The 288,358-nt window shown below is 36.4% G+C and overlaps 3 protein-coding genes across 6 annotated transcripts in view; 1 reads left to right on the forward strand and 2 right to left on the reverse strand.

Annotated features, from left to right (window-relative positions):
- Window positions 1-25,206: 25,206 nt before the first annotated feature.
- Window positions 25,207-156,273, reverse strand: LOC150084213 (cysteine protease ATG4B-like). The gene is made up of 13 exons (XM_090375102.1): window positions 155,771-156,273; window positions 142,001-142,096; window positions 139,809-139,880; window positions 112,052-112,150; window positions 90,136-90,234; window positions 76,800-76,872; window positions 64,553-64,632; window positions 59,106-59,344; window positions 52,615-52,693; window positions 45,151-45,296; window positions 42,205-42,261; window positions 29,479-29,596; window positions 25,207-26,061 (listed from the first exon to the last, which is right to left on the reverse strand). The coding sequence occupies exons 1-13, from the start codon at window positions 155,808-155,810 to the stop codon at window positions 25,940-25,942; spliced, it is 1,320 nt and encodes a 439-aa protein (XP_090231228.1). The 5' UTR covers window positions 155,811-156,273; the 3' UTR covers window positions 25,207-25,939.
- A 16,340-nt stretch (window positions 156,274-172,613) lies between these two features.
- Window positions 172,614-198,738, forward strand: LOC150084214 (peroxynitrite isomerase THAP4-like). Its single transcript, XM_090375103.1, has 5 exons — window positions 172,614-172,755; window positions 177,937-178,096; window positions 188,774-188,883; window positions 189,031-189,134; window positions 198,561-198,738. Exons 1-5 carry the CDS (start codon window positions 172,740-172,742, stop codon window positions 198,699-198,701), a joined length of 531 nt encoding a protein of 176 aa, XP_090231229.1. The 5' UTR covers window positions 172,614-172,739; the 3' UTR covers window positions 198,702-198,738.
- A 26,874-nt stretch (window positions 198,739-225,612) lies between these two features.
- Window positions 225,613-288,358, reverse strand: part of Pak (serine/threonine-protein kinase PAK 3-like protein) — a 251,389-nt gene continuing 188,643 nt past the window's right edge. For all 4 annotated transcript variants that reach the window (XM_090375934.1, XM_090375932.1, XM_090375933.1 and 1 more), the window contains 5 exons: window positions 287,566-287,658; window positions 273,946-274,045; window positions 242,823-243,019; window positions 231,951-232,088; window positions 225,613-226,690 (listed from right to left, as the gene is read on the reverse strand). In XM_090375934.1, the coding sequence (XP_090232060.1) occupies window positions 226,607-226,690; window positions 231,951-232,088; window positions 242,823-243,019; window positions 273,946-274,045; window positions 287,566-287,658 (612 nt within the window). In that variant the 3' untranslated portion in view covers window positions 225,613-226,606. The remainder of the gene's footprint in view (window positions 226,691-231,950; window positions 232,089-242,822; window positions 243,020-273,945; window positions 274,046-287,565; window positions 287,659-288,358) is intronic.

Below are 288,358 nucleotides of genomic sequence, written 5' to 3' on the forward strand. Positions count from 1 at the left end.
ACCACTCATATACCATGTGAAATTAATAATATAGTTTATTAAGCTATTTGCCCAAACCACTGTACATTAAGGTGACATTTCAGGATTCTTGCCGATACCATCATCAGTCGTGCTGGGGAAACAGAAAATAGAAAGGGTTAAAAATTTGAATATGTTACCATATTACAATTACCAAAATTGCAATTCTGAAGTATTAAGTTTGAATTACTGTAACAATAGATATTAAATTATGTAAATACAAAGAGATTAAAATCTCACCTCCTCTTGCTGATGCTCCCAGAAACCTGATGTGCATACTGGCAAGAGGTGCTGCCAGCAGCTAATTTCTAATTAAAAGTCAATAGCCAATGGAATTGTGCCAAGTTTCCTGGATTAGGGTTCTTGCATAGTAGAAGCCTGTAGTGACCTTTGATCTCATACTCTGAACACAAGGTTTGGTGTGCATGCTGATTCTGGCGGTCCGGGGGGGGTTTGAATGTGAGCTACTCCTTTGGATATCTGGCCTATTTTCTTATCAAAAAGATGGAAATATTGCTGTTTTTTTTTTTAATTTTTTTAATGTAAACCCCAAACACCAGAGGTATTAGAACCTATAGTACTTAGTACCGTGCTTGGGTTGGAGGTTGAGAAGACAAAAGAATATATTTGTTGACTTGAACTTCTGTAGACTGTAATTTTCAGGAAATACGTATGAAGGAAGGTTGTTCCAGAAAACAGCAGTTGAATGAATAAACGAGGAAGATGAAAAGTTGGTTCTGTGAGTTTAAAGTTGGACAGTAAATGGATGTTGGCTGGTGGCGGCACGTGTTCGGACTGTTTTGAAAGTGAGAGCGGGAATTATAGAAGCTAATTCAGAAGAACAGTGCCCATGGAAGTATCTGTAGAAGAGGCATGCAGCAGAAACAGTATGTCTATGAGACAGCGAGTGGAGAGATTCTGTTAGAGATGAATCATTAATTAACCTAACTGCCCTCTTCTGAATGGAATCAAGAAGCCTGAGAGGTTTTAGGGGGCACAACCCCAGATGTGGGGAACAATATTCCATGGGAGGGTGGATTTGCAATTTGTACAGAGTGAACAGCGTTCGGAAGAAAAGTAATGCCGAGAGTGAAAGAGAAAATCAAGTTTCTTAGATGCAGAGGAAGCAATATTTGTAATGTGCTTGTGCCAAGAGAGATTAGAAGTCAGGGTAATCCCCAAAAGAGATATATCATTTTGTCTAGAAATTGGAGTGTCACCAAAGATAAGCATAGGAGCAAAAGAATCCTTTTTACGAGATATAAGACAAGACTGAGTTTTAGAAGGGTTGAAATCAACTAAGTTGTCTTTGCCCCACTGGAGAATTACCTGAAGATAGGCATTTAAGGAATTGGTAGCAAATTTTCGAAAAATTGAAGCTGATTGAGCAGGACAAGGTTTCTCAAAATGGAAAGTGGAATGCAATGTGCTATATCGGCAAAACTATGGATAGGATTTCCAGTCAATGGAAGAAGGTCATTAATATACAAGAGGAAAAGAGTGGGGGAAAGAACTGAACCTTGGGGGGACACCGGCATTTGTGGAGAAGTTAGAAGACAGAGAGCCATCTACCATCACCCTCAGTGAGTGATCAGAGAGAAAACTGGATAACCAATTACTAAAAACAGTTGGCAAACCATAAGATGAAAGCTTGTTTAGAAGACCTTTATGCCAAACACGATCGAAAGCCTTTGAGATGTCAAGAGCAACTACTTGTGTTTCACAGAACCTTTCCATTGAATTAGTCCATAAATGGGTAACATAAGCCAGAATATCACCAGTGGATCGACACTGACGGAATCCATACTGGCGATCGTTGATCAGATGGAAGGTTTCTAGGTAGTTTAAGAGTTGGCGGTTGCTTGACTTCTCTATTACTTTAGAAAGAGTAGAAGTAATTGCAGTGGGACAATAATTGGATGGGAGGGATTTGTCACCCTTTTTAGGAACTGGCTGGATATGAGAAAATTTCCAATTAGAAGGATAAACACCTTTGGAATAAGAAAGTGAAAAAAAGCGGCAAAGAATAGGAATACGTTCAGGAGCACAGGTTTTGAGAACAAGTGGAGACATACCATCGGAACCTGGAGCTTTCTTAGCATTAAGATTCATCAAAATCCTTCTGATATCCTTTTGACGGAAGACTACAGGAGACACTGAATGGAGCATGTTGGGAATGGTGGGAGGTGTTTTACCAAGATCATTAATACATGAGATGGAAGAAAAATGGGATGCTAGCAGGTCAGCTTTATCCTTGGCTGAAGTGACAATAGAACCATCTGGTTTGGACAGAAGTGGGAGCAGAGATGGGTAAAAGTTGCGGCCAATAGCTTTGGCAAGAGACCAGAATGCTCGGCTACCATTAGGGCAAGAAGCAAATTTTCTACTCACTCTTGGCCTGTTCAAACTCTAGTTTGGACTGATTAATAACTGCTTTACAATTGTTGCGAGCTTTGGTGTAGGCAGAAAATGAACTGAAGAATTAGAAAGAAGCCAATTACGATATGCAACATTCTTCTCTTGAACAGCCTTAGCACATTTATTGGAAAACCAAGGTTTAGATAAAGGACGAGATTTTAAAGTGGAGTGTGGGATAAAGGATTCCATTCCTGCAAGAATAATTTCACTGACACGATCTGAGCAAACGTTGACATCAGACGTTTTGAAACAGTAATCCGACCAACAAAAAGAAGAAAAGAAGTGTCGCAGGTCATCCCTTTTTGCATTCTTGTAATGCCAAACAACGCGAGGTTCAGAATAGCCATGAGATAAAGGTTCCATTGGAGAAGAGACAATCACCAAGTTGTGATCTGAAGTGCCTAAAGGACCTCTCACTTCGACCGTGTACTTAGAAGGGTTGTTTGCGAGAAAAAGATCAAGCGTATTGACTGTATGATTAGGATTGTCCAGTATTCTTGTAGGTAAATGAACAATCTGTGCAAGGTCATTAGTAATTGCAAAAGCCTCAGCATCTCGACCAGCTGGGTCAGTGTGACTAGAAAACGGAAGCCAGCTGGAGTTGTGAACATTAAAGTCACCAAGGAAAATTACCTAACTGTTAGGAAAGTTGGACTGGAGAAAGTCAAGTTGCAAAAAGAGGAAGTCAAAGAGCTCCAAGTGATTAGTGGAGTTGGGAGAATGGTAGAGACAAGAGATGAATTTGACATAATGAGGTAGAGAGATTTTAAGCCAGAGAAGATCAAAGAGAGGAGATTCCAAATTGCCAAGTCTCTGACAGGGAATATCAGAATGGACATATGCACAAGTACCACCTTTGAGGCGAAAGGAATCATACAGCGAATAATTTGGGCACCTAAGATGAGCAGTAGTTGAATCAACCGATAACTGAGATTCTGTCAGAAAAAGTACATGCAGTTTGGCAGACTGCAAGTGGAAATGGACATCGTTGAGATTATAATTGAAACCACGTAAGTATATTTGTGAAATGAATTAGGAAGTGCTTGGGAGGTTTAGATCTTTTCGCAGATAAGCTTGCTCTATTAGTTTAACAATAGGTTGAATTAGAGTCCATTTCTATTGATTGCTGAGACTCTGAACATTTTTATGAAGACTGCTTTGAATTTCCTTCTGTTGTACTGGCTGGCTGTAGAAAAGGTTCTAGTGTTGTTGAAATCCCCACATTGGAATGCATTGGGGGGGTGCTGTAGCAGACTTTAAAACTCTTCCATATTGTACATCTTTTTTGTGTTCTTTGATTCTGCAGTTTAGATGTTTGTACGATTCTCCTATATACCAATGTGGTGACACTTGAGTTTACAGCAAGAGGTGCTGTGTGCACATCAGGTTTCTGGGAGCATTGGCAAGCGGAGTCTGGCAGCAGGTAAGAATTTTTCTTTGTTTTTACCAGATTTACCTAATTTAATATCTATTGTAACAGTAATTCAAACTTAATACTTTAGAATCATATATTTGTAATTGCAATTTTGTAACCCTTTCTATTTTCTACTTCCCCAACAGCATGGTCTGATGATGGGAATCGGTAAGATCCTTAATATATAGTAATTTAGGCGAATAGCTTAATAAACTATATTAATAATTTCACATGGTATATGAGTGGTATTAAATATAATAATCATCTTAATGGAAAACAACCACGTAATGTCCTTCCCCCAACTATAATAACATAAGAATTATTCAAATTATGGTACATACAGCCACTCCTCGACTTACGTAAGGGTTGTGTTCAGCAGAACTCTATATAAGTCGAATTTTATGTAAGTCGCAATTTCCCTAAATGCTTATGCAGCACTCGCAACTATGCTTGCTGAATTTGATTGAAGCAAAAAAGAAATATTCAACAAACATGTAAATAGAATTATTTATTCAATTTTTTTTATCTCGTGCACAGGAAAAATTACAAAAGTGTACAAAAATTTCAAAATTATAAAAACAGAGGAGACAGGCATAATTCAGCAAGTTTTACCTTTTGAGCATCGTTACCAGAATTAACTCTCCAACTGATAAGCATGCCGCTGCAGAAGTTGAGGGCTATGGAGATTTAGAAGGGGTTTTTTCCAACATATCACAAAATTTCTCTGCAGCTGCAGAATCAGCACTGGCAACTTCACCGTATACTTTAATGTTTTGGAAACAAGCGGGATGCTTGAACCTATCAAACCACCCATTGCTGGCCACGAACTTGGCTTGGGGTTCGCCGTACTTATACTTAATATCTTCATAAATACTTCTTGCTTTTGCTTGAATGGCCATTAGACTCAGGGGCACTTGCTTCTGAATTTGATTTTCCATCCACATTATTAATAGCTTTTCCATCGATATAGCACCTGAACGCTGTTTTGTGATCACTGTCGATCTTAAATACATTGATCCTTTAACTTGTTCTTTATACGCACACTTTCCCTTAAAATAGTATTCACTCTTGAAGTAGCGAGACCTAATTCCATGTAATAGATGACAAACTTTGTCCTGCTTTGTACTTCTTAATTAATCATCATTTCTAAATCAATTTTGTTTCATTTCCTAGCACTGGCAGCACTTGCACTTTCTTGGTCCCTTTCTCTTCACCATTGTAATAAGTAAATAGGAATGAAGAGAAGATTTTGAAATTTTGTTTTTTATACGATTGAAGATTTCAGTGAAGGGGAACTCATTTCACCATAATACTGTAACGTAAAAACCCACACAATTCCAGTTATCGGTATTATTGCAAATGCAATAAGATCGAGTTTACTACCTGTTTACAATAGATTGTGCTAACATAACAGAAAAGCCCAGTAAACCAGAAAGTGCAAATTGTTAGTTTTATGGTAGTGACCTCCAGAAATATATTTTAGAAAAATATCACAAATGCATTCAAAAGTGATTCTTATAACGGAACATATGATGAAAGTGTAGTGCAATTTCCATTATAAAAATGACCTTTTAGAGAGATAAATAGCTTAGTTATATAGCGAAAATTTCAACTTCCGAGGTCTTGGAATGAAATGCAAAAAAAAAAAAAAAAAACAATGTATGCAAAGTCAAATTTCTGTTAGTCGAGTATTATGTAAGCTGGGGAGTGCCTGTAATACAACATAGTAGTGCTTATTTACTATCATTACAACTGTTGGAAAAGCATTTATTATTATAGAAAATGAATCTGAATAGTAAATTTTCATACAAATATAACTTCTGGTTTAAATATTACCTACAAAGATAACTGTGAACCTCTATGCATATTCATATTTAAATTTTAACCAGTTTAATAAATTTATGCTCCCCCCCCCAACAGCATGGAAAAAGCTTTAGCTCACACTTCAAGCTTTATCTTTCATAAATTTTGAAATATGCTTGCTGTGAAATTTTTGTTAGAAATTGTCTTCCCCCCCTGGGGGCAGCAGATTCCAGGTTAAGAAACTTTGCCCTACCTTACAGTTGCTAAAATTTTAAGCAAGTTTTTAATTTGTTTAGCATGTGCCTAACATCCAGGGTGGTTCCGAAGTAAATTACAAGATAATCAAATCTAATTAATCTGCAAAATGAAAGAAAAACTTGTAAATATGACAAAAACAAATTTATTTACATACATATTCATATTTATAAAAGTATACTGCAGGCTGAGAAGATATAACATTAAATTTAATACACAAATGTTATTTTTTTGAAAAAAAAGGAAAACAATGAAGTTCCCTTTGTTGCTTTTTTTCCTTTCCAATGAATGGTACTATGTATATTTTGAAACATTATTGTCAGTAAGAGTGGTGTCTCCTTGTTGTTTCATGTAGTCACATAGACTCATTGAGGCTGGCATGTTAGCACCTTTTTTGTGTTTATTGATGAGCTGAAGTTTTTATTTCAATAGAGAGAACATAGCCACAAGTGATGCAAATTTAAAAATAACTTTGAGAAGAATGTTAAAACTGACCATATTGTACTAAAAGTGAAGGATTAACGAAAGCAGGACTAGAGTGAGATCACAAGCAGAAGTGCTTGTTTACAGTAATATTACAAAATGTAAACAAACAAGAAACACCTGTAACAGATTCTTCATATTTCTTTTTGTTATTTGACTTTAACTTTCACAGACTGTAGAGTAAGACCTGAGTTAATCCACCCCTAGAGAATCAAGTATTTATTTATATAGATTCCACTTACCTCATGACAATGGTTTAAAGGTGTAAAAATCACTTTGAGAACTTTCTTGCCTGACTATTCCTGTTGAAGGATGCAGAAAGTAAATAAAATAGAATTATCCACCTGATGCAAGTTGTCAATGTAGTCATTTTAGTCAAATCAAGATATAAAAATAAAAGTTCGCATTAGCAGGGATGCATTCAACATAGTTTTGATTAATAACTTTGTGATGCCATGACCTCCTAAAATGAACCTGTATAACCCCCCCAATCCCTCATGAATAAAACTAATATTTCATTTTGGTTAGAAGTATACTATTTAATTAAAATGATTTTGTTCTGATTTGACAGAATAAAAACTGTATTTTTGTCAAGCAACCTTTGTCAGTGACCAACTAATTCAATCATAGTGAGAAGAAAGCAAAGAAATATTTCCCCCAATCCCCTGGAAGATTGACTTAATTCTTCCAGGTTCAAGCTCTCCCCCCAATTAATTCAGTATAAAAGTGTGATATATGTCAGCCCTAAGAAACATTTGCATGAATCATATGTTCTTTCATATGAATTATATATCACATAAAATAACATCATCCATTAGTCTGTGATTTTTTTTTTTTTTTTTTTCATGACCATGACTTATGCTCATACAAAGTACCTGAAATTACTTACAAAAGCTGCTTGTCATGTATCAAAGCACACGGTTATCTTTCAATAATTAAAAAAAAAAATGCTGTTGTCCATGGATTTGTATTTAGGAAATTTGTTGCTTTTATACTGTAAAATGCTACAAAATTCATTAAGTTCTCAGTAAACTTTTTAAATTTTATGAGTGTATTTTTATACTTTTGTGTGTAGATACAACTTTTAAATGTATAAAAAATATGGACTTTGTTGGTTTATTACTGGATAACCTGCAATATCCAGATATGTTTGGCAAGTATTTTAATTTATGACAAGGTTTGATGTTCACGTTGCCAGATTGTTCCTTTATAAAGAAGTTAACCATCATTTGTAATAAATTTCAGAATAAAACTTAAACTTGAAAAACTGTGATTTAGAGCAACATAGCTGTTTCCACTGTATTCACCAGTTAAGGCATCTTTGATTCTTCAATATTAACATCTATATTATATATTTCTTATGGATGTAATAATTTAATATTACAAATAGCTTCATAATATTGGTATTGATTTTATAAACAGATCATTAATTTTAATTAACCCTTGGTTGTGTTCCTGATGATAACAAACACAGTTGTGCAACATCTGACTAGGTTCCCAAATTTGTTATTTCTTGCAAAAAGTTTTTTTTTTAAAGTACACCAATACATGATCTTTTATGACTGGATTTACAATACTTATAAAATGTAATTTTTTTATTGTTTTAATGAAAGATTTGAAAATTGTGTTTTTTTTAAAACATTACTTATCAGTTCTACTGAAAATTGGGGGAAAAAAGTTACACTCATAAAAATAGCGAGGAAAGTATTGGTCGCTTCCATTTGCCAATTCAGAAAACCATTAAGTGCATGTATTATATTTAGTCAAATAAATAATAATAATGGAGAATAGTGAGAAAATAAGCATTTCAGCCTGCACAGAGCACAATATCTTTAATTTCTTAAAGGACTATAAATTATTTTCATATAAAAATAATCTGTAGTCCTTTTAAGAAATTAAAGGAAGGTTACACCCTGTGCAGGCTGAAGTGTTTATTTTCTCATTATCCTTCATTCACCTGCACACCATGCTGCTAAAAGAACAACTTAAATAATAACATGTTGGACAGACAACTTGTGTAATCAAGACTAATATTTGTAAAATCGAACAAATTCTAACCTATGATTTTCTCTTGTAGAGGATCTGTCCTCATTTTGAATTTAATTTTAAAATCAACAGTTAGATTTTAAATAAAATAGGATATTAAGAAATATTATATTTTAGAAATTAAGTCAGAAATTCTATTACACGAGATTTTTTAGGAATAACTGCATCCAGGTAAGGTATAATTAGAACAGACGGAAATAGTATTGAAAGACCTGCCTGAAGATAGATGAATCTTGTAACAGGACAAAGGAATGAAAGCAGGCTTTGACCCTAAATCCATGCACTTCCAATTATTTGCCATGCAAGGATTTAGGGTCAAAGCCTGCTTTCATTCCTTTGTCCTGTTACAAGATTCATCTATCTTCAGGCAGGTCTTTCAATACTGTTTCCATCTGTTCTAATTATACCTTACCTGGATGCAGTTATTCCTGAAAAATCTCAGGTAAGAGAATTTCTGACTTCTAAAATATCTATATTATTTGATTTAAAATCTAACCATTGATTTAAAAATTAAATTCAAAATGAAGATCCTCTATAAGAGAAAATCACAATAAGTTAGCATTTGTCCGATTTTACGAATATTATTAGCGGGTCTCAATTACACAAGTTGTCTATCCAACATGTGATAGTACCAAGTTTCAAGATAATAGGGTTCCCATAATGTTTTTTATACGATGTCAATGTCCCTTAAATAATAACAATGAAGAAAAACGCATTTTGTTCAACAATTAAACACAATCTAATATTTGTAGTAGATTCTTCAACCAATGCTTGAGAAATGTAACTGTTTACATTACACTGAAACTTTTAGGGTAATGTAAACAGTTGCATGTTTTACACGTAAAAAACTGTCAGATCTAACATGGCCACTGCAGTATTAATACTAATGCCAACTCATTCCACTGAAGCAACATTCAGATGAAGCAGCCTTTTCAGTTTTCTGTCTTTTCTTCTATTATGTACATTATTTTAGGGCAGTAATGCACAAGTGCATTACTGACCCACTGCATTACATCACCCACTAAAACTTTTTATGCTGCTCACATGGTCCCTTTCAGTTTAATTCATTATATTAGCTGCTTAATTACCATAAAATGTAGAACACTCAGTATATTTCAGCTTTGTGTTGTAGAAAAATATATTCGAAATGAAGTGATCAAATTATTATTATTATATATTTAAATATCCATCTGTTTGTAGTTTTATATATAATATGAAAGCTGTCACTTGCGTAATTATGTAAAAATTAGTACAAGTTCCTACCACCATATTTTATTGCAAGCCAAGGTTATTAAGAACTACAGTAAGACCCCCCCCCCGTATCCGTGGGGGATACATTCCAAGACCTACTGTGGATGGCTGAAACTGCAGATATAAGCGAACATCTGCTGACCCCCATATATAACGTGATTTTCTTATACATACATATGTATAATAAAGTTTAACTGATAAATTAAACACACAGTAAGACATTACCAACATCAAATACGGTAATAATAAAGTACAGCAGACTCTCGATTTACCAGGAAGATGATTAACTGGGACAATTCAAGACTCCAAATATATAAAAAAAAAAAAAAATCAACCAGAAATCGTAAAATTCAAGTAATAACTAGAATAGGTATAAACAAATATTTTGCAAGTCATAAATGAGTGACAAGAACTGGCGTTCTAAGTCATCATTGGGAGATTAGTGTAACTATTATCTTGCAATCTATCTTCACACCTACAGCTCAAAAGAAAAAGAGACCAAATGTTTAGTTTGATTTAGTGCGTTGCGTTGATTGTTGTGTTCCGTCGGACTGCAAAAGGACAAATTTTGTTTCGTTATTTATGTCAGAATTTTTTTTTTTTTTTTTGTTTAGAAATCACGAAAATGATAGGCAAATGCAAGAGTTGTGCTTTCAAATTAAACAAAAACTTGAAATTATTTAAAAGTTTGAAAACTGCATCCATTAAATTTCTAAAGAACTATTATAAAATTGGTGACCAAACCATACATGACATTGTAAAAAATAAAAGGAAGCAGTGTAGTGGATACGCGAGTAGTACATGTTAAGTTTTTTTGTTTCTTTTCCCTGTGGTTAACCATGGGTAACTGAATCAGCTGATACGGGGGCACAACTGTATTTACAAAAAAAAAAAAAAACCCAATAATGATACATCTTTCCTTGTAATATCAGCATGAACTGAAGTTTTAGAAAAAAGGTTTATCTTGGTTTCCCCCATTAAAAACTTAAATCTTTTCTTATAATCTTTAAACTGAATGCAGTGGTTTTGACAATTTGTGATCCACAATTGATCAATAAAATATTTTTATTGGATCGAAGTCTAGTGATGTAGTCAACCATTCCAGATAGTTTTTGATTTTTAAACCAATCAATTGTTTATGCTTTGTAACAGACACACTATCTTGCTGAAACACCCAGCTGTTAGGTTTTGCTCTTTGTTTGGTAGCAAAAAAGGATGGAAAAAAATTTTTTTAAGTGTCAATATAGATGTCAGCATTCAGCCAACCTTCTTAGATTACAGTTAGACATGAACTATCCTCCATAAAATAACCTAACACAAGGATTTGACAGCTGCTATCTTGTAGATGATTTTTGAAATTGATTGTTTTATCATGCATCACACAAACAGTCTGCTTTTCTATTAGTTTAGAATGCAATTCATCACCCCAAATCACTTGGGACCACTCCCAATTTTTATGTTTAAGGTACCATGTTAGACACTGAATAACCTGAATTTCAAAATCGCTTCTTTTTCTGAATAAGCTTTTCACATTTGCTGCAATTAGCTGATGACAAACTGTTGACAGTATAATGTTTTTACCAACTGGCTGCAACCATTCTTGAGCCAGCTGATAGCTGCTACCTACTTGTTGTGTGATGAGAGATTTTATTGTGAATTTTATAATGCTGATCCCAGTTTGGTCAATTCCCCAGAAATTCAGTTTGCAACTTTTTTTGGTGATATTTTGTACTAAATGCCTGGATACAAAAAAAGTACAATGAACTGGTTCAATTTGACTTTTATAAACTTTCAGCAATGTAGTAACTTCAACATGTTTTTCATAATATTGATTTTCCACCCACAACTACATTATTGCTGGTAATTTCTACAGCAGAAAGAGTACTATTTACATGGATAGGTTACGAGATATACAGCAGTAACTTCATGATACTAGAAAGTATGCAAAGTTTATAGATTTTCCCAAGGTTTACAGAGTTATTGAAAATTATCTATAACCCTTTGCTCATAATAAAATACTCTTTTAAGCTAAATTTTTTTTTTTATGTATTGTAACTACATAAGTGAGAGCATTGATATTACAAATAATTAAATTAGAAACAGATAGTATTTAAATATAGTTCCTTAATTCATTTTCAGTAGCTGTTGTTATGTTGTTATTTTTGATTTTTAGGAGCATTAGCAACTAAGGCCATATTGCTCCGGGATATGCAGTGGTCATTCCCTGACCTTTCTGCATCCTCCGTATTTGGTGATGATGATGGGCTCGAACCCTGGTCTAATCAAGAAGCGTGTGCTACGCACTGCTGCTCCTTCCCGCCTGGCTACGGAGGCGCCAATTTTCAGTAGCATACAGCTGAAAGATACTCTATTTTTTTACAATACTATAGATGTCAGTTCTAATAAACGTAGTGAACAGTTTACATAGCAAAAACTGTTCCACAAAAAAAGTACATACAGTAGACTGTCGAAATAGCGGCACATTGAGATCGGATGTTTACAAACAGCACAGATGTCTTGCAGTGCTGGAAAAAGAAAGTGGGAAGTCACATGATTACTGTATTTGTTTGCATTCGCCATTTTGAAAGTGAATTCTGTAATGATATCACAAATTATATCGCTGTTTTACATTATTTTTAAATTGAAAACCCCCTCACTATGGCTCCTAAAGTTAATAAACCTCATACAGAGAAGAAAAGAAGAACAACATTAAACCTTGACACAAATCAAACTATTACATTAGGGCTACCCAGAAAGTTAATTCGTATACCCATGTCTGTAAGTTGCACATGTTCTCTGGTCAATTTGCCTGTTTTGCTGGATGAAAAACCCTAGTTTCTAAAAAAAGGCCATAAAAGTTCCTCGCGTCATCAACGGGATTCAAACCGGGCCTTTTCAACCCAGTGTGGGGAGGACAGTGATGATACCACTATGCTATTGTGCAGGCTAAACTTGATATAATAAAGAAAATAATTAGTATAAGACAGAGTTATGCTCAATATGTTCTAATGTAATTCAATATTTGTAGAAGATTAAGAGAAATTTACCTCAATATGATAAGTAGAACACTTCCTAATGACACTGTCCAGCAAATAAATGAAAATAAAATTAACACAAAATGATTACAGTAATAAAAAAAAACAAAAAATTAAAACAAGTTCAATGTAAATTTTGAAAAAAACTTTCCTTCCTTATTTTTGCATCAAGATGTTAAAAAAATCTCTCATAATTGTGTGTATCGATATGCTAGGAGAGGAAGAGAAGTGAATGAAATAGTCAACAAGAGTTTAAAATATGAATATGATTAGTACAAGACAGAGCTATGATGCTCAATATGTTCTATGTTGTATTTGTATTTAAATATTTGACATTTTAATTTTTTAATTGTTTTTTTTAATTAATTTTATTACTGTAATCATTTTTAGCAGAAAACTAGGCTTCCACTTCATTAATTCCCTCCTCATCCATTACTGAACCCCAGATTTCAGTCTGAAATCTGGGTTCAGTAACAGATTCTTCAGGTTAGGGAGGAGGAAGAAGTCGGAAGGCAAGGGGCTGGAGAATAAGGTAAGTGTAGCAGATTTTTAAACCCACACATGATTGCAAAGGAGCCTTATGAGCAGGAGCATTGTAAGTTAGTAGGTGGACATCTTTGGACAACTTTTCATGTCTCTTCAACTTGATATCCCCACTGAACTTTCTCAGGGGATTTCTGTAGTAATCTCCAGTGATGCTGTTGGAAGGTAATCTGCAAGGATGATACCTTTAGCAATGCAGGCTCAAGATGGCTTTATTGGCAGATTTTTTTTTGGGAGTTGGTGAAGATGAATATTTTCAATGTTTGCTCCTGGGTCATAGTGTCCAGCATTCATCCATCGTCAAAATTCAGTCAGGGAAACCGTCAACATTCTCTCTCTACAAAGCTCCAACAATTGTGTAGAACATTCTTTCCTGGAACTTTTGGGAGCTGTCAACAATCTCAGAACCCATAATGAAAACAGGCCCATGGCTTAATGTTTACTTCATTTGCTATAATTTATAAAATTAAAAAATATACACTATCCAGTCAAAACATTATGACCACCTACCTAATAGTGGGCATAATCTCCTCTTGTCACCAGTACCACTGCCATATGGTGAGGCATGGGCTCTATATGGCTTCTGAATAGTGCAGAAGTATGTTGTACCATGTCACCACGATTGTATTCTGTAGCTCCGACAGACCATGGTAAAGGAGCCAAAGACTGATTTGTTGATCTACGTAATCCCAGAGAGATTCTATGAAATTCATACTTTGTGAATTTGGCAGCCAAGGTAGCACCTGGAAATCACTTGTGTTCAACAAACCACTTTTGAACAATACCAACATGGCAGGACACATTATCCTGCAGGAACACACTTGTGCCATCTGGGAAGACAGTCACCATGAAGGGGTGTATTTTATAAGCCATAATGGATAGTTTTTAGTATCCAGAGTTGTTTAGGGATACGAAGCCCCAAGAGATTTCCACGAAAACATCCCCCATACTAAAATACTGCTACCACCTGCCTGTTTCTGCTGAACCGGTATATATCGCAGCAATTCCTCTTTGCAGTTTTTCAGTGTACCCTCTACCTACCATCCACATCACAGTAGGAAATGTGATTTTTCAGAAAAAGCAACTTTTTTTTCCGGTGGTACAACATTCCCATTCAGATGCAAACTTTAGGCAGTGGGTGGCTGCATGCATGGTATCTTGGTTTCTTGGATTGTCAATCCTTGGTTTCTTGGATTTCAATCCAAGGTTTCTTGGATTGTCTTGAAAATACCACTGGTCATCCCCTGATTAAAGTCCATGGTCAGCCATTCCGCTGTTTTCTTTCTATCAGCTCACATAAAGCAAGGGTTTATGTTCATCATGACCATCAATAAAGCATGATCACCTGCCACTGGCCCAGGTGACTGTTACTCTGCAGAGTATCCATCCACTATAGAAGCACCTTAACTACAGCACACAAGATTTGCAGTTTCCATAATACTACCACTTTTTAACTGGTACTCAACAATCATTTTTTTTTTTTCAAAGTCCATCAGATCATGTTCCTTGCTCATGTTGATCAAGTATTCATATGGGCTGCATGCCACAAATCTGCAGTATTACAGTTACTGCTGGTTCTCACCATGACATGTGCCACCAGGTGGGGAGAAACAGCCAGTTGCTAAAAGATGGGAATTATGTTTTTATTGAACAGTATTTTATAAAACATATTTTATGACTATAAAATTTATAGTCATACATCTATCTTCATGAACTAGCTGTTCCACATTAGCCACAATGGCAGGGTCTATGGCTGAGATGGGTCTTCCTTTTTTTGGTCATCATGCACACTACTTTTTCCACACATGAATTGTCTTTTCCAATTTTTTTTCAGTTTCATATGATGGACAATCCTCCCCATATACAGTTTTCATCTCCACATGGATTTTATTGCTTCTGTGCCCCTACAACTAGAGAAATCAACTTCTCCAACATAGCACCTCTCACTGTATTCATGGTCCTAGTTCAGTAACCAATGGATATAGAAAAGCAAATATATAAGGGGGTGTTTAAAAAGTTTGTGTCCTGAGTTTGAAGGGTTTATTTGAGGAGTCTAGTAACATGTTATTTTTCAACATAGTTCCCTTTGGATTTAATGCATTTTTGCTACCGATGCTGCATGCATTAATTGCAGCTGCAAAGAAAGTTTTCTCTTGGGCTTCTAGGAATGCATCTACTTTAGCAATGATGTCACTGTCAGTGGGAAAATGGATGCCAGCCAGGTATTTTTTGATATTAGGAAACTGGTGAAAGTCCAATGGTGCTAGGGCTGGTGAATATGCGGGATGGTCCAATATTTCAAAGCTGCACTCATGCAGTGCAGCCATGGCAGTGGCAGACTTGTGAACAGTCATGTTGTCTTTGGCAAAGTGTGCATAACATGCCCCTGTGACTGTCTGGCCATTTTGAAGGTAATCCACTAGCAACCCTCCATCAGAATTCCAAAAAACCGATGCCATCATTTTGCCAGCAGAAGGAATCGACTTGGCTTTCTTTGGAAGAAGGTTTCATTGGACTGATCCTTTGTCTGGCTGAAAGCGATAGTTCTATGTCTCATCCATGATCACAAACCATGCAAGGAAATTTGCTGGATCTGCTTGAAAATAATGCAAATGTTCACTTGACAACTTTTGTATGTTTCTGATCTGCAGTCAACAACTTTGGGACCCATCACGGTGACACCATTTTTCATGGAGAGAGCCTCTGTGATTGTGTGGTAAACACATTCAAATGAGATTCCCATGATACAGCAATGTCTCAAAGAGATAATCATTGACTGCCAGATCATACACACTGTCAACAACTTCTGGAGTGATGGATGTTGCAATTCTTTCAGAGTGTAGATCATCTTCCAAGCTCTCCCTCCATTTAAATTCTGCTGCCCACTTTTTAACCATGGAATAGGAAAGGGCACCTTCCCCCAATGTTGCAACCATATCCTCATAAATTGCCTTTGGCATTATTCCCCCCCCCCTTTCCCCCAAATATTGGATGACTACATGGTGACTGATTTTGTCCATCTTTCCTGATTCACACAACTTTGTTGACTTCAGGACCTGTAATTAAAAATAGACATTATTGCATGAAACTTAGTGGTTACTATTTAAAGTTTTATATATTAAGGACATAAATTTTTAACACTGTACCACTACCCCTTCACACTCAGGCCATGAATTTTTCAAATGCCCCTCATATATACATTAACTTATGAGTAAATGTATACATAATATAAAATCCCTACCTTAAATATTCCTAAGTAAGAGTAAATACTTACTGACTGTCCTCTCATATATGCTTCACTTATACTTCAGTACTAAACTTAGAAAGTGATATTCCATTGCAAAATAATGGCATATCATGTTAGTTTTATCCAAGAATTAGGTTAAACCTGGACTTGGCGTTTTAAAATGATTAGAATTTTCTCATTTCCAATATTAAAAATTTCAATAGGTATTTTGTATCATGCACTTACATGTGGGAAATAAATGACACTAGAAACTATTAGTTTGTGGAGGGGAACAGATGGGAAGTTATTCATTCAATCTGTATGCACCTGGTATGGTACTATTCAACAAAATAAACAATGCATATCAGTAATGTACATTCTAGATGATGCACAGGCTGAATTATAGCTGCTAATTGGGTTGCCCCCTTCATTTATGCTTTTGATATCATACCACATATGTGACTGTTGTATAAACTGAAGCAATGTGGAATTAGGAGTAAGTAACTATTTTGGATAAAGGGATGGTTAAGTGGTAGGAGACAAAGAACAGCCACTGTTCTTTATGGACAAATGTTTTTTTTTTTTTTTTGGTAGTTGTTGGCGCATCGGCATCTGTGGCCATAATGCAACTTCCAAGGTTTTTGCAGTACTCTGATCCAAGCCCGAGGCAGGATTCGAACCCGCGACCTTTGGGTTGCTAGGCAGGTACTTTACCCACCCGGCTAGCCCGGTCGGCATGGACAAATGTGATGGGTGGGGTACTACAGAGGTTGACGTTGGGCACCTTACTGTGTTTTATATTTATTAATGATACCGATGTACTTGTAGGTGTTTTAAGTTTGATGTCTATGTTTGTTGATGATACAAAGGCGGGAACAGTAGTTAATGACAGTAATCACAGCATGCTACTTCAAGATCTAAATGAACTAAGTGGAACTGAGTACTGTATACAGGTCTGGAGGCCTCATTTCAAGAAGGATGTAGAGCTGCTGGAACGGGTACAGAGAAGGGCAACAAGATTAGTGAATGGAACAAAGGGTTGCTCTTACGAAGAAAGGCTTAAGTTTTGCAAATTACAGAGTCTGGAAACTAGGCACCGGCGAGGTGATCTGATAGAGGTGTATAAGGCTTTGAATGGTTTGAGCATGCTCAATGCCAATGGGATTCTTCATCTTGCTCAGAATAATCACCTCAGAGGGCATAAATTCAAATTGAGGAAGGACGGATGTCGGATAGATGTGCGGAAATTTGCCTTTGGCCAGCAGGTGGTTGGTTGGTGGAACCGACTTCCATCATTTGTTGTTGAAGTTGATAGCCTAAACAAATTTAAAGCTCAACTGGACAGGTATTTCGAACGAACGGAGGGGTGAAATGGGAGTGGGGTTTTTTTTTTTTTTTTTTTTTTGGCTGATGCTGAATAAGCTTGCTTTCTTGCATCATATGCCTCTACTAATGCTAATGCTAATGGGCTGAAAAGTGGAAACTGAGGTTTAACATTAATAAATGAAAGGTAGCACTGCATTTGGGTAACACTAAACTAAAGGTGGCAGATAAGGAAAAAGACTTAGAGGTAATTTTATTCTGACATGAAATTCTTTGAGCAGTGCAAACTGGCTGCCAGAAAACCCAGAGGGGTTGTTAGTGCTATATAGGAACATTGTCAGAGGGGAAAGAGATGATTATCCTACTATATAAAGAAATGGTCAGGCCACGTCTGGCATACAGATTTAGAAGCCTCACTTTAAGAAGGGCAGAGAAAAGCAACAAGTGCTGGAGGCACAAAAGGATATTTTTACCAAAAAAGACTGCTCCTGTAAATTGCAATCTCTAAAAATTAGACATTTGTTTGATGACCTAATTGAAGAGTATAGGGGGCATAAATTTAAACTGAAAAATTATGATGCAGAATAGTTGTATAGAAATTTGCTTTCAATCAGAGTAACTGATTCTTGGAATAAATTTCTACTTAGTATTGTAGAAGTGGTTAGTTTACATAAATTAAATTTAAAAGTGTTGACAAATTATTGGCAGGAGCAGGCAAATGAATGTTCGTATTTATTTATTTCTTGTTTTGGTTGGTGCACTTTGCCTCCCCACATCATGTTGACGATACTAACATTAACTCCTTTGAACATGCTCATAATATCAAGTAAAATGCAGAAAGAACAAACTCCAGCTTGTAGTTTTTATAAATAATGTCATTTGTTTTCTATATGTGAGTGCATGGTACAAAGTGCTGATCAAATTTTTAAGAAAATAACTTTTTAAGCCCATGAGAAAATTTTCTGATGTTTTCAAAATTCGAGGCCAAAGTTTAATCCACTTCTTGGATAAAACTAATGTGTATACTTAATCCCACATGAAATGGTTGAGATATTGTGCTCCAACTCTTGTTTATTTACATGAAAAAATTAGATAACATGTCTAATCCATTGATGCAAATAGAATAGGGAAAGTAATTTGAGTTCACTTATTATGTCATTTCCAACAAACATACTCCCTGAACTTACTAATATCACTATTATTGATACATAACTAGTGTTTCTTAAATTGCTTAATAATGTCGGTGTGGAAACTGAGTATAATCCCTGTAAATCTAAGGTCAATCATTATTTATAATACTTAGAATCTCATGATTATAAAAAAATATAAAACACCAGTATGTTGTAAATCATTCTCTGACAGTGAGAATCCTGGACATCATCTTAGTTCTGGATGCTTCTCAAGAAAGTATCTTGGTGCAGGAGGTCACAAAAAAACTAAGGTCATTAAATTTTTATTTCTTAATTCCATAAAAAATAGGCAATACAAATAGACAAACAGGAATGTGTTACAGACCTAATGACTGAGATGAGTAAAACAAACAATTATAAAGAGAAATAGTCTTTCCGGATACTGACTGAAACTTGTGGATTGGTCACTCATACAAGACTTTTTGAATTGATTGCATGACTGTTTTCCACAGCAGCATGTTAGAGTGGAAACAACAGGAAGCAATACTCTTGATCCGATTATCAGCAGGGATTCTTCATGCATAAAGAATTTGCACGTAAAAGATCCGCTGAGTAGCAGTGATCATTTTCGATTACTTTTGATTTTTTAAGGATGACTATAGCAGTCTCAGTTTTTAAATTCTACATAGTGGGACCATCTGATGATGTTACTAAGTAAATTCTAAATGGGAAGCACTCAAGGAAGGAATTGTAGAAGCTACTAGGCTTTTCACACCAATTAAGAAATACTGTTCCAAGATTAGACCTAAATGGATATCAGATGCACTGATGAGACTTTCGGCAGAGAAGAAAAATGCACGGGATGCATATAAATTATCAGGCGATACAAAAGACTATATATAGTAGATATAAACTAGTCTGTAATAAAATAAAGTCACAAAGAAGGTTAGGCAAGCTAAGGCATATTATGAGAAGTGTCTGGCAGGGAATGCAAAGAAAAGTGGCACAGACTTCTTTACTTGTATTAACAATAAAAGGGCTAAAATCACATTGGTTCACCTGCTGTCGATGATCCTGATCAGGTTGCTGACAAACTGAATAGGAATTTTGCATCTACATTCATGCATAAGGAGTTCTTTAAGGAGGGAATGCAAGAGGTTCATCAAAATCTAACGGTGAGCTAAATGATTTTGTGATAACTAAGAGGAAAGTGGAAGAGAAATTATTGAAGCTAAATATAAAAAAAAGGCACCCGAGGTGGATGGGATCTATCCAATTATATTAAGGAAGGCAGCAGAGGAGGTAAATAAACCATTAGCCATAATTATGAAAGCATCTCTGGATTCAGGAGAGGTCCCTATATGAACAGAATATATATGCAAATGTATCCAAAATTCACAAAAGAGATCAAAAGTGACATGAGTAATTACAGACCTGTTAGCTTAATGTCTATTCCAGGGAAAATAATGAAGTCACTGGTCAAAGAAGTAATGCAGAACCATCTAGATAGGGATTCAATTATACTGCATTCACAGCATGGATTTTTTAAGGGGTGATCCTGTCTGACCAATGTGATTGGATACTATGGTGCAGTAACAAAGGAATTGGATGCAAAAAATAATTTTGATATCATATACTTGAATTTCAGGAAAGCTTTTGATATTGTTGCATACAAAAGACTGATGGCTTTTCACACCAATTAAGAAATACTGTTCCAGGATTAGACCTAGTTGGATGTCAGATGAACTGATGAGACTTGGAGCAGTGTGGCATTAAAGTCAAACTACTACTGCTTTGGATGAAGGGATGGCTGAGTAGGAGAAAACAGATTGGTTATTAATGGACACTGCTCTTTGTGGACAAATGTTATTAGTGGAGGGTTTAGTGCTGGGCCCATTGCTGTTTTCTATATTTATCAATAATACTGAACAAGGTATATCAGGCTTAATGTCTAAGTTTTCAGATGATACAAAGTTGGCAGGGTGGTTAATGACAATAAGGCCTCATTTTAAGAAGGATGTAGAGCTGTTGGAACGAGTACAGAGAAGGGCAACAAGATTAATGAATGGAACGAAGGGTTGCTCTTATGAAGAAAGGCTTAAGGTTTGCAGATTACAGCGTCTGGAGACTAGGCACCTGCGAGGTGATCTGATGAGGTGTATAAAGCCTTGAATGGTTTGAGCATGTTCAATGCTGATGGGATTCTTCCCTTTGCTCAGAATAATCACCTGAGAGGGCATAAATTCAAATTGAGGAAAGACAGTTGTAGGATAGATGTGTGGAAGTTTGCCTTTAGCCAGCGGGTAGTTGGTTGGTAGAACGGACTTCCATCTTTTGTTGTGGAAGTTTATAGCCTAAATAAATTTAAGGCTGAGCTGGACAGGTATTTGGAACAAACGGAGGAGTGAAATGGGAGCATTTTTTTTTTTTTTTTTTTTGGCTGATGCTGCATAAGCTTGCTTTCTTGCATCATATGCTTCTACTAATGCTACCAGGGTAAGCTACTGCCACTCAATCTGGAGAAATTGGGCAGAGAAGTGACAGTTCAAGTTTACATTGACAAATGCTACTCAAGTACTACATATGGGTACCAGTAATCTCAAATTAACATACCAACTGTGTGGTACTACACTCAGGATAGTGGAAAATGAAAAATACTTGGGGGTAATTGTGCAGCCAGATATGAGGTTCTCTGAGCTGTGGAGATAGGCTGCCAGGACAGCTCATGCAGTTTTGTCAATGATATACAGGAATTTTGCTAGTAGGGATAAGGAGATGATTATCCCACTGTACAAGGCAATGGTTAGGCCACATCCTAAGTACTGCATACTGATCTAGAGGAAGGATGTAGATCTGCTGTAATAGATGAAGGGAACAAAAGGGTGGTCTTACCAAGAAAGGCTTCAGTTCTGCAGATTGCAGTATCTGGAGACTATGCACCTGCAAAGTGATCTGATTGAGGTGTTTAAGGCTTTGAATGGATTGAGCAAACTCAATACTGATGGCATTCTTCCTCTTGCTCAGATTACACATGTGAGGAAGCATAAATTAAACTGAAGAAGGATGGTTGTAGGATAGATGTGCGGAAGTTTGTGTTCAGCCAGCAGGTGGTTGATTGTGGGAACAAACTTTAATTTTTTGTTGTGGAAGTGTGTTGTTTGAATAAATTCAAAGAAGAACTAGACAAATTATTGGATCGGATGGACAGGTGATGTGGGAAGAATTTTTTTTGCCCAATGCTTTATAAGCTTGCTTTCTTGCACCATTGGCTGCTACTAATACTATTATTCGTGCTAATTTAAATGAACATTCAATGTATCCATTAATTTAATTTTAAGTTACAGTTTTAGTTTCCCCTATCTGAAAAGGAAATTGTTTGCAATAATCACACTGCAAAATGGCAGATTTTCCACTTTTGTAAGTATATAAATTAAAAGCAAATGAAACCTTTCATGACAAGTGCATAACACACACTGAACAAGGATTAGCAGGAAACATCTCTGCTCTCAATTGTGTCACCCCTCTCCCCCAACCACTGAGTGCTGTTTTGACCAGGCAAGATAATTTTAGCCACGCCCATATTTTTTATGACGGAAAATGTTTACAGCACTTTAAAATTCACATTTTTTTAGGTTTCATTTTATATTAAATCAGCAACTGCAAATAGCGGGGGTTTACTTATATTTTTTTGATTGAGGGAGATGGTGATACCTTCTAACTGCTGAGCAAACAGATCTGAATATATTTTTGACAGGAAGGAATATACCCTCAAAAACAAGGCCTCAGAAAAACTGACATGCACTTTTGGTTAAAATTCATAAATAAGTTGGAGGTGATTGTTACATTTCAAAAGAGATATTAGAATTATATTTTTCCTGTGGTTCTGATTACAGCAAGGGGAATAGATTTTGATTAAGTAGCATTACATGCTGCTAAAACAAATCAGTTCACTGAATTATTTTATGGCCTTAATTAAATCTTTAAAGATTTAAAATATATAAAAGTATATATTCTTTAAAATTCTTGCTTTTGGCTATTTTTGGTAAAAAAAAATATGCTGTGTAAAAAAAAATTTTTTTTTAATGTAGTATTAAATAAGTACTTGTAATTAGACTTAACTTAGAAAAAACCTGGCACACAGTTACCATCAGGGTTAAAAAAAAAAAAAAAAAAAAACCTCTGAACTGAATGGGCTAATGCATGAAACATCTTAATTGAAAAGGTGATTGTCATATTGTGATACTACCACAACAAAGTATCCTGGTATTGAAGAAATCACAGGGATCAATGGTCTGTGAGAACTTTTGTCCTTTTAATATAGTTAGGGAAGTACCTATGTCCCTTTTAAAACAACTGAAATCAGTTATGTCTAAGTAATTGCAGTATACTGTTCTTAATTAGGTTAAACAGTTTTTATCTTTGCTAATAATGCATTACTGGGGAAGCTGGAGCAACATATTGACCATATGGTCTATATATTTAACTGTTTAGATCACACCGAGAATAAAATTACCCTTTTCCCTCCAAAATTTTGTATAAGATGAAAATAGGTACATTGAACCGTTTTAAAAGAGTATGGAAATGTTATCTGCCATTACTGCTACAAAAAAACTACATTTGTAGCACTTGTTGTTGTTGTTGTTATTTGGTTTTTAGGAGCATTAGCAACTAAGGCCATATTGCTCCGGTGATATGCGGTGGTCATTCCCTGACCTTTCCGCATCCTCCGTATTTGGTGGGCACGGGCTTGAATCCCGGTCTAATCAAGAAGCGTGTGCTACGCACTGCTGCTCCTGCCCATCTGGCTACGGAGGCACCTGTAGCACTTGTAGAGACAAGTGGAATGTTTATTGGTCAAAAGCTCCATATAGCCTGCACACTGCCACTTCTGCATTTTTATTTTCTAAGTTTTGGTTTTTAAACTGAAAATATCAGCATGCAAAATTTGAAATGGTAAACCATGCAAGATGAGTGAACCATGTATTTTAAATTATAAAATAATGCTTACCCTGACTCTTCCAACTTTAAGACATTTTTGAACCTTTCAGCTAAATTCTAACAAGAAAGTTAACAAAAATATGTAATACAAAAACATATTTAAAAAGTAAAGGGCTGTCTGAAGTGAAACTTAAAAGTACAGAGGTACTTCTAGCAATAAAGCACAAAAGATTTAATTATTTTATTAGAGTGATCGTGTACATATTTATATAAAAGGAATAAGTTTTTTTTTTTTTTTTTTTCAAATGGAACTAACTATACTGAACATCACAATATTTCTAGCACTTAGATATACAAGTTGCAAAGAATTTTTTTTTTATGAAAATACAGTTTGTTGAGCTGTTCATTTATGATTAAGCCTTTCTTAAAACAAAATGTAGTCTATTACATTATATAACTGCTGTACGTACATCTGTTCATAAAAAATTTACTTTAAAAAATTGATATCAAATTTATAGGATATGTATCATATATAAGTAACATACAGTGCAGAACAAAAAAGCTATATATTCAACTTTTAGAATAAAAAAACATAACAGTCACAGAATGACACTGCTATGTTACTAAAAACTTCATTCACTTCTCTTCAATATAAGAGGAAATAAAAAGTATTTTCAATATGTTTATTCAATTATATACACCATAAAAACAATCACAAAGTTCAGTGTGTTTAAGGATAAGAAGTGGTATACAGGTAATCATAGGAAATCTTGCTTATTAACTGAACTGAATAAGCATAGTACTATATTACATTAAATAATGTATTGCATTCATTTAGCTGGTACTTATTATTTAAGTCCTTAAACAATAAGTCATATCTTTTTTGAAGTATACATTCATATTTATGTACTGAATTATGTATATTTATGTAATGAATGCTACATACAATAATGCCAGGTTACTATTTGCTAGTTTTACTTTTTTTTTTATGAATACTATTAGAGAACTAAAAATTATTCAAAAAAATCCAAATTATTTGAAATAATTTCTATGTGAAAAACTCCATATTTTTAGTTATTATGATTTTAAAATAATTTCTTGAACAGTGGAATGATTCCCTGAAAATTAAGGATGTACAAAAAAAAAAAACCCCAACTAAATATTTTAGTTGGAGTTTTGTTAATTTTTTAATTAATATTTTAATTTGCCCGTAGACCACAACACCCAAAGTATTCAACTGTACTACTACTACTAATGTGAGGTTCAAATATGATAGTATTAATACTATCTCAATATCTTATTTTAATTTAATGTATCTTAAAAAAATACATCACTGTAAATTGACATTTTGCTGCAGAACACGTAGAATAATCAGATATAATTCATCCTTATGAATAGTTACAGTAGTACCACAATTAACTTCCCACCCATTTATAAAAGGTCAAGCATGATAGCTCTTGTCTAATATTTAAGTGATCTCCTCCCAATACATACAAATAATGTTCATTAAGATAGATTACATATTTTGAAGAAAGTCAATAGACTTTATATAAAATATATGAAAATGCTTAAGAGCAAACAGAAGTAAATATTTTGCAGTGCTGTTTTGATTAAACTACACTGGCACATTGAAACGCTTTAAAAATAGTAGTCACCTGGCAGGATCATATACATCTCTCATTTTAACTTTTAACATTCACATATATTATTTATATACATTTCATGAGAAAAGAATTTGTTATAGCACCTTATGGCATTAATTTAGCAAAGTGACTAAGTGAGATGCACATAATCTTGTTAGGTGGTAGTCATGTGAATCTCAAATCATTCTTCATCAGCTAAAATATAAACTGCAATAAAAAATGCAAGTGCATTTTTTACTATTACTTCACGTATTGCTATGAGTACTAAAAATCACTTTTTCATATGCTGAGAAAATGAATATATAGTGTTGAGTATAAATGAAATTCCCTTTTAACAGTTTAACTTCAATTATGCTGCTCACCATGGGAATTTCTGAGCTGGTCAAGGTGCACATCTCACTTTAAATAATAATTTAAAGTGAGAAAAGAAGCTTGTCTTCACTCTTTGTCATACTGGATGATTGGGACCCTGTGCAAAGACTTGAATGGATCACTTCAAATTCATCATCAGATGTTTTATCTAAAAGTATGAAATCTAAAAAATAAAATAAATTACATGAAGTTAAACAGTTTATAAATTAATTTAATCAAAGATAGCATTAATTAATTTAATCAAAGATATCAAAACAAATTCATATAACTAATATATTTTTCAATGGGATCAGTTCCACAGTGTAACACTTGTTGCTTAGAAAGACAGGAATAGATATGTTGAGAAAAGATATGTTGTTGCTCCATCAACATAGGCAAATTTTTAAATTTTATATAATATAGAGTGAAGATGTGGAATGAATTTTTTATTAGATACTTTTTTATTTCAGGAACATCTGCATAACCATGGATGTTCAGCAAAATGGTTGAATCTGAAGCATAGCTATTATTTAAGAGGTGATAAGCATCCCATATGAACAAGTGAAAGTTAAGCATTGTGAATGCTGGCAGTGTACATACTGAATTTATGTTGTAATGAGCACAAACTGAAATAAATTTCAAGTGTGTGTGCACAGTGGTAGAAAACGTAATTACATTCTTATGCAAATTTCAATATCATATCAGTGAGGATATGACATATAACTGGGAGTTTTGCCACATGTGAACTAATGCTTGAGTTCACTCTGATCTCATCAAAATGTAATCTTTCAATGCTCAAACTAAATTTTTCCTAACTGTTTACTGAAAAGCTTTTGTATAGTGTTAATAATAAAAAAAAAAGTATAAATTGCATATATTTATTTATGTAATTAATATACAGGAAAGATTTTGGTTTTAATTTCCACAGTAAACTTAGGAGAATAATCAATCAGTGAAAAACATGTTTAAAATGTGGATAACCAGAATTCAAGACCATTTGTAATCAACATTGAAAATTGGCACCTACTCTGCATAGAATGTAGAGTAGTTGCCAATTTCTTATTTCAGTTCATTAATTGTGTGTTTTGTTCATTAACAAAAAAAAAAAATGAATCTATCACTCTGTTTTTGTACACATGATTTTTCAACCCCCACCCCCCAATAAAAAGTACTTACAGAAGGTGAGGTCTGGGGAATTTGGTGGCAAAGACCATTCTTAACCAAAATGTCCAGGGAAGTGATTTTGAGATAGCACCAAAATGCTCAATAAGGATATGAAAGACAAGGAACCCTGTGACAAAATTCAGATTTCACTGTAATGGCAAGAAAAATGGGACCAACAATTCTTATGGCTGAAACAGCATACTATATTGTGCATTGCTGTAGACATAATAGCACCTACATTAACATGGAAATTTTTCTGTAACCCATACAGGCACTCCCCAACTTATGTAAGGGTTGCGTTCTGGGTAAGTCGAATTTTATGTAAGTTGGAATTTCCCTAAATGCTTATGCAGCACTCACACCTATGTTTGCTGAATCTGATTGAAGCAAAAAATAAATCTTTTGACGAACATGTAAATAGAATTATTTATTCAATTTTTTTTTAATCTCATGCGTAGGAAAAATTACAAAAGTGTGCAATTACAAAAATTTTAAAATTATAAAATTACAAAAAAAGGAGGGGACAGGCATAACATCAGCAAGTTTTACCCTTTGAGCATTGGTGCCAGAATCAACATCTCCAGCTGATAAGTAAGCCGCTGCAGAATCGACACTGGTGACTTCACTGCTTACTTTAATGTTTTGGAAACCAGCACGATGCTTGAACCTATTAAACCACCCATTGCTTGCCACGAACTTGGCTTGGAGTTTGCCATACTTATCCTTAATATCTTCATAAATACTTCTTGGTTTTGCTTGAATTGCCATTGGACTCAGGGGCACTTGCTTCTGAATCTGATTTTCCATCCATATTATTAATAGCTTTTCCATCTTCGATATAGCACCTGAATGCTGTTTTGTAACCACTGTTGATCATAAATGCATTGGTCCTTTAATATGTTCTTTTATATGCACACTGTCCTTTAAAATAGTAATAAACTTTGATAAAAAACAATAGATAAATTTTGTCCTGCTTCATACTTAATCATTTTCATCTTCATTTCTAAATCAATTTTGTTTCATTTCCTAGCACTGCCACTACTTGCACTTTCCATTGGTCGCTTTCCCTTCATCATTGTAAATAGGAATGAAGAGAAGATTCTGAAAATTTATTTATGTTTTTTATATGATCGAAGATTTCAGTGAAGGGAACACATTTCACCATAATAACATAAAAACCCACACAATTCCAGTTATCGGGATTATTACAACTGCAATAAGATCGAGTTTACTACCCATTTATAATAGATTGCACTAAGAGAAAAGCCCAATAAACCGGAAAGTGCAAATTTTTTTTATTGTTTTATGGTCATGACCTCCAGAACTATTCTTTAGAAAAATATCAACAAAGCCATTCAAAATTGATTCTTATAATGGAATTATAATTGATTCTTATAATAACGATGAAAGCGTAGTGCAATTTCCATTATAAAAATGACCTTTTAGAGAGATCAATATAGTTATACAGCGAAAATTTCAACTTCCGAAGTCTTGGAACGAATTACAAAAAAAAAAATGTGTTATTGGGTTCACATTGCGATGTTTTCACAATACCTCCATTTATTCCTATGGGAAACTATTTCCAGGATTTTTGTAAGTTTGCACCAGCTGGCAAAAACTTGCGTAAAGTCGAATTTACGGAAGGGGAGTGCCTGTATTTGTGTATTTCAGTTATCAATATAACCAAGGTGAAAAATGGGACTTGTGTAAACCAGATGTTTCAAAGAACTGCAGGTCCTTGCAAAAATCACAGAAATGGACCATAAAAATCAACTCTAATTTCTTTTGTGCATTTTTGAATCATATATGGAAACATTGCTAGATCTCTCTCTCTCTCTCTCTCTCTCTGTCTCTCTCACACACACACACACACTCTTTTTTAAAGATCTTGTTAGTCAGTACCTGTGGCACAATCACTGTTGCAACAGATAATCCAAGATATTTGGAAGGATTTTACACAACAGCTTTATTAATACACATAATATTGTTCACTAATCTTGTATTCTGTTCTCTTTCTTCCAACAATGCTCTTCTTATTGTTGGTCCAGCACCGATATTTTCAAAATTTTGAACAACTTGTTTATTGCAACTGCATTTCCATATTTGTTTATTGTTTATAGCATAAATGCTTGGATCTTCTGTGCAACTGCATTTTCTGTGAAAATTGTACTGCACTTTCACTACATTACTAGTAAAATAAAATGTTTTCACTATAAATGCATGTTGTTCAAGCATATATGCCATCTTATCAAACAACAATTCAGGAAGTTACCACTGGTGGCAACACTCTCTCAAGTCAACTGTGCTAACTAACATAAAAAAAGTTGCATGTATTTTTCAAATAACATTATGTTATTTGAAAAATACATGCAACTTAGACTAAAAAATCTTAGTTGACTGGCCATGAATAATAGTGTATGTGGAGAGAAATATTTACCTTGACTACAACAACAATTTGTATCACTGGATATAGGTTCAATTTCTAAAGGAGGCCAGTGTGGTGGCCTTTGTTCAGCTAATTCAAAAACTGGCTGCTTCTCTGGAGATATTAAGAGCTGAAAAAAATTTCAAAAATCACATACACAGTAATTTTATTACTACACATAAATTTACTATTTATAAGTAGCAAGAGTATTCATAATACATGAGAGAAATACATTATGTTTGATGCATTTCTGTCATGTCTTTCCATATTTTGTTAATGAATATTTAAGACAGTTTACATCAGTAATATTTGCTACCAATTTTGCATCCCTTTAAACAATTACTGTACAAATATATCATAGTAATAGCAAGGAAAAGTATATATTTAAATACAAAACTTGAAATTATAAGCAATTTGGAGTGATTGTTCAAAAAAAGACCCAGAAAGATGATTTAGATCACTTCCTACTAAAATATTTGATACAAAACTTTTTATATTTTGAAAACAATAAATATGATCAGTAGTTTGAAGCCCACAAAAATATAGCCAGCATACCAATCAGAGGCCTGATGATAAAGGCAAAGACATATTATGAGAGATGGCATAATTAGGACTCAAGTTTGTTCCAAATCTAAGTGCCATCTGCAAAACCTGTTAAACAAAAGCCTTTTTATACTTTATAACAAGTATGCTACTCTAGACAGTTTCATAAATAAATTGGCCTGTTCTGTTTTATATAGTTACATTTATTTAAATTACTATAAAATGCATAGATGCCAACTCTCCAATTTTAGGATGGATACTTTTTTACTTACCCCTTCTCTTGCTCACCACCCTAATCCAGTTCTCTGCTTTTATCACAAAAGACTAAAACAAAGGCTTTTCTGTTACATTCAGAATATTTAAAACAATTGTGCATAGCTATTGACTTGTGACTTTCAAAAATCTGAAGAACAGGCATTTGTAAGCAGGAGGGAAAGAGGCGGAAAATGGGCAAGTTTTAAGAATAAAAGTAAGATGGTTTTTTAACATCTACACCGCACTATAAATTAAATTTCCCTGACATAATACACACATTATATTAAAATACAGCAATAATATTGTTTACCGATAGAGTAGACTCCTATTAAACATTAGCTTACCTAACATTTTTCTGTCTATGGATTTCTGTTTGGATATTTTATTAGACATCAGCTGATTCTGATTGCTTCAAGAAAGATAATGTTGCAGATGTTGCCCTCTTCAGAAATGTTGAGTCAAAGTTTTGTTCACAACAATGATCCTGCTGTTTAGACTTGGCTGTCAGGAGTATTTAAGATTCAGCAGAAAGAAAAGATCTGAATTCAGTTTTTGTTTTTTTAACCTGACTGAATATTCTGTCACACCTAGCACTACTCAGGAATTGTTAAATGCCAAGCATGGCTTGAGATAATTTGTTATTTTTCAAGCTTCCTTGTGCACTTGTCAGTTCCCCAACCAAACACCATTGTACATCACTTCTTTCATAACAGCATCTGGTAGGTTCTCATACTAAAAAATTGAGAGGAATGATGCTGCAAAAAAAATCTCTTTGTTCATCTGTGTCTTTATCTTAATGACATCAAGAAGTACTGGAAACTTGTCCACAAAAAGTTTCAAATTTGTAAACGATAAATGGCAATTTATGCGTCTCTTGCAGTCATAAAGTACTCTCACTGAGCAAAAGAACAGAATCTTCTCTTCTTGTTTTAGATTCTCCATGCTCCTGACAATAGAAAGGCCTATGACTAAAGCTGAATTTCCCTTCTGATTTAGTTTACAATGGTAATCAATTTCAAAAATTGAAATGGAAGATTTTAAAACTATTCATAAAATATATTCGCACATAACATTCTTCAACATAACTAAAGTAATGACCTCGGTATATGGGTGCGTGGTATATTGAATTGAAAAGTAGCTATGCTTGAATTTTCAAACATGGCATAACATTTAAAAGAAATGAGCTAATTGCTTTATTCAAGCCAGGAGAGAGAAACACAAACAGACTTTCTGCACAAGTGACGATAACATGTCTAGAATTACCAGCTTGCTTGATTGGCCTGTTCAGGATTGCTTTTATCAGAAATCTGCAATTCCAAGTTCTTCTTTTTGAGTTCATCAATTTGTCCTTTTCCAAACTTTTGGATCATGAACTAGATTTGGATACAATCAGTGCCACTTACTAGTGATTTTATTGTATTTTTCAATTTGCTTTTCTCACCACTTCTTTAAAGTTAAAGGTTGCTGCTGTTTACTAGCCTAGTTATACATTTAACCAAATTGGCCAACGTGTACAAAATGCTTCTTATTTATTTTTTTTTTTATTTCAGTGGCTGCATCAGCTGAAAACATTTAAATCTAGCTTTCCTTAATGGCACTTCTTTCTTTCTTCCTAGATAGTACTAAATTTTCACCAAATATTCATTACTTTCCTGAGAATGCAGCTCCCTTTTCAGAACATAAATTAATAAAATGACAAGGACAGCCTATTGGCACCAAGTGTTCAATATTCTCTTTTTAATACCCTTGCTACTCCAGTTTTTAGGCCTATCATAACAAGTGCATTATCAACATTAAGTTCAAGACAGTTTTTTTTTTTTTTTTTTTCTTTTGAAGGACTAATGACGTCTAATGTTGTACCCTGCAGAGTCACCTTCTAATGTCGGTGCTGCTTTTGACTTGATTTTTTTATCAGTACAAAAGGTCACCCCATATAGTTTGGATTCACTTCAATTATTGTATTGACATCTGTAGCAACTGAAAATGGCCCATTTTTCAAAGCCATTACTACCATTTCTTTCCCTATCCATGCAATTTTCACTAACAATGCCTATTGTTTTTTGTTCTTCCACAAACTGTATTTTTTTGCTATTTCGCAATGGGAAACATAATTCTAAACAACATGCCTGCACAATCAGCACATCTCAGAGGAAGTTTATGAAGGAAGTTTATGTTCTACAACAAAAGCAACTAACAATTCTGCATGATGACATCATTATAAGATGCAACATTTATCTTTCCATTTCTTTCTATGCCTACACTGTTATTATGCTTATTTATTTGCAAATGTCAGATTACACTGCATTTCCTGTTGCTTGAAATTGAAACATCTACATATGGTACACAAGTCAAACGTTATCTTTTTAAGATTTTACGATACATGAAAAATCCTCTGTATATGTCCTCTTTAATTTTACATTGCATTTCTTCATCATCTTACTGAAAAACATTGTCAAATAGCTTTGCACCACACAAATCTGATGAAATATCATACATTACAAAGAACAACTAATATTGCACATTTCTACTTTGCAATGTAGCCTACCACAGCACACCTAATGGCCAATCTGCTAACAATCTGATAACCATCTGAGAAAATTGCAAAATTAAAAAAAAAAAAAAAAAAAAAAAAACAATAAATTTTTTTTAAAAATTTGAATGTGGTTTTATTTATTATTTTTTTTTGTGGGAAAAAAATGAAGTGTTCATGTATTAATACTCTTTTCTGAAAAAAATAACCAACACCACAAATGAAGCATGAAGCAGCAAATGGTTTTAGATGTCAAAAACAAAGCTAAATGAAATTAATTGAATAGAATTTTCCAAATATTTCAAAGCCACGACTGCAATTTTTGTTAATACCACAAAGATACTGTACCATTTTAAATGTTATTTGTTTTTTTTTTTTTTTTTAGGAGCATTAGCAACTAAGGCCATATTGCTCTGGGATATGCGACGGTCATTCCCTGACCTTTCCGCACCTTCCGTATTTGGTGGTGAAGGGCTCGAACCCTGGTCTAATCAAGAAGCGTTTGCTACGCACTGCTGCTCCTTCCCACCTGGCTACGGAGGCGCCCCATTTTAAATGTGCGTTATGGTGTATATATTTATGTATTTTTTGGATTTTGGATCTATTTTTATTCTCATAGGGCTTGAAATGGATTGGAACCTCACCAGATCTATTATCTTCATGAGTGTTCCATTTTATAAAATTTCCCAAATCAAGGGTGTACAAACATTGTCTTTCATTATAAAATTTTTTATTTCAAGTCTTGGTTATAGTACCAACTAATACAAAAAGGAACCCACTCTACCAAACTTGCCATATTAAATAGACTAATTTTACCGATGAAGGTAGTCTACTTTTTTAACCTATAAATTTAGGTGAAAAGTGAGTAAGTTAAACAATAAACAATTGTTTAACTTAGTGATAAGGGGAGATAAGGTGATATATTTATATGAAAATTATGGATGTAATGTGAAATTACATTTATGGATTTTTATTTGGTCAATATTTTGGATGTCATAATGCTATGCATAATGAAATTCAATCTGGTAATCCTCTTTTTGTTTAGAAAAGTTTTCATCAATTTAATAATGTGGGGTACTATTTCAATACAGGTATTGACATAGATTAAAGCAATAACACTAAGTTTTTTGTGGAATGCTATTCTCAAAAAGGTTTCCAACACATTTGTAAGATGGCTGGAGGGATTAAAAAATTTATTATAGAATAAGTACAGTTATTTTCCAGGTAGTTCTGGTCTATCTTATGTAACTGTTCCTATTTAAACTACCACACTTGCTCCACTGGATACATATTGATTTGTTCTTAAATTTTCATTAGGTAAGCTTGGTGTTACTTTGATAGGTTTATTAAGCCTTTCACAGATATGTATAAACATACATTTTTCATAGACAGGCTCACTGTGTGAGCCTGCCACCAGGAATTGCCAAGAATGAAATGTTCATAAATGAAGTACATTAATCACTGAATATTATATACTATGCACTGTTTTAATAACTAATCACCCCATCAGACTGCTGGATTCTGTGATCTACTTATTATTTGAAGCTTATTTTATTTTATAGGAATTGACAAGTGCAATATAGTAATTTTTAGCAGTGCTTGTTCTGGTTAAAAAGAATATAATCAAATTTTGTGTGCATATTACATAAGTAACAACCATTTACACATATGTTTGTCAGTTATGTGGGAGATAACTGCACAGAATTAATACAGTCTGTCCCTGACATATGTAAGTGATACGTTCCAGTTCTTACATAAGTCGAGCTTTACGTAACCCAGGAATGACTAATAAAATAGTGCTACTATATCGCTGATATGCCAAAATTACAAAAACCACATAATATCCTCAGAAGAATGAAGAAAAAAATAGTTATATACCATAACAATTAAAAATTTTATCTGGGGACAGCTGTGAAGTAGTACCACTTTCATTTATTCTCTTAGGCAGCACCATGATAGTGGTCAAAATGCAATTTTCTGTAAAGAACTTCACAGGATTAAGTTACAAGAGATGCTGTCGCACCTTACGACATGCAAATGAAGCACACACTACACGATGACAGTTTGACGCGAAGTCGTTGTAAATGATTGGACAATCATTTACAACGTGAATTTCAACTTCACCACAATAATCAGACATGTAACAAATATTACATACAAAATGCAAACAAAAGCTCCCACTTCACTCACTGAACTGACTCTACAATCCAGAAAGAAAGGAAAGGGGGAAAGGATGTAGAAACGAAGGGCTAGAGTGTTATTCACTGAAGAAATAGCCAACGGGACACAGTCCACGTGGCATGAACATTGTGGGGGTTTCTCTGAAGTGCTTCGATGTAGTTCCCTGTCTCAAATACGTCAAATATTTCTCAGAATTTTTAAAGCAGAAAATTAAATACTAACTCTAGTTATTTACCTAGATTCTAGTTACACCGCAGGTTATTTTCCGACATAGTTTGCATGGGAACAGAAATAAAAACTTATATTGTTCCTTCATTCGACTTCACTCTTAATTATACAGAAAGTATCTTTACGATTTTACCAAAAAAATTACGTAAGTCCAAAGTTACGTAACTCGAGCTTACATAAAACAGGGACTGACTGTACTGGCATTAGCAGCATAAGGAAGCTTACAATTTTTAGAAGCGATGTTTAAATTTTCATTCAGAAAAGGAACTTTAATAAGAACTTCTAGAACTATTAATTATTATATGTCCCTATAAGGTTGTTAAATGAAAAAGAGAAATATATTTCTCTTTATATGTAAGTTTTTATATTTTTCTTTATATATTTCTTTTATTTTTTATTTATTTATTTATTTTTTTTATATATTTCTCTTTATACAGAAAAATATTGCACACTAGCAAGGGTTTTGTGGATTTATTGGATGGTTGTTTTCTACAGCAGCATGTTAGAGAGGCAACAAGAGGGAGTAACACTCTTGACCTGATTATCAGCAGTGATTATTAACAACAGCAAAGACTTCTTTACTTATTTAATTCTTAATTATATTTTATATTCTTTTATATTCTTTAGTTTTTATATTCTTTTATATTCTTTAGTTTTTATATTCTTTTAAATCCCACATCATTCTGATTTACTTAAAGATGTAATTACCATCAGGGGAAGAAAAGGAAAGGGTTTTTGCTTTCGTAAAGGTGACAACAGTGGTCTCAGAGATTTTTTTAGGATCTATACAGTGGGACCAACTGATGATGTTACCAACAGCAAATTCTAAATGGAAAGCATTCAAGGAAGTAATTTTGGAAGCTACTAGGTTTTTTGTTCCAAATAAGAAATACTGCTCTAGGTTCAGGCCCAAATGGATGTCAGATGAACTAATGAGACTCGTGGCAGAGGAGAAAAATATATGGATGCACATAAATTGTCAGGCGACACAGAAGCCTATGGTAGATACAAGCTAGTCTGTAATCAAGTCACAAAGGAGGTTAGGCAAGTGAAGGCAGATTATGAAAAATCTTTGGCAAAGGATGCAAAGAAAAACAGCAAAGACTTCTTTACTTATATAAACTCTAAAAGGAAGGGTCAGATTGATCCACTTGATATCAATGGTTTGACTGTATATTATCATTCTAAGATAGCTGCTGAACTAAATGAGTATTTTGCATCTACATTCATACAGGAGGAGTTATTTGAGGAGGAGAGGGCCAGATGTTTATCAAACTCTAACATGGAGTTAAATGATTCTGTAATAATTGATAGCAAAGTGGAGTAGAAATTGTTGAAGTTAAAGGCACATGGAGTGGATGAGATCTATCCAATTATATTAAAGGAGGTAGCGAAGGAAGTAAGCAAACCCGTAGTCATAATTATGAGGGCATCCTTGGACTCAGTGGAAGTCCCTACAGACTGGAGATGTGAAAATGTATCTGCAATTCACAAATGGGGATCAAAGGGTGACATGAGTAATTACAGACCCGTTAGTTTGACTTCTGTTACAGGGAAACTAATGGAGTCACTGGTTAAAGAAGTATTGCAGGATCATCTAGACAAGACAGTAGTAATAATTCAGACACAGCATGGGTTTATTGAGGGGAAGTCTTGTCTGACCATTCTGATTGGATACTATGATGTGGTCAAAAAGGAACTGGATGCAAAAAATAATTTTGATATCATATACTTGGATTTCAGGAAAGCTTTAGATACTGTTGCACAAATTGGAACAGTATGGCATTAAGGGCAAGTTGCTACAATGGATAAAAGGATGGTTGAGTGGAAGAAGACAGAGAGTGGTGATCAATGGGTACTGCTCTACGTGGACTAATGTTATTAGTGGTGTCCCTCAGGGTTCAGTGTTGTTTTGTATATTTATCAATGATATTGATAAAGATATATCAAGCTTAATGTCAAAGTTTGCAGTGATACAAAGGTTGGCAGGTTTGTTAATAACAGTAATGATACAGGTTGACTGTCACTAATCTGGCAGCATTGGGACCTGTGAGGTACCGGATCAGTGAGTTTGCCGGATCACCGGTGGTTATTTTAGCACATACACTTTACCCAACAATTAACCACCTCATCTCCATAGCAGTAACTTGCTCTTATTGCCGCACTACTCCAATTTGTACAGCAGTCTTTTGTGTGGAACAGTAAATGATTTTGTAATAACTGAGAGCAAAGTGTAGGAGAAATTGTTGAAGTTAAACATAAGAAAGGCACTTGGGGGTGGATGAGATATATCCAGTTATATTAAAAGAGGCAGAAAAGGAAGTAAGCAAACTTAACACGTTGATTGCCAAGGTCAACGTGTTAAGTTTGCTTAACATGATAAGTTTAAGAAAAAAATTCCCCAGGGACCAAAAAATATTTAGCAAATAATTTGATCAGTAATTCTAAAATAAATATTGTAATGCCAGTGTTGAAATTTTTCGCTTAAAATATCAAAAGAAAAGAGTTTTTTTATGTCACATATATGTGGCCAACATGGCCCAGTAGGTTACTTTATTTCTTGAGAAGCCGTGTTGGCTACATACGTGTGAAGCTATTACAGCATACATACGAAGGTCGTTGGTGATTGTTTATTGCACGTGTGGCGAGAGCTGCAATAAAACTAATTGCAATAAAATAAACTCTCAAACGTTGCAATAAGTTTGTCAGTATTGTTAGATATTTGGTGAAAACAAGTTCGTTAGTGCACTGTATTATCCATCATATTGTGTTACGATTTTCTGCAAGTTTGTAGTAAAAAAAAAAAAAAAAGCTGAAAAGGAATGGCTAAAAGAAAATTACTAAAATAAGAGGAACTGAGAGAAATTGCTGGAATTTACAACTAAGCAGAGTTAAACTTCTCACATACACATCGCTGTTGAGTTTTTTCAGAAGTTCAACTTTATCTGTTTGCACTTTACAACACGAGAGGCACTTCCTTTATACATTGGAACCATGGCTGGGGCTAAATGTGAGCAGATTATAATAATAAATGCAGAAAAACAAGTAGAAATGGCTTGCCAGTGTTTACGAGTTTGTGCCAACAGCTGATGCTGCAACCAATGCCACCAAAACAGTAGCGGCAGGTCAGTGCACTGACGTGGGAAATTTGAAATTATGTCCGAATTAGCGGTGGAACCGGATTAGTGATGGTCGACCTGTAGTATGCTGCTGCAACAGGATCTGGAAAAGTTGGGCAGATAAGCTGATAAGTGGCAACTGAAGTTTAACATTGATAAATGCAAAGTACTGCATATGGGTAGCAGTAACCCCAGAGAAATGTACCAACTGGGTGGTGTTACTCTCAGGGTAGTGGAGAATGAAGAAACCTGGGGGTAATTGTGCAGTCAGATATGAAGTTTTCTGATCAGTGCAGACAGGCTACTAGAGGACATGGGGTAATGTTGTCAATGATATACAGGAATTTTGTGAGCAGGGATAAGGAAGTGATTATCCCCTTGTATAAGGCAATGGTCAGGCCACACCTTGAGTACTGTGTACAGGACTGGAAGCCTCATTTTAGGAAGGATGTAGAGTTGCTAGAACGAGTATAGAGAAGGGCAACAAGACTGGTGAAGGGAACAAAGGAGTGTTCTTATGAAGAAAGGCTTAAGTTCTGCAAATTGCAGCTTCTGGAGACTAGGCACCTGTGAGACGATCTGATTGAGGTGTATAAGGCCTTGAATGGATTGAGCAGGCTCAATGCTGATGGGATTCTTCCTATTGCTCAGATTACAAACCTGAGGGGGCATAGATTCAAACTGAGGAAAGACAGTTTTAGAACAGACGTGCGAAAGTTTGCCTTTAGCCAGCGGGAAGTTGATTGCTGGAACAAACTTCCATCTGTTGTTGTGGAAGTTGATAGCTTAAATAAATTCAAGGTAGAACTAGACTAATGGTTCTCAATGGGGGCCATATGCCCCCCGCCCCCAGTGGGCCATGCTGTATTTCTGAGAGGCCATGGAAACTGTTAAGTGAGCCACGAAAAGTTCACTTCTAAAATAAAATTATTACTAATATAAAAAAAACTCGTGAGATCACCAAGGATCTCACTAAACTAAGGGAAATAATATTATTGTCCCTTAGTTTATATATTTTTTGTTAGGAACATAATTGTATATTGCGAATAAACAAAATATATGAGTAAAAATGCTATTATAAATAAAGATTGTAGTTAATAAACACCTTTTTTATTATTAATATTCCTTATATTATAAACAAATAATACATGTTATAAATAAAAAGTGCAGTTGATAAAGTACATATTTATTATAAATATTACATTTATCATAATTAAACAATATGGTGGGGGTGGGGCCACAGAGGTGAATGAAACTCAGAAATGGGCCACAAGCAAAAAAAAAAAGATTGAAAACCACTGAACTATACAAACATTTGGAATGAACGGATCAGTGAAATGGGAATCGTTTTTTTTTTTTTTGGTTGATGCTGTATAAGCTTGCTTTCTTGAATCATGTGCCTCTGCTAATGCTAATATTGTTTCCTTGTGGAAGTTGTACACTTGATACTGATGCACATGGAAGACTACTGTACAAATTGGAGCAGTATGGCATTAAGAGCAAGTTGCTACAATGCATAAAAGGAGAAGACAGAGAATGATAATCAATGGATACTGCTCTTCATGGACTAATGTTCTTAGTTGAGTCCCCCAGAGTTTGGCATTGGGCCCATTATTGTTTTCTGTATTTATCAATGATATTGATGAAGGTAATCAGGGTTAATGTCTAAGTTTGCAGACGATACAAAAGTTGACAGGGTTATTAATGACAATAATGATAGTACACTACTTCCACAGGATATAGAAAAGTTCAGCAGATGGGCTGAGAGGTGGCAAATGAAGTTTAACATTGACAAATGTAGAGTATTACATATGGAAAACAGTTACCCTACAAAAGTAAAAAAAGTAAAGTGCAGCCATTATCAACCCACTGCAGGATGGAAGCCTCCTCAACAATTCATGTTGAGGGAAATGGACCATAATCTGCCACGCTGGTCCAGTGCGGGTTGGCAGATCGACCGTATTCAGCAGTCAGGGGCTTGAACCCCGGTCTACTCAAAGAGCGTGTGCTACTGCACTCCCGCTCCTGCCCACTCGGCTACGGAGGCCGTGTTACCTTACCCTACAGCAACGTATCAACTCTGTGGTACTACACTGACAGTGGTAGAGAATGAAAAGGACCTGGGGGGTAATTGTGCAGGCAGATATGAAGTTCTCTGAGCAGTGCAGATGGGCTGAAAGAGTAGCTCATGGTGTCTTGCCAATGATATACAGAAATTTTGCTACCAGGGATAAGGAGGTGATTTGTTCCCTTGTATAAGGCAATGGTCAATACCTTGAGTACTGTGTACAGGTCTGGAGGCCTCATTTTAGGAAGGATATAGAACAGCTGGAACGAGTACAGAGAAGGGCAACGAGATTAGTGAGTGGAACAAAGGGTTGCTGTTACCATGAAAGGCTTAAGTTCTGCAAATTGTAGTATCTGGAAACTGGGCACCTGCGAAGTGATCTAATTGATGTGTCTAAGGCCTTGAATGGTTTCAGCAAGCTCAATGCCGATGGGATTCTTTGTCTTGCTCAGATTACTCACACGAGGAGACAAATTAAAATGGAGGAAAGACCATTGTAGAATAGATGTGAAGAAATTTGCCTTTAACCAGGGGGTGGATGATAGTTGGAATACACTTCCATCTGTCATAGAGGAGGTCAACAACTTAAATTAGTTAAAGACAAAACTAGACAAAAATTTGGAGTGGATGGATGGGTGAAATCGGAACGTTTTTTTTTTTTTTTTTTTTTCATGGCTGATGCAAGATGCTATATAAGCTTGCTTTCTTGCATCATATGCCTCTGCTAATGTTAATGCTAATATCTTATTGGCAAAACCATGGACAGGACTTCCAGTTAATAAAAGAAAGTCACTGATATGCAGAAAGAAGAGTGGACAAAAAAACAGTACTTTTAGATATCCCATATAAAGATAAAGAAAGAAAAGAGAAAGAGACTTTCAACTAAAAAAGGAAAAACAACAGACCACTAGATGGGAGTCTTGGTTGCATAGGAAGCCTTTATGTCCAATGAGTCAACTTTTGAGTATTTGATTCACTGAGTAAAGTCTTCCACAAAAATGGTCTACTAATGAGAGATAATAAGCTGGAAGTTCCCTTGTGGATTAACACTGATAGAAAATCCATATTAGAAGTTATTAATCAAACAGAAAGTTTTAAGATAGCATAAAAGTTAGCTGTTAATGGATCTCTTGATTATTGTAGAAAGCGTATTGGAAAATGACTGGATGAAAAAGTTTTCTCTCCTTTTCTGTTCTTCTTGTCTCTTGTTTTTTCATATATTTTTTAAGAATATGCTGGATGTGGGTGAATCTCCATGAAAGAGAGTCAAAAAAATAAGAATGGAAATGATGACATATAACAGGAGTTAAATTCTGAAGCACGAGAACAGTTGAAATGCCATTAGAATAATTACAGGTATCAGTACAGTTTGTGTTGATTTTTTTCTGGAAAAAACAGGAGAACATTAACCAGATAGGATTAAAACTGCAACAGAAACATCGGGATGCAAAAGAAAAATTAAGAAGGTTAGAAATTGTGGCAAATAGTTTCTGCAAGAGACTAGCAATCATGATTTACAGTAGACAGGAGGAAATTTTTCTATTTTTGGACTTTACAAAATCAGCCTTAGATTTACTAATAACTTATCTGCAACTATTGTGAGTTTTGGTTTGAGATACATTAATTATGGGCTTAGATTGATAAGTTTATTTTTTCTGCTAAATGCTAACTTAAAATTCTTAAATCCTCCATACAATTTCATGTGCATTAATACTGGCTTCTACTATCATCATCATTTGTGGAAGTTATTTAATTCTTAATATTACAGATATTTCCAGGTAAGCCATTACTTAAAGAATATATGAAAATCTTACCTTCTGAGTTTGAGAACACCATGTATTGAAGTCATGTTCAGATTCAAAGAAAAAGCACTAAAAAAAATTGGAATTATAAGTAAATATATAAAATGTATGTTAAATACAAAAACAAGCACATATATAAGGATAAATTCTACACATCTTTTTATAGTATCTATTACTTAAAAATTATCTAAGAAATAGGACTATTAAAGTCTCACGCAGAATATATACGACCAATGCTTTTTTTGGGACGGTACGCAACGGTATGGTGTACCGGCACCTTTATTAATGGTGACGTGTGACGTTTGGATGCAGTGCACTTCGAAATTTGTAATACTGTATTCCATAAATTTTTTTCACATGTTTACCTACTATTCAAATAAGCTTAAAATTATTTAACTAAATTTGCATTTTTTACTGTCTATTGTTAAGACATTTATTATATAAAACTGTATAACCATTTTTATAATTCTAAATTACTCAGTTGGACCTCTGTTTAACGAAGTCCTTTTATTGTGAATTATTTTGAATTCCCCTTGGAAGTTACATTTAAAATAGTTTCCATTGAGCGAGGAAAATTTTCATATAGCAAACAGATTAGGAGAAAATTAACTCAGTATGCATTGTTTGCATTTCTGGCATTTAGGCAATTAGTGCTGCTGCACAAATTAAGAGAGCTAAAGAGATTACCATTCTACAACTTGGTGGTACCTGGTAAAACCTATCCGACTACCTGTCCCACATACGGAGAAGTCGTGCTGGTCAAGAGTGAGCAGTTCAACGTGTATTCCCAATGGGCTCTTGCCCACCTTCTACTGCAGTGGTGTCCAACCTTTTCCCGTACAGTGGCCATATTCAAAAAAATTCAAAGTTAGATTTCTTTAGTGTGTTACATTTTCCATATCTTGTTGCATGTAAAATTAAAATTGAAAATATTCGAAACTTTTATTAAGTACAATACACAATTACAATACAAATTATTTTTACTTATGTTATTATTTTTTACTTATTTTATTCACATTTTACTTATTTTTTTATATACTTGAATAATAAAGTTATGCTTAATAAACTGTGTTAATATACTTAATTTGTTGTTCTTATTCTAAAAACATTACTACTGAAGTAACAATATCAGGAAAAAAAAAATTTTTGCGTACTTTTCATATCCTTTTAATTTTCAGTTTTTCCATATAGCAAAGAATCAGTTCCGGCACCTATTTTTTTTCAAAAAAAGCACTGTATACAACTAATGAACAGTACTTAAGGCTATACTTTTGAGTAGGTGATGGAAATGATGAACTAAGTGAAATGAAATCCCTATCTATACTTTATTTTTGAGGTGGGGGGGGATAAATAAAACTTCAAAAATCCAATGTACCCATATTTATATTCAAAATTAAATCTTTTTCTAGTTACCTAAAGAAATATTTCCACTAAAGAAAAATGGCATGGCTACTGGCATAGTAAGTGATTTATTGATAATATATAAATGGCAAAAGAGAGACAAAGGAAATTTAGAGAAACAAAATGGAAGGTACAAGCCCTACAGAATACCAAAAATAAACTGTAGATGCAGATCTACAAGAAGTAGCTATAAATAAGGCAAAGGATATAGTTGAATGCTGAGTAGAATGGAGAAAGATTATGCTATATAAGAAGTACAAAGCCTTATAAACCCATTGACAAGAACCAACTAAAGAATGACTGGGTTGGACTGTGACATTAATGGTAAAGGAAACTCAGGCCATGAGATAAAAACTGTCTCTCACTGAATGTCTAAACTGCTCAACTTGTCAACAAGTAGAAAATCCTGGAAGAAGTTTCTACTATCTCTGATGAGATTTGAACCTCAACTTTTCCAGTGAAAAAGTAAAGTCATATAACCAACACTAAAGAACAGCAACTGCCTTCAATATACAATAAATTTTTAGTACCGCACAGTGAATAAATCTGGATGCTGGAAATCAGATGGAAAGCCAAATCGAGGACAATTTAAGATGAAGGTAATAATATATTATGTAAGTCTGAAGGAATTTTTTTAATTCCACTATGTATACCTACCAAAATTATTCTTCAGCAAAATAAGCATTGCCATTTAGAAACTGAATAATTTGTAGATAATTAACCCTCTAGTGGGCATACCATAAAAGTTACATGAGCAGGCATGCTTTTCAATGCATTCATTGTTCAATTTTTTTCGACGAAAAGAAAGGGTAGGAAAAGATATAAAATGCGCACTTTATAATTCTTTTTTTTATTCCGATCCTTTATTAGATAATAAAGATGAATAATATTTTTAGTAACAGCAGTCTTGTTAGGCAAGAAATTATTTCCCAATTATATCATTTCAATTATATTTTTATATCATCATATACAGTAAGAGAAATCAAAGCTAAACAAAAACTCTATGGGAAAATAACAGCATGGTGCATTTTGTATCCCAACATGGTTTTTGAATTCTTAAACTTTACCATATACCAATTAAAAAGAATCAGCAATGTAGATCAAAACTGAAGAACGTGCTGGAAACATTAAAATTCACCCTTATGTAATCATCACATTTTAATATTTAAGTTGCTACATCTGACAGAATGTAACAGCACTCCTGGTGGGATTAAACAAAAATTATATTAATTGTGAAACTTAAAAATTTAAAAAACCTTGTAAAAACTTAAAAAAATTTCCAGCTGCCAGGACAGACCCCCATGCAAGAACCTTCAATATTTATGTAGTTCCTTTGTTTTGTAGGTCTGTGATGTTGACACGAGGTGCTGGAATCATGGGCCTACAAAACAAAGCTGCGATATACACATCTTCAATTGTCTGAAAGATGGAAAACTATTATTATATTTAAGTGCATGCTTTGTACCTAATATTATATAGGCTGATCATGCTAAGTGAACAGGATATTGGACAACTCTCTGCCTTCTTAAATTGTGTAAGAAAAATTAAAAACTTTACCAAAGCAATAGATGGATCTAAATCAGCAATTGGCATTTTTCCACTAGTTCCATATGCAATATGGTAGCTACTATCATCTGGACGTTCTCCATCCAAATTTACACTTGGCTGTTTTTTGTGAGGATCAAGAAAAATCACTTCATTACCTGAAAAAAAAATTAGCAATTTTTTATACATACAATATAACAAAGAATACCAAACATGTCCCATAATATTTTATCTATTCACTATTAGTATTAACTTTAATAAAGACTCTGTCACTATAATTAATCCAGCGGTGGTGGTGGTCAAAATGTAGCAAAAATGGTAGCAAGTCACCTGACAGGTGTCTAACTTTACTTTTAATTTCTGGAAAATGTCTCATGTTTTCCTGAATTCTGCTTAATCTGCAAATATTTCATTTTTATTAATGGATTGCAGTACATATTGTATGCACTTTTTAAATTTTAATTAAAAAATAAAAAAATTTAAAACATGCCATATGTTTTATGCCTTTTATTTAAAAAAAAAAAAAGAATTCTGCTGAAAATTACAGAAACATCAGTCTCTTACTCTCTTTCATTTCCAGTTTAAAAAACAATTAAGTGCATGAAATTTCAAACATGCACATATATTTTTTCTTATTTGATATATAAATATTACTAAAAAAAAAAAAAATATATATATATATATATATTTTCTTCTTTTAATCTTTCTTCCATAACCATAAGTTTGTACAGAAATGCAGTAATTTGGTACATAATCAGATGTAGTCCCATGGTGAAATACCTGATTTATGTACCAACCTTCTTTAGTTTGCATCACACTTTTCCTTTCCCTTAGTTATTTTATTATCTTCCCACCCTCAATTTGATGCTCACTATCTTTCTTTACTTATTAATCATATATTTTACTTTCCCTTTCAGCTTCTCTACTTCTAATTGGCTCTTTGATTCAGCCTTTAATTTCAGATAATTTAATAAATTTTTAGGTTCTTCAAATTCTTTTCCTTTTTATACCTTATTCTTTTCTTTCTCATGCCTTCCTTCTTCTATTAGCCTTGGCACCTTGTGTTCTATATACTGCTCTATCTTTGTGCATTTTTCTATTAATTCATTCTGAATTCAATCTCTATTATATGCATTTGTATCCTTTGATGCAGCTTTGTGCACTCAGGTACAATTTCTGTATAATCTTTATATTTCCCTTTATTTACATTCATTCTATATATATATTAATATATATTATATTAATATATATATATCTATATATATATATATATATATATATATATATCTATATATATATATATATATATATATATATTAATTCTATATATATTTATTATTATTATTTTTTTTTTTCAATACTATCAGCTATTTCCATTTTCAGGTTTATTTTAACAATTATTTCAAATTTTTTGTGTGCAACAATGTGTGAAAAATTTGAAACTATGTATTCCTACAATATAGCAGCCATCTTGGGAGAATATTGGGGTTTTTTTTTTTTTTTTTTGTTTCTCATCTTTACTATGTGAGAACAATAATAAATCTTTCAAAAGCAACTAGGGTAAGACTGTAGATGTTGACTGAAAGAAAAACAAGTAACCTGACATTACAAACAAACATAGGCATCAGTGCTTTTTGGCACTATGTCACACTTCACGCAAAAGTCAAATAGCTGCAAAGACAGTAGTTGGTTCTCATGCATAATTTCTATAGAAAAGTCACTTCAGAAACAATTGCAGTAAAAGCATGAAAATTTTAGGAAGGTAGATATGGACCTACTGTTTCTCCTGAATCTAACATTTTATGGTAGATACTTGGATGATATCTTAATAATTACAAAGGATGATATAGTAAATAATATTTTGAATTTATTAAATAAGATACATATAAGACTTAATTTTACTTTAGAAATAGGAAATCCACAGAAAAAAAAAACTATAAATTTCCTAAATTTTACTTTACTAGAGTTGATGAGAATATACTTTTTAAAATTTATAGGAAACCGACAAATACTGGCAAATTCTTACACTGTTCTAGCTATCATCCATTCACATATAAATGGAGCATTATTTTTAATGAGTTTTACAATGCATACAAATATAGCTCTACTCGGGAGTTATTATTAGACGAACTTATGGAACTTGTGAAAAGATTTCTAAACAGGGTTACATATTTGGTACCATTATGAAGATAAGACGACAAGCAAAACAAACTTGAGACTGGTATAATGAATAACAGGTATGAGCAGAAACATTTTATTAAAGTTCCATATATACAGTACTGGTATAAACAATTCATTAATATCTTTAAGAACACTAAATTTAAGATTATTGCCCAACCAACTAGTAAACTCTATGATGTTTCGAAGCCTAGAGCAGTCAGCTCCATTTCAACCATGGACGCACATGTTGTTTATAATATTACTTGTGGTGAATGCAATTCCTCATATATTGGTTCAACACAAAATTATCTTTCAATGAGAATACAACAACATGCGGCATCGATTAAGGATAGAAGGACATGTGCCTCGGAATTTGCTTTTCATGCTATCAATGATAGCCATTCGTTCCTTTTTAAAGAAGTGAAAGTTTTAAATACATAACAAGAATATATTAATTTTTTAATTGCTGAAACACTGGAAATGAGGTTAAATGCAAATTCCATTAATGTTCGTAGCCTTACACTATTTCGGACTCGTGGACTCTTCTGCATATGTGTGAACAGTAATTCACACATTGGTTAGTATAAAAAATTTCGTATCAGGGATTTGATAGGTTTATGCTATCAAAATCACAAAAATCATTTGCGAAAATCACTTTACTTCTTGTGAACATGGAATCTACCCAAATAAGTTTGGTCCCTTACAAGATGTTTAGACAATTTTATGCTTTTAGATATTTTAATTCGACGTACATTTATCTTATGTTTCTTAAGGATTCATTCGACAATCGTTTTCAGTTCTCGTGTTAGCATGCGGCATTGGTTGGGTTTTTTGGGGGTGTTGGTGGCTGTCGGCTTCTCCTGGCTTTTCCTGATGCGTTATGTTGGGGATGAGAATTGAATACATGACAATCTTTTAATACGTATCTATTTATATAATTTTAATGTAGTTTTTAATTAAACATGGGGCCTTTATTCGTATAATCATATAATCACATAATCCTTCAACTGTGAGGGTTGAGAGAATTCCGGTCATACATAAAAGTATGAGGTTTCCTCTTATAGTTTTTAATACATTGAGTATTATTCAAGCTATGCTAGCCTGACTAATGCTCCTTCCAGTCAGCTACCAGCTCAAAAAGTAATTATTATGAATTAAAAACCATCACTCTGCTCACTCCATCCCGCAAAAACAGAAAGGTATTTATTTTTCTTCTTTTATACATTATTTAGCCACATATATTAATTAAATTCATGTCATTTTCATATATTGCTTAGATGTTTAATATAATTCCAACAAGTTACTAATACTCCAACAGTTAACATTATTTTCAACATAAATTTTAAATATTGCTTTTAACATAATACAACTGAAACCTAATGCAATCACTCAAAATGTGAAATTAGGATATAGCTGGGAAATATTTTTTTTATAATATACAATTACACACAAATCACAACAATAATAAAAATTTTTGAAATGCAAGTTTCCTTTTAAATCGTCAAAAGATTTCTAATCAAAAAACTGAGAACAAGAAAATAATAAAAATACAGTATAGTTCCGATTATCTGAGGTAACATGCACCGAGGGAACTTTGGATAATCAAAAACTTGGATAACATGGAAGGTTTGATAAATTATTATTAAATAAATTGGATTTGAATATATTAATGTGATGACTGTATACTCTATTTTCAGGTTAGACCTACTTATTGAACATAATGACTTTTAAATTATACAATAAAACACTTTAAATTTTATTTGCAACTGTTTTATTACAAAAATTACAAAAAAAAAAAAGTACTATTTTTTTTTTAATAGTTGTAATGCATAAAAATTACAAATCATAGACAAAAAAAAATGTACACTTACAGTCGTTAGCACTATACCTTAATTCTTCTTTATCTTCGCCTTCTTCCCACGTTTATATGGGGTCGGCATTTCCATCCTTAATTCTTTTCCTCCATTCCTCCCTATCCTGGGCTTCCTCTCTCCTCCATCCTCTCTCTTTTAAATCCTCTGCCACCTTGTCCTTCCATCTCAGCTTAGATCTTCCCCTTTCCTCTTCCATATCACCTCCAACCTTTCATACCTCTTCCCCACGTACTCCTCACTTCTTCGTTCCATATGTCCAAGCCACCTCAACCTAGATTCCTGCATTTTTTTACTCAGAGGACCCACCTTAACCGTACCTCTGATGTAGTCATTTCTTATCCTGTCCTTCCTCGTCACACCACACATCCATCTTAGCATCCTCATCTCTGCCACTTCCATCTTCTTCTCCTGGGCCCTTGTATGCTTCAGCACCGTACATCAATGCAGGTCTAACCACAGTTTTATACACTCTTCCCTTCATTCTACAATTTACTTTCTTATCACACAGCACCCACTCATCTTGCTCCAGTCCAACCATCCACATTGCATTCTATGCTGTATTTCTGCACTCAATCCTCCATCCCTCTCAATGTTCGATCCCAGATACTTAAATTTCGAAACTGATGGTAGCTTTTCCTCCTGCAGTTTTATAGAACTCTCATGCCTCTCTCTTCCACCACTTTTCTCCGTTCCTCCAATTTCTTCTCTTCCTTTCCTTGGGATGGTTCGTACAGTATGATATCATCCCCAAACAGCATACTCCATGGTGCTCTACTCTTCATGTCTCTCACCAACACATCCATTACCAGATCAAACAGATATGGGCTGAGAGCTGATCCCTGGTGCAGTCCAACTTCTACAGAGAACCCCTCAGTCATACCTACACTACTCTTAACCTGAGTCACCGCTCCCTCGTACATTTTCTTCACAAGCCTTACGTACTTTTCTGATGCACCCTTCTCCCTCATGCATCTCCATACCTCTTGTCTGGGCACTCTATCATATGCTTTTTCCAGGTCTATGAACACCATGTGCAACTCTACTTGCATCTCCCTATATCTTTCCATCATCTGCCTTAAAGCAAAGACCGCATCTGTTGTTCCTCTTCCCGGCATGAAACCAAACTGTTCCTCTCCTATTTCCGTCTCCTGCCTTATCCTTCCTTCCACAATTCTTTCCCAGATCTTCATCGAATGAGACATTAACTTTATTCCCCTGTAGTTCCCACATTCCTGCACATCACCTTTACAGATTGGCACAAGTATACTTTCCCTCCACTCATCAGTTATCCTCTCCTGCTGCCACAGTTTTTTCATAAAGTCCCATAGGATATTGATCCCTTCTTCGCCCAGACTTCTCCATACCTCTACTGGTATCTCATCAACACCTACTGCTTTCCCCCTCTTCATTTTTCTGAGCACTACACCTTAATATCATATAAAAAAGTTCCTTAATGGGTTTCTGTTTTACAGAAATTCCTCACTTTTTAGTAGCTATATTTGTAGGTGCCTAAGTAACAAAACGTCGGTGGGTATAGTATCTTCCTGATGTACAACATAATGTAATGTTGATTCAATAGCATTTAGACCTTCCATGTGTGTCATTTTTTTTTGTAATTTCTGTACACACTTCATCATCATCTTCACTTTCATCTTTTTGTTCATCAACAAGCTTTATGATCACGTCATCAGTCATTTCCAGCTGTTCATCAGAATCCATCCACTCTTTAATATCCTCTGCAGTAAGAGTGTCCGAAACAGGAAGGTTACTGGCTAGTTCTAAAAGGGTTTCCTCACCTCTTTCATCTTCATTTGCCATCTTGTTCTCGTTGGCTTTATTTTGGGAGCATAAAATATTTTTCCTGGATTTAATAAAGAGTAGATGTTTTAACATCATTCCATTCTTCTGCCAACCAGTAAATAGCGTCCTCGATCTTCATTTTTTTAAGATTCTCAAACAACACTGGTTCTTGTTTCAAGATTTTGAAGCAGATGTTTTAAGAGATGTCACCTATATCTGCATTTCAAAGTCTCCAAAACACCTTGATCTAGAGGTTGAAGAAGGGATGTCACATTAGATGGCAAAAACAGAGCTCTGATGTCATCAAAAACTAGTTTACTTTCATTTGGATGGGATGGAGCATTGTCTAAAATTAAAAGTGCTTTATAGGAAAGTTTCTTTTCGGTCAAATAATTTTTTGTGCTAGGGACAAATTCTTCACGAAACCATGTTTTAAACAAACTAGAATCCATCCATGCTTTTTTTTTGATTTGTGTAGTTAGACAAACATTTTAAATTTTTTTAAAGTTCGGGGTTCTTTGACTTTCTAATGAGAGTTAGTTTAAGCTTATGCCCCCCCAATGAATTTGAAGATGCCAGTTTCGTCATTCTCTCCTTGCTTAACTAGGAGCTGATTTTTCTTTTCTAGCTGCAAGTGTTTTGGATGGGAGCATTTTACAATTCAGGCACGTTTCACCACAATTGTAAATATGACCCAAATTCAAATTTTCTTCTTGAATAATTTTTGCTAATTTAGCAGTAAAAATTGCCATTCCTTCCGCTGATAATATGTCCCCAGTGATGATCAGATTTCTAACTCTAAACCTTTTTTTCCCAACGATCCAACCAACTTGAGGCAAATTGTTCTTCCCCTTCATTAAAATACTTATTAAATTTTAAGACAGCCTACAAAATCAGTCCAGAAACCGGGCTTCCTTTCTCTCTCATCTGTGTGAACCACAAAAAAATAGCTTCAGACGTTTGTTCAAATTTTCCTTTCTTCATTGTGTTTCTATTCAAATTTTCACTATCACAAACAGATGCTCTTTGTGAACACTATTTTTCAATTTCCGCTCTCTTTCTCCTCTAGTCCCCTACAGTCTACTTTTTTTTATTGCTTCTCCTTGATCCAAGCATTTGATTGCATTCAACTTCATATCTAAAGCCACAACAACAACATGCTTCTGTTTTCCATTCACAGTGCTTACATTAACTCTAATAACATAGATGAAACATGTCTCCAAAACACCTTGATCTAGAGGTTGAAGAAGGGATGTCACATTAGATGGCAAATAGATGATAAAAAAAGATTTAAAATTTTTAAATCTTTTTAATCAAATCTTTAGAGTGTAAAAAGTCATGAAATCAACAAATGTAAAAGATCAGCATGGCTCAACAGTCAACTAGTGTGAGTTCCTACTCTGTACTGAACTACATACTCGTGTCTTTGATGACAAAGTCTACACAACTTTTCAACAATTGCCCTTGGATAATGCGGAACCTCAGTTAATCAGGACTCTACTGTAAATGCTTTTTTTTAAAGGCATAATTGCAAAAAAAAATTGCTGATTTTTTTTAATATTGTGCATAGTTTCATTGAAACGTTTTATGCCAAGCAAGATAAGAGATTTAAAAAATATCTCGCAATATAATGATTACATACCAACAACTCCAATGAAATATAAGGCATGATTTGGTTTTCCTCCTATTACTCCTAGTGTTTGCTTAAGCATAAAAGATGCCTAAAAAAGAGAAGATGGAAAATTTATAACATGCAGCTAAAAGAAAAAATTATAATCTACACATACTGTAAAAAATATTATAAAACTCACTTAGTATGAGAATAGGTAACTTGTGCACTGATGACAGTCTATGTAGTGAACAATATATTGGTCAAAATATTAATTAATACGTGCTCTAGCATATATTAGCCAATATATGAAGGCCTCCATAGTTTGGTTTGGTTTGGTTTGGATTTTATTGGCGCATTAGCAACTAAGGCTATAATGCGCCAAGTCCAGGGCCTCCACAGCTGACTGGTCAGGAGTGGTAGTGAAATAGCACATATTCTTTGAGTAGACCGGGGATTCAAGCCTCTGTCTGCTAAATATGGTCGATCTGCCAACCTGCACTGGACGAATGTGGCAGATTATAGTCCAAACCCCCCCCCCAACATGACTTGTTGAGGAGGCTTCCATCCTGCAATGGATTGACAATGGCCGCAGATTTATTTTATTATTTTTTTTATATGATAGAGCACAGATTCTATGTAGTCACAAAGTTTCAGGATAGACTGTTACACAATTATTGTTACAATGTACAATATAGCTGTTACTTCTATGTGGTTGAAGGTAAAAAATTCCCCCATCATACCGTGTTTAAGGACATCTTGTGAACACTGTATGGGTGTTAAGATTCAGCAGCCATAGAGATCATGGGACATGCTGCAAATTTCAGTTTTAAAAATGATTCAAGGAATCATTTACAGATATATATGGGAGAATGTTAGTGACACTATTCATAAAAGTGCCCATGTGAGATGCACCTGGTTCTGATAATAGTCATCATAAATCGTGATTTACACATTATAAAGTTCTGCTGGCTTTCATTGTAGAAGTAATGCATGCAGAACCCACTACACGCATTACTTCTACAAAATCATAGGATAAGAGTTTAGTTGTTCTATGTGAATCACTTGCAGAGAAAAATGTGAGACAGATAAACTGTTTTGGTGGTTCTTATTGCAATAACTGCAATAAGAAGTTTGTGGGTAGGATACCAACTACCAGCAGATCAGCTGGATATGGGAATGCCTCCCTCTGTGGTGGAAAATGGCATTCATATTGAAATGGCTGTAGCACACTGAAATATCTATCAACACATATTTCTGGCTAATATTCTATGACTACATTGCTGAAGAATCTACTAAAAGTTCTTTTTTTACACATTACATACCATGAAATGTAGAAAGTTCTGCACATGGTGTAGAACTTTCTACATTTCATTTTGTTATGCCTATTTTAATACTTAATTTTAAGAGACAATATGGGAAAAAAGATAAACTGCAGCCATTATCAACCCACTACAGGATGGAAGCCTCCTCATCAATTCATGCTGAGGGAAATGGACCAAAATCTGCCACACTGGTCCAGTGTGGGTTGGCAGATCGACCGTATTTAGCAGTCAGGGGCTTGATTCCCGGTCTATTCAAGGAACATGTACTACTGCACTTCCGCTCTTGACCACTCGGCTATGGAGGCCAGTATGTTACTTTCATTTTTTTCCAAATATACAGAATAATAATTATGCTGGTATATTAGACAATAGTGAAACTGTTGTTTAATAATTTGGAACTGTAACTGGCATTGTCTTCTCATACATTCACAAAGTAACAATAGCTGCATTTGTTGTAACAGGAAATATGGCACTAATCTCTAAATTGTAAAATGCAAAATTTAAAAGTATAAAACATTGTTAATTATACTTACCTTGCTCTAACACTAAATATAACTGCTGTAGATACTTGTTTTTTGATGTTGTTACATTTGTCCATTGTGGGATTTTTTTTTTTTTTTTTTGCATAAAGAAAAGCATGATTTCTGTTGCTAAAGTACACATTGTGAGAAGAAACTGGTTACCACCAAATCTGGAAACAATGACACAAGTGGTCTTATGTGTGGAGTTACATTCAGTATATTTAGTAATGGTTAAAGAACTATTATATTTTGCTGGGCAATTGTTACAAAATAAGAATGCTGTAATGGGAATACCTGCATGGTTATGCAAGAAAAGTGTAATATTAATTAAAGACTTGATTTTTGTGAGTTTAAAAGAGTTTATTTTTATAACTGGTATGCAATTCTTTACTGTATTTAAACTTGATATTATTCAAGTTATTGCAAATGTAAAATTTGATTTTCACTGGGTTGATTTCTGTTACATGTCAAGTATAAATACAATAATCATTTCAGATGTTGTTAGCAATTTTTTAATGCAAATGGACTGTTTAAACAAGTTTTAGATGAAATTTATTAAGGCCACTGACAAGTGAAAACGAAGCTCCTTGTTAAGCCTCAATCACCAGATCTTGACCATCCTGCAAAATAACATGTCTTTTGCAAGAATTTAAGGAATCAACAGGGTTTGAGGTCATTAGCATTAGCATTAGTAGAGGCATTTGATGCAAGAAAGCAAGCTTATGCAGCATCAGCCAAAAAAAAAAAAAAAAAACCCACTTCCACTTCACCCCTCTGTTCGTTCAAAATACCTGTCCAGCTGAGCCTTAAACTTATTTAGGCTATCAACTTCCACGACAAGGGATGGAAGTCTGTTCCACCTACCAACCACCCGCTGGCTAAAGGCAAATTTCCGCACATCTATCCTACATCTGTCTTTCCTCAATTTGAATTTATGCCCTCTCAGGTGATTATTCTGAGCAAGAGGAAGAATCCCATCAGCATTCAGCATGCTCAAACCATTCAAGGCTTTGTACACCTCTATCAGATCACCTCACTGGTGCCTAGTTTCCAGACACTGTAATTCGCAAAACTTAAGCCTTTCTTCGTAAGAGCACCCCTTTGTCCCATTCACCAATCTTGTTGCCCTTCTCTGTACTCATTCCAGCAGCTCTACATCCTTCTTGAAATGAGGCCTCCAGGCCTGTATACAGTACTCTAGGTGTGGCCTGACCATTGCCTTATACAAGGGAATAATCACCTCCTTATCCCTGCTAGAAAAATTCCTATATATCATTGACAATACACCATGAGCTACTCTTGCAGCCCGTCTGCACTGCTCAGAGAACTTCATATCTGCCTGCACAACCACCCCCAGGTCCCTTTAATTCTCTACCACTGTCAGTGTAGTACCACAGAGTTGATACGTTGCTCTGGGGTTGCTGTTTCCCATATGTAGTACTTTACATTTGTCAATGTTAAACTTCATTTGCCACCTCGAAGCCCATCTGCTCAACCTTTCCAAATCCTGTTGCAGCAGCATAGTGTCAGTAGTGTTCTTGACAACCCTGCCAACCTTCGTATCGTCTGCAAACTTGGACATTAAGCCTGATATACCATCATCAATATCATTTATAAATACAGAAAACAATAAAGGACCCAATACTGAACCCTGAGGGACTCCACTAATAACATTAGTCCACGATGAGCAGTGTCCATTGATTACCACTCTCTGTCTTCTCCCCCTCAACCACCCCTTTATCCATAGCAGCAATTTGCCTCCAATGCCACACTGCTCCAATTTGTGCAGCAGTCTTCCATGTGCAACAGTATCAAAAGCCTTTCTAAGATCCAAGTATATAATATCAAAGTTATTCCCTGCATCCAGTTCTTTTGTGACTGCATCATAGTATCCAATCAAATTGGTCAGGCAAGACTTCCCCTTAACAAAACCATGCTGTGTCCTAGCTATAACTGAAGTCTTGTCTAGATGATCCTGCAGTGCTTCTTTAACCAGTGTCTCCATTAATTTTCCGGGAACAGAAGTTAAACTCACAGGTCTATAATTACTTGTGTCAGCCTTTGATCCTCCTTTGTGAATTGGGGTCACATTTGCACATCTCCAGTCCATGGGTACCTCCCCTGAGTCCAAGGAAGCTCTCATAATTATGGCTAAGGGTTTGCTTATTTCCTTTTTTGCCTCCTTTAATATAACCGGATAGATTCCACTCACCCCCAGGTGCCTTTCTTGTGTTTATCTTCAACAATTTCTCCTCCACTTTGCTCTCGGTTATTACAAGATTCTCTAGCTTACTGCTAGAGTTGAATACACCTCTGGCATTCCCCTCGCTGAATAACTCCTCATGTGTGAATGTCGATGCAAAATATTCATTTAGTTTGTTAGCTACCTGAGCAGGGTCATCAACAGTTGACCCATCGATATCAAGTGGACCAATCTGATTCATCCCCTTCCTTCTAGAGTTTACATAAGTAAAGAACTCTTTGCTGTTTTTCTTCGCATCCCTTGCCAAGGATCTCTCGTAATCTGCCTTCGCCTGCCTAACCTCCTTTGTAACTTGGTTACAGATCAACTTGTATCTATCATAGGCGTCTGTGTCACGTGTTAATTTGTATGTATCCCATGCATTTTTCTTCTCTGCCATATGCCTCATTAGTTCATCTGACATCCATTTTGGCCTAAACCTTGAACAATATTTCTTAGTTGGTATGTAAAGCCTAGTAGCTTCCAAGATAAGTTCTTTGAATGCTTCCCATTTTGAATTTGCTGTTGGCAATATCATCAGTTGATCCCACTGTATAGAATCATTATGAAAGCACTACATATATATCTCCCAACACTTTCAAATTGTTTTAATGGGAGGGTGCTGGCGCATAATCCAAACACCAACAACTGAAATCAACAGTTTTGCCTTGCATGGTGCATGAATATTGTAATAGATCCACAGAGTAGCGGAAATCGGTTCTATGAAGTGCCGAATATTGCTAGAGTCTATTCTGATCACTGGGCAGTGTAGGTGTAGAGGATGCCTGGAGAATCTGCTGAAAGAATGCACTCTGCCAACAATGAAGTGCAGTGGAGGCGAGATTACAGTATAGGGCTGTTTCTCATAGCATGTCCTGGGACATTTGGTGGTTGTGTGGAAAACCATGAATACTGATTCATAACTTAATGTTTGGGCAATTTCGTGTTCTCTATGATGTGGTAGTTCTTTGGCACAGACTCATGTTTGTTTCAAGAGGATAATGCCCCATGCATACTGCTGGTGATATTTGAGAATGGTTCATGGGCATGTATGTACAAAAAGTTGGAATAGTTGGTGTAGAGCCCGAATTTTAACCCTATGGGATGAAATGGAACAATGACAAATGCAAAGTACTGCATATGGGTAGCTTAATTTTGATTGATTGATTTATGAGTTCTTGGTGCAAGAGCTACTGTGGCTAAAATGTGCCATATGGGTAGCAGTAACCCTAGAGAAATGTACCAACTATGTGGTGTTACACTCAGGGTAGTGGAGAATGAAAGAGACCTTGGGGTAATTGTGCAGTCAGATATGAAGTTTTCTAATCAGTGCAGACAGGCCGCCAGAGTAAGTCATGGGGTCTTGTCAATGATATACAGGAATTTTGCAAGCAGGGATAAGGAGGTGATTATCTCCTTGTATAAGGCAATGGTCAGGCCATACCTTGAGTACTGTGTACAGGTCTGGAAGCCTCATTTTAGGAAGGATGTAGAGTTGCTAGAATGAGTACAGAGAAGGGCAACAAGACTGGTGAAGGGAACAAAAGGGTGCTCTTATGAAGAAAGGCTTAAGTTCTGCAAATTGCAGCTTCTGGAGACTAGGCACCTGTGAGGTGATCTGATTGAGGTGTATATAGCCTTGAATGGATTGAGCAGGCTTAATGCTGATGGGATTCTTCCTCTTGCTCAGATTACAAACCTGAGGGGGCAACCTGAGGAAAGACAGTTGTAGAATAGATGTGCGGGTTTGCCTTTAGCCAGCGCATAGTTGATTGCTGGAACAAACTTCCATCTGTTGTTGTGGAAGTTGATAGCTTAAATAAATTCAAGGCAGAATTAGACACACGTTTGGAATGAATGGATCAGTGAAATGGGAAGGGTTGTTTTTTTTTGGCTGATACTGTATAAGCTTGCTTTCTTGCCTCATGTGGCTCTACTAATGCTAATGCTAATACTGGGTGAGGCCAGACAATACCTGTTACAGACTATTATTTGTGGTGGAAACTGTAACCAGGAGGATGCAGTACATCATAATAGAATCAACCAAAGGGGATCAACACTATATTGAAATGAGTGGCAGTGATGTCAGTGTGAAACCAATGTTTGTCTGGGCACACTTTATTTACAAAATCTAAACAAATGCAGTATTAATTTAATTTCATTAGAGCTGGCAAAGAGGCATCATGATCCATCTATATTAACCACACTTTTGCAGGGTTAATATGGATTAATCTGCTTAACGTGTTAGAGGCTAAGAAAAATAAATTAACTTCATTATGAACATTATTACTTATCTATTCTTATGAAACATCAGATAAACAAGTGATAATGCCAGCCAGAAACACAAATTGCTTATGCATAAAATAGATAATTCTCTTTAACAAATATTAAAGTACCTTAATAATGAAAACAGGGTGAAAGCATTTTTAAACATACCTTCAACCCACGAATATACACTGGGTTAAGTGTAGAAAGTCCTAGTCGTAGTGGTATAAACAATACCATGGGTTTCCAGTTTGCCTTTCGATATTCACTTCCAGAACATTTACTACCATCTGGATTTTTCTGTGTAGAGTTAACTGGTAAAGAGGAAGATCCACAGAGAGAGCACTTCACTGACTTAAATGGAGCCATACAAGTCTTACAAGTAGAACTTGAGTGAGTGCACAATTTTCCTTTAAAAAAAAAAAAAAAAGAAGAAGCATTTTAGTATTAGTGGTGGCAAATGATGCAAAAAAGCAAGTTATACAGCATCAGCCAAGAAGACACATGTGCCAAATTACTGTAACACAGAAGTGGTGGCACAAGACCTGGCAGGTGCATATCAAAAAAAAAAAAAAAAAAAAAAAGGGGGGGGGGGGGGAAGAAAGAAAAAGTGTTTGCATTAGGCTTTAAAGATTAAAAATCTGAAATTATTTCTAGCCTTAAATATAGTCAAAATTTTACTGCAGTAGTTACTGAATTTTTTTCTTACAATTTTTGCTGAGTAATTTAAATGTGAGTACCTGTTAAGTACCAGACACTATACCTAATTCTGTTTTTTCATTTGTGTAAATGTTACTGTGGGAACTGCCAGGCACCAACTTTGCTATGAAATTTCGAATTGTGTTTGTTTAAAGTTCAAGATTATTGCCTTTTTACTCCCATGAGTTATGTAAACATCTACTACCACACAGAAGTTTTTTTTTTTTTTTCCTTATGAAACTCCCACACACATGAAAGATATTACAACCCATAGTACTTAGTACTGTATGGGTTGAAGGTTGAGAAGATACTTGACGTTAGACTTGAATTTCTATGGATTGTTTCAGGAAATACATTTTTGAAGTTGGTTCTGTAAGCAGAACCATCTTCAAAAAACTTTTTTATTGTGCAACTTTTTGAAGTTGGACAGTAAAAGGATGCTGACTGGTTGCAGCACATGTTCAGACTAGTTTGGGGCAGGGGGCGATTATAGAAGCCAATTAGATGAACAGTGCCCATGGCAGTGTTCATCTAATTGGCATCCATGGCATCTACAGAAAATGTCTATAGAGAGTGGAGAGAATTTATAAGAGATGGGTCATTAATTTACCTAATTGCACTCTTTTAAATGGAGTTTAGAAACTTGAGAGAGGTTATGGGGGCACCGTTCCTGTAACTGGGACCAATATTCCATGGTAGGGTGGATTTGAGATTTGTACAGAGTGAGCAGCTGTTTAGAAGAAAAGTAATACCGAGAGCAAAAGAAAAAACCCAGTTTTTTAGATGAATGGGAAGCAATATAATTGTTTTTGAAAGATTTCTTATTGTTTTCACACAGGAAATATGCAGATATAAAGCATCACATTTCCTCAAGATGAATGCTATCCTGTGGGGAGCAAGACAAGTACATATATTTTGTGCACAGTGAAGTGCACCAAATTTGATATAAAATTTTGACAAAAATTTGAAAATGGAAGTATAGAACAGTATCTAATATGTGCACATATTTTAAAAATTTTTTTTTATCCTATACTTAGCTTGTACCCTAAGGATAGGATACAAAATACTACACCAACCAACAATAGTAATATCAAAAAATACTTTATTTCTGTCCCATATGTTGAACAGTGGCACAAACAGCTTAACAGATTCTTTAAAGATACCGAATTTAAAATTGTGGCCAGGCCAATATGGAAATTACACACTACTATACTGAACAATCACTTGGTTCTTTCCGCATTCGCAACACAAATTAATGACCTGGTATACAACATTTCTTGTGGTGATTGCGACTCATCTTACCAAGGTTCACCGCATTTTTCTCTGAATATTCGTGTAAATCAAAATGAAGCCTCAGTTTGTGCTTCTCGTTCGGCAGCCTTTCATGCCATTAATGAAAAACATACTTTTTTATTTAACGAGGCCAAAATACTTAATGTACAAAGTAATTATAAGCGACTATTAATTGCAGAACCGTAGAAATTAAATTACATGAGAATTCTGTTAATGTTCGTCGGCCATATTTGGTCTCCGATGCGTGGACCTTTATGCGCATGCATGAAGACAAGTAATCACTATTTAAGTTTCGTGTTCAACCCTATTCGGTAATTTTCATTCCTGTGATCACGACATATGGTCAAAAAGCATTGTCAGCTTCAGGAAGGAAAATCGTTTTGAATATTTTTGTTAGATTCTTTTTAATATTTTTAATTGCATTAAACTGATTTTTAATTGTGTTAAATTGATTTTTAATTATTTGTTACTCTAATGTAAGTTTTTCGAATTTTTCGTTTTAATTTCTGGAGAGTATCATACAGAAGTGTTCTACGTATTATATTGAGGTAAACTCCTCTTATTATTTTACAAAATAATAAAAGGTCAAATAAAGCATAAATTTAAATATAAAGGCCTGGTAAAGGTAGCATTTTGTTATAATTTCAGTGCATAAATTCTGGCAAAATTAATAAAAACTAGTGAAAAATCAAAATTTCTTTAGTGATTTTTGAAGAAACTCATGATGAAATCAAACAGAAGTTATTTCTGAAATCAGCATTAGAAAATGATTAAGAAACACCCTTTTCTGAGAAAATATCAGTAAATTTTTTTTTAAATGTAGAGTAGTGTAATTTCTCAATAAAGTTGATTTCAGGAGGGGTATATATACCATCAGCCACTGTACAATAGAGTATAAGGGACAACAATTCCAGAACTGAAGCCTAATTTCTATAATAAATAATTTTCACATATCATCTCCAGTATTTCTCAACTGTTGATTTTTGTACAAATTTCTTACAAGTTGGTTATCATTACCTTTCTCTATTTCTGTACTGGGGCTTTCAGAAAATTTGTTAAATATCCATATAAAAAGTTTCCAGAAAAGGTTGACTAAAAGAGAAAAGGCAGAGTCTTTTAACACTGGTGAAGAAGCATGTTTATTGACATTCATCAAACTCATGACCGGATTGTGCATTGATAATTATCAAATTCTGTAGTGTATGCCTCATTCTTGCTCCTAACAGAAAGCAACAGCTACTCTGTAATTCAAATTATATGTGGTATAAACTTTAAAAAAAAAAGGTTTTTTTTTTTAAAACTCTCTCTCTCTCTTTAATTATATCACACATACACAGGAGGATGTGGAGAAATTTACAAGTCTAATTTTTGTTATTAAATGCAGTTAACACCCTTGGTCTTTTATCAGCTACAATTTAAATGCTCTCATATTATATGGCATGAGTTTGGTTGATATCAGCAAACCAACTGCTTCCAGAATGGTATAGCAAAGATTTTTTTTCTACCTCAGTAAATTGCTGCTAAACTTTCACAGCACTGCACCACATTATGTTACAGAACATGGCTATATTGAATATGGCCTCAGTGCAAAATTTGGCTCATTATGCTACTATCATCTGGCAGAAAACAGCACTAATAGGGAAAACAATCTAGCACTAAATGCAAATAATCTGATTTAGCAATACTGGAAATTTTTTAGATGAATTTTCAGACATGAAAATCCAAGTAATATTTAGGTTTTGGACCTTGCATTCAATTTTTAATGTAAATATTGTTAAAAGTGAAAATTGTATGTATTTTAGTAACTATCTTCCATTTTGCTCTGTGTCACACAATAATAATGAAAATGGTTTCCAGAAACTTAACAGCTTCACAAACTTATCTCAAGTGGTACACATGATCCAGGCACTTTCAGTTAGAAAACTCTTATGTACTGTATTAACCCCCCCCCACACACACACCTTTAACTGCATATTTTTCCCCATTTCATAATTTTATTTCCTCCATTTCTGAGAAGAAAGAAAAAGAAAAAATATTTTGTGGGGCTTTCCTATTCATCCCAATATGCAAATTTTCCAGAAGTAAACCACCATATATGTAGTTAGCTAATCATGGGACTATTATCTGTTCTTTATATCTGTAAGTAATAATTAAATGAAATCATACTTTCTAAAAAGCTAAACTTGAAGCTCAGACCTAGCTCATGATCTTGAAGCCATTTTATTCCTAAATGTATGTACACAGTGCAGCTAAAAAATAATGAGACAGAATTCAAAAGAATTTAAAAAAATGAGCATCAAGCTAGGAGAGAGCACTAAAGAAGCACAGGAGTGTGACCTTGGCGGTCTTGCCCACCAAAACCAGTTGGCCTTAAGTTGCTTTTCTATATGGACATTCCTTGTGTGTTGTGTCTACCATCACCATCAGAGACCAAAGAATGGAACAATGGATCAATGTCAATTTTTTCGTAAAGCTGCAGGAAAGTCCCACTGAAACACAAAATGTTACAAACAGCTTATGGATGAGGCACTGTTGGCAGATGACCCTCAAGTGGATAACTGAAAATAACCTGCAGCCCTGAACTGGTAGACAAAGTGCACAATTTACCGATGAAAATGATAGCAAGTTAATGTGAATAAGGAATTTATAATATCCATAATTACCATAGACTTGGGAAAAAGAAAAATTTGTGCAAAATATGTTCCACACTGTTTTTTTGATGAGGAAAAACTTGGATGAATGGATGTTTGCAAAGATTTTGTACAAACAGCTGATAGTGAATCTCATTTCCTAAACAGCATTATTACCGGGGATAAGTTAAAAGTTGAACTGAGACTGAAAGGATGTCGATTTAACAGTGTTTATGACATAGAAAAGAATGTGACAAGCAGAACTAAATACTATTACAACAGAGAGTTTTCCAAGTCTTTCCAAAGTTTTCTAAGGCCATGATGCACCAAGTCCATCTCTGCTTTCAGTTCCAGTTGATAGCACTAACTGTATTATCAGTATATGTGACTGAAAGACAAGTGATGCTTGAAAATGAACCTTGCAGCCAATCCCACAATGTAATCTATACAATTGTTGGTATTAAATTACACAGTTAAAGAAATAGAATTTAAACATTTTTTAAAAGAATAATTTTATTACTGCTATAAAAATTGTTGAAACAGCAAAAATTTTTCTGTTCCTTGGTATAGATTGTGTTACTGATACCAGTAGTTCTTTTCTTTAACTCAAGTCTAGTCTCAAATACTCGTAATGCTACAGTTTTACCTGCACATTTCCTATCTAAACATTATAGAGATAACATATCATGAAAAAAAAACTGTATGTCATGAGTTTGGTTGCATATAAAAAATTCAAGAAAAATTTAAGTGTCTTTTTACAAAACACACTTGAATTTTTTTTCACATTTTGCATCAAGAGCAAGAAAACAGGAAAATTAATATAACTAGCTCATAGTAAGTGTTATTTAATTCCTTCAATTATTCATCTTAATAACCAAAAGAAGTGAGACATTAATCAATATTCTAAGTTGTGTATCACATTAATTTAATATTTTAGTACAATCAAAATTAAAATCTTAATCAGTCTCCTCTATTAAAGTCAGTTACCCAACTTACTGATATCGTCAATTATGACACAGTTATCTAAAGCAACGTGGACCACTACTGAACTCCAATCATCAAATACAGCAAGTTTCCTGAAAATATGAAAGTTACTTATTAGATATCAAATATTTCTCAATTTCAAATGCAATTAAAAGAAATAAAATTTGAAACATACTCTAAAAGAACAATTACTATTGCTAAAGCAGCAATAGTAATTGTTCAATTACTATTGCTGCTTTAGCAGTATCTCAATTATCCAGTGAGAGGATGCCGTGCTATATGAATTTATTGATTTATTGTTCTTTTACATTAGTGTGACTCAGTACCTGGCAGCAGAGGCATCACCAATCATTATAATAACAATAATGCCTTATCTGGCATAACCTGAATTTTATTATTATTTTTTTTTTATTTCTGAAAAAAGTTTGGTGTTTTGAATTCTGTTTCTTGTATTCCAATGCTCAACCTTTTAATAATGTATTTTTTTATTTTTTAATGAAAAATTTAAAAAGAGAATGGCTGGTGTAAATAACAGGAACTAACAGGTGTAAATGTTTATTTACACTTGTTATTTCCAATCATTTTCAATGAAACAATGAAATTCTGCAAATAATATTATAAACAAAATATAAACACAAAACTACGAGTCACTTCCATTTTAAAGTTTATAAACCTGTTAAGCATGTATAACTTCAAAATTATGCAAGTATTAATGTTTTCTTAAATAAATAAATAATAAGTGAGATAAAAAAAAAACATTTTACATAAATAATAATAATAAACAAGACAAGAAACCATTTGATATAATAATTAAACATAAACATAAAATGAAGAGAGATCTAATTTTATAGTAATAACAATAGTAATAATAATGAACTGTCAAATTAACTTCTGTAAAATATAACATACAGGCTTATTAGATGTCAAATATTTCTTAATTTCAAATGCAATTAAAAGAAATAAAATTTGACACATTCTACAAGAACAATTACTATTTGCTAAAGTAGCAGCATTTTAATTATTCAGTGAGAAGAAGCCATGCTAAAAGCAATAGCAATAGACTGGATGAATCATCTCTGACAGTATACATACATCTGCATTCTCATGTGTATTTATAATATGTGAAGCTTCCAGTGGTTTCATCTGTGCTGCAGTGTTGGAAGTTTTAAAATTGACTACTATGACTTTACTGTGTTGATGAAGAGTGCATTTTATGAACATGAAAAGGTCACCAGAAAAAAAAAAAAAAAATTTATTTATTTATTTTTTTAAAACCTTATAGGGAGAGAAATGTCATGTTTTTTGCAATAAATATTCAAATGTTTTGAGTTCATTTGTTCAGAAGGAAAGTATGTTTCTAATTTCACTGTTACTCATTTTTGCCCTGGAGAATCTTTCCTCCAGGTTACTAGCCTTGTCCTAGCCTTGTGGAGGTAGAAACAGTATTATCTGGCAGCCAAGTGATATGAGATTGTTAGTTAGTAAAGAAACAAGAAGAAACATTAACTTTACTTTATAGACTGGTTATAATTTGCAAGGCAAAATCTACTGTATGCTGATGCAAACGGAAGAAAACTTCTGGAACTAATCAAGAACTGTAGCTTTAACAAATGCATTATATAGAGAACAAAGAATCGATTGGCACCTGTGATCCATACACAAGGTACATATCAATGTATTCAGTTGATGTGAACATTCTGTACAACATCTTTTCTGTAATGATTTAATATTTCAATACTTAAGCAATCCATTATGATGTTTTCTGTAATGTGGTTCCATATTTATGTGACTGATGCAATCATATTAACATGCATATTATCACCAATAAAAATAAATGCACAAGGCATAATATACTACGAACTATCAGTGTAAATGCACAATACTTTGTTCATAATAGTAAACTACAGTAGTAGTGTGAACGGCATCGATTTAATTGCATCTCATATTGTGACTACCTTCACAACGAGTTACCATGTTGCACTACCCTGAATAAGTAATGCTTCACCAATGGAGAAGGTTATTTTTATCCATTCTCAGTGGACACCACCACCCAGATGGCACCATTTCAAGGCTTGTTGGTCTATCATTGGGGGGCAGGTAGGTACCCTGGTGTTGCAATCACACCAACCAAGTTATGAAGTATAACTCCACAATATGGGAGATGCCAAACGGTGTACACAGTAATATTACTAATAAAAATAAATGCACAAGGCATAATATACCGCAAACTTGCAATCTACTAAAGAACTATCAGTGTAAATACACAATACTTTGTTCATAATAGTAAACTACAATAGTATAATGAATATAAGATACAATTAAATTGATGCCATTCACACTACTATTGTAGTTTACTATTACAAAGTATTGTGTATTTACACTGATAGTGCTTTAGTATATTATCACCAAGAACACCACAGCATTGATACTGTTGATGAATTTGGGTTGACCATAAACAGAGTATAAACAAGGTATTTTACAAAACTGACATGCTTAACAAGGACTTCAGCCAGAATTGCTGTTGTTTGAGAACAGACAAGAATTTGCACTTTATCTTTGTGAAAAATGATAATGATTTATGCAAGGTACTTGCAATAATGAAAAAGACATCACAAAGGTTCACGGTTATACAACCAGGCCTCGCATAATGCGAGTTCAATTTAACACCTTTTTCAGTTACTGCTATTTGAAAAAATTATACCACTTTTCACTTTACACAATGCAAATTTCCAGTTAACACGATCTTTTTTTATGTGATAGTTGAAAAAGATTTGAATTCTAATAAAAATTCTAATTTTTAAATGCAAAAAAAATTTTTAATTTTTTAAATGAGCCAGGTGAAAATGTTACCGCAAAGGAGATAACGGTAAAAGAACTAGATGAAATCTTTCGTATTGCAGAGAACCTCCTCTGCAATATTTATTTCACCAGGCATAGACATGTTGTTGGCTATCGGAAACTGATTTATGAACAAAAGAAAGCCAACACTGTTCAAATATTTCCGGCACAAATAGTTTCTTCATTGTGTATTTTATGCCAGAGGTTCCCAAACTTTCTTGGCTCACGGCACCCTTAGTGTTTCAGTAATTTTTTCACGCCACCCCTTGGCCAAAAGAAATACTAAACAGTTCCATTTATTAAGTACAGTAGTTAGGTTCAAAAAACGTAATAAGTAATGTTGAAACTGCGAACTATCTCAAGCTAGTAGTTTGTGCAGTGTCCGACAGATGTAGACTATTGCTGTGTTTCCCTCGAAAATTTAAAATATTCCACAGTGCACAGTTTGGGAACCACTGTTTTGTGCAATAAACATTTAATTCTATAATTATTTTCATTATCTTTTACTTGGAATACGGTTAAAAAGTTATTTAAAAGGTGTTTTTAAAATTCTTTATGGACATTCCTGAAGGTCAAGACCAATTGTAATTTTTCCTATTGATTATTATATTCGATTAATGCATTTCCGTTTCGCGCTCGTGGGTCGAATTAATCGAGGCCAGCCTGCATAACTTGATAACAATAAATACAAAAATCCTTCTACATTTTTGTTTATATTTTTTTGTGGGAACCATCCACATGGGCTTGTGCCTTGTGTACATCCCTGTGCTTCAGTACAGTCATATAACACGTGTTTACACTACACGAATTCGATCATACACAATTTATAAATAGGGGAACAATATCTTATATAACACGAACCAAATTCACTTATGCACGATTCGCCTTTGTGTTTACAAGAAATGGCAGTCGAACGCAACAGGAAGAGAATGAAGAGAAGATTCTGAAAATGTATTTATGTTTTTTACATCAGTGAAGGGGAAACACATTTCACCATAATAACGTAAAAAACCAACACAATTCCAGCTATCGGTATTATCGCAAATGCAATTAGATCGAGTTTACTACCAGTTTATAACAGATTCCACTAGCAGAAATGCAACTGGAAATTGTTTTTATTGTTTTATGGCAGTAACCTTTAGAAATGTGCTTTAGTAAAATGTGAGGTGTTAATAGTGTATCTCTACCTTTACGGTGTTGTTTATTCAGTTGCTACACACGCGCAGCTTTGTTTATGTGTATCAAGTGTGCCTCCTCGTTTTGTAATTGTGCTTTATTCCCTAAAAATGAGTAAAATACTTAAAAGGTGTGAAAAGGAAGCATCCTGGTGAAGACACTGCAGATTCAGAGAGAAAAAGAAAAGCAATATCGATAAACAGAGGCGGACTGGATCAAAAATTCTTACCCGGGAAAATTTATAGTGGCCTCATACTATGATTTATGGCCAAAATCACACCGGTCACCAGCCCACCGGGGTTTCCCCGGTAAGGCTTATGGCCAGTCCACCTCTGTCGATAGAGAGAAAATATGAAATTGTGAAACGCTTTGAGCGAAATGAAAGACCATGTGATATTGCACGTGCTACAGACCTAAATGAGGCAATGCCGAGAATTACAAAGAATGCACAGAAAATAAAAACAACTTTTATAGCAGGAATAACTCAAAGTGTAATTAAAATCCATTAGATTAAGACACAAAGAATTGGAGGAGATGGAATGGCTATCATCTGTTTGGATAGAAAATCAAACAAAAAACAAGTCTGCTTACGATAGAAGCAAAAGCATTAGCAATATTTTATTACGTAATATTCGTAATAAAATACTTAAGTATTTTATTATGATAATTTATTGTGTTTGGTAATGTTTTGGTTACAAATGTGTGTTCAATCTTGGGTGGTTGGCACCTAACCCTATTTTTCCCATAGGGCCTGTTGTTTATATTGCACAAGGGTTTCTAGGAACACAACTATCGTGCTATATGAGGACTGACTGTACGTATAGGAACTGATAGAAGTAACTTAGAAAAAACACAGATACTTTTCATGAACATGTCTCACATTAAGTTTCATAAGGAACTACCTTCCTAACTGCTAAAAATTTGTTCATAAGTTACTCAAATATAACTCTTGTTGTATTTGAGTAACTTGTTGAATATAACTTTGTTCATTAAATTGTCGATATTTTGCTGAGAATGCCACTATACTAAAAAGTTCTTACATTTTTGTCATTTTGTGATGTCAAGGGGCATCCGCTGATGCGAGGTTCATCTTTCAGTGTTTTCTGTCCATTTTTAAACCAATTAATAAACCACTCGTAAACTGCTGTTTCCTTCAAAGCATCATCTTCATAAACTTTCTATAGTGCTGGCAGCATCTCTGTAGCACTCTTCCCAAGTTTAAAGGAGAATCTGACATAAGAACACTGTTCAAACTGCAACATTCTGCAATCAATCAGCTGTGACACATGAGTGAAGTGCTCAAGCCAGCTCACTCCCACTTGACATTCGTGCTCACTAAGGTCAACGTCAACACCCCATGAAACTTTACAGCCATAGCAGAAACCATTTAGGTACCAGCGTGCAATTCATGGTACTTTTTGAATGTACTAAGTATATGTATATACAGAAATTACTGCTTTAGCTGTTGTAGTAATATAAGAATTTTTTAGAATTTTTACAATGCGTTCAGGAGAGTGAACAGTTATGGTTTCGGTACAGTGAGACACCAGTGCACCTGCCTCAATGTAAAGAACCATGGGGTAAGGTGGGCAAAGGCCTAAGAGGGCTTTCTATGAAATTTTTTACTGAGAAAACAAAAGTATGGCTAACACATGGAACAGTTATGAAAATATGGCGAATACATAGAATGTACAAGACCCATACTCCGATCAGTAGTAAGCAACTATATAGTCGAGAGGGGTAGTAAAATAAAATTCGCTTTTAGAGAATAGTAAATTAAGTCAAAATTACTGTAATAATAAGAGGTTAAATGAATTATAACTAATAGCATAGAAAAAAATAGAAAGAATATATAAATAAATAAATAATCATAAACCAAGGTATATATTATCTTATCAAGAAGCCACTACATGACCATGGTTTATGGAAGCACAAAGTATTTTGATTATCCAGACAGTTGAGTGCAAGTTCAGCAAATTTTTTTACTAAAATATTTTATTTTATTTAAATTATAGTAACTTTTTCTATTTTAAATTTTGTACATCTAAACTGAATGGCAGTGGCTTCTATGCATACCCACACTATAAAGATTTCAGAATCTCCTCCACTTTTGATTCATTTCAAATGGTCATCGAAATGATATGGGTTTAGCAGCCACTGCAGTTTGTGGCTTTCTCCTAAAGAGATAAGACCCACTGGCCATTTCATTCTTGTTTTTTTTTTTCATCTGGGATACAGAAAATTTTTATAAGAGAGCTGATAAAATAGGTTGAAATACATTTTTAGGATCTTAACAATATATTTCAGACAAGTTTTATTTAGCATCCTTATATTAGTGTCTGAATACATCTCAGCTCATTCTCAGACCTTTAAGCCTTTTCTCAATATTGAGTTTTTCAGTATTTTTTTGTTTCCAGGGATAACCATTAGACTAATTCTTGGATTAGCAAATTTTACTGAAATGTGAGCTTTTTTTCAGATATACAATTTGTAGGTAGCCCTCGTATAGCACGGTAGTTAGGTTCCTATAAAATGTTGTGTTGTGCTAAACATACAGGACTAAGAAAAAGTACAAAAAGGGGGATTATGTTCCAAAAGCTAACAAAACTACACTATTTCATTAACAAAACTAACAAAAATATATCATTCTAGATTTCGTGTATCTTTGCCCTCTTTAAAAAATCCGTAACCTGGGTTTGTTTGCTTTTGCTTGATAAATCTATGTGAATTTCATCATATGTAACCAAGCAATTTTGAAGCTCCCTTTTGAACTTTGGGCTCCTTTCATTCAAAAAATAAGATTCTAATCGCTCGGCTAACTTTATGCCTTCCAATATGCTTTTTACTGTAAAATTTGGAAGTTTAGAATTTTCACCTGCTCTATCATCCTCGGAATTGATTTGGTTTTGCCTCCGATGCCATTTGCGAGCCTCTTTTTCTACCAGTAATTCTTGAACATCTTCAGTAATCATATCTTTTTTTATTTTTTTAGGAGCATATGTGACCAAGGCCATGTTACTCTGTGTATATTGTCGGTGAAGGTAAAGAAAGCCAACACGAGAACGACAATAAACATTGGATAACTTATGTGGAAAATTAGTTTCCCAATATGGCACTCTAGCGCTGTTCACTCGGCAAACAGATGGTAGGTGTTTTCGGTCTGGGGCATGTGTGTGTGTGTGTGTGTGTGTGTGTTATGGAGGTTTAATGGCGCATAAGCTGCTGAGGCTATAGTGCGCCTTCGGTCTGGGGCAAAGTCGAGAACAATATATTGATTGACAGGTAGGTGTGGCAAGAGATGTGCTGATTGGTGCGCGAACACAACACACACAATAACATCGGTTTAGTATCACTTTAATAGCACTCAGAAGCACTAACTTGCCCTAATGAACGTTTTCCACAATGCTGAACATAACTTGAATCCCATGGGAGTTTGACCCCTCCCGAAGTGGAGGGGGTAACCTAACCTTTTTTCTTTAGAATCAATCATATTTAGAAATGCATTCATAAAAAAATAAAATTTTTTATGACTGTGTTTTTATTTTCTTGTTCAATAATATGCCCTAATGGTGAAAAAAGGCCAGGTTACCTCCACTTGAATCCCATGGGAGCTTGAACCCCTCCCGAAATGGAGGGGGTAACCTAACCTTTTTTCTTTAGAATCATGGGTGGACTAGCGCATAAATTGTTTATTAACAAAATATTAATTTTTTATTATTGTACTTTTATTTTTAAAGACACTCACACGGATACACATGTATCATAACTTCAATCAACACCTCAATAGCAATTCACTATATATACATGTATACACAGTGAATTTTTTAATTTAGTTTTCATTAAAAAATCAACCAACGTTTTATTTTCCTTACAAATTTCTTCCATCTTTAAAAGATTCATCGCTACTATTACCTGTTTACCATTCATCACAAAACTATTATGCACCATTCTTTACTCATAAATACACATTATAATGCCAACCAATGACTACACAGTAGCTTGTCATCTGTCGCGCCCACCACCAATCATTTCATCGTTTGCCACGCCCACCTGTCGATCAATATATCCTTCTTGATTTCGGCTGCAGACCGATAACACCTGTCTGTTTATCAAGCGAACAGCGGTAGAGTCCGGTGTCGGGAAACTAATGTTCCACATAAGTTATCCGACGTTTCTCATCATTTTCACGTTGGCTTTCTTTCTCTTAGCCATATTGTCTATAAATTGTGTGTCCTGAGGACGATTTTCTGTTTTGCTGGATGAAAAACCAGAGTTTCCAGGATAAAAAACCATGCTACCCTCTCCCGACTAACTCAGCCATGTTGTGAAAAATACCTATAAAAATTCCTTCCATCATTGACGGGATTCAAACTCTAGTCTTTTCCACCTGGTGTGGAGTGGATGGAGATTCTATCAACTGTGCCCACGAAGGCTTCAGTAGTCACATCATCAAAACCTTCCCCTCCTACCAGCGTACCAAGTTCTGCTATCGCACTGATTCCATTTTCTGCCAGTTCAACCATATTTCCTGAATGAACTAACTCTGGCCATACATTTTTCCACGTGCATTTAATGTTGACAGTTTTACTTCTTTCAACGATAAAGCTATGATTCTGATACAGTTCACAATTAAGAAATGTTTCCATGCCTCCGTTACGTCAATAGATTCGGAATCAATTTTTTCCAAAATCCATTGTAAAGATGATTCTGGTAGAATGAGTTTTAAAGGTGGATATAATGCCCTTAATCTAATGGCTGAATGAAAAAAATTGTATTAACATAGTACAACTGTGGTTGCAGTAGGAACATAACTTCAATGTGTGAATGTCTTAAATCTTTTGGATGGTCTGGTGTGCTATTCAATAGTAATAAAACTTTGAAATCTAGATTATTCCACAAGTTCAACAAGCATAAGTTCAATAGCACAGAACGTAACATGGGGATTTCCCAACAAAATAAAATACAGGGATTTCTCAAATTTTTATTTATTTTTTTGACTAGCAAGTCAACAGCGAGGATTCAAAAAGAGTGGAAATGTTGAAAAATTACATCCAACATAACAGCAGGGTTTTCCCAACACAAAAGTTCAAAAATACCATTATGCGAGGTTTACCTAAATTCTCTAACCATTAGAGCGAAACCGTGTTATATAAGTACTGTGTTGTGCAAGGATTGCCACAATTTATCAATCGTGTTAGAGCGAAACCGTGTTGTAGAAGTACTATGTTATAAGGCGGTTACCTGTATTTAGATTTTCAGAAAGTCATGAGTGCAATTCCTCATCCTTTAATAATTCCATTATATATTTTTATTTTATATATTATAATAGCAGTTTTCATATCTTATTTCGTTAATTTTTTTTCCCCATTACATACTGTATAGTATTTTCCCAAAGTTAATCACAAAATTTTAGTAGTAACCTTTAATTCATAAAAATATTGGCAGTTCTCGCTGTTTGTCGTTTCACTAATTTGTTGCTACTTGTCTCTCACATGCACACTATGGTCCATGATAGCTCACACTAGGTCATATTGTTGTTAAATCGATTTGCTTTGTGTATTGAGAATTTCATTTGAACCTTAATATTACTTTCAATTATTTAAGTATTTTCAAGAATAATTTTAAAAAGTTAAAAAATAGCTTCAGATGTTTTAATACACTTCTTACTAGTATTAATGAAATTAATATAAATTTTTGAATGAAGTTTATGTGAGAAAACTTAATTATGATCTAAATATCCTCAAAACAGCAACTGATAATTTTTTTAGAAAATCAAAAAAAGAGTGTGTGTATATCATGTAAGCACAAAAGATGTTTTATGTGAAAACATCCTTGGCTTGGAAAAGGTTAAAGGGTTTTAAGAATGAAAAGAATCCAAACAAGTTTAACATTTTAAAACATTTATTTTTTTTTCTACAGTTTCATCAATTTGAGGTTACAATACATGTTCAATAGGTAAATTACTTACAAATGGTTTGTGATGGCTAGAGTACCAAACATACACTTCAGATTGTAAAGAGTCTAATAAATGTCTTTGAAACACGGCATTAACTAGTTCCATGATTAGTAGTTGATACAGATCTCAAAGTATTTAACATTAGTCCATAAGGAACCATAAGGGTGGTTCCTTATGGAAATAAACAGATAATAATAATAATAATAATAATAATAGTCCAAATTTATTTTCTAAGAAATCAGTCAAAGGTTTGGATTGAGTAACTGCAAAATTAATGTTGAAATCTCCACTAAGTATCATTGGTATTCGGTCGTATTGTTTGCGAGAAAATTGTTGTAACAGTTTGTTTGTTATTTGGTTTTTAGGAGCATTAGCAACTAAGGCCATATTGCTCCGGGATATGCGGTGGTCATTCCCTGACCTTTCCGCATCCTCTGCATTTGGTGGTGACGGGCTCGAACCCCGGTCTAATCAAGAAGCGTGTGCTACGCACTGCTGCTCCTTTCCACCTGGCTACGGAGGCGCCCTGTTGTAACAGTGCAGCTCCTTCAATCATGTAAGGAAGTAAAACAAAATGGATGAATTCAATGATGTGTTCTTTTGGTTTGGCAAAATGCAACTGACTACCGACAATATCGTTTGACCATCAGGAAGAAAGCATTCAGCTGCACAAATGTCTTCAACAGGTCGAACACCCACTGACGTTCCAACAGTTTGTCAGTAAATCACTTCCATATAAAGAGCAACAACACGAGTATGATTTTCCCTCTTTTGATAAACTGCTACACCACCAGCTCATTGATCTTCTTGTTTGAATAGAACGACACAGTCAAAGTTAGGTATGCTTACTTCATCATTATTTAGCCACGTTTCTTGAATATAATTTTGTGATGTTGACAGTCCAGCCTCTTGAGAAGCAGATTTTATTAAGCTCTGCATTTTTTTTTCATTCTCTATGTTTTTGAACTTGTTCTTTTGTCAACATGGGAGGCCTCTTCAGTGACTTTGAAGCTTTTATTATTCTTGCACGATATGCTCAATTTCGCTCACATGGAGTTTTAGTCATCTTCGAAATACTCTCGTTGGCTGTAAACTTTTTTAAAAACTAGAAAATCAAAACCGTTTAAATTTAATTGAACAGCTACAATCGAAGTTATGAATGATGTAATGTTTTATGCTCGTATTTGTATGTTCACAAATATTTGCATTGTTAGAACAACAATACAAATAAGAGACTAGTTGGCAGTGAAGTAAGCATTTCCGTCTCATTGCTGTGGTGAAATATTTGACCACAACAATACAAATCCATCTCAAATTTCTGTTACGGTCCGTTGTTAGGTGCCACTAAAGATAGAATGTAATGGAAATGCAACAATAATTTTTGACCAAATCCATCTCACATTTCCGTTACATTCCACTGTTAGGTGCCACTAAAGATGTTTTCATATCAAAAGCTAAAAACATGACCCAGTTGGAGTCTGGACTAAGTTGAACATTATTTGCATGTTTGAAGCCAGTGGACGTTGCATGTGATTCACCCATACTGCCAATTTCTAGCTGCAAGATCGTCTTACAAAAAAAAAAAAAAAAAAAAAAATGCAGCAGCATTTAGGAGTGTTACACAAAATGTTATTTCCATATGTCACCAAAGTAATAAGAAAAAGAAGCAATGTTATGAAAAGAATGGAAATGGAAAAATTTTGGACATCTGGACTAAAGCATGACTCAACAACATTTGCCCATTAGTATGGGGATAATTATGGACAAGGTGTGACAAGGCTTTACACATGCATGTAAAGTACAAATTTGGTGAAAGTACAAATGAAGCTTTTAATGCTAATCATGGATGGTTTAATTACTTTAAATGAAATTTCCTGTTACAAAGAACTTTACGATGAAAAGGAAAAGCAAATAAAACAACCAAAAAACAGTTCTTTCTTTAACAAAAATGAGGTTTCGATATCTGTGTCTGAGCCACTAATTGTTCTTCTATTTAGTAATATTTTTTTATATTTTATTAAAAGCAATAAATATGATCTTAAAGAACATCTGTGCTTTTTCTTCACACACAATTTTTTTGCCTTTAAAACATATCTTTCATGCAATATATGTCATATGCAAGTCAATACATACAGAGGGTTAAATCAGCCCCACTATTTGTCAGTTCTAGGAATGTAACTATAACAGCAAGGACTTTCTGTATTTTTATTTTATGAAGCACAGTGTGTCATTTTTCAGTATAGGACTTTTGCTCAAAATTAACACAGTGAGAATTGTTATAATACTCACCTAAATACCTGGGCTACTGTGTTTGGTCCATACCACTGTCCCACTTCTTTGCCCTCTTGAACTCCCATATGTGCTAAAAGCAGGAAACAATCAATTAATACGGTGCAAATTTAAAAACAAATCAAACAGAATTTCATAAAAACATGCCAATTAAGTTACCTTAAAATAAATTACATGTATATTTGATTTTTAATATATTTACACTTTCCATATGTATTCTCTTGATCAACACAACACACAGGTTGAATCCGATTAGTAACTGACACAAAACTCTTAATGATTATACTCAGATAAAGTTCTTAAATACTATATACTTTTCTATACTACTCTATATACAGCTACAATAGACTTTGTGAAGTCTATTGTAATTAAACGTGTGGCTGCTACATGCAATGAGAAATTTTTTAGTGAAGTGTGTGTATATATACATATAATTAAACCGGTGCCGCCCAAAACCCCGATGGCCAAAATCCCGATATATCAATTATATTTAAAAAAAAAAAACAAAGTTAGAGTCCACATCTCAGAAACTGTTTGCAATAAAAAATGTTTTTCATGTAATCAAAATGGCCACTAAAAACATTAAAATTTTATTTGAACAAGTGGAACATGTACATTGCAGTTATGCAAACAGTATATTGATAATGTTAATATTTTATATATATATATATGCATGCAAAAAATAAAATAATATTTACTAGGGGGCTTTGCTCGCCAACCCCCACACACATGCTTTTCTGCATAAAATGTAGAGGTATGACAGAGTAAGTGAAATCTTTCAGTGGGGGACAACAATGTAATTATTTACCTGCACATTTGTAGTGACGTGACTGCCCAGCCCTCTTCTCCCATTGGCTTGAATAAATATCACTAGAAAGAAAACTTTTTTAATGTATAGAGAGATAAAGATGCATTGTGTGCTATATCATGAAGGTAATCAATCCATCACACAGATCTTTTTTCACTATCGTTCACAACCATCATTATTCTCATTTCTCTCTTGACTGTTGCCTTCTTGCATTTTGGACAGGGTTCACCACGAAGTATGCATTCAGCCTTGTTATTGATCCGCTGCTGTTATTTCTGAAATTCCTTGATGATCCTATATACACTATTATGTGCTCGTTCAACTATACACCCCCATCTTCTATGCCAAGCCTTAACACTGTTTTGGGTGCATGTAATTTCCAGTTGAATGAAATTGTATACGGTTAGTGGAAACATAATGTTAGTGGAAATAATGGTGGAGAGCGAATTACCATACTATTACGCATATACTCTCTAATTCTTCCACATATATTAGAATTAGCAGAGGCATATGATGCAAGAAAGCAAGCTTATACAGTATCAGCCAAAAAAAAAAAAAAAAATGTTTGTCTAGTTCTGCCTTGAATTTATTTAAGCTATCAACTTCCACAACAACAGATGGAAGTCTGCTCCAGCAATCAACTACCCGCTGGCTAAAGGCAAACTACTGCACATCTATTCTACAACTGTCTTTCCTCAATTTGAATCTATGCCCCCTCAGGTTCTTAATCTGAGCAAGCAGAGACGTATCCTTTCAGCACTGAGTCTGCTCAAACTAATCAAGGCCTTATACACCTCAATCAGATCATTTCGCAGGTGCCTAGTCTCCAGATGCTGCAACTTGCAGAACTTAAGCCTTTCTTTGTAAGAGCACCCCCTTTATTCCTCTCACCAATCTTGTTGCTTTTCTCTGTACTCATTCCAGCAACTCCACATCCTTTCTAAAATGAGGCCTCCAGACCTGTATACAGTACTCAAGCCGATCGGGCTAGCCAGGTGGGTAAAGCACCTGCCTAGCAACCCAAAGGTCGCGGGTTCGAATCCCACCTCGGGCTTGGATCAAAGTACTGCAAAACCTTGGAAGGTGCATTATGGCCACAGAAGCCGATGCGCCAACAACTACCAAAAAAAAAAAAAAAAACAGTACTCAAGGTGTGGCCTGACCATTGCCTTATATAAAGGGATAATCACCACCTTGTCTCTGCTAGCAAAATTCCTATATATCATTGACAAAACTGCATGACCTGATCTGGCAGCCTGTCTGCACTGCTCAGAGAACTTCATATCTGACTGCACAATTATCTCCAGGTCTTTTTTATTCTCCACTTTCCTGAGTGTTGGTACGTTTTTCTTGGGTTACTGTTACCCATATCCAGTACTTTGCATTTGTCAATGTTAAACTTCAGTTGCCACTTCTCAGCCCATCTGCCTAACTTTTCTAGATCCTGTTGCAGTAGCATACTGTCTTTACTGTCATTAACAACCCTACCAACCTTTATATCATCTGCAAACTTAGACATTAAGCCTGATATACCTTCTACGACATCAATGATTAATACACAAAACAACAATGAGCCCAGCACTGAACCCTGGGAGACTCCACTGATAACATTAGTCCATGTAGAGCAGTGTCCATTTATTACCACTCAACCATCCCTTTATCCATTGCAGCAACTTGCCCTTAATGCCATACCGCTCCAATTTGTACAGCAGTCTTCCATGTGCAACAGTATCAAAAGCTTTCTTGAAATCCAAGTATATGATATCAAAATTATTTTTTGCATCCAGTTCCTTTGTGACCACATTGTAGTATCCAATCAAACTGGTCAGACAAGACTTCCCCTTAATGAACCCATGCCATGTCTGAACTATTACTGCAGTCTTGTCTAGGTGATCCTGTATCACCTCTTTAACCAGTGACTCTATTATTTTCCCTGGAACATAAGTTAAACTAACAGGTCTATAATTGTCTTCAAACCAATCTATCACATCACTAGCTTCCCTCAGTAAATGTGGCTTCAGAACATTAAATGCTTGTGGTATCTCACCAGAAGGAATAAACACCAAGGCACACAAATGTCGAAGCAACAAACTAAATTTTTCATCGGTGCCATACTCACTTGAATTTTTCTCCAAACACTCAGTTGGAAAAAAACAGATCTTAATAGATACATTAGGGAACTCACCTTTGGAGGCATTTATTGCTGCCAATTCCAGGTCAGTTAATATGGCCTGTGGTTTCAATTCAATTTCATTTTCTTCAGCAAAGTCAATCATATCTTGAAACAAATGTTTATAATTTTCTTCAGTCTTAGTAAAATTAGCATTTCAATGCTATACCTACAATTATTGCTCAAACGTCCTATACAAATACCAAAATTTGACTTGAAAAATTAACAATTAAATGCAATATAATAACTAAGTCATTTTTATTTGCTGATAGTATTTTAAAATTGTTTGTTTCTGTAACAGAAAACATGATCTTCAAATTGAGAGGTATTTTTCATTAAAATTTTTATTTTTTATATTCTTTCTATACAAAATTAATCTAATAAGGTAAATTTTTACTTACTAAAAAACTAATAAATATATAGAATTATATTCATATATTTTTACAATATAGTAGATACCGTCGGAATTTTGAGCCGTTGGGATTTTGGGCCAGACCCTAATTAAATACAACCACATACATACACCCAATGTGTGTTTAGTTTAATGGCATTTAATTGTTACTGTTAAAATTCTGATAGCCTAAATACTTTTAATATACCTTAAAATTATTTTATCAGAGTGATAACATAGTAAAATTAAGCCAACATTTGTACACTGGTGACAAATGGCCAGTGGCCATGTTAGAAGCATTGTGTTGCTGCCCATGAATATACAAATGAATTTCAAAAAGTAAAATTATTAGCAAAGATAGAAAAATTGCAGCCGTGGAGGGGGAAAGCTTTTGTCCTTTTCCATCTGTGCTAATAATTTAGCTTTTTGAGATTGTTTTTATGTTCATATACATATATAACTCTGCCTACAGTAAGGAAACTCACTGTAGCCTGTCCTAAACCAGGATAAAGGAGGAGGGTGATGGTGTTGTGCTTGAGTAAAGAGAGGAGGCTCTTAATCTCAGGAAGTAAGGGAGCCCAACATCTGACTTCCTGAAGCAGCCATCAGGTACGCGTGGACATCTTAAGAGGGAATCCTCCACTATGCTAGGAAGCTGCAGACTTCTGAATCGAACTGATTAAACATAAACAAAGAGAGAAAACTGAACAGATGTTACTGAAACAAAACTGGCACAGATTTAGGACTATGACTTTTGGTACATAGAATGGGAGAGGAGTTAATGGAAAGGAAGTGGAATTGGCAAAGGAAATCCTGAAGATTAAAGTGCAATAGCTAGCTGTGACTGAGACAAGAAAAAGGCATTGAAACTCTAGAAGATGGCACGATGTTCCTCCATAGTGGTGTCCCTAAGACCGGGAGAGCTAGAACTTACACTCTGGTAGATTATTGGGAGAGCTAGAACAGGGGTAGGATTACTTGTTGCTAAGACCAGGTGAATATAATTAGTGGCTGGGAATATTTTCAGTGAACACATCATGGTAGCAAACATCAGTTGATACAGGCCAAAATATCTTTAATTGTGACATACACTCCCAACGAAGATGAATGCACTCACGTGAAGGATGAGTATTATGAGAAGCAGCAAAGAACACTTGACAAGCTGGCAAGAGATAACATCATTGTTCTTGGGGACATGAATGGGAGAGTTGGAAAGGTAATGGAGCAGTGGGGGGAGTGTTATTTGCAGAGAAGAAGAGGAAATTGTCAACAATAACAGTGATGTCTTTGGCAGTTCTGCATTGCTAATGATCTCGTCATAACCAACACTAAGTTTATTCAAAAAGATATACGTAAGTACACTAGAGTGAAACCATCAAGGTATGAGAAGTCCATTATTGACTACATAATGAATAAAATGAAGTTTGTTCGGAACGGCATTATTAAGAGGGGACCAGAAATAGGAAGTGATCATCTTCTGCTGATCATGGAGTTAGTGTTTGAACCCCCTGTGAAGAAGACCAAGAAAGGGAGGAGGAAGACGACCTGCACTAAGATTAAAACCTGTAAGCTAAAGCATGCAGATGTCCAACAGAAATATCAGGAGGTCACTCAGAGACTGAGAGAGGCCAAGTACTGGAGAGAGAGTCTGAGGTCCTGGAGGCAGCGTGGATGCTCTTTAAGACAATTCTACTTGACGCTGCAACCAAAGTCTGTGGTAGTTTCCTAGTCGGCCTACAGAAGAAACACACAGCATGGTGGAATGAATCTGTGAAAGCTGAGGTGGCCAAAAAGAGGGCTCAGTGGAAAGAGTACCTCTCATCAGGGACAGCAGGAATTATGAGGAATACAAGGCACAAAGAGAAAAAAGCCAAGCAGACAGTCATAACAGTGAAGTAAAAGTCATGGGACAAGTTTGGGAAATTCCTGGAAACAGCAAAAAAATAAAATCAGAAACTGTTCTACAGGGTCCTCAAGAACATGAAGGAGGAGAAGGAATGTCCCCTGAAGTTCATCAAATCAAAGGAAGGTTCACTTCTAATTGAGGAGGGTAAGGTATGAATAGGTGGAAGGAATATTTCCAAGAACTCTTGACGGGAGATGAACATTGTGATAGTGAGGGATCCAGCTTATGTGATGATACTGTAGATGCAGACAGCAAGGCGAACGATATCGGTCTGGCAGAGCTGAGTGTGGCTATATGAAAGATGAAAGCCGGAAAGGCAGCTGGACATGATGGCATAACATCTGAGATGGTGAAGTATATGGGTGACACAGGAATGGATCTTCTACTGAGAGTGATACAGGTAGCATGGAAGAGTAAGAAGATACCAGCAGACTGGGATTTATCAGTCAATGTGCTGAGTATTCCGGGAAGGTGTATTCTCAAATACTAGAAACAAGGCTAAGGAAAGAGGTTGGAGGAGGCCCGATGTGGGTTTAGACAGGGAAGGAGCACACAAGATCTTATCTTTACACTCTGGTAGATTATTGAGAAATCTAATGAGTACGTAGGACTCAGAAGTACATCTTTGCTACCTTGACCTTGAGAAGGCATTTGACAAGGTTCCATGGTGTGAGTTATGGAGAGTGCTGGAGAAGAAAAATTTTAGCAGAAACTTAGTAGCTACCATTAAGAGTTACTATAAATGATGCCGTAATTATGTAAGAATTGGCAATGCAAAGTTAGAAGAATTCTTGACAACATTGGATGTGAGGCAAGGAGACATTCTCTCCCTATATCTCGTTATCATAATCATGGATGACTTCATCAAGGACTGCAAAGCACATACCAGGCCTTTTTGGTTGGGAAATTGGATGATGAGGCCTGTCGCCAACCCTGAGCTTCCTCTCGCTGATGATGTGGCTTTGATAGCCAAGTCACAGGAAAATCTTCAACATAACCTGAATGTGTGACAGGAAGCTATGGTGACAAGAGGAATGGTCATTAGCTCTGGCAAGACCAAGTCTATGGTAATTTCCCGCAAACCTGTACACCATCTGATCACCTTAGATGGGAGAAACATAGAGCAGTTTCAGCACTTCAAGTATTTGGGATCTGTTATCAGTGAGGATGGCTGAATAGATGAAGAGCTAAAAGCAAGGATTGCAGCCTCAGGATGCCTGTACCATGCTATAAACCAAGGACTTATCAGCAAGAAGGTGAGCAAAAGGACCAAGTTAGCCCTGTATCCTCTCCTCTAAGCATTGGAGTCAATTAGCCAACTGCAGAATTAGCCAACTGACAAGAAATACCTTTGTAGAGTGGAACAAGTGTGGAATGGGCAGGGAGATTGTCATGCAACAAGAACCAGCTGCCTTTCTCTTGTTGAACCTCACCCAGGAAATGTGCTTCACTAGTCTTTGAAGCGTGTAGAACATAGCATTGACTCTCTCCCCTTCAGGTACAAATTCCTTGTGAATAACACCGTTTGTTGAAAATCATGAACAGCAGCATAGTCTTGATCCTGGACTTCTGTAAACACAACTTTCTGGGCCTTGATGATGATTTTGAAGTTCACTGCATGCTCTGATGCTTTATCTCTGGGTCATACTGAAACACCCAACACTCATCTCCAGTAACAATACAATCAAAGGAAATTAGGATTGTTTGACGAGTCTGGATGAAGTCTTCGCATGAAACATTCTTCATTGCTTCTGCTCATCCATGCAGCTGTGAAGCATAAATTTTGCACAGACCTTCCTTTCCCCTAAATATTTATGCAGAATTTGACAAATTCTAATTCATATCCAACTCATTAGCCATCATTAGGGACATTGAGGGACAAATAATGATCTCACCACAATTTTGCAACTCTGTCCTCATTTCAAGAGGTTGACAGATGCCCACTTCTTGGGTCATCACGAACATCATCACATCCATCCCTGAACTGTTATACCATTCAAACACACTGGTATGAATTAACATTTCATCATTATAAGCAGTTTTTAAAAATGTATGTGTTTCCATGGCAGATTTTCCAAGTTTAAAGCAAAATTTGATATTTCATCATCCCATTGCAAAATTGACACAAAGAATGTTAATGCTATTAGTGAAACAAGTTGTTATTGCTTGCAACCTGTCAGCCTACTGGATAACTTCTTTACCACCATCTTTTGGAGGAACTTTGAACTACAAAATGCCACCTCTTTTTATTTTCAAAATCATCAAACATGACCGTAACAGCACCAGTCCAGGAACTTTATTGCCACACCTCGTAAGTATATATTTGCGGTATGTTTTAGGTCAAGTTTTGATAGCCTGAATATTTTTTAAATATAATATTAATATATTAGAGTGCTAATGGGTAAAATTTAAGCCAACATATGTGCAACAATCATAAATGGCCACTGGCAATGTTAACAGCTTTGTATTGCTTATGAAAATATAAATTTTCAGAAATCGAAATTATTACCAAAGGAAAAAAAGGAAAGCAAAATTTATATGTTTTATCCATTCTGTTTGAACAATCCACTATTATGTCACTGGGAGGTTTGACTGGAGCAATATTTAATCAGAGTGAATAATAGTTTATTCAGAGTGAATAACAGAATAGAAATACCTGTTATCTTATAAGCCACTTTCAGTTTTCAGTCATAAGCCACTACAACTTAAACTTTCAGCTGTAGCTTTCACTTCTACTATTAAATTACAGCAAACTGTGGTAAGGAAACAAAACCCTATATATATATCCTTATAAATAATTAGTCTAAATGAAAATGAATGAGTTTAATTATGCAACTGTTGGGCCATATTAGTGAAAAATTATATATCTTGCCATGGTATTTTGTGCAATTTTGATGAATTTAAAATATTTCTGGATATTTTAAAACAGGTTAATTTTCATTAGTTTCTCTTTTGATTATTAATATAATTTATTAAATATAATTAATTAAAAACTAATATAATTTGTTATATTAGTTTTAGGCTTTATTCAACTAATAAACACCTCAATTTATTTTAGCTTTACTTCAATTAAACTGATAGATTAATTAGTATTTCTATTAGCAAAATATTTGAAATTGATTATTTAAATTTCTCCAAATTGTAATTTGTTCTCTGGTGGGTGCAAGTGATTCAAAGCAATAACAAATTACAATTTAGACAAATTTAAATAATACATTTAAAAATCTTTGCAAATAAAAATACTAATTAATCTAAATTTAATTGAAATAAAGCTAAAATAAATGAGGTGTTTATTAGTTGAATAAGGCATAAACTAATGAAAAATTAATATAAATTAATAACTAAAAGAGAAAAACTAATAAAAATTAATCTGTTTCAAAATATCCAGAAATATTTTAAATCCATCAAAATTGCACAAAATATAATGGCAAGATATACAAATTTAGTAAACATAAATTAAGTGGCTATCTTTTAACTAATATGGTCCACCAGGTTTTTGCCACTATTGTCACCTATGTTATTATTATTATTATTTATTCAAGTAAAGGAAAGGGAAAATCTACCCCTAGACACCAAACATTTGCTAGGAGAGTAAACATAACTATAACAGATTAATGATATACAGGGTGTCTCAAAAATATTGGTATAAACGTTTAGGGGGGTAGGTAACATCTAAAGGAATGTGAATCGCATAGGAACCCATAACCGGAAATGTCACGGGAAAGTAGTAGCAGAGGTACAAGAAGCAGAAATGACACAAGACAGTAATTAGTGGCAAACATTTATTTGACATAATATTAACAATGGAATACGAGATGGATGCATTTCATGATGTTACAACAGATGCTCGAAGGTTCCACCATGAGACGTGATGCATGCGTGACACCGACGCAGCATGGATTTGCAGACACGGTCGAACACACCTGGAGTTTCTTTGACAGTAGCAGCAGTGCAGACGAGTCTCGCCACGAGATCCATTTCCGTCTCCACAGGCGATTCATACATGATAGATTTGAGGGCCCCCACAGAAAGAATCAAGGCTTGATAAATCAGGTGAGCACGAGGGCCAGGCAACGAGTCCACCACGGCCAACCCATCGACGCCCAAAACGCCTGTTCAAATGGTCACGAACACACCTTCCATAATGGGCAGGTGATCCTCAAACACAGAAGCCTACGGAGAGTGGAGGAGACTTGAAACATCTAAAATTGCAGTATTGCATAGGTATCCACAAAGACTTTGGATCTGTAGGTCTTGTCCACGCAAATCGCCTCAGGGTTAATATTTAGGTCATTCAGGAAACCAATCATGTTTGCTGGAAACATATGACTAAGCGAGCTGATTTGGTTGAGGGCAGGTCAGATCTTAGATGTTTGGTGATTAGTTTCTCTTCTGTTATCTTTGGGTAGAATGATGAGCCTATTGGGAGCATCTAGTCTAACCGAAATATGCTTGGAGAGAGAGCCATTATATGTTTCCTTATACCGAAACAGACAGACACACCTAAAAATACTAATTAAACTCAAATCTGTAAAAAAATTTATGAGTACTATATACACAGGTTACTTCCATGGCAATATCTATTGATCCACAACTGGATGGAATTGTAAATATGTATACAGGTTATTGTTCAATTCTTGATTGTTATGCTGTAGAAAGGGTATGACAATCCCACCTGTATAATGACCAGACATTTAACTAATTTCACTTTCATTAGTATCCCTTTTGGTTATTAATTTGGTAAAATAGTTATTCATTAGTTTAGGCCTTATTTAACTATTAAAGATTAAAATTTAAAGACTACAAATTCTTTTAACTTTACTTCAATTAGTACATTAATTAGAATTTCTGTTTGTAAAAAATTCAAAATTATTTAAATTTATCCAATTTATAACTTTGAATCACTTGCCAGAGTGCAGCAATTCCATGGTGAATAATTCACAATGCTAGCAGTCAGCATTGCTAGCACTGCACATAATTCTAGCACATTCATTTTCATTTGGTCCTGCTGGAGTGAAGGTTGGATCACACAAGGCAATTAAGTTTAATTTTAACTTTAATTTAGATTAATTAGTTATAAGGATGCATATATGTAGGACTTTGTTTCCTTACCCAAATTTACTATAAATTTAATGGTATGCTGAAATTCATTTCAGCTAATTTGTTTAGCATTATTATGTATATACAAAATCCACAACTCAAAACTGACTTATAAGATTAAAGGTATTAAAGATATAAATTAGTAAAACTAGATAAAGTTAATAGAAACATATAGGCATAAACTATTATTCCCTCTGATTGAATATTAATCTATTCAAAGGCTCTGATGATGAAATGGAGGGATGTTTATTCATTTACATGAATAAACTTGTAAATTTTGCTTTCCTTTTCCCCCTCTTTGCTAATAACTTTACTTTTTTGAAAATTCACTTATACAGTGGTGAACAAAAAAACTGCATCACTTGTGAGTTTTGCACTGCATTGTGCGTGGGTTGCAGAAATGTTTGAAATGCATTTTGTTATATGGGATATATATCTCTGTGAATGAAATCCAATAAAATGACTCCACCTGATATACCTAACAGCCATAAATATCTTTCCGAAGGGTAAAATCATGCAAATGGCATGCAACCAAACATACATTTTATTGCATTTACGTGTACAAACTGAAATGACAAGTTAACATAATAGTATTATGTACTGTAAATCAGCAAAATAAGTCCTCGATATTTTGTTGTTCCTCCTTGAGCTGCAATTACAGCCTTGCAACGATCTAGCATAGAGTTAATCAACTTCTGGATATATGGTTGCCCAATTTCATGGTACCATACCCTTACAAGCTCTCCTGCAGCTGAATCTTATTTGTTGGCTTCTTCTGAGCAATTTTAGATGACATTATGTACCAGAATTTTTAATAGGGTTCAAATCTGCACCGTTGCCGGGCTAGTCCAACAGTGTAATGCCAGCATTTCTGAGGTATGACTGCACCTTAAGGTAGAAAAACAAGGCAAAACATTGGTGTAAGTAAGTTTTAAGCCTTGTGAGACAAGAAGACAAACTCATCATTAAATCTAAATAGCATAAACTTACAAATTTTGCTGTATGACAAGGTGCTGAGTCCTGTTTAAAAATGCAGTTCTGGACGTCTGTGTGGTGATCCCTAATAACGGGTTGTAGGCACTCCTCCAAGATAGCAGTGCAGGTTTCTGTGTTCACCGTTCCGTTAATAAACTTAATTCACTTAACTTTACTTCTTCTACTTCCCCGCCAGTCAAATGGTCTCGCCGGTGGGGAACTTTTCAGTCAGTGTTATGCAGTCAGGATGGTATGCCTCCGATTTTTTTCTTCTGACATATTGCTTCCCATCTGAGCCATGCAGGTTGAATTTTGATTTGTCAGAAAAGATGATGGTGTCCCATTGCTCTTTCGTCCATGAAACATGCATTTTGGCCCAAGCAAGTTGCTTCGTGCTCATTTGTTGGTTCAACAAAGGCTTCTTCTTGGGCCGATAGGCATGCAGACCACATTCCAAAAGCCATCTTTGGATAATTCATGCACTTGTTTCAATACCAGAGGCCATCTCAAAGTCCAGTTTTAGATCGGGAGTACTAGCATGGTGATGACAAAGGCATAGCCATTTCAAATATCGATCTTGGAAAGGCATAGTCACTTTCTTACTGCCTGATCCAGGTCTTCTCTTCACATCAACGGTTTGACACTTTAATTTCAGCACCTGGATACTGTTGACTGGTGGCAGCCTATTTTATCAGTGATAGCACGTGTAGGAAGCCCTCCCTGGGACAGAGCAACAGCTATAATTTTTTTCTCTTTGTGTCAACTGAACATATGGAGTCATGCTTACACCTCTGCAAATCAGAATACTGATTTGCAGAGGTGTACTAATTCTGTTGTATACCCTTCCAATGCCATATTTATAGGAATGGCTGATGCAATACCTTGCAATTACTGTCTGATGCAATATCTTTGCTTTGCAACAAACAAAATGACTGTAATCAAAAAATATTTTATACATTTCACTACAAATGTTACTTTTTAAGGCGATGCAGTTTTTTGTCTGCCGCTTTATGTTCATGGGCAACACAAAACTGCTAATGTGGCCACTGTCATTTATTGCTACTGTACATATGCTAACTTAAATTTTAACATTAGCACTCTAATAGATTAAAAGTATTCGGTCTATCAAAATTTGACTTAAAACTCAACACAAATATATACATATAATATTGCATAATACATATGTATTACCATTATATTTTAAATAAATAAATAAATATTCATTTATTGCAAATACAGCAAGCCCATCACAGCACATGGCTAGGGGCAGATAAAAATACAACGGGAATGACATAAAATAATCAAGTATATGTACATAGCAGATTTTATATAGATATTAACAATGCCTAGGAATTTTAATTATGAATTTAAAAATTGCAGAACAGTTATGAATTTTAAAAAATTTGGCTTTCAGTTGCAATTACTGGGTTGGATTATTTTTCTTTATTTTATCGGAGATCTGACTCCTGTAGGCTTCAGAGTTGATTAACCTGTTGCAATCAATGTTGAGATGATTTATGAGGTGAAGAGATGCATTGGGGAACATTCTGTCCATTTGTTTGAGCCTGGAGAGGTTGGATTTGAATTGCTGGTTTCTTGAATTTTCCCTGTTGGGGATAGCTATTATATTGGCTAAGTTTGGTGAATCGCATGCAGAGGTGATTAACTTTGCTAGAAGCATGACTCCAGACTCATTGATCATCTGTTGCAAAGGCTTTGTTTTTAGGTTTTTATAAAGCTGTTGCCTGGATATTGTATGGGGTAAACGAAGCTTACTATTGAGCCATCTAAGAACCCAATATTCTAGGGCAAGGAATTTCTTGACGGTTACTTGAGGAGCACCAGGCCATTACAATATTTCATTATCAGTGTATACATCTTGGAGTTAAAATAACATATACATGCATTTTTAAATACATTTTAAAAACAATTAGTATAAACAACTTTAAACTAAGTCTATCAAAATTTACATCTGTATAGTCTTACTTATTTGATGAATTGCATAAGTGGAGTCTTTTTTATCTTGAAACATCCGTAAAATATGCAGATAGACAGGATCTGACATGCCTGGACTCCATCGCCATTCTATAAAGAGTTTAAATAACTAAAGAAAATACAATTTAATGAAGTTTTTTTTTTTTTTTTTTTTTTGTATTCATAAATTTAGTCATTAAAAAATATTTAAAGAAAATTTTCATCACTTTGCTCTATAAAGAAATACTAACACTGATGGTAACCATCAGTGTTAGTATTACTGCAGTGTTACTAATACTGATGGTAACTATCAGCGTTAGTACTACTGCAGTGTTACTACCACATCTTCAATAGTTATAAAATTTTGCTATGTGTTTTGCTGTGTTCATGGAAGTTATTTTCATATGTTAACAAGATAGAGCACTAATAATAAAATTAACTAATGTATTATGGATAGATTCAGGAATGCATAAAAGGCATTTTGCTAATGTACACCAAGAAAAAAAGATTAGGTGATGTCTGAAATCTGAAATAAAAATTGCAGATTTAGGCTTCACTTTGTCCTTTAAAGGCAAGTGAACAGCAGGTGAAGTGGAAATATATAGAACAGATGGGGCATTAACATTCCTGTTTAAAGTACAATGAATTTACATTACCATTCCTGTTCACTCTTATGTTTAATAGCCTACAGACTTTCAAAATGCCTTAAATAATGCAACGGTTTAGTATGCACAACAGAATTAGCTTTGTATTTCTGCAATTGCTCAAGGATAACACTACTTTTAAACAGCAGCATCCATGAAATGGTAATTTACTATTTATTTAAAATATGAGACAATGGCACCAACGACAGCTTGTTTCAAGATTTATTGGTCTCTCATTAGATAGTAAATGGTCTCCAGTGCCAATCCAAAAAAATGAAGTTGTTCAATGTGATAATTATACTATAAGCTAATGCATTTATTGCCTAGATAAGAATATGCCAAGCATCTGGATACTGAGGTGTACTGGACATAAATATAAAAAAAATATATATATACAAAAAAAAAAAAAAAAAAAAATTAAAATATTTATTAGAATTACATCAGTTTGAATAACATCATTTTGAAATACAAATGATTTGTTTTCTTATCCAATAAAAGTGTAAGAATAAAAAATTAAATCATAAAGTACACTATTTTCAACTATTTTGTGCCTTCTATTCCAAAAAATAAGTGATTTATTTTAAAGTAAACTTTGAGTCCTTGCATTTTTTTTTTATCATTTCTACTAGAGGTTAATAATGCAAATGGCTTCATAGTCACAACAGAACAAGCTTTGTGTTTCCACAAACTGCTCTGGATTCTTTTAAACAAAAATAAAAAATTTGTTTCAAAACAATCTTATCTAGGACATAGAGCTATATTATAATTTCTGAAGTGACCCATTATATATATATATATATATATATATATGTGTATGTGTACACTCAGCAATCACTGAATTATAACCACCCCATCCATAAAGGACTATGCTGCATAGCTTGCAGTAAAAAGTTGAACAGCTTCATAAGGTAGAGCAGTGGAAATTTGCATCTGATCGTGCAAGTCAAAGTGATAAAGTAGCAGTTATACAATACAGTACAGATATCAGGGAGTTTCAAAAGGGCATGATTGTGGAAGCTTGTGCATCAGGTGCTTCCATAGCAGAAACAGCATGCCTTGTCAGCTGCCCACAGCGGTTAAGGTGTACAAAGAATAATGTCGAATGGGTCAAACCACTTCTCATCAACAGAACTGTAAAGGATTACACAAGGTGGATGTTCGTGGTAACCAAAGGGTGCAGTGCATTGTACAGGCTCAACAGTAGGTCACTGTGTGACAGTTGGCATTGCAATACAATATGGGGAATGCAAGAACAATATCACAAATGAAGATGTGCTGTACACTCAGATGTATGGGGTTCCACAACAGATAACCCAAAAGACACCCTCTACTCACTGCTGATCATCTTTGACAGAGAATGCTGTGGTGTCAACAACATGCTGGTTGGACACTATAAGACTGAAAACGAGTGTGCTGGTCAAATGAGTCCAAATACCTGGCACAACATGCCAATGGATGCCTTCGTGTGTGGTACAAGCAACAAGAATCCATGAACGCATAGTGCATGGTGCCCCTATTCAGGCAGGTGGCTGTGGTTGCTTAACACAAGGCAAGTTTTTCTGGGAAGGACTAGGACTCCTGTTGTGTATGGACCAACATTTCACTGGTGAAGTCTACCAGCAGATCTTAGAAAACCACGTGCACCCCGCAATGTTGCATTTTTTTCCAGACAGAAATGGAATCTTCCAAGATGAAAATGCACCATGTCATCATGCCTGATCATACCATGTGACAACTTAGTGCAGTGGATGGGTGAAGATATCACTCATCTTGACTGGCCTCAATCCAATCGAACACCTGTGGAATGTTTTGGAATGGGAAGTGAGGCATGTGGACGCACAACGATCATCTATTCTGACACTGTGGAAAGCCTTGTAGGCAGCATAGCTGGAAATCCCTATGGATGTCTTCAAACATCTGGTTGAGTCAATGCCTAGGCAAATAGTGGCTATTATCCATGTGAACAGTGGCCCAACACAGTATTAGGTAGGTGGTAATAATTCAGTGGTCACTCAGGGTGTGTGTATATACATATATATATGTATACATTGTTTTGTTTGAACTGTCATGCAGTGTGTGTGTGTGTGTGTGTATAGACACACACACATACTGCATGACAGCTCAAATCAAACAATTTCGGATTCACAGGGTTGAAAAGTAAGTGCCATCAGAAAGCTACCTTTTTGTTAATTTTATGCTATCTACATTATTTAGGACAGTTTTAAAAACATTATTTATTTATTTTTTTTTTATGTGAACCTCAAACATGAGAGGTATTAGAACCTATAGTACTTAGTACCGTGCTTGGGTTGGAGGTTGAGAAGACGAAAGAAGATATTTGTTGACATTGGACTTGAACTTCTGTAGATTGTAATTTTCAGGAAATACGTATGAAGGCAGGTTGTTCCAGAAAACGGCAGTTGAATGAATAAATGAGGAAGATGAAAAGTTGGTTCTGTGGGTTTGAAGTTGGACAGTAAATGGATTTTGGCTGGTGGCGGCACGTGTTCGGACTGTTTTGAAAGAGAGAGCGGGAATTATAGAAGCCAGTTCAGAAGAACAGTGCCCATGGAAGTATCTGTAGAAGAGGCATGCAGCAGAAACAGTACGTCTATGAGAAAGCGAGTGGAGAGATTCTGTTAGAGATGAATCATTAATTAACCTAACTGCCCTCTTCTGAATGGAATCAAGAAGCCTGAGAGAGGTTTTGGGGGCACCACCCCAGATGTGGGAACAATATTTCATGGCAGGGCGGATTTGCGATTTATACAGAGTGAGCAGTTGTCTGGAAGAAAAGTAACGCCGAGAGCGAAAGAGAAAACCAAGTTTTTTAGATGCAGAGGAAGCAATTTTTGTAATGTGCTTGTGCCAAGAGAGATTAGAAGTCAAGGTAATCCCCAAAAGAGATATATCATTTTGTCTAGAAATCGGAGTGTCAATAAAGATAAGCATAGGAGCAGAAGAATCCTTTTTGTGAGATATAAGACAAGACTGAGTTTTAGAAGGGTTGAAATCAACTGTTGTCTTTGCCCCACTGGAGAATTACCTGAAGATCGGCATTTAAGGAATTGGTAGCAAATTTTCGAAAAATTGAAGCTGATTGAGCAGGACAAGGTTTCTCAAAATGGAAAGTAGAATGCAATGTGCTATCATCGGCAAAACTATGGATAGGATTTCCAGTCAATGGAAGAAGGTCATTAATATACAAGAGGAAAAGAGTGGGGGAAAGAACTGAACCTTGGGGGACACCGGCATTAGTGGAGAAGTTAGAAGACCAGAGAGCCATCTACCATCACCCTCAGTGAGCGATCAGAGAGAAAACTGGATAACCAATTACTAAAAACAGTTGGCAAGCCATAAGATGGAAGCTTGTTTAGAAGACCTTTATGCCAAACACGATCAAAAGCCTTTGAGATGTCAAGAGCAACTACTTGCGTTTCACCGAACCTTTCCATTGAATTAGTCCATAAATGGGTAACATAAGCCAGAATATCACCAGTGGATCGACACTGACGGAATCCATACTGGCGATCGTTGATCAGACGGAAGGTTTCTAGGTAGTTTAAGAGTTGGCGGTTAATTGATTTCTCCATTACTTTAGAAAGAGTAGAAGTAATTGCAATGGGACAATAATTGGATGGGAGGGATTTTTCACCCTTTTTAGGAACTGGCTGGATATGAGCAAATTTCCAAGCAGAAGGAAAAACCCCTTTGGAATAAGAAAGTGAAAAAAGGCGGCAAAGAATAGGAGTAAGTTCAGGAGCACAGGTTTTGAGAACAAGTGGAGAAATACCATCAGGACCTGGAGCTTTCTTAGCATCAAGATTCATCAAAATCATTCTGATATCCTTTTGACGGAAGACCACAGGAGGTATTGAATGGAGCGTGTTGGGAATGGTGGGAGGTGTTTTACCAAGATCATTAATACATGAGCTGGAAGAAAAATGGAATGCTAACAGGTCAGCTTTATCCTTGGCTGAAGTGACAACAGAACCATCTGATTTGGACAGAGGTGGGAGCAGAGATGGGCAAAAGTTGCGGCCAATAGCTTTGGCAAGAGACCAGAATGCTCGGCTACCATTAGGGCAAGAAGCAAGTTTTCTACTCTTAGCCTGTTCAAACTCTAGTTTGGACTGATTAATAACTGCTTTACAATTGTTGTGAGCTTTGGTGTAGGCAGAAAATGAAACTGAAGAATTAGAAACAAGCCAATTACGATATGCAACATTCTTCTCTTGAACAGCCTTAGCACATTTAGCACCTTTTGCAAACTGGCATCAACAGATAATTAAACTATGATATTTTTTAAAATTTTTTTAATGCAAATATAAGTTGTCACATGGTATGATCAGAAGTTCCTTGGTATCAGATAAATACTATACACTTTCCTGGGGCTTCTTTGTTGATCCATTCATGGGGAAGACAGGTGATCTTTCTGATTTTCAGAAGGATTTTGTTGTATTGTTGGAGCATGTTTAGCAAGACCAACAGTGGAGAAACGAAGGAAATCACAGGTGTGTTGAAAACAACCATCTCAAAAGTATACAATGAGTGGAAGATGAAAGGATAATGCATATCTAAAAGGAAGAAATGTGGTAGAAAATTTGTCCAATGTACAGCAAATGACTGAAAAATTCAAACACACACACACACATACTGTGTGACACCTCAAATCAAGCAATTTCAGTTTCATAGGGTTGAAAGTAAGTGCCCTCAGAGAGCTACATGCTATTGTAGACTCCAAAAACTCTAGAAATGAGCTATAGGAATCCTTATGTAGAAAGGTCCATTTTCAAATGAACTATGTGGCAGGAGTTGAAGAATCTGAAATTTGATACTCATGTAAGAAAGTAACTTCTTTCTGTAAAAAATTGCAAGGTCTGAAGTGCTTCCACTAATATCAAGCTTGGACTGTGGAACAGTGGAAAAGGATCATGTGGTCTGACAAGTCTCAATTTACACTTTTTTTTCTGCCAATGGCAGGGTGAAAGTGTGGTGTGAACCTCGTGAAGCCATGCATACCGAATATCTCCACCACCAAGTGGCTGGAGGTTGTTTTATAGTATGGGATATGCTCTGTTGGTATAGACTGGGTCTGCTCATACCATTAGAATGTTGTGTTGCCTCTAACAAGTATCTTTCTGGCATATCAGATCAATGCTTCATTTTTACTTGAATTGTGATGAATTCTTTCATGACAACAATGTAACTGCAACTAACCATCATGCAAAAATTGTATCTGAGTGATTTTAGGAGTAATCCCACATCTCCACCATCTACTCTGGTTGCCTAATTCTCCAGATCTGAATCCAATTTAGAATGTTTGGGATATGTTGGAAAACGTAGTTCAGATTTGCAGTTCTCTACTGACCATAATACAGCAGCTGACAAACATCCTGATGATAGAAGCACCCAAGGGTCAAATCTGGAGCCAGCCTCCTTCAAACACCTAGTGGAATCCATGTCATGTATGGGCTACAATTCTGGTAAAAGGAAGGTGGCTTTCCTAGATGCTGAATAAAGGTTTGTGATTTTTTGGCTAGAGATAGGGTAGGGGTGGGTTGAGCAGTGAAGAGCAGAGCACAATGGAGTACAGTACAATACAATATAATACTTTTGAAGATGCCATCCTTTTATATTCTATTGAAACCTATAAAAAAAAAAATAAAAAAAAAGAAAAAGAAAAGAAAATAGCAGGGTGGCCAACAGTCTTGATATGACTGGGAAAGTGCTGGTTAAGACATCCAAGGCGGATATTGTTGGGATATCAGAGACGTGGTGCCACTCAAATATAAGGGATGCAGAATTGGAATTTGGGGAGTACAACGTGTACAGAAAGCATAGACAAGGATAGGAAGGGAGGAGAAGTTATGTTGTTAGTTAAGAAACACATAAAATCTAAGAAAGTGCATCTAGTTGACATAGATGGACAGTGCAATGTTGAGTAAGTTTGGTGTAACATACTGGAAAAGCAAAAATGAGGGTAAGAGTTTGTTATAGGCCTAATGACTCTGATGAGCACAATGAACAATTATACAGAGAAATAGAGTGGACCAGTAAATCAGAGTGTCTTATAATGGAGGATTTTAACTTCCCAGCTATAGACAGACAGGAACGTGTGGGTTGGCCACTCGCACACTAGCAAGGCTTTTGTGAATTTATTGATGATTATTTCATATAGCAGCATGTCAGAGAGGCAACAAGAAGGAGTAACACTCTTGATCTGATTATCAGTAGTGATGACGTATGCATTAAGAATTTACAGATAAAGGAACCATTAGGTGACAGTGATCACAGTGTACTGAAGTGGGATTTACTTAAAGATGTAACTACCATCAAGGGTAAAGGGAAGGGTTTTTGTTTTCATAAAGGTGACTATGGTGGTCTCAGACAGTTTTTAAATTCTATACAGTGCGATCAACTGATGATGTTACCAACAGCAAATTCTAAATGGGAAGAATTCAAGGAAGTAATTTAGGAAGCTACTAGGCTTTTTGTTCCAAATAAGAAATACTGTTCAAGATTTAGGCCCAAATGGATGTCAGATGAACTAATGAGACTCATGACAGAGAAAAAAAATGCATGGGATGCACATAAATTGTCAGGCGACACAGAAGCCTATGGTAGATACAAGCTAGTCTGTAATCAAGTCACAAAGGAGGTTAGGCAAGCAAAGGCAGATTATGAAAAATCTTTGGCAAAGGATGTAAAGAAAAACAGCAAAGACTTCTTAACTTATATAAAGTCTAAAAGGAAGAATCAGATTGGTCCACTTGATATCAATGGTTTGACTGTAGATGATCATTCTCAGATAGCTGCTCAACTGAATGAGTATTTTGAATCTACATTCAACACATGAGGAATTTTTAAGGAAGAGGGGGACAGAAGTTTACTAAACTCTAACAGAGACCTAATTGATTTTGTAATAATGGAGAGCAAAGTGGAGGAGAAATTGTTGAAGTTAAATATAAAAACTGCACCTGGGGTGAATGGAATCTATCCAGTTATATAGGCGGCAGCAAAGAAAAGTTAGCAAACCCTTAGCCATAATTATGAGAGCATTCTTAGATTGAGGGGAGGATATGTGAAAATGTATCTCCAATTCACAAAGGGGGATTAAAGGGTGACAAGTAATTACAGACCTATACTATGATTTTTAGTGTTTTCCACCAACCATGGAATAAAACGAAAGACGAAAAAACCCAAATTTTTAAAATATTTAATATTTACAATAAATTATTTACAAACAAAATATTACTGATAGTAATTTTAAAATAAAACAACTGTGATATACAGGATAATAATAAAATGCCAAATTTAAAATGCAATAAAATATACTAGGTTAAAAGCGCTAAAATACTAACTGAAGCTTTCAAAGGCTTCTGCCTTCTTTCTCAACACTGTTGAGTTCATCACAATCGCAATACTTCTTTTTTTTGTTGCCTGGATCACTTCCACTTAAATATTGTTCAATGCGTATTTTGTTAATACTTTGTTCTTTTTTAATGCAATCGATAAATTTCCAAATGTTGGGATGATAGGCAGCAACTTGCTCCTCAAATCTTCTATGCCACCCTTCAACAGAATTATTCGTTCTTGGTAATCCTTCAAGAACAAGCTGGTTTACGTTCCACATTTTATGGGAATACTTTGGTAGTCGACGAAGATGTCGTCTGGTTGGGCATCCAATCCATGTATCCTCAAAATAATCAACAACTTTTTGCGATTCTGGAGGAAAAACACCATTTTTACACAAATGTTCAAAAACGACCATCACAATTGGAGTGGGCACAAATGCAATTGCTGCCAAAATTCGCATATTTAAAGCAAAATTAGCATCAGTTTCGTAACGTTGTTTCAATCCACTGAATGGAACGAAAAATACATTGTGAAAAGTGGAAAAAACAACCCCGTTGTGAAGCGTCAGGAAAAACTCTTCTGGCCATCATCGCCGTCTCAAAATCTATAGTTATTGATTGTAGGGACATAGCCGGTTCCAATACTTTCAGCTGCTGTAGTAGAGATACATATGTTTCCTCAGACTTGTTAGGCAATAATGCATAAACTAACGGAAGCGATATTTTGCCTAGAATCCATGTATCGTATACAGCTGATAAAAAAGTAAAGGAACAGTTTTGAAAGTCCCATCAGCATACCAGTGTTCACTTCGCGCTAACAATTGCAAATTTCTTTTCGTACTGAAAATTAACATACGATTGTCCTCAGGTCCAGAATCAAATTGTAGAAACAATTTTCCATTGCATGATGTTTTATATTCTTCTGTAAAAACTGTCTCTATGATGCGTTGGAAGAACTGGGCCATCAAAATTTCGATTTCTTATATTTCGGATCGTTCGTTTCATTGTATCTACACTTGGAAGCTTCGGGGCTGCTGCTTGGCTACAGGTTCTCGAAACATTTGAAATAATACTATGAGGTGCATTATTTGTTGTTTCTGCATAAGTTCGAATGGTATCAAGAAGTTGTGCTGCCTCAACTCCTGCTGCATCTCCACAATGATTGTGCTCCTTCCATGTTTTAATGATGGTGTTATCTACCGTAGTAACTCGAGCGGCACATTTGGTTTTTTGGTAATTTTGACACTTCCAATGAATTTTTGTTTCATTTTGCCTGTCTTTATAAAACAAATGTCCACTAAAGCACAATTTCGGTTTTCCTTTTTCTGATTTCAAAAATTCCACCGAGATGATGCGTTCACAAACTCAAAAGGATGAAAAATAAACTCAAAATAAGAAAATGTTGTGATTGTAAAACATTATAAATATATAAGTACCTCCCTAATCGGCATGCCCTATCCCCATCCCCTAAAACATGCTATTTAAGTTAAAGGAATTAAGTAGGTATCTACCTAATTCCAATTTTGGAAAATAACAGGCAATTAAATTAAAGCACCTGCAATGGTATGTATTTCTAGGAAATGTATACCTAGCATATAACTTCCATTTTTAACTGCACTTAATTCTTAAATAACAACTATAGAAAAGCCTTATTTTCAATTTAAAATGACCAATAAATTTATATAAATTATATGTATTGCCTGCCGATAAAATATGCTAGCGATCATTTGTAGGCTATAAATTGTTTATAAACTTAAATTTTCTTAAACTTCCGATAAACTTTCCTAGACCAAGTCTAGGAAAGTTTATCACCTGCTATTCACCGCCAGCAATTAATCGCTAGCAGTTTACCACCACGTCAGTTTATCGCATATACAATTTACAGCCTACAAATACCGCCAGGCAATACATATAATTTATATAAATTTATTTTTAACTTAAGTAGCATGTTTTTTGAATTATTCAGAATAATGGATTGAAACAGCGTTACGAAACTGATGCTAATTTTGCTTTAAATATGCAAATTTTGGCAGCAATTGCATTTGTGCCCACTCCAACTGTGATGGTCGTTTTTGAACATTTGTGTGAAAATGGTGTTTTTCCTCGAGAATCGCAAGAAGTTGTTGATTATTTTGAGGATACATGGATTGGACACCCAACCAGACGACATCTTCGTTGACCACCAAAGTATTCCCATGAAATGTGGAACATAAACCAGCTTGTTCCTGAAGGATTACCAAGATCAAATAATTCTTTTGAAGGGTGGCATAGAAGATTTGAGGAACAAGTCACTGCTTATCATCCCAACATTTGGAAATTTATTGATTGCATTAAAAATTATCATCCCAACATTTGGAAATTTATCGATTGCATTAAAAAAGAACAAAGTATTAACGAAATGCGCATTGAACAATATTTAAGTGGAAGTGATCCAGGCAACAAAAAAAAGAAGTATTGCGATTGTGATGAACGAATTAAAAGGCTTGTTAGTGCATACGATGAACAGGGTGATATTGTTGATTATCTAAGAGGTATAGCACATAATATTTCTTATTAATAATTTGCATACTATGTTGTAAATATTACAGTTTCTTGGTAATTAATTATCCCAATGTGACTGATTCTGAAGATTGCATAAACATTCATTTTGAATTTTTGCAGTGTACTATGACATACCTAATGTTATAATTAGTTTATTTTAAAATTAACCAATTGTTATATTGTTCAAATAATGGATTTTTTACTATTTTTGTGATACACGTAACTATTAAAATACATAATCTACCTATTAAATTACATATTTCCATACATGTGTTTTTTTTTATTTCCGTACTATTCCCTCATAGTTCATAGAATTCCAAAAAATATGCTAATCATAGCTTAAGGCAGAAACTTAAACAAAAAATAACTTTTTATGATTTAACCAAACACATCTCATTGTTTCTAGACGGCAAAATGCAATAAACTGACACGGTGGTAAATTGTTTATGCGATAAACTGATGCGGTGGTAAATTGCTGGCGGTAAATTTTCCGGACCCCAATTTTGATATCATATACTTGGATTTCAGGAAAGCTTTTGATACTGTTGCACATGGAAGACTACTGTACAAATTGGAGCAGTATGGCATTAAGGGCAAGTCGCTACAATGGATAAAAGGATGGTTGAGTGGGAGAAGACAGAGTGGTGATCAATGGGTACTGCACTACATGAACTAATGTTATTAGTAGTGTCACTCAGGGTTCGGTGTTGTTTTGTATATTTATCAATGATATTGATAAAGGTATATCAAGCTTAATGTCAAAGTTTGCAGATGATACAAAGGTTGGCAGGGTTGTTAATAACAGTAATGATAGTATGCTGTTGCAACAGGATCTGAAAAAGTTAGGTAGGTGGGCTGAGAAGTGGCAACTGAAGTTTAACACAGACAAATGCAACGTACTGCATATGGGTAGCAGTAACCCCAGAGAAATATGCCAACTCTGTGGTGTTACACTCAGGGTAGTGGAGAATGAAAGAGACCTTGGGGTAATTGTGCAGTGAGATATGAAGTTTTCTGAACAGTGCAGGACAGACTGCCGGAGTAGGTCATGGGGTCCTTGTAAATGATACACAGGAAATTTGCGAGCAGGGATAAGGAGGTGATTATCCCCCTTGTATAAGGCAATGGTCAGGCCACACCTTGGGCACTGCATAAAAGTCTGGAAGCCTCATTTTAGGAAGGATGTACAGTTGCTAGAATGAGTACAGAGAAGGGCAACAAGACTGGCGAAGGGAACAAAGGGGTGCTCTTATGAAGAAAAGCTTAAGTTCTGCAAATTGCAGCTTCTGAAGACTAGGCACCTGCGAGGCGATCTGATTTAGGTGTATAAGGGATTGAATGGATTGAACAGGCTCAATGCTGATGGGATTCTTCCTCTTGCTCAGATTACAAACCTGAGGGGGCATAGATTCAAACCGGAAAGACAGTTGTAGAATAGATGTGGCGGAAGTTTTGCCTTTAGCCAGTGGGTAGTTGATTGCTGGAACAAACTTCCATCTGTTGTGGAAGTTGATAGCTTAATTAAATTCAAGGCAGAACTAGACAAACATTTGGAATGAATGGATCAATGAAATGGGAATGGTTTTTTTTTTTTTTTTTGGCTGATGCTGTATAAGCTTGCATTCTTGCATCATGTGCCTCTAATAATGCTAATGGTCCCGATTTTAGAACTTCAAGTCCCGCTTCCCGATAACCACAATTTGTCCTGATAAGAGAAGAAAAACTGTTAATTTATTAATTTTAAGTATTTTTAATTAATTCTTATTGGAGTCTAAAGGATGTGTTAAAAATTAATTCTAATAACAAGAGCAAAAAATGAGAAAATCTCAAGGCATTTTGTTCGTCACTGAGTAATAAAGAAAAGAAAATGTGTGTTGATAAAAAATGTGTGCAATTTTTCTCAAATTCCAGAAGCAAATAATTTGTCTCAAATTGCAAGCTCCATATTAAGCATTCAAATGCTTCATCAGAAAGAGTTTTCAGCTTAATGAAAACTGCTAGGCAAAAAAAAAAAAAGAAACTGTCTTTTATTAGAAAAATTTAAAGGGCAAACTTATGGTGAAAGAAAAACTATAACATGTCCTGTTCAGAATTTAAAAACTTTTTAAAATCTTCGGAAGGAGAAGAAATTTTAAAACTAGTGAAATCTAAAGTAAAAGTAGTCTTCCTCACTATTTTTAAAATAACTGTTATAAATAATATTATAGTTTATATAGGAAAAATACATATTAAAAACAATCATATAACAAATAAATACTATGACTGATTGATTGATAAAAAAATATATTTTAATTGTAATTTTATATTTTTCTTTTACTCTTTGAAGGAAAAAATACTATACTACATATTTTGTTTCAAGTTGTCCTGCTTAATAATTTTCAAAATATAGCCACCCTGGAAAAGAGTAATTTGTAGTTTTAGGTTTCTTTTCATTTTCACTCTCGAAGTTGATCTGATATGTAATATTTTGTGTTCAAATGCTCTCTGATTATGCAGCAATATTGTTGAAACAGTTGCCAGGGCAGCGTCATACTCTCTTAATTAATAATACTTCTTTTGGGGGAGGTGAATGGAACACCAGAGTAACTCAGTGAAAAGGTAAAGTTTGCTTTGAGTGCGAAAACCAAGGCCATGTTAAAAGGGCTTTTTACATTTTTCTTTTTAATAGAACTAGAGGGGGAGGGGTAATATTCTAGCATCCTTTCACCATGTTTGAAGCGACATGGAAAAAAGTTACATAGACTATGTTTGAAACACAATTCTTAATACTGTATTTTGATTCAGTTCTTGTGTGACTGATGTTAAGTATAGCTTCAGTTTTAAATAAGATTTTAGAATGACAACACAGATAAGGCAAGTATTAAACATTTCAGAAGAGTTTTCTGATAAATTTCAGTCCATATGGTGTTTTTTTGTGTAAGAAGTATTTTAAAATGAAAATAGTATATATAAATGCTTTTATATATATATATATATATATATATAAACTCATTTATTGCCATTAATAAAACAATAAACATAAAATAGAAAAATACAGTAGCATAATCCAATATAAGAACTCAGTGGGTTTACAAAATTCTGAACATAATGAACATATTTATGTAATAAATAAAATAAAGAGTTAAAATAATAAAACAAAATAAAAGTTAAGAGATCAAACTGACAAATAATCCCACTTCATTTTGAGTTCCAGCATCCACAGGTTGACACTGATGGATTTCTTGTTGAAGGTGTCACACCAGCACAGCTGATGAAATACGAATTCATTTTGTTAATCCTTTCAAACTGTACTTTCAAATTGGAGGGACTTTTGAGTGCTGGGAGAGCAATTTGCCAAGTTACTGTGTCTTGGTTATTGTGATGGTGGTCATCAGCACCTATTAGCAGACAACAAAATGCATCACAAGTTAGATTTTCCAGCAAAGAGCAACTAAAGTTTGAAGGAGTTGATAATACAGTTGCATTCTAAGTGCTGTATAAGGCTTGTTAGTTTTATCATTGATCCATTCTAGTGCTCAGTATTCACAGAATAGAATGACTAAGGATAGTGGTACAGGACAAGAACCAGATTGGTACATAACACAGAAAGGAGAAAGTAGTAAATAGATCAGAAAGTATTTCATAATCACTTTTGGATCACACATCCAGACACAAATCAGTTTTAAGTGCCCAGAAAACATGTAGAATTTTGAGAATAAGAGAAAGGATATGAGATCCTGTGTACAACACTGTACATGTACTAAAGTGCATAAATTCACCACATCAAAATTCATAAATATTTAGCACTAACCTTTATTAAAAAAAAGTCAACTTTATAGCTTTACAGGTTGTTTGCGTTTTTGATTACCTTGTTAAGGACAAGTAATAACTGTGAGCTTAGTAATAAATTCTGTATAATATTATTCTATAATTCTGGTAATTTATGATAATAACTAAATGCAAAATAATTATTAAATGCATGTCATTTCAAAATTTACAATTTAAGATGCTGAATTCACTAATTTTACATGACATTGTTATTAATTTTAAGTGAAATTAAGTTATTATTATTAATTTTAAGTGAAATTCATACAAAAACTGTGTTCAATATTACCCAAAATTTCACATTAAAAACTATGAGGATGTCTTATAAAAGGACTATAATATGCATTGGAGTATCATAGAGTATATAATCCTTGATTTCTTTACAGCAATTTATATTCCAATTCATGTTGGGGTATCAATTACTGTGGAAAAAATCAAGATGTCATATCAATAGCAGATTTGGCAATGCATTCCTATGTTCCAGTTCTCATGAAGATCTAGTTGGCATGAGAAATGAGTCACTCTCGTGTTTTGGCAGAATTATCATTCATATATTTTACCCTTTCTGCTCCTTATTTCTGTTCTTGAGTATTGTATAAATACTGAGTAAATAAATACACAACGTACCTTATCATAGACTGAAAATGCAGAAATACTGAGTAAATAAATGAGTAAAAACAATATATTCCATCATAGACTGAAAATGCAGAACAAGCACTTGTGTATGAAGAGGAATCAGACAATGCAATTGTGCTATTTTACCAAAAATAAAAAACTGAAGTAATGAATGAAACTGAATAAATTTATGACACTGCTTTATGACAGCGAGGAAGCACAAAATAAATGAATGTATCAGAAATTTTAAGAGAATGAAAAAGAAGAAGAAAGAATTAATGCTGCAAATTAGTTAGTAGCAATCAGAAGACTTTCTATGGTTTCTATATTCTTCAGTTACTGCATATTTGAAAATATCCAGTAAATGAAGAAAAGCAATAAATATAAGTGAATGAGAAGTGGTAAATTGGATATCAACTGAAATATGCCAGTAGATATCCAATTGCAAAATAACTTGAAATTCAAGTTGCGGTTATATGCAATTCTCCAGATGAAATGGCTTATCTCTAAAAAGTTTAAAATAGCATTTTTCAAGGACTTCCTAATGCTTATGAGAAACTTTATTTTCAGAAGTATTATATGTTTGAAGAATCAATGTTCATATATCCTGACACAGGTTGGAAATACAGATCAAACATCTGTGTATTTCAATATGTCACTTGAAGATACCATCCACAAAAAAAGGAAAAAGACGAAAGTATAGATTAACTTTTGATCACTCTTGGCATGGTACAAGAAGCAGGCAAATTTGCTGTAATTTTCTTAATTATGCCTTTCAGTGACCCATTGTCCTCAGGGGTAATTCCATCAAGGGATAAATCATTGCATCATACACTGTCCAGTCAAAACATTATGACCACCTAACTAATAATGGGTATGTCCTTCTCTTGCTGCCCATACTGCCACCACATAAATTTCAGATGTTCTGTGAAATTCATGTGGTGTTCTGTGGGATTTGTATCCACCAACCAAGGTACCACATGGAAGTCATTTCTGTGTTCAGTGAACCACAATCAACAATACTGGCAATGTGGCAGGGTGCATTACGAACACATCTGTGCCATCTGATAAAACAAATTTAAATGCATAACTTTCTGCATTTAAATTTTTTGTTAATTTATAAAAATTTATTGAATATGAGAAGTTATATCTGGGATCCATACCCTGATGTTAAGTTATACACACTGGCCAAAAAAAAAACTAGCCTTTATTCAGTATTGAATCGGGCTGCCTTTGTGTTGAATAACAGCAAGTGTGCAGTGTGGTGTGGACTCTATAAGGTATTTTAGTGCATTTTGATCTAATCATAATCATTCTTCCAGCAAAATATCATGTAGCTGTGACAAAGTTGAAGGAAGAGGAGTTTGCTGCTAAACAGCTCTTTCCAGCATATCCCACACATTCTCAACAGGGTTGAGATCAGGTGAATGTAGGGCCAGGGAAGATGGTGGAAATCCGTGTCATGCTCTCCAAACCATTTTTGCATGATTCTGGCAGGATATGCCTTGCATTTTCATCCATAAAGTGGCCATCACTTTTGGGATAAAACTGTAATATTGCAGGGTGCAGTAGATCTGATACAAAATTCAGGTAATCTTCGGATTATATTCAACTTTGCACGGACTCAGCCCTTGCCAACAAAACATTCCCCATACCACGATAGATGCTTGGGTTGTCTTAACAATGCAATCATGATCCATTGCTTCATGAGGTTCTCACCACACTCTGCTTACTATAACTGCAAAACAAGGTATATAGTGATTTGCCAGACCATGTGACTTTCTTCCATCATTCTACTGTCCAATCAAGACATTCTTGGCACCACTGCAAGTGGATTTTTCTGTTTTTTCTCTGAAACAAGTAGCTTCTGAATAGGCAGGCAATTGCCAATACCGTGCATGGTACAGGTTGAAATAAGGCAGTTCTGGGCTTTGCTGAATTCAGATGTTATTTGCTGCACACTGGATGTACAACAGCTTTGCTCTTGAAGTAGTTTTACTGCTACATTTATGCCTTTGAGATGTGAAAGAAATGCTTGCTTTCCAGTCATTAAAACCTTTTGAGATGGATGCTTCTGAGAAACCAGTTATGCTTTTGGTTTCTTGAATCATGGCTCTTGCTAAATGCGTACCCATGATAAGACCTTTTTCAAAGTCTAACAGATCATGCATTTTTCCCATTCTGGATTCAGATTACTGTAGTAGAAGAGCCTGTGCAATCTTTATATTCAACGAGGCAACGCATCATCACTCCACATCACAGTTTTCTTTCTATCTATTTCCATTTAGCATTATATGTTCGAAGAATCAATGTTCATATATCGTTTGTTGTGACTCTCTTAATACAAAGGTTCATAATTTTTTGGCCAGTGTGTGTAGAATATATATATGTAGTATTGCGGAGCATGTGGCAAGCAATTTATTTTCATCTCTTGTTACTATATGTTTTTATAAAAAGAAAGATACTTGTATGTTCCTAATTTTTTTTTTAATTTGTTAATCAAAAAAATGGATGCACATAGTATATAAATGAATAAAGTTTAAGCGGCAACTGAATGAGTACCCTATGGCAGTGGGAAGAGTATGATAAAAGGATAAAGTTGTGTAGATCAATTTTTTTTATTTTATTTTATTTTTTTTTTTTTGTGCTGATGAAGCAAAATCTTAGCTTCCTTGCACCTTGGCCCATAAACTAAGACTGATATATTATAATATGGAAAAATTTCATTTTTAAAACTGAATTTCGGACACTACTAAATTGTGTTTTACTTATTTTTAGGTAACCTAAGTGTAAATGTGAAATTAATAAATTTTTTATATAAGGGCTTTGTTGTAAGTAAAAGATGTATACTACATAAAATAACACCCCAGTTACACAGAGGAGCTGCTGCATATTCAGAAGATTTGTTGTCCAATTGGCAAAAATGTATTCCACACAGGAAAAGAAAGAAATGCATCTTGAAATTGAGTAAAAACACAGTGAGGCAATTAGAAAACAAAACTGATGTTATGAAACAAGTGCTGGTGCTGCCATCTACTAGAAATAAACAAAAATGAAAGAGTGATTGTTCCTCAAGCACCACAGTCAAGGTCAGCAGAAATTTCTGACATTTCAGAACACAGTGTGAACTTAATTGCAAGTCTCTCCTGTGTCTGTGTTTTGGAAGGACAACAGAACAAAGAGCAAACATCAAGTTTCTGTATTCAACTGTGCAAAAGTGCCACAGAAGCATTTCAGATGACAAAACAAGTGTATGGAGAGAATTGTCTGTCTCATGAATGTGTGTTTGAGTGGCATAAATGTTTCGCCCATGGAAAAGAATCACTGAAAGATGATGAATATCTGGACCCAGCAAAAATGATCCAACCACCAGAGTTAATTGAAAAGGTGCAGGAAATTATTACAATGACCGACATGGAAAGCTCCAAATGATTTCAGAAGATCTGTGCATTAATAAGGAAACCATTTGACAAACAATAACTTAGGATTTGAAGAAAATGAAGGTCTGTGCACAGTTTGTTCCACATTTGTTAACAGATATTGAATGACAGGCATGAGTTGAACACTGCAGAGAACTCACTGAGGCTGTTGAAAGCAAACTCAACTTCCTGAATTTGATTGTTACAGGTGACAAGATGTGGTGTTTTCAGTATGATCCTCCAACAAAGCAACAAAGTGTGGAGTGGAAGAGGGCAAACTCTTCCAAAGCCGAAAATATTTGTTGAGAAAGACCAAAATCAAAACAATGCTCATCACTTTCTATGGCCAAAGTGTTACTGCTGCCTACTATCTGGATGTTTTGAAACATCATGTGCAGCCTCAGAATGGAGAAGATAGCGGTTGGTTACTCTTGCACAACAACACACCAAGCCACAATGCCCCCATGTTTTGGAGTTTTTGGATAGCAAAAAAAGTCTGTGTAATGTTGCACCCACCATATTCGCTAGACTTAGCCCCATGCGACTTTTTTTTGTTCCTGAAGCTCAAAGCACCACTGAAAGACTGCTATTTTCATGACATTGACACCATTCAAAGAGCTGTGACAAAAATATTGAACAATATACCAGTCATGGCTTTCCACCAGTTGTTCCAGTCATTTTGTGATTGCTGCATGCAGTGTGTGGAAGCAGGAGGAAGTTAGTTTGAATAAACCAAGGTTAGTTTACTCACATATGGAATCATTATTTTTTTCTAGTATCAGTCTTGTTTTCTAATTGCCACACTGTGTAGTTCTTTGAATATTATGTATTTTTATTTTTATGATACACTTATTAAAATATTATTATATGATTGGAATATTGAAATTATTTATTGAAATATTATTATTATATAATAATATTTCCAAATCGAACTATTATATTAGGGTCACCCAGTAATTTCTTACATATACCCATGTGTATTGTGTCTGTAAATTGCATATGTTCTCTGGTCGATTTGCCCATTTTGCTAGACAAAAAAAAGCCCAGTTTCTGGGGGATAAAACCTTGCTATCTACACCTGAGGCTGACTAATTTAGGCACTGAATGAAAAAAGCCCATTATAGTTCCTCACATCATCAATGGGATTCGAACCCGGGCCTTTTCTACCCGGTGTGGGGAGGGCGGTGACGATACCACTGTGCTACCCACACAGACTGTTAATTGGTAAGGTAATAAAGTATAAATTTGTGCTTTATATCTTTACTTTTATAGCCTGTGGATAATATTCCTCCTATTTTCGCTTATTAGAATCGCCATTTAATAGAGCTAAAATTCAATTCGCAAACATGATCACGAAATGACTGGCTCTTACTACATACCGTATAGTGAATGGTATTTTATAATGAAGAGTCCACTGTAAAGTGATTTGATTGTACAGTGGGCGTCCAATGTATATTTGCATTTGCTCACAAACTAATATAACAAAAGTGAGAAAACAGCTAATTATCAACTTATCCTACCTGAACTTCCCATTTATGTTTATAAATTGCTCATTCAAAAGTCATATTTCAACTAATCCAGATGCACTATTTATATATAGGTGTAATAGCAGCAAAATTATTTGTTAATTTGATGTTTTTCTTGGGTGGAATAGACTTTAGACATGTGAGAAATGTATTTCAATTGTGTTCAGTAATAATATGGGATGGACAAGAAAACGTAAAATTTTAAGTCTTTTCCTTTTACATAAAAAACCTCATTTGAAAGTTTTTTTAGGCATGTAGCAAATGTATTTCTGTTATGTTAGCGGCACCTTACGAGGGGGGGGGGTGCCACTAAATTCTTATGTAATTGGCTCTAAAATTTTAAAATGATTTATTATTTTGAATTGGATTTTCTAAATTTATTTGGGGATTTTCTGCTACAATTTTTAGTCTTACCTTTTCTTCTCCCTCCCTGTTCATTAATTATTATGTTTAATTTATTATTTTTCACGCAACAGTTTTGCCATACTACTGGCATTAATTTTGATTTATATTTAATATCAGTTATACATTGGGCATCATGTGGAGGAATGTGCATTTTGCTGCCTCTAATGATAGCTTTATATTTATTTTCTTAATTTTCGTATTATATTTTGTACCATTTTTTTTTTTTTTTTTTTTTAACTACTTCATTATGTTAATATATATATATATATACTGGTTAATTGAACAAATTTTGCTGTATTACGGTTAATTGATTAAATTGCTTCGGTTTGGTCGATTTTTCTTTTATTGTTATTTATCTACTATCTGTATGGGTATTTAGGTGTAACAGGAACAGGAGATCCAGTTAGCCTGTGCAGTCTAACTTCTTCCTGGGGGTCTGTACATATAATGGTAAATAATAATAATAATGATAATAATAAATGAAGTTAATATTTTGTATTTCAAACAAACAACAAATAAATCAATGTTACCTAACATTCTTTTACCTGGTCATCTATCCGCTACTTTGTTGGGGGCTTTGAGTGGGTCGATAGCCAGATTAAAGGAATGTCTCATACCTACCCGTTTCTGTTATCCCTTTATCAGTTTTGCCTTTTTAGTGATACTTTTGTACATAATTACTTAATTTTGGTAAACTTTATTTATATTGATTTTAGACAATCTAATTATAATTTTAGAAATATTTTTAATCTTAGAATCGGAATCAGCAAACTGGTATAGGTGATACAAAGCCCAACGGGTGAGTATCACCTATACCAGTTATCCAGATACTCACCCGTTGGGCTTTGTATCACCTATACCAGTTTGCTGATTCCGATTCTAAGATTAAAAATATTTCTAAAATTATAATTAGATTGTCTAAAATCAATATAAATAAAGTTTACCAAAATTAATTAATCAAAGATTATCTAAAATCAATTTATTAAAGATTATCTAAAATCAATTAATTAAAGTTATCCAAAATTAAGTAATTATGTACAAAAGTATCACTAAAAAGGCAAAACTGATAAAGGGATAACAGAAACGGGTAGGTATGAGATATTCCTTTAATCTGGCTATTGACCCGCTCTAAGCCTCCAATGAAGTAGCGGATAGATGACCAGGTAAAAGAATTTAGGTAACATTGATTTATTTGTTGTTTATTTGATGTTTGTTTGAAATACAAAATATTAACTTCATTTATTATTATCATTATTATTTACCATTACATGTACAGACCCCCAGGAAGAAGTTAGACTGCACAGGCTAACTGGATCTCCTGTTCCCGTTACACCTAAATACCCATACAGATAGTAGATAAATAACAGTAAAAGAAAAATCGACCAAACCGAAGCAATTTAATCAATTAACTGTAATACAGCAAAATTTATTCAATTAACCAGTAATATGTCAAGCACATATAATGTCTAATTGCCATATGACAATAGCATTAACGTAGCAAGTGATAAAGAAGCAATAATCAAATAGGCTTAAATAAAATAATTAAAAAACATATATATATATATATATATAATAGCTTCATTTGGAAGTCTCTTTTAATAACTTTATAATATTACCTCTTCCAAGATGTTTGCAGATCAAAGCCTGGGCCATCACCATCTGTCCACACCGTAGCATACATCCCCATCCAGAATCTGATGAATATTCAGTACCGCCTTTGAAAAAAATAACATGATCAGTGTGATTTTATATTAATGTGAAAAATTATGAAACTACTGTATCTGAACATTTCTGTTAGCAAAATAATGAACAACGATCTGGTTAACAGCTTAAAACATAAAATAAACTTTTTTTTTTTAATAGAATTCTTGACCACAGTTTTTGTCCTTACATTTCTCCCAGTAGGGTGCCCTTTGTAATAATTCTGAAATCCTAAATGGAAAACTTCTTTCATTTATAACTCCACTTGAATTTTACAGAGTGCCTCAGAAAAATTTATTGCCATTGACATGCTCCCATGAAAGGAAATTTTGTAGTGTGGTGTTGGAACTTTTACTGCAAAAGCTCATAGATGGATCTACTATCACATATAATGGTTGACATACTAAATAGTAGCAAGACTAATTTTGAGCAGTACAAAGAAATGTTATGATCATCCTGGAAATTTCATCACATCTTCAACTGATGATCATATAATCACCAGATGAGGTGTGATATTTTCAAGACAAATCTAATGATGTAAACGAGACAGAATATGTATATTATGGGTTGACAAATCTGTTTAAAATCACTCTGTATCTAAAAAACTTAAATACTAGGATTAAAGCTAATAAAAAAAACCCATGGATATGATATATTATATTATTCATATTGTATTAACAGTCCCCAAGCATGGGCACCGGCAGCATGGTGCAAGTGCACCACCTTTGGATTTCAAAGTAATACACAATTTTAAATATTTTCATTAATTTCTTGAAACATAAGACATTGCATGTAATTGAAAATTTGGTGAACAAAAAATTTATTCCCACATACACCACCTTGCAAAATATCCTGCTGACACCCATGTCCCCAAGTGTGCACTCTTAACCATAAGTGTATTATGTCTGCAGAAGTGCATGTTCACAGGCATTTTTACATGTTAGGTAGGCTGTTGTTGTCTGTTTTTAGGAGCATCAGCAACATAAACCATACTGCTCCACTGTATTATGTCTGTAAAAATGTGCATTCACAGGCTTATTTGCATGTTGTACAGGTTGAAAAACTGGGAATAATCTATGGAGGAAACCTTCCTCCACCTGAGACACCTGACTTGATCGAAGAAAACTTTAGAAATTCCTCCAGTCACAGTGGATTTGAACACAGACCTCTCCAAGCAAGTTACAAGTGGTGAAATCACTACAATGTCACAGAAGATTTTGGAGGTTGAAAAACCTGGTACCTCACAAGGAGGGGAAAGCTACAAGCATAAGATTGGTTAACTACAGCTTGAATGAAAAGAACCTCAGAAAATCTTCCAGTCATCAATAGGAATCCAACTCAAACCTCTCAAAATGAGTGGCAGACAGTGATGATGGCACAAAAACCTTGTGGAAAGTGGAGTTCATAACTGCATTGTAACTTTTTTAGCAGCTAATATACTGGTGCCCATTTAACAATGAAATTTTTGTGGTAACAAGACCTTCAATTTGTGCACAAAGATTAGGATGAAGCCTGTCTAGAGGCTATAAGGTGGGGCTGTAAGAAAAGCTATAAGGACTTACCCCGCAAAAGGCTGGTAACCTATCTGGGGGACATTCCAAATACTTCCATGTTAGGACGGATCTCAAGGATAACAACCTAGGCAATGGATATAGGACTACGATTAAGGACATTAAAGTAGCAACTTGGAATGTTAGGGGAATAAATCATAAATTAGATGAATTGACCATGGAACTAGAAAATAGAAATATAGCAGTCATTGCCAAAACAAAAAAGGATGAATAATGATATACTCAGGTGTACCAATGAAATGTGGGCATCATCAGGAGTTGCTGTTATAATAAAGAAACAATGGGAAAACAAAATATTAGACTACTCTTGGATATCACCCAGAATATTGAAATTAAAACTAAAAATTTTATCTTAAACAATAACAATCATTGGCATCTACGCACCAGTAGAAGGCAACATTGATAAAACCGTAGAATTTTATGAAGAATTACAAGAGATCACAGACCAAACTAACAAAAATTAATACCCCATACCAGCAAGAGATTTTAATGCAAGAGTTGGTGCTCAATCAATAGGCAAATGTATAGGATCAGAAGACAAAACCGTGGTCAACAATAATGGAAGATGCTTGATAGACTTCTGCATTTTTAATAAACTTAAAATTACAAATACTTTTTTCAGACACAAGAATATCCATAAATTCACATGGGAAGCAAGAAACACAGTCTATAATAGATTATATTATCATTAATGAAAATTTAAATGACAAAATTAGGGACAAGAGTATTCAGAGGCAGTGAAATTGACAGTAGTAGTAGTGGCATGTGATGCAAGAAAGCAAGTGTATGAGCTTATGCAGCATCAGCCAAAAAAAAAAAAAAAAAAAAAATCACACCATTCCCTCCAAATGCCTGTCCAGTTCCTCCTTAAATTTATTCAACCTATCAACTTCCACAACGACAGATGGAAGTTTGTTCCAGCAATTAACCACCCGCTGGCTAAAGGCAAATTTCTGCACATCTATTCTACATCTGTCTATTCTTAATTTGAATTTATGTCCCCTTAGGTTCATAATCTGAACAAGTGGAAGGATCCCATCAGAATTCAGCGTGCTCAACCCATTCAAGGCCTTATATACCTCAATCAGATCACCACGCAGGTGCCTAGTCTCCAGCCACTGCAATTTGCAGAACTTAAGCCTCTCTTGGTAAGAGGATCCCTTCATTCCCCCTCACCAATCTTGTTGCCCTTCTCTGTACACGCTCAAGTAAATCGACATCCTTCCTAAAATGAGGCCTCCAGACCTGTATGCAGTACTCAAGGCGTGGCCTGACCATTGCCTTATACAGAGGGATAATCACTTCCTTTTCCCTGCTAGCAAAATTCCTATATATCATTGACAAAACCCCATGACCTGCCCTGGCAGCCCGTCTGCATTGCTCAGAAAACTTCATATTTGACTGCACAATTACTCCCAGGTCTTTTTCATTTTCTACCACCTTAAGTGTAGTACCACACAGTTGGTACGTTTCTCTGGGGTTACTTCTACCCATATGCAGTACTTTGCATTTGTCAAGGTTAAACTTCAGTTGCCACTTCTTAGCGGCGCCTCCGTAGCCAGGTGGGAAGGAGCAGCAGTGCGTAGCACACGCTTCTTGATTAGACCGGGGTTCGAGCCCGTCACCACCAAATACGGAGGATGCGGAAAGGTCATTCAGGGAATGACCACCGCATATCCCGGAGCAATATGGCCTTAGTTGCTAATGCTCCTAAAAACCAAATAACAACAACAACAACAACAGCCACTTCTTAGCCCATCTGCCCAAATTATCTAGATCCTGTTGCAGTAGCACACTGCCATTATTGTCATTAACAACCCTGCCAACCTTTGTATCATCTGCAAATTTCGACATTAAGCCTGATATACCTTCATCAATATCATTGATAAATATACAAAACAACAGTGGACCTAACAACGAACCCTGTGGGACTCCACTAATAACATTAGTCCAAGAAGAGCAGCACCCATTGATTACCACCCTCTGTCTTCTCCCACTTAACCATCCTTTTATCCATTGTAGCAACTTACCCTTAATACCATTCTGCTCCAATTTGTACAATAGTCTTCCATGCACAACAGTGTCAAAAGCTTTCCTGAAATCCAAATATATGATATCAAAATTATTTTTTTGCATCCAGTTCCTTTGTAACCACATCATAATATCCTATCAAATTTGTCAGACAAGATTTTCCCTTAACAAACCCATGCTCTGTCTGAATTATTGCTGTGATCACTACCTAGAAAGCACTTTCAAAATAAAAAGAAATAATCTTAATAAAAAGAAGAAAATACCAACAAAAACTACTAAGAAATTAAAAACACATTTGTTGGAAGACGAAAGCACTAAATTCCTGTATGAAAGCCGATTGAAAGATAAACTCAAATCAGATGAAAATGATACTATGTTGAGGAAATCTGGTAAAACATGAAAAAATCAATTCTGGGAGCTGCTGAAGAACATCTTGGATATACACCTATAAAAAATAAAAACTGGCTAAGAACTTAGAATGAAGAATTGAAACAAACAATCGATGAGAAAAAAAAGACCTATAAACTGTTCCTACAAACTAAAGACCTACATCTACACATAAAATATAAAAAGCTTAGAGCAGAAGCCATAAAACTAACCAGAAGAATCTGATGAGATGACTAGGATAAATCTGTTAAATCCTTAGAACTTGATATCATGGGCCCACAGAGAAGAGGTTTTAAAATCTTTAAGAAATTACAACTAGACACAAATGATCAAATAAAAAACAACTCCATCTCTCAAGCAGAATGGAAGCAACACTATTCCAAACTATGTATAACCCTGGCACTAGGGAATTGGAAGATGAATCTGTGGTAACCGAAGATGAGGAAAATATAACAATGGAAGAACTAGAGTTAATATTGCAAAAATCGAAAAACCAAAAAAGCTCAGGCATAGACAATTTGAATGTAGAACTATTTAAATATGGTGGCACCTTATTAAAAAAAGCACTACTAAAATTGTTCAACATCATATGGCATAAGCAACAGATATCCAAAGATTTGGAAACAGAAATAATACTCAATTTACACAAAAAAAGGCTCCAGATTTAACCCTAACAACTACAGAGGGATAACACTGCTATCAACTACTTCAAAACTATACTCTAATATACTAAAGAATAAACTTAATAAATACAGTGAACAATTCTTAGAAGAAGAACAATGTGGATTCAGAAAAGGGAGAAGCACAATAGATGCCATTTTCTCATTACAACAAATTTTGGAGAAAAGAAGAGAATTCAACCTACCAACATTTCTGCTCTTTATTGATTATGAAAAAAGCATACGACAACTTAAACCGGGAAAAATTTTGGCAGATTCTACATGAAGAAAATATCCCAACCCAGCTCCGGAAAGCGATGCAAAGCCTATATAAAAACTCAAAAGTCTGCATAAAATATTCTAATGGCCAACTATCAGACCCAATTAACACCAATAAAGGAGTCAAACAAGGATGTGGACTACCACCAAATTTATTTAATATCCACATCAATAAAATTATTAAAGAATGGAAACAAAGAATTAACAATGGAATACAGTTGAAAAACAGGAATAAAATACAAACTATATTATATGCTGATGATCAAGTTATAATTGCAAAATCTGAAGATGAACTACAGATAGCAGCTAATGAACTAAATAAAATAGACAAAAAGTACGAGATGAAAATCTCCACCTCAAAAACAAAATCAATGGGATTATGTGGAAAAAACATACAAAGAGTCAAAATTGTTATTGATGATAAAATAATAGAACAAATATCTGACTTCACCTATTTGGGAAATTTAATATCAAATGAAGGGGAAGACATCCACACTAAACTACAAAAATATAATAAAATGAATGGAACAATTAAATGCCACTTCGGAAAACAAATGACAACTGAAACAAAATTACGACTGCACAACATCACTTCAAAACCAACCCTCTTCTACAGCTGTGAGACTTGGGTCATAAATAAGAAATATGCACACAAACTAGAAGCAGCACAAATGAGATTTTTAGGACCATTATTAGGCTTTACAAGACTAGACTATCAAAGAAATTTAGATATCTGCGAGAAATTAAAAGTAGATAACATAGTAAATGACATAAAACGGTATCAGGAAAAATGGATCAGCCACATAGAAAGAATGAACCCAGACCGGATCTCAAAATTAGTCTTTAACTACAAACCTACAGGCAAGAGAGATGTGGGTCGACCAAGACCACATCCAAGAGCTACAACAGAACAGGTCTTAAAAGACCTAAGCCGGACCAAGTTCATGATGATGATGATGAGATTAGAATGATGCAAGAAAGCATGCTTATACAGTACCAGCAAAAAAAAAACCAAAAAAAAACTTCATATCATATCGCCTGTCCATCCCCTCTAATAATTTGTCTAGTTCTTCCTTGAATTTATTCCCACTATTGACTTCTACAACTGAAGATGGTAGTTTGTCCCAACAAATAAATTCTACCCTCTGGCTGAAAGCAAATTTCTGCACATTTATCCTGCAATCATCTTTCCACAATATGAAAATATGCCTCCTCGTGTGTGTGTGTAGTATGGACAAGAAGAAGGATGCCATTAGTATTGAGCTTACTCATCCATTCAAAGAATTAAACACCTCCACCTCAATCAAATATACTTGTAGTGTCCAGATACTGCAACTTGCAGAACTGAAGCCTTTCCTCGTAAAAGCAACCTTTTGTGGTCCTCATTAATTTTAGTGCTCTTCTCTCCAACAGCTCCAACAAATCCACAACCTTCTAAAATTAGGCTTTCAGACAGGATAATCACCATGGCCTTGCCCTGCTGTCAAAATTCCTGTATATCATTTACAAAAAACTCCCAAGGAGCTGTCCTGGAGGTCTGTCTACACTGCTCAGAAAACCACCTACTGAATGCACAATCACTCAAAGGTCTTTTTCATTCTCCACTACCCTGAGTGTGGTACCACACGGTACATTAACCTGAGATTACTGCTACCCACATGCAGTACCTTGCATTTGTCAATGTTAAACTTCAATTGTCACTTCTCAGCCCATCTATCTAATTTTTCTATATCTGGTTGCAGTAGCATACCCTGATTATTATCATTAACCAGCTTGCAGGCCAGTTAATGCCCTGTCATTAACCGGCCTTCAAACCTTTGTAAACCTTCAAACTTAGCCCAATGTGCGTTCATCAATATAATTAATAAATACAGAAAACAACAATAGGTCCAGTACTGAACCCAGGGAATCTCTGCTAACAACATTAATCCAAGAGCAGTGCCCACTGATGATCACTCTCTATCTTCTCCCATTTAACCATCTCTTTACCCATAGCAACAACTTGTCCTTAATGCCACACTGCTCCAATTTGTATTGACACACTGCTCCAATTTGTATAGCACTCTTATGTGAAACAGTATCACAAATTTTTTTGTATCTACGTATATAATGTTAAATTAAATTTAGCATTCACTTCCTTTATTACTGTGCCATAGTATCCAATCACATTGGTCAGACAAGATTGCTCCTTAACAAATCCAGGCTGTGAATGCAGTTTAACTGCATTCCTGTCTAGATGATCATGCATTACTTTTTTAACCCGTGACTGCATTATTATATTCCCTCGAACAGAAGCCAAGCTGATAGGTTTGTAATTACTCATGTCCCTCTTTGTTTCCCCTTTGTGAACTGGGGGATACATTTCCATGTCTCAAGTCCATAGGAACCTCCCCTGAATCCAGGGATGCTGATATATTCTTAGCTAAACGTTTGCTAACCTCTTTTGCTGCCTCCTTTAATATAACTGGATAAATCCCATCCACCCCAAGTGCCTTTTTTATATTTAGCTTCAACAATTTCTCCTCCACTTTCTCTCAGTAATTACAAAATTATTCAGCTCCCAGGATTCCCACCTCTATAAAATTCCTCGTGTATGAAAGTAGATGAAAAATACCCATTCAGTTTGTCCGTACCCTGAGCAGGATCATTGATAGTTAATTCACTCATAACTAGAGGAACAAAACAATGTGATTCAACCCTTAATAATAATAATCTGTTTATACTCCGGGACGACCAAACGGTCAGAGGAGTTCACAAGATAGACAGAATACCAGAAACAACACCGTATTCAGCAGTCACGGGCATGAATCCCGGTCACTCAAGGCACGTGTATTTGTGCACCCACGCACCCGACCACTAGGCTACGGTGGCCTTTGACTGTTTACATAAGTAAAGAATTCTCTGTTGCCTTTCTTTGCTTTCTCTGCCAGATATGTCTTGTAATCTACCTTAGCTTGCCTAACCTCCTTTGTGACTTGATTGCAGACTTGTTTATATCTACTGTAGGCACATCTGCATCACCTGATAATTTAATATGTATCCCATGCAATTTTCTTCACTGCCACGAGTCTTGTCAGTTTACATGACATCCATTTAGGTCTTTGCTTTGAAACTGTGTCTCTTAGTTGGTATAAAAAAGTCTGGTAGCTTCTATGGTTACATCACTGAATGCTTCCCATTTAGAATATGATTTGGACCTCAGTACACAGAATTGAAAAACGTTTGAGACCACAACAGTCACCTGTATGAAAGCAAGTCATTCCTTTCAAACTTGGCAGTAGTTATATTTTTAAGTAAATCCAACATTAATACGCTGTGATCGCTGCTACCTAATTATTCTTTTATCAGCACATTATTAATGCATAAAGAGTGGCTGCTGATAATCAGATAAAGGGCATTTCTTTCTCTCACTGCCTCTCCCAAAAAATGCTAGTGTAGGAAACAATCATCCAATAAATTCCACAAAGTCATGCTACTGTGTGAGCAACCAACCCATAAGTTCCAGTCTATACCTCGAAAATTAAAATACTCATCATAAGACATTCTGCTTTAATGGCTTATTATATTTGTCTCTACAGTTGTCCGTTATACACTGATGAGCCAAAACATTATGACCAGCGAGTCGTTATGAAATTTGAAGCAACTTTAGGTGAACTATGGCTGCACGTGGGTCGGGACATGGTAAAAAACACACCAGATACTGAGCTCCATTAATCATTGTTACTCTTGTTCTTCAGATGGGAAAGGCAGCAGATTTAAGCGAGTTTGACAAAGGCCAAATTGTAATAGCCAGAAGACTGGATCAGAGCATATCCAAAACGGCATGGCTGGCGGGATGCTCACGGTCAGTCGTGGTTAGTACCTACTGAAAGTGGTTCGAGGAGGGGAAACCCATGAACTGCCGGCGAGGTGTTGGACGACCACAGCTCATCAATGCTCGAGGTAAGCGAAGGCTCTTCCGAATGGTATATGGCAACAGAAGGGCGACTGTGGCACAACAAACCGGTAATTGGAATGCTGGTGATGGGAGTAATGTGTCACAACATACAGAGTACAGAGTACAGAGTATTTTTTGGGTCTAACGGCACCAGGGATTTACCCCATCTCTGCGTATGTTCTTTGTATCAAGGACAGTGCGCTGTCAAGGCCAGAGGTTTAAAAGTGTGTGGATCATGTATTGTGTAATATGTTGTGCCCCTTGTTCCTCTGGCTTGTTAGCCGCCAGGCCCCAGATGGGACCTGTCGTTTACGTACTCCGCCACGTGGAGGCCAGCCAGGTGTTCCCTTATAGTTTGCTCTGGCAGGTCCTACCACCTATTTTCCTGAGATTTCAGTGGCTAGGACCTAAAAAAAAAAAAAATAAAATAAATAAAAAAAAATAATAAAAAAATTTAAAAAAAAAAATAATAATAATAATAAAATTAAAAAAAATAAAAAATAGAAAATAAAATAATAATAAAAAAAATAAAAAAAAAATCATTAAAATGATAATTCTTCTTTTCTTTTGGGCACAGATGGTACATTATACGCAACTTAGAGGGGCTATACGGGATAAGCGCTGGAGGTAATAATATTTCCTAATGGGTCGGGCATGAATTTTGGTGTTTTAAATTTGTACGTGTGGGGCAAGCGCTGTTGTAAAGAGAAAGAGATGGGAGGGGAGGTGGAAGACTGGGGGGTTGGAAATTGGAAGTAAGGGGTCTATAGGGAAGATGACCCCTGTTGAAATAGTGGGGCATGCCCATGCCCCACCAGAGGAGAAAGAGGGGTGGTAGGAGGGGGAGGAGACAGCAGGCCGTCCCCTCCCCCCTTGCTAGGGAAAGAGGAGTAAAAAGCAGGCTAGACAGAGCCAGGGCACTATATGGCTGTATGGCATCATAAGATGTAGTCTTCAAGGTCCGAGTCCAAGTTGCAATCTTCGTCTTTGCATTGGTTCAGTGGTGGTCCAAGTCCAGAAGTCAGTTCCAGTTCGTCATGCTCATGTGTTGTATCTGCCTCAGGTGGTCACTAGTTCAGAGTTTCGCAGTCTTTCATAGGTTAGTGATATGTGGCAGGGATCTTTGTCTTTCAAAGAGTTCGCGGGCAAAGACGGTGAAAGCCCGGTAATTATCTTCTTCTTGCAATATTATTTCTTCTCGGTTTTTTAGCAAGGAGTTGATGCGTGTATATAGCTGACATCTGAGGTCCTCGTAGTTGTCACAGTCATGGATAAGATGTTCCCATGTTTCCTCCTGACCGCAGTTACAGCTCGGGTTGTCAGAGATTCCCAGCTCGTGGAGTTTTCCTCTGAAGGAGCCATGTCCCGTAAGAAGGAAGGTGGTGTGCAAGCCAGGGGAAAACCAGGACGGGGAAATAGGATATACCCTGCTGACATCGGGTATAAATTTTTTGGTGACTTGCCCTTTTATGGTAAGATTCCATCTATTTTGCCAGATAGATTGCCGGTGTTCCGTTAACCTCTTATTTTCTGAGGATTTGCTTTTTTGTGGATCTGTTGTGTAACCTAGATAAGTTGTGGTTCTTCCTTTCGAATGTTGGTGTAGCAGCCCACAGCGCACAATCTCCAGGTCCAAGGGAAGGAAGCCCGCCAGGACCTGGAGCGCATGGGTGCTCACCGTGCAGCAGGCTCTAGTTGTTGTCAAAAGTATGGATCGGTGGATCGACTCCAGCTTTTTCTTGTTGACTGCTGTGTTTGCTTTCTGATACCAGGCACCTGCACCATAGGAAAGGATAGGGATGAAGAGGGCTTTGTATAGAAGAGAGAGGGCCCTCTTCTTTAGTCCCCAGTCCCTCCTGGTGATTTTGGTTATCAGGGCCGAGAGCCTTCTTGTTTTCGTTCTGAGATAACAGAGATGAGATGTGAAGTTCAAGTTTCGGTCTAGTGTTATTCCTAAGTATTTTAGTTCCTATTTGAGTTTGATGGTCGCTCCATTTATTTTGATTAGTGGAGGTCTACCAGGGTCAAGGGCACCCCTGAGGAGTATTGAGTTTGTTTTTTCGGTTGAGATTGTTAGAAGATTCCTCTTGGCCCAATCCTGTAGTATCTGTGTGGCATGATTGCCTATGGCCTCCAGTTGAGCCCTGCTGTCTGCTTGAAGCATCATAATCAGATCATCAGCGTATGCCTGTGTAATGACATTTGGAACATCCAGGTTTAAAAACTCATCAAGCACCAGGTTCCAGAGGAGCGGCCCAAGGACGGATCCCTGGGGGCAGCCCCTGTAAACCGGTCTGGATACAGAGGTAAAGGGAGTGCTGACAGTGATTCTTCAGTTTTCCAGGTAAGATTTCATGCAGCGAAATAGATTTGATGGGATTTCAGCCCGTCGGAGCCTGGCCAGAACGCTGGGCCACCAGAGGGAGTCAAAGGCTCCAGCGAAGTCAACTGAGATGAGGAGGAAATATTTCCTATTACAGTTTCTGACTGCATCAATGATCCTCTCGAAGGTATCAGTGGTGGAGCATCCCCTCCTGAAACCAAATTGGTTTCTTGACATCAATTGAGCATTCTGGTAACGGTTTTCAATTCTGTGGTAGATGAGTCGCTGAACGAGCTTGCTCAGCATCGACAGCAGAGCGATAGGCCTGTATGAGCCTGGCATGTCCTGGGGTTTAGTGGGGTTTTTCAGGATAAGTCTGACTCGGGCTGTCTTCCACGAAGTTGGAAAGAAACCCTCTGTGAGGCATTGATTTGCTAGGTTTAATATAGTATCCGGTATAATTTCCACTGCCTTTTTTAGTATTTCCGGCTCTATTTGATCTTCCCCGGGAGTTTTCCTGTTTTGCATTTTGGCTGCAGCTATGTTGAGTTCCGTTATCGTGAAAGGAGGCTCCACTGTCTGGGTGGAGTATTTATCATTCCCCTCGCAGAGAGTTCTCTGTTCATGCGTGTGTGGAATTGTTGAAGGTAGGAGGATATGGTCCAACATACAGTACATAAAACCCTGATGAAAATGAGGCTGCATAGCTGCAGGCCTGTACGAGTGACCATGCTAACCACGGTTCACTGGCGACAGTGCCTACAACGGGCACACAAGCATCAAAACTGGACCTTGAGTGATTGGAAGAAGGTTGTCTGGTCTGATGAATCATGCTTCCTGTTGCACCATGTGGATGGCCGGGTATGTGTGCGTCGTTTACCTAGGGAAGTGATGGCGCCTGGGTGCACCGTGGTAAGAAAACAAGCCGGTAGCAGCAGTGTCTTGCTTTGGGCAATGTCCTGCTGGGATGCCCTGGGTCCAGTCATCCATGTGCTGGGCACTCTGATGTCTACCACGTACCTAAACATCATTGCTGACCAGGTACACCCTTTCGTGGCAATGGTCTTCACATCTGGCGGTGCTGTCTTTCAGCAGGATAATGCGCCATGCCACACCGCCTGGATTGTTCGAGACTGGTTCGCGGAACATGAGGAAGACTTCCAGGTATTTTTTGCCACGGTCTCCAAATTCCCCAGACATCAATCCCATCGAGCATCTGTGGTTTGTGTTGGAACAGCAACTCCGATCTGCAGCATCTCAACCACAGACCTTACAGGAGTTAAAGGATCTGCTGGTTACGTGTTGGTACCAGATACCACAAGACACATTTAGAAATCTTGTAGTATCCATGCCTTGCTGGGTATGACCTGTGTTGGCTGCACGTGGAGGACCAACATCATATTAGGTAGGTGGTCATAATGTTTTGGCTCATCGGTGTATGTTAAGGGGAAATCAGGTCTGACCAATCTGATTGGATACTACAATATGGTCACAAACAAACTGGAAGCAAAAAATAATTTTGATATCATATAGTTGAATTCCAGGAAAGTTTTTTATACTGTTGCACATGGAAGACTTCTGTACAAATTGGAGCAGTATGGCATTAAGGGCAAGTTGCTACAATGGATAAAAGTATGGTTGAGTGGGAGAAGACAGAGAGTGGTAATCAATGGACACTGCTCTTCATGGACTAATGTTATTAGTGGAATCCTACAGGTTCAGTGTTGGGCCCACTGTTGTTTTGTATATTTATGAATGATATTGATGAAGGCATATCAGGCTTAATATCCAAGTTTACAGATGACACAAAGGTTGGAAGAGTGGTTAATGACAGGAATGACAGTATGCTACTGCAACAGGATCTAGAAAAGTTAGGCAGATGGGCTGGGAAATGGCAATTGATGTTCAATAATGACAAATGCAAGGTGATGTATATGGGTAGCAGTAACCCCAGAGTAATGTACCAACTGTGTGGTACTACACTTGAATTAGTAGAAAATTAAAAAGGCGTGGAGGTAATTGTGCAATTGGATATGAAGTTCTCTGAGCAATGCAGATAGGCTGCCATGACAGCTCATGGGGTTTTGTCAATGAGATACAGAAACTTTGTTAGCAGGGATACGGATGTGATTGTCCCACTGTATAAGGCAATGATCAGACCACATCTTGAGTACCATATAGAGATCTGGAGCTCTCATTTTAGGAAGGATGCAGAGTTGCTGAATTAAGTACAGAGATGGGCAACGAGATTGGTGAGAGCAACGAAGGGGATGCTCTTACCAAGAAAGGCTTCAGTTCTGATAATTACAGCTTCTGGAGACTAGGCACCTGTGAGGTGATCTGATTGAGGTGTTTATTCAAAATTGAGGAAGGATGGTTGAAAAATAGATCTGCGGAAGTTTTGCCTTTAACCAGTGGGTGGTTGATTGCTGGAACGAACGTCCATCTGTTGTTGTGGAAGTTGATAGTTTAAATAAATTCAAGGAAGAACCAGACAAACTTTTGGAGGGAATGCATAGGTGAAATGGGAGGCGTCTTTTTTTATTCTTTTTGGCTGATGCTGTATAGGCTTGCTTTCTTACATTAATTGCCACTATTAATACTAATATTCATCACATTCAGAGGCCTATTAACACACTAAACTGACTCAATGTTGCACTGGCCACTCATGTCACCTGAATGCATGGTGTCTCCGTAGCCAGGTGGGAAGGAGCAGCAGTGCATAGCACACACTTCTTGATTAGACCGGGGTTTGAGCCCGTCACCACCAAATATGGAGAATGTGGAAAGGTCAGGGAATGACCACCACATATCCCGGAGCAATATGGCCTTAGTTGCTAATGCTCCTAAAAACCAAATAACAAACAAACAAACCTGAATGCACTCTTAGACTTTGTGTTTTTTCAGAAAGCATAACCCCTCCCTCCTTCTCTTCTGTCCTTTCTGTAACCTCAGTAACCATAGTTTCTCCCAAACAATCCCCCCCCCCCAGTTTTCCTCGGGACTATATGCCACCTACTTGCTTACAGGGCATGGTTCCCTAAGTGTAAAGTTAGGCCAACTGGGTCTTACCCATTATCCCAAATGCACCTGTGGAGCTGATGAGGATTGGACTCGTGTCCTTTACAACTGCCCCAATTACAATCCCCAAAGATGTAGACTTATGGCCAAAATTAAACCCATAAATTGCAGAGATGAGCACCTGCTCATCTCTGATAACATGCATTATATTGCCTTCTCCGAATTTGCTCAAAAAACTTTTGAGACTAGGAGAAGCAACCATGCTATAATCCACACTGCGACACCTCCACCTACTTAGACAGACACTCCTACCTAATTCTGACATTTAACGATAGTGACAAATCCAATTTTGACTGGCCTGTTAGAATGTGTTTCTCACCCAGCGAAAGTGTTCATGTTAGAAATTATATTATTTCATGTGTTTGACCTCTATGCATAACGTCATGAAAAATATGTTGTGTTTTTATAACTAATTCAGGTGTTATATTAACAATATAAATGGTATGGACTCATAGTGCTTAGTTCAAGTGCTAATAGCGCATTTATTTTTGAGAGCATGATTGTATGTATTATGTGAATATTAATTATTATTATTAGCTACATGGTGCAAGGAAGCCTGAAGCTTATGCTGCACCAGCCAAAAAAAAAATTCCTGAGTTATCCTGAGAGAGAGTCAAAAGTAGAAATGAATCACCGAGAAAGAGAAGAATGATGATATCCAGCTCAGGACCCTGGGTGTGCAACTGTTTGTATAATTATGTGTGCATGGCAATTTTGCTTGATTGGGGCTCTCTGTCGCATCCACACTGTCAGATATAAAGCAGAGCTCTAGTCTGTGTTTCTATATCTTAGTGTATTTATGAGCAGTGAGTGGAAAATGTGTATGGCAGTGTGTGTACTTGCTGGCAGCTCTTAATCGCATCCATGTTGTTGTACTTGATTGATACCGATTTGGAGAAATATATTCCCTTCTCCCTAAATGTGTAGAAACAAATAAATGTTTTAATTAAAGTAAATATTGAGATATAAAAATTAATCATGTAAACAAAGTGATATCTGTGATAGTCTAAGTATGTGTGGGTGATTGACTGTCTATCTCTGATTATATGTGTGTGAGAAAGTACTTTTGCATGTGTTTGTATGTGCATATGTGTGTGCTTGTAAATATGTGCATGTGTGTAAGTCACTAAGTAATTATAAATATTATTATTATCTCATGTGTGTATCTCTATTCAAGTACTGGGTGAGAAATGTTTGTGCTCAACCCTGCAAAAAAAACACAAAACGTAAGTGTAGTTCTATTCAGGGTACTGTAATGAGTGAAAAGGATAGTTGAATGTGAATTTCCTATATATGTAGACTACTGTACCCCGAATACAGGGTGTTTCAAAAACAGCTTTACAACTTTGAAAGAGTATATAAATTTATTTAGAGGACGTATACAATATTTTGAAATGTCAGAATGTAACAATACACTTCAAGTGTAATGCATGTTGACTGTAGTGCCCAATACTACTACTGCAAGCGCTCCCGGGCTCGTTGTGTGTTTTGGTTTGAAGAAACAAAGTCTGCTACACAAGTTCAAAGGAAGTTTCGCACTCAGTTTCGCAAGGAACTTTCCAGTAGGCCTACAATGTACACATGGCACAAGAATTTTGTTGAGACCAGATGTTCTGTGTGCCATGCCAAGTCACCCAGTCGACCACGTGTTCCTGACAATGTGGAAAGGGTTGGGGATAGCTTCATTCAAAAGCCACAAAAGTCAATGCAACGTGCATCTCAGGAAAGTGGTATTCCACATGTGACTGTGTGGCGAGTGTTAAGAAAACGTTTGCACTTAAGGCTGTACAAATTATCCATTGTGCAACACCTTATGAATGCAGATAAGCTGGTTCGTAAGGAATTCTGTATGCAAATGTTGCATAGGATAGAACATGATGAGGGATTTCTGGACTCCATAACTGCAGGATTTGGGGCACCGAAAATCCATGTGCCTCCCTGGTATATGTTCGTGACAGCCAAAAGGTGAACATGTTATGCACCCTCAGCAAAGATAAAGTGTATGGCCCCCTTCTTTTTTCGTGGAGACGACCATTACTGGTATCGTGTATCTAGACATGCTCCAACAGTTCCTCATTCCACAAATTAACGAAGATGACCAAGAAGGAGGCATTCGCTTCCAGCAAGACGGCATATCCCTTCATTACCTTGGAGAAGTGCACGAGCACCCCAACACCCATTTCCCAGGTGGATGGACTGGTCAAGGGGCGCCAATAGCATGGCCACCTCGTTCCCTGGATCTTACACCTATGGATTTTTTTCTTATGGGGATTTGTTAAATATCTAGTGTATGTACCACCCTTACCTGTAAATGTCGCTGAGCTCAGAACTCAAATTACCGCCGCAGTTACAGAAGTGATGCCAGAGATGCTACGCTGTGTGTGGCAAAGAACTGACTACAGGTGGTACGTCTGCCTCATTACAAATGGTAGTCACATTGAACCATAACTATCCGAGGTAAAACTTGAAGTGTTTTGCTACATTTTGATATTTCAAAATATTCTGAAAATATTTTGAAAACGTCCTCTAAATAAATTTATATACACTTTCAAATTTGTAAAGCGTTTTTGAAACACCCTATATGTATATAAAAAACAATAAATAAATAAAATAAAATAAAAATAATAATAAAAAATTATAAAAGTATAAAATTAAAAAATGATAAAATAAATAATAAATAAAGTTGTACCTGCAGGTTGAGTTGTATATAGTGGCGGACAAAAAAATTGCATCACCTTAAAAAAAGTAACATTTATAGTGAAACGTATAAGATGTTGTTTGATTACAGTCATTTTGTTTGTCGCAAATCAAAGGTATTATATCAGATGCTTCTATTGCATCACACAGTAATTTCAAGGTATTGCATCAGCTGTTTCTATAAATATGGCATTGGAAGGGTATACACGCTCATTAGTATCCCATTTTGTGGAGGTGTAAGCATGGCTCCATATGTTCAGTTGACACCAAAAAAAAAGTGTAGCTGTTGCTATGTCCAAGGAAGGGGGTTCTTTGCATGCTATCACTGATAAAATAGGCTACCACCAGTAAACAGAATCCCGGGTGCTGAAATTAAAGCGTGAAACCGGTGATGTGAACAGAAGAACTGGATCGGGCCACAAGAGAGTGACTATGCCTTCAAAGATCGATATTTGAAATGGCTATTCCTTCGTAATCGCCATGCTAGTGCTCCTGATCTAAAACTGGACTTTGAGATGGTCTCTGGTGTTGAAACAAGTGCACAAACTATCCAAGACGGCTTTCGGAATGTGGCCTGCCTATCAGGCCCAAGAAGAAGACTTTGTTGACCCAAAAAATGAGAAAGAAGTGACTTGCTTGGGTTAGAACGCATGTTTCATGGATAAAAGAGCAATGGGACAATGTCATCTTTTCTGATGAATCGAAATTCAACCCATGGCTCAGAAAGGAAGCGATATGTTAGAAGACGAAAATCGGAGGCATACCATCCTGACTGCATAACACCAACTGTAAAGTTCTCTGCCGGTCAGATGGTCTGGGGATGCATAACAAGCAAAGGGGTGGGGTGAATTAAGTTTATTAAAGGAATGGTGAATTCAGAAACCTATCTGCTATCTTGGAGGAGTGCCTGAAACACATTATTAGGGATCACCACAGAGACATCCAAAACTGCATTTTTCAGCAGGACTCCGCACCTTGCCACACAGCAAAATTGGTAAGTTTTATGCTATTTAGATTTAATCATGAGTTTGTCTTCTTGTCTCACAAGGCTTAAAACATACTTACACTAATTTTTCCCTCGTTTTTCTCCCTTAAGGTGCAGTCATACCTCAGAAATGCTGGCATTACACTGTTGGACTAGCCCGGCAACAGTGCAGATTTGAACCTTATTAAAAATTCTGGTACATAATGTTGTCTAAAATTGCTCAGAAGAAGCCAACAAATAAGATTCAGCTGCAGAAGAGCTTGTAAGAGTGTGGTACCATGAAATTGGTCAACCGTATATCCAGAAGTTGATTAAATCTATGCCAGTTTGTTGCAAGGCTGGAATTGCAGATCGAGGAGTAACAACAAAATATTGAGGACTTATTTTGCTGATTTACCATTACATTAATTTGTCATTTCAGTTTGTACATGTAAATACAATAAAAAGTACTTTTGGTTGTCACGATTGCCATTTGTATGATTTCTCATATTTCCATTAATTATGCATTTTACCCTTTGGGAAGATATTTATGGCAATTAGGTATACCAGGTGGAGTCTTTTTATTGGATTTCATTCACAGATATATATATCCCATCTAACAAATGCATTTCGAACATTTCTGCAACCCACAATGCAGCGCAAAACACATTATTTGCAAAATTCACAAGTGTTGCAGTTTTTTTGTCTGTATATATATATATATATATATGAGTGAATGTCAAGTCACCTGTGTAAACTATGCAGTGACTGAGCAAATGTTTGTGAATAGTACAAAAAAAATAATTAATAAATAAATAAAATAAAATAAATAAATAAATAAAATTAATAAAAAAAATGTGATTATCTGACAAATGCTGTTTGACGATGAATGCAAGGTGACAAATGAATGTGTGTGAGACAGTTGTCATACTATTCAGTGTGCCCCTGAATAAGTAAAAGAAAAGAAAAAAAGCGTGTACTTCTGTATATGCACGTGTGACAAGTTTATAGATGGGCCAAATACAATAGACTTTCGATATAACAGCACCTTCAGGGATTCAAGGTACCATTATTTCGATTTTTCTGTTATCTAGAGAGTTTTATTTTTAATGTATTTAATGCAGAAATAATGAGGGCAAATAAGAAACAGAGAGATTAAGAATGCAATTTTATTAACTGCACATAAAACAAACATGTAGACGATCCAATGTTATATTCTGCCATTAATACACTTCTGCTTACACCCCGTTCTATTTTCTTTATTATATCAAGTTTAGTCTGCACATGTAGCACAGTGGTATCGTCACCGTCCTTCCCACACCAGATGGAAAAAGCCCAGGTTCGAATCCTGTCGATGATGCAAGGAACTTTTATATGCTTTTTTTCACCCTGTGGCCGAGTTAGTGAGTCTCAGGAGTAGATAGCAAGGTTTCCCCCCGAGAAACTCAGGTTTTTCGTCCAGCAAAACAGGAAAATTGAGCAGAAAACACACACAATTTACAGATAATACACATGTGTATATGAATTAATGTTCTGGGTGATCCTAATGTAATAGGATTATATGTAATAGTTTGGATTATATCAAGTTTGTCCCTAAGCTTTAATGTTGTTCTTTTCTTCTCTGTATGAGGTTTATTAACTTTAGGGGCCATAGTAAGGGGTTTTTACTTTAAAATAAAATGCAAAACAGCAGTATGATATGTGATATCAGTACAGAATTCACTTTCAAAATGGTGAATGTGAACAAATACAGTAATCACGTGACTTGTCGTTTTCTTTTTTTTGGTACTGCAAGATACTGCGCTGCATGTATACATCCGATCTCGATGTGCCGTTATTTCGAATGTACCGTTATTTGGGGTGCTGTTTTTTCGGCAGTCTACTGTATGTGGAGTGTGTGTCTGTGTTCTGATGGGTCCCCAAATTAATTAGACTGCAAAGTGGGAACAACCTATTAGGAGCCCCTGCCATGCTGTTTTCATGCCTCTTCCCTCAGGCATGTTAACTGCTGACACCAGCTCCAGCTAGTGTGGGATCTTATACAAACAGCCACTATGCACCCACAGTGCAATCTCCCCTCTCCCATAGGCCACCCTGGCCTTATGATTTTGTCCCCCAACCAATTCCACATCCCTTCCCCCACCTCCCCACTCAAATGTTTCACCTAGTGGACTACCACCACAAAACTTTTACTGTTCTTGACATTCTCCCGCTGTGTAGAGGATGGGCTCCTTCCAAAGGGATGCCCTTCTATCTCCCCTTAACTTCCTATTTCCAGGTGGACAGTCTTCCTATCATCTACCTTCCTTATCTTCATCTGTTTCCTACTACCTTCACTCTCCCCCACTCTTTTCACCTTCCAGAGATCGTTTTTTTTTTTTTTTTTTTTATTCCTGGGGCCCTCTGGGCAAGCTTAGGTGCAAGCCAGAGTTTGTTCCTGCCAGAGACTATATCTATCTCCTACTATATTCAGCTGCCTCCTCGGGGCAAAGGACAGGCAACATGGAGTCCACTAGGGGTCCTGCTGATAAACGTTGGAGGAATAACAGACCTACACTACACTACACTATGCAGACCAACACCAAAACTTGCACTACCTCTGGCATTTACAGAGTTTGTACTGTGACACAGAGAATGCTATGCAGTTTTAGGGGAGACTCCTGGCACCGCTTGACAATAAACACTATGTCCTTTCTGTACATATTATATTCCTCATATTCAAATTCTGCATTCCTTACATCTGAGTAACACAGCCCATTTATTTGCTTGTTCTATGAGATCCCCAGCAAATCTTGAAAACCCTAACATATTGCTTTCCAGGCTGCTCCATGATCCAATAGAAGCAGTACAAGAATTACTTACACCTCCGCCTGTAGCTGCAGTTAATTTATCAGTCTGTGTATCTCCCTCAAAGCTAGCAGTTTTCCAACTATCCTAATATGGCCTCAATAGCATCAGCAATATTCTTTTATTCCTATTTAAGTGTCTCATCCCTATAAAAACAGCCTCTCCTGTTAACAAGCATAGATCACACTTAGAAAAATTCTTCCCCATGAGCCCTATCAATCAGTCTCTCCAATGCTGGACTGATTGATAAGACTCTCAATATGTACTCCCCCCCTATAGAGTGTTTCAAATTTTAGGTTTTGATTTTTCCCAACTTTCCCTACACCTGTTAAACAAATCCTCACTTCTTAATATCATTAGTGCCAATGTGTATGATAATATCATACTTTTGTGTCCTTAAGAGATAACTGCTCTACTGCACGATTAAATTTTGTCCCTAGTAGAAACACACCCTGGTTCTATTCCACCTATCCTTTTTACACAATATGATTCTCCTTTCTCTGACAAGTCACCGACTACAGCTACTTTTTGTGGGACCAAGGATCTCTGTATGGGCTCAGTATGAGTGTATGATGGGTCCCTCTCTTTTAAATCTTTGAGGGCATCAACCCTATTCTTCAAGCCCTTGTATAACCCCCTAAGGATGCTCTTTGCACTGAACACAAAAGATATTCCCTTCGGCTATATCATGTTGTTCTAAAGTTAGTTTTACAAAGGAGAAACCAGTAGAGTCCACAATATAATACTGATTTGTAGAACTGTTCTCGGCTGTTCCACCTGAACTACAGCATTTCCACTACTTTTAGTCCTTTGCTATGCTGCGCTAGTCTGAGACACGATTTTAGTCTAAATTTAATTTAAAAATAAAACATGAAACTAACAGATATGAAAATAATAACACTAGTCCTGCTTATTTAAAGTATAAACTAACTATTTTAAGTTGCATTATGTACTGTGTGATACATTTACATTATAAAATCATATCTGTATTGCTACAAATTTATAGTTTATGGACCTAATAAAAAACACTTCTAATATTAACTACACTCCTACAAAGCTACTCAGAAAAATCACAAAGCAGCACCTCTTTTGTTTCTATATCAATAGTGGCAAAATTCAAACATTCTTATATCGATAATCACAATGGCAGCAAAAGTCAGTTTGGAATTTTAAGCAACTCTGAAGAAAAAGTAAAGAACAAGTTCATTAACTTAATAAAATCACATAAACAATAATTTTTAAGCAATAAACAGAGCTTCACTTAGCAGCCTTGCAAAAGGCAATCCATAACCATTTCAATTATCCCAGCCTTACCTATAATAATAAATAGACCGGTCCATTCAATATATGCCAATATTAATCCAATAAAAATGCAATTAATGTGGCTAAATGTAAGATTTTAGTGAATAAAGTTTTACAAGAGCAGGCATGCAGAGCATTTTGTGCGCCATTCAGTATATTTTTTTGAAATACGTGCACATGGTGTAATCATATTCTTTATTTTAATATAATTTTGTAAAACAATTTTTCCTTAAGAAAGTGTACAACACAAATATTATGCAAACAGGCATATGGTGCATCAAATTAACGATGATAGACACTGATTTTTAATAGCCATATTTCTTCCATTCTAACGTTGAATGATGCAGAATGAAAGCTTAAATATATACTGAATCCAAAAAGCAACATGAAATACAAAACTAAATGAATACTAAAATTAAAACTAAATTAAAATAAAAACTAAATGAATACAAAAATGAATACTTAAATGAATACTAAAATTCACTTATAATACAATCCTAATATTTCAATTTTAATTTTTTTTTAGATGTATTTTATGACTGACATGCCACTGGACGGTACTGTCAAGAGCCAACTCAGAGTATAGGAACTCAAAAGTTCACCACTAAGGATCATCCACTTAAGACTTCCCAGAAATGAACCAGGCCAAAACAAGTTGCAATAACTGTACCATACAAGAACCAAAATAAATAAATAAATTGAATTATGTTAAACTAAAGAATAGTATGCTTCATTCTATGGTGTCACAGAAACAGCTGTCTTGTTGACACACACATAGACACATATGTAGTTCATTCACACTTTGAATATTCATGCAATGCACTTGTTCTTAATGTAATCCTAGAAAAAAAAAATCCAGAAGTTACATCTGGAGAGCAAGGAGAGTGGGCAAGATATAGCTAGATTGATTATGATTATATTAATAATAATCAATCTATCTATTCTACCTACATCACATGAACCTGCTCTTCACTGGGCAAGATTTTTATATGTACATTTATTTTTGAAAATATTTGTGCAGTCTTGAACTTGTGTAACCTGTAACCATTTAGGAAATGTCAGTTTTTCAAACTGTCCTACATTTTTGATTTTGAAAGGATTTTCGAATGCACTGATGGAAACCAACACTAAAAATATTTACAAAATTGAAAATGAAGTGTAACATAAAATGAAGTTTGTATTTCCTGTGTTTATGGCCCCTTTACTCCAGATTTGAACATACAGTTAGCAAATATTCTGTATGCAGATTTGAAAATTGAAGCCAAATTTTTGTGAGCACAGACAGAAATAGCAGTGTTACTATATGTATACAGCTAATTAAAGTACAAAAAACTACTTGGGAATGACTTTTATTTTAATATGTGGGTTTCGCTTTTGTTTCATATTTTTATTTATTTATTATTTTTTTCAGAGTCTGTTTTGTCCTGGATTTCAGTTTTTAGGTGTGTTAGCATATACACGTAAAATGCCTATTTGGCTTCATCACATCCATACATCTGTATATAATAACTCAACTCCTGGTGGATGAACAAAATAATAGAAATACCTGTGATAAGCATTAAAGTATGCACTAATATGGTGTTGGGTCATCCTTTTCTTTTAAAACAGCTTGTATTCTAAGTGAATAACTTCAAATAAATCTGGAACTGTCTTAAGAGGAATACTGGACCATTCTTCATGGAGGAACATTTAAAGCTCCTTAAGCGATGAACATGGAGGAAACCTACTTCTCACTCTCCTCTCTAAATATGCCCACAGTAGCTCAATAATGTTTAAGTCTGGTGATTGTGCAGGCCATAAGAGATGCTTAGCCTCAGTTTCATATTCCTCAAACCAAAATTGGACATATCTAGCTGTGTATATTGGAGCACTATCATCTTGGAACATGGTATTGTTTGTGGGAAAAAATTTTTGCACCATGAGACGAACCTGGTCACCAAGAATACTGAAGTAATCAGTAGCAATAATCTGTCCTTGCAGGGTGATGATAGGTCCTAAACAACACCAAGATACTGAATACAAGGTACTGAATAAAGAATACCAAGATTACTTACTCTTAACTGTGTCTGCAGTTGTATGAAAAGGCTGAATATGAACTCCTGGTTAGAACAACTATGCTGACATAATAGGGCTAACAGAGACATGATGCCACCCAGAAATTGGGGATGATGAATTCTGCTATGGCATGTATAATGTATTCAGGAAAGACAGAGAAGATAAAAGTGGCGGAGGGGTAATGCTTCTTTTTAAAAGCAGCCTGAGTGCAAAGAGAGAGCTTTTGCTGAGTCTGAAGTTACGTTTGCCAGCAAAGAATCTGTGTGGTGCAAATTGGAAGCAAAGATATATGAGTGAGAGTAATCTACAGACCAGAAGATTGTGAAGAATATGATGAGAGTCTTTACATGCAGATAGAACGGGCAAGCAAGCGTGAATGTTTTATTATGGGTGACTTTAATCTGTCCCAGATTGATTGAAATAAATGGGAGGGAAACTCACCATGGGGAAAAAAATTTTTAAATAAACTAGATGTTTATCATTTGTACCGGCATGTGAAAGTACTAAGGATGAGAATATTCTTGAAATACTAACAAATCACATGTCATCACAGGGCTTCAAGTATAGGAACCATTGTTAGGAAGTGATCACACAATTGTCAGTTGGAATATGAAGGAAGATGTTGCAGAAGTTAAAGGTCAAGGCATGGGTTTTAACTTCAGAAGAGGAGACTGACATTTTAGGGCACTATATGGCATCTGTGAATTGGGCAGATTGCCAAGGGGGAGTGAATACATTTGAATTATGGAATACTTTTAAAGAAAAAATCACAGAAGCCATGAACACATACATATCCTTAAGAAAAAAGGTATTTTAAGAAAAGGGGTTTCTTATTTTAAGAAAATATTGCAAGAAGAGAATGCTAAAATGGATGACTGTGAGCTGGCCAGTCAAACAGAGCAGAAAAAGATAGCATGAAAAAGATTACACAGCGATGAAGGCTGCGTGTGAGAAAGCATTGACTAAGAGAGCAAACAATGGGGACAAGGAATTTTTCATGTACGTGAATACAACAAAGAAGAAAGCTAATCAGATCGGGCCCTTGTGCACTGGATGTGGGAAATTCTTAGATAGCCCAGCTGAGATTGTAGATGAACTGAATAAGTACTTTGCATGTCTTTACTGACAAAAGACCCCTCATGCTGAGAAGAGGCTGTGCAAGTGAGGCTGAGCAATATGAAATTAGTTATTTTGAAATTACAGATGGTTGTTTATTAGAAAAACTTCTGAGCATAAGGGAAAGTAAGGCTTCCAGAGTTGATGGCATATACCCAGTAGTTTTGAGGAAGATCGAAAGAAGTGTAATGAACTACTGAGGTTAATTATGAAGGTATCTTTGGACTTGGGGCAGATTCTTTTGGATTGGAGAAGTGCTAATATATCGCCAATACATAAAGGTGATTCTAAGAGTGAAGTTGGTAACTACAGATGTTTAATCTGACTTCAGTAGCAGGAAAAATCTTAGATGCAACGATTAAGAGTGTAATCCAGGACATTTAGGTATATATGGCATTCATGTTTACACACAACATGTTAAGGGAAAATCATGTTTAACTAACTTAGATTTTGGCACAGTTACTCATGAGCTGGATGTAGGGAACAATTTTGACATAGTTTATTTGTATTTCAGCAAAGCATTTGATTCAGTTCCTCACGAGAGGTTACTGTATAAGCTTGAACAGATTGGGATTACTGGTAAGATTCTAGGATGGATTGCTGGATGGCTGCAGGGCAGAGGGTTGTGATTAATGGATATTCTTCAGATTAGTATAATTATGGGAGTGGGATTCCTCAAGGATTGGTTTTTGGACCTCTGTTGTTTCTCATTTTCATAAATGACATAGACAAAGGGATAGATGGTGCGATGTCAAAATTTGCAGATGACATAAAGATTGGTAGAGTCATTAATAATCAGTGCCAAGCAGCGCACCTTCAGGAAAACTTAAGCAGCTTTCAGGAATGGTCAGAAAAGTGGCAGCTAAGTTTTAACGGAGCAAAATGCATTTGGGGAAGGAAAACCTCTAAATAAATTATACACTTTGTGGAGTTGAATTAAAAACAGTAGAGGAAGAAAGGAATCTGGGAATTACAATATGGGCAGATATGAAGTTTTCTGAACAGTATAAGCAGGCAGCCAGGTAAAGCCCATGGTGTCCTATTGATGATTTATCGAATGTTATTCTGTACAGATAGGGAGGTTATAATCCCACTGCATAAGGCAACTGCAAGGCCACATTTAGAATACTGTGGTCAAGTATAGAGATCTCATCTGAAAAATGACACTGAACTTCTTGAAAAGGTCCAAAGATGGGCATCTCGAGTGGTGACATTGGCAGAAGGATGACTGTATGACGAAAGACTCCAATTATGTGGGCTACAGAGCTTGGCAACCAGGCACCTCAGATGTGCCTGATTGAGGTTTATAAGGCTTTGAGAGGAATTAGTAAAATGAATGAAGGTGGAATCTTCACTGTTATAAAGAATTTCAGAACTAGGGATCATAAATTCAAATTACAGGGGTTAAAGTTTAAATTAGGTTGTAGGAAGTTTGCTTTTAGCCAACGAGTTGTTGATTGCTGGAACAAGTTTCCCCTCACAGGTAGTTGAGGCTGACAGTTTGAACAAATTCTGGATAGTTACCTGTATGAGAAGGGAAGCATATAATTTGTATTTTCTTATCTACTTGGTGTGTTGTTTTTTTTTTTTTTTTTGCCAGTGCAGCAAAAGCCTGTGGTTTCCTTTCACAATATGGCAAATACTATTACTATTGCGGCCCAACCATTGTTGAGCCTCCTCCATATTTGATGGTTGGTACAAGACAGTCAAGATGATGCACTTCCTTTGCATCTGCCAAATGTAAACTCTCCCTGATGTTCAAAAAAGTGTGAATGATTTTTCTAAAAATAAGACATTTTCAATCATCAAGTAGCCAGTTTTTGTGCTTCTTACACCATTGCCTCCTTTTCTAGCATTATCATCAGTAATGAGTGGCTTGGCAATAGCAGCTCCGCCATAAATTTCAGCTTTATAAAGTTCTCGCTAAACTGTTCTGGTAGAAACTGATTTGCTGAGACTCACATTAAGTTCTGCAATTATTTTTGAAGCAATAGTTTTATATTTTTTGGCTACAATCCTTTTCAGTGTCCAGTGGTCTCTTTCAATCAAGCCTTGATTTTCTGCCACAATTCTTCCCATCAGATCTGGTTTTTTTATGCTTGATGAATGCACATATCACTTTCGATAAAGTTCCTCTGGATAAATTTGGACAAATTAAAAATTTTGATGAAGTTCATCAAGTTTATACAGAGAACTAGCTATATTGCTAATTCTCTATATAAACCTTGGACTAACTTTGGAAAAGTGTAAGTTTCCATTTTACATATAGTACTATAAAATACTATAAAATATTTTTTATAGTATTTTAATACTATAAATTAATTTAATACTACATAAATATTAAATACTACATAATACTATAAAATAAAAATTTATTTTATAGTATTATGTAGATCAGGTAGTTATTTAATTAGTATATTTACCAATAGCAGGAAAATCCTTTCTATATGTGAACCATAATCTGGATCTTACATCAGTTCTAACTTCTTCTAAATCTAAATGATAGAAATACACAAATAATTAAGAGTGCTTTATGAAATCCTATCAATAATAGTACTTTGAATGTTTTCAAAATATATTGGAAATTAATAGTTATATGAACATAAATAAGGTGGAATAGTAACTGTATAAATGCTTAATTTCAACAAAATAATTACATTCAAGGATACTTATACAAAGTGTCTTCATTCAGTAACATGATTTTTAGCCTTGAAAAACTGATAAATGACAATTTGATATAGAGATTCTGTACAGTTGAAATTTTAACAAACTTTTTATCTTTTCAGCTCAAACTTCATTATTTACTAAATTAACGACCACAAAAAACAAGTTTCAATGGCTGACATTCAGAGTCAGAACCGACTGCTTATTTAAAATCTTAAATCTACTCAAGGCCTCTAACAATCCTTTCATGTGTACATATGCACATGTACAATTTTCATGTTTGGACTCTGTGGAGTATACACATTTTTCATGTGTGGGTTCTATGCAGTCTGAACATATACAATGCCCTATCATTAATATTTGGATACCTAAATAACCTTATTTTCAGGAAAACTAATAACATGTGCCGAAACATTAGCTTTTATGACAGCCTCCATTCTCCACTAGTTTTTGTAAAAGTCCTCTGATATTTTCCAATATTTTTATGAATGTCCTCCCATTTGACCTTCAAAACAATAACCACTTTAGCTGTTTTTTTGGGCAGTCTCTCCTCACACACATGCACACAAACAAAACACCAGCAATCCAATTCATCCCAGAGGCTCTCACAATATGGCCTTAGCAGCCCTTGTGCCATAAACAACATACCCAGAGGTTCTCTATAAGACGAGGTTAGGATTCTGGGCTGGCCAGTCTAACTTTCTGATGCTCATGTCCTCAAACCAGTTTCTCACAACATGAGTGGTATGACATGGAGCATTGTCCTGCTGATGCAGGTATAGGCTGTCCTTGATGTGCTGCCACAATATAGGTAATGCATTATTGTCTGGACAATTATTTAGCATCTAGATAGACCTCAAAATTCATGGTTTTGTCCAAAACAACCAATAGTCCAAAGACAAACCATGAAAAACAGCCCCAGACTATCATGCGGTTTCCACCAAACTTCACTGTCAAGCTGATACAGTCCAGTAGATAGCTTTCATCAGGCATTTCTGACATCCAGGAATAATGTCATACTGGCAGGCAATGTACCATGACGTCACTTCAAAAAGCACAGCTTTTCATTGGTCTATGGTCCAAGAATGGTGTGTCTTTCACCAAGCTAGATGGTCTGGCATTAGTTGGGGTGATTAATTGCTTATAAAGATGACCATGGTAATCCATATCATGACATGTCCTAATCATCTTACTGAGGGCCTGTGTGTGTGCTGTGCTAATGATTGCATTCCGGGTGGATGATTCTTTTGCAGCACTCTCCTGTCACATTATATTAGCTTTGGTAGTTTTCCAGATCATTTTGTAACAATTTCAGCATCAGATCACATCACCAATCACTTCAGGACCACTGAAATGTCAGTACAGACATTTCAATGGCTGACATTCAGAGAGTCAGAACTGACTGCTTATTTAGCACCTATTACCATTCAATGCTAGCAGTCTGTTAACTCTGTTGATTGTGGCATCTTGCATTCACAATCATGTCTTCTTAAAGATCTACAAGCATATTTACAGCTGTATCTGACAGGCTATGCTTAGGTAGGATATGACCAACTGTTACTGGAGAACTGGCCAGATATTAATCGTAGGGTGGTAATATTAACGGTGTATATACATTATATATATATATTTTGAAGGCCCTTTCAAGTTATGTATCCATTTAAACACAAATTTTCTAGAGAGCATAATTAATCAATGTCTGATACCATGTATGAAAATTGATGCTGAATGCAATCCTGAAACCAAGCAGTTACATAAGCAAATTAATAAACAATGAAATTATATGACAAAAATAACCTCTGAATAGTTTGCAAAAATGATGAAAACTGTACAGGTACAATATCGAAAGTAAACTGTAATATATATATATATATATATAAAAAAAAATTTAAGTTCAACTATTCTACAGTAAAACAATACAAAAAAAACAGCATTTATGATTAATATTTACCATAAAGAATACTATATTTCTTCCCAAGAATCCATACTGGTTGTTCAGTGTATGGAAAATCTTCATACTTCTGTGGCTGTTCATTTGCTATACAAGCTAAAAGAAAATCAATTAAAGCAAAGACTGGAATAATGAAATAAAAATTATAGATATTTTATATACCTTAAATTATAGATATTTTATATATCTTTTTGATTAACATAAATATTATAATTACATTTTCAAAGGCACAAAAATATTTATAATTTATATATTATGAAATAATCCAACATAAGGATGTGCTCATTTTAGCTACAAATTAATTCCATATGTTGCACAACATTTTCACTGTTTAATTTTTGTACACAAAGGGCAAACAAACCAACCAGTTCACAAGGCTTACATGCTGAATGTCAGAGAATCTTCACAGATGGTAAAGAGGTGCCCTGCATTACTCCATTCTCTACTAAACTGGCTAAGAATTTCTCTAGATCTGTGGTTGTGGAATTTGAGTAGGATTATTATTATTAACCTTTTTTATTGCCATATATCACACGTACAGGACATTACACAGCAGAAACCCCTTTACAAAACTAGGAGGCTTGATGATTGATGATCAGCAACACGTACTACTCGAGATTCCGGTTTCACAATTGCTTTGTGAAAAATTAATTACATCAAAAATAGCACTGATAAAGTACTGTTTGCACTTCTTTAGTTATGTGAAATGGCAACCAAAGTACAGGAGCAGCACATGGCTAGTTTTGTGGAACCCTCCATGCTAAAATGTTGAAGAAACAGATTATCACCTCTACAAGAAACAAAGTTGATTATCTTATTTAAGGCAGAAATCCTCCATAACAGGTCTGAGATCTGGGGGCTTTGAAGATCCAGTATTCAGCCCCAGCAAAAGAGGAGTTACTAATGCCCAAAGAGTAGAGGTATAGTTGGCAACAAATATCACATATAAATTAAAATAAAAAAAAAGTAAAGTGCAGCCATTATCAACCCACTGCAGGATGGAAGCCTCCTCAACAATTCATGCTGAGGGAAGTGGACCATAATCTGCCACGCTGGTCCAGTGCGGGTTGGCAGATCGACCGTATTCAGCAGTCAGGGGCTTGAACCCCGGTCTACTCAAAGAGCGTGTGCTACTGCACTCCCGCTCCTGACCACTTGGCTACGGAGGCCTCTTAATTAAAATACTTTCTAATAATTTCCTTGTTTGACACTAGGATATGATCAAGTTTCAGGTTCCAATATGCATCAAATAAAGCCTTCCTAACTGCAGCAATGTATTCCTAAAACAACAATTCTGAATCAAAAAATACCTCTAAAAACTTAACCACATCACATCTATTAATTATGACTCCAATAGATACAAAAAATAAGACTGTCTTACATGCAAGAGAAATTTAAATGTATTTGGTTTTTGGCAGAATTTATTTCAAGACCAAACCTGTTTGAGAAAGAAATAACATTCCTAATATGGAGTTTAACGGTATCGTCCACAATACTAGAATAATTTGTCTATTGGCAGCAGCAGACAGCTGAATAAGCAGCAAAGTTTGGATTAAAGATCAAGAAAATAATCAGAATAGCATAAAATAAAATGGCCAAGAGAACCCCACCCTGAGGCAAGCCAGTGGAGATGGACAATGATCCAATTCTGTAAATTAAAAAATTGCCAATTTACAACTTGACAAAATAACTTCTGGGAGGATCCACTAATTAAATAATAACTGGCTAAGAGATACAGTAGTTGTCTTATCTGGAAGGAGTTAAAATGCCACACAGATATCAAAAGCCAAAATATGCAATTCCATACTTTTTTTTCCACAATTTATATATCTTTGACACAAATAATTGAATCAACTGAGTGTCATAAAGTAACTAATTCTAATATAATAGAGGAGACTCTGGGCATCAGGTATACTCGTATTGATAAGAATATTGCAACCACTGAGCTGAACATTAAACGACTTATTTAAAAATAAAATATATAGGCATTAAAATAACTATAAAAGAAAACCATTACAAGTATACGAGATTTAAAAAGAAATAAAAATGTGCAGTATAGCAATTAAAAGTATTAAGAATATAATATATGTAAAACAGCAAATAAACAATAAAATAAACATATAAGAAGCTTTCAAGGCATAAGGATCACTCTTTTAACTTACACTGAAGGAACGACAACAGCCTTTCTTATACCTCAGAAGCTACACCGGATATACAACACTATGAGCACTGAGCCTGACAGATGAAAAAAAAAAAGAAAAAGGGAAAAGGAAAGAAAAAAAAAAGCAAGCAGGCTGACATAATTTAACCTTCAGCCAATCATTCATCAGACTCTGAATAAAGTACACGACGACTACCTGCTCAATTACCTGCCATCTCTATTCACTATGTAAAATAATGGCCTCAATAATAGGATGTATGTGGGCCACAGAATTATGATTAATAATGGGACCTGCAATGACTATATGGAGGGCCTCTAACCATGAGAGGCAGTGTGCATTATGAGCCACATTCAATATTGAAATTCATAAAATCCAAAATCCATAAAATCAAAAAATCCAGGGGTTAAGATTACAATGCTGCTCAACCCAATAATGTTTTAAGACAGCAGAGCTGCTAAACTCAGCAATAACATGAACCATTCTCTGTCTCATATATATTGTGTTTCTGCTGCATGCCTTTTCTATAGATACTTCCATGGGCACTGTTGTTCTCAATTGGCTGCTATAATTCCAGCTCTCTCTTCCAAACCACTCAGCTCCTTTTACTGTCCAACTTCAAATTCATAGAATCAACTTTTTTCTTCCTCATTTATTCCTTCAACTTCCGTTTCCTGGAACAACCTTCCTTCATATGTATTTCCCGAAAATTACAATCTACAGAAATTCAAGTCTAATGTCAACAAGTATCTTATTTCATCTTCTCAACCTTCAACCCATGTACGGTACTCAGTACTATAGGTTCTAATACCTCTCATGCTTGGCACTTTCATAAATAAAAAATAATAATAAAATAAATGAAACCCTCTCTGTTGAAGAGACATTTTGAAAGAAATCATCAAGATTTCAATGGTTAGTCCATTGTTTATTTCAAAAAGAAAAAGTATTATGTAAACAAGGCTTTCTTGGTGAAAGCTATATTTGTGATTTATAGAGAATTCTTAGAGGCTTTCTGAAAGCGAGCTATTGCTTTGTTGTCAAGGAGAGTCCCACATTATTGGTGAAAATTTGATAATGCCAATGACATTAGTAGCATAGCTGTGCTGTTAGTATTTGTTCAATACCTGTATAATGGTGAGCTGTACGAAGGCATTCTTATCTGTGACGATTTGAAAACCACTACAACAGGAGCTGATATTTTTGAAAAAATTGGCATTTTTTTTTATGCTCATGAATTCAACTGGAAGAAGCATACTGATGTCTGTTCCAATGGTGCCAAGGATATCCAGGGTCTCGTTTCGGGTGTTGTTGCGAGAATCAAGGCAGTAGCACTCCCTTCCTGTTCAAGTAGTCACTATATACTCCATATGAAAAATTTAGCTGTGAAAAACATTCCTGCAAAACTGAAAGATATTTTTAAGACACTAATAGAGAGATATATGAATTCAATTATGTGGACATGTGTATATGTAAAGGCGGCACCTAGAATGTTTGTTCAACTCTGCCTCGTATCTCTGTGAAGAACAGTATCACTACAGATGGGCCAGATATGTGTGTGACGTAGGTTTGTGTGTATTATGTGTGTGTTCTGCTGTTATGTTCTGGCCTCTTGGCTACCCAGAAGCATCAGTCACCTGGACAGATGATTCTGGGTACTCGTCTACACCACAGGAAGGTGGACCAGTCCCAGTAAGAGACTCTGACCCACCTGGTGCTGTCAGGAACCTCTGGGGGCCCATTCCAGAGGGGAGAGAGGAGAGAAAAAAAAAAAAAAAAACACTACCCGTGGTGCAGGTTGTCAAAAAAAATAAATAAATAAAAAATAATAAATAAATAAAAAAAAGCTAGTGGTGCATGCAGGTAATATATTATAATAAAGGTAATATATTGTAATTATTATAATAATAAAATAATATATTTATATATGAAAAATAAAAATAAATAAAATTTGATACGTATGGCAAATTTAGCAAAAAAATAAATAAATAAAAAATAAAAAAAACCCAAACTAAAATAAATAAATAAAAATAAATAATAAAAAAATAGAAAATAAAAATAAATTTTAAAAAAATAATAAAAATGAAAAAAATTAATTAAAAATTTAAAAAAAATAGAAAATAAAAATAAATTTTAAAAAATTAATAATAATAATAAAAATTAATTAAAAATTTAAAAAAATAGAAAATAAAAAATTTTAATTTAGCTTTCCCCCTTCACAAGTGTGAAATCTAGGCTGTAGAATTGTTTGCCTAGTTTTGGTTGGCATTAGCATACATGGTTTTTTGCCAGGTAAAAATGTCAGATGTAAAGGCCTGCAGGGAAGAGAGATTGTCTGGAGTCTAGATTAGTTGATCCACATGGTTACAGGCCAGTAAGGCTCCTGGAGTTGATGGAATATACCCTATAATCTTAAGGGAGGCGGCAAGTGAGTGCATTGAACCATTGAGGCTAATTATGCGAGCATCACTAGACTCTGGGGAGATTCCCTTGGATTGGAAAAGTGCCAATGTATCTCCCATACATAAGGGTGGCTCTAAGAGTGAAGTGGGAAATTATCGACCTGTCAGTCTGACTTCAGTGGTAGGGAAAATCATGGAGGCAATGATCAAGGGTGGAATTCAGGATCATTTGGATCGAATTGAAATTCTCAAGGATACTCAGCATGGTTTTGTAAAGGGAAAATCAAGCTTAACAAATCTGGTTCGCTATTTTGAAAGGGTCACTCACAAGCTGGATTTAGGGAATAATTTCGACATTGTTTATTTAGATTTCAGTAAAGCTTTTGACTCAGTCCCACATGAGCGGTTGCTTTATAAGGTGGAACAGATTGGAATCACTGGGAAAATCCTTAGATCGATAGCAGGATGGCTTCAGGGCAGGAGGCAGAGGGTTGTCATAAATGGCTATTCCTCAGACTGGGTTGATGTAAGAAGTGGGGTTCCCTAAGGATCAGTATTAGGACCACTGTTGTTTTTAATTTTCATAAATGACATTGATGAAGGGATAGAGGGCGTGATGTCTAAATTTGCAGATGATGTTAAAATTGGTAGAGTGGTTAATGATCACTGTCAAGCTGAGCTTCTTCAGAGAGACCTAGATAGACTTCAGGAATGGTCAGAAAAATGGCAGCTATGCTTTAATCCAAAAAAGTGTAAGGTATTACACCTGGGAAACAGTAATCCCAAAATAACTTATTCACTTGGTGGAGTTCAACTAAACCCAGTACTGGAGGAAAGGGACTTGGGTATTACGATACAGTCAGACATGAAATTCTCTGAGCATTATAAACAGGTTGCAAGGAAGGCCCATGATGTCCTATCGATGATCTATCGAACTTTTTCAAGTTGAGACAGGGACGTGATAATCCCATTATATAAGGCTTTTGTTAAACCACACTTGGAATACTGTGTTCAAGTATGGAGACCGCACCTAAAGAAAGACATCCAGCTTCTTGAAAGGTTGCAAAGACGGGTAACTCGTCTGGTGAGATCAGCAAAAGGGCGTCCTTATGAAGAAAGACTTCAAATATGTGGGTTGCAGAGTTTGGAAACTAGACACCTTAGAGATTTGATTGAGGTGTTTAAGGCTCTGAGAGGCATCAGTAAAATGAATGAGGACGAAATTTTCAAGATTATAAATGATGCTAGAACTAGGGGACATAGATTCAAGTTACAGGGGGGAAATGTTTAGATTGGACTGCAGGAAGTTTTATTTTAGCCAGCGAGTTATAAATTACTGGAATAAGTTGCCTACATGAGTGGTAGAGGCTGACAGTTTGGGGAAATTCAAAGGTCATCTGGATAGTACCTTCAGGTCAGGGAAGCGTATAAGATGATAGGTTTAATTTCCTTTTCTTTTATTAATTATTATTATTTATTTATTATTATTTTTTTATCATTGTTTTATTCTTTTTTTCTTTTTTTTTTTTTGGCTGGTGCAGCATAAGCCATAGGCTTTCTTGCACCATGCGGCCATTACTAATACTAATCAAGCACCCTTTCAAGGATGCTTGTCTGGGACCTGAGCTCTTCATTAACTGCCCGGAGCTTTTCATTATCAATCAGGAGAGCTGTGGATATAGTCTCCAGTCTAGCCCACAGTATTTCCTGCCAACCTAGTAAATCTGTTATTGTCGTGGTTTAGGAATACCACTAGATTTTTATGCAGCGTAGAGATGAAGGGATGAGGAATCAGCAGGGGCAGAGGAGACAGGAATGGCAAGCCTGTTCGAGGATGGGAATCCTGATGCAACAGTCTGCTCAAGAGCAGAGAGTGATGGAATAGTTTTTGGAGCTGATGTGGATGGTGGAGCTGAGTTAGTCAGATTCGCAGAAGCAGAGAAAGAGGCTGCAGGATGAGCTGGAGTAGAAGGAGAAACAGGGGCAGCTGGTTGGAAGGATGAAGGTAGTATAGCAGGTTGTGCAGAAGGGGGAGCAGGAGAAGCGTGGGCAAGCGATTCCAAGATGGGGGCAGGAGTTGTTGTTGTTATTTGGTTTTTAGGAGCATTAGCAACTAAGGCCATATTGCTCCGGGATATGCGGTGGTCATTCCCTGACCTTCCCGCATCCTCCGTATTTGGTGGTGACGGGCTCGAACCCCGGTCTAATCAAGAAGCGTGTGCTACGCACTGCTGCTCCTTCCCACCTGGCTACGGAGATGCCTCCCAAGATGGGGGCAGGAACTGGAGTAGAGATGCTGAAGTCAAGTTTAGCTATAATTGATTGTTCAGGATCAACAGAGGGTGCTCTGCCATTATCATCAACTGGGGAAGGATTGTTAGTGGAGCAAAGTGGACGGACCCTGGATCTCTTTTTAATATTCTTTTTCCGAGATATTCAATTATGTGAAATCTAGTGGCTTAAATACAAGGCTTTTCCAGCAGATTTGTCATGAAATGAGCAGCAACTATGACTGCATACTTTTTTATGCCAAAGCACGTTGGCTGAGTTGAAGTAAAGTGCTGATGAGATTCTCTAATTATACTCTGAAATTGTGATGTTTCTTATTGATCGTAAAGCTGAAGCCACAAGAAAAACAACTTGAGATAAACTGCAGAGATTTGTCAACTTTGTCTAGTGATTATAATTCACAAAGGATTTCCTACCATGCCAATATATTTGATAAACTGAATGCACTGAATCTATCACTTTAAGGCAAAAACACAATGCTTTTCGTGGCTAATGATAAAATCTCTATATTCAAAGATAAAATTATTCTTTGGAGAAAGAGAGCTGACGCACGACAATATGGTACCTTCAATACTTTTACTACATGCCTACTTGAAATAAATATCTCTGCAGAGTCAGACTTACGGAAAGCAACAACTGCTCATCTCACGCAGCTGTCGATTTTTTTTGAGAAATATTTTCCTGTCAATACAGACATTGAAAAATTAAAGGTGTATAGCTAACCCTTGCTTGAAAAAGTGAAACTCCCATATCCTATTCACAAAAGAAGAAAAAGAACTGACTGATATCTCTTGTTGACACGTCATTCCAAGAAAAGTTTTTTGTGTTCCACTGTCTTTGTTCTGGGGTAATGTGTTGGACTTTTTCCCTAATATAGCAGACAAAGCAGTTTGTAAATTTTTACCATTTGTGATGATTTATTTATGTGAACACAGAGTTGCCAAAAATTTAACACAAAATCAAAAAAGAGAAACAGATGATGCTTCAGAAGACATCTGCTGTCAATTATTAGCATTAGTTACCTGGGGGTACCTTTATTGTGTAAGTTTGTTTTATATAGCTAGGTGGAAGTGGGACTGCCTTGGGCACACAAATTACCTATTTTTGGTAATTTGATAAACTGAATTACCTATTTTTGGTAATTTGATAAACTGAATTACCTATTTTGGGTAATTTGTGTGCCCAAGAAATACTGCATTTTGGCTCTGAAATTTATTTTCAACAAAGCTGTTTTGTTTGGCTACAGTATCACTTGGTCACTAGTCAGTTCTGTTTTTATCACTAAATATGAATGAATCATGTTAAAGAATAAAACTATCAGTGCATGTAGTGCTAAGGCATAAAATAAAGTTAGAACAGAATATTAATGATCATTAAGAAATTATCATTTCTTCTTCTTATAATGTTCTCTTCTAAGTGGATGAAGGGTTTCCTCAACTTCACATTAGCCGACCGGGCTAGCCGAGTGGGTAAAGTACCTGCCCGGCAACCCAAAGGTCGCGGGTTCGATTCCCGCCTCGGGCTTGGATCAAAGTACTGCAAAAAAAACTTTTGGGAGGTGCAATATGGTCACAGAAGCCGATGCGCCAACAACTACCAAATCAAAAAAAAAAAAAAAAAAAAACTTCACATTAATTGAATATTAACAAATCAATATTCATTACATTAAAAAAATGAGGATAAAATTAGAGGAGAGTATTTATTTTGCTGCACTTGCTGGCATTAAAGTTGCATGTTAAAATAGCTGTGACATATTTGGATTACTGGTAACTTAAACACAATACAGAGCCGGAACTAGGCAATTCTACAATGCCCGGGGGGCAACATGTCTACCTAGCGCCCCTGATTGTGATATATAATTCCTTTAGTTTGTGTCCCTGAAGCTTGGCCCCTGGGGAAAATCCCCCCCCCCTCTGCACCTCCTTGCTACACCCCTGCAATCTTTATGAATTTATAAAAATTACTATAGTAACAGTCTACGATTTGCATATCTATCTATACATTAAAAAAGTTTTCCTCCTAGTGATATTTATTCGAGACAATGGGAGAAGAGGGCGAGGCAATTACATCACTACAAATGCAATTAATTATTGACAACTGCCTCCACAACATTCACCAACCTCATACACATGATTCACTGTCTAATATTTGATGTTCCATTGCAACATGTTTTTGTATATTAATCAATATTCTATATGTGTAAATACTGTAGTTTGTTCAAGTATTTTGTAAATATTTGTATAGTTTGTAAATATTTCAGTTAAATATTTTAATCCTTCTCATTCGGATGCAACAATATTCCTCATGCATTATGGAACCCGAAGCAAAAGGTCTTTTCTTGAGTGACCTATGTAAATACAGGTAAATAATTACATAGTGATATTGGCTGAAGTCCAGAATAGTACCAACGGCAGATACTTCGATGAAAGCGAGGAAGATGGCAATAATTGACAGGTGAAGGCACCTCCTTTTTCTGATTGTTTTGTGTTGTCGAGGAAATTTTCTTCATTCTGCAGAAACCTTTAAACGTAATCACCAAAAGGAATTAAAAAATAATTCCTTTGCTATAAAGTAGTTTGTTAAACACAGGTCCAACTGTAATTAAACCAAAATTGAAACAATTTTAAAATATGTAACTGGTCGAATGCGCCCTTAAAATGTTGCACCTGGGGCTGATTCCCCGCTCGCCCCACCCTAGTTCTGGCTCTAACACAATATTTATATATATATATAACTCATATTACTAATTCTTATTTCTATCATATAAAAATGCAACAACTGGCTCCAGCATGGGAGTTGAGGGGAAGAGGTATAAATCACTTCAACGGCTGATCTCCAGAACATGAATACACCCGAGTCACCGCATTGTGGTTGTGGAAGAATTCGGGACGGTTTCAATCCAAAGAAGTGTGTTTTTTAATAGACTTTCATTTTTGGACAGTGAAAAAATGTTAGGTTAGTTTACACCACTAATTCGAAACGGCTGTCTCCAGAACATGGATACACCCGAGTCACCGCGTTGCGGTTGTGGAAGAATTCGGGACGGATTCAAGCAGGGTCCTGAGCTGGATATCATCATCGTTCTCTTTCTTGGTGATTCCTCTCTCTGTCTGTCTGTCTCTCTCTTTCTCTCTCTCTCTCTCAGGGTAACTCGGGAAATTTTTTTGGCTGGTGCAGCATAAGTCTCAGTCTTCCTTGCATCATATGGCTAATAATAATAATAAGTGTGTTTTTTAATAGACTTTCATTTTTGGACAGTGAAAAAATGTTAGGTTAGTTTACGCCACTAATTCGGAACGGATTCGAGCATGGCCCGCAAAAGTGGTACTCATGTTCTGGAGCATAACCTTTTATCACTTTGTGGAACAGAAATTGTGACTGACTGTTTTAGTGCAATATCATCCTATCATGTAAGGGCAAAACTGCAACAATATCCCGAGTTCAGCAGAGTCCAAAGGAAAAAGCGAAAAATTAGAAAAGTATATAATATATCACTCCCCCGATGGTATTCTCCACCTTGTCGCGGTGGGAGGGGGGGGCTTGTGTGTCCCAATGACCCGGAGAGCTAAGTTGGCGGTAGCTTAGCTACTGGTAGGGCCTCCCAAGCCGGACAGGTCAAAGGGTAGGGGCCAGACTAAAAGAGATACCCTGGCCCTCCAGGTTGGGGGTTACTGCAACGGGCTAGCTCCTCATTCAGTGTAAAAAATACACAAATGCTAAACGACCTACAAGTGAAAATGAAAATGGACTGCACTTTCGGAAACAACTCGGCAAACGGAAAAGGACTACGATTTTGGGATGCTGGAATATTCGAGGCCTTTCAACTAAAAGAAACTTTCTTTCGGATGAACTGCAAAAATTCAAGTTAGACATCGTCGTGTTATCAGAGACAAAGAAAAAGGGGTGTGGAGAGGAAATAATGGGAGAATACTACCATTTTTGGAGTGCAGTTGATAAGAGTGAAAGAGCAAGAGCAGGAGCAGTAGTTTCTATTGCTGTTAAAAAGAAATTGAGACAACATCAAAAACTGGCAATTTATTAATGAAAGAATGATCTCATTGGAACTGAAAATGTATGGGAGAGAAATATGTATTTTGGGAATATATGTCCCGACTAATGACACCACCGATACCTTGAAGGATGAATTTTGGGAGGATCTGAGAGAACTAATAGAAAAAATTCCTAAGAACAAAGAGATATTTCTAATGGGAGATTTCAATGCAAGAGTAGGAAATGAACAAAATAGCAAAGTTATTGGAAGATTTGGAGAGAAAGAGAGGAATGACAACGGAGATAGATTGCAATCTTTGTGAACAGTTCGACTTGAGAATAAACAACACATTTTTCCAACACAAGGATATCCATAAATATACTTGGTCACAGGAGACAAGACAAATTAGATCAGTTATAGATTACATTATTTCAAAACATTCAGGGACATATGTATTGAAAGATGTCAGAGTTTATAGAGGAGCTGAATGTGGATCTAACCATTTTCTTGTTAAAACAACACTGAGGTGGAACTGGATTAAGAAAATATGTGTGGACAACCAACGCAGGGAAGGAGAAATGCTACAAATGGATCAATTTAACGTTGACCTACTCCAGGACGACAGCATTAGAAACAACTTCACTCAGAGACTGGATGTTGCAATTAACATAGAGATAAAAGGTAATACTGAAGAAATTTATGAATATTTAAAAAATACTGTTAAAAAAATAACTCATAAAATCCTAGGCAAAAAGAAAGAGCCAAGGACCAAAAAAAACCTGGATTACAGAGAAAGTAAAAGCTGCTGTAGAGGAAAAGAAACTTGCATATCAGAAATGGCTGGGTGATAGGAATGATGCATATAGGAACATTTATGTTGAAAAAAAGAAAATAGCCAATTGGTTGGTAGTAGAAGCAAAAAATGAAGAATGGGAAAGGAAATGCACAACTATTAATAGCAAATTGGGCTTCAAGCAATCAGCGGAATCGTGAAGGTCCTTAAAGACTTGAGAAAACAGAATAAACACAATGCTGGTTTGCAATTAATACCTTTGAAAGACTGGACGGAGTACTATGAAGGACTTTTAAAAGAAGACCGGGAAGAGTTCAAGACGATGGAGGATTTTGGTGTAGAAGACTCGGGTTTAAAAGTTTCTGTTAGGGAAGTGGAACTCCTGCTAAAGGAAGGAAGGAATGGCAAATCACCTGGACCTGGAGGAGTTTACATGGAACTTCTGAAATATGGAGGAAGAGGGGTGGCTGTTCTGATACAAAAACTGTTAAATAGTATACTGAGAGGAGAAGAAATACCGAAAGAAATGATAACAGGATATATTACATCAATTTATAAGAAGGGCGATCGGAAAAGCTGTTCAAATTACAGAGGAATATGCGGCCTGAACCCGCTGTTAAAGATCCTTGGAAAATGGATCAGGAACCATTTAGTAGCTCGAATCAAGGTATCAGAAGAACAAAGTGGTTTTTCAGCTGGGAAGTCATGTATAGATCATATCTCAACAGTAAGACAGATCCTTGAAAAATGCCAATCAAAAGGCATTTTTCAAGGATCTGTTTCATTTTTCAAAGAGCGAAAAAAAATCTTTATGATTTTCATTGACCTTGAAAAGGCATATGACAGTGTTCCAAGAAAACTCTTATGGGAAGCACTAAAAGAGGCAAAAAAATATTGATGGACAACTGATTAACATTATTAAGGCAATTTACAGGAATAATAGATGCAGAATTAAAGTGGGATCAGCTTTATCACCTGAAATCCACACTTCAAAAGGCTTATTACAAGGTTGTTGCATGTCGCCAACACTTTTCAAAATTTATATCGCCATCTGCCTAAGATCCTGGTCAAAAAAATGTATTAAAATGGGATTGCCGATTAATAAGAACACCTATATTCACAATTTATTTTTTGCAGATGATCAGGTGGTGATAACACAAGACTTAGAAGATGCAAAGTATGCATGTCATCAATTGTTTGAGGAATATAAACAATGGGGTCTAAAAATCAATTTTAGCAAGACTGAAATGTTGTCTTCAGGGCCAGGACACGTTCTAAATATTGCAGGTTTTAAAATCAAACAAGTTGATAAATTCAAATATTTGGGATCAATCTTACAAAGTGATGGATCATCCCAAGCAGAGATCAATAAGAGAATTACAGACGGCAGAAAGGTTATCGGCATGCTAAACTCTGTTCTGTGGAGAAAAAATATCCTAAATAAAACAAAGAAACATATTTCAAACGATTGTACAAAGTCTTCTATTGTATGGAGCAGAAACCTAGACACTGAATAGGCGAGCGAAAAACAAATTGCTCTCCACAGAAATGGATTTTTGGAGATGCTCAGTAGGAACTTCTAGAAGAGACAGAAAACGGAATGAAGACATAAGGGAAAAAATGGAAGTGAAAAAGACTATTATTGACACCATCAAAGAAAAGCGTCTAACATGGTATGGACATGTAAAACGGATGCAAGAAAACAGATATTCAAAGGCTATCCTGGAATGGATACCTCCTGGAAGAAGGAAAAGAGAAAGACCTAGGAGGACAGGGATGGATGGAGTATGGGAGTACAGCCCGAGGCTTAACCGACCAAGACACCTTGAACCGCACTTTATGGCGGGAAAAAATTCCTAAAAAGAAATAACTTGTAGGCTGAGGAAACCCATTGCAAATGGAAACACTCCTCTTGATGATGATGATATAATATATCAAAAAAAAAAAAAAAAAAACCCACGTTTTTTATATTGATATGTCGTATCAATATAAAATGTCTCGATAAGTATTTAATCAGTGTTCTACCTATCTATAAATCCCGATCGAATGAAATTCTTTGACCGCCGTAAGCCCTGAAAGTAGCATTGAAAATAAGACAAAACTATTAATATATTAAAAAAAAAAAAAAAAAACACTTACTTGCTGCATAAGAGTGAGCCCAGGCATTGTAGAAATCCATTTGGAGGGGGAAACAAGGCAGCGCAATCCTTACAACATTTTTATTCAATAAAGACAAATGAAGAAGAGAAAAGGTACCATTTTAAAATCGGTTATTCTCAACTAACCAGCATGACTAATAAAACTAGAGCTACATTCAGACTGTAAAATGCAACGAACTTTGCATCCATTCCTTTAGTTCATGAGCGGTCAAATAAGCTCCACTGTAAAGCAGCACAACTCTCCGAAATCATTAAAATATTCAAAATTACCAAAGGCTTACATAGGATCTGTATATACAACTATTAATCGAAGTTATTAGAAGTTTTTGTCTTTTTGTTTTCAAAAACAATCTCATTTCAACACAAAGAAAATAAATGCGTATGCTCTTGATAACACACTGTAGTTTTGTATCAAATATGTTTTTAATTTTTGTAATGACGGAAACATTCTTTTTTAAATCAGAAATGCACCTTTCTATATACAAATAATAGCTAGCTACCTACTACTAACATAAATCTATTTCCATTTTAAATATCCAAAATTTAAAAGGCCAATTCACGCACGTCATAACACATCAATCAGAACTAACGATTACAAAACTAACTTAAACACCACCTAACGACAAAATGTTTCTCATGAATATTAAGGCCAAACAGAATATATAATAGCAGTACAGTAGTTATCTTTTGGATCTACCAAATTTAATTAATTTATTTATTAATCAATCAAAATTCGATTTATTTTACAAACTAAATATGCATATTTGTTTGTCCACGCACGAGCAGTTTCATCAATAAAAGCAGGATGAAACACAGTTTTTCCATGATCCCCTATATCTGCCCTGTAGCTAGGTGATGATTGGTTTGTTTTTTGTTGGAGGGTTTTTGGAGCGTTAGCGACGTATTGCCTATGTCTCTGATACTCCAGACACCCTATTATGTCTGTAAATTGCGTGTTCGATGGTTGATTTTCCTTTTTTCTGCACAATAAACCGAGTTTCCGAAAGAAAAAACTATGTTACCCTGGCCTGGACCAACTAACTCAGCAACATTATTATTATTATTATTATTATTATTATTATTATTATTGAAATAAGGGTTATAAACAATTTACTAAACAGGATTTGAAACTGTTAATGGGGACAAACTCTTGGAATGATCTGAATAAGAGAAGGCAATTTTTGTTAAAATACAAAATACTATATCCAATTCAAAAACTGAAGTTAAATTTATTCTTGAAAAATCTTAACACTATTTATGAAGAGTTGACACTTCAAAGGAATGTTTCACACAACTTAAGGAACCCAAAAGCAGTTGTTTTGCCTCACCCTAGGGTCCTAAATAGATTTGGAGATAGGCATACAATGAACATATTAAATAACTTGTTGGCAAGCGTTGATTTCAGGCTCAGGAGAGGTTATTCAATCTCCAAATTAAAATTCCTCGTAAGAAAATTTTTGATACTCAATGATACAGTAGAATAGATTTTCAATGCGGATCAATCACTACTTCTGTTTACAGAATGGAATATACTATGTGTAATGACTTCATTGTCTTTTCTGTTAGCTAACAATTTTGTATGCAAAAACTGATTTAACTGATGAATTGCGACTTGTTGTTATTTCTTGTATTCGAGTTCTTGTATTGTAAGCAAATTCAAATGATAAATAAATATATATTGTATTGTATTATTATTATTATTATTATTATTATTATTATTATTATTATTATTATTAGCCATATGGTGCAAGGAAGCCTGAAGCTTATGCTGCACCAGCCAAAAAAAAAAAAAATTGAGTTACCCTGAGAGAGAGAGAGAGAGAGGTATAAGAGAATACCCAAGAAAGAGAGAGAGAGAAGAATGATGATATCCAGCTCAGGACCCTGGGTGTGCCAAGCCCATACTCACCAGATGGTGAAAAAGGCCTACAAAAATTCTTCACATCATCGACGAGGATTCGAACTTGGGTCTATTTTACCCAGTTTGGTTTAGATATTTCTACCAACTGTGCTATTCGCGAGGGTACTGAATTATGTATTGAAGCACGCCTGCTAAGTAAGCCGGGCGTGTAGCAGTAGTAGTAGTAGTAGTAGTGGCACTTGATGCAAGAAAGCAAGTGTAGGAGCTTATGCAGCATCAGCCAAAAAAAAAAAAAAACTATACATGCGTTGTAGGATTTACAACGCATGTATAGGTTCTCTTGAAATATTGTTTGACTGGTCACTTAGCAACCGGGTGGCAAAGGCCCGGGTTCGAATCCCGTCAATGACGCGAGAAACTTTAATTGGGCTTTTTTCACTTCATGGCTGAGTTAGTCGGTCTCAGGAGTAGATAGCAAGTTTTTCCCCCCGGAAACTGGGGTTTTTTCGTCCAGCAAAACAGGCAAATCGACCAGAGAACACACGCAATTTACAGACATATTATATAAACGGGTTTATGTAATATGTCTGTAAATTACGGGTGGCCCTAATGTAATAATTTGGTTTGGTCACTTAGCAACTAGGATGCATCAATCACAGAAAGTTGATTCCTTGTTCTCCTTGCCACGAGGAGGCGGCTATTACGTGGATGTTGGCTTGCCCGGTTAAGCACCCGCGAGGAGGAATAGGAAAAGAAAAGGAAAAAAATGGCAAAAAAATAATAATAAATAAAGCATGAAAAAAGTAAATTAAAAATCCCTACTGCCAAAACCCAGACAGGTGGCACCAACAATCCCATACTTGAGTTCCACCTGTGCAATGATCTATAACATAATCCAATACATCCAGGACCCAAATGACTATACCACAAAGTTAATCCCGCGTCAATGAACTGATACAGGCACAGATCCCACTTCAAATAGGAAGAAGGTAAGTACTACCACTGAAGCCAGCAAAAAAATAAAAGAAATTTAAAAAATGGAATAAATAACAAAATAAAACAAATAAACAAATTTAAAAAATAATAATTATGAACTGTCACAATGACAGTTAAATTTCCAGCAATCTGTGGAAAGGAAGCAAATCATTATGAGGATTTTAAGCTGCAGTGAAGTTCCAATCTTCTTTTGGAAGTGTTATAACAAAAGCCCAAGAAGTGTTTATAATTTGACTTCGTCGATATCAAGTCGTGCTCTTTGACAGGGACAAGAGGGCGAGTATTAGTGGAAAGAATAACATCTATTATAGGTACACTCCCGCCAAAAAGTTTGGAATAACGCTTCATTTTTCATAATTTTCAGTTTTCATTAAACGAGGGTCAGTTTGTTCATTAAAATATTTTCTACTATATATAAAATCAAAAAAATTAAATAATTTTTTGAAAAATTTCAAAAATATTCCAGAAAGGTGTAGAAGAATCCTAAATGTGGCAAAACATTGTAGAACAGGGATTCTTAACCTTTTGCTTTAAGCGAGCAAGATTTTGCAACTTACAATACTTGCGAGCAACATATATTAAAATATAAATTTTTTTCCTTAAAGATTAAAAATGCATTTTTTAGCCGAATTACTCATACAAGAATTACATATTTAAATTAACAATTTTGGGCGCTAATATTTATTAAATTATCAGTGTGAACCTCGACTTTGAAGAGATGATGCCAAACCTTTAAAATTAATTTCTCCGTTATGAAGAGATAATCGCAAATTTTCTTCCAAATGCGATGTCAACAATCTTGTCCTCTTTTTATTTTTGATATTGTTCATTAATGAAAACGCACTTTCACACATGTATGTTGATCGAAACACAGAAAGTATTTTGAATGCTTCTCTTTGTAATAAAGGAAATTTTTTGCATTCGGAAGAACCCCAGAATTTTAAAATAGTGATGAATAGTGATGAATTTTGATGAATGGTGATGAAAATAGTGATGAATTTTAAGTTAGTAATGAAAATAGTGATGAATTTTAACTTAGTGATTTCAAAATTTCTGTAATTTATCATTAATTCAAATTTCTCAAAATTTGAATTAATGATAAATTACAGAAATTTTGAGATGTGTCTTTCAAGTCTTCAAATCTTTCTTGGAATTGGTTACTAAGGTCTTTGATTACATTCATTGCAAATGATAGGCACTCCACAGCAGTTTCCTCCTGACAGTTATAGGAAAATTAAGCAAATTTCCTTTAAAACTTGATTCTGAAACACTTGAAGTTTTTTTCTCAAATGCAATAATCTCCTCGTAAAAAACTACCACAAATTTATCTTTTCTCTGTAGCCTCAAATTTAACTCATTTAAATGGCTGAAGATGTCAACCATAAATGAAAATGTAATCATGAAATCTTCAGTAAAAATATCATTAAGAGGTTTTCTTTATTGTTTTCTGTTATAAAACCTTTTATTTCTTCAAACACCTCCCAAATTCTGGAGAGCGCCTTCCCACGACTGAGCCAACGAACCTCTGTATGGGTAATAAGCTCAGAATGCAGTGCTTGAAGATCTTCCAAAAATATTTTTAAAGATGCTTATTTAGGGATTTAGAAATAAAATGGTTGATGACTTTAACAACGACTTCAAGACATCCTATAATTTCTTTTAATCTTTCATTCGTGAACACAAGGCCTCAATATGAATTAAATAGTGATAAGGCACAAAATTAGGTATCCTGTCATCTCTTTTAAGATAAGCAATAAGGCCTTTGTTTTTACCTAGCATGGAAGGCGCACCATCGGTAACAATTAGTACAAGTTTATTCAAATCAATTTTGTGTGCACCGTGAGGAATTTCATAAGTGCGTCATATACATCTTTTCCAGTTGTATGACCAGTAAGCGGAAAAAGAGCCAAAAAATCTTCTTCACAGCTGCCATCATGTAGAATCAAAAGATCAAAGCATACGAGTTGTGATATGCCCGAAACATCAGTCGACTCATCAAGTGCCAGTGAAAAAATACACAACTTTCGATTCTTAACAATTCATTGGATATTACAAATGCCATTTTATGAACTCGATTTGAAACTGTATCATTACTGAAACGAATATTTTTGGCGGAGTTAATCGAGGTAGTTTTCTGTTTTTCTTGTAAGATGCTAGCAAGAACTTCTAATGATGACACTGCACATTTTTTTTTATCATTTCACCTAATAATAAAAATAATATTTTTAAAATTATTTTTTATTATTAGTGTAAGGCATTGAATTCTTTACAATCAGATTTGATAAAATAAATGAAACTTCATTCGCTAACACTTTACTACTGTTCATCATCATCATCATCAGCCATTTTCAATCCACTGCAGGATGAAGGCCTCTCCAGCAACTTTCCAGTTCCTTCTGTTTTGAGCACTGGCCATTCATTTACTACCCACAAACTCATGAATTTCATCTATCCATCTCCGCCTTTGTCTTCCAGGTTTTCTTCTAGCTCCTCTTGGATACCATTCTGTTATTTTCTTAGTCCATCTGTCATCATGTCTTCGAGCTATGTGTCCGGCCCAAGACCATTTTATTTTTTTGTTTTGATAAGAATGTCCTTTACTTGAGTTTGCTTCCTAATCCATGTGTTTCTCTTCTTATCTAACAGTCTGATTCCCAATATAATTCGTTCCATTCTTCGCTGTGTAGTTCTCAGCTTCTCTTCCATTCTTTTAGTGAGTGCCCAAGTTTCACTTCCATAAGTCATGGTGGGGAGTATATATTGGTTCATTATTTTACGTTTCAGACAAACTGGGATATTGCTCTTCAGTATGTGACTATATTTCCTGAATGCTATCCATCCAAAATTTATTCTTCTCTTGACTTCCAGCCATTCATCCTTATTACAGCTAATAACTTGTCCCAGATAAGTATATAACTCAACCTTTTCAATTCCTGCTCCTTCAATCATTATTTCCCTTTCTGTGGCATACTTGTTCATCATTACTTTTGTTTTAGCCATATTCATCTTTAGTCCACAATCCTTACTAACTCTGCATAACTGATTAAGATTTTCCTCTAATTCTTTGGGATCGTAGCTTATGACCACAATGTCATCTGCAAATCGTAAATGGTTTAGGTACTCTCCGTTCACATTGACTCCTTTCTGCGACCAGTCTAATCTTCTGAAAGCTTCCTCAAGGGCAGCAGTAAATAGCTTCGGAGATATTGTGTCTCCTTGTCGAACTCCTTTCTCAATTTTAAATTTCCTACTGTCTTTGTCTAGTCTAATAAAGGAGGTAGGGCTCTCATATATTTTCTTCAAAATCATAATATATGGGCTATCTATGCCTTATCTTTGCAGTGCCCGAAACATTGTCTTATGCTGTATGGAGTCAAATGCCTTTTCATAATCCACAAATGCCAGGCATAATGGTGTTTTATATTCATTTGCTTTCTCCATTAGCTGTGATATTACATGAAGGTGATCTATAGTTGAGAATCCTGTCCTAAAGCCAGCTTGCTCTTTCGGTCGATTCTCATCAAGTATTCTTTCTAATCTGTTAGTAATGACCCTTGTGAACAACATGTAAATGTGGGATAACAAGCTAATTGGTCTATAATTTCCAATTTCTGATTTATCTCCTTTCTTATGCAGCAAAACTATGATTGCATTATTCCACTGCTTGGGCGGCACACCTTTTCTAATGCACTTTGTGAAGATCCTTGCCAGTTTTTGTGTTATGTCTCTTCTTCCCAATTTTAACAACTCTATAGTAACTTCATCTTCCTTCAGCTTTCTGATTCTTAATTTTCTTCAATGCATGTTCTACCTCATCAGGAAGGATATCAGGTATGTTGTATGTGTTACTAATTTGCGATCCATCTTCCCCACTGCTGGCATCATTCCCCTGCTCCTTGTATAATTCTCTATAGTAGTCTTCTGCTATTTGAATTATGCCTTCTCTGCTATTTATAGGTGCACCATTGCTATTCTTCAGTTTCAGTATCATTTGTCTTTCTTTATTACTGCTCATGGCTGCTGATTTAAGTCCTTTATTTTCCCTTAATGCTTGTTCTACTTTTCTTGTATTAAATCTTCTTATGTTCTCTCTGAGTCTCTTTCTAATGGCTTTGCATAACTCAGTATACTCAATTTTCTCCCTCTCAGTGTTTTTCTTGCTTTTCATTTGTAGTCTTCGGTTTATCATGACAAGTGCTTCTTGACTAATTTTTTCTTCTTTGGATTTCTTTTTTTCTATAGGTTTCTTGGGCTTTATCACTTTCAGAAAGTGGTAATATTCCTCGTCGATATCTTGGTCCTGAGCAGTCTACAGAAGCTCAAACTTGTTCTTAAGTTCCAGTACATACTGCTTTTTCTCTTCCTCTGGTATCTCAAAGACCTTTGTATTATTTACTCGAGTCAGTTTTTTCCTTTCCTTTCCTACATCTATATCAAGTGTACATCTTACCATTCGGTGATCACTTCCAATATTTACCTTATTCAGGACGGTAACATCATTCACAATATATCTTCTGTTAGTGAGGATGAAGTCGATTTCATTAGTTGTTAATCCATTTGGACTCTTCCATGTCCACTTTCTGTTCACCCTTTTCTTGAAAAAAGTGTTCATTACTGACAGTCCTTGAGATTCTGCAAATTCCACAAGTCTTTCACTTCTTTCATTTCTTTCACCAATTCCAAAATTTCCTATAGTTCCCCTTTCTGCGCTGTTTTGTCTTTTTCCAACCTTAGCATTGAAGTCTCCCATAATAATAGTTTAGTGAGTTTTCTGCTCATCTAGAAGACTCTCAATTTCGGTGTACATTTCTTCAACCTCTTCATCATCACGGCTCGATGTTGGTGCATAAATCATTATAATCTTTAGCTTGTATCTCTTAGAAATCTTGAGTATTAGTCTTGACACTCTTGGTGATGTACTTTTGAATTCCAAAATGTTGTTTTTAAAATCTTTATGGACCAGAAACCCAACTCCACCTTCACTCCTTTCACTGTTTCCATTGGTGTACAGCAGATTTCCACTTGATAAACTTATAAGTGATTCATTTCTTCTTGTTGTTTCAGCCAAACCGATGATATTCCAATTCACATTTTCTAATTCCTTTTTCAGCTCTAATATCCTGTCTTCACCGATGAGTGATCTTACGTTATAACACTACTCTTATATTACTACTGTTAGCTTGACCTAAATTTAAAATATTTTTCTGTCTTTCAAGTTTATTTTTTTTGATTCTTGAAGTTTAACTTTTCTAATATCACTAAATTTGGGAAAAGGTTCGTTAAAATTCCTATGGCATGTTTGGTAATATCTTTCATAAATAAGAAAATTACACCAGTTCCATTAATATTATATATTACCAAATAATCATATTCCCAAGAGGACTGAAATGCATACTTTTTAATTTTTTGTTTCTTTGCATTTGAAATATGTAAGTCTAAATCAAACGACTGAAAGGTAATGTTAATCCATCATTTCCCCCCTCTAAATCAAACGACTGAAAGGTAATGTTAATCCATCATTTCCCCCCTCATTATGTTGGTTTCGGTTTCTTTTTAAAAACATCTATTTTGAAAGTGTTTAGTATCTGTTAAAAGAAAATAGATTTAAGCATTTGCAAACAAAATCAAAAGATTTCTTACTATATCACTTTCATCACCTTTAAAGTTAACACTATACATATACAGTACTCAGCGCAACTCAGCAAAATCCGGCAGAAACCTGCCATGCGCCTCCGTAGCCAGAAGGGCAGGAGCAGCAGTGCATAGCACACGCTTCTTGACTAGACCGGGTTTCGAGCCCGTGACCACCAAATACGGAGGATGCGGAAAGGTCAGGGAATGACCACCGCATATCCTCGGAGCAATATGGCCTTAGTTGCTAATGCTCCTAAAAACCAAATAACAACAACAACAGAAACCTCGGAAACTGAGAATCGTCTAAGGGAATATCATCGATGTGTAGCAATACTATGGCAACAATGATCGTACTCTGAATGAAGTATTTTATAAAAAAATACCAAATAAACGTCAAATTAACAATTAATAAGAAAACATTTTGAGAATACCATCAAAGTGTCAAACTTTTACCGTTTTTGAGATTATAACGTCGCGAAATATATAATTTTTCTCCAATCACGAAGAAAAGAAAAGATTTTCCAGCAAAGATTGGCATTTTTGTAAAATATCGAAGAAAATCGAGAAGAAAGCACCTTTTTTAAATACAAAAATTTATTATAAATTTTTAGCTTAAGGAAAGTGCTCGCGAGCACCCATTTTAGGATTGATCGCGAGCAAAATTAATTTTTTTTAAAGAGCATAATGGTGCTCTCGAACACCAGGTTAAGAACCCCTGTTGTAGAAGATTCCGCCCTCCTCACACTGGGTGGAAAAGACCCGAGTTCGAATTCCGTCGTTGACGCGAGGAACTTTAGTGGGCTTTTTTTTTCACTCCGTAGATGAGTTAGCCGGTCTCAGGCATAGATAGCAAGGTTTTTTCTCTCCAGAAATTGGGGTTTTTTCGACCAGCAAACAGACAAATCAACTAGAGAAATCACACAATTTACAGAAAAATAAATATATGGGCAGATGTAATAATTTACGGGGCATCCTAATATCATAATTTTATTTTATTTATTTATTATTTATCTTTTTTTTTTTGTTGTAGAAGATTCCTGGATGTCATATGTGATCCCACTTTCTAGAACATTCTAGAAAGTGGGAGCATTGTTTCAACGTTATAGAAGATTTTAAATGATTATAGAATGTTTTTCAAAAATATAAATTGAGGAGTAAGAGCTGTAAATCATAAAATCGAACACCCCACAATACAGAAAGAGTGTTTGCTGTAAGTTTTCTGTGTTTGGCGATAAACACGGCAAGAAATAGGAACTGAGTGTTGAAAAAAGTGCTCTTATAACTCTGCATAAAGAAAGTTATTCCGTGAAAAGCATTGACAAAAAACCTTTACAAGGAGTATAAACTGCCATTCGACGATTCTATGAGATTAAGAACTACATCGCCCGTAATAACCTAAGCTCAAAATAAGACCATAACACTTTTTTTTAAAGGAATCCCCACTTATTGCATCTGAAATCCGAACTGAGTTCAATAGGAACAGAGAAACCCTGTGCCTACATCTACTGTTAAACGTCGTCTTAAACAAGCAAGACTTCATGGTCGTGTAGCGGTCCTAAAAATTCTTATTGAAACCGGAAAATCGAAAGAAACGGTTCGCTTGGGTTAAGGGCGATCAACATTGGACAAATGAAGAGTATAAAACAATATTGTGGACAGATGAATCCAAATTTGAAATGTTTGGATCGACGCCTCAAGTTTATGTGAGATGATCACTGAAACAAAAATGTGCTACTATTGTCAAGACAGGATCGAGGGTTTCGGGATGCTTATTTATTTATTTTCTTTATTAATCATTACGCTGAGGTGGCGTGATTAAAAGGGGACAAATGAACCTGTAACAAGGGGGTTAGTGATTGTAACTCGCAATGAGTTTAGGAAAGATTCGCTTTCTATCGGAATGGGGGGCGCCCACCCCTTGCAAAGACAAATCCAAAGGTAGCGTTGTGTTTATTATTTTATTCCTCCATTTGGAATTTGCCTAATGTTAGAATAAAGCCCGCAATTAACCCAGATATTTCCAAGGTCTAGGAACATAGACCTTTCTGATCAGATTAACTAGATGATAGGATTGGGAGAGAAATTTAAAGAACAAAGAAAATATCTTTTCTAAGGTTTCCAATCTATATTCCAAAGTGAGTTTTGCTTTAATTGAGGAGAAAGAAACAATATTTGTAACTCAATATTTGTAGTAGATCAAGGAAATGGATTCACATAAGTGATAAGACAATGCTTCGTAACTGATACAAATATATCATTAAAAGTAACATTCTAACAAAAGATTTTAACAACGTGGACCTCAGGACAACTAGTATAGAATTAGTTCCATTTACGTTCGTTTGACTTATTTTAGTCCATTGAATCAATGAGGGTCGCTAATTGCCCTTTTCTACTACAAGAAAATACTCCATGTACCGCAGATGGAGTATTTTCTTGTACCGCAGATCCATGTACCGCAGATAGGCCTGTGGTTCTTTCCGATACTGGGCGTAAATAGTAACCAAGTACATTCTGCCAAATGAGCCAATAACCTCCACACAAACACAGTGCATGGAGCACAACTTCTGCAACTGGGTAACCAGTTGCAGAAGAGAGAGAGAGAGAGAGAGAGAGAGAGAGAGAGAGAGAGAGAAGAATCACCAAGAAAGAGATAAAAGATGATATCCAGCCACCAGGATCCTGAGTGTGCCAAGGCCATACTCACCAAATGTGAGCCCCTGTCTTGTCAATGATATACAGGAATTTATTTTGCGAGCAGAGATAAGGAGATGATTATCCCCTTGTATAAAGTAATAGTCAAGCCACACCTTGAGTACTGCATACAGCTCTGGAAGCCTCATTTTAGGAAGGATGTAGAGTTGCAAAACTAATATAAAGAAGGGCAACAAGACTGCTGAACGGAACAAAGGGGTGCGCTTATGAAGAAAGGCTTGAGTTCTGAAAATTGGAGCTTCTGGAGACTAGGCACCTGCGAAGCAATCTGATTGAGGAGTATAAGGCCTTGAATGGATTGAGCAGGCGCAATACTGATGGAACTCTTCCTCTTGCTGAGATTACAGATCTGAGGGGGCATAGATTCAAACTGCGGAAAGACAGTTGTAGAATAGATGTGCCAAAGTTTTCTTTTAGCCAGCGTGTAGTTGATTGCTGGAACAAACTTCTATCTGTTGTTGTGGAAGTTGACAGCTTAAATAAATTCAAGGCAGAACTAGACAAACATTCGGAATGAATGGATCAATGAAATGGGAAGGGTTTTTTTTTGGCTGATGCTGTATAAGCTTGCTTCCTTGCATCGTGTGCCTCTACTAATGCTAATACTATTTCGTTTATCTGATGAAATCTTTCTTGTAACCTAACGATAGCTACATCGATCCGTTTCAAAGAGTTTGGTTGGATCAACAGAATGTTCATCTGATGAAGTTTCATAGGTAAACTCGCGCTTGTTTCTAGAACCTCGCATTTCTATGGTGGAGAAAACCTTTCAGCTGTGCAACTTGTGAGAAGAAATTCTCAGTGAGAGAACAAATCACGAGACACCTCAGAATTCATAGTGAAGAAAAATCTTTCATCTGTCCAACCTGTCAGAAGTTCTCACAGAGAGAATACCTTACAAAACACCTCAGAATAGTGAAAATCCTTTTCAACTGTCCAACCTGTGAGAGTAACACTGAAGGTACTACCAACAAAGTTGCAACACCTACAGCTTTATCCATACACAATCTAAATCCTGATGTTCTAAATTCATTTAATTGGCTAAGAGCAGCTTCTATCAATATAATTACAATGCTCATATCAATTGTAGTATATTGTATGTCTTTATTACTTTATTTTTATCATTAAATATTTCATACCAAACAACTACGCTTATAATAAATTTAAAAGAAGTAATTTCTGTTAGCAAACCTTGTATTTTAGACTGCAATTTTGCATCCTTTCCTTTGGCCTGTTTCTTAATTTCATGCAGTTGTAATATCCCGTAACTGATATCGTACTGCTTCAACAGCTTTTATCTTCCCATCCTGTCTTGTTTCTGGCAGCGATTTCACAATATTTTTTATGTGCCTTTTTAAAATATCCCAAGTACTTGGCGAAGCAGCGCAAATTGCGTATAATCTTTGTAACATTCCAAAAATAATTCTGTTAATTTTGAATAATGTAGTAGTAGTAGTACTAGTACCCGCGACGCGTACGCGATATTTTTTTTTTAGGTCCTAGCTACTGAAATCTCAGGAAATTAGGTGGCAGGACCTGCCAGAGTGAACTATATACTAGTGAGTACCTGGTCTGCCTCCATGGGGCGAAAGTGGGACAACGTCGGGCCTCAGTAGGGGTCTGGCGGCTAAATGACCGGATGAACAACGGTACAAGGCATCACACATATACAAAGTCCATACACTTTTGAATCTCTGGCTTTTCCAGTCAACTGGTTCACCCACAATGTAAACTACGCGGAGATGGGGGAAACCCCTGGTGCCGCTTGACCCTAAACACACTTTACACTTTACTAGTAGTAGTAGTGGGTAGTCTGCGCGGTAGCACAGTGGTATCGTCACCGTCCTCCCCACACCGGGTGGAAAAGGCCTGGATTCGAATCCCGTCGATGACGCAAGGAACTTTAATGGGCTTTTTTCACTCCGTGGCTGAGTTAGTCAGTCTCAGGCGTAGATAGCAAGGTTTTTCTCCCCAGTAACTGGAGTTTTTTCGTCCAGCAAAACAGGCAAATCGACCATAGAACATACGCAATTTACAGACCCAAATACGGGTTAATGTATTTAATTACGGGCAACCCTAAAATAATAATAATAATAATAGTAGTAGTAGTGGCATGTGATGCAAGAAAGCAAGTGCATGAGCTTATGCAGCATCAGCCAAGAAAAAAAAAAAAAAAAAATTCACACCATTCGCTCCAAATGCCTGTCCAGTTCCTCCTTAAATTTATTCAGCCTATCAACTTCCACAACTACAGATGGAAGTTTGTTCCACCAATTAACCACCCGCTGGCTAAAGGCAAATTTCCGCAAATCTATTCTGCATCTGTCCTTTCTTAATTTGAATTTATGCCCCCTTAGGTTTGTAATCTGAACAAGTGGAAGGATCCCATCAGAATTCAGCGTGCTCAACCCATTCAAGGCCTTATACACCTCAATCAGATCACCGCGCAGGTGCCTAGTTTCTAGCCACCGCAATTTGCAGAACTTAAGCCTCTCTTGGTAAGAGGATCCCTTCATTCCCCTCACCAATCTTATTGTCCTTCTCTGTACACGCTCAAGCAAATCGACATCCTTCCTAAAATGAGGCCTCCAGACCTGTACGCAGTACTCAAGGCGTGGCCTGACCATTGCCTTATACACAGGGACAATCACTTCCTTTCCCTGCTAGAAAAATTCCTGTATATCATTAACAAGACACCATGAGCTACTCTTGCAGCCCATCTGCAATGCTCAGAGAACTTCATATCTGCCTGCACAATTACCCCCAGGTCCTTTTCATTCTCTACCACTGTCAGTGTATTACCACAGAGTTGATACGTTGCTCTGGGGTTACTTCTTCCCATATGCAGTACTTTGCATTTGTCAAGGTTAAACTTCAGTTGCCACTTCTTAGCTCATCTGAACAAATTATCTAGTTCCTGTTGCAGTAGCACAGTGCCATTACTGTCATTAACAACCCTGCCAACTTCAACACTAAGCCTGATATATCTTCACCAATATCATTGATAAATATACAAAACGACAGAGGACCCAACACCGATCCCTGTGGGACTCCACTAATAACATTAGTCCACGAAGATCAGCACCCATTGATTACCACCCTCTGTCTTCTCCCACTTAACCATCCTTTTATCCATTGTAGCAACTTACCCTTAATACCATTCTGCTCCATTTTTTGTACAATAATCTTCCATGTGCAACAATGTCAAAAGCTTTCCTGAAATCCAAATATATGATACCAAATTATTTTTTGCATCCAGTACCTTTGTAACCACATCATAACATCCTATCAAATTTGTCAGACAAGACTTTCCCTTAAAAAACCCATGCTGTGTTTGAATTATTGCTGCAGTCTTGTCTTGATGATCCTAGAATGCATCTTTAACCAGTGACTCCATTATTTTACCCGGAACAGAAGTTAAACTAACTGGTCTGTAATTACTCGTGTCACCCTTCGATCCCCCTTTGTGAATTGGGGATACATTTGCACATCTCCAGTCCCTGGGAACCTGCCCTGAGTCCAGGATGCTCTCATAATTATGGCTAATGGTTTGCTTAGTTGCTTTGCCGCCTCCTTTAATATAACTGGATAGATCCCATCCACCCCAGGTGCTTTTCTTATGTTTAACTTCAACAATTTCTCCTCCACTTTGCCCTCAGTTATTACAAAATCATTAAGTATCCTGCTACAATTTGATAACCTTCTGCCATTTTCAAACGTTAATAATTCCTCATGTGTGAATGTAGATTCAAAATACTCATTTAGTTTGTTTGCTATCCGAGCAGGATCATCAACAGTCGAACCGTCGATGTCAAGTGGACCAATCAGATTCATCCCCTTCCTTTTAGAGTTTATATAAGTAAAGAAATCCTTGCTGTTTTTCTTAGCATCTTTTGCCAAGGATTTCTCGTAATCTGCCTTCGACTGCCTAACCTCCTTTGTGACCTGATTACAGACTAGCTTATAGCTGCCATAGGCTTCTGAGTCGCTTGATAATTTATATTCATCCCATGCATTTTTCTCAGGACCGTGCAGTAGATTTTCTCAGTATTATGCAAGTCTTCGAAATGCCGCCCCTTAAATGTTTTTTGTTTAAAATAACCTTCGATTGTATTTTGATTTCGCTGCTTATGCCGCCTCTATGTATCATAGCACGGCATGGCCCTGATTTTTCTTCTCTGTTACGAGTCTCATTAGTTCATTTGATAACCATTGAGGCCTAAACCTTGAACAATATTTATTAATAGGTATGAAACTTCTAGTAGCATCCACGATTAATTCCTTGAATGCTTCCCACTTAGAATTTACTGTTGGTAACATCGTCAGTTGATCCCACTGTACAGAATTTAAACATTTTTCTGAGACCACTGTACATCAGATGCAACTAAATTTAAATTATGCGTGACACACGGATCATACAAAGCTCTTCTGTTTTCTTGTAAAATCCTTGCTTGTACTCTATTTGTCCCAAAAAATTTTCGATATTTGGTTCAAATAATTTTTCATTGCTTCCTCTCAGTGCCAAATTTCGTGAAGCTAAAAATTTAATTATCTCAATTACTCGTTCCAAAATCATTCTCCAGTTTTTTTTTCTTTGAGTTTTCTATCAAAATTTGATTTACAACATGCATAACTTTATTGAATTTTAACCGGCGCTCTAATTCCTTCCACTGTTGCATACATATTTTATGATTTTGCGAGTTCTCATGCGAGCTGAAACCATCTTGTGAACGACACCAAGAACGAAACCCCGTCGTTTACAAGAGAATATTTGCATTACAAAAGCAGAAAATTGCGTCCTTTTTTAACCGAGTCCCTTTCAAATTAACCAAGTCGAAAAGCTTGAAAGGACTTATAATAATAATAAGTCCTTTCAAGCTTTTCGACATTTTTTTAAGGCCCTGAAAGGATGCTCAGTTGAAAACCATCGTTGATAAGCATCAATGGGACAGTGTTTCGATTAAAGCAAAGTTTTAAATGTGTATCTGCATTATGGGTTTTTGTTGCATTTAAACTAGGTTTACATAATAAAAATAGGCAAACATTAATTTCTTTTAACATCTCATTATAAAATAAATTAATTGACTAATATAAATAAGCCAATATTGACTTTTTTTTTTTTTCGTACAATGAAAGTATTATATTAAGAAACAACCATTTTTTCATATTTAAAAAAAAATTAAAATATCATCGGAATTTGTGCCCCCTACATTCCTGGGCAACCGTTCGGTTCGCTCGTAACTAGATACGCCATTACTCATACCACAGAGCAGCATGTTACTAATCTGTGGATATTACTACAAACTAAGGTCACATTTAGAGGCCTGTGTATAGTATTCCTGCCGGTGGGTACAGCTAGCCTCATCTGGCCGTCATGATTGTTTGAAGAATTAGATATTTCAAAGAAAAAGCAATCGTAACTTACCTGAGAATACCGCCATAATTTTTAACTGTTTTACGATACGAATAAATGCATCATAGCGTTATGATATAATAAGTTTAAAATACGATTTGTACAATAACAAAAAATAAAATTAACAGGAATAAATAAATATAGAAATAGCTCTCGAAATCTGATTGGTAACGATATATACTTCGAAGGTTCGTACTTTACAGTACTGTACTATAATTATCACTTTGTACGTTATCGTATTGTAACGCTGAGAATACAGATTGTGGTGAGGAAGTTCACGTGATACAAGTATCTATTATTTTTTTTACGTACAGTAAGACTTGAAAACTAGTTATGGCGGAATTTTCAGGTTAGTTATAATTTCATTTTTCATGGAAATCCGTTCGCTTCGGCGCTATCGTGTTTTTAGATTACTTTCGTGTTTGATCATTAAAAAAAAAATAATAATAATTATTCATGTTTCATTGTGTCTATCCTTTTATAAAAATTATTTAATTGAAACGATCAATCTGTAAGATAGGATCAAAGAGCTCCAGGTCAGAATTTGTTAAAATATCTGAATGTCATATATGTGAAAAATTTTATATTTTATTTTGTAACCAAGAGCGTTTTTTTAAATTTTTTTATTGTAGGTGGCGTTTGGTTGCACGGAGAGAAAATAGGGCTCAGAAAAGATAATTTGAATATATTTTTTATGTAAGAAGCTTTACTAACCTTTTAGTATTAGCCATATGGTGCAAGGAGGCTCTAGGCTTTTGCTGCACTAGCCAAAAATAATAATGAATAAATAATTAAAAATAAAATCACTAAAAGATAAAAAAATAAAATACTCATTCGACTCCTTTGTCATGTAGGTGTGTGGTCAGCTGACCTTTGAATTTCATTAGCATAAGCAGAGGCATATGATGATGCAAGAAAGCATGCTTATACAGCATCAGCCAAAAAAAAAAAAAAAAAAAAATCCTTTCCATTTGACCCATTTCGTAAGCGATCAGCCCCAACCACCCATGTAGGTAACTTATTCCAGTAATTAACAGCTTGCTGGCATAAAGAAAACTTCCAGTAATACAGCCTAAATCTCTTCCTTGTAATCTGAATTTATGGTCACGTAGTTCTGGAATTATTTATAACAAAAAATTCCATCCTCATTTATTTTACTTTCACCTTTCAGAGTCTTATATATCAATGAAGTCTCCATGAAGGTGTCTAGTTTCTGAGCTTTGCATCTTAAATATCTGAAGCCTTTCTTCATATGGACACCCTTTGGCTGATTACACCAGCTGTATTGTCTGGCTTTGGACCCTTTCAAGAAGTTGTTTGTTTTTAGGTGTCTCCATAGTTGAACACAGTATTCCAAGTGTGGCCTTATACGGTGGGATTATCATACAAGCAAATGTATGATAAATCATTGATATGAATGCCACAGGCCTTCTTTATTGCCCATCTTCACTGCCCAGAGAACTACATGTCCAGTGGAGTGATAACTCTCAAATCCCCTTCTTCCTCTATATTTTTAGTTCAGCCCCACCAAGGGTACAAGTTTTTTAGGGTTGCTATTCCCAAAGCGACCAAAAAAGTGTAAGACACCCAAATTGTATTTATTATTATCCATATAGTGTAAGGAAGCCTGAGGCTTATGTTGCACTAGCCAAAAAAAATTTCTGAGTTACCCTGAGAGAGAGAGAGAGCAAGGGTAAGAAGTAGAAGGGAATCACCAAGAAGGAGAAGAATGATGATATCCAGCTTAGGATCCTGGGTGTGCCAAGCCCATACTCACCAGATGTAAGCTCTGGTGGTTTTGCTGCATTAAAACATAGCTGCTATTTTTCTGACCATCCCGGAAGTCTAAGTTGTCTTGAAGAAGCTCTGTTTGGTGCTTGCTGATCATTAATGACTTTACCAACATTGACATCATTTTCTATTTCTTTATCAATGCCATTTAAGAAAATTAAAAACAGCATTGGTCCCAGTACCAACCCTCGAGGAACCCTACTTATTACATTAGCCCAATCTGAAGAATAACCATTAATCACAACCCTTTGTCTCCTTCCCTGCAGCCATCCTGTGATCTGTCTAAGGATTTTCCCTGTGATTTTAATATGTTCCAGCTTGTACGGTAACCTCTCATGTGGGACTGTTTTGCTGAAACAGTCAGAATTATTTCCTACTTCCAGCCCGGCACCTCCGTAGCCAGGTGGGCAGGAGCAGCAGTGCATAGCACACACGCTTCTTGATTAGACTGGGATTCAAGCCTGTGACCACCAAATACGGGCGCCTCCATAGCCAGGTGGGAAGGAGCAGCAGTGCGTAGCACACGCTTCTTGATTAGACCGGAGTTTGAGCCCGTCACCACCAAATATGGAGGATGCGGAAAGGTCAGGGAATGACCACCGCATATCCCGGAGCAATATGGCCTTAGTTGCTAATGCTCCTAAAAACCAAATAACAACAACCACCACCAAATACGGAGGATGCGGAAAGGTCAGGGAATGACCACCGCATATCCCTGGAGCAATATGGCCTTAGTTGCTAATGCTCCTAAAAACCAAACAACAACAACTTCCAGCTCACGAGTGACTCTGTCAAAAAATATATGACCTTTGAATTTCGTATGCAATCAGCTCCAACCACCCACATGGTTGGGGCTGATCTCTAATGGTTGAGGCACCCCATCCTTCCTTTTTCAATTTAAATACAGTGTATGCCCCTTATATATGTGTGTATTACCTGAGAAAGGTGGCAGCAAAATTTAATTTAATCAAATCTTTTAAAGCTTAAAAATCCTCACTTATGTTTCCATGTAGATGCCTAATTTCCAGATGTTGCAATTTAATGAATTCAAGTATTCTTCTCTCCCCTAACTAATTTCATTGCTCTTCTTTACACCCTTACCAACAGAAATACGTTTTAGTTCCTAAAATGGCGTCTCCGTAGCCAGGTGGGAAGGAGCAGCAGTGCGTAGCACACGCTTCTTGATTAGACCGGGGTTCGAGCCCGTCACCACCAAATACGGAGGATGCGGAAAGGTCAAGGGAATGACCACCGCATATTCCCGGAGCAATATGGCCTTAGTTGCTAATGCTCCTAAAAAAACCAAATAACAACAACAGTTCCTAAAATGAACTTGTAAAGCCACTGCTTTATACATTAAGATAAATCACCTCTGTGACTGACACAGTTTGTCTGCATCATTGGCAGAACTCCAGGAACTTCCCTATTCCTAGCAGCCTGTTCGTACTGTTCACTGCTCAGATAACTATGTGAGACACAGTATATGCATTCCAATTCATAACATGTGGGCCACACTCTTCGGATCAATTCAGGACCCAAAAAAGAATGAAAAACGTTCATATAAACATGTGTCAATTCCAAACTATTTATGGAGCTAGGCTATTTGAATCTCTACAGCTATACTAATTATTAAGGAAAAGTCTATTTGAAATTCAGACGTTCCTTTTGAGCTTGACATTTAGGGAGACTCCTCTCTTAGTAAGCTTGCTCTTGAAGCAAATGTTGGAAAAGTTCAAAGAATAGAATATTTAACTTTTGATCTGTCATGCCCTTAAATGGAACACATCTGTTCATATGACATCTAATGATTTTTTTTTTCATACAAAAATTAATTTTTAGCTTTTTTTGTTGAATTCAGTATGGCATTTTATTAATTAGGATTCATGGAATTTATTCCACTTTTTATTGTTTTATATTTTTTGAGCTGTGTGTTTTTTTGCCCATCTTTTATTATACCCTCTGGTTTATTCAATTTCCAGGATTTAATCTGCATACTCACCTCCTTTGAAAAAAAGGAAAAAAAAAAAAAAGCAAATTTCAGAAAAATTCACATGATGGCTAAAGATGGCCAAATTCTAATGTGCCCTGATGCAGATATATTTTCTTTATTCCCTCTGCCCTTTGAAAACAGAGCAATTTCAGAAAACTGTAATGATTGGTACCAATGGCCAAATTATAATATGCCACTAGTGCAGATATATTTACTGTAGCTTTTTGTCTCTACTTTATCTAGGTGGGTAGAGGACAAGCACTTGTGCTAATTTTGAAAAAAAAAAAAAAAAAAATAGGTTTACAAGTACCACCATCAGTCAGATACTGCATGAGCCTCCCAGGGTTAACTTTTCTGACTTTCAGGTGTTATCTGGGCAGTGCTACTTTTTTTTTTTTTTTTAATTTTGAGAATAAAATCAAATTCTTTATATATTTTGGCCTGCTAATATTTCTCCAAATAATGATACAGTATTTTCTGTTTTCATTTCCATTTCCATTTTAACCCAATTTCAAGGTATGGCAGAGTTAAATGTTTTAAATTTGATGGATGCTGTACAAGCAAGTATTTTTACTTTAGGTATAAAAGCCTAGCAGCTTTTACAATTATTTCCCTGAATGCTTCCCATTTAGAATTTGCTGTTGAAGTCATCATCAGTTGGTTCCACTACATAGAATTTAAAGACTCTCTCTCTCTATCTCTCTCTCTCTCACACACAGGGGGTAACTTGGGAATTTTTTTTTTTTTTTGGCTGGTGCAGCATAAGCCTCAGGCTTCCTTGTACCATATGGCTAATAATAATAATAATAATAATAAGACTGTCTGAGACACTGTAATCAAATTTACAAAAGCAAAAGCCCTTCCCCTTTCCTTTGATGGTTACATCTGTAATTAAATCCCACATCTGTACACTGTGATCACTGCCTCCTAGTGGCTCCAGTTGGCTGTGATCACATATTTATTTTTTGTATATATTAATGATATTGATGAAGGTAAAAAAAAAATAAAATAAAATAATAATAAAAAAAAATTGATGAAGGTATAACAGGCTTAATGTCTAAGTTTGCAGATGATATAAAGGCTGATAGGGTGGTTAATGACAGTAATCAAGTTGTGCTACTGAAACAAGATCTAGAAAAATTAGGCAAATGGGCTGAGAAATAGTAATTGAAGATTAACATTGACTAATGCAAGGTAATGTATATGGGTAGCAGTAATCCCAGATTAATGTACAACTGTGTGGTACATTATGAATTATTAGTGTTTCAAATGCACCTGAAATGTAATGTACTGTGTACATTAACTAACTTGTTTTATATTAAAAACATATATTTTTAATTATTTTTTGAAAATAAAATATTGTAGGCATGTTTTTTTTTTATCATCTCTTATTTTGGAGTTTTTTATATATTATCTCTCTATCTTCATGTGTGATGGTCAACTGGGATTAACTAACAGTAGACCTCTCTATTGGAAAGTGTTAATTATTCAAAGTATATGAGATAGGCAACTTCTTGTGAAAGATTTTACAATGTAATGATGCTTTAGGTTTGTTTTATTTCAGTTACATGTAGATATGGTGATGCAGTTGTGGCAATTTATATGTTAGTTTGAAGATAGTTTAATTGTTCATTTGTGAATGTGTAATAAGCAGTATATCAGTTGCTTAAATAATTATAAACTGAATATATAAATAATTTGTCATTCTAGGGAGACCACTGGTTTAAAAGTCTATTTTTGTGCTTTTAGATTTCGCTAAACCACTTCATGAATTATTGAAACCTGTGTCTTGGCTCCTTGGTTGTTGGGAGACTATTAAGGCCACAGCTGTTTATCCTACAATGAATTCATTTACATATGGAGATCATATTGAATTTTCTCACTTGGGCCAACCTGTACTTAATTACAGGTACGTAAATAGCCTTTTTTAATTTTTGGGTGGTTCCTAATAAATTAAACTTCCTAATTTACTTCACAAATATATTCAGTTGTAATATCAGTGATATCCATTTCTGTTTACAGTCTTCCAAACCCCACTTACTTTTACTGAGAGAATTTTGGAAAAATTAAGTGGAGTTTAGAAGACTGCTTTCACTCGTAAAATAGTATTAATAAATACTGTATTTATGTAAACAGGAGTTTATTATTGAAATAAAATACAGGATGATTATAATTAAAGTGTGTCAGCTCAGCTGGCTGTGAAAAATAGTTAATTGTAGAAAGATGAAATTTGGAATGGACATTATCCAGTGCATATGGAAAGTGTAAAAAAAAATGTTTCCCAAAATTGCCACAAGGAAAATTTTTGCTATGGAAACTGGTACAATAGTATTTGAATGAACTTCTAAACAAGCTCCTAGCACTCTGCCTTCTAACTTCTCCACTAATGCTGGTGTTTCAGCCATTTCCTAAGGATTTTGATCATGTTTAGCATAAAGATTGTCTATCTCCCATCTTATGGTTTGTCGACTGTTTGTTGGAATTGGGTATCCAGTTTTCTTTCTGAATGCTCACTGTGGGTGATAATAGATGGTGCTCTGCCTTCTAACTTCTCCAGTAATGCTGGTCCTCCAAGGTTCAGTTCTTTTTCACATTCTTTTCCTCTTGTATATTAATGACTTTCTTCCATTGATTGGAAATCTTGTCTATATTAGCATTAGTAGAGGCATTTGATGCAAGAAAGCAAGCTTATGCAGCATCAGCCAAAAAAAAATAAAGTAAAAAAAAAAAATAAAAAATAACCACTTCCACTTCACCCCTCTGTTCGTTCGAAATACCTGTCCAGCTGAGCCTTAAACTTATTTAGGCTATCAACTTCCACGACAAGGGATGGAAGTCTGTTCCACCTATCAACCACCCGCTGGCTAAAGGCAAATTTCCGCACATCTATCCTACATCTATCTTTCCTCAATTTGAACTTATGCCCTCTCAGGTGATTATTCTGAGCAAGAGGAAGAATCCCATCAGCATTGAGCATGCTCAAACCATTCAAAGCTTTGTACACCTCTATCAGATCTCCTCGCTGGTGCCTAGTCTCCAGACACTGTAATTCGCAAAACTTAAGCCTTTCTTTGTAAGAGCACCTTGTTGCTCTTCTCTGTACTCGTTCCAGCAGCTCTACATCCTTCTTGAAATGAGGCCTCCAGGCCTGTATGCAGTACTCTAGGTGTGGCCTGACCATTGCCTTATACAAGGGAATAATCACCTCCTTATCCCTGCTAGAAAAATTCCTATATATCATTGACAAGACACCATGAGCTACTCTTGCAGACCATCTGCACTGCTCAGAGAACTTCATATCTGCCTGCACAACCACCCCCAGGTCCCTTTCATTCTCTACCACTGTCAGTGTAGTACCACAGAGTTGATACTTTGCTCTGGGGTTGCTGTTTCCCCATATGTAGTACTTTACATTTGTCAATGTTAAACTTCATTTGCCACCGCTCAGCCCATCTGCTCAACCTTTCCAGATCCTGTTGCAGCAGCATAGTGTCAGTAGTGTCATTGACAACCCTGCCAACCTTCGTATCGTCTGCAAACTTGGACATTAAGCTTGATATACCATCATCAATATCATTTATAAATACAGAGAACAATAAAGGACCCAATACTGAACCCTGAGGGACTCCACTAATAACATTAGTCCACGATGAGCAGTGTCCATTGATTACCACTCTCTGTCTTCTCCCCCCTCAACCACCCCTTTATCCATAGCAGCAATTTGCCTCCAATGCCACACTGCTCCAATTTGTGCAGCAGTCTTCCATGTGCAACAGTATCAAAAGCCTTTCTAAGATCCAAGTATATAATATCAAAATTATTCCCTGCATCCAGTTCTTTTGTGACTGCATCATAGTATCCAATCAAATTGGTCAGGCAAGACTTCCCCTTAACAAAACCATGCTGTGTCCGAGCTATAACTGAAGTCTTGTCTAGATGATCCTGCAGTGCTTCTTTAACCAGTGCCTCCATTAATTTTCCGGGAACAGAAGTTAAACTCACAGGTCTATAATTACTTGTGTCAGCCTTTGATCCTCCCTTGTGAATTGGGGTCACATTTGCACATCTCCAGTCTGTCGGTACCTCCCCTGAGTCCAAGGAAGCTCTCATAATTATGGCTAAGGGTTTGCTTACTTCCTTTGCTGCCTCCTTTAATATAACTGGATAGATCCCATCCACCCCAGGTGCCTTTCTTGTGTTCATCTTCAACAATTTCTCCTCCACTTTACTCTCAGTTATTACAAGATTCTCTAGCTTACTGCTAGAGTTGAATACACCTCTGGCATTCCCCTCGCTGAATAACTCCTCATGTGTGAATGTCGATGCAAAATATTCATTTAGTTTGTTAGCTACCTGAGCAGGGTCATCAACAGTTGACCCATCGATATCAAGTGGACCAATCTGATTCATCCCCTTCCTTCTAGAGTTTACATAAGTAAAGAACTCTTTGCTGTTTTTCTTTGCATCCCTTGCCAAGGATCTCGTAATCTGCCTTCGCCTGCCTAACCTCCTTTGTAACTTGGTTACAGATCAACTTGTATCTATCATAGGCTTCTGTGTCACGTGTTAATTTGTATGTATCCCATGCATTTTTCTTCTCTGCCATATGCCTCATTAGTTCATCTGACATCCATTTAGGCCTAAACCGTGAACAATATTTCTTAGTTGGTATGTAAAGCCTAGTAGCTTGCAAGATAAGTTCTTTGAATGCTTCCCATTTTGAATTTGCTGTTGGTAACATCATCAGTTGATCCCACTGTATAGAATTTAAATACTGTCTCAGTCCATCGTAGTCACCTTTACGAAAGCAATACCCCTTCCCTTTACCCCTAATGGTAGTTACTTCTTTGAGTAACTCCCACTGCAGAACACTGTGATCACTGCCACCTAGTGGTTCATTTATCTGCAGATTCTTAATATGTCCTGATAATGGCACACTACATTCCACCTTCCAACTTGAGATACTTTCAACTGCTCAAACAGCCCCAACTTCTCAAATATCCACCACCAGTTTCTTAATTGACAATCTCCTGGTAATTCTCCAGTGCAGAAAAGGAAATTTAGTTAACCTTAATGCTTCCAAAATTCAGTCCTGTTTTATTTCTTGCAAAACAGACTTTACTGATCTCTGATGATGATGCTTGGACTTTTAGACAAGATCACCTATTTCTATTAGGGATTGCTCTGACTTCTCATCTTTTTCTCTCTCTCTCTTTGCATTATACTCTCACCAACTAGAAATTTAATCCTTAGAGCTCTAATACATTCTTAATTGAACAGCAGTAAAACTTTGCTATTTACTTTAGCAGCGGCAGATGATGGATGCGTGTTGTGGACAATCCTTTTCAAAGGATTGGTGTATTGTTGGGAGCTTAATTTTGTAAGTGTTATAAATTTTAGGCAATAATAGTTGCATTCACCTCATTTGAAGAAACTGAGGTAGGTTTTAGCATTAGTAGAGGCATATGATGCAAGAAAGCAAGCTTATGCAGCATCAGCCAAAATAAAAATAAAAAAATAAAAAAAACTGCTCCCATTTCACCCCTCCGTTCATTCCAAATACCTGTCCAGCTCAGCCTTAAGTTTATTTAGGCTATCAACTTCCACAACAAAAGATGGAAGTCTGTTTCACCAACCAACTACCCGTTGGCTAAAGACAAACTTCCGCACATCTATCCTACAACTGTCTTTCCTCAATTTGAATTTATGACCTCTCAGGTGATTATTCTGAGCAAGAGGAAGAATCCCATCAGCATTGAGCATGCTCAAACCATTCAAGGCTTTATACACCTCAATTAGATCACCTCGCAGGTGCCTAGTCTCCTGACACTGTAGTTTGCAAAACTTAAGCCTTTCTTCGTAAGAGCAACCCTTTGTTCCATCCACTAATCTTGTTGCCCTTCTCTGTACTCGTTCCAACAGCTCTACATCCTTCTTAAAATGAGGCCTCCAGACCTGTATACAGTACTCAAGGTTTTATATGTAAGTTTAGTTTTTGTAATAAATTCTCTGGTTCAAATTATGAAATGATTTTTCAAATTTCCATTGGCTGTGGTACGAAGTTGTGATTAACACTAAGTTGTGATTAAAATCTTAAAATATTCAGCATGCAGAGCAGTGTATTTTGTTTACAGCTGTTATTATCTGAATCATGGTTATTTTATATTTTCTTTAATCTTTTCTGATATCGTCAATATCAGAAATGAAAAAGTTCTGTCTTTAAATAAAACCTATAAATTCCCAGAGAAATCTCTTCTGTTTTATAACCAAGTATAATTTCAAAATAGTTATTGCACAGATGTAACTATCTCTATATAAAATGCATGCAAACAAAATATTAAAAATGAAACTATGAAAAAAAAAAAAAAATGAAAATGAATGTTTTCTTTAAATTCTGCATCCAAATAACTACATATTTATTCATGTTACAGTTGTTATTTTTTTTTTTTAATCAAAAATATATATCAGATATTTTGTTTTCGTAACACTGGTCAACACGTAAGATGTTATGAAAATGAAAATACCAAATCTTGACTAATTTTATGCTGCTGAACATGAAAATCACATTAAATTTTGTTGATTGGCTCTTGTTTTTGAATTACAGTTGAGGTCTCATATTAGCGAGTTACTCTACTTTTGCTGAGAGCCATAGTTGATAATGTAGAGTGGTGAGTTACTCTACATTATCAACTATGGCTCTCAGCAAAACGCATGGCAACAGTGCAGTTTCAATACCACCATGTTCTTATCACGTGATCATCAATTGTCACCTTGCTCTGCATCAGGTGATAAGTTGTCGCCTCAAATGCATCTTAAACTCTGTTGCAGTAACCATCGAGTACATCTAGGTACTGGGTGATTTGTTCTCAGTTAATGGTTCACTGTGAAATTCCTACTTTTTGTGCAGTATTTGTATCGTGTAAGATTAATATGCCCCATAATTGTGTGAATAGTCTGGATGACTTCTGTTATATAGGGTGTCTCAAAAATATTGGTACAAATGTTTAGGGGAGGTAGGTAACATCTAAAGGAATGTGAATCGCATAGGAACCCATAACAGGAAACGTCACCGTAAGTCAGTAAACGGCGCTGTTCATCAGTTTGTGAGAGGGAAAATTTCCCTCTCGCGAACTGATGCATGGGGGTGCCCACACGGTGTGCACCCCCATGCGGCACAACATCGCTTTGCAATAAATGTGTGGGCAGGTATGGTCGGTGACTGTTTAGTCGGCCCATACCTGTTACCATCCCCCATGAACTCCGCTAAATATCGGATCTTTCTTAAACAAGTTCTACCAGGGTTACTTGATGATGTTCCAGCAAATGTGAGATGCAATATTTGGCTTTAACATGACGGGGCACCTGCCCATTATAGAAGGCGTGTTCGTGACCATTTGAACAGGTGTTTTGGGCATCGACGGATTGGCCGTGGTGGACCCATCGCCTGGCCCCCATGCTCACCTGATTTATCGAGCCTTGATTTCTTTCTGTGAGGGGCCCTCAAATCTATCGTGTATAAATCGCCTGTGGAAGGAGATGGAAATGGATCTCGTGGCGAGACTCGTCTGCACTGCTGCTACTGTCAAAGAAACTCCAGGTGTGTTTGACCGTGTCCGCCAATCCATGCTGCGTCGGTGTCACGCATGCATCACGTCTCATGGTGGAACCTTCGAGCATCTGTTGTAACATCATGAAATGCATCCATCTTGTACTCCATTGTTAATATTATGTCAAATAAATGTTTGCCACTAATTACTGTCTTGTGTCATTTGCTTCTTGTGCCTCTGCTACCACTTTCCTGTGACGTTTCCGGTTATGGGTTCCTATGCAATTCACATTCCTTTAGATGTTACCTACCTCCCCTAAACGTTTGTACCAATATTTTTGAGACACTCTGTATATATGGAGAAGTCACGTTAGTTTCAATAAAGTTTTTCTTAACTCAAGCCATAAAAAAGGCCTACTTGTTGTACTTTGGATGTAAAGTAGGTGACCAGGACAAGAACTGGACTCCTCTCATATGCTGCACTACCTGTTCATCAAAACTCAGTATGTGGGTGAATCGAAAGGGATGTTTTATGCCTTTTGCAGTGGCCATGATATGGAGGGAGCTGACAAATCATGTCATAGACCAGTGGTTTTCAACCAGGGTGCTGCAGCACCTTAGGGTTTTCATTTTTATTATTATTTTTTAAATTGATATGTTTATTTCATTATAAAATGGTGTACAGTATCTTTTTAATTTTGTGGTGATCTATAATTGATGTTTACTTAGTACCTCTATATAAAGAATACAATTATTATATAACTGTATATATATATAATTTGTATTATGAAATGTAATTTTTATAATTATATTATTGTAATAACTATCATATAACATATATATATTTTTTAACATTATATATATATATATATATATCTGATTTTCTCTCTCTCTCTCTCTCTCTCTCTCTCTCTCTCTCTCTCTCTCTGTGTGTGTGTGTGTGTGTGTATATACAGAGAGAGAGAGAGAATTGGATCTAACAGGCAGAAAATCGAGTAGATTGAATAGGGGTGCCCCAAAAATAAAATAAATTACTTAGGGGTGCCGTTATTAAAAAAAGGTTGAAAACCACTGTCATAGACTGTTGCTTCTGTATGGTGCCTCCTATTAGAAAAGGGATGATAATGAAGAAAAAGTGGACAGTGACATACCCAAATATATCATCTGTAATTCATCCCATGCATCACAGTGAAGTACTACCTATTTCTGAATCACGCAACCGTTTTTCTGTACACTCTGATGAAGATGAAGCCACTGATGAACATCAACTTGATATACAGTACATGAAGTACAGCAGCTATCTATGTCAAGGGTTCCACCATTTTGTCCAAAACTTTATCCTTCTAAACCACATAAGATCACAGAATGTGAGCTTAATGACCTTATCAGGGATCTCGAAATGCTGAAGAATAAGGCAGAGCTTTTGGCCTCAAGGCTACAACAGTGGAATCTTCTAGATCATTCTGTGAAAGTGACAACATTTTGTACTCAAAATAAAGAATATGATAAATTTTATCAAACAGAAGGTGAACCCACTGTTTGTAAGGATGTTGATAGTCTAATGGCAGCAATGAACATGAGGCATGTTCCCAAAGAATGGCAACTATTTGAAAAGGCAACTTTTCAAAGACACTTCTAAGGTTAGCCTTGGGGCTAACTATGCTGCCTTCATAGTTAGCCCCTTGCGTATGCTGTCCACAAAAAGAAACATATGCAGACATGGAGAACATCCTCTTAGGTATATAGTATCAGAAGTATGAGTGGCAGATATGTGGTGATTTAAAGGTGATTGCCGTTTTATTAGGACTACAAAAGGGTTACACTAAGTATTGTTGCTTTCTCTGTGAGTGGGATAGTCATGCCAAAGATATGCCCTACGAGAAGAGATGTTGGCCTCAATGAAAATCATTAACACCTGGAATGAAGAACCTAGCATTTGAATTTCTGGTAGACCCAAATAAAATTTTGCTTCCACCACTCCACATCAAAACTGGGGCTCATGAAAAAATTTGCGAAGGTTTGTAAGTGAACGGTCCTGCATTTACATACTTGCAAGAGAAATTTCCAAGACTTAGTACAGTAAAGATTAAGGCAGGTGTTTTCATTGATCCACAAATAAGGCAACTTTTCAAAGATGAACATTTGAGTGTGTCCTCAGTGATAGTGAGAAATCAGTGTGGAAAGCCTTTTGAAATGTTTCGATTGGTTTTATAGGAAATGTTAAAGCTGGCAACATGTGGAAGATCTCATTACTTCTTATGAAAAACTGGGGTGCAACGTCATTGAAGATGAATTTCTTGCACTCACACCTGGATTTCTTCCTGCCAAACTGTGGTGCCGTCAGTGACGAACATGGTGAGCGCTTCCGTCAAGACATCACAATGATGGAACAAAGATACAAAAGCAAATGGAATGCCATCATGTTAGCCGATTATTGTTGGATGGTGAAAAGGGATGCTCCCAAAGCTGAATACAAGCGAAAGACAAAAAGGTCCCATGTTTGATACAAGTATGTTCATAGCTACATCTTACTGCTATAAATAAAAAATACCTTGTATAAATATAAAAAAACTACTTTTAAACAAGATATGACCCAAAATTTGTTGTTCAGTGTAATATTAACTTTTATGCTAACTTAAATAAATTAGTTTGTACTTTTGTTTTGAAATATTAACATGACAAAATCTAACGTACAATATGATGTGAAATGTTGTGTCAATGTAGTGGTAGTAGCTGTATGTTGCCTCTAATAAAATAAAACAAAACAGTTCTTGATATCAATCCTATAATGATTACAGTAATTTAGCATCTAATATTGGTACTATTTGATAATTTTCCAACTAAAATATTTTATTGATATACAGTTAAACAAGTGATAATATTCACAATATGTGAGATAAAATATTAAATGCAGACAAAATGTTAAAAGTTAATGAATACCTTTGAATGTTCTGAATAAACATCTTTTTTTATTCCACAGATTTGAAACTACATATTGCACACAATTTTCCATTGTTTTTATCCTTTAACACCACCCTTAGCCATAGTGATAATGAGTGGTGTTTACTTTAATTATTCTTTTAGAGATAGTAAAGTATAGCACTGTAATCCAGGCTGAGGATATCATTAGTTATAAGAGTAGCAAAAGTTTGTAATTTCTGAAACAAAATAGTACACTGCTTGTCAAAATTAACAGCACACGTAGAAAACATGGTGAAACTTGTGCAGCTTGCAATGAAGTGGGACAAAATTTGGTATGTGATGTACCATAGAATAACGATGAAATGAGGAGACAGCAAGAAACTTTGGACAGGTATAAGGGGCATTTATAGGGTTATATTGGGATTACCAAAAAAATTGCATTACAGAATTTGATACAAGATGCTCGAAAATATGGTCACATGACATCAGTATGGCATATGATACCCTCCAACAGCTAAACAGGCCCGACAGTCATGAACCATGCTTGATATAACAGTGTCTATAAGATTCTGTGGCAACAAATCCAATTCTTCCTCCAGCAAACACATTAGCTCACCAAGTCACTGAGGAGTTGACTGTCAATGTGCAATGTATTGCCCAAGGTTTGGTCACATTTAAGTCTGGTGATCATGTTAGCTATGGCAGTCATTGGATATCTTCAGTTTCAAGATACTCCTCCACCACTTGAGCTCTATGTGCAGTGGCATTGTTGTGCATGAAAACATGAAGATAACCTGGGCCAACCACACCCCTAAAAGTTGCACATAGGAGTCGAGGATTTGTTCTCGGTATCTTTGGGCAGATACAGTACCCCTATCAAAAATATGAAGAGAGGTGCAGCTATTGACCATTATTTCACCCCTCATGAGAACACTGTCTCCACCATAAGTGACCCTTACCTCATTGTCTCCAGATGAAATAATGTGTAGAATCTGTAGGCTAAAATGGGACTCATCAGAGAACAGAACTGTACCCAATTTGTCAGGGCTCCAAGTCATATGTTCATGGCACCAGTTTCAACGAGTTGTGCAGTGGTTTAGGGTTAATGGGATACAAACCACTGGCTTCCTTGCATAGAGTCCACTTGAATTGGGCCTTCTTAACACAGTTCGGTTGGAAATGTTTTTGCCTGTGACTGCAACAATTTCAACAGACAGTTGATGACAGGACATCGTAGGGTTCTGTCGTGCTGTTAGAGCCAGATAGCGGTCTGTTCTGGTTGACGTAGATCTGGGGTGACCTTGGCCAGCTCTTCTTGTAATGGTTCCTGTCTCCTGAAACTGCTTCCAGACTTCTAGTGCACGTTGGCTTAATGTGTCACCATGTGACACATTAAGCCAACGTGCCACCTCCGCCTGCAACTGTCTGATTTCAAGTCATTCGACAGCCCACCATCTCAAAGAATCATCTAAATAGTTTGTCCAGCGATCGAAATGCAGCGATTCCTTGACCATTATTGGCCTTGTGGTCCTCTGTTGAGATGGGGCATAATGGTAAGTCTATTTTTAGTTTATTTTGTTTTATTTTATTGTAGTGGTTAACACATCTGTTGGTGATATTTCACATAAATTTGGACCTGGTACCCATCAGAGGGGGTACCGCTAAATTTCTATTTAATTGGCTTTCAAAATTCAATGAATTATTATTCTTTCATTTAGATTTTCTAAATTATTTTAGAGAGTTTCTACTGCAATATTTTTACTCTTGTTACCCTTCTCTTCCCCCCCGGTTTGATTTAGGTTTAATTTTGATTATTTTCGCTCTTGTCTTACCATACTGCTGGCATTATTTTATTTTAACTCTTATTCTTATTTATATGGTTATATTTCAAGCATCATGTAGAGGAATATGCTTTTTGCTGCCTCTGATGTATGCTGTACTATTTTATTTTATTTTATTTTATTATGAAAGATTCCGTTTCCAACTATTTTAAACGCTATTCAAATATATGTATATATATATGTGTATATATATATATATATATATATATATATATATATATTTTTTTTTTTTTTTTTTTATTGTAACTTGATCAGTTAAAAAGACATTGAATTTCAGGTCAGTTACTTTTCACCCGGAACTGAACCATGCATTACACTTGGAGTCTGGATTCTTGAAAGTTCAACCAGGAGGCTCTAATGTTGCATTTATGGTTTCTCATAACTTTGGTAAGCATTGTCATATTTGATTTGTGGTGAGTTAAGTAGCTAATCAGCCAGTGTTGTGGAAATTAATGTTTATACATTTGTGTGTGTTAATAAAAGCAACAAGAAATTAAATTTTTGGAAGGTATCAGTTATTTATTTATTTTTTAGGTGTGACAGAATTATCTGAAGGAGAGATAAAAGACCAGGAAATCTTTTTAAAAAGCAAAAGTCTATCACGGATTTCATTTGCAAAGGATCCTGAAGTGAAAATGGTAATAATGATGAATTAAGATTTTATTTATACAATAACTTTAGATGAGGCTGGTATTTACATTGTTAGAAAACATTTACTCCCTCTTTCATGATTCATGTTCTCTATGACAGTATGGTGGTTTGCCACTTATCACTCGTTCAGAGAGCTGGATTTGATTCCTGTCTATGACTGGAGGAATTTCTAAAGTCCTTTTTATAACTTACCCTGATAACTACAGCTTAAGGCTGTAGTTAACAGGATAAGGAAACCTGGAATAACTCAGGGTTCCCCATGAGTTATTCCAGGTTTTCTAGCTTGCACAACATGCAAATTGGCCCTTGAATACACACTTGTACAGGCATAATATACAATGGCACAATATGGTCTAAGTCACTGGTGCCTAAAATCCTACTGGCGCCTCCATAGCCAGGTGGACAGGAGTAGCAATGCGTAGCACATGCTTCTTGATTAGACCGGGGTTCGAGCCCGTGACCACCAAATACGGAGAATGCGGAAAGGCCAGGGAATGACCACTGCATATCCCCAGAGCAATATAGTTTTAAAAACCAAATGGCAAACTAAAATTGGTGATCAATTGTTGTCCTACAATGACAACAATTGATCACCTATGGTAAATAACAATATGATAAGCAACTATTTTAGACTAAAACAGTTTATTCATATCAAAGAATAGCACTAAATTGCTGGAGTAGGAAATTATAAATTTCCTGCAATTATTTTGCATTTTAGATATTAAGTTGCATTAATTTTTTACCACTTAAGAAACAGTTAAGTTCTATTTTTACAATTATAAAAGCCCTGTTTCATTCATTCTTCTTCTTTCCAATTACTAGCACACCTCTGCTAGTATTGGGAGAGAAGCCCTTGAAACTTTTTCGTATCATTGAAGGAATTTGAAAACAACCTTTTCCACATGGTGTGGAAGGATGGTAATTATAACCATTGTGTTACCGTTATACCATAGTACTATGACATTTGCAAAGAGATGAGGTTGTTTACATGCTGTTAGGTGGATTTCATTTAAGTTTTATATAACATTGAAACCAAATCTGTTTGTGTGATTTCATGGTTGCTAGCAAGCTAATGATGAAAAACAGCTTCTGCATATTGTAAATAATAATTGCATATCCAGCTTGTTAGTTGACAACAGTTGAAACCACTATATTCTCATAGAGTACGGCATGTGTCGCCATGAAAACTGAAACTGGAGTGGTGCAATTTCTGGGGATAAATATATGCATTTATTCCCACATAAATAAGATTGTGTAAGGAGCCAGTCTCTGCTCATTTATTAGTCTGATGATATTATTCGGGTAGGATCTTGAAATCAGGCAGAGGTACAAGATCACCTGTTATCAAATTTAGCACAATTTTGTGCTTGCAGTAGTGAGTTGGAAGTAGCCCATAACTGCTCAGAGGAAGAATTGTTATTCCTTGAGGCACAAGGAATAACTGCATGCATGTAATTTTAAGTCAGCAAGAAATAATTCAAAATTGTTTAGTTTGTGATGCCATCTTTATTTTCAATCTTATTATGAACACAACTATGAATAATCAATTTTTTTATATTAAAAATGTATTTTTAAAATTATTTGGTAAGCAAAATTTAAATTTAAAAACCACATCAGCAATTCAATAACACAGAAACAAAAGAGAGTAACAGTTGAAGCTGCTACTCATGCTTCAACCATTAGCCTGAGGCTTTTGCTGCACCAGCCAAAAAAAAAATAATTCTGAGTTACCCTGAGAGAGAAGTAGAAGGGAATCACCAAGAAAGAGAAGAATGATGATATCCAGCTTAGGACCCTGAGTGTGCCAAGCCCAGATGCGAGCCCCTGGGGATAAATATATGCATATAATTAGGCCAAACTTGATCCTGCAGTTTTTCCTATTTGCACAATAACTAACAGAAATGTTGGGAATTTTTAATAGAGAAATCAAAGAAGACAATTGTTTGACAGCTGTTGGAAGTTTCAGTTGTGTGGTGGACCAAATAGACAAAGAGCATGACATTGTTGAAATTGTGCTGTAAACCTGTGATCCTGCACACCCAGCTCAGGACTAATAAATTGATTTTGAAAAATTATTCACATGATATAAGTATAATTGCTAACTGTCCTGGTTTTTGGCTGGATAGTCTGGTTTTCAACAAAATGTTGTGTCCAGTTTATATCTTTGACCAGATGCACTTTGCCTGGTTTGTATACTTTTGCCTTTAACCTGGCACACATTTTTGTTGCAGACAGAAAGTGATAGTCTACATTATATCCAGTTAACTCACTCTTTGTTCTCTCCCACTATATATTATATATAGTATGAGTGAAAAAAAAAAAAAAAAAACAACTCAAGACATATTTATTGTATATAATTCTTGAATGTATTACATAAACTACTAGAGGGGTTTTGTTATGCTTTCATTTATTATTTTATTTTGTTAAAAATGAATACATTTATTATTATTTATTCATTTTTTAATAAATTCTCAATGTGTGAAAATTAATTTATAAGTTCATTCTTGAACAAACATTTTTTCTTAATGTTATGAATCAGTGACAAGCATAGACACATGTTTTTCAAAGAATACACTATAAAAACAAGTTATAATGTGAGCTGTTTTTTGAAAAAGTGTATTATCTAGTCCAACTTTACCCTGTATTGTTTGCCAGTCATTTATAAAAATATATAAATGATGCAATAAATAATTAAATATTCAATAATACAAGAGATTTAAATTTTGCTAACATTGACTGAGTTCCACCATAATCTTTTTTAAAAACGAAAGCTTAAGGTGACATTAGGAGTTTTTTTTTTTTTTTAGGAGCATTAGGAACTAAGGCCATATTGCTCTGGGATATGCGGTGGTCATTCCCTGACCTTTCTGCATCTTCCATATTTAGTGGTGATGGGCTCGAACCCTGGTCTAATCAAGAAGAGTGTGCTACGCACTGCTGCTCCTTCCCACCTGGCTACGGAGGCGCCGACATTAGGAGTGAACAAACATAGAACTGTGCATGCAGTTCTAGGCATGACTGCAAGAAATATTCTTGGAAATGTACTTCAAAAGTTGCTGCTTACATTGTAACTTGTTTGTGTAGTGTATTCTTTGAAAAACATGTCTATGCTTGTCACTGACAGGTTTAGGCAACTTGCCTCAGTATGAAAAACCCAACTCATTTTAAAGTGTAATCACAAAAAGGCACCCAGGGAGGGAGCAAACAAAGTAAGCAAACCCTTAGCCATAATTATGAGAGCTTTCTTGGACTCAGGGGAGGTACCCATGGGCTGGAGATGTGCAAATGTGACCCCAATTCACAAAGGAGGATCAAAGGGCGACACAAGTAATTATAGACCTGTTAGTTTAACTTTTGTTCCAGGAAAATTAATGGAGGCACTGTTTAAAGAAGCACTGCAGGATCATCTAGACAAGACTTCAGTTATAGTTTTGACACAGCATGGTTTTGTTAAGGGGAAGTCTTGTCTGACCAATTTGATTGGATACTTTGATGTGGTCACAAAGGAACTGGATGCAGGGAATAACTTTGATATCATATATTTGGATCTTAGAAAAGCTTTTGATACTGTTACACATGGAAGACTGCTGCACAAATTGGAGCAGTGTGGCATTGGAGGCAAATTGCTGCTATGGATAAAGGGATGGTTGAGTGGGAGAAGACAGAGTGGTAATCAATGGACACTGCTCATCGTTATTAGTGTAGTCCCTCAGGGTTCAGTGTTGGGTCCATTGTTGTTTTCTGTATTTATAAATGATATTGATGATGGTATATCAGGCTTAATGGCCAAGTTTGCAGACGATACGAAGGTTGGCAGGGTTGTTAAGGACACTAATGACAGTACGCTGCTGCAACAGGATCTAGAAAAGTTGAGCAGGTGGGCTGAGAGGTGGCAAATGAAGTTTAACATTGACAAATGTAAAGTACTATATATGGAAAGCAGTAACTCCAGAGTAATGTATCAACTCTGTGGTACTTCACCGACAGTGGTAGAGAATGAAAAGGACCTGGGGGTAATTGTGCAGGCAGATATGAAGTTTTCTGAGCAGTGCAGATGGCCTGCAAGAGTAGCTCATGGTGTCTTGTCAATGATATATAGGAATTTTTCTAGCAGGGATAAGGAGGTGATTATCCCCTTGTATAAGGCAATGGTCAGGCCACACCTTGAGTACTGTATACAGATCTGGAGGCCTCATTTTAAGAAGGATGTAGAGCTGTTGGAACGAGTACAGATAGGTGCCTCCGTAGCCAGGTGGGCTGGAGCAGCAGTGCGTAGCACAAGCTTCTTGATTAGCACGGGGTCGAGCCCGTGACCACCAAATATGGAGGATGCGGAAAGGTAAGGGAATGACCACCGCATATCCCTGCAGCAATATGGCCTTAGTTGCTAATGCTCCTAAAAACCAAATAACGAGTACAGAGAAGGGCAACAAGATTAGTGAATGGAACGAAGGGTTGCTCTTACGAAGAAAGGCTTAAGTTTTGCAGATTACGGTATCTGGAGACTAGGCAGTGAGGTGATCTGATTGAGGTGTATAAAGCCTTGAATGATTTGAGCATGCTCAATGCTGATGGGATTCTTCCGCTTGATCAGAATAATACCAGAGAGGGCATAAATTCAAATTGAGGAAAGACAGTTGTAGGATAGATGTGTGGAAGTTTGCCTTTAGCCAGCGGGTAGTTGGTTGGTAGAATGGACTTCCATCTTTTGTTGTGGAAGTTGATAGCCTAAATAAATTTAAGGCTGAGCTAGACATGTATTTGGAACAAACAGAGGGGTGAAATGGGAATAGGATTTTTTTTTTTTTTTTGGCTGATGCTGCACAAGCTTGCTTTCTTGCATCATATGCCTCTACTAATTCTAATGCTAAAGTAGTTGAAACTGATATAGATTTAAATTTTGAAAACGTCCACTTTGAAGTAATTGACTTGAATTTGCCAAAGAGGTAGTTACAATAAATGAAACTGGTATCTTTATAGTTTACCTAAAGTGACCAGACATCCTGGATTATGCGGGACAGTCCCGGATTTCAGTCGTTTTCCCCACATTGCAAAGGCGCCTCCGTAGCCAGGCGGGAAGGAGCAGCAGTGCGTAGCACACGCTTCTTGATTAGACCGGGGTTCGAGCCCGTCACCACCAATTACGGAGGATGCGGAAAGGTTAGAGAATGACCACCGCATATCCCGGAGCAATATGGCCTTAGTTGCTAATGCTCCTAAAAACCAAAACAACAACAACCCACATTGCAAACTGTCTTGGAAAATGTCATGGATTGGACATGTAGCCTCTATACTTCATGGCAAACCTAATGCAAATCATTTGCTTTATGTTTGCTGGGAACAAATGGTACAACAGAAAGAGTTTTTTCGGTAGTAAATAAGTTGTGGATGTCAACAAAAAAAAAAAAAAATTAAACTAAATGACCATAGAAACGTTGAAAGCAATACTACAAAATAATGAAGAATTATTAAAAAAAATTCACTCAGCGGAAAAAAAAAATTTAATTTCTCTTGTTTTTTATTGTTAAAAGAAGTATGTATTTTTATTATTAGTATTATTTCACAGAAAAAAAACATTACCTTTTTTCGCAAAACAAAAATGAAAGTCGATTAAAAACATGACCCCTCTAATAAGGTTTTTTTTTTTTTTTTTCTCTTTTCTCCTTCTAATAACTATTTTTCTCAGTTCATGTCCTTCATGCTGTTTGTCCTGTAGTGTAACACGAGGGGTACCTTTCTGACTTGAAATATATTTCAAAATTTTAATATTTTTTAATATCCTATACATTATATTTATTATCCTATTTTTATTTGGTCTAAATTCAAAACATCGTTTTAAATTCAAAATGAAGACACAGCTTCTCTACAAGAGAAAATCTCGATAAGTTAGTATTTGTTTGATTTTGCGAATATTAGCGGGTCTCAATCACACAGGTTATCTGTCCAACACGAGGGGTACCTATACTGAATTTCAGCTTTTGTGTGAAAAAAAAAAGAATACACATATATAGGCTGTATTTGTTTTTTGTTTTTTTTTTTAAGAAGTGTGATTTTATTTTATAAGCGTAGTTCAAAGAAGTATATGTATTTGATTTATACTTTGTATGTGAATTTTTTTTATATATAAAAAAAAAAGTGTATATTGTTTCTAGGGGGGGTTAAAAATTCTCCCCTCCCCAATGTCCCACATTGGAATACTAAGGATCTGGTCACTTAAGTTCACCTGAAATGTACAGTTGGCAACACTATAAGTGCTTTTCTTTATATGTAATATTATGGATAATCACAAAACAACATCCTTCCCAAATTGCATTAGTGCTGTTCCAACATTTATCTTATAATTTGTTCCTGTTATTCCAATGTGCCCATTGGGTTATTGTTGTTTACTTTTGAATAGTGATTCAGCCAAACACGAAGCCAATCTAGCTTTACTGAAGTTTGAAATTGTTCTTTCAACACCATAGGTGACAATAATGAAACCATCATAATAACTTAATTATTTATAAAATATATAATAACATATTGAAATAGTAATATTTTTATTATTTGAACATTGCATCTCTTTGGTTGTAGTGTATTTCAATAGAAATCAGACACTGGTATAAATTAGGTTGTAGAACACTGTTCTGCTGCATTCCTTCTACACACAAAAAAAAAAAACCCTGTGAAGAAATACTTAGGTCATTAGAATTGTACCCTTGTTTAAGATGCTCATAAAGACTCCTGGCCTTTTCTTCAGTTATTGCAAAACTCAAGTGCACACAGTATTCAGTTTGATCCTGAAGTGGTAAGAAATTTTTAAAAATCAGCAACAAGTCCTACTTTCTGTGTAATTATTGCTGTTGTTTGTATTGGAGCAGAGTCCTTAACATTACAAGTGACTCCCTGCTTAATGCTGATAATTCGTTCTGGAAACACAGAGAGCTAAGTGAATCCACGTTAAGCGAGTGCCTCATTCCCATAAGGTAACATATGTATTTGTGAGTTGTGGTCGGTGTCATAGGATATTTCCTAATGAATAATAAACGGTAATGAAAAGATGCACAAATGTCTGTCAAAATATTGTTGCATTAATTCAGTCTTTTTCTTACATTTATAGTCTTTGTACTGCACCCAGATGTTGTTGCTTTTTCATTTGTACATATAAAATATTCTGCATTACATACGTATATAATTATTCAGTCTTTTTCTTACATTTATAGTCTTCGTACTGCGCCCAGACATTGTTGCTTTTTCATTTGTACATATAAAATATTCTGCATTACATACATATATAATTTTGATACGTAAGTATACTACTTACGTATCAAGATTAAACTTAAAATTCCAATTAAAATCATGAATTTAATTGATGAATTTAATCATGAAAAATGTGTCGATTTTGGGTTGGACTTTGGCCCTCTTCCAAATAAACTAAAAGGGGCATTAATTTTAAATCTCCTGCAGCGTTACCACCTAACAATAAAGTCAACCGATCCTTCGCCGCTTTGAAACCTGACACGTTTTTTTCTTCTTTCAATATGAAACTTCTTTTAGGCATTCATTTCCATAAAAGTCCTGCTTCATCTATGTTAAAAACTTGTTGAGAAGTACAGTATAACACAATACCCCCCTTCAATAATTTTAACAAGTTCTTTTTTGAAAGTTTCAGCTCCTTGATCTGCACTTGCATCTTCTCCCTGGATTTTAAATTTCTTCAACCAGCCCTTACCAGTTTTAAATGGTTCCACATTTTTTTTTTAGGTGAGTTTTCTTCAGATCATTCTATTGGCTAATCTCTTTCTCTCTCTTTTTTTTTTTTTCTATAATATTTAACTTAACTGAATTCTGCACTGGATATTATCTTCAATAAAATTAGTTAAAGTCTTTCCATTTCAATCCTAATAGCCAGCCTAGCCCTAGTTGCTTGCAGTGGAACAGCTATCTTTCCTGCTGCTAAAATTAATTCTCTATTTTTTTATAATTGTTCTTACAGTTAAACTTGCAAGTCCTAAATTATGGCACACATCCGCTTGTCGATGACCGGAATCGATTCACTTCAAAGCATCTAAATTTAATTTTCAAATTCAGTCTTTTTCTTACATTTATAGTCTTCGTACTGTGCCCAGACGTTGTTGCTTTTTCATTCTTATCGGCCATTATTAACTCTTCGAAAATGTAACTGCGTTGGTTGCATTAATTATGATACAATGTTCAAGTAAACTGTCCGTTACGCATGATGTCTAATATTGTACTGAGTGATGACTAGACTTCAGATAAATGCATATAACGCAAATATTACAAGCATATACTTGATCATTTTTTAAAATTGATCTCAGAACTATGTAACAAGTCACTGTACTGCAATTAAATTAGTATGCGAGAAAATTTCACTGAGCGCGGGAAAATTTCTCAAGTCGGCATGGGAAACGTTTTAATGCTGTTTTGCTATTCATTTTCAAGCTATTGACTCAGTGAAATGATTTCGTTAAATATGCCAAAATGCAATCTGTAAAAGAGCGTTATAGTGATTTGTGACAGCATTATAGTCAGATATGGGCTATAATATAAGAACAGCATTATAACGAATCAGCATAAAGCGAACCACATTATAACGGGGGCCTGCTGTATCTTTAATGTTACTTTGTGTTTTATGACTGTCACCAACAATATACAAGGGATATCCAATGCCTGACCGATGTTTGTAGGTGTCTCACCTTTCCCATAGTGCTTAATTACATCAATCTTTGTATCCATTGTTATGGTTTTGTATTTCTTATAACCAGAAACATCTCCAGCCTGCTTTTCTCTTATCAGCCATTTTTAAGGGACAAATACATTTTAAAAAAATATGTAACATTATGCAGTTTTTCGCAATCACACTAGTGTTGTAACATATACTACATGAAAAAAATTAAAAAAATAACTGTTTGGCCTGCACATTAATTTTTTTTCCAAATAAATAAATAATTGAGAAACCATTTTATATATTGGCTTGCTAGCTGGTCAAGCTTCTTAAGTGTGGAACACAGCCATGTTTCTTAATTAATATCTTAAAAAACTTAAAAAATGGTGTAAGGAGAGGACTGACTATATGCTAAGATTTATCTCATTCCTTTCAAAACTTATTTTCACGACTATCAAAAATGAAAAAAATAAGTAGGTAGAAATGGTCTCAATGGATAAAAACAGTCACCTTCTGTTTTGACTATAAAATATTTACCTGTTTTCTATACAGTTAAAGTGGTGGCTAAAATAGAAAATTCCATAACTGGGCTAGGTTATCCAGATAGGCTTCACTATATATGTAAGGTTAATTAAAATCATTGTAATAATTTAATGTAATTATTACAATGGATTGATATATTTAAAATTTATTTATATATATCTCTCTTAAAATTTACATTAATCTTATATTTTGATATCATTTGCAGCTTACAAGACATCTTAAATTGGATGGAGAACTATTACAGCTTAAAATAGAAATGGAGACTTCAACACAGCCTCTTCAAGAACATCTATGTGCAGTGTATAAAAAATCACAGAAAGCAGCTGTCTTAGGTAAAGTGAAATAATGCCATTTTTTGCTGCTTTGTCAATATTCTGACTATATTATTATTCCTGCATCATCATTTCTGTGGCATGAAGTGGCGTGATTATAAAATAAAATTGTTTTGTATAAAATAATTGTTCTGATTTCTGGAGTGTGTCTTTACAATTTTTCAGTTTTTAGACACATTTAGCATATATACATAAAGTGCCTTTTGTTTTCACCATGTCCATCCATCCATCCACATTTACCACCATAACTCAACTCCCAATAGATGGATTTTCATGAAATTTTATGTTTGGCTTTTTAAAAAGATTTGTCGGGCCATCTCAGTTTCATTAAAACCAGACTTATAGAAATTCAGCAATTATTATTTATTTTTCATAAATATCACATAGGCTATCTATATACTGGATATTATGTTTGTTACCTTAAGCTGATTGGAAGAATGAATGGGCAATATGGCAGCTGCACCAAAACAGAATGTTCTCAGTTTGTGCATAAATGTCATTGCTCTTTTTATTTTATTTTTTTCAGTTCACTAAAATTCGTGAATTTTAGTGAACTGTTATTATTTGCTTATTATATTAATCACAGCAGAAATTTAAAGTGTGTGTTATATCTCAATAAAATAAGTAAACTACATTACAAAAGCATTGACAGTATACTATAACCATTTAATTTATTAAATCACAGAGGCTAAAATGTGTGTTGCATTTCACACACTTTTGATTATAAAGTATTACAAAACTTGATGAATATTATATTGGGAGGTATGTTCAGTAAAGTGAAAACAATACTTTTATATATTATTAGTTAATAAATTTGTAATTAATCAGTGAAGATAATTATTTACTTTTTGGTTCTGTTAATCACAGAAAAAGAAAAAAACTTAATTTAAGAAATAAAAGTCTAATCCACCTGAAGTGTGATGCACTTCTTACATTAACTTTTTTTTTTCATGGCAATCTCCAAACAGAAAAGCATTGGCCCATGCATGGGACAAGTGGAAGACAAAAGAATAATTTTAATTAACTGAAAAAAAAAAAATAATAAATTCTTTCACGAAAACAGTTCTCACCTCAATTGCAGTTTAGTCACTGCGTATGAAAGAAATTTATTAAAACAGAAGAAACTCTTTTAGGAAAGAGTAGGTTTTTACATTGTTTCTTTACACAACTTTCATATAAAGAAACTCTTAAAATGCCATATTTATTTAAAGAAATAGTTCACATGTTGTAGAAAAATAATTTATGGATGTAAGATATTTCCATTTCCTGTAATTAATAAATATATTTTCAGTGATAAGAAGTATTTCTTTTCATATTGAAACTTGCATTAATGCTTTACAACTGTTACAATGATAGTTAAATGTCATAACTGAAGCCCAAATATTTAGGAACTAAAAGTGAGAAAACTGGTTTGATACAAGTTCAAAATAGTTCTTAAACTTCATAAAAGGTATGTGTGTGTGTGTGGCTTTTTTTTAAAAAGGCTATTCATACGTGAAAGTTTTGTTATTTACACAAAATACTTGTATAAAAAGGAATGTGTTTTTCTCTTGAACTCTGTTAATTTATCGTGGATTCTACAATCCACGATAAATTAACTTTAGGGACTTTTTGTTGCTCTTGGTAATAATGCCATGATATATTGTATTCTCTTTTTTTTTTATATTACATTGCTAATCACCATACTTACATATGTTTATCTACTCATATGTTATTTATTTAATCTTTTTTTATTCTTAGTTTTATTTATGATTTATTACTCATTTTTAGTCCTCTTCATTTGTGTTACCCTACACACAATCTGTCACAGTTATTATGGTCTCCACCTAATGTATTAAGTGTCTATGGAATTGGCTGCTTGACTGCTGTTAATGTTACTAGTTAAAATGCATCAGCTGTTTACAAAGATAACATTTAAAAAATATATATATTAGCATTAGTAGTGGCATATGATGCAAGAAAGCAAGCATATACAGCATCAGCCAAAAAAAAAACAAAAAAAAAAAAAAAACCCCATTTCACCCATCCACAGGCACCTCCATAGCCAGGTGGGAAGGAGCAGCAGTGCATAGCACACGCTTCTTGATTAGACCAGGGTTCAAGCCCGTCTCACCACCAAATGCGGAGAATGCAGAAAGGTCAGGGAATGACCATCGCATATTCCCGGAGCAATATGGCCTTAGTTGATAATGCTCCTAAAAACCAAATAACATCACCCATCCATTTCCAAAAGTTTGTCCACTTCTTCCTTCATTCCTTGAATTTATTTAAGCTATCAACTTCCACAACGACAGATGGCAGTTTGTTCCAGCAATCAACTACCCTCTGGCTAAAGGCAAATTTCTGCACATCTATTCGACAGCTGTCTTTCCTCAATTTCAGTTTATGCCGCCTCAGGTTTGTAATCTGAGCAAGAGGAAGAATCCCATAGCATTAAGCCTGCTCAATCCATTCAAGGCCTTATACACCTCAATCATATCACCTCACAGGTGCCTAGTCTCCGGATCCTGTAATTTGCAGCATTTTATTTAAGCCTTTCTTCGTAAGAGCAGCCCTTTTTTCCCTCACAAGTTTTATTGCCCTTCTCTGTACTCGTCTAGCGACTCTACATCCTTTCTAAAATGAGGCATTCAGACCTGTATGCAGTACTCAAGATGTGGCCTGACCGTTGTCTTATACAAGGGGATAAACACCTCACTCTTGCTAGCAAAATTCCTGTATAAGACCCCATGACCTGCTCTGGGAGCCTGTCTGCACTGTTCAGAAAACTTCATATCTGACTGAACAATTACACCCAGGTCTCTTTCATTCTGTACCAGCTGTGTGGTGTTACACTACCCTGAGTGTAACACCACACAGTTGGTACATTTCTCTTGAGTTATTGCTACCCATATGCAGTATTTTGCATTTCTCAATGTTAAACCTCAGTTGCCACTTCTCAGCCCATTTGTTCCCCGCTGACCTGGCTAGCCGGGTGGGTAAAGTGCCTGCCTGGCAACCCAAAGGTCACGGGTTCGAATCCCACCTCGGGCTTAGATCAAAGTACTGCAAAAACGTTGGGAGGTGCATTATGACCACAGAAGCCGATGCGCCAACAACTACCAAAAAAAAAAAAAAAAAATCTGTCCCCCAACTTTTCTAGATTGTGTTGTAGTAGCATACTGTCATTAACAACCCTGTCAATCTTTGTATCATCTGCAAACTTCAACATTAAGCCTGATATACCTTCGCCGACCGGGCTAGCCGAGTGGGTAAAGTACCTACCCGGCAACCCAAAGGTCGCGGGTTAGATTCCCGCCTCGGGCTTGGATCAAAGTACTGCAAAAAAAAAACCTTGGGAGGTGCAATATGGCCACAGAAGCCGATGCGCCAACAACTACCAAAAAAAAAAAAAAAAAAAACCTGATATACCTTCAACAATATCATTGATAAATATACAAAACAACAGTGGGCCCAACACCAAACCCTGGGGGACTCCGCTAATAACATTAGTCCATGAAAAGCAGTGTCCATTTATTACCACTCTCTGTCTTCTCCCACTCAACTATCCTTTAATCCATTATAGAAACTTGACCTTAATGCCATACTGCTTTGTACAGCAATTTTCCATGTGCAACAGTATTAGCATTAGTAGAGGCATTTGATGCAAGAAAGCAAGCTTATGCAGCATCAGCCAAAAAAAAAAAAATAAATAAAAATAAATAAATAAATAAAAAATAACCACTTCCACGTCACCCCTCTGTTCGTTCGAAATACCTGTCCGGCTGAGTCTTAAATTTATTTAGGATATCAACTTCCACAACAAGGGATGGAAGTCTGTTCCACCAACCAACTACCTGCTGGCTAAAGGCAAATTTCTGCACATCTATCCTACATCTGTCTTTCCCCAATTTGAATTTATGCCCTCTCAGGTGATTATTCTGAGCAAGAGGAAGCATCCCATCGGCATTGAGCATACTCAAACCATTCAAGGCTTTATACACCTCTATCAGATCACCTCGCCGGTGCCTAGTCTCCAGACACTGTAATTTGCAAAACTTAAGCCTTTCTTCGTAAGAGCAACCCTTTGTTCCATTCACTAATCTTGTTGCCCTTCTCTGTACTAGTTCCAGCAGCTCTACATTCTTCTTCTTCTTGAAATGAGGCCTCCAGACATGTATACTCAAGGTGTGGCCTCACCATTGCCTTATACAAGAGAATAATCACCTCCTTATTCCTGCTAGAAAAATTCCTGTATATCATTGACAAGACACCATGAGCTACTCTTGCAGCCCATCTGCAATGCTCAGAGAACTTCATATCTGCCTGCACAATTATCCCCAGGTCCTTTTCATTCTCTACCACTGTCAGTGTAGTACCACAGAGTTGATACGTTGCTCTGGGGTTGCTGTTTCCCATATGTAGTACTTTACATTTGTCAATGATAAACTTCATTTGCCACCTCTCAGCCCATCTGCTCAACCTTTCCAGATCCTGTTGCAGCAGCAGCAGAGCATAGTGTCAATAGTGTCCTTAACAACCCTGCCAACCTTTGTATCGTCTGCAAACTTGGACATTAAGCTTGATATACCATCATCAATAACATTTATAAATACAGAAAACAACAATGGACCCAACACTGAACCCTGAGGGACTACACTAATAACATTAGTCCACGATGAGCAGTGTCCATTGATTAGCACTCTGTCTTCTCCCCCTCAACCATCCCTTTATCTATAGCAGAAATTTGCCTCCAGTGCCACACTGCTCCAATTTGTGCAGCAGTCTTCCATGTGCAACAGTATCAAAAGTCTTTCTAAGATCCAAATATATAATATTAAAGTTATTCCCTGCATCCAGTTCTTTTGTGACTGCATCATAGTATCCAATGAAATTGGTCAGGCAAGACTTTTCCTTAACAAAACCATGTTGTGTCCGAGCTGTAACTGAAGTCTTGTCTAGATGATCCTGCAGTGCTTCTTTAACTAGTGCCTCCATTAATTTTCCTGGAACAGAAGTTAAACTCACAAGTCTATAATTACTTGTGTCTGCCTTTGATCCTCCTTTGTGAATTGGGGTCACATTTGCACATCTCCAGTCTAAGGGTAAATCCCCTGAGTCCAAAGAAGCTCTCATAATTACGGCTATGGGTTTGCTTATTTCCTTTGCTGCCTCCTTTAATATAACTGGATAGATCCCATCCACCCTGGGTGCCTTTTTTATGTTTATCCTCAACAATTTCTCCTCCACTTTCCTCTCAGTTATTACAAAATCATCTAGCTCACTGCCAGAGTTTACTTCACCTCTGGCATTCCCCTTCCTGAATAACTCCTCATGTGTGAATGTAGATGCAAAATACTCGTTTCGTTTGTTAGCCACCTGAGCAGGATCCTCAACTGTTGAACCATCAATATCCAGTGGACCAATCTAATTCATCCCTTTCCTTCTAGAGTTTACATAGGTAAAGATCTCTTTTCTGTTTTTCTTTGCATTCTTTGCCAAGGATTTCTCATAATCTGCCTTTGCCTGCCTAATCTCCTTTGTGACTGGTTACAGACCAGCTTATATCTATCATAGGCTTCCATGTCACCCATTAATTTATATGTATCCCATGCATTTTTCTTCTCTGCCATATGTCTGATTAGTTCATCTGACATCCATTTAGGCCTAAACCTTGAACAATATTTCTTAGTTGGTATGTAAAGCCTAGTAGCTTCTAAGATAAGTTCTTTGAATGCTTCCCATTTTGAATTTGCTGTTGGTAACATCATCAGTTGGTCCCACTGTATAGAATTTAAATACTGTCTCAGACCATCGTAGTCGCCTTTACGAAAGCAAAAACCCTTCCCTTTACCCCTTATGGTAGTTACCTCTTTGAGTAAATCCCACTTCAGCACATTATGATCACTGCCACTTAGTGGTTCCTTTATCTGCAGATTCTTAATGCATGAAGAATCACTACTGATAATCAGATAAAGATCATAATACTATGTGTATTAACGCTGTAAATACAGAAGACAGGCTGATTTTTTAAACAAAACTTGCTTTAGCGCATTAAGTGTTAGAAAAATTACTTGCAACAGAAAAATACAGTCCATTAAAAGACCAGCTTGCTACAAGGAAAATAAATGTTCTTAATAAAGTTTTCCTCCTGCAGATTTTGTGCCAAGAATTGAAGGAGAGATTTAATTTCCTTTTATTGAGAAATGTTAAAAAATGTGAACTTAATGCTTTCTCCAAAAAATAGTTTTTGTTAAATATAACTTTAATTTAATTACCGGGGTTCAGTTGTTTTAATTAGTAATAATCATTATTACTAATTAATCATTTGACATAGTTCAGTTCATCATTGCATATTTGATTGAACTATGTCAAAGTTTGCTGAATAAAGTTTAGAATATTGCAACAAATCAATTAACTGTCGCTTGTTGTATGCTAACAACAGTAAAAGAAGAGAATATTAGTATTATAAATGGCCATATTGTGCAAGGAAGCCTAAAGCTTATGCTGACCAGCCAAAGGGGAAAAAAAAAAAAGTTTACTTCACCTCTGGCATTCCCCTTCCTGAATAACTCCTCATGTGTGAATGTAGATGCAAAATACTCGTTTCGTTTGTTAGCCACCTGAGCAGGATCCTCAACTGTTGAACCATCAATATCCAGTGGACCAATCTAATTCATCCCTTTCCTTCTAGAGTTTACATAGGTAAAGATCTCTTTTCTGTTTTTCTTTGCATTCTTTGCCAAGGATTTCTCATAATCTGCCTTTGCCTGCCTAATCTCCTTTGTGACTGGTTACAGACCAGCTTATATCTATCATAGGCTTCCATGTCACCCATTAATTTATATGTATCCCATGCATTTTTCTTCTCTGCCATATGTCTGATTAGTTCATCTGACATCCATTTAGGCCTAAACCTTGAACAATATTTCTTAGTTGGTATGTAAAGCCTAGTAGCTTCTAAGATAAGTTCTTTGAATGCTTCCCATTTTGAATTTGCTGTTGGTAACATCATCAGTTGGTCCCACTGTATAGAATTTAAATACTGTCTCAGACCATCGTAGTCGCCTTTACGAAAGCAAAAACCCTTCCCTTTACCCCTTATGGTAGTTACCTCTTTGAGTAAATCCCACTTCAGCACATTATGATCACTGCCACTTAGTGGTTCCTTTATCTGCAGATTCTTAATGCATGAAGAATCACTACTGATAATCAGATAAAGATCATAATACTATGTGTATTAACGCTGTAAATACAGAAGACAGGCTGATTTTTTAAACAAAACTTGCTTTAGCGCATTAAGTGTTAGAAAAATTACTTGCAACAGAAAAATACAGTCCATTAAAAGACCAGCTTGCTACAAGGAAAATAAATGTTCTTAATAAAGTTTTCCTCCTGCAGATTTTGTGCCAAGAATTGAAGGAGAGATTTAATTTCCTTTTATTGAGAAATGTTAAAAAATGTGAACTTAATGCTTTCTCCAAAAAATAGTTTTTGTTAAATATAACTTTAATTTAATTACCGGGGTTCAGTTGTTTTAATTAGTAATAATCATTATTACTAATTAATCATTTGACATAGTTCAGTTCATCATTGCATATTTGATTGAACTATGTCAAAGTTTGCTGAATAAAGTTTAGAATATTGCAACAAATCAATTAACTGTCGCTTGTTGTATGCTAACAACAGTAAAAGAAGAGAATATTAGTATTATAAATGGCCATATTGTGCAAGGAAGCCTAAAGCTTATGCTGACCAGCCAAAGGGGAAAAAAAAAAAAAAAAAAGAAAGTAAAATAATAATAATAAAAGAAAATGGAATAGACAACCTATGCATTTTCCTCCTCTTTGGTAACCATGCAGCTGATCTTTAATTTCCACAAACTGTCAGCCTCTACCACCCATGTAGGTAACTTATTCCAGTAATTTATAACACACTGGCTAAAATAAAACTTAACCAGGAAGTTTTATTTTAGCAGTCTAAACATCTCCTCCATAACTTGAATTTATAGCCCCTAGTTCTAGAATCATTTATAATCATGAAAATTTTGTCCTCATTCATTTTACTTTTGCTTCTCAGCACCTTTAAACACTTCAATCAAGTGGCCCCTAAGGTGCCTAGTTTCCAAGCTCTGCAACTCACATATTCAAAGTCTTTCCTCATATGGATGCCCTTTTGCCTATCTCACCAGGTGAGTTACCCATCTTTGGACCCTTTCAAGAAGCTCAATGGCTTTCTTAGGTGTGGTCTCCACACTTGAACACAGTATTTCAAGCCCTATATAATGGGATTATGACGTCCTCTCTACTAGCAAATGTTCGATAAATCATCAATAGGATTCTTGGGGGCTTCCTTGCCATCCCTGACTACAATAATCAGAGAACTTCATGTCTGAGAGTATCGTAACTTCCAAGTCCCTTTCTTCCACTACTGACTTTAGTTCAACTCCACCAAGTATATAAGTTATTTTGGGGTTACTGTTCCCCATATGTAAGACCTTGAACTTTGTTGGATTAAAGCAAAACTGCCACTTTTCTAACCATCCCTGAAGTCGATCTAGGTCACTCTGAAGAAGCTCTGCTTGGCAGTGATCATTAACTACCGATCTTTACATCATTTGCAAATTTAGACTTTACATCATTTGCAAATTCATGCTCTCTATTCCTTCATCAGTATCATTTAAGAAAATCAAAAAACAACAGTGGTCCCAATACTGATCCTTGGGGAACTCCACTTCTTACATTAACCCAATCTGAGGAATAACCATTTATCACAACACTCTGCCTTCTGCCCTGAAGCCATCTTGCTATCCAACTGAGGATTTTATTTGATTCCAACCTGTTCCAGCTTATAAAGTAACCACTCGTGTGGGACTGAGTCAAATGTTTTGCTGAAATCTAAATAAAAAATGTTGAAATTATTCCCTAAATCCAGCTCATGAGTTGATAACCAGATTTGTTAAATGTGTTTTTTCCTTTCCCTTTATAAAACGATGCTGCGTATCCTTCTGAGTTCCATTTCTATCTAAATGATCCTGAATTCCACCCTTGACACAGTCAGTAATTTCCCACTGCACTCTTAGAACCACCTTTATGCATTGGAGATACATTATCACTTTTCCAATCCAATGGAATCTCTCCTGAGTCTAGTGATGCTCTTATAATTAGCCTCAATGGTTCAATGCACTCACTCACTGCCTCCCTTAAAATTATAGGGTATATGTCATCAACTCTAGGATCCTTACTCGTCTGTAGGCGCGAAGGTTTTTTCATTAAATATTAATGTGAAATTTCAATATCATTAATTACATATTTTTCAACTTCCCTCCCATAATTTCTCATTGACATAAAGGGTTTTTCTTCTATAAATATCAATGCAAAGTAACTGTTGAGTTCATCTGCAACGTCAGCTGGGGTATCTAATACTATCCTCTGTCCATCAGATAAGGGTCCAATTTGGTTTGCTCTTCTGTTTGCATTTTTATATGTGAAGAATTCCATATCCCCGCTCTTTGCTAGCAATTTCTCATAATCTGCCTTTGCCTGTCTAACCTTTTCTGTGGCACAATTACAGATCAGTTTGTAGCTGTTATAGGCTTCAGTACTTTTTATCACTCTGTAACTTTTCCGTGCTATCTCTTTCTGCTCAAGTAATATAGCAACTTCATTATTCATCCAACTTGGAATCCTCCTCGTGGAGTATTTTTTTTAAAGGTATACACCAATGAGCAAAAACATTATGACCACCTACCCAGTATGGTGTTGGTCCTCCACGTGCAGCCAAAACAGCTCATACCCAGTGAGGCATAGACGCTACAAGATTTTTAAATGTCTTGTGGTATCTGGTACCAACAGATGCCGCAGATCGGAGTTGCTGTTCCAACACAAAGCACAGATGCTCGACGGGATTGATGTCTTGGGAATTTGGAGGCCAGGGCAATACCTGGAAGTCTTCCTCATGTTCCGCAAACCAGTCTCTAACAATCCGGTGGTGTGGCATGGCACATTATCCTGCTGAAAGAGGGCACCGCCAGAGGGAAGATCGTTGCCACGAAAGGGTGTACCTGGTCAACAATGGTGTTTAGGTAGGTGGTAGATGTCAGAGTGCCTGGCACATGGATGACTAGACCTAGGGTATCCCAGCAGAACATTGCCCAAAGCACGACACCGCTGTCACCGGCTTGTTTTTGTGCCACGGTGCATCCAGGTACCATCACTTCCCCAGGTAAATGACGCACATGTACCTGGCCGTCCATATGGTGCAACAGGAAATGTGATTCATCGGACCAGATGACCTTCTTCCAATCACTCAAGGTCCAGTTTCGATGCTCGTGTGCCCATTGTTGCTGGTGATGCTGTTGTCAGTGAACCATGGTTAGCATGGGCACTCGGAGCGGCCTGTGGCTAGGCAGCTCCATTTTCAGCAGGTTTCAATGTACTGTGTGTTGTGACACATTACTCCCGTCACCAGCATTCCAATTATGGCTAGTTGCGCCACAGTTGCCCTTCTGTTGCCACGTACCATCCGGGAAAACGCGCATATCAAGCATCGATGAGCCGTGGTTGTCCAACACCTCGCTGGCGGATTGTGGGTTTCTCTCCTCAGACCACTTTTGGTAGGTGCTAACCAAGGCACACCGTGAGCACTCCACCAGCCTTGCTGGCTATGCTCTGACCCGGCATAAATAAATGGGTCAGGAATACAAGGAGAAGAATAAAAATAATTAGTTTTTTTCATGCTTTTAGTTTGGAATTTGACTAACACTATAATTCAAACTGCCGCACAAAATCACCATTCAGAAGTCCCCAGTGAGTTCAAGTTCTACTTATAAATTCTCATACTCACACTTCCGATATATAATTTTGTGGATCCAATATGGCAGCCATGCAGCGTGGACACAAGTTATTTCCAGCTCCTGATTTTGTGTCTAAACATGTGGTTTAAGTGCTTTCTGTTTCAGGCAAAGTGTCAAGTGTTAAAGAAACATTAGTGGACTCCCTAGGTGAGACTATTTTTACATCTACTGGGTTATTTAGCAGAATACAAGCGTTTTTTACCTGTTCCCTGTGTTGGCAGACATGTGACCATGCCGCTGACAATAAGGAAATAGGGAGGGTGGCCAAATATTCCCGGTCAACACGTTTGGATCCTGCATTTGACTTGGGAGTGACTTTGAACTGTGATACTGTCCCAACATTTTGAGACTGTGAATGTGATAAAAATTTAGACTATTTTGAGCTATTTTGCAAAGAAATCATGACTGTTGAGTCCCCCCCCCCCCGCCATAGACAACCTACTGTACTGACCCGTACTGCCAAATGTGTAGTATTCCCCTCTGGCGCAGGGATTAGTCATCTGACATTTACACATATTAGCTGTGATCTTGACTGCAGCTCACTATCTGTGAAGCGAATGTCCACGGGCATTATACAGAAAGTAACAGTATCCTTCTGGACTGATCTTTGAAGAACCTTTCCCCCCTCACTATTTTTGAAGGGGGATAAGCCCAAAAACTTATTGCTCTGCTGCAAGGCTAATAATTAAGCTACAAACACCTAGCTAGTGTCATTCGAAGTCCCTTTCATTCCTCTCTTGAATGAAAACAATACAGACTCGGTTATACGAAGTGAACCCGATAACACGAAAATGATGGAAAAGGAACAGATATCAGGAAATTCTGGAGTGCCTATGTCGGAGACAACTCACAGTGATGACCCGGTCATAGTGGACTGCTACGAGGACACTCAATCCATGCAATCTGGAGCTTCCGCCTCCAAGTGGAAGTACCAGAAATATGTTGCACTGAACACTGATAGGGAGACTCGCTCCCAAAGTGAAAACAAGGAATCCAGAGAGCAAACTGCCACCCAAAATGACAAAGCCTCAGGAAAGCCATGGGATAAACTACAAGAGACCTCTATAGACCCAGCTCTCCCGGAAGGAACCGTCCTGGAGCAGTCCCTTGCTCTGTGAACTGCCCTGGAGAGCCTCTTTAAGGAGCCAACCAACAGGATTACCGCTGTTCTCCGTGCAGACATAGTCTCCATTTGGATTAAAATGGAAGTCATCCTGGTACAAACCCAGCTAGAGAAGGAAATTGCCACAGCAAAATTGGAGGTCCTCCAAAACAGTGGGGAAAACCACATGCCACAGCACGTTCCCGCATATTCACAGGTGCTGAGGAACATCAATGCCACAAATGGAAACCGTCCTGCAGGTCAGGCTGGAATAGCCCCCAAGAAACTGCGATCACCAAACCACACCTAGTAATATTGAAACCAACGTCAAACAAAGTCCACAAAATGAGTGAGGAAGTGAAACAAACTAATAGAAAAACTTAAGGATGACTTCAAACACACGAAGATTAGATCTGTCAGAAAGACAAAAAACAGAGTTATAATATAGACTGACACAGAGGAAGATCTATGGGGAATACTACAAAATCCTAAAATACCCTCCTTAGGCCTCATAGCTGAACTGCCTAAAGAGAAAGGACCAAGCATTGACAAAGATGTGACCCCAGAAGAACTTATTTAGATCTATACCAAAAACTGCCGTCAGCTACCCACCGGCGATGAGCCACGACAACATATCATACCGAGATATAAAACAAAGTCCAGAAATGGAAATTCTGCTAACTGGACCATTGAACTGTCTCCAGTTGCTTGGAGAATCCTGAGCCAACAGTCCAGAATCTATGTAAAGCCACCATTTCAGAGAGCATGTGGCTGTTTCCAAATGCTTCCGATGTTGCTTTGGCCACACGACTCGCAGCTGCAAGCAGTTGCAACCCACTTGTGGCCATTGTGCCAACACTGGGCAAGAATATAAAAATTGCCCTAAAAATGCGGAAACACCGGTTTGTGCAAACTGTAGGGCCATGAAGCTACCATCGGATCATTCCATCAGGGACAGTAAATGCCTGGTCTACATTAAAGCAAAGAATACGCAACAATTGAGAATTAATTATGGAGAGTAATAACTACTATAACATGTCAAAGAAGAAGATAGCACGACACAATGCACAACACTCCAAGGCGGTCGTAGCACAGCTAGTTAACAAAGCTAAAGAAGAGAAGTTAGACCTACTTCTTCTACAAGAGCCCTAACATGTAAATATCAAGTTAGAGAGTAGCCACTAGTTTAAAATTGTCCAAGTGGATGGTGAAACTCTGTGGGCTGCCATCGCTGTTTGTAATCCTGACCTCATTGTAACTAAGATAACAGACTTATGCATGACCTGGGCAGTCTGTGCTCACATAGCATCATCCCTAGGGGAATTTTATGTAGTGTCCATCTATGCCCGACCAGGAGAAGACACTCCCTACAATACAACAGCTTCAGAATCTGCAGCAACAACTACCAAACGCCAAACTCTATTAGGCCTTGATACAAACTGCAGATCACCTGCCTGGCACAGTGAGACACTGGAACGGAGAGAAACAAACAAAGGCCAGCGCCTAGGGGAGTGCATATCAAGTAGCGACCTATCCATTCTAAACAGACCAAACCAGTCCCACACCTTCTCGAGCACTATGTGGGAAGCGAATATCGACCTAACCCTTGCAAGTCATTCCATAGCAGGACACCTCTCTCCTTGGGAAGTACAACACTGGACCACTTCAGATCACAGAGTGTTAACTTACAACCTCCACAGATCACTCTAAATGCAATGTCACACAACTTCTATTACCAAGATATGCCATATCAAAAGCAGATTGGAAACATTTTAAGCAGCTACTGATGGAGAAAGCAGAAAACTTTCACCCCAACGAATTCAACCTAGACTGGCATCAGTGAGAGGTAACAAAACTAATCACAGAAGTGGCAGATATAACCATCGAGAAGAAGAAGATGCCTTCCCTCAAAGCTGTTCCTTGGTGGGTGCTAGAGCTCACAGATCTCCGAAAAAGGGTAAATAGTGCCCGCAAGGCATTTCAGAGGGCGCATAGATCCTGGCCAGAGGCAGAGGTCGATGTACTATGTCAACAGTACGGCAAGGTCAGAAATGACTACACAGCTAAAATAAAGAAAAGAAAGAAAGCCTCATGGGGAAAACCTAGTAAATACAGTAGGAAATGCTGACTCCTGGGGAGTGGTGTATCGGGTCACCACAAACTCTCCAGAGGTGAAGTCGTAACGGCAACCGAGACAGCTCAGGGAACCTATACTAGAACACTGAAATCCTCTATATACAATACCTTGGATCATATCTTCTTTCCTGCAACCGAGCCTCAAACCCAGGAACAAAGAAAACTATGTGAGAACAATAACTCATACACCACAGCTGTTGAACCTGCCTTCTCACCAATGGAGCTCAGCATAGTGGCAGCGAGGATGAAAAATAGAAAGACCCCTGGTATAGATCAAATTGAGCCTGAGATGCTCAAGATGGTGGTAGAAACTATACCAAACACAATATTGGGACTCCTCAACCGATGTCTCTCAGTGGGCCACTTCCCGGCCTTGTGGAAAACGGCACGAATAAAACTCATCTTAAAAAATCCGACAAAACCACAAGAAATGCCAGGTTCATATAGGCCAATTGCCTTGCTGCCAATCTTCAGCAAGCTCTTCGAGCACCTTCTCTACCAGAGAATCGAGAACCACTTCCAAGAATCAAACTTCATGTTGCCTAATCAATATGGCTTTAGGAAGGGATGCTCAGCTGTAGAGGCCCTGGAAAATATTGAAACAGCTAAAAACTGCAACACGAAATACTTCCTCCTAGTATCGATTGACTTTGCAGGAGCCTTTGATTCTCTCTGGTGGCCTGCTGTTCTGGCCAGGCTCTGGAAGGCTATCACAGGAGACATATTGATGCCTCAAATCCTATCTTGAAAACAGGCGAATCACTGTTACCACTCCATACGCCTCTGTTTCTAGGCCGGTCCACAGGGACTGCCCTCAGGGTTCTGTCCTGGGGCCACTCTTGGTGTAACACGACGAGTTCTTTAATGTGGATGTTCCAAATGTTAAAACCCAACGCATATACGGTTGACCTGGTTCTGATGCTGCAGGCTGACAGCCAGGCACAACTGGAGACCATAGCAAACCAGGCCACTAGCTACTTGCAAAATTGGGCTAGCGCAAATCTCCTCAGATAAAACAAGTTCAATACTTCTCAAAGGATTCCTTGACCCTAGAGACCTCCGCAGATTAAGATAAATGGGAAAACCATAAAGTTGCTAACAGAAATAAAATACCTCAGAGTGATACTTGACAGAAACCTTAGCTTTACACCACATCTCTGCTACCTGAGAACAAAAATAAGATATGCGAGCCTACTGGCCAGTCACTAGAAAAGACTGGGGTCTGAAGAAGAGGCCTATGCAGCTGGGGCCTGGTACACAAAGACCAGCACAGCTGTCAACAAGAAAAAACTGGAGATGACACACCGATCAATATTACTCATCACAACAAGAGCTTGCTGCACTGTGAGCACCCACATGCTCCAGGTCCTCGTGGTATACCTTCCCCTGGATTTGGAGATTGTGCGCTGGGGATTGCTGTACCAACATTCCAAAGGAAAAAGTCTCCCGTATAAGATTCACCACAGACCCAGCAAACTCCAAAACCGTGGAGAACAGACGGAGAACAACTTTGCCATAGTGATTTCACGTTTTACAACACGTGAAATCACTATGGCAAAATCGCTGGAACCTCACTAACAAAGACTCCATTAATAATAGGTTTATAAGGGATGTCGGACAAGTTTATCCATTGTCCTTGGCCTGGACTCCAAACTACGTACCTATTAACTGGACATGGCTCATTTAGAAAGAAGTTATATGACTTTGGAATCTCAACTACTCTGCAGTGCTCCTGTGGACAGGAGTCCTGGGAGCACCTGGTCTACAAGTATGACCACTACGAGGACCTCAGATGTCAACTATACACCAAGATTCACTCGCTTCTTCGAAACCAGGAGGACATCGTTCTGCAAGAGGAAGAGACCTACAAAGCCTTCACACTTTTTGCGCAAAATCTGTTCACAAGACAACGGACCCTCCCCTCCCTTTGAGTGGAGGTATCCCAAAAGTTCACAAATCCACGAATAGGACAATATCAATCACAAGACAACAGCCATCCCTCAATGGCCCATAGTAATGGAAACATAACTAAGACTGTGACTCAACTCGGTCAGACACCACAGAAGACCAGAACCACTTCATCTTACCTTATTGGGCACCTGGACTAAAGGACATTCAACTCATCATACACTCTCTTGAACGGCACTTTCTTTCCCTTCCCCAAATTTCTTCTCTGGTGGGGCACGGGCTTGTTCCACTGCAATTGCGGGGCCATCCTCTCTATCGGCCCTTTACTTCCATCCCCCTTTACTGTTGACTTTCACAGCATTTTCAGCCCTATGCGTCCAAATTTAACTTCATCAAAATTTCTTGCCCGACCCATTTAGGCATATAGAAAATATTTCAGCGTATAGCCTAATTAATGAGATAAATTTCAGTGTAATTTATTACAAGCTTCTAAGTTATTCTAACAAATGCTAATAAGTAACTGCAAGCACCTTTTTTTTTTTTTTTTTTAAGGTTCTAGCCACTGAAATCCCAGGAAAGTAGGTGGCAGGACCTGCCAGAATACTATATAGGTAACACCCAGACAGCCTCCCCATGGCAAGGTATGGTAATGTCGGGTCCCAGCCGATAACAGGCCAGATGAACAAGGGCACAACATGCTACATACCACATGACCCATATACTTTTAAATCCCTGGCTTGTCCAATACAGTGTACATATGCAGAGATGGGAGAAATCCCAGGAACCGTTAGACCCAAATATGCCTATGCACTCTGACCCAGTCATCTGGCCATTACAATTTGGCCTTTATCAAACTTGCTTAAGTCTGCTGCCTTTCCAATCTGAAGAACAAGAATAACACTGATTAGTGAAGCACACATGGATTAGTTTGCATAAACGACTCACTGATCATAATGTTTTGGCTCATCAGTGTATATCCTCCTATCGAGCTTAGGCAGAACTGCAGACACACAGACATTCCGACTTAACTTGCAGAATTTTTTCAGCATAGTCCTATATTTGTCTAACAAATCGTCAGATCGTGCATACTTATCATCATTAGTCTCCATGAATAATAATATTCTCTTTATCCCCCTTAAAATCTGACAATCTGTTAGTAACATTATTAATTGTTGCTCCCAGCAGATATATACAGTAAAACCTGATTTATTTAAAGTTCCAGGGAGAATATGTCCAGTTCAATATAAATTGGTTTGAAGTATCAGTACAAATTCAGAGTATGTCAGCATAATAATTAAGCAAATTTTAGTCGGATGCTCTTATTAACACCGTGTAGAATTTTCATTTAAAATATTTATAATCTTTTAACTTCTTTGTGGTAGATATTTGAGTAGATGGTTAATGCTATAATTTAGTCAATATGAGAAAGATAACAATTGTGCCGTGAATAAAATTTTTTTACATGTGATTATTATTAGTGATAAATGATGCAAGAAAGCAAACTGATGCAGCATCAGCCAATTAAAAAAAAAGCCAACACTTCCCACTTCAATGTCCCTTCCTTCAACAGTTTATCTGGTTCTTCCTTAAATTTTTTTTCACACTATTCACAACACCAGATGAGAGTTTATTCCAGTGTCTTAAAGCAACCTAAACTGAGGGGGTGCTACCATCTCTGGCATCTCCGTAGCCAGGAGCAGCAGTGCATAGCACACGCTTCTTGATTAGACCGGGGTTCGAGCCCATGACCACCAAATACGGAGAATGCAGAGAATGACCACCGCATATCCCCTGAGCAATATGGCCTTAGTTCATGTTCTGAGTTATAATTCATTTTTGCCATGTTTCTACTGGGGTAAGGTTCACATTCTATTTATTCTTTTTAATGTATTATTTCAGAAAAGTTAAACTATTTTTATTTCTATTCTAAATATTCTAAGTAACAGGTATAATATACCACAATTGGTATTTCATTATTATATTCCAACTTCTTATTATCAATTTTCCTACATTCAAAATTTGGACAGATTTTGACTGTGGCAGGACTTTTCACATCTTATCTACTGAAATACCAGAATCCTTACTAAAGGAACAGGCTGTTACACTCCCTGTATATCCAAATGTACCTTTATTGTAAGCTATTTTTCTTTGCTTTCTACTTGCTAACTAAATTTTATTCCTCAAAATCTATTAGAGTAACCCAAGGGGCTCACATCTGGTGAGTATGGGCTTGGCACACTCAGGGTTCTGAGCTGGATATCATCATTCTCCTCTTTCTTGGTGATTCCCTTCTACTTTTGTCTCTCTCTCTCTCTCTCTCTCTCTTAGGGTAACTCGGGAATTCTTTTTTTTTTTTTGGCTGATGCAGCATAAGCCACAGGCTTCCTTGCACCATATAGCTAATAATAATTAGAGGTACTATTGTTATCCTTACTTTTACCTCCTTTTTGTTTTAATTCGGCATAATCCTTTTCTTTTTCACTACTTAATAAATTATTTTTCGCTGGTAAATAGCATAAAAAAAAATTTTTTTTTTCGCTTCTAACTTCACATGCAATTTGTAGTGGGCTCTCACTTTCTGTATTTTTGTTTCCCTGCTATCTGTCGGGCTAGCTGTATTCTGCCAGTTTGCTGCTAAATTTCATTATAGTTTGTTGCTAAATTTAGCATTAATTTATGATCATTTGGACCTAGTTAAATTAGCAAATAACAAACAGAAACAGATAGCCTTTGCTAATTATTGATTGGATGTATTGAATGGTGCTAGTCCTCTTCACCGTACCATTCAACGTATCCAATTATCAGTAATTTGCCTCATCATTTTATTTTACTTTTATCTTATTATAGGGTATAACACATTAAACCAACTTTAAACAGGCTATCTTAGCCTTTATCGGTTCTTTTGGTCCCATCGCCCACTGGAAATACTCATACTAAATTCTTATCTTATACCTTCTTTATTGGCCTAAAGGCTAACTTTGAATGCTTTTATTATTCTTAATACACTTGTATTTAATTCTTTTAGCCTTAGGGCTTGCTTGGAATGTTTTATTGTACAGTATTGTACTTTATGAAGGCCTCCATAGCCAAGTGTTCAGGAGTGGGATTGCAGTAGCACACACTGAGTAGACCGGGGTTCAAGCCAAGTCGATCTGCCAACCCACACTGGACCAGCATGGCAGATTATGGTCCATTTACCTCAGCATGAATCATTGAGAGATTGCATCTTGCAGTGGATTGATAATGGCTTCAGTTTACTTTTTTTTTTAATTGTACTTTATACAGACTTGAGATCTATTCTGATCACAAAGATTATTAATTTGCTAAAGGACCAAGAACATATACTAATTCATACCCATGACAATTATAAATACTTCACCACTTTTGCACAGGATGTCTTCAACCAACAAAGAACATTAACAAGCCTAAACCACCAAGACTAATTGAGACAGATTCTGGGCACCCCTCTCCAGTAGCATCAACCTCATTGAAGCTCAACTGAACTGAAATTCACTTCCTTCATCCAAGTTCCATCGGGTTGATATCTGCAACTGAATCTGCAGGCAAGATCAACTGGTACCTGATCCCACTCAAGACTCCAAACCCAGACACTGGAGACACCAGAAGCTTTTCTGCCACAAGCCACATTGGCAATCAAACCTAGTACTCTAGCCTGGTTTTCTTTTACTCTCCTCCCAGGCCAGGAAGATTGGTTCCTGTCTCCTTCCGCTGAATTTCTGGGGTCACCTTCTCTATTGTCCCCATACCTTTACCCCACCACTCTGTCTAATTTACAGTGTACACCCCACAAACAAATTTAAACCATGCTTATATAAGCCTCTCTTGATCTTTTATATTCTAGGGTTAACCCCCTTTATTTATTTTTTTCACATAGGCCCTTGCCGCTGAAATATTGGGAAACTAGGTGGTAGGGCCTGCCAGAGTACAAATAATCTATTGGGTACCTGACCTGCTCCCCCCCAGGCCAAGTGCGGTAACAGTGGGGCTAAATGGTCAGAACAACAGTACACAACACGGAGATGGGGAAAACCCCTGGTGCCGTCAGACAACTAACACACTTTGCACTTGTACTTTATACACTCTTATCCTTATCTTACATACTGTTGTAATTATTTTACAGACTAATGTGTAATCAATAATTTGATGCCATTAATCTAATCTGGGACAATTTTCCTACTTTTCCGTTCAAGTATTTTACCTTTTATTATTTTTTTCAGAAAAGATTAAATACAAATATACACAGGTCATCAAAAAAGGTGTCTGTGATTTCCCTTTTAATTATCTTTGGAAATATTTGATTGATTGCTTGCTGTGATCATAGCAGCAAACAGTGTCAAATAAAACTCAATAAGTTTTATTTGACACACTCAATAAATAAAACTCAATAAGTTTTATTTGACACCTCAACAATGACCTTGGTTGTGCCGTGAATGTGCACAGAATGACATGCACCGCCTTAGTGTCAGTAAGTTGGCCACTGTTTCCTTAAGCTGATTAAACCAGCGTATTATAGTCTTGTCTGTACGTACATACGTCGGTATTGATGCTGCACCATTACGACAGATTTAAATGCAGCATACCACAACACACACACACTGCACTTTCTTATACATATTCGCCATCTTACTGACACTGACTGAGGTGGTGCACGTAGGAGTCATTCTGCACGCACACTCACGGCGCAGCCAAGGTCATTGTTGAAGTGTCAAATAAAACTTAGTGAGTTACCATACTGTTTGCTGCTACAATCACAGCAATAAATCAAATATTTCCAAAGATAATTAAAGGGAAATCACAGACACTTTTTCAATAACCCTGTATACTGCATATGTAATGATTTTTTTTCGATGAGTCTTCTCAAATTTATTGAAAATTTACTGAATGCAGTTTTTTCCGGAAAAATGAATTCATGGTTGTGTTCTTCACCTTGTGCCAAATGTGTCCAATGTTGAGGAATGAACTATAACTGAAAAATTACTTACAGAATTCTTTCAGGGTTTTAGGGTAGCATACCACTGGCAAGTGTATGCAACACATCCTACCTCTGAGAGAAGGTCCTTATGACTATAGAGGGCTTTAATTGAGTGTTACATCTTGATCCAGTGGATGTGTTATGGACTGTTGGGAGAAATGGACAACTAATTATCTGATGAAAGTCATGTGAATGTGTTGGGGATATCTAGAGCATTGTCCAAAACCAGTAAAATTTTAAAAAGGAATCCTCTTCTAGCAGTGTCTGTAAAATCATTCTTTGGAGACTTCAAGAGTTCATCAAGCACTTTTATTATACATTTAAATCATTAGCAAAGATGCCTTAGTTACATTTTTTAATGCAAAAGAGGATTCATGGTAATAGAACAGTGCCGCGAGTTTGAAAATTTTTGCCACGTTACCACCCAGTAATAAATAAGGTTCGTTAATCTTACAGCTTTAAAGCCAGGTTTTTATTTTATTATTTTTCAAACAGTCTATGATCTACGTTAAATGTTTGATAAGAACTATAAACCCAGTTCTTCAAATTCTGCTGTTATCTTTCTTTTTTTAAAATCAGCATTGGCTCCTTCACTTTTACATTAACAAAAATGAGCCTTGCCTCTAAACTTCATAACCACCCATGACTTTCAAGTAAGCAGTGCATAATGTGCAAATTCATGTTGATACAGGCGCAGCTTTCTCTTGAAAGAGGATCAGGCTTAGGAGGATGCATATCTTTGATTTGATCCTCAGTCATGCTACATAAAGTTTCCATTTTTCAAAAAGAGCATTATTGTAATTACTGTAGGCTGCATTGGTATGGAAGCTTTTACATGTTTCAGAATTGTCTGTCTTTAATGGCTGTTCCAATAGGGAAATAATTAGTGCAAAGAGCATTGCTAATGCGAGATGGAATTTCACTTTTTTTTTTTATAATATCCACTTTAATTTCCTAACTTATTAGTCATTTTTCCTTTAACACTTATAATAATCAAAAATGGACAGCTGAAGTTGGACAACATTAACAAACATATGAATTAACTTTCCATCACTTGCACCTTCAATTGTAACAAGGCTACTTGTGTGGTGCCTATGTAATTTCCTCCTTTTTTATTTTAATTATAAGAAATGAATTTTTAGCTTTTTTACTAAATTGAAAACAGTGATCTATTAATTATTTGTTCTTAACCTAATCCCAATTAAAAAAATGTAGAACAAAAACAAACACGAGAAACCAATAATAATAATAAAGATTTATATTTTTCAGAATTTAAGGGTGCTGATTGCCTAAATAAAAAACCAAACTGCTCACGTGGCATCTGGTAAATGCAACATGAATATCTATTGGCCTGTTACAACATGAGATCACTCATCAGTGAAAACAGGATATTATAGCTGTAAAAGGAATTAGAAAATGTGAATTGGAATATCATCAGTTTGGCTGAAGCAAGAAGAAATGAATCACTTATAAATTATCAAGTGGCAATCTGCTGTACACCAATGGAAACAGCGAAAGGAATGAAGGAGTTGGCTTTCTGGTCCATAAAGATATAAAAAAAAACGTTTTGGAATTCAAAAGTACATCAACAAGGGTGTCAAGACTACTACTCAGGATTTCTAAGAGGTACAAGCTAAAGGTTATAATGATTTATGCACCAACATCGAGCCATGATGATGAAGAGGTTGAAGAAATATACAAAGAAATTGAGTCTTCTAGATGAGCAGAAAACCCACTACACAATCATTATTAGGGACTTCAATGCTAAGGTTGGAAAGAGACAAAACAGTGCAGAAAGGGGAACTTTAGGAAATTTTGGAATTGGTGAATGAAATGAAAGACTTGTGGAATTTGCAGAATCTCAAGGAATGTCAGTAATGAATACTTTTTTCAAGAAAAGGGTGAACAAAGTGGACATGGAAGAGCCCAAATGGATTAACAACTAATGAAATCTACTTCATCCTCAATAACAGAAGATATATTGTGAACGATGTTACCATCCTGAACAAGGTAAACGTTGGAAATGATCACAGAATGGCAAGATGCACACTTGATATAGATGATATTGATACAGAAAAAAGCACTATGTACTGGAACTTAAGAACAAGTTTGAGCTTCTGCAGACTGCCCAGGACCAAGATATCGACGAGGAATATTACAACATTCTGAAAGTGATAAAGCCTAAGAAACCTATAGGTAAAAAGAAATCCAAAGAAGAAAAAATTAGTCAAGAAAAACTTGTTGTGATGAACTGAAGATGACAAATGAAGAGCAAGATAAACACTGACAAGGAAAAAATTGGGCATACTGAGTTATGCAGAGCCGTTAGAGACTCAAGAGAACATAAGATTTAACACAAGAAAAGTAGAACAAGCATTAAGGGAAAACAAAGGACTTAAATCAGCAACCATGAGCAGTAATACAGAAAGACAAATGATACTGAAACTGAAGAATAGCGATGGTGTACTTATAAATAGCAGAGAAGGCATAATTCAAATAGCAGACTACTATAGAGAATTATACAAGGAGCGAGGGAATGATGCCAACAGTGGGGGAAGATGGATCGCAAATTAATAACACATACGACATACCTGATATCCTTTCTGATGAGGTAGAACATCGTTGAAGAAAATGAAGAATCAGAAAGCCTCGGCGGAAGATGAAGTTGCTATAGAGTTAAAATTAGGAGGAAGAGATATGAACACAAAAACTGGCAAGACTCTTCAAAAAATGCATCAGAAAATGTGTGACGCCTAAGGAATAGAATAACGCAATCATAGTTTTGCTGCATAAGAATGGAGATAAATTGGAAATTATAGACCAATTAGCTTGTTATCCCACATCTACAAGTTGTTCACAAGGGTCATTACTAACAGATTAGAAAGAATACTTGATGAGAATCAATTGAAAGAGCAAGCTGGCTTTAGGATAGGATTCTCAACTATGGATCACCTTCACGTAATATCACAGCTAATGGAAAAAGCAAATGAATATAAAACACCATTATGCCTAGCATTTGTGGATTATGAAAAGGCATTTGACTCCATACAGCATAAGGCAATGTTTCAGGCCTGGAAAGACAAGGCATAGATACCCTATATATTATGATTTTGAAGAAAATATATGAGAACACTACCTCCTTTATTAGACTAGATAAAGACAGTAGCAAATTTAAAATTGAGAAAGGAACTTGACAAGGAGACACAATATCTGCAAAGTTGTTCAGTGCTGCCCTTGAGGAAACTTTCAGAAGATTAGACTGGTCGCAGAAAGGAGTCAATGTGAATGGAGAGTACCTAAACCATTTATGATTTGCAGATGACATTGTGGTCATAAGCCACAATCCCAAAGGGTTAGAGGAAAATCTTAATCAGTTATGCAGAGTTAGTAAGGATTGTGGACTAAAGATGAATATGGCTAAAACAAAAGTAATGATGAACAAGTATGCCCCAGAAAGGGAAATAATGATTGAAAGAGCAGTAATCTTGAAAAGGTGGAGTCATATACTTATCTGGGACAAGTCATTAGCTGTAAGAATGATAAATGGCTGGAAGACAAGAGAAGAATAAATTTTGGATGGATAGCATTCAGGAAAGATAGTCACATACTGAGGAGCAACATCCCAATTTGTCTGAAATGTAAAATAATGGAAGAGAAGATAACTACGCAGCAAAGAATGGAATGAATTACATTGGAAATCAGACTGTTAGATAAGAATAGAAACATATGGATTAGGCAGCAAACTCCAGTAAAGGACATTCTTATCAAAACTAAAGAACTAAAATGGTCTTGGGCAGGACACAGCTAGAAGACATGATGACAGATGGGCTAAGAAAATAACAGAATGGTACCCAAGAGGAACTAGAAGAAAACATGGAAGAAAATGACAGAGATGGACAGATGAAATTCATGAGTAGTAAATGGATGGCCATTGCACAAAACAGAAGGAACTGGAAAGTTTCTGGAGAGGCCTTCATCCTGCAGTGGATTGAAAATGGCTGATGATGATGAATTTCTATTTGTCAGCTGTTCATGTTTAGCTGGCAAAATCGACACTCAACAGCAAGATTTGGCTCCTGTCATTAGTGTCTCGCAGATGCCGTGTAGATCCCCCCCCCTACTTTCCAAAAAATAGTATGGTCAAGTTAGAGAATACAGGTGAACAAAGGTTCACGGAAGGATTTGATTTCATTTACAAATTTAATAAAATAACAGAAAATTTTAAAAAGTGTCATCTGTCAGATCACATGATAGCAGCAAAAGGTTAAGTGAGAGAATCACCATACACTGATTGTTAAGAATCATCCTCCTACAATACTGAATTAATAACAATTCGTTCATCTCTTCAGACGATGTTTGTTCTCTCACTCTGAAAATTTTTTTATGGGAATCAGTTTATACATATGGTTTTTTGTTTTTAACCAAAGGATAAAGTTAAAGAGTGATTTATTGTTGGAATAAACTACACAAAATCACAAATCAATGGAAGTTTAAATTTAAGGATGACGGGATAAATAACTGAAAGAAATAGGTAAATGCAGCTAGGGAAAGTGAGTGGTTATTATTATTTATTTATTTATTATTATTTTTTTTTTTGGCAGCAAGGGGAAACAGGGAGCCTATATTAGTAGAGGCATATGATACAAGAAATCAAGCTTATACAGCATCAGTCAAAAAAAAAAAAAACTTCCCATTTCATCCATCCATTCACTCCAAAAGTTTGCCCACTTCTTCCTCGAATTTATTTAAGCTATCAACTTCCACGACAGATGGAAGTTTGTTCCAGCAATCAATAACCTGCTGGCTATAGGCAAATTTTTGCACATCTATTCTACAACTATCTTTCCTCAATTTGAATTTATGTCCCCTTGAGTTTGTAATCTGAGCAAGAGAAAGAATCCCATTAGAATTGATCCTGCTCAACCCATTCAAGGCTTTATACATCTCAATCAGATCATTTCACAGGTGCCTAGTCTCCAGATGCTGCAATTTGCAGAACTTAAGCCTTTCCTGGCAAGACAACCTCTTCGTTCCCCTCACAAATCTTGCTGCCCTTCTCTGTACTTTCTCAAGCAACTCTACATTCTTCCTAAAATGAGGCTTCCAGACCTGTATACAGTATTCAAGGTGTGGCCTGACCATTGCCTTAATACAAGGGGATAATCACCTCCTTATTCCTGCTAGCAAAATTCCTGTATATATTTGACAAGGCCACATAACCCACTTTGGCAGCCTGTCTACAATGCTCAGAAAACTTTGTATCTGATTACACAATTACCCTGAGGTCTTTTTGTGGTTATCAGGGATTCTCTAGTTAAGAAAACTGTAGAATATTTTATGTAACACAACTAGCATATCTTTTCCTAGTACAGAGGTGCAAGATATCATTGGTTAATAAACCAGCTTGCTTTGGCTAGTTTCCACTCTAGGGTTCTTCCCGATTAACAGGAATAGTCTTTATTTAGTGATCACTCTTTGGTGACACTAAGTGAAGCCTTAGTTGTCACCAAACATTCAAAGAGATGATATACTGTTGTAGTGTACATTCTGAATGGGGGGTTTAGACTGAAGACGACTGATCTATTCTAGAGCAGAATTTCAATATGAACAACTATTCAACTATTCATTAATATATATAAATAACTATTCATCTACTAGTTATCCTCTAGCACTGTGGTTTCTAACTTTTAGGACCACAAACTAATGAGATGACTGAAATACATTCACAAACCAATGACTTAAATCAACATGCATGATTTAAGTACAAAAAATTTGATAACTACTTGAAGAGTTCATAAATTTTTCACAAATAGCACAACAAAGTCATGCTTTTACCATCAAAAAAGTTAAGGGCAACTGGATATGTTCTTGACAGTTTGAAAACCATTGCTTTGACGTACCAGCAAATGAATGCTTCATGTTAAAGCTATTAAATGAAAATGCAACACAATGTAAGAGTGAGACTTTTTACTTTCTTGATAATTCAAACACTTTCTACAGTCTTTTCATTCACATTACAAATCAGAAGCCCACATATGAAATAGACACTGTATGTGTATATAGATATATGTGTACATACATATATATACACATCCACACATATATTACAGCAAAGATAATCAAATATTTTGTTTCATTAAAAAATTGCACCTCTTAACAGTAAGAGTTCTGTACATGGATAGCCTATTGCTGAAGGGAATTTTCATACAGTGGAGGTTGGTCATAAAAAGGCACAGTAACTAATTTTTATTTTTCCCAAAATGAAAACAGAAACAAATTTTAAAAGATAAATGTGAACCACAGTATGTGAACCCACCCACACACTTACATTAAATGTAAATCAAAGTACAATTTATGCATTCCTTAATTATTCTTAAAACAAATGTGAAAGCATACTGAAATAGCCTTTTCCTTCTCATGATAAAAACTAGCTTTATTTTAGTATGTCATGATCTCATCCAAAGATGAAAATAACTTAAAAGAATAAAACAAAAAAATTTCTTTGGCACCTACATACATACACGGGAAAAAGTCTTGTATAAAAAGTGTTCCATTCCTGCCAATGCGAATCAGTCAGGAAGAAAGCATGATTACCAGGATAGAAAAAAATATGCACAAACAGCAGATCACACCTATCATGATCAGTGTTATGCCTGTTGAGTCTTTCGTGCATACACATACTTCCAGGAATGTTTCTTTGTAGTGATGTATTTCTTTTTTTATCATGCTAGATCACTAATGTGTGTACTACCAAAATAATAGATCTTCAGATGAAGATGACCATCTGTGCAGATAAATGCTGTAGCGACTTCAAGTAAGAGCAGCACCAACAAATGAAGATGAAATGTGTATAAAGTGAAGTTCAATGAATCCCAGGCAGTTGATGCAAGTTGATGATAATCACATAACATTTGTTTGGAACTTAGAGCTGTTTTAACAAATAGTGCTAATGACCTTTTACTGCTTCTTTTGCTGCCACAATAAGGGGATGTAGACTGGCTAGAGGCCTTGCAAGCTTCAAGAAGGGATGCTTTAAAATAAAAATATTTTGGTAAGAATATTAAGCATACTAGTTAAATTTTAACAGATTACAAAGATAATTACATCATTACATAAGATACACAGCAAACCTTCCCAAAATAGATATTAACATTCTACTACCAAAATAATAGATCTTCAGATGAAGATGGCCATCTGTGCAGATAAATGCTGTAGCGACTTCAAGTAAGCAGCACCAACAAATGAAGATAAAATGTGTATAAAGTGAAAGGGGGATTGGCAACCTCCGGCATAAGTCCCAGAGGTACCTGAAATTACCCCAAATACGTCACCAAAACAATTTCCTTTAATCCTTCCAGTGGCGCCTCCGTAGCCAGGTGGGCAGGAGCAGCAGTGCATAGCATATGCTTCTTGATTAGACTGGGGTTCGAGCCCGTGACCACCAAATACGGAGGATACGGAAAGGTCAGGGAATAACCACTGCATATCCCTGGAGCAATATGGTCTTAGTTGCTAATGCTCCTAAAACCAAATAACAAACAATCCTCCCAGTGAGACTATTGGAAAACAGGCACACTTTTCTGTGTGTCTGTATTCCAGTTTAATTTACAATTGAGCTTCCCCCATACACTTAAAAAATTTCCACTCATCCTGGGCACACCTAATTTTGTAAAATAATTGTTGATAAATTTCTTTACGTAGACCCCTATTTCAAAAATTGAACAGTGGCATTTCAACCACACGGGAGTGAATTTTGCCCATATCCCCATACCAGAGTCAACCAAGCTCCTTAACCCTGAAAAGTTGCCAAATCCTGTTCTAAAAAGGAAACTGTTTCATAGGAATTCACAGTAATCAATAAAATAAAATACATAAAATATACTTGCTGGAAATTCACTCATTTCTACGAAAATGTAGAGGTCTGACTTACCCCATTATGCCTCTACATTTTCTTAGAAAGGCATGCACAGGGGCACAACCCCCTAGTAATCAAAATAAATTTGCTGGCAATTACCGACCATCATTCCAAGAAGCTACGACTGGCAGTTACTCCCATAAAAACTCACAGTATTTTGAACACTAGAATTTCTAGTGAAATTAATTATTATTCAAAAGGAAAGTTCTAGAACACTAGAACTTTCCTTTTGAATAATAATTAACGTTAGCATTTAAAATACAATTAAATGCTGTTGAAAGAATGTTTGTTATTTGGTTTTTAGGAGCATTAGCAACTAAGGCCATATTGCTCCGGGGATATGCAGTGGTCATTCCCTGACCTTTCCGCATCCTCCGTATTTGGTGGGCACGGGCTCGAACCCCGTTCTAATCAAGAAACGTGTATTACGCACTGCTGCTCCTGCCCACCTGGCCACAGTTGAAAGAATGACATGGTGTCTCCCTGCTGTGTGTGTGGGTGTGACCGCGTGTGTACGCACACAGAGTCTTGCTAATTTACCACAACTTGAGATGATGTTGAATGCGATGTAAATTTCTGAGCCGTTTTTCTTTGAAGTTTAGCTTCAGAAAAAAAATAATGCTTAAGTTTTGGGACATCAGTTTCAGTTTATTGGAGACAACTGCATAAGTGTAAAAAGTGTAGATATTTTTGCAAATGCTGTTAGAAATTTAACAGCATTTGCTGTTACACCAATAAAGTTTTGTTTAAAAAAAATGCTATTAATTTTTTAAATCAATCTTTTGCTCTTGAAAATCTATGTATCAAATATATTCATATTATATTCACTACTCTCATGACTTTGTACCATATTATATTTTTCTTCAAGATTATTGTATGTCATAATTACAAGAATAAAATTAGCAAAAATGAGACATGTAATGCATCACAAGATACAGCACAAGTAAACAAAATGAAACACTTTCTCATTAAAAATAATCAACAAGAGTATGTACTGTAAAACAGCCACAGTTTCCTATATGCTCATATGTAGTTCTCTAATAATATTATTTATTATAATTAAACAAACAGTTATGTCTACAAGACTACTATGAAAAAAATAAAACTATTTACCACAAAACAAGTAGCACTTACTTGTTTCATGGTAAATAGCATTTTCTTTTTTCATGGTAATTATTTTTTTTTGGCCTGGATTTTTTTTAAATTAATTTTTAATCTTATGTAAAGTCAAGAAATATGTATTTGGAAATTGGCTGTACTAAATTTAGCTATAACCTTCTTTGGAGAGCTATTTTGGGTCCTTTAAGCATTGCACTCCTAAACACAGAATATCAAATGTTTATTCCTATTTTGCATTTTTTTTTTTTTTTTTTTATGTAAACCCCAAACACGAGAGGTATTAGAACCTATAATACTTAGTACCGTGCTTGGGTTGGAGGTTGAGAAGAGGAAAGAAGATATTTGTTGATATTGGACTTGAACTTCTGTAGACTGTAATTTTCAGGAAATATGTATGAAGGAAGGTTGTTCCAGAAAACGGCAGTTGAATGAATAAATGAGGAAGAGGAAAAGTTGGTTCTGGTTTAAAGTTGGACAGTAAATGGATGTTGGCTGCACTTGTTCGGACTGTTTTGAAAGAGAGAGCAGAACTTACAGAAGCCAATTCAGAAGAACAGTGCCCATGGAAATATCTGTAGAAGAGGCATGCAGTAGAACCAGTACATCTATGAGACAGCAAGTGGAGAGACTCTGTTAGAGGTGAATCATTAATTAACCTAACTGCCTGAGAGGTTTTGGGGGAACCACCCCAGATGTGGGAACAATATTCCATGGCAGGGAGGATTTGCGATTTATACAGAGTGAGCAGCTGTTTGGAAGAAAAGTAACGCCGAGAGCGAAAGAGAAAACCAAGTTTTTTAGATGCAGAGGAAGCAATATTTGTAATGTGCTTGTGCCAAGAGAGGTTAGAAGTCAGGGTAGTCCCCAAAAGAGATATATCATTTTGCCTAGAAATTGGAGTGTCACTAAAGATAAGCATAGGAGCAGAAGAATCCTTTTTGCGAGATATAAGACAAGACTGAGTTTTAGAAGGATTGAAATCAACTAAGTTGTCTTTGCCCCACTGGAGAATTACCTGAAGATCGGCATTTAAGGAATTGGTAGCAGATTTTTGAAAAGTTTAAGCTGATTGAGCAGGGCAAGGTTTCTCAAAATGGAAAGTAGAATGCAATGTGCTATCATCGGCAAAACTATGGATAGGATTTCCAGTCAATGGAAGAAGGTCATTAATATACAAGAGGAAAAGAGTGGGGGAAAGAACTGAAACTTGGGGGACACCAGCATTAGTGGAGAAGTTAGAAGACAGAGAGCCATCTACCATCACCCTCAGTGAGCAATCAGAGAGAAAACTGGATAACCAATTTAAAAAACAGTTGGCAAACCATAAGATCGAAGTTTGTTTAGAAGAACTTTATGTCAAACACGATCAAAAGCCTTTGAGATGTCAAGAGCAACTACTTGTGTTTCACTGAACCTTTCCATTGAATTAGTCCATAAATGGGTAACATAAGTCAGAATATCGTCAGTGGATCGACACTGACAGATTCCATACTGGCGATCATTGATCAGATGGAAGATTTCTAGGTAGTTTAAAAGTTGGCGGTTAATTGATTTCTCCATTACTTTAGAAAGAGTAGAAGTAATTGCATTGGGACGATAATTGGATGGGAGGGATTTGTCACCCTTTTTAGGAACTGGCTGGATATGAGCAAATTTCCAAGCAGAAGGAAAAACACCTTTGGAATAAGAAAGTGAAAAAACGTGGCAAAGAATAGGAGTAAGTTCAGGAGCACAGGTTTTGAGAACAAGTGGAGAAATACCATCAGGACCTGGAGCTTTCTTAGTATCAAGATTCGTCAAAAAACTTCTGACATCCTTTTGATGGAAGACCACAGGAGGCATTGAATGGAGCGTGTTGGGAATGGTGGGAGGTGTTTTACCAAGATCATTAATATACGAGTTGGAAGAAAAATGGGATGCTAGCAGGTCAGCTTTATCCTTGGCTGAAGTGACAACAGAACCATCTGGTTTGGACAGAGGTGGGAACAGAGATGGGCAAAAGTTGTGGCCAATGGCTTTGGCAAGAGACCTGAATGCTCAGCAACCATTAGGACAAGAAGCAAGTTTTCTACTCTTAGCCTGTTCGAACTCTAGTTCTGCTTTACAATTGTTGCGAGCTTTGGTGTAGGCAGAAAATGAAACTGAAGAATTAGAAACAAGCGAATTACGATATGCAACGTTCTTCTCTTGAACAGCCTTAGCACATTTATTGGAAAACAAAGGTTAGATAAAGGACAAGATTTTAAAGTGGAGTGTGGGATAAAGGATTCCGTTCCCGCAAGAATAATTTCACTGGCATGGTCTGAGCAAACGTTGACATCAGAAGTTTTGAAACGGTAATCTGACCAAGGAAAAGAAATCTCTCAAGTCATCCCATTTTGCATTCTTATAATGCCAAACAACACAAGGTTAGGAATAGCCATGAGATGAAGGCTCCACTGGAGAAGAGACAATCACCAAGTTGTGATCTGAAGTGCCTAAAGGACCTCTCACTTCGACAGTGTACTTAGAAGGGTTGTTTGTGAGAAAAAGATCAAGCATGTTGGATGTATGATTAGGATTGTCCGGTATTCTGGATTGTGTGGCATAGCATACAGTTTATGCCCCTCACCTTAAGTAATGTGAGTAGCACTCTGCTGAAACAGCCAACACTAGTCAAGAAAGGGATGTATTTGCATTCTTTTTCTGATTTTTTTTTTTTTTTTAAATTAAGAAAGTTCTCACAAACTTTATTTATCTACATGGTTATCTTCATGTTAAATCTGTTACCATATTTTGCATAAATATCCATTTTTTTACAACTTATATGAATGTTGTTGGATTGGAAACTGTCTGCAATAAATTTAGCTATAATCTTCTTTGAAGACATGCTTTAGATTTTTTAAACATTACTATCCTTAAACACAAAATATCATATACAGATTCCTTGGTCACCTCCAATATCAAGAAGTAATGTCATAAAACATCTTTAATTCAAATAAAATAAATAAAAACAAACAAACAAACAAACAAACAAAAAAAAAAAAAAAACTTATGCCAGATGATTAGCATTCCACCCTAATAAAAAGCTGTCTCCTTTTAAGGACCTCAATTAAGCAGATTTAGAACACTAAATTACAAAAATTAGGTCATTACCTTATCAAAGAATTTCTCCTAAACATTTTAAATTAAATCACCAATGAGTTGGCTATTTGATAAATATAAATTTCTCTGCAAAAGATTTGAATTTGTGTTCTTTTACTTTAAAACTACTTACTTTAAGTAACTCTGAAGCTGAAAACCTTCTATCAACATCTACTTCTAGGCACTTGTCCAGAAAATCCTGGAAGACGGGGGACAGCTTATCCTTGTCTTTTATTTCAGGTTTGCCATTGGTGGCAATCAAGTAAAGGGCCTAGAACAATTATAAAGATATGTTAAACAAGTTAACTTTAAGAGCTGCTTTTAAAATTTATTACATGGAATATTCATTATCTCAAATCTGTTTATGCAATGTCAAACATATGTTACAGGCAAGATCTCTACTGCAGTGCTTGCCATATATAAGTTACATTCACCATGTCCATATAATTTAAAATGTAGTTATTTTTTTCTGAGATTCATTTGATAAAGACAGAAAAGGAGAGATGTCAGTCTTGACAAGCCTCTTGCAGCAAAAGGATGGGGTTATAGAATAGGAAGCAAGCAAGCTGGATCGACTCTGCAAGCAAGTTGATCTGGGTTAAATTTATTAATCCAGATTTATTACAACAATGATTTATTTTTTTAATGTTCCCATGAACCCAAAGGATTATTAAATTATTTTCTATATGTTATTTTCACTTGTTCTATGCTTACTTGATGATATTTATTGGCTTCCTTCAATTGTCCATTTTAAAATGGGTCCAAAAACGTTTATGAAAGGAAGTTAAAACATCAAATATGACTGGAACTTGCAAACGACCATGTCTAGTTGTTTTCAAAATTACCTTGAACTGGGAGAGCCAGCATATAATATACAAAGAAACATGATGAATATTTCAAAAATGTCTGAATTTGATATTAGAGAGGCTAATGTGGAAGATGTGGTGAACACTCAGTGTGGTGAACCTTTGATTACTGAAGAATGCCTTGAACTTGAAAAGCAAAGAAAGCAAGACAAGACTGATGAAGTGCTAACACTGTACTCCCAAAATTTAATAAAAATGAATGACATGTTACAAGCCTTTGCCTATTTAGAAGTTACAATGGTCATCTGTTGAGAAAACGAAAAGGACCAGCAGATTTAACAAAAAAAAAAAAGCAGCAAATGAATGAAAGTTACCAGATTCATATTTTAAACAACCTGAACCACCTATACCTACGACAAAAAACAATCCATGAAGTTACAATCTTGCCTTATGATGGTACATGGTGAAATGACAGAAGCACAGGGGTCAAATAAATTCAGCCCCAAATTGACTTAAGTTTGTTGATCAGGTATTTCTGGAGTGGTGAATAAATTGCTGTAATCCAGAATGGATAATATTAATTTGTTAACAGCTAAATTAAAACCTTGCTGGAATTAAACGTGCAAATGAATCTTTTAATGATGCCAAGGGACTCCACCATTTGATACTGTTTGTAGCTTTACCTGCACATCAGCAACTATGGCTTTACTATGTCATGCTTGTGGTGGGGAACATGGAGATGAGTAGATTACAGGGATTTCTGGTATGTTGCTGATGTCTAAGTTTTTTTTTTTTTATTCAATGGTAGTTCTTGATTTAGTGTCCTGCGACAAGTCATTCAGATAAGCTAAGGAAAGGCTGTAAATGTTGATAATTTTTAGGAAGATAAAACTTCTGTGATGGTATTACAGCTACCTAAGGGTGACTCATCTAGGAGTGATTGGTGCTCAGATGGAGGTAGAACTATTTGGTATTCTAAATCAAGAATTGAGCAGTCTACAAGGATGTGCTTGATAATAAGTAGTGTGTTACATCTAGGACACTAAAGGGGTTCCCTCACTTCTTAGTAGACAGACTTCAGTAGCATTCATGTGTCCAATTCATAAATGACTTAAGTGATTTATCAGCATTATCTACATCTACTTTCAATACATCATCCAAAGGTATGATGACTCAAACGGAAATGTCTGTGGGCATTTCCAGTATGAGTCATGAGCTGTATAGCCTATGGCACGTATTCTAAGGTCAGTGCAGTAGACAAACCAAGCTAAACTGATGATTCTTTTCTTTGCAAATAACATAAGCAATGCACTAATCTCAAATTAGAACTTAGTGCATTACTAGAATCTAAAGGGGAGCTTGTCAGGGATGCATGACCTGCCAAGTGATGAATACTATGCCCATACACAGAGATCTCATCTGAAAAAAAAAAAAAAAAAAAAACCTTCTTGAAAGGATCCAAAAATTGGCAATTTTCATAGTGAGATTGGCAAAAGGACAACCATAGGAGGAGACTTTTATTACGTGGGCTAAGAGCTTGGCAACCAGGCACCTTAGAGGATTAGTAAAATGATTGAAGGCAAAATTTTCACTGTTATAAAGAATTCCAGAACTAGGAATTCCAGAATTCCAGGGGCCATAAATTAAAATTACAGGGGAAGAGGTTCAGACTAGATTACACAAGATTTTCTTTTGATTACTGGAACAATCTGCAGCATCAACTACCTGCAGAGGCAGGTAGTTGATGCTGACAGTTTGAAGAAGTTCAAATGTCAACTGGATAGATACTTAAGTGAGGAGGGAAGCACATAATTTGTGTATTTCTTATCTACTTTCTACATTTTTTTCCCAGTGCAGCTTAAGCCTGAGATTACTGAGGATCCAGGAAGAGCATATGTTTTTATGTTCTGTGAAGACAGATAAGGAATGTACAATTTTACACTGGACTGGATGGGAGTCATCCAATGCAAAGAGGACCTTCACTGCTTGCTGTTAACTTAGTGAATATTATGCTTTTCATAATATGGTGGACTGTATATGTTATATAGAAATTGTTGGACTAATATGAACCACATCAGAACAGCTGCAAATATTCTCACATGCATTTCAGTTTATGACCCATTTGTGTAGATTGGAATATTTGATTTGATGGTCATGTGTATTTGTATGATTTATTTATTTACTTTTTTGGTGTAAGAATAAAGGTACAAGAACTTACAGTACTTAGTAATGTGTGTGGGTTAAAGGTTTAGAAGATGAAAGGGATAAATGAAAAAGAAATTGTTGGTTCTGTGAGTTTGAAGTTGGACAGTGAGTGGATGCTCACTGGTTATGGCACATGTTCAGTCTGGTTTGGAAGAGAAAGGGGGAAATGACAGAAACCAATTCAGAACAGCATCCAGGGAAGTATGTAAAGGAAAGGCATGCAACAGAAATGGAATGTCTGAGATAGAGAGTGGAGCAACTTTATAAGAGACTGGTCATTAATTAACGTAACTGCTCTCCTCTGAATGGAGTCTAGGAGCCTGAGAGAGGCTATGGGGTCAGCATCCCAGATGTGAGAACAATATTCCTTGGTAGGGTGGATTTGAGATTTGTACAGCATGAGTAACTCTTTAGAAGAAAAGCAATGCCAAGTGAAAGAGAAAACCCAGATTTTTAGATGCAGAGGAAGCAATATTTGCTATGTATTTATGCCAAGAGAGATTAGCATTAACCATACAGTACAAGGAAGCCACAGGCTTTTGCTGAACTGGCAAAAAAAACCAAAAAACCCACAGATAAGAAAATACAAATTATGCACTTTTCTCTTCCCATAGACAACTATCCAGTTAAAAGCCTAACAGAGATATGGGATCTTGTCTAGAAATCTGAGTGTAATCAATGACAAGAATAGGAGCAGAAGAATCCTTTTCTGGGAGATATAAGACAGGAATGAGTTTTAAAAGGACTTAATTAAGTTCTCTGTCCCACTGGAGATTAGCATTTAAGAAATTGGTAGTGGATATTTGAGAAGATGAAGCTGTTTGTGCAGGGAAATTTTTCTCAAACTGCAAGGTGGAATGCAACATACTATCATCAGCACTATGGATAGAATTTCTAGTCAATGAAAGAAGGTCATTAATATATGAGTTTTAAAAGGGTGGGAGAAAGAAATGAACTTTAGGGAGTACACATTAGTGGAGAAGTCAGAGGACAGAGCCATCTACCATTGAGTGGTCAAAGAGAAAATCAGATCAATTACAAAAAATAGTTGGCAATCCATAAGATGGAAGCTAATTTAGAAGACCTTTATGCCAAACACAATCAAAATCTACGCAAAAGATTGAGGTAATCTCTTACTCTTTTAAATATAGATGGGTAACATAAGCCACTATATCAGCAATGGATTGACACTGGCAGAATCCATATTGGCAATCAATACAGATTGCCAATATCAATTGATCAGACAAAGGTTTCTAGATAGGTCAGGAGTTGGTAGTTAATGGATTTTTTCAGAAAGAATAGAAGTGCATTTGGAATTGGATGGGAGGGATTGTCACCATTTTTAGAACTGGCTGGATGTGAGCAAATTTTCAAGAACAAAAACACCAGTGGAATAAGAAAATGTAAAAAAGGCAACACAGAACAGCTCATGAGCCCAGGTTTTGAGAACAAGTGGGAAATTATAGTGATGACCTGGTTTTTTCCTGGCATCAAGACATCAAAATTCTTCTGACATCCTTTTGATGAAAAATCATAGGAGGCATCGGATGGAGTGTATTGGGAATAGCAGCAGGTGGTTTACTGAAATCATCAATACAAGGCTTCGAAGAAAAGGATGCTAGCAGGTCTGCCTTATCTTTTGATGAGGTGGCAATAGAACACATCAAGTTTTAAGAGGTGGGAGTACAGATGGTTAAAGGTTGTGGCAAATAAATTTTCTGTTTTTATACTCCGGGACGACCAAACGGTCAGAGGAGTTCACAAGATATACAGAATACAAGAAACAGCACCGTATTCAGCAGTCACGGGCTTGAACCCCGGTCACTCAAGGCACGTGTACTTATGCACCCACGCGCCTGACCACTAGGCTACGGCGGCCTTTGGCAAACTAGAATGCTATAATACCATTTGTACAAGAAGAAAGTTTTCTAGTCTTATCCCCATTCAAAATCTAGTTTAGACCAATTAATAACTGCTTCTCAATTGTTGCAATCTTTGGTGTAGGCAAAAAATTAACCTGGAGATTTGGATTCAAGCCAATTTCTATATGCAACCTTGGTAAATTTATTGAAAAACAAAGGTTTAGATAAGGGACAAGATTTTAAGGTGGGGTGTGGAACAAAGGATTTCACCCCTAAAAGAATTTTACTGATACGATCTGAGCATATACTGACATCAGTAGATTTAAAACAGTAATCCAACCAAGATAAAGAACAACAGAAATCTTGCAGATCACCTCATTTTGCATTTTTGTAATGCCAAACAACATGAGACTGAGAATGGCCAGAAGAGAAGTCTCCATTGAAGAAGACACCATCACTACGGAGTGATCTGAGGTGCCTAGATGACCAATCACCTTGAATTTCGTGAACTTGGAAGGTTTGTTAGTTAGAAAAAGATCAAGAGTGTTGAGTGTGTGGTTGGCATTGTCTGACATTCTGGTAGGTAAATGAACAATCAAACTTTCCTAACAGTGAGGTTAGTTTGCAAAAGCTGACCATCTTGACCAGCTGGGTCAGTGTGTGTGTGTGGTATGGTTGTTTATTGGTGCATTAGCTGCTATGGCTATAGTGCGCCTATTCGTAGGAATATTAGAAAATAATTAACAGTGAAGCCAGTTCAATTTAATTTCAGTTCTGACACCTATTCATAAAAGATTATACACTCCAATTTGTTTCAAAAAACAGAAAAGTTCGTTAACATTGGCCTACTCTTCAACGATATGACGTAATGTCAATGGTTCTCGAAGATTAGCCAGATTTTGAAGTATTGATGCTCGATGTTGTTGATAGTGTGGACAGTCAATCAGAATATGTTTGGCTGTTAGATGTTCTAAGCAGTGTGGACACAGGAGGATCATCGCCCATTAGTAGATGGAGGTAAGTCAGATGTGTGTGTCCTATTCTCATCCATGTGAGTACTTCTTCCCGCCGCACTGTCTGATTGCTCGAGTGCCAGAACTTTAGGTCTTGTTTCAACTGGAAAAGTTTGTTATTCATTTGGTTATGCCATAACTCTGTCCACTGTGCATGGCATGCTGCTTGAATTAAGATATTATAATCAGGCACTGGAATAGGGACAGAGGTTAGGTCTAAAGTTGATGGATTTTTTGCAGATATATCAACAACTTCGTTCCCTTTTATGCCTGAATGTGCTGGAATCCAGCAAAACTTCATTAGTTGTTGACGATGATCAATCTGCAATAGCAAATTCCTGATTTTCATTAAAATATGGTGATTCTTTTGCACTGCTCTAATTGAGCCGAGAGAGTCAGTGTAAACTATATATTTTGCAGATGGGTGCAGAGTCAAATTTTCTAGAACTAATTGTATACAGTTCTGCTGAAAAGATGCTATACTCAGGTGGAAGAGAAGCTGATATGATAGCAGAGGGAAACACTGCTGCTGCTGCTCCAACAGTTGAAAGAGATTTGGAACCATCCGTATATATCGGCAAGAAGTCAGCACAGCTTTGAACATGGCTAGCATGGAGTTGTTGCACAGTCAGCGCCGGTAGATGATTCTTTCCCCATTGAAGAAATTAAGTATCACAGTTCAGTTGAGGAAAGGAGGTCCATGGCAGATGAGATATATTCTTTATCTGTTGCCTATTGTGGAGAGGAACATTCCAATTCTGTGATATTTCAAGCAGTAGGCCAGCCAGTCGTATTTTACTTGGTTTATTTCTGTAGAAGTTGAGTATGGTTGATTAAAAAGGTATGGCTGAATAGGATGCGAAGAGCAAGTCTGTATTTTGGCTGCATATTTAAGTAATAGCATTTTTCTGCGGAGATGCAGAGGGGGCTCATGAGCTTCAATGTATAGACTCTGAGTTGGAGATGTCCTATATGCTTCAATTGCAATCTGCAGTGCATTATGTTGGATAGGATCCAGCCAGCGTATTACACTCCTTCGGGCAGAATCATAAACTGGAGCACCATAGTCTAAACGGGATCTAATCAGTGCTCTATATAAGAGCAGCAAAGTTGTACGATCTGCTGCCCAATACAGGGTAGATAAAGCTCTTAGCATGTTGATCTTTTTAAGACAGGTAGTACATATTGATTTAACATGCTCAAAGAAGTTCAGCTTACTGTCCAGAATTAGTCCCAGGATTGCTGGAAATCAGAATGGTGGAATTTGAAATCCGAGGTTCAGGATCTGTATGCAATTTGCATTGGCTGCAAAAATGTATCACAACTGTTTTCTGTTGGGAAAGATGATATCAATTGAGCTCAGCCCACTTTTGTACTTTATTGAGGGACATCTGCAATTGCCTTTCGATAGATCATGTTCTGAGAATGGCAAGAAATAGAGAGATCGTCGGCGTAAAGGTACACCTCTACAGTATTTGGGAGTTTTGTAATGGAATCAATTCTAAGGGCAAACAGGGTTGCACTCAATACTGATCCTTGAGGAACTCCTCCTTCCTGCGAGAATGTAGCAGAAAGGGAATTTTGATATCTGACCTGGAAAGATCAGCTCTTGAGGAAGTTCCTAATAAATATGGGCAGGTTGCCTCGTAGACCAAGAGTTTGAAGGTCACTGAAAATGCCATACCGCCAGGTAGTATCAAATACCTTCTCTATATCTATAGACCATAACAAGGTGTTCGTTTTTAACAAAGGCATCACAAATTTCAGATTCAGCCTTGATCATCAGATATAATGAGGATCTGTTTTGGCAAAAGCCATGTTGACAATTACTCAGTAGATGTTGAGTTTCAATAATACAAATGAGTCGACTGTGGATCATTTTTTCAAGAATTTTACCAAGGCAACTTGACAGAGAGATTGACCTGTAACTATTAGGACTGGAGGGATCTTTTCCAGGTTTCAAAAATGCCAAAACTGTAGCATGGTGCCAAGAGGTTGGATAAATATTTTCCAGGAAGATCTGGTTAAAAAAGACGAAGCAGTTGTAAGTTTTTGTTCTCGAGATGCTGTAGCATGACATAATATGCCATCTGGCCCAGGGGCACTGTTTTGTGTTGTTCTGATGGCCTATAAAAGTTCACAATATAAGAGGCTGATTATATGGAAGTGATACTGAGGTTCAAAAGTTGATAGATCTCTGTTCGGTGGTGGCCTTAATTTTCTGGAATTTCGGAGTGTAATTTGATGCAGCTGAAACTTGAGCAAAGGTTTTGCCCAAGGCACTGGATATATCTAGAGGAGCAGAGTTCTTGCTCACTGCAGGAAAGAATTAGGGAAGGAACAATTGGAAACTTCCCAGAAAGCTGCTTAATTTTCTTCAATATTAGTCTGGAGTGAGTGTTCCTATTGATAGTAGATGCGAGCCGAATCCAAGAATCCTTGGCTTGCTTTTGAATGTAACGCGCTTTTGCCCTTAGATTCCTGTAGCTAATTAGATTAGCTGTGGTTGGAGATCAACGGAATAAATTAATGCTTTATTTTTTCCTTTCTTTGCTTTTGTGCACTCTTCGTTCCACCAGTAGTTGAAATGCCGCCGGGTTGGGGGATTTGATAATGGTATTGAGTACTTAGCTGCAACTAAAAGATGGGATGTAATGTAATCAGTAACTTCATCTATGGGCTGTAGTTGAATAATTTTTTTGTCAAGATTGATTACCGACTGAAATTTGGCCCAATTGGCTTTAGAGAATTTCCATTTCCTGCAGGGTTGGTCTAATCGTGGTTGTGTAGTCATCAGATTACAAACAATTGGAAAATGATCACTGCCCAAGGGACCATCCAGAGCCGACCATTGCATGACTGAAAACAGTATCGGGAAGCAAATTGATAGGTCAATTGGAGAAGTCTGTCCAGTAGGTAACTGTATATGGGTATGCGAGCCACTATTAAGAAGAGTGAGGTTTTGTTTTACCAGTAAACTTTCAATCAGTCGGCCGCATCTGTCTAATTTAGATGATCCCCATAAAGGACGATGGCCATTGAAATCCCCTAACAAGCAGACAGGGGAAGGTAGCTGTCTTAAAAGTTCTTCAAGGTCATTATTAGAATAAGTATGATTTGGTGGTATATAAACTGAGACTAGTGTTAAAGCAATCTGAGTAATCAGACGCACAGCAACAGCTTCGATTTGAGTTTGGAGAGTGATCTGCCTAGCTGGAATTTTTGAGCTAATCAAAATGGCTACACCACCACAAGCAGAATCAGATGTATTCCGAGCTCGTCTATAGATCAAGTAGTTTTTTTATGGAAACAGATTTGAGGAGTTAAATCAGTTTCTTGCAGGCAGAAACCAACTGGAGAGTGGCGGTTAATTAAGTATTGAATGTCGTCAATGTTGCCACGAAAGCCTCTGTAAGATATTAGGCATTACTTGAATTTAGAAGAAGCTATATCTGATGTGGCTGTCTTATGGCATTCAGGCTTCGGTTTGTCTCTTTTTGGAAAGGAAGGGCGACCGGTGTCCATCTCTTCTGCAAATATTTCCAGAATCGGATCTTTCTGTTTGGATGGGTACTCTACATCCATCGATGTGTCCTGAATAATCTTTTTTGAAGCCGAACTAGGATTGTTTGAAGTTGCAACATTATTGGCAGAGACTGAGATTTTGCCGGTATTGTTGTTATTTGGTTTTTTTTAGGAGCATTAGCAACTAAGGCCATATTGCTCTGGGATATGCGGTGGTCATTCCCTGACCTTTCCGCAACCTCCGTATTTGGTGGTGACAGGCTCGAACCACCGTCTAATCAAGAAGCGTGTGCTATGCACTGCTGCTCCTTCCCACCTGGCTACGGAGGTGCCAACCGGTATTGTGAGAGGCATAATTACTCGCTTGGTCTGAGTGCTTAAAGGCATTGGACTTGCTGAGAGAGGACAGCCCGAGATTGATGTGTTTGTTGGAACAGTAACATCAGTTGAATGGCAATGGTTTGATATTTTTTTGCAATATAGGTACGGTTAGGTGTACTGGGTGCAATTAATTTTCTTGCCTCCCGATAACTAATTCTGTTTTCAACTTTATATTTCACAATTTTTTTCTCCGTTTTCCACCTTGGTTGGTTGGTTATTTGGTTTTTAGGAGCATTAGCAACTAAGGCCATATTGTTCCGGGAATATGCGGTGGTCATTCCCTGACCTTTCCGCCTCCTCCGTATTTGGTGGTCAGGGGCTCAAACCCAGGTCTAATCAAGAAGCGTGTGCTACGCACTGCTGCTCCTGCCCACCTGGCTAGGAAGGCGCCATATGAGAAATGCCAAATCGTGTAGGTAATAATAATGTATTAGAAAATGAAATGCACAAGGCATAATTTCTTACAGGTTTAGGTAATTAACTATATAATATCAGTGTAGATACACCATAGTTTACCCATAAATTTGAACTACGTATGTAGTGTAAAGGCATCGTTTTAATTTTATATCATATTGTGGGTGCCTTCACAACAAGATAGCTGGTATTGCACTACTTCAAATAAATAACGCTTCTCTAGTAGAGAAGACTGTTATTTATTTTCAGTGGATACCACCATTCAGACGATCGTTTCATATCTCGTATATAATATTATTACCTACACCATTTGCCATCTCTCATATATTGCGGAAATAAACTTTGCAACTGTGATGGCATGTTGCATTAACAGGGTACCTGCCCACCCATTGATGAAGCCCACTAGCTTCGAAACAATCATCTGGGTGGCGGTGTCCACTGAAAATAAATAACAGTAGTCCTCTCTATTGGAGAAGCGTTATTTATTTGAAGCAGTGCAATACCAGTTATCTCGTTGTGAAAGCACCCACAATATGAGATACAATTAAAACGATGCCTTTACACTACATACGTAGTTCCAATTTATGGGTAAACTATGGTGTATAATATATGTATAATATTGTGCTTATTTTAGCATTTTATGTATTTAATCTACTTTTTTTACTTATTTTATGTTAAATTTATTTAATAAAGTTAGCAAAACCAAAATTTTTTTTTATTAATATGAATTTATTAATACTTTTACTTTTTCACTGTTATAAATGGATCATTTATTATTATCTATAAACAAAATACTTACCCTGAGGGGATTTTCATTTAAATATGGTGGTTCTCCTTCAATCATTTCAATTGCCATAATTCCTAATGACCAAATGTCTACCTTTGGTCCATACTGTTTTCTTGTAACAACTTCAGGGGCCATCCAGTATGGAGTACCAACCATTGTCGTTCTTTTACTTTGTTCTGGTGATATTTGAGCACAAAATCCAAAGTCCGCTAATAAGGCCATAACACAATACATCAGAAAAATCAAAGAAAATATTCCAAAAACAGTGAACTGACACTACTAGTAACCTAATTAAAATTAAAAGAGACCAACTCAACCATACTATATCAAAACTAAATAATGTGCTTAATACTCACTGTAGAATAAATTAGGTTTCATACTTTTTGGGGAGGAGAGAGGCATCAAAACTTTAAATCGCAGAGATAAGTGAGTAGTTCTCTGTATGTGTCTTTGAATATATGTATGAATATTTAATATCTGCCTCAGCTCCAAATATGGAATAACTTTGATATTATATATTTGGATCTTAGAAAGGCTTTTGATACTGTTGCACACGGAAGACTGCTGCACAAATTGGAGCAGTGTGGCATTGGTGGCAAATTGTTGCTAGGGATAAAGGGATGGTTGAGTGGCAGAAGACAGAGTGGTAATTAATGCACACTGCTCATTGTGGACTAATGTTATTAGTGGAGTCCCTCAGGGTTCGGTGTTGGGTCCATTGTTGTTTTCTGTATTTATAAATAATACCGATGATGGTATATCAAGCTTAATGTCCAAGTTTGCAGACGATACAAAGGTTGGCAGGGTTGTTAAGGATGCTACTGAAGCTATGCTGCTGCAACAGGATCTGGAAAGGTTGAGGAGATGGGCTGAGAGGTGGCAAATAAAGTTTAACATTGACAAATGTAAAGTACTACATATGGGAAACAGCAACCCCAGAGCAACGTATCAACTCTGTGGTACTACACTGACAGTGGTAGAGAATGAAAAGGACCTGGGGGTAATTGTGCAGGCAGATATGAAGTTCTCTGAGCAGTGCAGACGGGCTGCAAGAGTAGCTCATTGTGTCTTATCAATGATATACAGGAATTTTTCTAGCTGGGATAGGGAGGTGATTATTCCCTTGTATACGGCAATGGTCACCGTACCTTGAGTACTGTATACAGGTCTGGAGGCCTCATTTCAAGAAGGATGTAGAGCTGCTGGAACGAGTACAGAGAAGGGCAACAAAATTAGTGAATGGAACGAAGGGTTGCTCTTACGAAGAAAGGCTTAAGTTTTGCAAATTACAGTGTCTGGAGACTAGGCACTGGCGAGGTGATCTGATAGAGGTGTATAAAGCCTTGAATGGATTGAGCATGCTCAATGCTGATGGGATACTGCCTCTTGCTCAGAATAATCACCTAAGAGGGCATAAATTCAAATTGAGGAAAGACAGATGTAGGAAAGATGTGCGGAAATTTGCCTTTAGCCAGCGGGTAGTTGGATGGTGGAACAGACTTCCATCCCTTGTTGTGGAAGTTGATAGCCTAAATAAATTTAAAGCTCAGCTGGACAGGTATTTCGAACGAAAGGAGGGGTGAAGTGGAAGGTTTTTTTTTTTTTTTTTTGGCTGATGCTGCATAAGCTTGCTTTCTCGCATCATATGGCTCTGCTAATGCTAGCTATAGAAGTAAATAATTCTTATGTGTGTGCACTGTTGGTTTTACATCTCCTCTCTCTTAGGCCATGTTTTATGTCTGTGGAGTGATTTGTATATCATCATCTAAGGCAGCAAAGGAAGTAAGCAAACCCTTAGCCATAATTATGAGAGCTTCCTTGCACTCAGGGGAGGTACCCATAGACTGGAAATGTGCAAATGTGACCCCAATTCACAAAGGAGGATCAAAGGCTGACACAAGTAATTATAGACCTGTGAGCTTAACTTCTGTTCCAGGAAAATTAATGGAGGCACTGGTTAAAGAAGCACTGCAGGATCATTTAGACAAGACTTCAGTTATAGCTCAGACACAGCATGGTTTTGTTAAGGGGAAGTCTTGCCTGACCAACTTGATTGGATACTATGATGCAGTCACAAAAGAACTGGATGCAGGGCATAACTTTGATATTATATACTTGGATCTTAGAAAGGCTTTTGATACTGTTGCACATGGAAGACTGCTACACAAATTGGAGCAGTGTGACACTGGAGGCAAATTGCTGCCATGGATAAAGGGGTGGTTGAGGGGGAGAAGACAGAGAGTGGTAATCAATGGACACTGCTCATCGTGGACTAATGTTATTAGTGGAGTCCCTCAGGGCTCAGTGTTGGGTCCATTATTGTTTTCTGTATTTATAAATGATATTGATGATGGTATATCAAGCTTAATGTCCAAGTTTGCAGATGATACAAAGGTTGGCAGGGTTGTCAAGGACACTACTGACACTATGCTGCTGCAACAGGATCTGGAAAGGTTGAGCAGATGGGCTGAGAGGTGGCAAATGAAGTTTAACATTGACAAATGTAAAGTACTACACATGGGAAACAGCAACCCCAGAGCAACATATCAACTCTGTGGTACTACACTGACAGTGGTAGAGAATGAAAGGGACTTGGGGGTGATTGTGCAGGCAGATATGAAGTTCTCTGAGCAGTGCAGACGGGCTGCAAGAGTAGCTCATGGAGTATTGTCAATGATATACAGGAATTTTTCCAGCAGGGATAAGGAGGTGATTATTCCCTTGTATAAGGCAATGGTCAGGCCACACCTAGAGTACTGTATACAGGTCTGGAGGCCTCATTTCAAGAAGGACGTAGAGCTGCTGGAACGAGTACAGAGAAGGGCAACAAGATTAGTGAATGGAACAAAGGGGTGCTCTTACGAAGAAAGGCTTAAGTTTTGCAAATTACAGTGTCTGGAGACTAGGCACCAGCGAGGTGATCTGATAGAGGTGTATAAAGCCTTGAATGGTTTAAGCATGCTCAATGCTGATGGGATTCTTCCTCTAGCTCAGAAAAATCACCTGAGAGGGCATAAATTCAAATTGAGGAAAGACAGATGTAGGATAGACGTGCGGAAATTTGCCTTTAGCCAGCGGGTGGTTGGTTGGTGGAACAGACTGCCATCCCTTGTGGTGGAGGTTGATAGCCTAAATAAGTTTAAGGCTCAGCTGGACAGGTATTTTGAACGAACAGAGGGGTGAAGTGGAAGTGGGGTTTTTTTTTTTTTTTTCTTGGCTGATGCTGCATAAGCTTGCTTTCTTGCATCAAATGCCTCTACTAATGCTAATGCTAATCTGTAGTTCTGATGTTCCACAGGTCGACGTAAGAAGCCTCGCCACCATGCCCTGTCCGTGCACTTCTCTCCATCGTTGATTTCATTCCAGTTTTCTCCTCTCTTAATGATATTGGTCTTTATCATGTCCTGCCACCTAATTCTTAGTCTCCCCCTTGGTCTTTTGTCCTTTAATTATAAATCAAACATTTCTTCTTGGCAAATGCCTCTCGTTCATCCTCTTGACATGTCCAAACCATTTCAAATGTATACCATGCAAGCTGAAAAATCCAGAATTCACAGTGGGGAGAAGCCTATACCCCTCTGCTGGAGATTAGCTAACTAAAGCCCCAAATGAACAGATATGTGAACATACCAGGTATAGTGAAAATAAATGTGGTGGCAGCCACAGGTAAGAGGATAATCAGTAAGTGATTGAGTCTTCAGGTGCAAAGTACTGCACATATACAACTTTATATGGAATAACTGAGTGTGTCCTGTAGGGTAGGTCATTCTTCCAGAAAATGAGGTTCTCAGCCTCTAATCATATAGAGAAATGTGAAAGTCCAACTGCACTCTCCAGCTGCTAAGTGCATGCATACCTTTCATGTTACTAATTATATCGAGGTTTGACTGTATTATGAATATTCCAAATTTATAATACAGTCAACGTTATTTTTGAAACAACTTCCTAATTCAGGAACCCCCCTTCATCAGTTATCCTACATTAGCTGTTCAGACAATCTTTTTCTGGTTCAGGCAACGTAGTGTTTTAATCAGTAAGCAATGCTATTGCTGATTTAGTATTTCTTGTCTATATAAAGAATGTTTAATTAGTGCCTAAAATGAAGAAAGCTACAACAATTTTTTTTTTAAATTTAGAGGAAAAATTAAAAATCATTGAGTTACCAGGCAATACTAAGTGGTAGATGACATCAAACGGTTCAGTACCAAAAGAGTATGGCGTAAAGGTTGTGACATTGGCCAAGAAATACAGCAGAAATGAATCTAGCATTCAACGAATTAGGGAAAACGCTGAGAAAAATAAAGTTCAGTTATCTGTTCCACATCACTGGCTGCAAAAAGCACTACAAAAGTGAGAAATCCGTTAATAGAGAAAACTGAAAAATTACTTTCTTTCTGGATAGAAGATCTTAATCAAAAGAGAATGATTCTTAGTTCAGGTATTATTCGCACCAAAGCTCTGCAAATTTTTAATTGCTTACAAGAAGAAGCCAGTCCATCTAATACTAGACATCTTTCAGGCTAGTAAGGGTTGGTTTGAAAATTTTAAAAAATGTCAGTCTTCACAATCTAAAATTAATGGGCAAAGCAGCCAATGCAGGTACAGAAGCTGCTTATTTGTATCTGAAAACTTTTAAGGATGTTATTGCAATTGAGGGCTATCTAGCAAGTCAAGTGTTTAATGCTGATGAAACCAGCTTATTTTGGAAGCGTATGCTAAGCTGAACATTCTTTTCAAAAGAAGAGAAAACTGCCCCAGGTTTCAAAGCTGCAAAGGATAGGCCAACACTTTTGTTATGCGACTATTCAGAGGGTGACTAAGTGTAAACCGCTTCTAATTTTTAAGTTAGAAAATCCTCGTGCTCTTAAAGTAATATCAAAAAGCTCCTTACTAGTTCATTGGAAATCGAGCAAAAGAGCCTGGATGACAGCTAAAATCTTAGAGGATTGGTTTTTAAATTGCTTTTGTGTTGAAACAAAAAGATATTGCCCGGAGAAGAACATAGCATTAAAATCTTGCTCTTTCTTGACAGTGCGCCTAGTGATCCTGTACATTTGTCTGATCTGCACCCAAATGTGAAAGTTACCTTTCTTCCAGCAAATAGAAGTTCGTTAATTCAGCCGATTGACCAGGGTGTTAGTTATAGCTTCCTTTAAACTTTATCACTTGAGATCTTTTTTACAATTGGTAGAAGCTACTGATGGAATAGGCAGTCTTTCAGTTCGAGATTATTGGCGGAATTATAACATTCTTGATGCTGTAAAAAAAAAAAAACTGAATTCGCGTGGGGTGAAGTTAAGAACTCCACAATGAATGCAGTGTGGAAAAAGCTGTGGCCACAAAGCTGCACTAAATAAACCATGGTCGAAATGCCGGAGGTAGCCGAGATTGTGAGAATTGGTAAAATGATTAGCAGAGAGGGATTTGAAGAACTGGAACCAGCAGATATCACAGAAGTCCTCAAATCTCACAGAGAACAATTATCAGTGGATGATACTTTTTTTTTTGCAACGTGAAGATGACAAAAATGATAAAAACGAAGATGCACACAAAAATTTGACTGCAAAGAGACTAGCTGAATTTTTAACTCTTGCAAATCAGCTTAGCCAAGAAGCTCTGGATTTTTTTTTTTTTTTTTTTGTCTTCGCCTTTTTCCCATTATATATGAGGTCAGCGTGTTTTTTTTTTTGCTGTTTTGGCATGAAATTTTTATGGCCAGATGCCCTTCCTGACGAAACCCTCACCCTTTATCCGGGCTGGGGATATGCGGTGGTCATTCCCTAACCTTCCACATCCTCCATATTTGGTGGTCACTGGCTCGAACCCCGGTCTAATCAAGAAGCGTGTGCTACGCACTGCTGCTCCTGCCCACCTGGCTATGGAGGGACGGACAGGGACTGAATTAAAACTGGAAATTATTTACATTGGAATATGACAATTATAAAAAATTGTAAGTAATAGTATGCATGCACACATATCAGAGATCTTTCAACTTAGCACTACAAGATGATAGATGTCTTATGTGGACAAAGGAAGGAATGCAAGTTCAATGTGATTCTTTAATTGGCTCCTCTTCTCCAAATACAGCCCCTCCCCGACTTATGTAAGGGTTGCATTCTGCGGAACTCTACGTAAGTCAGAATTTCTCGAAATGCTTACACAGCACTCGCAACTATGCTCACTGAATTTGATTGAAACAAAAAAGAAATGTTCGATGAACATGCAAATAGAATTATTTATTCAATTTTTTTTATCTCGTGTGCAGGAAAAATTTAAGTGTACAAAATTATAAAATTACAAAAAGAGAGGAGACAGGCATAACGTCAGCAAGTTTTACCTTTCGAGCATCGTTGCCAGAATTAATTCTCCAGCTGATAAGCACGCTGCTGCGGAAGGCTGTGGGCTGTGGAGATTTAGAAGGGGGTTTTTCAACAACACAGAATTTTTCTGCAGCTGCAGAATCAGCACAATGCTTGAACCTATTAAACCATCCGTTGCTTGCCACGAACTTTGCTTGGGGTTCGCCGTACTTATTCTTAATATCATCATAAATATTTCTTGCTTTTGCTTGAATGGTCACTGGACTCAGGGGCACTTGCTTCCAAATCTGATTTTCATTCCATATTATTAATAGCTTTTCTATCTTCAATATAGCACCTGAACGCTGTTTTGATCACTGCTGATCTTAAATGCGTTGATCCTTTAACATGTTCTTTTATACGTGCACTGTCCCTTAAAATAGTATTCACTGTTGAAGCAACGAGACCTAATTCCATGCAATAGATGACAAACTTTGTCCTGCTGCTTCGTACTTCTTAATTAATCATCTTCATTTCTAAATTAATTTCGTTTCGTTTCCTAGCACTGCCAACACTTGCACTTTCCGTTGGTCCCTTTCCCTTCACCACTGTAATAAGTAAATAGGAATGAAGAGAAGATTCTGAAAATTTATTTAAGTTTTTTTATAAGATTGAAGATTTCAATGAAGGGGAACTCATTTCACCATATTACCGTAACGTAAAAACCCACACAATTCCACTTATCGGTATTATCGCAAATGCAATAAGATCGAGTTTACTACCCATTTGTAATAGATTGTGCTAACAGAAAATCTCAATAAACCGGAAAGTGCAAATTGTTTTTATTGTTTTATGGTAGTGACCTCCAGAAATGTTTTAGAAAAATATCACAAATCATTCAAAATTGATTCTTATAATGTTAAGAATAAGAATTCTTATATGTTAAGAATAAGAATAATTCTTAACATATGATAACGATGAAAGTGTAGTGCAATTTACATTATAAAAATGAACTTTTAGAGAGATAAATAGATTAGTGATGTAGTGAAAATTTCAACTTCCAAGGTCTTGGAGCTAATTACCAAAAAAAAAAAAAAAAAAAGTCATTGGGTTCAGCATTGCATTATTTTCACAATACCTCCATTTATTCCTACGGGATGCAAAAAGTTACATAAAGTCGAATTTCTGTAAAGTTGTGTATTACATAAGCCAGGGAGTGCTTGTAAAGTCTTTCTGACCTTCTGGGCTGTGCTAACATTCTGGTGTTCCATTGTGTTGTCACCTATTTTCTGTCAGAGCGTAGCTGTGACTTCTCCCAAGTGGGATAAAGTTTTATGGTTTCTGTTTGTAATAAAGAGAGCTATCCAGTGTAAGCAATGGGTCTTTTCCTTATTTCAAATTAGATTGCATGCTTGTAAATAGCTTCTAAATACTTTTCTTATATTACTAACACGATGAATTAAAAGCATAGTTCACCATCCATATGTAGAATGACACATTGCTGGAGAATGGTATAATGGGAATGTTCACATTGTTCTCATTTTTTGGGGTAGGGGAGATCCTTGGGCTAGACTGCAAAGTTTATTCTGCTGAGAAGCAGCTATTCCAACCACTTTACAGCAGAAATTATATGAAAAACTGTCAGGAAAGTTTTCTTCCAGAATCAGCATAAATGCAAGAAAGTTCACTTCAAATGTATAAACAAGTTAGGGAACATCCTGAAATCAATGGGACACCACCAACCCATTCCACAGAAACCAAAGAAGTCATGGATAGAGGAACATTCCACATGAATAAAACATGTTTAATGGATAAAATGGTGTCACACTGCTCACACACAGGAGGGTCATCAACCTTCAGCAGAAAGGCGTGTCAGATGACTGTGTCCAATGTGGAGCCAAGAAAGAAAAACTTCCTCTTTCAGACTAAACTGCCATAATTTGATTACAGGCTTAATCTGTTATAGTTTGTTTGTTACCTGTCCATGTCATGAATCCTGCTACTGCAAATTTATCTTATTACAGATTATTTGCCTGTAGGGGGACTGATAGGCAAAGATTACTTGTGGGGGCTGCTGATTTGGCTGCAGTATCAGCCAAATTGTTTCCCCTAATCCACATGTGACTGGGGATGCAGCAGAAATGGTTATCAAATTGATCTTCATAGAGAGAGCATATCACCTGCTGAACCTGGGAAAGGAGTAGTGTATCTCACTGCTGATAAAGCCTGTATTGCACTCAAAGAATCGGCGTATATAATAAACTGTTGGTACTGGTAAGTTCTTATGTGGTCCAAGGCTAACTCTATAGTGTGCAGCTCTACAGTATATATATGCTGGATTCAGAGGGAATCTGCTCAGATATAGTATTGTTTGAAAAGAAAGCAGCAGATCCAAAACACAATTCTGACTACAAGCAGTCAGTGTAAACTGGCAAGAAGTCAGAATGTTCGGCTTGCTATGCCAAATAGAGCTGAAGGTAGATGGAAGATAGAGTAGACTTCATCCAGTTCTTAAGGGAGAAATTGCATGCTGGTATTTGAGCATACCAGGGCGGAACAGGCTGCTCTTTTAAATGGGCAACCTTATGATGTTAAGGTCTTACTATGATGTTAAGCTCTCTGAGAAGCTCTTGGACATGAATACTGAATAGACAGTTGGCAGTTTGATGGGTGTCGATGTGGGGTGGTCTGGCTGAGAGTTAACTTAAAAGCTTACTGTAGAGAATTGTTTTGGTCAAAGTGGTTCATTTGCTTCCACATATAGACTTTGGACATGAGATGTCTTGAATGCACAAGTAGCAATACAAATAACTTGATGGTGAAATGGGTTCAAGCCACTGAAGGATACTATTTGCTATTTCTGGTGGATACCTGAAACCAGTGGTGGGATTCAGCCGGTTTGCACCGGTTCAGCAGAACCGATACCTAATTTTTTGTTGAGTTGGGCGAACCGGTTGTTAAAATGGCACTTGTGATCAGGGTTCTCTCTAAGGTGGGCGCCTGGGCAGCCACCCAATGTGGAAATCACAAATTTACATTCCTTACTCTTTTTTAACGTTCATCTACGCAACAGCGTATTCCAAGTGCCCATAGTAATGGTGATTCCATCCATAGGTGAAAAAAAATTAAACGGAACTATGCTTGTAATATTTATTTCATAAAACTCATTATACCTTTGATGAAATACTACATTTTTATTCCCTCGCATTTGTTACTTAAGTAAACAAACATAACAAAGAGAAAAAGTGCCAAACAACCAGGGGGTAACACACTGTTATTTGTTTCAGCTTTGTGTTACGCCCTAAATTCACACGAGATATGAGTGCGTTGGTGTTCCCCGATCAATAAAAACAATAGGAAGCTAGGACATAACGAACCAAAAGAAATATAGATTTCAAGGGTCATCTTATCGCCCATTTCGGAAGCCGTGGAAGAATGTTCTTCCATGTTGGAATCCTTATGCCAGTGGGCACGTGGTAATTAAGATGTTTTTATCACAACTTTCCCGTGACAAACAGGTTTGTCGTACACATTATTCTATCGTATTTAATCTGCTTAGCCTATGCCATTTATTAATTCAACAAGAAATTATCGTTTAGTATCGATAAATTGAAGAAAATGTATGTTCTGACTGATGTTTATCATTGGTATAAGCACAGTGCTTTGTTTATAAAAGTTTGATATGACCACACGTGGACAGAACCAGTAAAAATATTAATATATAGGCACATATCCGCTCTTGCTCTATAATATATTAAAATCAAACATTTTTTAATTTTTTTGCAGTTGAATCAGTCAAACTCAGTTGCCTTTTCATCCTTTTAAGGATGAAAAGGCAACTGAGTTTGACTGATTTTTTCAATGAGAAACCAAAAATCAGAATTTGTTATATGAGAATTGGCCTTGGATGGTACAAAACAGTCACAAGCACAACCACTCCAATTTGAAGAAAGCAACACGTCAATTATTGAAATAAAAACTCCAAAATTGAAAATAATCTTCCTGAATGCTGGACAGTGCAACAATATAACAATTTTAAAGAAAAATATGACAGACTGGTAATTTTTAACAAAAAGTTAGGTTGCGAGTATTGTGCAAAATATGACTTTATCAAAGAGAAAAGTGTTCATGTGTCAAAAGAATGGAAATGTTTTCAGATTGAGGCATCAGGGAAAGGTCACTTAGAAAGGTCATTAGGGCAGCGAACCGGTTGTTAAATTATTTGAATCCCACCACTGCCTGAAACCCATAAACTAATTTTGACCGCACAAGTGCATGATACAGACGAAGTAAAGTGCTCCAATCTATACACAAAGCAGTAAAAAGAGAGCATAGAGAATGTTAATCGCCTCATACACTGTGTATGATGACAAATACGTTGGAGAAAAGTCAACTTTTTGTCAAATAAGAGTCCAAATAATTTTGTCTCCAATATTACTGGAATAGTTTTATCCCAGTCTTAATTCAGATTCAGGGTGAAAGCTATACTGTCAACAAAAATGTAAGCAAATAGTCTTCTGCAGTGAGAACCTGAAACTATTGGCACAACAGGATAAAAAGTTAATAAAAACAGGAAGGTGAACTCTTTTTTAATAAAAATGGGAAGGTGAAGACAGAGGTTATAAAGAGCTTATAAAAAACCAAATCTCCAAGTTTTCATATGCTTTTTCCATATCAAAGAAGATGGACACGAGGTGTTCTCCTTTTAGGAAGAAATCTCAAAATAAATGTTTACATTCTAATTAAATGGTCCAAAGTGGACCTGTTCCTTCAGAAGCTGCAGTGAATGTAGGAGAAAAGTTCATTTGATTCTAAGTACCATAAAAAAACAAGCATTGACCATTCTCTCCAATGGTAATTTATTGGAAATTTAAGATCTTTTCCTGGCTTAAAAAAAAAAAAAAAAAAAAAAAAAAAGTTGTCTGGAAACTGGTCTTCAAGGAAGATTTTGTTGTACAGGAAGAGCAGATAGTCTATGGTTTTTGTAAAAGGTGTTTATTCATTTCTTAATGGATGTCATTGGCCCAACAGCAATTGCCTTCATAAGGACAAGAGCCGTTTTCAGCTTGTGTATGGTAAATGGCCCATTATATGGGTAAATACCCTTCGATATAAAATTAAGAGCCTGCTTCTCAGTTTTGTGTTCAAGGACCAGAAACTCTGGGGAGTAAGATGATGTTACTGAGATATTAGAAAATGTTTCCCCAAGAGAAGTGACTAATGCAGTTGGGTCCGCAATTGAGCATCTATCATATTCCAGAACTGGTGTGCTTTGTATTTTCCATTAATTTTTGGGATTTTAGCCTCTTGGCTAAAGACCATCTTACAGCTGGTCACCTAGGAACAGAAGTAAAATAGATCCAAGATTCCTTTTGGCTCTGAAATCGAATATAACCCACTTTAGTACATGCACATTTAAAGGCTATGAAATTAGCTGTGGTGGGACTTCATCAGAATATACACCACCCTTTGTTTTGTGCCTTTTTTTGCTACTGTGCATTCTGAACTCCACCATGGTTTGAGAAAGGGTGGAAGCCAGATAGATGTTTTTGGAATAGAAAGTATTGCCCATCTGCATGTACAATACTTTCTGTGAGGTACACAACTGCATCACTGATAGGCTATGACTGATTTGTAGTGATGTTAAAATTTGCCAATGTTGGAAGGCATTCCCAGTCAGCTTGATCAATCTTCCACCAGGATAGCCTAAAAGAAATACATGGTCTCCCATTATGTAAGCAGGTTATCAGAGGGAAGTAATCACTTTCATATGGGTTCTCCACCTCCCAAGTCAGTGAAGGGAAGCAGATAGAAAGATCAATGGCAGAAAATGTATGGGTAGACATGTGGAAGGTGTCTGTTCCCACATTTAGAAAGGAGAGGTCACTGTCAGTGAGCACATTCTCTACGACTCTTCCCTTCCATTGAATGGACATACTAATCCACAGGATTAGATTTGTCCATTAAAATCCCTAAGTAAGAAAGAGGGAAGCAACTGCATGACAAGATCATCAAAACCTTTCTGGGGGATGTCAGTCCTAGGTAGAAAATAAAAGAGCAGCCTGTTAATAAAAACCCCACTATAAGGTGTATTGCTACTGCCTCTATGCTGGTTGCAAGTAGCAAAAGCTGAAATGGGGTCTGATTCCCCACGAGGACAGTGGCTCCTCCATGAGCAGGGACATCCATCCTTAAGAACAGTAAAGTTACATATGGTGGGGTTATCATTTGCCTTTAGATAAGTCTCCTGATATCTTCAGTATTTTGCCAGAATCCTGACAATTCCACTGCAGGAATTTAGCCATTACTTGGGCTTGGTGGATCGTTCAGTCTGCTTAAGTGTAGAGGGCTTCATCCAAGGTCAGTTTGAAAGCAGTTTTACTCCATAATGGAAATAAGTATCCATCTATACCACTGGCCCATTCAGTTCACATGAAGGAAACGCAAGAGAACCAAGGTTCTTTTGCAAAAAATATGCTATCAAGAATACAAACGAATGTCTGGGCTGACCTAAAAGTGATAGCTTTGTTGACTGGGTTGCAAGGTGGATACACTAAATGCTGCTGCTTTTTATGCAAGTGGGACAGCTGAGCAAAGAACTGCCACTACACGGTATGTAAAAATGACCAGACCATTCAGAAACTACACCAGGCCAGAAAAATGTGGTACATCCTCTGCACATCAAGCTAGATTTCATAAAAATATTTATGAAAGTGATGGGGGGGGGGGGGAGAGAAGGGATTTTCTTGTCTGAAGCAAAAGTTTCCTTGATTCAGTGAGGCCAAGATAAGAGGCAGAGGTAATTCACTAAAAAAATTAAATTCTGCAGAAATAAGAGTCTGGAAGGCATTCGACAACATCTGCCAGAACTTTGCAGGCAACGAGAAGTCACAAAATTACAGTGAAATTGTGGATGAGCTAATTTTAGCATACAGAGTTGGGACGCAACATACTGTTAAAGCTTCATTTCCTAAATTCCCATTTGGACTCTTTCAACTAAGATATTTCTCACTGCTCTTCATGGACTAATGTTATCAGTGGAGTCCCCCAGGGTTCGGTGTTGTGCCCATTGTTGTTTTCAAAATTTATCAATGATACTGATTATGATGTATCAGGGTTAATGTTGAAGTCTGCAGACGATATGAAGGTTGGTAGGGTTGTTAATGACAGTAATGATATGCTACTGCAACAGGATTTGGGAAAGTTGAGTAGATGGGCAGAGAGGTGGAAACTGAAGTTTAACATCGACAAATGTAAAGTACTGCATATGGGTAGAGTAACCCCAGAGTAACGTATCAAATGGGTGGTACTACACTCAGGGTAGTAGAGAATGAAAAGGACCTGGGGTTAATTGTGCAGTCAGATATGAAGTTTTCTGAGCAGTGCAAAAAGGCTGCAAGAGTAGCTCATGGTGTCTTGTCAATGATATACAGAAATTTTTCTAGCACAGATAAGGAGGTGATTGTAACCTTGTATAAGGCAATGGTCAGACCACACCTTGAATAGTGTATACAGGTCTGGAGGCCTCATTTTTGGAAAGATGTAGAGCTGTTGGAATGAGTAAAAGAAGGGCAATGGGATTGCTAACTGGAACAAAGGGCTGGTGTTACCAAGAAAGGCTTACGTTCTGCAAATTGCAGCTTCTGGAGACTAGGCACCTGCAAGATGATCAATTGAGGTGTATAAGGCCTTGAATGGATTGAGCAAGCTCAATGCTAATGGGATTCCTCCTCTTGCTCAGATTACTCACCTGAGGGGGCATAAATTCAAATTGAGGAAATACAATTATAGAATAGATGTGCGGAAATTCACCTTTAGCCAGTGGGTGGTTGATAGTTGGAACAAACTTCCATCTGTTGTAGTGGAGGTTGGCAACTTAAATAAGTTCAAGGCAGAACTAGACAAACATTGAGTTTTTTTTTTTCCTGGCTGATGCTATATAAGCTTGCTTTCTTGCATCATATGCCTTACTAATGCTAATGCTAAATGGAAAAATGATACCAGGGAAAATGGAGTCCAAATATGCAAATGCCAATGGCTGATTATAAAAGGCAAAAATGACAAAATGAGTGTTTTGTTATCAGATAAGCATTTTTGTAAATAGTATAAGGTTAATAGACCCATTGTTGAATACTTAGTACTGCATGTAAAATTTTCTTAACATATATGAAATCTTTTTTACTTAGTTTTTTTATGACTTAGCTTAGTTTAGTTTTTTAACTTAGTTTTTTTATGACTTTAATTCCTTCTTCCTTAAAATTGGTGTGTGCTACAGCAATATGGTTGCCATATTTGAATTCAGCAAAGCTAAATCTACAAGAATCACCCCAAATTTTAATAGGTAGCAAAAAAAGTTTTTTTTTTTTTTTTTGTCGACCAGTTATATTTGCCAATGCTATTGAGGCAGTTTTAGTTGGGTCAGAAAACTGCTATCCCGGGTAAATAGGAATTTTCCAACCCACCTTGCAAGAATCAATTTCACCTCAGCCACAAACAGAGTTGAAATTAATTCTTGTGCTGCTTCTACTGGGACATATAACAGTCTGAAAAACAAAGTGCTGCAGATTTACAAGACCTGCTAGGGATCTTCATGGGACAAGCAAATATATGGGCTATGTTAGGGTAAAGCAAAAACAGATGCATGTATACTTGCTTATATACCAATGCTAGAAGTATAGTAAACAAATTTGATAAATTTAAAGTTAAAGTGGCAATAAAAGAAAGCAGTGACTCTCATGCATTAAGAAAATCCAGATATAGGAAACACTAGGTAGTAGTGATAATAATATACTGATGTGGAATCTACTTAAAGGTAAGTACTGTCAAGGGTAAAAGGAGAGGATTTTACTTTCATAAAAGGTGATTATACTGGTCTTTGGTCAGACAGCTTTTATATTCCTTTCAAGTGGACCAATGATGATATTACAAACAGAAAATGCTAAATGAGAGGCATTCAGGAAAGCAATTACAGAAACTACTAAGTTTTTTAATATGAACAAGGAGATAATGTTCATGGTTTGGACCTAAATAGATGTCAGCTGAACTGATGAGATGAGTGGCAGTGAAGAAAAATGAGTAGGTAATTTATAAATTAGCAGAAGGTATGGAAACCTACAGTAAGTACAAACTAGTGTATAATCAGGTAAAGGGGGGGGGTCCTTTGCCCAGAATGCAAAGAAAAGTCAAAAAGAATTCTTTTAAGTTAACACTAAAAAAGGAATGGACAACACTGGCCCAGATATGAATTGAATAACTACTGATGATCACGTTTAAGTTGCTGACAAACTAAATAAATATTTTGCATTTATAAATATTCACATGATAAAATATTTAGGAATGGGAATACCAGAAGTACATCAAGCTATAAATGGGAGCTAAACAATTTTGTGATAACTGAGAAAAATGTGGAAGAGAAATTGCTGTAGCTAAAAGTTAATAAGGCATTAGGGCTAATGGGATCTCTCCAGTTATATTAAAATAGGCAGCAAAAAAAGGTAAATAAATCTTTGGCAATAATCATGAGTGCATCTTTGAATTCAGCAGAGGTTCTTATAAACTGGAGGTGTGAAAACATCTCTCCTATTCACAAAAGGGATGGGGATCAAAGGGCAATGTGAGCAATTACAGACCTTTAAACTTGACTTCTGTTCCAGAGAAAATAATGAAGTCAGTGGTTAAAGAAATTTTTTTTTTTTTTTTTTGGTAGTTGTTGGTGCATCGGCTTCTGTGGCCATAATGCACCTCCCAAGGTTTTTGCAGTACTTTGATCCAAGCCCGAGGCGGGATTCGAACCCGCGACCTTGGTTAAAGAAGTACTGCAGGATCACCTTAACAAGGATGTAATTATATGGAAATCACAGCATGGGTTTGTTAAGGGGAGGGGGACCTATCTGACGTAGTAAACAAAGAACTGGATGCAAACCAATTTTTATATTTTACATAATTTTTATATTTAGATGCCAATAAAACTTTTGACACTATCACAGTACAGGCACTCCCTGACTTATGTATTACTTGACTTAAGTAAATTCGATTTTAAGTTTTTGCTCGCCGGTGCAAACTGAATAAAATATGGGAATGCATTTTGCATCCCATAGGAATAAATGAAGGTATTGCAAAAATATCGTAATATGAACCCAATAAATTTTTTTTTTTTTTTTTTGTTAATTCGTTCAAAGACCTCAGAAGTTGAAATTTTCACTATATAACTAAGCTATTTAACTCTCTAAAAGGTAATTTTTATAATGAAAACTGCATTAGTTTTATATAAATTTAGGTAAAATAAGCATAACACAAAAATCACCTTAACTAAACGATGCAAAAACAAAACATGCGGCCAACACGTTTACAAACGCTACTATTGGCTGAGAGGAAGGGCTACATGGTGTAGCCAGAGAATGCACTACACTTTCATCGTTATCATATGTATCATACGTTCCCTAACAAGAATCAATTTTGAACACCTTTGTGATATTTTTCCAAAACACATTTCTGGAGGTCACTACCATAAAACAATTTGCACTTTCTGGTTTATTGAGCTTTTCTGTTAGTGCAATCTATTATAAACTCGATCTTATTGCATTTGCAACCAACAGAAAGTGCAAGTGGTGGCAGTGCTAGGAAACAAAACAAAATTGATTTAGAAATGAAGATGAAATGATTAAGAAATAAAAAGCAGGACAAAGTTTGTCATCTACTGCATGGGAATTAGGTCTCGCTGCTTCAACAGTAAATATCATTTTAAAGAACAGCGTGCATATAAAAGAACATGTTAAAGGATCAATGCATTTAATATCAACAGTGATCACAAATCACTGTTGATATTAAATTTCAAGTGCTTTCAGGTGTTATATCAAAGATGAAAAGCTACTAATAATATGGATGGAAAATCAGATTCAGAAGCAACTACCCTGAGTCTAATGGCCATTCAAGAAGAAAGGAAAGAAGTATTTATGAAGATATTAAGGATAAGTACAGTGAACCCCAAGTCAAGTTTGTGGCAAGAAATGGGTGGTTTAATAGGTTCAAGCATGGCACTGGTTTCCACAAAGTTAAAGTAAAATTTTTTTAACTGCACATTTTTGCAATTTTGTACACTTGAAATTTTTTCTGCGCATGAGAAAAAAAATTGAATAACATTCTATTTACATGCTTGTCAAATATTTATTTTTTGCTTCAATCAAATTCAGTATGCATAGTTGCGACTGCTGCATAAGCCTTTAGGGAAATTCCGACTGACGTAAAATTCTGTGGAATGCAACCCTTACATAAGCTGGGGAGTGGCTGTACAGTCTTCTGTGACATCTAAATATATAATGTCATGAAAGACTGTACAAATTGGAGTAGTGTGGCATTAGGGGTAAGTTACTGCTATGAATAAAGCAATGGTTGGGTTGCAGATGACAGAAGTGGTTATCAATGATGCTGCTGTTCTGGATTAATATTATTAGTAGAGTCCCTCAGGGGTCAAGTGCCAGGATACTTATTGTTTACAATATTAATTAACAATACTGATGAAGGCATATCAAGCATATTGCATATAAGGCATATCTAAGTCTGCAGATGATATAAAGGTGGGGAGTGTGGTTAATAACAGGAATCAATGCATACTACAGCAAGACAGAAAAATTAGGCAGATGGTCTGAGAAGTGGCAATTGAGGTTTAACATTGATAAATGCAAGGCACAGCATGTGGACAGCAGTAATCGCAGAATAATATACCAATTAGATGGTACCACACTAAAAGGTTGTGGAGAACAAAAGGAACTTAGGAGTAGTTGTACAGTGCAACAAACTTCTCTGAGCAGTGCATATGGGCTGCTAGAAGAGCTCATGGATTCTGTCAATGATATACAGAAACTTTGCAATAGGAACAAGGAGGTGATATCCCACTGTACAAGGCAATGGAATATGCATACAGGTCTGAAAGCCTGATTTTAAGAAGGATGTGGATCTCTTGGAATGGGTGCAGAGAAGAGCAACCAGTTTAGTCAAAGAGACAAAGGGTGATCTTACTACAAAAAGCTTCAGTTCTGCAAATTGCAGTGCTTGAAAACTAGGTAATTACAGGGAGACCTGATCAAAGTGTTTAAGGCTTTAAATGGAGATTGAGTAAATTTAATGATGGCATTCTTATACTTTCTCGGATAATACACAAACACAATGGAACATAAATTAAAAAAGAACAGTTGCAGCATAGATATGCAAAAATTTGCTTTCGGCCAGAGAGTAACTGAATGTTGGAGCAAACTACCATCTGGTGTTGTGGAAGTGAGCAGTTTGAATAAATTTAATGAAGAATTAAACATTATTAGAGGGATGGACAGATGAGGTTGATGTTTTTTTTTTTTTTTTCTGATTCTGCAAATTATGCTTCCTTGCATAATTTTCCACTAATACTACTAATAATAATCTCTCACTTAGTATGGTTATGAAGAATTTCTAAAATTCCAAGAATGATATGGAATGATGTTATATTTCAAGCTTCCTTGTGTAGTTGTCAGTTCCCCAACTGAAGACCACTGTACATCAGTTCTTTCTTCTTCTATAATAACTTCTGGTAGATTCTTATACTGAAATTGACAGAGCTGATGCTGCAAAAAATCTCTTGCTTCATTTTTTTCCTTTTTTATCTTCAATAATAATGAGATGCACTACAAAACTTTTCCATAAATTTCAAATTTAGCATTAGAAGAGGCATATGATGCAAGAAAGCAAGCTTATGTAGCATTAGCAAAAAAAAAAAAACACCCATTTCACACATCTATTCCTTCTAAATGATTGTCCAGTTCCTCCTTGAATTTATTTAAGCTATCAACTTCCACGAGAGATAGAAGTTTGTTCCAGAAATCAACAACCCACTAGCTAAAGGCAAATTTCTGTACATCTGTCTTTCCTCAATTTGAATTATGCCCCCTCAGGTTTGTAATCTGAGCAAGAGGAAGAATCCCATCAGAATCAAGCCTGCTCAACACATGCAAGGCCTTATACACCCCAATCAGATCACCTCACAGGTGCCTAGTCTCCAGACGTTGCAATGTGTGGAACTTAAGCCTTTCTTGGTAATATCACCCCTTTGTTCCCCTCACCAATCTTGTTGCCCTTCTCTGTACTCGCTTAAGCAACTATACATCCTTCTTAAAATGAGGCCTCTAAACCTGTACGCAGTACTCAACACATGGCTTGACCATTGCCTTGTATAAAGGGATAATCACTTTTCCCCTACTAGCAAATTTCCTGTATATCATTGACAATGCCCCATAACCTGCTCTGGCAGCCTGTCTGCACTGCTCAGAAAACTTCATATCTGACTGCACAATTAGTCCCAGGTCTTTTTCATTTTTCTCTGGGGTATGTAAATGTTCTACCCATATGTAGTACTTGGCATTTGTCAATGTTAAAAATGGTATGCTTTGTCATACCCCAGGGGCTCACATCTGGTGAGTATGGGCTTGGCACACCCAGGGTCCTGAGCTGGATATCATCATTCTTCCCTTTCTTGGTGATTCCCTTCTACTTCTGACTCTCTTGGGGTAATTCAGATTTTTTTTTTTTTTTTTTTTTTGGCTGGTGCAGCATAAGCCTCAGGCTTCCTTGCACCATATGGCTAATAATAATACTAATACTGCCTCTGAACTTGTGAAGACATTTCCGACAACACAATGAAATTGCATAGATGAACCATTCACTCTACTCTTCAGATCTAGCACCAACAGAACTTCCTCTTTCCCAAGCTGAAAACTACCCTCAAAGGAAAGAGATTTGAGGATGTTGAGGACATAAAAATGAACCCACTAACTGAACATGGTGGACTGAACAATTTGCAGGTGGTAGATGACTTTCATCAACCAGTGAAATACCACCACTTTGCTTATTGGAGACTTGAAGTGGTGAAACCCATGTTTAGTCTCTAGAGCAAAGTTTCCAGCATCCCCCTCCCCCCATACTTCTCCTTCAACCCATGCACGGTACTAAGTACTATAGGTTTTGATACCTTTCGTGTTTGGGGTTTTCATAAAAAAAAAAAAAAAAAAAACCATTTTAAACTGCAAGCATTTTATCTACGATTTGTCATACCATTTGTCAATGTTAAAATAGTATGCTTCTACCCATACGTAGTACTTGGCATTTGTCAATGTTAAACTTCAGTTTCCACTTCTCAGCCCATCTGCCCAAATTTTCTAGATCCCGTTGCAGTAGCTCACTGCCATTACTGTCATTAACAACCCTGCGAACCTTTGTATCATCTGCAAACTTCGACATTAAGCCTGATATACCTCAATCAATATCATTGATAAATATACAAAACAGTGAGCCCAACGCCAAACCCTGGGAGACTCCACTAATAACATTAGTCGACGAAGAGCAGCATGGACTAATAATACTGCTCCAATTTGTAAAGTAGTCTTCCATCCGCAACACTGTCAAAAACTTTCCTGAAATCCAAGTACAGTGGAACTTCTCTATTGCGAACTTCTATTTAATGAATTTCTCTATATTAAGAATTTTTTTGCAAAACATTGCACCTTGAAACGAAATTACATGTAAAATTAACCACATATAAGCGAAAGTCTTCCTATAATGAATTTTAAAAAAAAATTAGCAAAAGCATTTTTAAAGATTTTCAAGCATTTACTGCTAAGCAGCCACTCAAATATAATACAACCTCCTTCCTTCCGAAATTGCTCTTTAGCATCTGGAATTAACCATCCTTTTAGTGAACACCTGTGGCCACTGATGCCCATATGATGATCTTCGTTTCATTTTTGTTAGTTATAAAACTAAATGAGTTTTCTTAAAAAGTGATCATAAACTTTGCAATAAATAGGGTAGATTTGTAAATTGATGTTGGCTAAGTGGAAAATAAAATTCGCTGCGTGTAAACTTTCAGTGTACTGTGGTGGCAATACATGGAATGCTTCGATAGTCTGTTTTTAGTAACACTTTTTAATGTGTTTTTGAATGACATTCGCTTCTTACCTCAACCGTACCACGTGACCTTCCTGCCAATCATTATATGATTGTTTTTGTATATGTCCGTTCTCATCTAACTAGACTCCCAGCAGATGGTTTTGAAATTTAAAAAATTTCATTCTTTTAGAACAATTTGCCATCAATCACATAGGCTATTTTTTTTTTTTTTTTTTGCTAAAAAGTAACACACAGCATACATTAACCATAAATTTTCTTTCATGTATATATGAATGAAAGCAAAATAAAAGGATTTCACAAAGTGACATATTTCTTCAAAGTGACTGATAGGAAAGGTCACGTGATACTGTTGAATTGACAAGCGGATGTCGTTGAGTAGGTGGTACTAACAATTCACTATATGGCCAGCACAGTGAAGTTTGTAGTGGCTACAAGGTGATGTATCAGCAATGAGCTACAGCCTGTGTCAGCCAAGTAATTTTTAACATTGCAGGAACAAAGTTGAAGAGAAAGTATTTAAGTATTAATGATAAAGTCAACATGATATTCACCAGGGTTTTAAGAAAAACATTGTGGAGAAATATAGCATACCTGCAAGCATTTTATCTACGATTTTAAAAAACAGAGAATCAATTTTAAATGCAATTGAAGGAGAAGCAGATAAGCAAATTAAGTTGTATGTATACGAAGATATTGATAAAGCTGTTCTAAAATGGGTGCAAATGATACGTGAAAAGAATATACCAATATTAGGTTCAATAATTAAGCAACAAGCTCTGAAATTTGCACAGTTCCTTGGACATACAGAATTTAATGCAAGCACTGGGTGGTTAGATAAATTTAAGAAGTGCCACAGATTTGTTGAAAAGGTTATTTGTGGAGAAAGTGTTGATGTAAGCAAAGGAGATTGCAACAGTTGGAGGAACAACACCTTAAAGAAAATTTTGGAAGATTATAATATAATACCTAAGGACATTTTTAATGCTGATGAAATGGATTTATTCTTTAAATGTTTACCTAATAGAACACTTGCTTTTAAGGATAAATGTTTCGGCGGAAAATAAAGCAAAGAAAGAATCACTGTGCTAGCTGGAGCCAAAAATTAAGACTTTTAGTCATCGGAAAATTGAAAACCCAAGATGTTTTTAGAGGCACAAAAATCATTGGAAGCTGACTGCACCTTTAATAAAAAAAGTATGGATGACAAGTGATATTTTTGAAGAATGGATATTAAAACTAAACAAGCGAATAATAAAAGAAAAAAGAAAAATCGTGTTGATTACTGACAACTGTCCGGCACATCCTGCCAGTATTTATGCCAAACTTAAAAGCATGAAGTTGTTGTTTTACCACCAAATGTAACGTCAAAACTCCAGCCAACAGACTAAGACATTATTAAAAAGAATATTAATGAAGACTGTCAATGTGTTAAAAGAAAATAAAAACTTGGAAGTTACAATTAACCTTAGAGATTGCATCTCTGATCTGGCAAAAGTTTAGACAAACTGTCAGTGAATACACTATTCAAAATTGTTTTTTGAAAGCAGGATTTATATTGAATACAGAAGTTGAACAACAACCAGACGAACAAGATGAACTGTCGCTTTCACAACTGAAAAACTTTTGGACATTATTAGAATTGTCTCGGAACATCGAAAATCATGTAATACTGGATGGTTATGTTTATGCAGATCAAAATCTGGCAACAACAGAAGAACATTGAAATGAAGATGAAATACTGCTGAACAGTGATAGATGCAACCATGATTGCAAAGAAATTAACAATTACGCTGAAGATGGATCAGAACAGCCCACAGAAAAGACAACTCGCAAAGAAATGATTCATGCTTTTAAAATGTTTCATCTGGGTCTACAGTTTTGTGAAAATGTCCCTGATAATGTTTTTAATGCACTGAATAAATGTGAGAATCAGACCTTTTTTTAATTGTACTGTACATTACTGATTTTCATTAATGTACATTACTGTACATTAATGAAAATTACTGATTTTTAAAAATTTGTAATACTTACTGAAAAAAATTGTGTAAACTAAATTTAAATAAGTATATTTTTGAAATAAACTGTACATTCGTTTTCATTTTCTAATTAGGTAATTTCCAATAAAAAAAGACATTCTCTGTATAACGAAATTCCCTATAACAAATTTTATTGCTGGATTTATCAAATTTGTTTTAGGGAAGTTCGACAGTATATGATATCAGAATTATTTTTTGCATCCAGTTCCTTTGTAACCAAGTCATAGTATACTATCAAATTTGTCAGACAAGACTATCCCCCCTTAACAAACCCATGCTGTGTCTAAATTATTATTGCAGCCTTAGCTAGATGAGCCTGCAATGAATCTTTAACCAGCGACTTCATTATTTTCCCCCGGAACTGGAGTTAAAACTAACTGGTCTGTAATTACTTCAGTCACCCTTAGATCCTCCTTTGTGAATTGGCAATACATTTGCACATCTCCAGTCTGTGGGGATTTACCCCGAGTCCAAGGATACTCTCATAATTATAGCTAAGGGTTTGCATACTTCCTTTGCCACCTCATTTAATATAACTAGATACATCCCATTCACTCTGGGTGCCTTTCGACAGTTTAACTTCAACAATTTCTCCTCCACTTTGCTCTCAGTTATTAGAAAATTATTAAGCACCCCGTTACAGTTTGATAAGCTTCTGGCCTTCCTCTACATGAATAATTCCTCATGTGTGAATGTAGATGCATTAGCATTAGCAAGGGCACATGATGCAAGAAAGCAAGTTTATATAGCATCAGCCAAAAAAAAACCACACACCCTTCTCATTTCACCATCCACTCACTCCAAATGTTTGTCTAGTTCTTCCTTGAATCTATTTAAGCTATCAACTTCTACAACGACAGATGAAAGTTTGTTCCAGCAATCAACCACACTCTGGCTAAAAGCAAACTTCTGCACATCTATCCTACAACTGTCTTTCCTCAATTTGAATTTATGCCCTCTCAGGCAATTATTGTGAGCAAGAGGAGGAATTCCATCAGCATTGAGCCATGCTCAAAGAATTCAAGGCTTTATACACTTCAATCAGATCACCCCGCAGGTGCCTAGTCTCCAGACACTGTAATTTGCAAAACTTAAGTCTTTCTTCGTAAGAGCAACCCTTTGTTCAATTCCCTAACCTTGTTGCCCTTCTCTGTACTTGTTCCAACAGCTCTACATCCTTCTTAAAATGGGGCCTCCAGACCTGTATGCAGTACTCAAGGTGTGGCCTGACCATTGCCTTATACAAGGGGATAATCACCTCCTTATCCCTGCTAGAAAAATTCCTGTATATCATTGACAAGACACCATGAGCTACTCTTGCAGACCATCTGCACTGCTCAGAAAACTTCATATCTGCCTGCACAATTACCCCGTCCTTTTCACACTACCATTGTCACTGTAGTCCCTACTCACTATTACCAGAGCATGTCGCGCAGTAAGCACACCTGCACTATAGTTGCTGGCCGGAACTCTCTCACTTTACCTGGAAGTAGCCAAAAGAAGTTTATATTATAGATTTAAAAAGGGCATACCCACAGAATTTCTGGGGATAGCCCTTGACACAACCAACACCTTCAATGATGAAAGAAAAAGAATAGCCACAAAGCTCCATGAGCTATGGCAAACAAAGTGGGAGCAGGAAACCAGAGGTCTGGTTACCAAATGGTTTCTGCCACGGGTGTCAATGGTTAGCCCAGAGCCACCTAAGTAGTATGCCCCTGGACTTTTTACATCATTTATATTGACAGGTCATGGCTCCCTAAAGGCAAAACTAACCTCCTTAGGCCTGACCGATGACCCAAACTGCACCTGTGGCGAAAGTGAAGACTGGACACACATTCTATATGAATGTATAATATATGACATCCCCAGAGCATAGCTAATAGCACAGATTGGTCCCCCTCCCAGGGAAGAAGGCTTTCTGTTCATCATAGAAGAGCAAAATTATAAAGGTTTTACATCTTTCACACAGAAAATATTCGAAATGCACAGAGCAATCCAAAGAATGGCAATTCAGCCCCCCAGCAATTAAACAACAATCAATAGTAAAATTGCCCAAGTTTCCCACCACGCCCAGACAATGACTTAAAAACTGTTAGGACAGCAGTATTCTGCACCCTGACAGAAACCTGATATAACAAAACTTCCCAGGACTACCCTGCCATGTGTAGGAACCTAGGGCCCCAACACCAAATAAGTAACCATGCAGGGGAGGGAGATGTACAGGCAGCCAAGGAAGCAGATTAACTGAAAAATATCAGTAAGCTAGTAGCAAGGGGATCAAATGTAGAATGAAAGATAGAACGAATAGGCTGGACACTGAGTGAACCAGGAATTATGCTAAAAGGGAATAAATGGCAGTTTTAGTGAAAGAAAGAGTGACTAGCATGAGGGAAAGAGAGAGTGAATTGGAATGAGTGGAAGAGCAAATGTAATTGGCCGAAAGAATACAAAATTAAAAATAACTTACATTACTTTACATATACTGTACTAGCAAACATTTACTAACCACATAAACACCATCACTGCATTCCCCCCATGGCCTGCTAAAAAAAAAAATATATATATATATATAAAAAATGAAAGTAGAGTGAGAATGCAGCTTATGAATGAAATAAATGTGTCTCTTCCCCACCCTCGCCTGGTGGGTTCCCCACTGCCAGCTAACATATACCACCCCTGGAGCAGGATGGGCAGCTTGACCTTCATACCAGACTCGACACTGCTTGGACATGACACTGACGAAGACATTCTGCGGCTTTGCTGCCAACATGCCATTGGCGATCTAAACCTGGTTCCCTTTAAAACCCCATCCCCAGGCAGGGGGGGGAGATGGATGTCTCCTCCCCTCCCTGCCTACCCCCCATACTTCGCCTGGTGGGGCTCGTCTCCACTGACCTCTTTGGGGATGCCTACTCTATCATCCCTATTCTTCTGTTTTCCCCCAGTCTTCAGTCTCCCCCCCTTCTCTCACTAAATCGACCAAGGTACACCCTTAACAATGCCGCCAAATTCTAATCGTCTAAATTCTACCGGTTTTGTCTAAATCTCTAAGACAACAAACACTATTAGCTTTTATCTAGTGTACAGCCTCACATCTAAATTTAATGACATCAAAATTTTGCCCGACCTATTAGGCCTTTAACACATCTCTTTAGCATTCAACCCCAACAAGCGATTTCCAAATAGCAATCCCATTAAGCACTAATATCAAATGCGTAAAAAAAAAAAATTTTTTTTTTAAAAAGGTCCTAGCCACTAAAATCCCAGGAAACTAGGTGGCAGGACCTGCCAGAGCAATTTGTTGTGATACTGGATACACCCGGCTAGCCTCCACGTGGCAGGGTATGGGCAACGTCAGGCCCCACTAGGGGCCTGGCGGCCAATAAGCTGGTCAAACAATGGGCACAATATATCACACTGCACAGACACTGTCCACACACTTTCAAGTCACTGGCTTGACAGTGTACTGTCCTCGATACAGCGAAACACACGTGGAGTTGGGAGAAATCCCAGGTGCCGTTTGACATGAACATACCTTACCTTGTCACTGTAATACCACACATTTGATATGTTACTCTGGGGTTACTGCTTCCCATATGCAGTACTTTACATTTGTCAATGTTAAACTTCAGTTACCAAATACTCATTCAGTTTGGCAGCTATCTGAGCAGGATCATCTACAGCCAATCCGTCGATATCAAGCAGACCAATGTGATTCATCCTCTTCCTTTTACAGTTTATATAAGTAAAGAAGTCTTTGCTGTTTTTCTTTGCATCCTTTCCCAAAGATTTCTCATAATCAGCCTTCGCTTGGCTAACCTCCTTTGAAACTTGATTACAGGCTAGCTTATATCTACCACAGGCTTTTGTGTCACCTGATAATTTATATGCATCCCATGCACTTTTCTTCTCTGCCACATGTCTCATTAGTTCATCTGACAACCATTTGGGACTAAACCTTGAATAGTATTTCTTAGTTGGCATGAAAAGCCTAGTAGCTTCTAAGATTAATTCCTTGAATGATTCCCATTTAGAATTTGCTGTTGGTAACATCATCAGTTGGTCCAACTGTATATAATTTAAGAAACCTCTAACTTTCCAGATATTTAAAAAATATCTAGGAAGTAAAAATACCCCATTATTAGACAATCTGATTTATTGGCCCACTATTTCTATGCACAGTTGTTTGTTGTACTCATCAGAGTCATTACGCCTATAACACACTCCTACTCATTTTTTCCCCCTAGTGCTTATGTCACACCAAACTGACTCAACATTGCACTGACCATCTATGTCAACTGGATGCACTTCCTTAGATTTTATGTGTTTCTTAACTAACAGCATAACCCCCTTCTCCCTTCCTATCCTGCCTGTACACGTTTTACTCCCCGAATTCCAATTCTGCACTGCTTATATCTGTGTTACACCAAGTTTTTGATATCCCAACAACATCTGCCTTTTGTGTCTTCACCAGCACTTCAAGTTCATCCAATTTATTTACTATATTCGTAACATTGGTGTACACACAAGTATACGTGTATCTATTCTTTATCTTAGTTACCCTAACACAGCCCATGTATTTATTTGTTTCGCGATGACCCCCACCATTCCCTGAAAACCCAGCACAGTGGCCTCCATTCTAATAGAAGCAGTGCAGGAATCTCACCTCTGCCTGCAGCAACTGCTAATTAATTTAAAAATAAGGAACTGCAATTAATGACATAACTACCTTGGCAATTATAACATACTACATTTATCAATGGGAACTTGTGCAACATGTAGTTGCATACAGCAATAAAGTACTTCCTTACTAAACAAACAAAAAAAAAAAAAAATAATAATAATCTAATATTGTTTTAGCTTATTACACTGACAACGTAATAAGATAAAACAATACTACACTGACAGTGGTAGAGAATGAAAAGGACCTGGGGATAATTGTGCAGGAAGATATGAAGTTTTCTGAACAGTTCTCTCACTACCTTGAAACCTGCCATATGAGCAATGATTGCCAAAATGGATTTTGTCAGTATTGATCCACTAGTGATATATTGTCCATGTTACTGACCTTTGGACAAATTCAACGGAAGTTTGGTGAAACTCAAGCAGTTGCTCTTGGAATTTCTAAAGCTCCTATTGTGTTTGGCATAAAGTTCTTCCACACAACTCCCATCTTATAGATTTCCAATTGTTCTTTTTTTTTTTACATGCTAGCTAGTGTTCCTCAAATTTCAGCTATTTCTCCTACTATTTTCCTCCCAGGTGGGAAGGAGCAGCAGTGCGTAGCACACGCTTCTTGATTAGACCGGGGTTCGAGCCCGTCACCACTAAATACGGAGGATGAGGAAAGGTCAGGGAATGACCACCACATATACCGGAGCAATATGGCCTTAGTTGCTAATGCTCCTAAAAACCAAATAACAAACAAACTATTTTCCTCATATATTAACGACCTCCTTCCACTGACTAGAAGTGCTGTCCATAGTTTTGCTGATGATAGCATGCTATATTATACCACATTTGAGAAAGCTTGCCTTGCACAAAGAGCTTCACTGCAAAAACATCCATCAGCAATTCCTTAAATGCTGATCACCAGGTAATTCTGGAGATCAGCATTCAAGGATTGTTAATGGAACAAAGAAACCTTAGTTACTTCAATCCTTCTAAAACTCAGTCCTGTGTTATTTCCCACAAAAAATGGGGAAAAAAAAAAAAAAAAACACACCAGTCTACCACTTTTATGCTCATCTTCCATGTCACTCAGATTTCTAGACAAAATCACATCTCTATTTTGGATTACCCTAATGGATAACCATTTTCTTCCAATCTCTCTTGGCATAAGCACATCACATATATTGCTTCCTCTGAGAGCTAAAAAGAACTGTTTTCTTTTTAGAAATTAATTTTAAGAAATTTTTACAAACTAATGAATTTTTTACTTTTATATATATTCCTACTTGGTTATCTAAATTGTTATTTTCCTATCATATTTTATGTTTAAGTTTGTATAAAAATAATTTTTATCACATATACAATTTGTATACTTGATTGAGTCTTATTTTGGCTAAAATTTTGTTGTATGGATGCTAATAGTAAAATTATTTATTTATTTATAGTGTGCATTGCCTTATGCTTATTTATTTTTAAATGTCTGATTACATTACGTTTCCCTCCACTTAACTAAAAAATAATGTGCACACGTACACACAGCAAATGTGCTACAATACATGGAAAATTTTGCATACGTCTTTTGAAATTTTATGTAACATTTCTTTACAAAGAACAATGCTGTTTTTTATGGTCTAACTTCCTTATATCATGCAATGTAGACTAGCAACTACTGATGGCAAATCCTTTAATGAAATTAAGCAGAAATTTGCAAAATTTAATTTTTAAAAAATCTAAAATGCATCATTTATACATGAAGAAATGATGCAATTGTGCTAAACCAAGTTTGCAATAATTTGGCATTCTCATTATACATCTCATATTGTAAAGTCCTTCAGAATAAGTTGTCTACTCTTGCACTTTGAATAAGTAACATCCCCAGTTGAGAAGCATAATACTGTTATTTATTTTCAGTTGAGTGCCACTTCCCAAGATGGCATCGTTTCAGCGATGCCCATTTCCTCATCAGGTGGTGCCTACTCACCCACTGATGAAGCAAAAATCATAAGAGGTAACAACCAAGTTATGAATTATCTATGCAATATGAGAGGTGCCAAAAGATAAGAGTTTTCAAAGCCATATACATTTAGAACTATAAAGCCTTGATGAGAACTTAACATATGCATAGGTTGCAATGAGGGGATAAAAAGTTTGTAATAATAAGAATACTGTTTATTGAAAATTTAGTTTTGCTTCCCTGCAACTTGATGATTTGCATTAACTTATGTTACAATAAAGGTTTCAATACATTTATAGCTTTACACTATGCTGCTTCTGCTTCAGTTAACTGGAATAATGAAACCAAATGACACCATGCAAACATAAGGTTAGTTTGTGTGGTGTCTAAAACATGGTTTAGATCTTCAAATATGCAAGTAATTCCCTTTGCTTCAGTGTCTCTACTGATTTTCACAGACCTTCAATCACCAAATCCCCAAAATTGCATATATCTCTGGCTATACCTGTGGAAACAACACAATGTGGGTGAAATGTATATTGGAAGTGACAGATGGCTGCACACATCATGCACATCTGAAGTAACTTGTGCAGTAATGATATTCTTACTGAGTAAGCTATGGTGTTAACATTACAAGAGAGATAGTTTATTGTGAAGCATCTTTTAAACAGTTCCTTCACAGAAGCTAGAGAGGAATATAGACAATAATTCAAGACACACTAGGAAAATTTAAAATTTAAACAATTTAAGCAAGAGCATTTCAAACAAGACCTATGCAGCTACACACATATTTGCAGTGGTGCTACAGATAATGAAATCTGAATTCGAATATCAAGTGATCTCTAAGGGGCTCCGGTTATCAAGATCATCAGACTCTACCTCTCCTAGTTTTTCTTCTGTGGGAAGATCTTAAAGAGTGAGCATTTGTGGATAATTCATATTCAATTCAAGAACTAAAGGATATCACCAAGTTTAATTTCCAATGTACCCCAGGATATGCTTAAAATGTATCAGGTTTGAGCATGTTTAGCACAGAACAGTGGACGCTACAAAAATCTCTTAATGCACTGTGACCTTATACAACAGGCCTACACATGAACCAAATTACATGTTTCTGAAAGTGTAAATGAAGACACACATGCAACTGTATGGATTTTGCAATTAAAAAAAAAAAAAAAAAACTTTATTGATATAAGCATGCACATGTACACACACACACACACACACAAAAAAAGACTTACTTAATTTGACACTACCATCCATTCCGAGCAGGATGTTGTCACTCTTTATGTCTCTGTGAATTACGTGATTATAATGTAAAAATTCTAATGCTTGAAGGACCTGTGGATAACGTATAATAATTCATAAGTAAAACAATACAAAATGAATTTTATTTCAGTGAAAGTTAAAGAAAATAATTCACTATAAACTTTACAACAAGGATAATTATTTTTTAACCAAATCTAAATATTTCTGAATCTTGGAACATTGTTATTAAAATCCTCAAGTGTTTTCATGTCCTATAACAAGTTTAATAACCATTAGATATCATTAAATTCATAATTCAAAAGGACACTGACTATTTTTCTTTATTATTATTTATTATTTTTTTAAAACAGGATATCTGATATATAACTCCTAACTGACAGGAAGAAGTGGAGATAAGAGACCACCAGGAAGACCCAAAAGAGAATAGCTCCAACGTCTAAAGGAAAACAGGCTCTCAGAGCTATTGACAAATGAGTGATTCAAGAGACCGACAACAATGGAGGTCAATATCCAAATAGGGACTCAACCTGTGCTAAATGGAAGAGTAGAATGATGAACTAGCAGTGTAGTGCACAGTAGTGGAATTGCAGGATTTTAATTGTGTTAAATAAGTAGCATGTAGATTGGAATACATATTTTATTTTTAGCTAAGAAATTATTTCCAATAAGGCAATAACTAATTTAAAACTCGACAAATGTAACAGTTCTACATAATATAACTTAAACTTCACAGTGTAATATGCATTTAGGTAGCTATCAGTTTGTTGTAGTATTTAGTATTCTCAAATTAAATTAAGTTTAAATGTAAAGCATGCTTCAGACTAGAGCAGAAAAACAAATGGGCTTAAAGTTAGCAGGAGTGCTGTGGCTTGGGGGAGAACTGAAGGGGCAGTTCTCCACAGCCTTCAAAAATGTGCTGTTTGTGGATCTATTTGGAATGGAACATAATACATCCAGGGGGATGAGGGATGGCTTTGTGTACATCTGGTGAAAAGAGTATGAGGAAATTAGGCATAAACTCAGTGTTCTGATGAGCTTTTATGAGCGCTTGAAGAATAGAGTGGGTACCTTCGAAGGAAGCATCGAAATCATCAAGCTCTCAGCTGCCAAATACAATGCCAGAGCTTACACTTGAGCATCAAGCAAAACAGCTACAATCCCCAAGGTAGGATACAATGGTCCTGTGGGAAGTAATTATTGCCATTGACTACTGTCAGGGAAAGGAGAAAAGTTGTGCTATAAGTTTAGGTGGAACAGGACCAGGTATGTCTGCAACGGGCAAAGGCAGATGACGTTGTAGGCAGATATCATCTTTTAAGGACAGGAAAGGTGATACTGTTGTACATGTTGGCACTAATAATGTTAAGAGTAGGAGATCTGTGGATTTCTTAACAATTACAGAGCAATATTGAGAAAAAAAAAAGTTGCAAGTTAAGATTAAATTTGAAAGTGTCTGCAATTCTTCCCAAACATGATAGGAGAGAAAGAGAGTACATGTTGAGAGCCTTGTTAATCAATTCAGCCCTGGAGAGCCTGTGCAAAGGCTCATGGGATGGAATTTTTCAAAGTGTGGTCTGTGATTGTTAATAAGAGACTGTTTTTAAGGGATGGGATATTGGATACACTAAAATAGAATAGGTGCAAGGATATTTGCTGATGCTATTGACCCACAGCAGTGTTAGTGGATCAGAAAACTGCTAGCTGGGGTAGATACATAGATTAATTACAGCTGCACACAGAGGTGAAAGTGATTCTTGCACTGCTTCTATTGGAAGATGCAACAGCACGGAAAACAAGGCTTTGGGGATTTCAAGCACTGTTTTGGGTCATCACGGAACAAGTAAATACATGAGTTGTGTTGGGGGCAGGTAACTAAGAGCAATAACAGGAGCATGTATATTTGCACATACAATAATGCTAGGAGTATTAAATAAATTTGAATTTGAAGCACTGATCAACCCACCAAATGCAAACATTTTAAGGATACCAGAAACATGGTGTCACTCAGACATAATGGATGTACAGTTTGAACATGGGGAGTACAATTGTGTACAGAAAGGATAGGCAAGACAGAAGAGGTGGAGGGGGTTATGCTCTTAGTTAAGAAGCATATTAAATCTAAGGCAAGGCATCCAGTAGACAGGGGCGGTAGTGCAATGCTAAGTTAGTTTACTATGACTTAAGCACTGAGTAGGAGTGAGTTAAAAAAGGCTAATGACTATGATTAGTGTAACAAATAGCTATACAAAGATAGATTGGGCCTAAATCTTATAGTGGTGAATTTTAACTTTACATATATAGTGACTAGAACTTGCGGTTGGTCGCTCACACACTAGCAAGGCTTTTGTGGATTTACTGGATGACTGTTTTCTACAGCAGAATGTCAGAGAGGCAACAAGAGGAAGCAATATTCTTAATCTGATTGTCAGCAGTAATTCTTCATGCATTAAGAATCTACAGGCAAAAGACCTGCTCGGTGGTAACTTTTACTTTCATAAGTAAAACGTGAAATCAGACAGTTTTTATTTTTTATGCAGTGGGACCAACTGATGTTACCAACAACAAATTCTAAGCAGGAAACATTCAGAGAAGCATAAGCTACTAGGCTTTCCATACCAACTAAGAAATACTGTTCAAGGCTTAGATTTAAATAGGTATCAGATGAACTAATGGAACTTTTGACAGAGAAGAAAATGCATATAAAGTATCAGGCGATAGAGAAGACTGTGATAGATATAAACTAGTCTGCAATCAAGCAACAAAGAAGACTTGGCAACCCAAGGCAGATTACAAGATGTATCTGGCAAAGAATGCAAACAAAAGCAGTTAAGACTTCTTTACTATGTAAACAGGAGTCAAATCATATTTGTCTACTAGATATGAATGGATTAATTGTTGATGATTCTGCCCACTTGCAGACCAACTCAATGGGTATTTCTGACTCCACATTCATACATTAATTTTTTATGGATGGGCCAGAAGCAAGTCAAATTCTGGTGGGAACTTGGATGATTTTCTGAAAACAAGAGAAAAAATTGAGGAGAATTTGAAGCTAAATGTAAAAAAGACACTTAAGAGTGAATGGAATTTATCTAGCTATATTAAAGAAGGCAACAAAAGAAGTAAGCAAACCATTAGTAGCAGTCTTCTTCACTTATATTAACATTAAAAGGAAGGATTTCTTTTTTTTTTAATGAAAATTCCAAACAAGAGGTATTAGAACCTATAGTACTTAGCCGTGCTTGGGTTGGAGGTTGAGAAGACGAAAGAAGATATTTGTTGACATTAGACTTGAACTTCTGTAGACTAATTATCAGGAAATATGCATGAAGGAAGGTTCTTCCACAAAACGGCAGTTGAATGAATAAACAAGGAAGATGAAAAGTTGGTTCTGTGAGTTTGAAGTTGGACAGTTGTTGTTATTTGGTTTTTAGGAGCATTAGCAACTAAGGTCATATTGCTCCGGGGATATGCGGTGGTCATTCCCTGACCTTTCTGCATCCTCCGTATTTGGTGGTGACGGACTCTAACTCCAGTCTAATCAAGAAGCGTGTGCTACGCACTGCTGCTCCTTCCCACCTGGCTACGGAGGCACCGAAGAAGTTGGACAGTAAATGGATGTTGGCGACACATGTTCGGACTGCTTTGAAAGAGAGTGGGAATTATAGAAGCTAATTCAGAAGAATAGTACCCATGGAAGTATCTGTAGAAAGGGCATGCAGCAGAAACAGTACATCTATGAAACAGCGAGTGGAGAGACACTGTTAGAGATGAATCATTAATTAATCTAACTGACCCCTCTGAATAGAATCTAGAAGCCTGAGAGAGGTTTTGGGGGCAATGCCCTAGATGTGGGAACAATATTCTATGGTAGCGTGGATTTGCAAATTGTACAGAGTGAACAGCTGGTTTTTTTTTTTTTTTTTTTTTGTTAGTTGTTGGCGCATCGGCTTCTGTGGCCATAATGCACCTCCCAAGGTGGTTTTTGCACTACTCTGATCCAAGCCCGAGGCGGGATTCAAACCCGTGACCTTTTGGGTTGCCAGGCAGCCACTTTACCTACCCGGCTAGCCCGGTCGGCAACAGCTGTTTGGAAGAAAAGTAACACCGAGAGTGAAAGAGAAAACCAGCCGAGAGCGAAAGAGAAAATCAAGTTTCTTAGATGCAGAGGAAGCAATATTTGTAATATGCTTGTGCCAAGAGAGATTAGAAGTCAGGGTAATCCCCAAAAGAGATATATCATTACCTGGAGATCGGCATTTAAGGAATTGGTAGCAAATATTCGAGAAGTTGAAGCTGATTGAGCAGGGCAAGGTTTCTCAAAATGGAAAGTAGAATGCAATGTGCTATCATCGGCAAAACTATGGATAGGATTTCCAGTCAATGGAAGAAGGTCATTAATATACAAGAGGAAAAGAGTGGGGGAAAGAACTGAACCTTGGAGGACACCAGCATTAGTGGAGAAGTTAGAAGACAGAGAGCCATCTATCATCACCTAAATGAGCGATCAGAGAGAAAATTGGATAACCAATTACAAAAAAATAGTTGGCAAACCATAAGATGGAAGCTTGTTTAGAAGACCTTTATGTCAAACATGATCGAAAGCCTTTGAGATGTCAAGAGCAACTGCTTGTGTTTCACTGAACTTTTCCATTGAATTTGTCCATAAATGAGTAACATAAGCCAGAATATCACCAGTGGATCGACACTGACGGAATCCATACTGGCGATCGTTGATCAGACGGAAGGTTTCTAGGTAAAGAGTTGGCGGTTAATTGATTTCTCCATTACTTTAGAAAGAGTAGAAATAATTCAATGGGAGGGACTTGTCACCCTTTTTAGGAACTGGCTGGATGTGAGCAAATTTCCAAGCAGAAGGAAAAACACCTTTGGAATAAGAAAGTGAAAAAAGGCAGCAAAGAACAGGATTAAGTTCAGGAGCACAGGCTTTGAGAACAAGTGGAGAAATACCATCAGGACCTGGAGCTTTCTTAGCATCAAGATTCGTCAAAATCCTTCTGACATCCCCTTTGACGGAAGACCACAGGAGGCATTGAATGGAGCGTGTTGGGAATGGTGGGAGGTGTTTTACCAAGATCATTAATACATGAGTTGGAAGGAAAATGGGATGCTAGCAGGTCAGTATCCCATTATTCTCCTTGGCTGAAGTGACAACAGAACCATCTGGTTTAGACAGAGGTGGGAGCAGAGATGGGCAAAAGTTGCGGCCAATAGCTTTGGCAAGAGACTAGAATGCTCAGCAACCATTAGGGCAAGAAGCAAGTTTTCTACTCTTAGCCTGTTCAAACTCTAGTTTGGACTGATTAATAACTACTTCACAATTGTTGCGAGCTTTGGTGTAGGCAGAAAATGAAACTGAAGAATTAGAAACGAGCCAATTACGATATGTAACATTCTTCTCTTGAACAGCCTTACCGCATTTATTGGAAAACCAAGGTTTACATAAAGGACGAGATTTTAAAGTGGAGTGTGGGATAAAGGATTCCATTCCTGCAAGAATAATTTCACTGACACGATCTGAGCAAACGTTGAAATCAGAAGTTTTGAAACAGTAATTCGACCAAGGAAAAGAAATTTCGCATGTCATCCCATTTTGCATTCTTGTAATGGAAAACAATATGAGGAATGGAATAGCCATGGGATAAAGGCTCCATTAGAGAAGAGACAATCACCAAGTTGTGATCTGAGGTGCCTAAAGGACCACTCACTTCAAACCGTGTACTTAGGTTTGTTTGTGAGAAAAAAATCAAGCTTGTTAGCTGTATGGTTAGGATTGTCCGGTATTCTTGTAGTTAAATGAACAATCTGTGCAAGGTCATTAGAAATTGCAAAAGCCTCAGCATCTCGACTAGCTGGGTCGGTGTGACTAGAAAACGGAAGCCAACTGGAGTTTCGAACATTAAAATCACCAACGAAAATTAGCTCACTGTTAGAAAAGTTGGACCGGAGAAAGTCAAGTTGCAAAGAGAGGAAGTCAAAGAGCTCCAAGTGATTTGTGGGGTTGGGAGAACGGTAGAGACAACATATGAATTTGACACAATGAGGTAGAAAGATTTTAAGCCAGAGAAGATCGAAAAGAGGAGATTCCAAATTACCAAGTCTCTGACAGGGAATATCGGAATGGACATATGCACAAGTACCACCTTTGAGGCGAAAGGATTCATACAGCGAATAGTTTGGGCAACTGAGATGATCAACTGAGAACTGAGATTCTGTCAGAAAAAGTACATGGGGTTTGGCAGACTGCAAGTGGAAATGGACATCGTTGAGATTAGAATTGAGACCACGTATATTTGTGAAATGAATTAGGAAGTGTTTGGGAGGTTTAGATCTTTTCACAGATAAGCTTACTCTATAAGTTTGACAATTCATGGTGTATTCATTGGTAAGAAAAAGTGGGTGGGACATGCTGTATGAAGTAATGAAATTTTTGGATATTGCGTACACATGGTAAGAATATACCTAGATCCTTGACATAAGGTGGCCTCGACAATGCCCCCCCACATACACACTACTCGGACTCCCTCCAGTCACTATCTGGCAGAGTAGAGTAGAGGTTTCTTCTTCTTCTTCTTTGGTCCTTAGCTGGCAGCTGGGGGAGGCGGTTGGCCACGCAACCAGTATGCTGCTGTAGGTGCCGCAGGGTTTCGGACTTGCTCTGTGATGTTCTTCCATACCTTACGATCCATGGCTTCAGTCCTGGCCTGGTTAAGGTCGAGACGTCGGCTCTTCAAGTCATCTTCCACTTGCTTGGCCCACGTTTTCCTAGGCGCGGTCCGTTGGATGCTCCATTGGGTGGGTCGTTGTCTCCAAAGGAGTGTGGATGGTATTCTGTTCGTGCCCATTCTACATACGTGGCCAAACCATCTGAGCCTTCGCTTCTGGATTTGGTCGGCAATGGTTGGTTGCTGTTGGCATCTGGCGCGGATGGTATTATTAGTGATGCAGTCGCGAAGAGAGATGCCCAAGATCTGCCGCAGGCATCGCATTTGGAATACCTCAAGTTTGTTCAAATCTAACTTGAGACAAATCCATGTTTCCGATCCGTAAAGAAGAATGGGCAGGATCAAAGTCCGGAAGAGTCGGATTTTAGTCTTTGTGGAAATGTTGGTCCTCTTCCACAGACACCATTTGAGCGAGGCGAACGCAGTGGCCGCCTGTCCAATTCTGCTGTGGATTTCCATGGTGGATGCAACTTTCTTCTCCTGGACCAGCGACCCAAGGTATTTAAAGTCCTGCACTTGCTCGATCTGGACGCCTTTGAGATAGATGGTGGCTTGCGACCCATCTGTTGTCAGGGCCTTTGTCTTACCAGCATTGATCTTCAAACCGTATGGCCGGGCAATGCGGGCAATGTCGTAGTGGATGTCCGTGGCTTCAGCGTCGTTACCGGCAAGGATAGCACTATCATCAGCAAACATCAGGTCAGTCACATAGTGATCCTTGTCATATTGTATGCCCTGTCTGTTTCTGAATGCTTTCCTCATAATGGCGTAGACCACGATGTTGAAAAGCAACGGGGAGGCTACATCCCCTTGGCGGACTCCAGTTTGGATGGTAAATTCCTCAGATAAATCGTTCTGGATGCGCACCTGGCTGGTTAAACCGTTGTATGCAGTTTGGAGGAGTGTGATGACTTTTCGAGGTACATGTTCAACCTCTAGTAGTTTCCATAAGGCAGGCCGGTGGACACAGTCGAAAGCAGACTTAAAGTCAATGAAAACAATGACGGTTCGCTGTCCACACCTGATCCTCTCCTCCATCAGCTGACGAATGGCAAAGATTTGATCACAGCATCCTCGCTCGGGTCTAAATCCTGCCTGTTCTTCTCGACTGGTTTGCTCGCGATGTTTTTGCAGTCTTGACTGGATGATCTTCATAAAGACCTTTCCGATGATGGAAAGGAGGCTGATGCCACGGTAGTTCTTGCAGTCCCGGTTATCACCTTTCTTGTGGATCGGTACGATAATGGCTTTCCTCCATGTTAACGGAATTTGTTCAGTGCACCAGATGGTTTTGAGGAGTGAGTGTAGTCGGCGAAGCAGTACATCTCCCCCGGCTTTGATCGCTTCTGTGGTGACTTGGTCCACTCCTGGTGCCCTGCCATTCTTCAGGGATTGTATGGCTGCTTTCACTTCTTCTACTGTAGGCTCAACATCGACCATGGAGACCTCAGGGGGGGGGTCGATCGAGAGTGCTGTTGCTGGCGGTCCCTGAGGTGGGTCGTGATTATACAAAGCTTTGAAGAATTCACTCCACCGTTGCAGGCGTTCAGATGGTGATCGCACAAAGGTCCCATCAGCATTCTTGATGTTGTCACTAGTCAATTTGGTCTTTCCACTCAGACATCTGAGGGTGCGGTAGAGAGTGTGCGGTACTCGTTTTTGGATGCCACCACTTCAAGATCGTCTGCCACTTGGTTCCAGTATGCTTCTCTTTCTGCTGTCATTCTTTGTCGGACTTCTCGGTTTAGCTGCCGGTACTGTTCAAAGTCGACCAACTTTGCCTGTTTCCGTTTGTCCACGAGGTCGAGGCACTCGTCTGATATCCATGGTTGCGTTCGACGTCGGGCAGGTGGACATAGGGGCTTGGCACATTCCAGGATAGCATCAGAGATCTGCTTTTCTTCTTCATTTATATCCTCGGGCACGGCCAGCATCTCGAAGCGGTTGGATAGGGCAATCTGATATGCCTGTTTGTTGGCAGCATTCATTAGCTGCCTCCAGTCCAGCTTGGCTGACCGAGATGATCTTTTTGCATGCCGTAATTTGAGCTGCACCTTAGCCCGGATGAGGTAGTGATCAGATCCGCAATCAGGTCCCCTCATGGCACGAACGTCCATGAGTGATGAGCGAAATTTGGCATTGATCAAAATGTAGTCCAGGATTGCTGAGTCCTTGCCAGATGGATTTCGCCATGTAAGTTGATGTTTTTGAGGATGCTGGAAATGGCTGTTTCCAATGATCAGGTTGTTAGATGCGGCAAAGGACAACAAACGTAGTCCGTTGTCATTGATCTTCCCATGACCAAACTTGCTCATTGTTGTTTCCCAACCAGATCTGTCCACGCCAATATGGGCATTAAAGTCCCCTGCGAGGATGATCACTTCTGTCTGCGGAATTGAATCCAGCGTATGTTGGAGCTGGTTGTAGAAGTCATTCTTGGTCGGGTCCAGGCTAGTCTCAGTTGGCGCATAGGCGGAGATAATATGGGTCTTGATGGTGCCCTTGACAGTAAGGACTGCCAGGCGGTCCGATATTGGTTGGAAAGCGATCACACTACTGGTGGCCTGAGCATCGACCATAAAGCCCACTCCTGCTTCGTTTGTTTGCTTGTTAGTTATTTGGTTTTTTGAGGAGCATTAGCAACTAAGGCCATATTGCTCCGGGAATATGCGGTGGTCATTCCCTGACCTTTCCGCATCTGGTGGTGACGGGCTCGAACCCCGGTCTAATCAAGAATCTTGTGCTATGCACTGCTGCTCTTTCCCACCTGGCTATGGAGGAGGCGCCTGCAGAGTAGAGGTAGCAAGATTATACACTAGCTAATCCGGAAGCCTCCTAGAGAGTTACTAATAGGTTCGGTCCGGTGTAGTAACTAGGGCCGGCCTGTGAACACCGTTTTTGAGCTGTAATCACGTTGCTGACAGGCTGAATAGGTATTTTCCATCTACAATTCACATATGAGGAATTCTTTAGGGGGGGGGGGAGTGCCAGAAGTTCAACTTCTAACAGAGAGCTAAATGGTTTTGAGATAACTCAGAGAAAAGTGGGAGAGAAATCGTTGAAGCACAGTGTAAAAAAAAAGGCACCTTGGGTGGATGGAATCTCTTCAACTATGTTGAGGGCAGCAGCAGCAAAGAAGGTAAGCTCCTCATGGACTGGAGATGTGCAATGTGTCCCCAGTTCAGAAAGAGGTATGACAAGAGTAATTAAAGATCTGCTATATCACTCTCTGTTCAAGAGAAAATAATGAAGATTTAGATATTATATACTTGAATTTCAGTAAAGCTTTTGATAGTGTTGCACATAAGACTGTTGTATAAATTGAAGGTTGAGTAGGGCCTGACAGAGTGGCTATATTAATGGAAAATGCTCTTCACGGAGTTTCCCAGGGCTTGGTTGGGCTCATTGTTTTCTATATTTATCAATGATATTGATGAAGGTATATCAGGCTTATTGTTTGCAGATGATACAAAGGATGGCAGGGTGATTAATGACAGTAATTAAAGTATGCTACTGCAACAATATCTAGAAAAATTAGACTGATGGGCTGAGAAATGGCAGTTGAAATTTAACACTGACAAATAAATGCAAGGTGCTGCATAAGGGTAGCAGTAATCCCAGATTAACCTATGAAATGTGTGGCACTACACTCAGAGTAGAGGAAAATGAAAAAGATCCGGGGTTAACTGTGCAGTCAGATACGAAGGTCTACGAACAATACTGGGGGCTACAAGGACAGCTCATTGGGTTTTGTCAATGAGAAAACAGAAACTTTACCAGTAGGGATAAGGAGTTGATTATTCCATTGTACAAGGTTAAGCCCCATCTTGAGTACTGCATACAGGCTATGGCCTACATTTTAGGAAGAATGAAGATCTACTGAAAGGGGGAACAGAGAAGGGCATGAAAATGGTGAAGGAAACGAAACAGTGGTCTTACCAAGAAAGACTTCATTTTTGAAAACTACAGCATCTGGAGATTTCTGCGAGGTGATCTGATTGAGGTGTTAAAGGCTCTGAATGGATTGAGCAAGCTCAATGCTGATGGCATTTTTCCTCTTGCTCAGACTACATATAAATTCAAGTTGAGGAAGGATGTGCAGAGTTTTGCATTCAAATCAGCAGGTGGTTGATTGTTGGAATCAAATTTCCATCGGTTGTTGTAGAAGTGGGTTTGTTCTTCCAGGAAGAACTAAACAAATTATTGGAGGAGATGGACAGGTGACATCGGATGTTTTTTCTAGAAAAGCGAGTGCTAGTGATTATGAAATCGTTAGTTAGAAGATGAAGAAAGATACTGCAGTAGTTAAAAGGTAAAGGTACAGGTTTCAGAAAATGGGAGTATGAGAGTTTAAAGTGCTACGTGGCATCTATTAATTGGATGGATTGTAGAGGAAGGAAGAGTACATTAAAATCATGGAATACCTTTAAAGCAATAATCACAGAAGCCACAAAAACAAATATACTATTTAAGAAAATATGACAAGGAAATTTTTTATGTAAAAAAATACAAAGAAAACAAATCAGAATGTACTAATGCGTACAAAGTCTTAAATAACCCAGTTGACGTTGCTAAGTGAATTGAATAGGTACTTCAACAGACAGATGTGAAAAACCGAATAGGTACTTCAATAAAGACGTTTCATGTCTGTCTTTATTGAAGAACCTTCATGCTGAGGCTAGGCTGAGACATATGTAAACAGTGATTCTGAAATTAGACTGTTTATTAGAAAAGCTTTAGAACCTAAAGGCAAATAAGGATCCTGAAGCTGATGCCATATACCCAGTAATTTTGAAGGAGGCAGCCAGAGAGGGCACTGAAGTTAGTTATGAGGGCATAACTGGACTTAGGAGAGATCCCTTTGGATTGAAGAAATGCCAACATATGGCTGATATGTAAAGATGGTTCTAAAAGTGAAGTTGGTAACTACAGACCTGTTAGCCTGACTTCAGTAGAAGGGGAAAATCTTGGAGGCAATGATTAAGAATGCAATCCATGGACATTTAGACAGAAATAGCATTCTGAAGGACACACACACACAACATGGTTTTGTAAAGGGAAATCATGTTTAACTAATCCAGTAAAGCTATGTTGGCATAGTTATTCGTGAGGTGGATGTAGGGAACACTTTCAACATAGCTTATTTGGATTTTAGCAAGGCATTTGACTCTGTCCCTCATGAGAGGTTACTGTATAATCTACAAGTTGATGTTTGCTGTACCATGTTGGGATTACTGGAAAGATTCAAAGATGGTTTGCAAGTGGCTGCAGGTCTACTTTATGAACACTCAAAATCCATTATGCACATCAGATGCCATTTCATTCAAACAGCAGTTTCCTTTATTCTGCCAGAAAGATTTTTCTTCACGACTTCCAAATTTGGATACATTTTCCTAAATAAGAAGCTGACATGATCTGCTATAGCCAGAGGAAGACTTATCTCAACATTTGTAAAGAAAAGCATATTTTTTCCCTCTTCTTCACACTTTATTGGCAAATTGTTTCACAGATTTCAAATGAATAGCAATGTTGTTTTCCATCACGTGTGACATTAATCACACTGGCAGATGTAACACCAAAGTTAAATACTGCAAAGAAAGCAGAGCTTGTAGTACCAGAACACAAAAAATCCAAAGAGAAAGAATCATAATAAACACCTGCAGCAATGTAACTGGAATTAACAAATTGCTGATTTTTGTTGTTGGTAAATCAACCAATTCTAGATCTTTTAAAAATATAAATTGCTTTACTTGTTTACTATCACTCAAAAATATCAGCATGGATGGACTCTGCATTATTCATAGAATGGTTTTACCTTAAAACACAGGTAAACATACGAGAATATGTATATATCAATACTTTTCAAAATAATGCCTCTTGCTTAGGTCACCAAGGAACTGTATTTGAAGAAAAAAGCAAGTAACTTCATTAAAGAACAAAATCCAATTTACAATGAAAGAAATTAGAACACATTATTTCCACATGCATTCAGGGGAACTATTTATTCAAGGAAAAATGAAGTACCAAAACCAACTGGACAAGCAACCATGTGCACTCAACATGCACAATTAACTTTAGTTTTGGCTTGCTTCAATCACAAGTTTGTGTCTTCAAAGCAATGTTGTATCTGGTTTTCATTCATGTTAAATTACTTAATGGCATTTAAACTCTATGCTGATGAAAAAACATGTGAAAGATATCGATGCATGCAGCTAACCGAGAATTGATTTATCTTCCTAAATAAGAAACTACTATGATCAATCTGTGAATATTATCTTTAAAGAAAAAATTACATTAATTGTGGCATTAAGAATTTTGTAGGGCTGTATTAGGAAAACATAAGAGAAGCTTAAACAAAATTCACAAATCTTGTTGGTACATATGTGCTTTTGTGGCTAAATCAAAATAGGAGTTACTTATTATTCATATTATATATTAACCCCATATATCAGGAGTGGCCAACTTAATTTGTGATGCGATCTACTTTTTTCCTTCAAAATGTGCCGCGATCTACCATCTCAAAAATTTCATTGCACAAGGTGCACAAATCAAGGGTCGACTGTATATTTAAAATTCATCGGGATCAACCGAAATTAAATCTGCGAGCGACAGGTAGATCGCGATCGACTCGTTGGCCACCCCTGCCATATATAATCAGAATAGAACATTTTTTTAATAAGTTTTACTGAAATATGTTAAAGCCCTCTTTAACTGATGCTCCCCCTTCCTCTTTAAAATACAGTAAAATAAAATTTGTCCTACAAATTAAGTACTTCTTACCACTCACTGAAGTATATTTTGATGGTGGGTGTTCAGCTGTAATTTAAAAAATTTATTTAAACTTACCTCTCTACAGACAGCTGCTATTTGTCCTTCATCCATGCATGTTTCTGTAACTACATCTGTCAAAGATCCACCAGCTAGATATTCCATAACAACCTTGAATAAAAAAAAAAATAACAAAATAAAGTTACCATCACTACCTATATTCCAAATTAAATACATTTTCCCTCTAGTATCCCTGAATGTAGCCATTGCCAATCTTTTATATGCTGCTTTGTAAGGTACTTATATAATTTTAAACAAAATCATAGTATTGTTATTATTGGAATCTGTAGTACTGATCTGCAAAATGTATAAATTTGCTCTATTGAAAATATTTAATATAAGGAAGTTACATATCTGACTATTAAAGCATTTAATTACTACTTTATATGCATGAAGTGGACAAATCAAGAGAGAGAGAGAGAGAGAGAGAGAGAGAGAGAGAGGAGGTTGAGTTGGGTAGAGAAGTGGACATCGGGTTATTTTTTTAGCAGGAGATCTTTTTTTAAACTTTTTACTGATTTATTTATTTATTTTTTTTTTTTTGTCATATCCTCTTATTTGGAAAGGGTGAAATGGGAAGTTTATCTGATTTTTTGGCTGATGCTGTATAAGCTTGCTTTCTTGCATCATACGTCTTTACTAAATCTAATTTGACCAGGTTGAGTCTGACCAGGCAAGATTATACGCAGGAATGAGCTGCCACACAAAGCTTGCATCATAATATGCCGAAATACAAGTCCATAAAACACATTTTGTGCAGTGCTATGTCCAACAGATATGCAAGCACTGGATTTCTGAAATGAAAGTATAT

This window comes from Mastigoproctus giganteus, chromosome 6 (genome assembly GCF_048544385.1).
Source record: "Mastigoproctus giganteus isolate SK-2022 chromosome 6, ASM4854438v1, whole genome shotgun sequence".
NCBI classification, from domain to species: domain Eukaryota; kingdom Metazoa; phylum Arthropoda; class Arachnida; order Uropygi; family Thelyphonidae; genus Mastigoproctus; species Mastigoproctus giganteus.

What these genes read in the sequence shown, in the direction of transcription:
- LOC150084214 (XM_090375103.1), top strand. An exon ending in CAACCTGTACTTAATTACAG is followed by an intron (nt 178,097 to 188,773) that starts GTACGTAAATAG and finishes ATTGAATTTCAG; the next exon opens with GTCAGTTACTTTTCACCCGG. An exon ending in AGGATCCTGAAGTGAAAATG is followed by an intron (nt 189,135 to 198,560) that starts GTAATAATGATG and finishes TATCATTTGCAG; the next exon opens with CTTACAAGACATCTTAAATT.
- LOC150084213 (XM_090375102.1), bottom strand. Translation starts at nt 155,810, where the DNA reads ATGGATTTCTACAATGCCTGGGCTCACTCTTATGCAGCAA. An exon ending in TTATGCAATTCATCAAATAA is followed by an intron (nt 76,873 to 90,135) that starts GTAAGACTATAC and finishes TCCTGCTTTTAG; the next exon opens with CACATATGGGAGTTCAAGAG. An exon ending in ATATTTCATTGGAGTTGTTG is followed by an intron (nt 45,297 to 52,614) that starts GTATGTAATCAT and finishes TTTTTTTTTCAG; the next exon opens with GTAATGAAGTGATTTTTCTT.